At 39.8% G+C, this 288,358-nt stretch overlaps 2 protein-coding genes across 8 annotated transcripts; one reads left to right on the top strand and one right to left on the bottom strand.

Annotated features, from left to right (window-relative positions):
* Positions 1 to 129,112: 129,112 nt before the first annotated feature.
* Positions 129,113 to 263,690, bottom strand: PCED1B (PC-esterase domain containing 1B). Of its 7 annotated transcripts, XM_081309435.1 has the most exons (4): positions 263,555 to 263,690; positions 239,837 to 239,905; positions 155,440 to 155,616; positions 129,113 to 130,649 (listed from the first exon to the last, which is right to left on the bottom strand). In XM_081309435.1, exon 4 carries the CDS (start codon positions 130,590 to 130,592, stop codon positions 129,327 to 129,329), a length of 1,266 nt encoding a protein of 421 aa, XP_081165561.1. In that variant the 5' UTR covers positions 130,593 to 130,649; positions 155,440 to 155,616; positions 239,837 to 239,905; positions 263,555 to 263,690; the 3' UTR covers positions 129,113 to 129,326. The 7 variants fall into 7 exon arrangements, 4 of the variants coding, with proteins under 4 accessions (XP_081165561.1, XP_081165562.1, XP_081165563.1 ...); XM_081309436.1 differs by lacking the exons at positions 239,837 to 239,905; positions 263,555 to 263,690 and adding an exon at positions 224,110 to 224,863; XM_081309437.1 differs by lacking the exons at positions 239,837 to 239,905; positions 263,555 to 263,690 and adding an exon at positions 174,703 to 174,765.
* AMIGO2 (adhesion molecule with Ig like domain 2) lies at positions 263,680 to 267,586 on the top strand. The gene is made up of 2 exons (XM_081309434.1): positions 263,680 to 263,810; positions 264,173 to 267,586. The coding sequence occupies exon 2, from the start codon at positions 264,236 to 264,238 to the stop codon at positions 265,799 to 265,801; it is 1,566 nt and encodes a 521-aa protein (XP_081165560.1). The 5' UTR covers positions 263,680 to 263,810; positions 264,173 to 264,235; the 3' UTR covers positions 265,802 to 267,586.
* The last annotated feature ends 20,772 nt before the right edge of the window (positions 267,587 to 288,358 follow it).

The following is a 288,358-nucleotide window of genomic DNA, read 5'->3' as shown; positions in this document are numbered from 1 at the left end:
GCTTTTAATATTTTCTCTTTGTTCTGTATATTGGATATCTTCATAACAATGTGTCTTGGCATTGGTCTACTGTGATTTTGTGTGCTCGGTGTCCTGTATGCATCTATAATTTGTATATCTGTTTCCTTTTTTATTTCTGGAAAGTTTTCTGTAATTATTTCATTCAGCAGGTTACTCATTCCCTTGGTATGAATCTCTGTACCTTCCTCTATCCCGATGACTCGTAAGTTTGGTTTTTTTATGTTATCCCAAATCTCTTGGATGTTTTTCTCGTGATTTTTTACCAGCCTATCTGAGTTGGCTAGACTCTTTTCAAGATGATATATTTTGTCTTCATTATCTGACATTCTGGCTTCTACTTGCTCCACTCTGTTAGTGATACTCTTGATTGAGTTTTTAATTTGGTTTATCGTTTCCTTCATTTCTAGAATTATTTTTTGATTTATTTTTATAATCTCTATATCCTGATAAAGATGCTTAATTTCTTCTTTTATCTGTTTATGTAATTCATTTTCAATGTGATCTTTTGCTGTTTGGATTTGCTGTCTTGTATCCTCTTTAAGGTTCCTTTCCATCTGTCTAAGGTATTCCTTGAGTTCTTTATATGGCCATTTTTCTGATGACTCTAGGTCCTCCTGAATATTTAGGCTGTCCTTCATTGTTTGTACTCCTTTTCTTCCTTGCTTTTTTATGCTCATGTTACTTCTTGTTCTGTTTGACTGCTGAGTTACTGTCTACTCTTATAAATTTATTTGCTGCTTGGGAGGAAAGATATTAGAAGGGAAGGGAAGAAGTCACTAAAGAGAATGAGTGTAGGCACGTAGAATTCAAGGAAGAGGGAATAAGAAAATTGAAAAGAAATGAAAAGACAAAAGAAAAAAGTGAAAATAAAGAAAGAAAGAAAAAACGAAGAAACAAAAATTTAAAACCAAAAAAAAAAGAATTATAATGATAATAAAAAATGGAAATTAAAGTTTAAAAAATAATAGTAATAATAATAAAATAAAAAGAATTTAAAAAATTGAAACCATTAATAAAAAAGTTAAAGAACAACAACATCAACAACAAAAAAATGAAAATAAAATAATAAAAAATAATAATAATAAATGCAGTCATAGAGCTCGATTAACTTCTCTTCCAGTAGGTGGAGCTGTGCCCACTGGGCCAAGCTTCTCTTCTTGATAGGTGGGATCCAATCACTGTGTAGCAGCTCTTCCTCCCAGACTGTGCGGGTCTCCAATCCTGAGTGCCTAGGGCCTTCTCTTGTGTTTCCTCAAGCCAGGCCCCGCTCACCTGTGACACTCACCACAATACTGGCTACACGCCAGGTCTACTGCTCCTGGGAGCCCTGTTTTCATGGATGCCTGGGCACACTCTCCCTGTTTGCCTCCCTCATACCCTAAGTTTGTAGAGCTTGGGGCTGAGAACCCCCAGCGAATTTGTTTGCCCTCCGGTAGCAACTCCCCTGGTAGCTGGTGCAAGGGACCTCAGTTGTCAGCACTGGTGGGAGCGGTAGCCGGGAGTTCTGCACCGCTAGTCCCGCGTCACACCTGATTCCCTCGGTCTGGCTACCATGCTTGGTTGGCTTTTACCTCTGTGAGTTCAGGCGGGCTGACTAGTTATTTCAGCGGGATCGTCAGTGCTGAGTCCCGAGAAGCAGGCGAACCGGAGCTAGAATGTAGCCGATCCGGGCTCTGTGTGTTCTGAGAAGGGCAGACTATTCGCCCCGGATCTACTTCAGCTCTACATTGCCTAGTGGTCCTGAGCAAACAGCATTTTGATAGTTTACTTCTCCCTATGCCCGCGCAGCTGAAGGGGTTATAGACTTGATCTCTCCGTGTCCGCCGCCATGTTGGATCACTTAGGTTTTAAATTGTCACTCATCTTATCAGCTGTTCCATTTTACTCAGTGGGTCCGTGTCTCACTCGCGCGGTGAAGAGTCTGCTCTAAGGTGCTCCGCAGGAAGCAGTGGCGGTGGCAGCGGCCCAGCTGCAGCAGTTGGGACGCCCGGGGAGAGGGTGTGGGCTGGGGGAGGGGAGGCAGCGCCGCGGGGCCCACCCGGGCCGGGTGACTAGGCACATGAGAGAGCGGGCAGGGCGGGAGAAAGAAATTGAGGTCCAGATTTAGGGAGTGAGCGTGGGAGGATAGACGGCGGGGGAGAAGCAAAGCGGAAAGGCGGAGAGGAGAAGGAAAAGGGGCCGAGAGAGCCGGGCAGCTCAGGGGCTGCAGCCTTACTGCTCGCGCTGGAGTTGTGACAGACTCACTCCACCTTGGCTGGAGTCGTGACGGATTCACTCCACCTAGGCCCCTTTCTTGACACGGTGCTGAGTCTTTGTCGACAGATCTCCTTTAATGATCTTTACTTTTTTCTTTTAAGACTCAGCAACACACGCTGCGGGCGCGGCGGCGTGGAGCACGGAGCGGCTCACTCCCTTCCCACCACCTGAAGACACGAATTGGGTGTCAAAATACTTTATATACAAACAGAAATATGAAAAAATTGTGGTATATATGTGTAATAAGAATTGTAATGCATTCCGCTGTCATTTTTTTAAAACCAATAAAAAAATAAAAATTAAAATTAAAAAATGTCCATGCTCTAAGCAGATAATTGGAAGAGGGTAGAAGTGGTATGGAGTGAGCCTGAAGTCTGCTCCTATCAACAGGTACACAAAAAACTCAGTTTGACATTTAGCCAATCGGTAAGCGTGACTGCCCGTCTTCTTTGTGCTAAGTTCATCCTGGACATTGATGGTAGTCAATTTTATTTTTAACGACATGTAATCAATTTTCTTCAGGGTGGTGATCAACTGCATCTCTCCATTGCCTCTTTTACTGAGCCTAGCCAGCAAAATGAAGACTAAGAATTATGGGAATAGACTATCACCCTCTCTCAGAGACATTGAAGACAGATGCAGGAGATGAAATGCTGAAAAACATTAAAAATAAATATCACCTTTCATAATTGATGATTTATAGCTTGCAAAGCCATTTCTTGGGGCACTTTATCATCAAACAACCCTGTAAAGTAGAACATTTTTACCGCAGCCCAAGCTGATGCTGAACCTACCAGGAAAAGACTAACACATGCAAAGAGCTCCAGTGCCTGGTACCCAAGTGCTCAATAGGAGATAGGTGCTGCAGTGAAGGTAGCAGCCAGAGAAAATGAAAAGTGCGGCAAAATCTGCCTTTTGTTGCCATGGCGTTTTCCCCTATGCTTGTCTTCCTCCTTCCATCTCTCTGTGCCTCCTTGTATGTAAATTTTTAGCTTGTGGGTGCCTTAGGTCCCCCAGGTATTATCTCACAGCTTTCAACTTCTGCTCCCTTCTCCCCAGATAAGAAGCATCCATCCCATGTCTCTTCCCTTCAGATCTTTAATACACCATGACAATGGTATTGTTTCAGAATCACTTAAGAGTCTTTAAAATAGATTTCTGTCCTTTTCCATACTGCAAGGCATCAATGTGAATGACAATAATTAAGATGTCTCTCTAGATACTTCTGATTGTACCACACAGGCAGGTTGTTTTCAACTTTGTTGTCCCCAAAAAACTTGACTCCTGAACATCCATGTAGCCCACTTAAGGGAGATTCATACTCCCCTGACTTGTAGAAATAAGTGCCAAGGGTTGAAAGAATAAAAAGGTTACATTTAAGAGTTTTTAACAACTGATCTGTGCAATAAACTTGAATTTTCTTTGAATAGAGTAAGCAGCTTTGGGTCTCTTCCACAGAAAACCATGCCTCCTAGCCTGGCACCACAGCAGATTTCCTAGGCGGAATAAAGAATAGTCAGAGTTACAGGCAGATCCTTGGGGGAAACATTTACAGAATATAAATCTGATTCTCATACAAGGACTGTGTGTTGTCTAGTGTAGGGTGGGTGGTGTGGCAGCGGCGATGGTAATGGTGCAGCGTAAATGTGTGTGTATAAGCACTGTCAGAATCAGAAAGAAAAGAGAGACAGTGGAATGAGTTAGCTCACCATGTATTTACATTCATTGAGCTATAAAATTTATGTCAAAAAAAAAAAAACACACACACACACACAGAAAACCAAAAAACAACTCTATTTTGTTGGATCCTAATCCAACCATTTTCAGCCAAATAGCACTTTGATTTTACAGGAAATAAACTCAGCATCCCATAGAGTTGGGCGATTGTGGGTTGCTACTGTGATAAAAATTAACCATCTGCTGAATATCTAAGCAAGAATTGTTACTGCCCAGATTCTAAGACAGAGCTTCCCGTAGATTCAGATGATTTTAGAAGAATTTTTATGATGAGAATTAACTCTAAATGGCCCATCTGCTGACATTCTCTATTCCGAATTAGAGCTGCCTCGGTCACATTAATCATATATACCTCTGAGAAAAGACCTTGGAAGTTGTCAACACCAAGTGGTGTGTGTTCTCAGTGCTTTGGTAGTTTGTGTTTTTATCCCGAGTTGCAATATGTCAGTACTTATAGATTAAAGGAAGTGAAGTGTCAAAATGATCATTAATGGATGACCTAATTTTACACTAAGATAATCTAAAAAAAAATAAAGTAAGATGTTGGAATAAAATGATTAAATACATTAAAATAAGCATGTAAAATGACAAGGAGGAAAATCATGCAGGCTTGGCCCCACCATGATGACAAGCTCAGCAGAAGGACATGGTCGGCCAGTGACCAGGGGTGGCCTGCCATAGAGGCTCCCTGACAGCTCTCTGGGATTTGGGGAGAATCTCTAAGCAGTTCAGTTCTTTCTTTTGATTACCCCTCCTCAGCCTACTTAAGGACACTCTGCAGACAGACTTCTTTGCTAGACAATCAGTTTACCTAGAAAACAAGTAAACTAGATTCTATCTCCCTGAATATCTTCAGTTTTTTTCTCTCTCCTTCTTTTTCTAAATTCTGTTTTTTTTTCCTTCAACAGTCTATTGATTATTCTTTCTCATGTGAGTAAATGTGCATGCATACTATATTATGCCACATCAATAATCACTTGGAAATTATAATTTAAGGAGGAGATCATGATGGAAAAAGCAATTGGTTAAAAAAATTACTTTTAACACAAGAAGTTCTCTTTTTTAAAAAATGTATCTGACTGTGGTTTTATTGCCACCTAACAAACTACTCCCAAATTTACTGACTTCAAACAACTTTTTTGTTCTGAGTCTGAGGGTTGGTTGGTACTCAGCAGGAGGTGTTGTGCTGGGGGTCATACATACTGTTGTGATAAAGTGGCAGAGGGGCAGGAATATTTGAGATGGTTACATCACATATCTAAAACCTTGATGAGTTCAGCAAGAAGGCTGGAACTTTCTCTCTCTCTCTCTCTCTCTCTCTCTCTCTCTCTCTCTCTCTCTCTCTTACTTTCTCTTTATAACTAACTTGGATTTCTTAACATGATGGAAAGGCCTTCAAATGCAAACACTTGTCAATCCTCTGCATGCATCATGATTGCTACTTTATCATTGGCCAGTGTTGGCAGGGCCTATACAAAAGTAGGGATATGGAAGGCATAATTTTTGGAGGGGGACCACCAAATGGTTCTTTTTGCTCATCCTTCAATGGTATCACTCTATTCTGTAATTGCTAGTTTATTATCAGTCTTTAAGTGCCAGGGGTTAAATTGGATCTAAGTATTCTCAGGGGCCAGCATAGTACCTGGTCAGCCCAGGAATATGCACTGGATTAATGAACAAAGTAATGGATACGTTGAGTAGCATACTCCAATCATTGCTGGGAGATATCTCTAATTCCTACACTGCCTTCTTTCTGAGCCAGGTGAAAGGTGTCAACATATACAGAAAGAAGTGCCTTCACTTCTGCATTTGTCATAGCTTTATAAGTCTCTGCATCATATCTCAACTCACTGCTTTTAGGGGACATTTGAATCTTGCAAGCTGGATGGTAGGGTGGTTTTTTCATTGCAATTTTGTATTCATATGAATTAAGAAAAGAAGAACATGAACCCCAGACTTCATGGACAAGCATGAGTTTGTACAAACATGAGGAAAGCGTAGGGAAGGTGGTGGATCCCAGGATGAGGTAGGCTGGGAGGACCAACCACACTGGAGCAGATGCAATGTGACCACCACAAGAAGGTGAAATTGTTTCTGACAAGATGTGATTATGGGCTGGGGTTGTAGCTCAGTGGTAGAGCTCTTTCCTCCGTCGTGTGAAGCCCTGGGTTCAATTCTCAGCACTACATAAAAAATATTAAGTAAATAAAAAAATAAAGATATTGTGTCCATCTACAACTAAAAAATAAAAAATAAATAAAAAGATGCGATTGTACTCCAAAGAAGCCCAGGGAGCCCACACCAGAAAATTCTCTTTAGGTATATTATTCAACTGTTTTGAAAGGGGGTTTAGCTGAAGGGGGCTTAGCTTTGAGTCTCAGCTTTGAAATGTTCTTATTTGCCTTTGTGATATGGGGTGTCAATTTCCTTCTCATGAGCTGTGAATCAAGATGGTTAGGCCAGGTCTGTAGGTTTCACTCTGTGCTTCTGGTGCCTAGGTCCCAAGGGATAACCAGGTGGGAAGATGGGGCTCCCAGACTCCAACCAGATCACCTCTGCTTTCATCTCCTGTGCATGTATTTATGTGATCTGCATAAGACCTTGCTTGAACAAAGATTCTGCTACTAAAAAAAAAATTATTAAAAACAATCCTTTTATCTCTGGAACTCTTCTCAAAATCCACTGGCTCCCTTGAATATTCAATTATGTAATTTCACTTTATCTTTCTTTCTGGGAAGAAAAAAATATGTAAATAAATTGTGTTAGAAAAGCAATGCTTGGTTTTTGGTGTTGTTTTGCGCTTATTTTGACATCTATTAGCAGTGGTTAGCTGCATGTCCAGAATGTCAATTACTTTCCAGCTTAAGGATGGAAAAACTGGTTTGTAAACATCCTTTGAAAAACCCCAAGATAGTTGCTTTCCAAATTATCACCAATTTCAGAGCCTTTGGAGTCTGAAGATTAACTGTACCATTGGTTTAATAGTCTCACCTAGTCTTCATCTCAACAGCTTGGTTTCCCAGGCTTATTAAATCAAAGACTTTTGATGTCTGAAGGACAGTCTTTTGAAGTTTATCTTCCATGCTGATTGTCAGAATTCCCTGGCGGTTGTATGAACTTGCTTTCATTCATTCACTCAACATTGACCCTACCTCAAGAATGGAATCCTAATTAGAATTAGTTATACTACATGTATGTATAATATGTCAAAATACACTCTATTGTCATATATATCTAAAAAGAACAAATAAAATTTTTTTTCTTAAAAACATTGAGCTGGCACTTGCTACATACCCAGTGCTGTTCTAGGCGCGGAGGGCTAGGACTGTGAACAGGACAGAGTCTCTGCCCTCGTAGAGTTTACAATCCATATGCCTGTGCAGGAGGGGAGACAGTGCACAGTTAGTAAATCAGATACTTTCAGTCAATGGTTGGTGTTGTAAAGAGAAAGAACAGAGAAATAAAGGAAAGGGGGGTGACTGTGTAGTTGCAGAGTCATCCACTGGTGGTATTCTAGCAGAAAAATGAGAACCGATTGACCATTCCAAGACCCAGGGCCTTGAAGGAGTACCCACTGAGGAGAGTCCCCACTGGGCCCGGAAGGAGTCCCAGTCCTGGAAAGGGGGAGCAGCAACTGGGAAGCCTGGAGAGGGGATAGGGCTTTACATTTTTGAGGTGCAGAAAGAAAGCCAGAATGCCTGAGGGAAAGAGCAGAGGGTAGGAGACAAAGTTGGAATGAGACCAGAGCATGCAAGGCCTGGGAAGGAGTCTGGATTTTATTCCAAACAAAATGAGAAAGCGACTGGTTTGAAGCTGGTGTGAAATAATTTGAAGATCATTTTTAGAAGGTCACGTGGTTGACTGAGGACCGGCCCTATGCCATTGCCCTGCTTTATCTTCTTAATAGTACTCTGGAATGAACTTGCCCGCATGGGTATTTACTTGCTTGTGGTCTGTCCCCTCCACCCCACTCCAACAGAATGCAAAATCCTACAGTGACAATTTTGTCTATTTTGTTCAGTGTGGTCCACGCTGGTGTCTAAGATAGTACCTGGCACATTGTGGGCATTAAAAATCCTTTGTGGGATGAATAAGTGAATGTGCTTGTTCATTTACATAACTGAGCCTTGAGAGGGGCATCTGTGGTACATGAGAGGGTGACAAAGTAGGAAATAGTAGGACATTTGGTAACTCTTTTCTAGCCACATCTGAGGCCACAGGGATATTATGATTCCCTGTGCTGTCCTCTGGCAGCCTCACATTAGATACAGGTGCAGCGTAATGACAGTAAACACTAAGTCTGTCCCTGGAGCATGGGAATATATGTATATCTCACCTTGAGGATGGCAAAGGATGGGGAAAGCAGACATTTGAAGTTGGGCAGGCCTGGGTCTAATTCTTCTTCTTGCCTGTGCCAGATGGATGCTTTTGAGTAAGTTATTTTAAAACCACCATCCCAACCTCAAAAGTTGCTTGTGTTTTCTGTGAGGAAGTTACCCTTGTCTGTGTTTCCCTTCCAATGTGAGAAGCAGCAGTCCTGCCCTGGTAACAGAGAAAGGTTTTATGCCTTTAGATTAAGGCAGGCAGCTTTGATGGTGCAGTTGTGTTTGGCACCAGTTAAATTCCCAGCTTCATCCCACCTGCACCTTGAGCCACTGCTGAACATCAACAAGAGTATCCTAGGAAGGGCAACACAGAACCACAGGACTTGTGGGTTCTGATTCCTGAGAGTCCAAAACCAGGGATAGGGATAATAGCAAATATACCACTTGCTTATTATGTACCAGGCACTGTTCTAAGCATTACTCATATCAATTAACTCAATTATGGATAGTGAAAACCTATTTTCTGGGTGAAGGAATTGAATAACAAAGGTTAAATAACTCACCCTATGGCCCATGGCGGGTAAGTGGAATTTGAACCCCTGGACCTTGGCTCCAGAGCTTAAGCTCTTAGCTACCTACCCTGAAAAATGGGAAGAGGAAAAAATCTGCATCCATATTGGTGATCTTGAGGGGTGCCCTAGCATCCCTTGCACCTGGGTTCTTTGGCCTACTATCCCACAACCTTGTCGCTTCAGAGGCCAATCTGTGACACACTGTGTTTACATTCTTTTTCTAGGTTTTTTTTTTTTTTTAATGATGCTGGGAATCAAACCCAGGGCCTCACACATGCCAAGCAAGCACTCTATCACTGAACTACACTCCTAGCACCCTTACAGTCTTCTTCTAGATAAGCAAAAAGCATGAGTTTGGATGACTGGTCTCTCCCTTTCCTCCTCCTCTACATGAGAGCAGGGCCATTTTCCTCCTCAGCACACCTGTGCTGCCATCACGTACCAGCTTCTACCCAAGTGCTGTCTCATTTTGCCTCTAGTATGAGGTATGTTCATGCCATGGACACTGTGTCTGACACATAGTAGGTGCTCAATGCATGGTCAATAAATAGAAAAAAAAGAGATAATTTCAGACAATGATCGAAACCATTATAGAAACTGTGCTCCTGCCTTCTGCAAGTCCGGGAGCTGTGCCAGGTAAAGGAGTTGACGTTCTGCTATTGGCAGAAACAGAAGCACTTTAAAGTGCAACGGCAAATTTAAACATTCAAGCATGAGGAATATTTTTATTACTGCACCTTGCCAAATGAAATTGAAGCAGATTTTGATATAAAAATTGACAGGAAGCAAAAGTGGAATGGGTAAAAATAGAAATTGCCAAGCTTTGAAAGGAAGTACACAAGATGAAAATGGAATTAGATCTACCTTGACTGGAGGAGATTATATAAAAAAAGAATAAGTTGACAGTAAATTAACATGCAGCACATCTACAATCTGTCTTTAGAGGATAATAAAATATATTATTATTATCTCAGTGCAGAATTTTGGGTGAGTTTTTTTTATTTTGATTGGCTCCTGAAACGAGAGGTTTTGTTTTGCAGAGAACTCTGGTGAGGGCTCATGTGCTCATGGAGGAGCCTGTGTTACGCTTCTCTAAATTCTCCTGGATGCAACTATTTGCTTGGATGGAATTTTCTGTGAAGTTGAGGTTGTGGGATTACCTAAGGGGTTGGGCTGTTTGTGCGATGTTTGGGAGATGGGGGATGGAACATACTAGAATTGAAACCCTTAAACATCTGATAGGGTAGGGCTGGGATTGTGGCTCAGAGGTAGAGAGCTTGCCTAGCACGTGTGAGGCACTGGGTTTGGTCCTCAGCCCCACATAAAAATAAAAACAAATAAAATAAAGGTATTGTGTCCATCTACAACTAAGAAAATATTTTTTTAAAGTTTCTTAAAAAAAAGTGTCTGATAGGGCAAAACCAGAATCCAATCAGGAGGCACCAGATCTGCCATCCACACATTCACATATTTGAAAACATTTCAACAACCGATTGGCTTTTTTCATCAAATGTAACAAATGCATGTGCTACAATGCCCTGAAGGCCACTTATTTTTCTGTTGTTTAAACCAAAGATGGTTTTCCCTCCTTTTTCCCCTGAGAAATGAATTCATTGCTATGACCCTTTCTATTCTTTCAGCTACCATTTTTTTTATCCTATGGCTTCTTAGTTCTTATGCTGCAAGAATTTAATTCAACTCATTATTGACTAATTCCATTCCCACTTAGAAGAGAATTTGCACTGAAAAAAATAAATACTGAAAATAAATATAAAAAGTTCATGCAAAGACTTGTCCAGGAAGGTCCACAGAGAAGCATTATTATTCAGAACTAGAAACAATCCAAATGTCCATCGGCAGGGGAATGAATAAATAGAACATGGCATATGTTCAATAAAAGGAAATGAACTCTGGATGCATGCCACACATGGATAAGCATAAAGAAGTCTGTTATGTGGCAGAAGCCAGGGGCAAGAGACCACATATTGTAAGACTCTATGTATGTGAAATGTCCAGAAAAGTAAATCTACAGAGACAGAAAGTAGGTTAGCTGTTGCCTGGGGCAGAAGATAGGAATGAACATGAGGATTTTTTGTTGGGGAGTGAAGGAAATGCTTTAACACTGGAATGTGGTGATAGTACACAGGTCTAAATATGCCATAAAAATCATTGCATGTAAGTAAGTACTTCAATAAAACTCTGAAGGAAAAAGAAAAAAAGAGAAGAAATCTGAAGGGAGTATAGATGACAATAGATGAGCATTTGAAAGGCCAGTTCTTGCCAGGCAGGGTCAAAAGGAGTGTTGGAGCCTGAAATCCAGCATTCACATAGATGCCAGGAAGCTGAGAGCTGGCCAGGAGCTGAGAGCTCCCCAGCCAGCTTCCATGCACTGTGGAGCAAGGTTAGGTTCCAAGGGAGTGGCAAATTCTGATCCAGAAGCTGGAAAGCCCTGGGGACGGATGTCTTGGCCTAACTCACTCTGTGATCAGGTGGACAGACTGGGAGTTCAGGCCATGGATCCTAAGGTGTCTTGCTTTGGACTGAACTCAGGAGGGTTTTGCAGCCTTGGGGATGGCTACTGTCGAGAACAAAGCTCAGCCCTGGCTTCGTGTTCCATTAAGTAGGAGACCAGGCTTACAGCTAAAGAAAAGCCACCAAGGCAGAATCCCTACTGTAAGAATTGGAACATCAGGACACAGCTGGACTCTGTGAGGGCATCAGAACAGGTGTTCAAAATCAGGGTGTCTGGGGGCTGGGGATGTGGCTCAAGCGGTAGCGTGCTCGCCTGGCATGCGTGCGGCCCCGGTTCGATCCTCAGCACCACAAACAAACAAAGATGTGTGTTCGCTGAAAACTAAAAAAAAAAAAAAAAAAAATAAAAAAAAAAAAAAGAATCAGGGTGTCTGAAGATCCTCATCAGCCCTGGGGCCAGTGGTGAAGGGGTATGATCAGGCACCAAAAGATGGCAGGTGCCAATGATCCCAACTAGGATGCAAGTGACTAGAGTCAGTGACCATACTAGGCCTTGGCTGAGGCTGCAAATATTTAACGTCCCTGTGTCAGCTCCCACCTGACTAGGAGTTCTAAATGTCTGCCTCCCCTATCCCTATATGTAAAAAACTTCAAATTATCAACAATACTAAGCCTTATAATGAGTGTGCAAAAGACTAACAAAATTCTGATTTTTTTCCACAATGACATTGGTGCTTTTTAAAAATATACCAGCAAAGTTTTCAACTTTCCCCTTAACCCACATTCTTCACCCCCTTTCCTGCTATACGTCATTATATATTACCATATAATATGCTATACAAGTGTGTTCACTGTTTTATTCCATGTCTGTCTCCCATTATTAAAATCTAATGGCACAAATTTATTGCTGTGTCCCCAGCAACTAGAACAATGCCTGACAAAGGAGAGCTCCATAAATGTTTATTGAATGAATAAATCAGACATGAAATTCTCTCCCTGCTTCTTTTCTTTCAGTTTTGTAGATACTCTGAACACACAAGTTGCAGCTGCTGGGTGGGGAATCCAGCACTGCCTCAGCTCACAGTTCTGGGCACATGGAAGCCAGGAGCAGACCTCGTGCTCCTGGCTTGGGAGGCTGAGGGGTGCTACAGAAGTGAGGGCCAGGCTGGGCCTGAAAGAAAAGTACTGTGATGATGGTGATCTATTTAGGTTAGGCACTAGTCTGGCCTTTGTAAATTACACCCCATGAACAATTGCTTAGCATGCCTGCTGGCTTCTAGGTCGGAGAATTTTCATTTTGTTACTGGCAGCCCAGCCAGCCTTTGAGGCTCACTGGGTGGGTGTCCACCTCTAGCAAACCAGCCTCACTGGAGATGCCCACAAGAACTGCATATAGGGAGATAGGGAATCTCTGGTTAGGATGTCTCTGGGTTCCATTCTTTCCATTTTACTTTTTTTTAAAATTGTTCTTTGTAGATATAGATGACAGTAGAGTGTATTTTGACATATTATACACACATGGAGTTGGTTGTACATGATGTGGAGTTACACTGGTTGTGTATTCATACATGAACATAGAAAAGTTCTGCCCAATTCATTCTGCTGTCTTTCCTATTCCCATTCCCCCTCCCTTCCCTTCAATCCCCTAACCCTCTTCCCTCCACACTATTTGTGTTAGCATCCACATATCAGAGAGCCATTCTTTCCACTTTAAACAACGAAAGAAAGAGGGTGGGGGAATATGTATGGTAAGATGCAGTTACTTTGTTTTTTTCCCCACACTTTTTAATTGGTGCATTATAGTTGTATATAATGGTGGAATTTGTTGTTACTTTTTTTTTAAAGAAAGAAAAAAAGTCTGTTTCAGTGGAAGTCCCAGGACAATTTTGAAAGACTGGGCTGAGTACTGGCTTCTGTTCCCCGCATCATGACTTCTACCCCAGTTTCTTCTCAAATTTTTGTAAATTCCTCACATTTCAAATGTTTTCCTAACTTCCCAACATTTAGCAGTGATTTGATTCCTATTTTTCTTTTAGTCAAATTAAAAGTTGGAGTGATTTTGTACCACAAGAGAAAAGATTCATTTGTGTTGGAAGAGGATGCATCCTGCATCTCTGTACACACCAAAGATTAAATCACATATTTTCAAAATGCAGAATAACTATGATGCTCCTAAGTGTGTGTAAACACTCTCAGCCCAGAAATAACTACTTACTCTTTTCCAAATTTTAATTATGTGAGAGTTTCTTTCTTTCCTTTTTTTATTTATAGTTTTAGGGATTGAACCCAGGTCCTGCACATACTAGCCAGTAGTTCTACCACTGAGCTACATCACCAGTCCTTTAACTTTGAGATAGGGCCTGGAACTTGTAATCTTCCTGCCTCAGCTTCAGGAGTAGCTGGAATTACAGGCATGCACCATGATTGGATGTTTATGCAAATTTTTTAATTGAAAAATAACATGCATTCAAAATTGAGCACAAATCCTAAGTGTGCAGCCTAATCAATTTTCATGAAGTGACCATATTTGTGTCACAGTATCTGGATCAAGAAACAATATGACCAGCTCACTAGAATCCCCCTTAAAACTCCCTCTGGTTGCTTCCCACCCTCACTCCATTACTTCCGGGGTTGTAGCAGCTTGGTCTGTTTTTGAACTTTAAAATAGTTCAATCAGACAAGATGAACTCTTTTGTGTCCAGATTCTTTTGCTCAACAATATGCAGTTTTGAACCACATAATGGATCAGTCACTGATGGACCATGCGTAGATGGATGCACTGTAGAGCCCAGGTGTGCAGTGGACTATACTATCCAGCTGTGTAACTACACCCTGTGATGTTCCACAATGACAAAGGTATCTACAGACATGCTTCTCAGAACTATCCCTGTCATTGTGCAACACATTTGGAAAGATAAGGGTAGGTTCTGAAGGCTGCTAGACCTGGGGTTCAGACAGGAATGCCTCAGGCCCAGCAGCAGGGCCTCCAGGGAGTTAAGAAAGATGCCCGGATCTCTATTATTCCTGTAGTAGATACTCCAACCTGCTCCACTTCCCCAGCACCCTTTTGATTATATTTGGAAGTCCAGTTGGTGGGACTCATTGAAGGAGTACAATGCAGAAAGACAAAGGGTGGAATCAAGGATGAACTTCAGGTCTTAGATTCTGGGCTGCTGCTATTTACTGGGAAGACTGGGGAGAAACCAGCATTTGCGGGGTGTTAATCAGATGGTTTGTTTTGCACATATTAAGTCGGAAATGCTTCTTAAACCAAATCCAAGTGGGACTAGAGCTCTGGGCAGTGGTCAAAGCCTAAGATAGCAATTCAGACACCATCAGAACGTCTCTAGTCTTGTAGGGACGTGAAATGTCATTAAGGAGCATCAACTCAGCTGCTAAGTCCAAGTCCTCCCCATTTTCTCCTACCTCTTCAGTCCTTCTCCTTCCCTTTAGTTGGTATCACAAAAGCTTGAATAATTGGGAAGAGAGAATCTTACTGAGAAAGGGGGGAAGGTGGGAAAGGTACGGTGGTGAGACTGGCTGCTGGGAAATTCTCTTTGGATACAAAAGGAAAAACAAAGACTTAGTATACAAACCAGTTAGTACCAGTGCACCTAGTAATGCTTTTGCTTATTACATTTCCATTGTGTTGATTCATAATGTGTTGTCCTTGGAATTTTCTTGAAAGCAAGAAATTCCTTTTTGAGTTTCTAGAAAATGTATAAACCAGATAGTTTAACAAAATATATTCGTTGTATAAATTTCCTTTTCACCCAAAGAATTTAATCATATATATATATATATATATATATATATATATATATTCCAATACTTAGCAATTTGCTGATTGTAAGGTAAATGCTTACTGAACTACTGGTGTGTGTGTGTGTGTGTGTGTGTGTGTGTGTGTGTGTGAGAGAGAGAGAGTGTGTGAGAGAGAGAGAAAGGGAGAATATTCTCCTATATTGGGAAAACAATGGTGTTTGGAGTGGAAAAAAAGACTCATTTCAGATGAAACCTGCTTTTCATTGCTTAAGTGTTGGCCACATCTCTGGTGAGCACTTGTTTTTCCAACCAAGGATAGGATGCTGGAATGAGGCCCTGGCAATCCCTGGTGACTAAACTAAAGGACACACATGTGCCTCCCCCTCAGATATTTTTGGCAATTAATACACTTATATTCAATCTCCAACAGATGCAGCACTTGGGGGAAAATAACTCTTCCTTCATGCCTCGATTCTGCATCTTCTCATAATTAAACCATAAACAAAATAAAATATGACATGAAATATACATCATTGCCTTAAGAAGAAACAGAAATGCAAATGAAACGGCTCATCCGCAGACCGACAGCCTCCCCAGGAGTCTATAGCTTGGATTTGGACACCCTCCAGCATGTCTGTTCGCTCATTTCCTCACCCTCCTCCCACCTCTTTCAATCTCTTTGCTTTGCCCCAACTTGAGTCCCTCCGTTCTCTCTCATCTCTGCCTGGATGGCTCTTTCTCTTTCCTTTACACTTTTATTTTCACATTTCCTGAGGACAGTGCTGTGAAGTAAGACCACATTATAAAAAGAAATGATTAATTTAGCCAGCACAAGATCAGATTGACAAGTTGAGGGGCCCTAAGCAAGTCGATTCCTGATCATCAAGATGAGGACAGGGTAGCTGCCTTTCCTTCAGGACACACACACACACACACACACACACACACACACACACACACAGTTGTAAACTTTAGACTCTCAGATTGAACTAGGACAAGCTTTACTCATAGATGGGGACTAAGTGCCCCAAACCCTAAACTAAATCTCCTACTTCCTCTGCCTCTGTGACTAAAATTTCTACTTGAGAATAATGTTAGGAATGCCTTACATTTGACTGGTGTTGCTGATTCCACTATTACAACTTTGTATTAAACTATACATTTGCATACTTTGGCTCATGGCTATGAAGTGTCCTTGTGTGCCATGCTCTGAGCTAAAGCCCTTGACAGAGCTGGGGCCTCTTACACGTGGTATAGCTGGGGTCACTGCCTGGATCCTCCTTGTATTCCAACCCAGCCAAAGCCTTTGAAGGCTCCTGTCAATCACGGGGACATGATTGCCAGGTTGGTCCTCCATGAGCCTTGGCTTATTCATCCCCAGCTTTACCAGAGAACAGATCCTGAGAACAGGGATGGGAGCGGCAGTAAAAGGACAAATGAGAGACCAGATGGGAGGAAAATAAAAGCAGGTTCTTCAGGGAAGACCAAGTCCACAGCCTGGGTGGTCACAACAGCTTTGCCAGAAGCTGCCTGTGACACACAATCATCCTTACAAACAAGGTAACACTGTCAGAGCTCCTCACTAGACCTCAGGAAACCCATGTCCTTGAATGATGTCTGGCTTTAGCTCTCAAGTCTAGTCAGAATTAGGCATTGCTGTTACGGCTGACCTCTGGGCCCTCTGAGCCCTGCTGGGGAGCACCTACTGCCAGTGTGTGGGTATGTGAGGAAAAGGAAGTGGGATCCCTGAGGCCACAACACACTGACCAGGCCTACAACAGGGGAGATTGATTCAGTGCTGGCCTGATCCTGAGAGGCCTGAAGTTGCTTTTCTGTCAAAAACCTCCAAAATGTGAGTTCATAATCCGCTTGAATCAAATGTATGAAATATGATATGTCAAGAGCTTTGTAATGTTTTGAACAACTAATAATTTAAAAAAAGAAGAAAAAAAGAATCTAACCTAACTTTCCTAGGTACATGTATGAATATACCACAGTGAATCCCACCATATTTTTATCAAAATGAACTCTACTGCCATGTATAACTAAAAAGAATCAATTACAAAAAACAAAAAACAACAACTCCATATATCCTATGTGTGAAGAACTGGCTTAGGAAAAGGTGGTATAATATTGATTAAAAAAATTACTGTCACAATAATGTGAATGTACTTAATGACACTGTGGAAATGTACATTAAAAGATGATTAAGATGATTAAAAAAAAAAAAGAAACCTCCAGAATCCCCTCTTCACCCTTCTCACTCCCTCAAGGATCCAGGGCCCACGATTTCAGATGCTCTCCCTTGTCCGATCTGCTTGTAGGATTTTCAGACTGAAGAACAGAGAATACCTTTGAGTTTTGCTCTGCCCAAAGGTTTCTTTCCTTTTTCCTTGTTTCCTTCCTTCCCTTTCTCCCTTCCCTCTTTCCTTCCGGTTCTTTGTCTTCTTTCTCCCTTGTCTCTCCCTCTGACCTTCTCACTCTCTTTCCTGTGTTATAAACAATTAATTGGGGGCTGGCGTTGTGGCTCAGTGGTAGAGCACTTGATTAGTATATGTGAGGCACTGGGTTCGATCCTTAGAACCACATTTTTTTTTTTTAAGAGAGTGAGAGAGGAGAGAGAGAGAGAGAGAGAGAGAGAGAGAGAGAGAGAGAGAGAGAGAATTTTTTTTAATATTTATTTTTTAGTTCTCGGCAGACACAACATCTTTGTTGGTATGTGGTGCTGAGGATCGAACCCGGGCCGCACACATGCCAGGCGAGCGCGCTACCGCTTGAGCCACATCCCCAGCCCCACATTTTTTTTTTAAAAAAAAGGTATTGTGTCCATCTACAAAAAGTATGGTAATAATTGGGAGACCACAAGGATGAGCTGGCTCTGGATCTTAGGCTCCTCCTACATAGCACACTGAAGCCCAACTCAGTGTACAGTCAAAGGAAACTTAGGCTTAAGCAATCAGAAACCACCCAACTGTTCTTGAATTAGGGATTTTCCACTTTAATCAAACAAGTAAATTTTCTTTGCCTTGCTTCTAAAACACCTTATCAAAGTTTCTCTTACCCCCTCTGTAGAATGACGAACCACTGTGGCCGGGTGCTGCTCACTTCATAAATCATTGCATGCTCAAATAAACACATCAAAGTTTTCTTATGCCCAAGTTTATCTTTTAAAACGTGTATCTTCTTTGATTATAGGATCTATCTCATGTGTGCGGCGTATGCAAGAATTCTTGCAAAGGAAGTTTCTCTCATACTGATCACCACTTTGGTATGAATTTTTATGATGTGATAAAAATTTGAACTCTCAAAAGGGATTTCCCACATTACTGTATGTCTAAAGACTTCTCTTTTGTGTGTGTGTATTTTTGGTGTCTGCTGGGATTTATGTACTAGGGCATGGCTTTCTGTCCCAGATCATCTGTAGATTTGCCATGTAACCCAAGGCTTCCCCACACTGCTGGCTCATTTGTGATTCTTGCCCTGTGGGTACCAGGGCTGCCTCCCTCTTCATAGAAGCCAGCCTTCTCCACTGCCCACTCTTTTGCTCAGTAAGATATGCTTTGTAACTGACCATTTTTTCCCCATTCATAAGTTTAAATGGTTTCTCTGTGGTAAGAATGTTCTAATGTCCAATTAGGTGAGGGGTCTGCCTAAAGGCTTTCCCAGAGAGATCACATTTAAATAGTTCCTGCCAAGCTGATAATTTTTGATGTTGAACAAAGATAAAACCCTTATAAAAGCTTTCCCATGCTCATGACACAATTAGGTATACATTTTCATATGCTTTTTATGACGGGGTTTTTTTTTTTGCAGCATGAATTTCCACACTCATTACACATATAAGATTACTTCGTTTTCTCAAATTCTGACATTTTCTAATAGATAGGGACACACATTAAAAATTATGATTATACTCAGCCTTAAAAAAGAATGAAATCATGGTATTTGCTGGTAAATGGATGGAAATGGAGAGCTTCATGCTGGGTGAAATAAGTCAGACTCAGAAAGTCGGGGTCAAAAGAATTCTCCCATATGTGGAGGCTAGAACAAAATAGGGGTGGTGGTGGAGAGGGAGTCCATGAAAATAGAAAGGAGATCAGTGGAGTAGAGGAAAGGAGTAGAGGGAAAGGGAAAAGAGATGGGAAAGGGGAGGGACCATGGAATGAAACTGACAGAATTATGCTATTTACATATATGAATATACTACAGTGAATTTTACATATATATAACAAATTTAAAATCAATAGATAAATAGAAGGAAGACCAGTAGAGTAGAAGGGGAACAGAGAATAGGAAGAAGAAAAGAGAAGGAGAAACACTAGAAAGTGAAATAGAGCAAATTATATTCCATGAATATCTGATTATGTCAAAATGAACCCTATTATTATGTAGAATTATAATACACTAATAACAACATTTGATAAAAATTCTTATAGGGTCTTCCTTTCAGAACATTTTTTCCTCCAGTGTTTTGTCTCAATATTTTCTGGTGGGGACTTTTCTTGGTTGACCTCTGCTGTGCAGGAAGCTTCTGCCTGGGAAGGAGCTTTTTCTGCTCTTTACCCTTCTGCTGTCTTTCTAAGCAGCTCTTACCTTCAAGGGACCCTCTGATGGTCTGGCTCACATTCTCTGCTGCATATACACATATTCCGCAGCAGTGGCTCCTTCTTGGTCTCGGGGTTGACATCTGACACAGTGGATCAGAAATCCTAACAACATCAAGGCTTGGGTGGATCAGTATCAGAAACTCTCTCCTTAGCTCTTTGGGAAAGCAGGACTCAGTGTTCTCACTATTTAGAAATCACAGCATTTAGGTGACTGGAAATGCCAGTGAGGCCCAGGTTGTGGGATTTTTCAGTGTCTCATCTCTGAGAGTTCCCTGTGGGCAGGATTCAGACACAATCTTTCCTCTCAGTCCTAAAATTTTAAGGAATCCCAGGACAATTCATTTCCATTGTGCAGAGACCAGTTCCCAGATGACAGCTGGCTGTAGCCTGGCTGAGAGGACAATAGTCAGTACAGGAAATCCTGGACTTTTCCAGAAGCTTAGAGGATCAGGTGTAGCAATGTGCCTGAGTCCTGGTAATAACTGGCCTCCTGACTGCAGGGTGTGGACACTGGGATTGGAGGGAGCATGGGTGCCCTGAGGTTTCTCTCTCCAGGAGGTTTGAATTTTAAGAGGGACCCAAACCTCAGCTATGAGGATCAGGTTCTAACGGGGCATCTCAGCTAGAACCAGCAGGGGGCATTGTATTCCTTCTGGTAGCAGCACTGCTTAAATTACCTATTCCACCTGTGTGCACCTCTCCTTGGAGGAATCACAGGTACAAAACTGAAGAGCCGAGCTACTGGGGAGTCCTGAGTTTGGACCCCTGGCCAATCTCTCCCATTGCTAAGATCTTGGGGACTCTCAAGAGTTCACTGGGGCTAGACAGCTTCTGCCTTTCTCATGGATTGCTGGGGAGGTAACAGGAACTATTTAAGGGAAAAAAGGAAATCTGTGGAGCTGAATTTTACAGGGGTGTATATATGTGCAAATTGGGTATTTTTTGTAATGCTGACCATATTCTATTTGAATCATTTAGCTCTATTATCTGCTGCACATTCTGACTGGTGAGCATTGTGGGAAAATATAGCCCGGCATGGCTGGAGATGGGAAATAGAATGAGCAGGATATTGTACAGCAGCTTAATTGAGATAATTCCATGATGCATTTTGGTGACTTCTAAGGACAACACTAAGATAAAACATAAAAGGCTCTGTGTAATTGCTCATTTCATGGGTTCCAGATAGGTACGTAAGAGCTGGGAAATGGGTTGAGACAAATCTCTGCTGTTCTTCTTTGAGAAGGGGAACAACATCCTTGGCGATCACAGGCTTGTTGCTAAAAGCTGGGCACAGACAGGATGAAAGCCAGATAGGGAGTGCTAGAAACACCCTGTATTCACTTCCTACAGTTACTGTAACAAATTATTAGAAAGTTGGTATGCTAAACAGTACAGATTTATTCTCTTGCAGCTTTGGAAGGGATAAATCCTAAGTCAGTTTCCCTGGACCAATGTCAAGGTGTCAGCAGGACTGGCTCCTTCTGGAAGCTGGGAGGGGAGAGTCCACTCCTGTACCCTGTTCAGGTTCTGGTGCTGCTTTGACTTCTGTCTCCCTCCTCCACCTCCAAAGTGCAGCCCTCCAATCTCTGCTTCCATGATTACATCTCCTCTGCCTCTGACCCCTCTGTGTCCTTCTTTAAAGGACTCTGTGAGGACACTGGGTTGTCTGGATAATCCAGGATAATCTCCTACTCTCAATGTCCTTAATTGAATTGCACCTATAAAGGTCCATTTGCAGGCAACATTCCAGGGAGTAGGACTTGGACTTATTTGGGAGGCTGTTACTCACCCATCACTCAACATACTCTTTACTTGCTGGCAAAAGAGCAGGAGAAAGAACAGACCAATAAGAGCAGAATGGAGTCTTCAAGACAGCAAAGAGGCTCCAGGCCAGGTCACCACATTTTAATTTCCTAATGATCAATTTGCCCAATTTCTATATTTTAATAGTATTCAAAGCTTGTTTTTTGAATGCTTTTAATGTCATTTAAAATTTTTTTTCAATTCACAGTATCTCTTGTGGATTCCTTAAATGGTTTATCAGCCTTAATTTTGAACTTTAGCAATTTTAAATTGAATCAAACAAATTAAATCTTATTAGGTCAAATTAGATTAAAATCATAAAGGCTAAGACCAAGGGAGGCAGTTCTAACCAGGAACTTTCAAATAAGAAACAGGTAGTGGGGCTGTTTTTAAATTAAATTAAAAAAAAAATACTCCCAAAATTGTTGGAAGCCAAACCATCCTGTTATAAATGATGACATTTTAAATTTTTAACAAGAATCAATTTGGGATAAAATGAGCAGAGGCAGCATAAGGGCAGTGAAGATCCTAGAAGACTGAATTATAATGATTTTTTATGTCCATCCTCCAGTTGCACAGTCTCTGACTGTAAATGTAAAATTGTCATAAAAGGATTTTGTTTTAATGATTTTTGAACATCCTAAAAAAGCTTAAAAGACTAGTAAAGTAAGAATGAACAGGAAGCTTTAGGTGCAACCATATCACACAGTAAGTTTGAATTCTTCAACTATTAGATAAGTTAGGCTGATAAAATACTGCAATATAACAGCCAACTTGAAAAACTGACAGAATAGCCACAAATATGATAAAATGTTGGCCAAACCAAAGTGAGCACTGATATTTGAGTTATGGAATAATTTTTGAATTGTTAATACCATTTAAAAACACTGAAAGATTTATTTAACCTGTTGCTGCTGCAAAGAGAAAATGAAACCTTATCAGTGAAAACTATAGAAACAGGTAATGTCCTCCCAAACTGGTTCATTGGAGACAAATTACTACAAATTCATAACTAAGTAGAAGAAGCAACTTTTTAAAGGAAAATGATACATTTGGTGAAGTGATGGATTTGACAAATGGCTTTTTGGCAAGCCGGGCTCTCCATTATTTGAGCTTCAATAACCTGTCCTGCCTCCCTTGGCGACGGGGCTTTCTAGTAGGACACACGGGGACTCAGTGTGTCGGGAAGGGGAGGCAAGGGCTGCCTTAGTTTCTCTGCTCATTTCTGGGCTCTGCTGCTGGTGAACTGGAGGTGCCTGGGCAGTTTTGCAGGGAGAGGTGTGGCCTCTCCTACAGGTGAACCTCTCCCTCTGTGGTACCCTCCCGTACCAGGAGTGCTTCTGGCACAGATCTGACACTTCAGTTGCAGCTGTGACTCTGTGTTTGTCTCCTTCAGTCAGACCTTAACTTTCTTGGGCAACGACAGTCCCTTATCCAACTTTTTCTCCCTACCATTGAACTTAGTGCTTGGCAGTGTTCATTGAATGAATGAATGGATGAGCAATAGACTTAAAAAAAAAAATGCCGTTCCTCCAGGAGTTTATTCCTGGCTTCTTCCATCTGTGTTCAGTGTTCCTGTGCTTGCCTTCACTGTGGCAAAATCACACCTGTTTCTTTGTCCACCTCTCCTCACTAAAGCCAGGGGGGCTCTTCACTGCTATATCCCCACCTCCACCCCCCAACCCCAGCAGCAGTGAGCCCTCAGCACATGGTGACCTAACTACTTAATGACCTAAAGTGAGCCCCCAAAGATCAGAAAGCAATTCTTTGTATATGGTCCCATCACAGTAACTTTCCAAACTCCTTTTTAAGTATAAAGATCTTTTGGGATGGAGACTTATTCCCATTCAAATTATCATTTTAGCTCTTATCTTTTTCTTCAATGGCTTTTTCGGGACCTGCTTCATGTCACCATCCTAAGCAACAGGACCAACTACTTTGTGAACCAAGCAGACAAACTTTATTTATGAACCTTATATTTCATAACGCCTTTTATTTCTGTTTTCTTTCTAAAAAATAACATTATGGGAAAGAACTACTCCTATATTTTTAAATGTCTCCCATATGTATAACATGAATGGAATTTCCCAGGCTATCCTTTCTATTTGTTGCTGAAATACATTAAAAAATTTTTTTAATTGCTCAGTTCATCCATGAATACTCAGAAATAATTCATCATTGCTTCACATGTTTTCTCATTTCTGTTTGCACAGAAATGAATTATTCATTAACCTTTTAAATTTTGTTCGACTCTCCCTTGCCTTTTGCATTTTTCATTTAATATTTGAAAATGCTGTATTGGTTCTTGTAGTAATGAAGAGGGCAGGATTTTGTCATAATGAAATATGGAAAAGCTGCTGATGTAAAACCCAAGTCTCATTTAGATAAATCAAGATGATGACTTCAGATTTCTATAAATATTTTCTGGACATTTTCCCAAAGGCCTTTTCTACGCAGCCTCTTTTCCTGTTCCTGTAGAGAAATGTGCATAGTTCTTGAGAGCACTCCACACACACCTGTTAGTGTCACTTGTTTCCTCTCTTCACTAGAATACAAATATCTTGCATCTGTAACCCAGGGTCTAGCACACTGAGGACGCTTGATCAGTGTCACTCAGTGAAGGAGTGAGTTCAAGGTGCCACTTTCATTTCCCTTTTAACAATAATTTACTATTCCCCCATTGCTCAGTATCTGACCTTCTGCAATTTCAGTTATCTGTAGTCAACTACAATTTGAAAAAAATCAAATTCATGACTTAAATAACTTCTATTACAGTATATTGTTAAAATTGTTTTATTTTATTATTATTCTTGCTAATCTCTTACCGTGCCTAATTTACAAATTAAATTTTATCACAGGCTTATATGTATAAGAAAAAGCATGGTACATATGAAGTTTGGTACTGTCTGAGGTTTCAGATATCCACTAGGGGTCTTGGAACATATTCCCCATGGATAGGGGGGATTTCTGGACCAACAACTCATGCTCATGACTATATTCTTTGGGACAACAGTAAGCCAACCTCTCTTCATGAGTTATTTCATAATCTCACTGGAGGTCTTTCCATAGTACAATCTCATATATTTATTAACAATGTAATATATTTATTGACTATATATTTTTTATTTTTTATATAAATTTATTTTTAGCTGATACATAAAAATTGTACTTATTTATGGGGTACCATGTTGAAGTTTTGATAATCATAAGTATTGTATAATATTGTCTTCCCTTTTATCTGTAAGAAAATTATCAGAGATTTAAGTAAATTAGCTCTTCCAAGGTTAGAAGCAATCACAAACCCATAGCTAATTAGCCTAGAAGTCTGTATTTTAATGTAATTCTCCCTTGCTAAGGCATTTCAGTTCACCCTAACTTGAAACTGATTAAAAAGATCCTCTACTAGTGTTCTTTCCATGTAGGACATGCATGGCTGCACCCTGTGGACATAACACCTGGCAAGTGGCCTGGAAACTGTAGCCAGGCTAAGGGTAGGGAGCACGTGTAGGAAACCAGGGACACACACACACACACACACACACACACACACACACACACACACACAGATGAAAAAAAAGTGGTGTCTTTGGTGCTAGGTGGAAATGAAAGTGAAATTGTGATCTAATCATTATGACATTCCTAGAAATGCATCCCTAAGCTCTCCAGTGAGTATACACTGATGATAAATGAAAATGCCCATTGTTTTTCTAGGTGAATGCTGATCCAACGATTTGAGCAAATCAAGGATTAAAAGAAAAAAAATTGAGAATTTAAGCAACCATTCAAACCAAAGCATCTCAGCCTCAGTGCTATTGATATTCTAGGTTGTGTTATGGTTGAACTGTGCTCCCCTAAAATTCATATGTTGAAGTCCTAACCCTCAGTAACTCAGAATGTAACCTTATTTACAAATAGGATCTTTAGAGGGGAAATAAAATTAAAAAGAAGTCATTAGGCTGGGGTACAGTAGCACACACCTGTAATCCCAGCAGCTAGGGAGGGTGAGATAGGGGGATCTTGAGTTCAAGCCAACCTCATCAACAGTGAGGCTCTAAGCAACTCAGTGAGACCCTGTCTCTAAATAAAATACAAAATAGGGGTGAGGATGGGGCTCAGTGGTTGAGTGCCCCTGAGTTCAATCCCTGGGACCAAAAAAAAAAAAAGTGTCCTTATAAAAAGAGGAGATTTGGACACAGAAACACACAGGAAAGTGACATGAAATTACAGAAGAAAACAGCCACCTACAAGCCAAGGAGAGAGGCAGAACGGTGAGACAATAAAGTCAACCAAACTGTAGAACTTTGTTTTGGCAGCCCTAGAAGACCAAAACGGGCAAGAAAACTCTTTGCAGGTGGGTGGGGTGGGGCCATCCTGTGCATTATAAGATGTTTAGCAGAGTTTCTGTCCTGACCTACTAGATGCAGTAGCATCTCCTTGTATCCACTTAAGACAACCCAAAATGCCTCCAGAAGTCACCAAATATCCCTGGGGCAAGTAAAGCTAGACTTCCTGTGGTCTGGAAGCAGTTGCTGGTTTCATCCGTTACACGCATCTCCACGGACAACTCTGCAGCACTCTCCAGGGCCTGATTCTCCAAGCAGAGCAATACACATAATTTGGAACATTTAATTTCATCTGAACAGGGACCACTTACAAATCATGCATACAATGGGAAAATTTCTAATCAACTGAAGGTCTACAGAACCTAGAGAAGTAGACCATAAAATGTCACACCAAATTATGTCACTTTGGCATAGGATTATTTGGAGTTGAAAGCATTCAAGATTCAATAAATGCAGAAAGAAGGTTTTTTTTTTGTTGTTGTTTGTGGGTTTTTTTTCTTTTCTTTTTTCTTTTTCTTTCTTTCTTTCTTTTTTTTTTTTTTTTTTTTTGAATTTCCCTTACTAAAAGCAGAAACTCCTAAGAAACAAGAGCTGCACTAAATGCTCTCTCCTGCCCAAGTTGTATGGACACAAAGAAGCTGGGAAGTTGGTACCAAAATGGACATGTGTAAATAAAAGTTACTGAAATAGCCTTTATCTGCCAGTGGTTTCCCCCATAGATTTACTTCCTCATAGTCTGCTGCTTGTGGAAACCCAAAGCTCTTTTCCTTTGCTGTGTGACATTCCCACTGTTTATTCTTCTGTGTTAAAAATGTCATGTAAGCTCTCGACCTATCTGCTTCTCTGGGTCTTCACTTATTTTCTGGAGCAGACTCACCCTCCTGTAGAAATTGACATACAATAAAATGTGCATGACTTTCTCCTGTTAAATTGTCTTTTTCTGTTTTCCCCAGTCTACTTTGTAGGGGCCCAGGCAATGGACCTCAGAGGGTAGAGGGGAAAAAAGTTTTTCACTCCTAGGATCCTAAATCCCTTAGTTCTTCTCAAGGAAAACTTAAGGGATTTCATTTTCCTTACATTTGGACAGTGGCTGAGCCTGAAGACAAAGGCATTTGTAGATGTCACCCTTTTGTAAAAGGGCTAGTCTTGCCATTGTGCAAAGCAATTAAAGAAGGAAAATGATGTTTCTGTTCCATAGGAAATCAAGAGAAATGTACTGCTTCAGTAAAATAGCCACAGGAGAAGGATCTAAGGACATACACAGTTGAGAAGTGACTATTGCAATACACCATCCAAAGGGCCTGAATCTATTACTATTTATTTACATGCAGGTAGTTAGTTGTAATGAATGGAGCAGAACAGAAACAATAGCAGCAGGCATATTAGGGATTCGGTGAAATCCTTTTCACATCCGTTAATTCCAAAGGGATTCTAAAAGGTCACATCCACAGAGCTTCCATAATTATATTTTCCTCACAGCAAGAACTCTTCCTAATGGCGATGCCATAAGCTGCAATCAGGTGATGGATTTATCTCCAGCAGGTCAATGTATCATTTTAAACAACCGAAAACTCTCTTCTGTTAATAGTTGAAGCATGCTTTCCAGGTCTAGATTAAAAAATCTGAAAGAGATCCTTCAAAGTGGGTCCACTTATTTATTTCACTCCAGGATCTAGCTGATATCACTAGTCCATAATCAATAATGCATTACTGGTTTTTATTTTTTCGCCTATCTTAAGTGTCTTTGTTTCTTCTTCTCCTCATGTAGGTGTATGCGTGTGCTAGTAGTTTCTCTATGTCTTTGTTTTGTCCTAAGTTAGAATGGAAAATAACTAAAAAGACTGAGCCATTCTGATTCCCTCCATCTCTTTGAGTTGGGGGTTCTAAGACATGGCCTTGGTGTCCTTCAGCTAACACTTACATCCCTGCCCTGGTGGGAAATAGAAGGGTCACAGCAGCGGAAGTCAGAGGGCTCCATCTCTCCTAGGTCCTGAGTTCCCATTCCTCATCCCTGAAACAGATGTGCTGATCCCTGCCTGGCCTCCTCATAGGATTATGAGAATCACATACGACAGTACATGGGAAAGTTGTTTGTCAGCTAGCAAGTGCTTCACCACGAAAGACATCACAGTAAATGTGCGTGTGGTCAAAGGCATATGATGTTTCTTTGTGGGGGAGAATTGCTGGCCCAAATCTTCTGAGAGCAAGTAGAATTCTGGAAGAACCCAGGGCGACTTAAAGAAAGATCTGTCTCTTTGGATCAGCAGGATTGGATTTGGAATTCTGAAGTACAGAATGTCTTATGTCTCTTTAGTTCTCAGAGAATTGTTTACCAAAACTTCATCACCTACAGTAGAGGAATTGCTCAACACAGAGACAATCTAATTTTACGTTACTCATAGGAATGGCTTTACTTCACAGTACGTGAAACAAAATGTTCCAGAGTTCTTAGCTGCTTCATGGGCAGGACACTTGCTTAAGGGGATCTTTAAATGCAATAGGCATTTTCCAAGCTTTACTGAGAATCCAGATCAAAGATAAGGAGGAAAACCGCAACAGTAGGAAGGCCAGGCCACTGTGGGTTTGGGTGAAGAAGGATACTCATGTAGGAGAAGCCTCAGGCCTCAGGCTGTGTCCTCCCCAGGCCTCACTGACCCTGCTCAGAATTTCCAGTGTGGGTCATTTTTCCCTAACCAATCCTTCCTCCCGTGCAGTAGTGTTCAGTGAAAATATTACTGCTGTTACCCCTTCACTGTTTTATCTAGCACTCCCCCAGAAGATGGGCAAGGGTCTCTTCTTTTCCCCATTTTAGGACACAAGAAGGTAGAAAACACACTGTGGTAGTCAACTTTTTTGTTGCTGTGAGCCAAAGACCTGACAAGAACAATTTTGGAGGAGGAAGAGTTTATTTGGGGCTCACAGTTTCAGAGGTCTCAGTCCGTGGATGGCTGAATCCATTGCTCAGGGACCGAGATTAGGCAGAACATCATGCAGAAGGGTGTGGCAGAGGAAAGCAGCTCAGGACATGGCAATCAGGAAGCAGAGAGAGACAAATTCAGCTCACCAGGGACAAAATATATACCTCCAAATGCTCACCCCCAGTGATATACCTCCTCCAGCTATACCCATCTGTTTACAATTACTGCCCAGTTAATCCATTCATGTGAATTAATGCATGGATCAGGTTAAGGCTTTCATAACCCAACCATATGATCTCTAAACTTTCTTGCACTGTCTTATTATGAACTTTTGGGGGACACCTTATCTCTAAACCAAAACAGACACTAAAAGCAGGATCTCGAGGGCTGGGGATGTGGCTCAAGCAGTAGCGCGCTCGCCTGGCATGCGTGCGGCCCGGGTTTGATCCTCAGCACCACATACAAACAAAGATGTTGTGTCTGACGAAAACTAAAAACTAAACATTAAAATTCTCTCTCTCTCTCTCTCTAAAAATAAAAAAAGCAAGATCTCGAAAAAATATTTGTATACCTATATTCAGAGCAGCATTTGCTCTCTGTAAGCAAAAGATAAAAACAACCCAGGTGTTCATTGATAGGCAAACGGATTTTAAAAAAAAAGTAGTACATGCATTAAATATTACTCAGCCTTGAAAAAGAAGGACATTCTGACATATGCTACCACATAGATAAAACTTTTATGCTTAAAGAAACTGTACTAGTCACAAAAAAGACAAGTGCTGTATGATGCCACTTATATGAAGGGTCTAGAATAATCAAATTCATAAAACAGATCAAAATAGGGGCAGGCAGGGGATTTATGAGGAGTTGTTTTAATGGGTACAGAATTTCCCTTTTACAAGACGAAAAAGTCCTAGACTTGGCTGTACAACAGTGTGAAGATACTTAACACTACTGACCTGAGCCCCAGAAAGGTGTGAGATGGTTAGTTTCCTGTTACTTGGATTTTTATTACAAGTAGAAACAAAAATTTTAACCCCCCCCAAAAAAAACACTAGTGCAAAATCAAAGAGTCAGGGTTCAAATCTCTGAATGGCACTTGTGACTTAAAGGCAGCAGGCTCCGTTGCATATGCAGAATTAAAAAGGGGGAAAATAACAACAACACAAAAAGAAGGACTACAGTGACTCCATCTTCCTTTGTTCCACATTTTCAAAATAGTGGCTAAAGAAATGATAAACATTTGAAGTGATGCTACCTGACACTGTATTTGTATATTGAAATGTCACACTGTGGCCCCATAAACATGTATAATTATTATGTGTCAATTAAAAATAAAAATATATTTAAAAGTAGCATAGAGTTCAGCATTTGGATGCCTGCAGCACTGAAGTCCTTTCTAAGTGGCGGAAATAAGGGATATTTCATTTCCTTTTATTTGTGTTCCTCTGTACCTTCCTCAAATTTCTATGATTATGGATTGCCTTTATAATTGGAGGAGAACGTGCTGAGGATCTATTACATCAGCAGATGGTATGCAAACATCTGAGATGCTTGGGTAAATGATATTTGACAAGGTTCCTCAGGGTGGGAAGCCCTACCGTTTCCTGTGGGCCATGGGCCAATTCCAGGAAGACCTGGTCCCATCACATGGCTGCTCTAGTTCAAGGAAGGAAAAGGGACTATAGATGGCAAATGACTTTCCACAAGCTCCAAACCCTTCATCAAGTCAGAACTGGAAATCAAGTGTCAAGCCTCTGCTGCTCCAGTGTCCTTTGCCCTACTTCACTGTTTCTCTGAGAGCCGATGTACTTGTTGTACCAGTAAGGTCAGGGTTCCATGCGGCTCAGCTGGGCTCAGGCCTCCGTTTCTCACCCTCAGCACTGCAGACACTCGGGCAGGATAGTTCTTTGCTGAAGCAGGCTGTCCTGTGTGTTGTCGGATGTCCAGCAGCATCCCTGGACAGTCATCCACAGCCCCCTGTGTGACAGCCTCAGATATATCCAGACATTACCAAATGTCTCTTGGGAGACACAGTCAGCCACAGTTGAGAATCATTGATTTACTCTTGGTGAAAATTCATGTACTCAGAGCAGATTTTTCTTTTGAATCTTTGCCTTACCTGTTTGTAGGACCAGACTTGGAGTCTGAGAAGTTCATGAGAAAAACCAAAGAATCCTGATTTTAAAAAAAAAAAAAAAATCTCTGCTTGTTCCTTGACCCTTACTGTAGCTCAGCCTCACTCATGCTGCAACCCTGTGGAGAGAAATCCTGGGGACAGAGTAAGAGGCTGCAGTGATGGCTGAAGTTTCCTGAGACCACCGTCCAGGCTCATCCAGCCTGGCTTCTGGTGATTCACCAGCATCCCTGCTCCCTGGACGCCTTTCCTGACTCCATCCTGCAATAGGGCAGCCCTTGCCCATTTCTCTCTTGCCAGTTGACAGCCATGTCCTCTCTCTGGGTAACCCTAATGTCAGAGGTGGAGAGGAGCCACCTGGGAGTACTGTCCTGGAACTGGAGGCAGCACTGCACTTGCACAGAAAGCCTGGTTCCCTTGTCTTGAAATTGTTGTGTTGTGGGAGACCAACCTCACACGTGACTGAGTTACACTCCCCAGCTGGGAGCTGAGGTGCTAAGTCACAGAAATGTGCCAGAGCTTTCCCCACCATTCTTGGATCGGTGTCTCGTGCATGGGTGTGTCTTGCTACAGCCCCATGGGTGGAGCTATGCTCACCTGTTCCTTTGTAATATAACCCCTTGCCCTGTTTAGGATAGAATCTTCCATGGAAGTGCCTTGGTGTGTCCCCTTCTCTTACTGTGCCCTTGGGTGTGGCCTACCCAGATGTCAGTCAACCTGCTGACAGTGGACATCATGAAGATAGACTCAGCCCCCTGAAACCTGACCACTTGCCTCATCTGAATAGCTTCTCCTCAATAAAAGGGGTCATCGCGTGCTCTTGCTCTCTCTCTTCCTGTGGACCCTTAAGGTCAGAGGAGCTGTCACAGTGACCCCAAAGATAAAGGTATTTGTGTCTCTTGTGTGGTTATTTTGCGCAGCCCAGTTAGCCCAGTTTAACTAGAGTGACCCCTGAGCCTTTTAGTCACGAACAGAAACCCAGCAGTGTGTCCTTCTTGGTAAGATTGTGAGAAAAAAAAAATGACAGTACATATGTCAAGTGCCTGTCTCCTTGTTGTCATCACGTCACTGTGATTTTGAGTAAGACACTTAACCTTTCAGGGTCCTCATCTGAAAAAGAAAGGGGTTGGTTAGGCTAACTGTGAAGGTTTTCTTCAAAGTTGGCTTTCAAAGCCTGGTTCTTTCAACTGAACAATGGGATAGCTAATAACTTCTTACAAAGTTGCAGTGAAAAGTGGAGGATTGTGGGAAATTCTTTGCATACCGTCTGTCATTCATGTCAGCATGTGGTGGGCGTGGTCAGCTGGTGAGAGGATGTGGGCAGGTGGGGCCTGCTAGCCAGAAGGATCACGCAGCGCTAGGTCAGCTCAGACCTTCTGTGCGTGAGAGCCCAGGGCGAGATGGTCCTATCTCCATTTGCTGTTTTCTGTGAGTCTCCATAAGGGGGCAGTGAGGAAGGAACTGTGGACCCATGTCATTTCTCCACAAAGAAACTAATTTTCTCATTTTTAGAGGGTTCAGGAGGCTAAACTAGTGGTGATAACTGTTATGGGTGATTAAAGGTTGTTCCAAAAAATTTCAACAGGTCAAATTCTCAGCATGAGAATGAAAAAACTTGAGACAAGCAGAGATGAATCCTAGTAGTTCTGATGAATGTTGTTCTGATTCATAATTTTTTTGGCTCTAATGGCCATTAACCAGGTGGCACCCAGCATCCTTTACCTTCTGTGAAAATAGTAGTGCAATTACCATTAGTAGTATTAATACTGCTACTGCTGTTGCTGACGACTACGGTGAGGATGCTAGAATCCATCAGCTACTGTGTTAAGGACTTTCTATATTGTTAACGTTTTGAATACTATAACAGTATTACAAATAGGCATTATCATTCTGTCTTACAAGGTTAGAGGCCAAAGAGGTTCAACATTGGCCCCAAATTTTCCAGTAAAGACCTGTGGAGCTGACCTCAAAGTCTAAAAGTGGGAGATGGACAAGAAAGGGTGACACTGATCTTGCACGGCAGCAGCCAACAGTGATGGGGAAACCTTCTCCTCCAGTTTCCTCTCTGGACTTGTGCTTCCATCATTTAAAACTAGGTTTTTTTATATTGCTGAATCATTCTCCATTGTGGTAACAAATATTTAGTATTGGTCAAACTTTTTGTTAAATCTTTATGATTCAGAGGAAAGCAGAAACCATTTGAAATAGGCGTCAGGAATCTGGACCTCTTAACAGGCTCTATTTCTTGCTAGTTTGGCATCTGCAGTCAAAGAATTTGCTTTTCTCCAAATGGAGAGACAATGTTTCTTCATCTGTAAATAGTAATCAATGATTTCTCTGTGGCCTGGTTATGAAGTTATATTGATAAAATAAGCCTAAAAGTTCCTTGTAAAGAGTAAACTCACATAAAAAGATAAAGTATTCATTGTCATTGGGGGGGGGAGAATCTTTTATTTCAATTTTTTATAACCATATCAATACCAGTTTACATCATCATTATTCACATGCATGATGATAGGAAAGAGATCCATAACCTCTTCCTGTAGAAGTAGAGGTTCATACTTTCGTGAAAATCCTTCCAGACCTCTGATTAAAATGAAGGATGCTTTTGTTTTTTTTACCTATAGTTTTGTAAAACTGATTTTTACTGATGCTGGGCTGATGAAGTGGAGCAGTGAGAGAGTTCAAAGGCAGTAGGTTGCCAAGAACGGTAGGTTGAAGGGAAGCAGTAGACAGATCTACTCTCAAGCCACCAAGCTGGCAGCTAGGTGGGAAGTCAGATAAAGCAGGAAAAATATAGAAAATACTTTGAATACTTTACTAAAGTTAAATGTACTTTCATTTGACAGTATTTTAAAGGGGTGAGGTCTCTTAACATATGTGACACCTAATAGGAGTTCTGTGTGGATATTTAGAGAGTAAAAATTGACTCGGCATCAATGATGTCTAGTTCCAAAGTGGTTAAAGTAGAGCCAGAATGCAAAGACAGTTGGGGAACCATCTGAGTTTAGAATTAGTCTACATTTAACAGAATTCCCAATTATTTTATACTTGTCTTATCCATAACCAGCTGTAAGATTCTGTTTTGTTTGTAAAGTTTCTTTCCTTTCCTGCTCATCGGGTTTTATACAATGGCAATTTGGTTTTATACAATGGTCCTTTCTTTCTTAGTCATATTTCATTGGTTTACATAATTACAAAAACAAGTACAACTGGCAAAACTAGTTTGTGGACAAACAGATCTGCCTTTTGGTAAACATAAACTGTGGGAGCAGAAGTGCCCCTGGAACATTAGACCTGCCCCCTGGCCACTGCCCTCCCTTTGCCCCTCAGCACGTGTTGAATTGAGAGCCAGGCACACTGTCAACCCAGTCTCAAGGACTGCTCATATGCTGCAAAAAAAAAAAAAAAAAAAAAATGGTGTCCATTACGTGCTTGGCTGCAAGTAACAAAAGCCTTGACTGAAGTGTGTGTGTGTGTGTGTGTGTGTGTGTGTGTGTGTTTTAATTTTCTTCTTGTGTATGTGTCTCTTCAGATAAGGAGATGTATCATTTCAAATAACAGGAAGGTTAAAGCTAAAAGAGTCTTGAGAGAGTTGATTCAAAGTTTCGACAGCATCATCAAGTCCCAGATGATCTCCACATCTCTACTTTTCGTCCTCAGCATCAGCTTTGCCCCAGGACTAGGGCTAACTCCTTCCCTCTTCCTCATGTAGGATGCACGAGGAAAAACAGGTGTCACCCATGGAATCCATCCTTCCCTTCTGTCTGCTTGGCCCACGTTGGGCCCCATGCTCACTCCTAGAGCAATCAATCCTCATCACCAAGGGAATGGCATGTGCCAATTGGTTTAGAATATTAGTGTCCTTTCCTGGAACTGGAGATGGGCACTGTTTCCCAGTCCTGTGGCTCTCATGAGCTGTGTGAATGCCTGAACAAAGCCAGGTCCTCTGTGGAGGAAAAAGGGAGGAAAATATAGTAGCTCCTGTAATAATAAGCTTTCCTCACTTCATCATGGCCCCAAGCTGACCCTGTCCCCTCAGAGGCTGGGAATATCCATCTCCAGACAATCTTCTTGGTCAACATGGTATCACCCACCTACTCTGTGCAGCTAAAAGGGACAAAATGAGGGCTGGGGTTGTGGCTCAGCTGTAGATCGCTCGCCTAGCACATGCAAGGCCCTGGGTTCGATCCTTAGCATCACATAAAAATAAAATAAAGATATTGTGTCCATCTACAACTAAAAAAAGAATAAAATATTTTTTTTAAAAAAAGTGACAAAATGAAACTGCAGAAACTAGTCTCACTTTAGTTCACAACCACAAATGAGACCTGTCTCCATTTCCCTTGTTTGTTGTTCTGCAAGAAAGCATTTATCAGGTCTGTCCCCTCGAAGCTCCAGTCCCTGCTTCCTCTTCTCATGCTCTCACTGGTGTCTTTCTCTCAAACTTCACTGAGGAAGTAGAAGCCGTGGGACTAGATTCTCCCTCATCACAGACTCTGCCTTCCCTCTGTCCCCGTGGGTGGCCTGGCTCCTCCTCAGGCCTAACTTGCCTTCCACTTGTGCTGGGACCCCAGCCCCACTCACTTCTCGGACCCTATTTGGCATCCATCTTTATTTCTCCATCTCTATCAGCGTAAAAAGGAACTAGAATCTTGCTTCTTAAAAAACCCACAAAAACCTGTTCTATGACCTTTTCCCTCCTAGAAGAGTCTTGCTCTCCCACAGCAAAACGTCTTTAGAGTGTTATCTGGAATCACCGTCTCCTCTTTCCCAGGCCTCGTCATCCCACCTCACTGTAGTGAGCTGCTTGCCCTACCACACCTCTAAAGTTTCTAATCAAAGTGATTCATGACTTTACTGCATTTCTTTGACTTGACCACTGGGCACTTTCTCCAACTTCTTGCTTTCTCCTCTCACCTTCTATAAGCACACCCCTTCCTATGCAGATTTGCCTCCTAAATCACTTGCTGTTTCTCAATCTCCTATTTTTGGGGACACCCAAACTTGATTTGGGACCTTCTTTTCCCCCCCCTTTCTTCCCCTCCTTTCTCTTCCCTAATATCTCTTCCCCTTTCTTCCCACCTTCAGTCTTCTTTTAACACATACTTATCTGGTTATCTTAACCCTGATTAAGAGCCTGGTTAGCAGATGATTGGCAGATTTAGCATTCCAACCCTAACCTGTCCACAGCTCCAGGCTCACACAGACAACCAGCTGCCTCGGTCCCTACTGGGATATCTAGTAGCATCTCCACCCTCACATGCTCTACATGGGACTTTTGGTTCCTTTCAGCCTCCTGTCCCTCAAACCTAGTCTTTACCAGCTTGGTAAATGGTGCCACAGTCTATACCATTGTCCCAGTCTAACTTGGAATCAGTTTTGTCTTCTTTAGTCCCATGCTCCTGTCCTCATATCAGCCAAGTCCTGGCACCTCTCCTCTAAGACATCCTAAATCCACTCATTTTCCATCTGTAGCACCAAGCTGCAATTATCTTATTATGGTTTGGATCTGGGGTGTCCAAACCATTTGTTAAAGTCTGGGTCCCCAATGCAGCAGCGTCACGAGTGGGACATTAGGGAAGTAATTGGTATAGAGTCATAATTTGATGTGATTTTGGGGAGATGGTAGAATCTGTAGGAAGTGGAGCATGGTTGGAGGAAATAGGTCACTAGGGGACTATACCTTGTTCCTGGCCCCTTGGTGAGCTCCCCACTCCCTTTCCCAGGCACCATGAAGTGCAGCTCTCTTCCACCATGCCTGTCTACCCTGATATTCTGCTCTACCACAGGTCCATAGCAACAAAGGCAGCTAACCATGGACTGAAACCTCTGAAATTCTGAGCCCAAATAAATCTTTTCTCCTTTAGGTTACTCATATTAGGTATTTTGATACAGCAACGAGAAGCTCACTGACTATTGTGATAACCTGATACAGCTTCTATTCTCACCCTCTGCTCAGAGGCCAACTAATCAAAATATGAAGTTAGATCATTTCACTCCCTTGTATAAAACCTTTCAATGGTTTCCTGTTGTGGGCAGAACAAAATTAAGATACTTATCAGAGCCTAAGAGGCTTTAACAGATCTGATGTGACCCCTTCTGACCCAGTCTGGTGAAATCAGGCCCAAGGCATTTTGAGCCTCTTCCTGCCTCTGAAAATACAGGCTGCCTCCCACTCCTTCCCACTCATTCCCACTTGGGGCCTTCCAAGTTGCTCTGCTCCCTGATTTCTGCATGATTTGGTCTTTGTTGTTATTCAAGCTTCAACTCAACTCACTGCCACAGAGGCCCCCCCCCCCCCCCCCGCCCCGGCTGCCCAGTCTAAATTGGTCTCTCGCCCTCCATTAGTCTACCTTTAATCCTGTTTAACATTTGTTCTAGAACTATTGCTATTTTAATTATTTCACCATCCATTTCCAGACAGTAATTACCAGGGAGGCAGGATTCTTGGTCTTGTTTTTATTGTTAAACAAAATTTATAGGAGCCCATTGTTTTGAACTGAATTCCTATACTAGACCCAGCAGACCAGAACAAAGTGCAGTCACTTGTACCGGGTGCCACATACCCAAACTGAACAAAGAAAACCCCAGGAGGCTCACAGCAACCAGGCAGAAGGGGTCTGAGAAGAACAACATCAGGCTGTTTTCCTTACTGTACACTCACTACAGTGTTTCTGTGATCTCAAAAAGTATGGAGATTCTCCCCACCAATAAGCAAGTAATCAATTCTGTGGCAGATCCAGAGGTTGACGATCCACTTGGCCCCCAAGTCTGACCCCAGCTCCCACACTTTGGAAGCCAATCACAAACCCCACGTTGTTCTACTTGTGCTTCTGACTAACTATAAATTGGTGTTTCTATCACTTCCCCGAGTTCCATTAGTTTGCTCAAGTGGCCCACAGAACTTGGGGAAACACTTAGGTTTACCAGTTTATCATAAAGAATATGACAAAGGATCCAGATGAAGAGATGCGCAGGGCAAGATATGGGGGAAAGGACATGGGGTTTCCAAGCCCAAGCCAGGTGTGCCACCCTCCAGGAACCTCCAGGTTTCTGTGTGGAAGCTTCCTGAGCCTGGTCCCTTTGGGGTTTTATGGAGGCTTCATTACAGAAGCATGATTGACTAGATTAAGGTAATTGACTTAACTTTTACCACCTCTTTCCTGCCTGAGTCTTTCTGGGTCTTTCTGGTGACCAGCCCCCATTCCTGTGTTGGCCACCAGTCAACTCATCACACTTCGGAGATTCCAGGAATTTTAGGAGTTGTCTGCCAGGAAATGGGATGAAGACCAAATACACTTTTCACAGTCCCACAGACCCACTCTACCTTGGCTGGCTGGCATGGTCAGGAAATGCCCACGGTTGTAGCCCTAGTGAGAGAGTGACCACAAAACAACCCATCCCCTTTTTGTTCCCTGTTTCTGTTTTCTTCAGCCCTTTTCTGCCTCAGAAATCAAACTTCTCATCAGGACATCAGGACATTCATTCTATTTTGTAAAATGAGATGTTGTCTGATTCTGGAACCACAAACAAAAGCCAATTCGATCTTTAAATTGTAATTTTGGTGGTTTCAGCATCAACAACAATAACAAGAGCAAATAATAACCATACATCAATAAATGAGTAATGTTGTTTGCCCCACTTACAGTTCACTTTCCGAAAGGAATGACCTCCTGGAGTGTGGTCAGTAGAAGTCCCAGGACGAGTAGCCACGGGAGTCACCTGCTCTTCTTTCTGTTACCACTTGACTCCTTTAGCAAATGTGCCTTGTCAGGTTGTGTGCTAAGCACCGGACGATCCCAAGTATAGAAAACACAAGAGTTTGACTTCAAAACTGAGACTAGTGGGTGGCAAACTGAGAACTTAGACCGTGACAGTTGCTGTCTGATAAATGCAACAGAGAAGGGAAAGCACAGGATGATATTGGAGCTCAGGAAGAGCACCTACCTCAGAAAGATGAGATCAAGGAAGGCTTCTGGGTAAAGTGCTGCCTCCATTAAGTCTTGAATATAAGTAAGTGCTAACCGGGGGAAGCAGGTTTGTCTGTGTGAGGACACAGAGTCGTAAGTGGTGGAGTCAGAATGGAAGCCATTGTTTCTTGTGTTATTTCTCAATTTCCTCACTGATAATGGTGCCCTTAAAACATGGAGTCTGAGGACCCAACAAGAGCATTCGTGTCAAAGCGCTTGGCACTTGTTTTAGTCAGCTTTTTTCTTCACTGTAACCAAAACTTAGAAGAGAAAAAGCTTATTTGGGGCTCAGAGTTTCAGAGATCTCTGTCCACAGGCAGCCAACTCCATTGCTCTGGGCCTGTGGTGAGGCGGAACATCATGGTGGAAGAGTGTGGTGGAGGACAGCCGCTCAGCACAGGACAGCCAGGAAGCAGAAGCGAACTCCACTCACCGGGGACAAAACATAAACCCCAAAGGCAGACACCATGTGACCCACCTCCTCCAGCCACACCCTACCTGCCTACGGTTATCACTTAGTTAATCCATATCAGTGGATTAAACCACTTATCAGGTAAAGGCTCTCTTAACTCCATCGTTTCACCTCTAAAACTTACTTTCATTCTCTCACACATGAGCTTTTAAACCGTAACAGCACTGAAGCCAACTTAGTACTCAGAAAATATCAGGCCCTATCACTAGCATTACTAATTTTCCTTTTGGAATGTTGATAGAGAAAGACTGCCTTTAAAACCTGGGACCTTTTCCTTCCAGTGAAAACAGGACTTGACTGTTCCTGATGACCATGGGTCCCCTCTTCCCTCCTTCTTTATGATTGCTGTATTAGTTCATCCACTTAGAACATGCTCTGAATGTCCAACTTCGGTTGTTTTTTATTCGCTATTATTAAAAGGTAAAAATATAGAATTGATAATTACATGGAAAGATTAATGGTTTAAATTCTTCCTTGAGAAAGTAATACATGCGCTTGTTTAAAAAATTCTACGGGCTGGATTTGTGGCTCAGTGGGAGAGCGCTTGCTTAGCATGTGTGAAGCACTGGGTTCAATAATCAGCACCACATAAAAGTAAATGAATAAAATAAAGGTACCAAAAAATACAATGACATTTAAAAAAAATTCTAACACACAAATGAGTATAACATGAGATGTAAAAGCTGCCTCCTTATGCATCCATATATATATTATTATAGTTGAGCATAATCATAACCATTATTTTTTCCCAGAAAATGTGTACAAATACACATATATTATATAAATATGTGTATAAAATAAAATCTTTGGAATCCTCCCTTATAATGATACTGTATTCTCTATATTTTTTAAAACTCAAAACAGTCTCTTCTGAATGGCTATGTAGTATTCTATTTTGTAGAGCCACTGTTGTTTATTTAATCATTTCTTGATGGGCATTTAAGCTTCCTCTAGCTTGTTACTATTACGAATAATAGAATCATGCTATCTCTGTACAGTATATATTTAGCTCCTTGCACAGGTGTTTCTATGGGGGAAATTCCTAGTAGGGGAGTTGCTGAATTAAAGCAAATGTGCTTTTTAAATTTTAATAGCTATTGTCAAATTGTTTTCCAAAGAGGTTATACCAATTTACATTTCATTAACAGTACATGAGAGTTCCTGTTTCCCGTACTCTTGAGTACAAATTTTATTTCTGCAAATATACTAAATGAAAAATAGTATCTTGTTTTAACTTACACTTTTTAAATTATCTAAAAACCTGAAACTTCTTTTCTATATTTATTGGCTTTTTGCTTTTCTTTCCCCCCTGCAAACTATCTACCTTTTACCTATTTTTCCATAGAATTGTTCACTTTTCTGTTGTTGATCTTTAGATCTTTTTGTGTGTCCAAAAACAACCCCAATTTATTCTCTTTCCTGTTATATAAATCACAAACATTTTTTTCTATCTTGTGGTTTATTTCTTGATGTTGTTTATAGTATTGTCTTGCAAAAGTTTTAACTTTTAGGTGAGTAAATTGGTCATTCTTGTCTCATATATCTCCTGACCTTCCCCAGTTCAAAATTATGGAAAAAAAATTACCAATGGTTTTTCTAGGATTGTTTTGGTGTCTAGGATTGTTTCATATTTAAGTTATTGGTCTACCTAGAATTTATTTGGGTATAAGAAGTAAAGCACTTCAACACTTCTCTACTCCCCTGACTTGCTTGTCACAACAGCATTTTTTAATTATTCACATTCTCCAAGTGACTTAAAATACCACTTTATTTATTTTTTAAATTCTCAAATGTATTTGGGTCTATTTCTGGGCTCTCAGTTCTCCACTAATAACTTTATATTTCCTATAACTTTTCTGTAATGTTAAATCTGTATTTCTTGTTATTTCTCTATCTTTAAAATGTATATTTTTTTTGGGGGGGGTGGTACCAGAGATTGAACCCAGGGGAACTTAACTACTAAAAAGAGCCACATCCCCAGCCCTTTTTATTCTTTATTTGAGGCAGGGTCTCATTAAGTTGCTTAGGGCCTTGCTAAATTGCTGAAGCTGGCTTTGAACTTGCCATCCTCCTGCCTCAGCCTTCTGAGCCACAAGATTACAGATGTGCGCCATTGCACTTAGCTAAAATATCTTAATATTGAGTAAAACTAGTTCTGTCTTGTTTCTCTGTTTATAGTTGTGTTGGCTATTCTCACACCTCTATTATTGCATATGAGCTTTATATCATTTTGTCAAAGTGCCCCCCAAATCCTACAAACTGTCTAGTATTTGGATGAGAATGGCAATTGCTTCTGGGGAAAGTAATATTATCTTACTTTCTCCTGTTCTTTTATGTTCCTGTATCAATCAGGATAGGATGGACAATTCTTCAAGAATAATGAAGTCCCCAGATCTCACAGTTTAACTCAACACAATTTTGTGCCAATTCTAATGTGGTGGGGGGCTGCCCTGGGCAGGCTATTTTGATCTTATAGCTCTGCATGATCAACAGAGGCTTCTGGGAACAGTGGAAGAGATAGTGACTGTTTAACAGTTACCTATGAGCTCCCTGGAATTTCCAGCACCCTTGTAGTCAGGTGGGCCATAAGTAAGACTATTCTGACCAAATGATCTGGAGCAGCAGTGATATATCACTTTCAGGATCAAAGCTTAGAAGAGTGTTTAAATCTTCCCTTGTCATTGGGTTGCTGAGGTCATGAGATGGGATGACAGAGTTGAAAATAGATATTTCCTCAATAGCTGAACCCCTTCGTCATAGGTCAGCTGCCCTGGAGACCCACTTGGATCGCATCAGAGCAGCTGTGATTATGAAAACATCTTTATTGTGTTCAGGCCCTGAGTATCCAGTTAAGTCATTATTATAATGTTAAAAAAATTACAAAAAACAAACAAACAAAAACTTTCCTGGGAAGCTGCAGAGAAAAAAATTAAAATATTGACTTAACAGTCAGGTGATGGCAACATGGAAACTGAGCTGGGATAAAAACAGAAAACAAAAGGTTTGATTGAGATGACCTCAAAGGCAGACCCTGTGTTAAGTAGTAGGTAGCAATGAGCAGTGAAATGTAGGCAAGTGTTCTTTAAAATACTTTAGGGTCTTCTGAAACAACTTCCAAAGTAGACAAGAAATCAAAGGGTGGTAGTTAATTTGTAGAAAATAAACAGAAGCAAGGGAGCTAGTTGGAAATCACATCAAGGGAAAAGGATTAATGGGACTAACTCTTGACAGGGTCCCTTGATATTGATGTAAAGCTAGGAATTATGGCAGTAAGTGTCTCCAATAGTCTGGGAAAGAAGATTCCTTTAATAGCATGGGCGCACTAAGGTAACTTCTGACCAGCTATTGACCCCAGTGCCTACATTACCACAGAACTGATTTGTAGATGAAGCCCCGCCCCCCTAAATAGAACAGCCACCATGATAGTTGCAGAGAGGACCAACTAAGATCAAAAACTCCACTTCCATGGGGCTTGGGTTGAGCTCAGTTGTAGAGTGCTTGCCTCACATGCATGAGGGTTCAATCCTCAGCACCACATAAAAATAAATAAATGAAAAAAGTAAAAACATTGTGTCCATCTACAACCAGCAAAACAAACAAAAAACTCCACTTCCTGAAGTGAAGGAGGAGTTGAACACCTAATTGGCAAAGAGTACAGAAAATGGTCACCAGTTCTCCTGGTAGACATCAAACAGTAATAAACATGGAGATAGCATTGTCTCCTTTGTTATTGTCTGCTGGAGACAGCTCTCTCTCTCTCTCTCTCTCTCTCTCTCTCTCTCTCTCTCTCTCTCAAGAGAGTGCTTTCTGCTTAAGCTTCACTTTGCTTTTACTTTATTTCACCTATAATACAGTTCTCTTGCATGGCTTTTGGTGTCTGATTTTAAATTTCTTTTCATCAGAACACAAGAATAGAGGTCAGAGTTTGGGCTCCCTGTTTTCCCGTGACACCTGTACCTATTGAACTGGTGTTTCAGGGGAAGATGTCAGAAATCAAAACCTGAGTGCTGACCTATGGGGTCGCTACTGGCTGTATCTGGCAAAAGGTTGGGGAATGGGGAGAAGAAGAAAGAAAAGAGGAAGAGGAGGACAAAAGAAGAAAGAAGGTGAAAGGCGAGTGATTCACCCGAGACAGAGATTCAACCAAGGGATTTTATTGGGGGACTGCCCAAGGGGGAAGAAAAGGAGAGGCAGAGAGCAGAGAGAGGAGAGGAGGAGGGCAGAGAGAGTGAGCTTGCAAGCTTCGGCTTAAGAAAGGTTGCGTAGGCCACATAGCGGGTGCTGATTGGTAAGGTGACTCAGGACACTGTGTTCCTGGGGATTGGTGGAGAAAACTTTTGAATCTGGAGCCCTTTGGAGAGGAGGGGGAGGGGTAAGGGATTGCTGTGATGTTCTCACGAGACAGAAACTTAACTTCAGCGGGGAGTCTCTCACACACCCAACAGAGGGGAAGACGAAAAAGAAGTTGTTTCCGTGACAAGCAAACAAAGGGACAAAGCACATTGAGAAATACAATCATCCCTCAAGGAGAACTCTAAACATGGTTGGTTGCTCATAGAAATATCTGGAAGCAGACAGAGGGGCCTAATAGTTTCAAGAGTTGTGTAGCACTGAGAAGAAACCAAGAGCCCAATTGAAAAATCCCAAGGCTGGTACCTGCTCTAATTCAGGGCAGGACACAGGCTGGGAAAGCTGTGTAGCTCAGTACTCAGGTGAGACCAAGGAAGGCAACGGAGAGGAAGGACTCTCCAGAGAGCAGAGCCCAAAAGCTCTGAGAAGTGCCCCATGCCTCTGAGGAGAGTCCCAGAACTCAAGCTGTGCTCCAGGCCCAACCTCCATTGGAGTGGCTTGAGCCAGTGTGGGGCAGATGTCTGAAATTTGACTGATCAGATTCTCTGAGAAACTCGAGATGGAGGCTGAGATATTGCCTTGTTTGGAGTCACCAGAACTAAGGACATCATGGGGAGGGTCATCCTCACCCAACAAGTGTGCCAAGAATTCTCTAGAGAAAGCTGGTCTTCTCTGTAGAGAACAGAAAAAATGCATCTTGTGGAGAACAAGAGAGGAACAATCATATTTAAAGGGACAAGATGAAAAGAGAGAAGTGTGCTTCTGCCTGTGCAAGCTTTCTAGTCTCTCAGACTCCCCTTGGTCGAATCTCCTTAAGCACCAGCTGCTTTCCTGTGGGCATCAGGAGACTCCCAAGCGTCATGGCAGTTTATCTCTTTTTATTGTATTCTATCTCCTTTTATTATTTAAGTATGATTGAATGGGTTTCTGTTTCTTTAAATCAAAAGAACCTGGACTGAGAAAGTTCTCATACCTTATCACTGCAAAACCTCTCCAGGAAGGGCTGGCCCCTTCCTTCCTGCTGCACTGGCTGTGGTTACAGCATAGCAGTGAGATTTCTCCTCAGCATGCTCTGGGTTTAAAATGATTACTGGGCAAGAGGAGGAACTGGAGCATTGGTTTATGCTTCCATCCCTACCTAGACTGGCCAGGTTTAAGAATAGCATCTTTAGTAACATTGAGAACAACAATAATATGATAAAGTAAAACATGGATAATTCCAATTATCCTTAATTTCTTAATTAGTCTAAAAAAGAAGAAACTCTCTTCTTTATCTTTCTTATCAATTCATTTCTGCTTTATGGGAAGATTATTTTCTATCATCTCCTTTCTTCTAACACCTGTAACATCTCCCACCCTTTCTTACTGTCAGCTGAAGAACATCCCTCTGATTCCACTGAGACCGGAGATAGCCAGACATAACTGTCTCATCCTTCGCCAAATCTGCAAAACTAATTGCACTATGCCCGTGTCCTCTGCCCTGCATCCTGCTCCTATCAGTGCTGTCCAACAGGGTCTTCTGTGGTGATAGCAATGTCCATCTCTCTACAACAAAGCCATAAGCCACATGTGGCTAGTGGCTGCTGTGCAGGACAGCCAAAATATAGAGCACTCAGTTTTGCTATAAAGGGAAATGGGCATCATAGAGGGATAGGGGCCAAAGCAACAGTGCTTTTTAAAGTCCAATAGCCTTCTAGTTTATCTTCCCTCAATCTTATGCCTGGATGGGAGGGTCAAGTTTCCAGCTGTGAAAGATGGCAGGGCCTGGTTGGTGAACTGGTTTTCCAATAATTTTCAGGTCCATCAGGCCCATCTTCACCCCTTACTCCCAGGTGATCCTATATCACAAATCCTGAGCCTTTTGATGACTCTGTGGTGCCATCCAGATCACTTCTAGTCCTTCCCAAGAGCCTCACTGATCTTCTCCATCAGGTATGTTGCCTTATTGCTCTCTAGCTTCTACATGTGTATGTTAGGGGGAGGGGCATGTGTGCTGTCATTAAAAATACTTTTTTGGTCTCAGATTTAGTGAGGTTTTAGAGGAAACAGAAGTAAAAGCATGTGTGAGATTAGCCATCTGTAACCAGACACTTCCTCATTCCTATTTGAATGAGATTCTAAGCAAATTTTCATCCTCTACCAAATCTACGTTTGCCACAGTAACATGAGGCAATCCCATTGCCTGTTCTGTGGTCTATTCTCAGTTCTTATCTCATTTGACCACTTTGTAAGGATTCACATGGTTGATCAATGGCTTTTGGAACCCCTCACCATCCTCACTATTCTCTACATTTGGCATTCTTTCCCTCTCCTATATTTTGAATGCACTTTAAAAAATTAAGTTATAATTTAAATAGAGTGAAACACATAAATCTTAAGTGCACTGTTCAATTAGTTTGGTAAATGCATATACCATTAACTCACACCCCAAGCAGGATGGAGAACATTGACATTCTTATTTTCTTCTACTGGGGATCCTCCTCTTCCTTTCCCTGACTGTTAAATGTTGGAGTTCCCAAGGGGCTCAGTCCTTGGGCCTCCCGTGATTCTATCTATGTTGTCTCTCAATATTTAATCCCTTGGCTTTCTGTACCATTTAGACTTGTGCTGTCCAGTACAGTAACCACTAGCTCCATGTAGCTATCACATTTGAATTGAGTTTTGCTATGAATGGAAACTACAGACTGGAGTTCAAAGACTGCACGTATTAAAGCATCATTTGGTACATATATTTACAATAGGGATAATTTTAATTTTTATTTGATAATTTCATCTTGTCCTTTAGTGCCATAAAGACAAACTACATATATTTATAACAAATTTTTATGTATCAGTTACACTTTTTTAGAAAAGGATATAAAATAGCTAATTGATATTTTTACATTGACTGCATGATAAAATACGATTTTGGATGCTTTGGGTTAAATAAAAATATTACTAAAATTAACTTTTTCTATTTTTTCCACTTTAAAAAATTATGGCTATTAGAAAATACATGTAACTTGCGTTTCTACTGGATGCCTCTAACATTGACAACTCCCAAATTTATATACTCAGCCTCAAACTCTCCTAAACCCCAGGTTTCACATGCAAATGCCTGCCTGACATACCCACTTTGCTGTATCATAGGCATTTCAAACTTAATAGCTCCCAAATGGAATTTCAGAACTTTCCTTACCCTATCTATTCCTCTCCAATTTCTCCTGTATCAGTAAAAAGTACCACTCTTTTTATTCAATTGCTCAGACCCAGAACTTTGGAATTATTCTTTTTTTTTTTTAATATTTATTTTTTAGTTCTCGGCGACACAACATCTTTGTTGGTATGTGGTGCTGAGGATTGAACCCGGGCCGCACGCATGCCAGGCGAGCGCGCTACCGCTTGAGCCACATCCCCAGCCCTGGAATTATTCTTGACTGCTCCTGTCTCTCACTGTCCACATCCATTCTATCACAAATGCATACAGGACTAGGCAGCTTGTCACCTTTAACCCCATCTGGCACAGGCCATGGATCCCACATGCCAGTCACAGGCTCCTGTATGTCCTGGCTTGCTCACTTCCCTCAACCAGTCACTTCTCTGAACTGCAGCCAAATGGATTCTGTTACAAACATTTGACAGATTAAGTTTCTGCCTTACTCAAGACCCTCAAGACCTTTTGAGCACACCATAAATCGAGAGTCCTTACCATGCTGTGCAAGGTCCTCCCTGATCTGTCCCTGGCCACTGCTCTGAACCCCTTCTCACCTTTTCCCATGCTCACTGCACATCACCTGCACCACACCTTGCAGTCTCTCTCACGTGTTTCCATCTCAGGGGCTCTGCCCTGGTTGCTTCCTCTGCCTAGAATGTGAAATCCATGGTTTTCCACAAGGTTCACTCTTCAGATCATTCAAATGTCACCTTTTCAGAGAGACCTTAGAAACTTTATCTAAAGCATCACTTTAGTTACCTATACCTCTACTGATTTATTTTTAGTTCTTCTTGACTTTCACTACCTGGCCTTGTATTTGCTTATTCTCTGCGTCCTCCACACAAATGTAGGCTTCATGAGAGTAGGACTCAGATATTTTTGTTCATTCCAGTGTCCCCACCACCTAGAACATTGTCTGCCACATGGTTGGTGCTCAAAAGTTACTTTTCACTTTTGGAAAGGACTAAGTAAGTGTATATGGGTGAATGAATTGAAGAATTGGGTGAATTGGAAGCTGAGCCAGTTTTCGCATTAACATTGGTGGGAAAAGTAAGTTCTATGAAGCCAGGAAAATGACTCAGCCGCTGGCAGGAATCCAGCTTCCATGGGTCAGCACCATCCTGGAGAGCTGGGGGTGAGGTTCTGGCCATCTTCCCCTTGGCTCCTTCCCTTAGAAGAGCACAAAGCAACTTGTTTCTTTACTCTTTTAAATTACTTCTATTCTTAGGAGTAACATTGTAATTACCACCACCCCCCCCTTTTTTTTTCTTGTCATAGATCATTGACACCATGCCAGAAAATCACCTGCCCAGTCATTGTCTGTGCTGCTGCCATTCTTACTAGGGTGTGGCAGATGGTGTTCAACTCTCCTGCTCTTCAATTGCCAGAATTAGGTGTCATGGTAATATCCAGTCCATTCCTCCCAATAAACCAAAGATGGGATTCATTGATGACGTCAAAATGAGAACCAGCAGTCCTGAAGTACAATTAAACCCCATTTTAATAGTCTTAATAATTGATAAATTCCCACAGACCTGACTTATCAAATCTTCTTTGTTAAAAATACATAAAGTCTTCTTTGTCTATGCAATTCTATACAGTGGTGAGTTTGGGTTATTCTCTACAGCTGCTACCTTTTAAGAACTGAGAAAAATTACATTGTTATAGGCAGCTTCTATTTCTTTTGTAAATATAATTTTGAATATATGTTTGTGTTGTTTGAAATATTAGAAAATACAGTTAAATAAAAAGAAGAAAATTTAAAAACATCTATGATTTTAGTATACAGATAACATTAGTTTGTATCACTTCCAGAATCTTTCTTCTGAAAACACATTTCAATGCATGTATAACATTGATAAATAGATAAACTGCACATTCTTACGTTGAGAAGATCCTCTTGCAAATATATGGGTTATATGCAAAAGCTAATGCTGCTGGGTGAACACCTTTTATCAGCATGTTTCTTGTCCATTAATATCACAGCCACTATTTGCAAAACTTCTGCTCCCTGAATATTGATATATCCATTCCTGAAGGGGAAAAAAAAAGTGTGTGCCAAACTGCTAGTAAATAGCACCATTCTGCATAAAGTAGTGGCCAAGGCCAAAACCCCAAGGCAACATATATTGCTGGTAAAATATGTGAAATTAATAACACTTATGAAATCTGAAAAGGCCTAGTAAATTTTATAACTAATGACAAGGACATTTAAATTAAAAAAATTAAATGAAAACCAGTGTTTCTCAGTATCTGAAAGAATTATTATTGTAGATATATTACTCAGTTCCTCTATCCACAATTTGAAAACCATTGTGAACTTTTCAAAGTGGTCATTTGAAATAAATAAATCAGTGTATAAAAATCAGAGTAAATTACAAGAGTCCAATGATTACAACTAAAACATTGCCTTTTAATTTATTTTTTAAACAAATTAGCAACCAGAACAAACATTAAACAAATTTATAGTATTAATAAGCCATTTTAACTTAATTTTCCCTTCTCCACTTCCACTTCCTTCTCCTTTTCTTGCTTTTTTTTACTTTGCTAAAGAAGTGCTGAACTAGAACCAAAGCAAAAGATTCAAATATTGTCTAGACTGGATCTAACTGAACTCACAGTCCTTTTATTTTGAGATTCTTCTTCAAAGATCAATGAGACTGAAGAGGAATCTCCCACATATAGACAGATGGAGTATTTCTGGGTCTACCCTGAAAGTGACTGTCAATCAAACTTAATTAGCACAATCTGGCAACAGGCTAGCAGGCTAAGAGTGATCACCTTGCTTTCTCCTTGAAGATAAAGGACCAGTTGGCATTCCCAACCCCATCTCTTCTCCAGAACTTTAATAAAGGGCGGTCAAAATCACCATTTAGCAACTTTGCAGTCACCTAGTCTGTAGTCACTCTTCTGATTTCTCAGAAAATAATAAAACTTCACTCACCCTCATCATTATACAAAATACATGTATGAAGATGTGAATTTATGTCAACATACCTTATATATAATCAGAGATATGATAAATTGTGGTATAAAGGTGTATTAAGAATTGTAATGCAAAAATAAATAAATTAATAAATAAATAAGGTTAAAAAATAAAACCTCACTCATTTATTCACAAGAATTGTAATGCAAAAATAAATTAATTAATAAATAAATAAGGTTAAAAAATAAAACTTCACTCATTTATTCACTTATTCGAAAGACATTTATTGAGAACCTTCTTCATATCAGGTGCTGCAAAGGCTTTAGAGACATAGGATGTGGTATTTAATTTTATGTGTCAACTTGACTGGGCCAGGGCTGCTCAAATATTTGTCTAAACATTATTTCTGGATGTATCTGTACAGGTGTTTCCAGATGAGATTAGAATCAGTAGATTTTGTAAAACAAATTGCCCTTTTCCATGTGGGTGGGTGTCATCCAATCTGTTGAAGGTTGGAGTAGTACAGGTGAAGGATGGAAGGTGAAGGATGGAAGAATCAGTCTCCCTTTTCTGACTGACTGCTGAGTTGGAACATCTCATCTTCTCCTGTTCCCAGACAGACACTTAAGCCATCAGCTAAATGATCCTCCATGTTTCGCAGACTTGGTTCTCAGGCCTTTAGACTGAACAACACTATTGGTGTCCTGGGTCTCCAGCTTGCAGATGGCAGATCGTGGGATGTCTCTGCCTCCATAATTGCATGCGAAAATTTCTCAAATTAGCTTTCTTTCTCTCTCTCTCTCTTTCTCTCTCTCTCTCCCCATATATATATATTTCCATCTCCTATGGGTCTTGTTTCTCTGAGAACCTTGACTAAAACGTGCAGTGAATGACATAGACATGCTTTTTGACCCTGGTTGATTTCATTGTCCAGGAGGAAAACAAACATTAAATATTTAATCCCAACTAGATTAGGTACAGGGAAGAACAAACTGTTTTAATGAAAAACTGAATGAAGAACTATCTCTGTCTCCAGGCTCAAGGTAAAGCTTCCCTGAGGATGTTGCCATTCTGCAGATCCTGAAGGTGAAAGTGTAGACTTGAAGTCATAACATGTGGTCAAGAGCTAAATCCATTTCATCATTCATTCATTCACTCACTCCTCATTCATTCAATCATTCATTCATTCAAGAATTCATTCACCTACCCAATAAGGGAATATGACCTACTTTGTGCCAATAACATTATATGAATGGCTGAATATTTGTGCAGCAGTGACAAAGGTTTTGACATCATGGAACTCTCATTATAGGGGGAAAAGATAATAAACCAAGAAATGTAATGCAATGCCAGGTCATATCAGAGCTCTTAAGCAATATAAAAGATAATAAAGGAACAGTGCGTAATAAATGGCCAGAAGATCTCTCTGAAAAGTTCACGTTTAAGTAGAAATCTAAAAGAGAGAGAAAAGTGCACCAGGTGCCCTTCTGTGTCTCTGTAGAGGGACATAGAAGGGCAAGGGCCCTGGGGTGGAAGCATGTCAGCCCTGTCTGCGGAACATGGAGGATGATCTAGAGAAGAATATACACATATGAATGAAGGAGAGCCAAGACCAAGGATAGAGTTATGGGTGAGCATCAACCTTCAAAGTGTGAGCAAAGAAAGGAGATGAAGAACTATTGGAGAAAGAGTGGCTAATTTGGTATTCCATGAATTTAACACCATTCTTTGATAGTTGTCTTCCCAAATCTCCACCACCCCTGGTTATAACTGTGTTTAAACACTCAGCAGTACCACAAACCCAAGAGCTCCTCTCTCCTTTGGCTACAAGGCCTTCCAGAAGTTTGGTATCTGCCTGCCTTGAAGCCTTTGTGTATTTTGTCGCCCCTTCTACAAAGTTCTGGAGAGAGGTGGGGTAGGGATCACCAATTTGTCCTTCTGAATGCCAGATTCACTTATTCAACTTCTTGTTTGTTGCCTCTGCTGGTGTGGCCTAGGAGCACATAGATTTAACATGCTCTAAATGGAACTCGTCAACCCCCTCACAAACACACTTAAACCTGCTGTTTTTCTTGTGTTCTTCTCTTTTTTGAATGACTGCATGATCCATCCAATTGCCCAAGCCACAAACTTCATGCTTTCTTCATTTTTTCCCTTTACCCTCCATATTCCTTTCATTACCAAATGCTGCTGATTCTACCCTTGTGACTCTGTCCCCATCCTGTGCTTCCCCACAGACTTCATAACTCATTTGTTTATAATTATTTTCCAAATTATTTCCTCTGACGGTTGCCTTACTATCAATTTTGTCTCCTACCAATTCATGCTCTACCCTGCCACCAAGGAAATCTTTTAATAATACAATTGCAATCACGTTTTATTGCCTGAAGCAATGACTCCTCTTTTCTGTAGGTAATATCTAAGCATCTAGATACAGTACACAGGCTTGGGATGTCGCTCAGTGGTAGAGCACTTGCCTAGCATGCACAAGGCCCTGGGTTTGATCCCAAGCATGGCAAAACAAACAAAACAAAAAAAAACCCATAAAATTTATTTCTTGTCATTTCTGCTTTGATTTCCATAGTGTTCTGCCACCACCATTCACATTAGCATGGTGATATGCAACAAGTATTTTGAATATATGAATGTATGTTTTTCTTGGTTTTACAGAGTCCTCCTGTTCCTGGGGAGAAGAGAGGGTCCTTAGAGACAGTGTATCTCATGACCTCACTGCTGGATATGACCTTTGTGCAAGTTTGCCTCTTTGAAAGGTTAGAGCTGTGCCATCTGAAGGGTCTTGTACAGATGTATGAATGAAAAACTGATATGTCCATGTTCATCATTTCCAGGGAAGAGGTAAGCTGCAGCATATAGTCAGGCTTTGCTGGCACTGAGAACTTCCCCTCGTCATTGGGTCTGCATCTTCGATGCCGGGGTTATTCCCATAGAGAGATACCATGGCTGTCTTATATGGTTTGAAGAGCTTTCATGTTGAATAGGGAATCCATTTACTCTGTAGAAATCTAAGTGGATTTTTTGATAGATTTATAAGCAGAAGCTAAAGTTGTGGCAGTGCTTCCCTTGGGCTCAATAAAAGGGACATATTTCTGGTGATTGAATGGGCTGCCTGGAAACGGAATGACCTCCTCAAAACTGAGGGGATTCACCCAGATCATAGAGAGACACTCTATGGCTACACGTTTCCAAGGAATCATATTTCTGACCAGTGTTGAATCAGATCAGAACAGATGTCCCTTCTCTGCTCTGATATTCAATTTGTCTCTGAGTCAAAGGATAATTACACAATCCTCCATTTTGCTTGGTTGTGTAGACCTAGACTTTGGAAAACAGATGGGAAAACAGACTTTGAAACTAAAAGCCCAAGAATTAGTGTGTCTATTTTTATCAGGTGGTTTTTGTATAATCCTCAGATTTAAAAAATACCCTGAAGAAAGTTGTTTGTAGATCAAAATTTCCTCATAGTATTGTCACAGTGAAATATTTTAACAACTAATATATTATCAGCCTACAAACGAGAAACCACTAACAGTTTTCAATGCATTAAATAATTTAGATCCTATCTCAAAGTTTATTGCAGCTTGACAAGAACACTTCTCGATCTTACATTCTGTTGGTTCGATTCTATGAAATGAGCAGCTGGTTGTATCCAGACTTTTAAAGCTCCTGGTTTCAAAATAAGATCCTAGAGCTGCTTTAAATTAGAGATTTAAGCTTTGAAAAGTTACATAGACAGTATTAGTCAGGGTCTATTTAAGAAAAGAGAAACCATTCTAGATATTTTAAGCAGAGAGAATTTAACACAAAGATTGGTTCCATGGGCGTTGGAAAGGCTGGAGGACCAAGACTAAAAAGATTAGTGACAGATTGGTAACTACAAGAAACTGATTCCTCCCTGAACTAGTGTAACCGACTCAGAACCAGGAACAGAAACTCAGGGTCTGGCTCTGCTCACCACACTGCATGCAGTCATCATCCCCACTGCCAGTGCTGTGAACAAGGCTGCCACTACAGCCTCTGTCACACTAAAGCCACTGCCAATACAGTTGCTGTCACTAACAGCCTCTGTCATGCTGCTGCTGCCATTATTACCATGATCACTATGGATGTGGCTGCTTTCACCCCAAACTGACACCCAACGCAGGAAGAAAGGGAGGGATGGAGTCACTTCTTGCCTCTTCTTCTTGCTTTAATCCATTGGGGAACCAAGGAGCAAGGTGACCTGGACAGAGCAGTTCTCGATGGAAAGAGACAAAGCTACAAACAATTTATAGATTTAATTGGTGGCTTTTATTAGCAACTCATAAATTGGGAAACTGCCTCTGTTATATAAATAGAATGAAAGTTCCCACGGGACACTTGTGGAACAGTTGGTTTTATAAGCTGAGAGCAGAGAAACAGAACAACAAGTTACTTTTTGGTAAGGGTTGAAGCCGAGGGGACTTTCTAATTACGCTGACACAGATAGGCTGGAATCTCGTTTCCAAGAAAAACTGCTCTGTTTGGGGATCTGTTTCTTTAAAATTTCATTTTAATTATGTGGTGTTTATCTTGAGTGACTCCATTTTGGTTTGGTTGGGGCCTCGTACAGGAGTTTAGTTGAAAACAAGGGCCTCCCATCATTTTTGTTTAATGGTACGATCCCAACCCTTTGCAAGAGAGCAGAGCATATGAGTAGAAACTAAGAACATATAAACAACTGGCCTAAATGATAGAGATTGGTAAAATTGTTCAAAGTTTTGAAGGTGATTTTTATAAAAAACAAACCAATTAGATTTACACCAAGATTCTAGAATGGTGGCTAAGTGATCTTTTATGAGCATTTACACAGGGAGAAGATAGCCATGAGAAGCTTGCTGGAGGTTATTAACCTACTCTGTTCGATACCTCTGAAAACCAGATCGTCACAAGGGCCACATCTTAGCGACTTAAAAAATAACAATGGTGGGATATCTTGAGTTATGTATGTCTGAGAAACTTGCCCTAAATCAGAGAGAGAAGATAATATTTTAGGTCACCTATTCTTTCAACATCCATGCATTTGTTACACTTCACCGGTGGAGAAGATTATAGTTCTGGAAGTGTTAGGTGCAGGGCAGGCTGAATTAACGTTGTCTGCAGGGTGGGCTGAACACTTGACCCTCACCCTTACCCGTCTGGTTCCTTATCGCTTGTTTGCCTCAAGTCTGAACACTTAACCCCACTCAAGGCTGGACACTCGACTCCCACCTGTCTGGTGCAACAGAAACTCATATCTGACCCCTGCCCCGTCTTCCTGAAGGCAGAAGATGACACTCTTAGCAACTACTTTATGATCCAATCACTGTACGCCAACAAGGCAGCTTGCAGACCCTGACAGCCCAATAGATTTTGGCTATAAAAACTCTCTCCTGCCAGGCCCCCCTCTCTTACCCTTTCTCTCACTTTCTCTCTCTCTCTCTCTCTCTCTGCCCTCTTTCCCTCTCTCTCTCTCCCTCTCCCTTTCTTCTCTCATTTCTCTCTCTCTCCTCTCTCCCCCCACCCTTTTCTCTTCCTTCCCTGTTAATCAGATACTGCCACAATAAAGATCTCTTGGTCTCTCCAACTGTTGTGGTCCCTTTCCTTTCAGGAAGAACAGCAAAGGCAGCTGGAACTCAGAATGATTCCATGCCTTGTCTAAGGTCACAAAGTTGGGAAACTGCAGAACTGGGACTGTGATTCAGATCTCTTAGCTAGCAGTTAGTGTTTTAGTATGCATTGCTGCCCCCAAATGATGGAAAGACTCGCACAGCCATCTTTCATGTTTATAAGGATGATTATTTCTTGATGGGATGGAAGATTGGCAGGGAATCATCTAAATGTTTATTCTGTGAATTTTGCCATGTATTTGGGGAGCACAGAAGGGGTGGGAAAAGGGGATAAGAAGGTTAAGGGGTTAAGAAGTATTTATGATACCAGGACTGTGCCTGGGCATGCTGGGGCTTTCTGGATTGCCGCAGTCTTGGCTGGGCACAGAATCACGAGCCACCACACAGCTTTGTAGATTCAAACAGCAATTCTTTATTCCCGAGCTCACACCGGCCTCCACACACGCTCTGGGGCAATCCCAGTTCTGCTCCCACCCAATTCACCTACTACACGAGGCTTTTTTCCCAAAATGCTCTCTGAATCTCACGAGAGCTCAACGGGAGCTCAGGTAGCAGGAACGCCCTATTTCCAGCAGCAATAATCCTCAACATCGAACTTCCCTAAAACCCAAGGTCTTAAACTGGGAACGCCCTAAACCCAAGGACCGGGATACTATACTTCCTCAAACTGCAGGATACACCCTAATCCTGGATCCACCCTCGTCCTTGAGTAGGGTCATCTTTCTCAAACACACATGCAAGGTCACAGCAAATTTAACATGGGGTACGCTGGCAAGGAAATCGATGCGTCATTCCTACTTGGTAATGGCCCTCAGCATCTCCCCCCTTCTGATTAATTAAACAACAAGCAATGTGGCTTAAGGACCGTGCCTGGTAGGTTGTCCAATTCAACATATGGTTCTTACCTGTCATGGGAAAACTGACCTTTAGGCGTAGGCCTCCTGTCTTAGGTTGAATCCACTGCAATCAGATCAACCCGTCACTGACTACCGGTCCAGCATTCAGCCATGCTTATGGATAGGCCTATGCACCAGTGGGAGGGTGAGGTTCTTGCCTCACCTCTGTTGGCCCCCAAAATTTAGACCATCACTAGTAGAAGGGAGGAAGATACAGAAATGCCACGACACCAAGCCAATTGACGGCTCCTTTGGAAAAATTGCGTCACTGGTGACACCATCAGCAAAGATATGCCAGCATTACCACAATTAACATGGGGTGAGCTGGCAAGGAAATTGCATCACTGGTGACACCATCAGCAAAGATATGCCAGCAGTACCACAATTCGGTGCACCAGACGATATTTCACAATGCATGCAACTGATATATAGTCCAGGCAAGTTCTGCAGGCAGTTCAAATCGGAGGAGTCTAACAATATGTCCATTTCCTCCCAAAGTAAATCGAGTCCTTGATTGAGCATTACTTGTTGAGTTATATTCATTGATGCATCAGTTTATACAGTTTACTGTGATGGCTATCATAGAAGCTGTAGTTTGGTTTTATCTTAGTCTTCACCGGCACTCGGATGGAGATGGAAATTCTGGCAATGATGCTAAAGAGACATTATCCTGAACAGAATTATTAAATATAATGAAAAGGAAAGGTGAAAGTAAACAAATAGATCTGTTAACCACCTTTAAAAACAATCCTTAACAGCTGTTTACCTAATTTAAATTAGTAAGCAAACAGATCTGTTAACCACCTTTAAAAACAATCATTAACAGCTGTTTACCTAATTTAAATTAAACCATTTAAATCACGTGAATAAAAAAAATTCGGATCCATTTTTTCATGAGCGCTCCTCATAAATGAAATATGGACATACACACATACAGACATACAACACAAAACAGAAATGTGCACACAACATACAACACATAAGACAATAGTAAATAAAGGCCTTGTAGCTATACCTAGGTGAAATCTCCATTGCAATGTTTAAGAACTCCACAGTCAAAAAATAAAACACAGTCAAAAAATAAAACTGATCAGAAAAACATTAACCTAGGTTTGTATGAGCTCAAAAAATAAAATAGAACTTTACGATGTGGGAAAAATGCAATAATAAAATAGATATTGAAAAAAGCACCGTGGTTAATCACTGTCGCAGATGTAAGAATAGCCAAGTTGGAGCTCTGGATATCAGCTGTTATGGATTTGAGTCAAATCATCTTCTTTTTCTGTAGAAATTGCTTTAGTTAATCTCTCTGGAATCCAAATCGGCTGCTGTTCTCCCTGTGGAAAAACACAAACGGAACCCTGATTCCAGACAATAACTGGGTCGGGACCTTTCCATTGTCCTGTTAGAATATCTTTCCAAAGTACCTTAGGCTTACGTACATTTTTCGGGTACATATGTCTTTCCGCAGCACTAAGTCCTGATGAATCCAAATTTAAAAAGTTTAGAGTAAAAAGGGTTATTTTAAGTTTATCTTTGGGGGATATATACCCCTTACCAATTCCCTCTTTTTGCTTTAATAGGTACGTTTTAATAGTTTGATGAGCTCTTTCAACTATGCCTTGTCCCTGTGGATTGTATGGGATTCCTGTTATATGAGTAATACCAAATGATGAGCAAAATTGTTTAAAAGAGGCAGATGTATAACCAGGACCGTTATCAGTTTTTAACTGTTTAGGAACACCCACAGTGGCAAAATTTTGTAAGCAATGAGCTATAACATCTTTAGTTTTTTCTCCGGCATGAAGGGAGCCCATCAAAAATCCAGAAGAAGTATCAACTGTAAGATGTACATATTTTAATTTTCCAAATTCTGGCAAGTGTGGGACGTCCATCTGCCAAATATGGTTAGGTATCAGTCCTCTAGGATTGACTCCAAGATTAACTTGTGGTAAAAAGGTCACACAATTTTGACATTCTTTTATTATATGCCTGGCTTGTTCCTTAGTTATTTTAAAACACTTTTGTAAAGTATTAGCATTAACATGAAACCTTTTATGAAAATTTGTAGCTTCTTGTAATGTAGAGAAAATATGTACGTCATGTGTAGTTTTATCTGCTAAATCATTGCCCAAACTAAGGGCTCCAGGCAATCCTGTATGTGCCCTAATACGTCCTATAAAGAATGGATCTTTTCTGTCCCATATTAGACTTTGTATAGTGGAAAACAAAGAAAAAACAGTAGAGGAAGGGGAAATCCTACCAGCATCTTCAAGGGAATTAATAGCATTAACTATATATTGACTATCAGAAAATAAATTAAATACAGAATCTTTGAACATCACAAAAGCTTGTAAAACTGCATTAAGCTCTACCTTTTGAGCTGATTGTTTGGGTACTAAAAATGTAAAAGTTTGATCAGGGGTAACTACTGCTGCTGTACCATTATTAGTCCCATCAGTGAATATATTTGTAGCATTCATGATAGGTGTTTTCCTTGTCATTTTAGGAAAAACTACAGGATGCTTAGACCAAAAAGACAACAAAGGATTTGATGGCAAATGATTATCAAATGAAACATTAGATTTACACATGATTATTGCCCAAGTATTTAACTCATTAGCTAACTCATCAATTTGATCCATAGTATATGGAGTAATAATTTTATTGGGAGAAATTCCAAACACTCCCTTTGCTACTCTTATTCCTTTGAGTATTAATTGTCCTACAGCCTCAGGATACCTAGTAAGAATAGTGTTAGGAGAATAAGATAAATGTATCCACAATAATGGACCTTCTTGCCAAAATACTCCTGTAGAAATATTTTTTGTTGGTAGTACAATAAATAATAAAGGCAAACTTATATCAATTCTATCTAGATGTATATTTTCCATATATGTTTCAATAATTTTTAATGCCTTTCTAGCTTTAGGAGTTAACATTCGGGGTGAATTTGGATCTGATGGACCCTTTAGAATATCAAATAAAGGTCCCAACTCTCCTGTTGGTATGCCTAGATAAGGCCTTATCCAATTTATGTCTCCCAATAACTTTTGAAAATCGTTGAGTGATTTGAGTTGATCTACTCGTATTTGAATTTTCGGTGGACGGACCATGGTTGAGGATAATAGAACTCCTAAATAATTAATTGGAAAATTTAATTGTACTTTATCTATTCCTATTTCTAGATTATAATTTTTTAATAAGTTCGTAAGTGTGGCATAACATTCCAGCAATATGTTTTTATCTTTATGTGCTAATAATACATCATCCATATAGTGAAATATTTTTAGTTCAGGATTTTGATTTCTAAGTGGCTGGATTGCTTTATTAACATAGATTTGACACATAGTTGGGCTGTTAGCCATCCCTTGAGGGAGTACTTTCCACTCATATCTCTCATCAGGACCTTCATGATTTAATGCAGGGATAGTAAATGCAAAACATGGACTATCCTCGGGATGAATTGGAATAGAAAAAAAACAATCTTTAATATCTATGGCTAAAACATGCCACGTTTTTGGTAAAGCAGACAATTGAGGAATCCCTGATTGAGCAGGTCCCATAATAACCATCTCATTATTAATGGCTCTTAAATCTTGCAATAATCTCCATTTACCCGATTTCTTTTTGATGACAAAAATGGGAGTAATATGGGGAGATACGGAAGGTTGTAAATGTCCTTCCGCTAATTGTTGTTTGACCAGATCGTGGGCTACTTGTATCTTTTCTTTAGTCAAGGGCCACTGAGAAACCCACACTGGTCTTTCTGATTTCCAAGTAATTTTGATTGTCTCAGTGGCCCTTTCTGAAAATCCGACCCATGTCTGTCTGTTCCTTGATCTAATTGAATTGGTGCTGCTAAACCTTGTTCTTGTTTTCCTAATCTTTTTTCTTTCTTAACACCTTGTCTAGCCCTAGTAGTGGGCGCATTAGAATTGATGTTATTTGTTAACATCAAACCTAGTTGATCCAGGACATCTCGTCCCCATAGATTAATAGGAAGGTGATCCAAAACATATGGCTGTATAGTTCCTTCACATCCTTCAGGATCCTTCCAATCTAATACCATAGAACTTCTATGGGGATTAGTCGCCACTCCTAGGCCTCGAAGCGTTTGAGTGGCTTGTTGTAATGGCCAATGTTTTGGCCATTCTCGACGAGATATGATGCTAAGGTCAGCACCTGTGTCCAGCAGCCCATTAAATTCATGACCCTGAATATTTAGTTTTAGCATCGGGCGAGAATCTAAATTTAAAGACAACATAGCCCAATCTACACCTGTGGAGCCTAATCCCCTAGAACCTCTTTCTACATTATGACTAGAGAACTTATTATGTAGGCTGGGTATTATTAACAACTGTGCTATTCTATCTCCAGGTGAAATTACTGATATACCTCCTGGAGAACTAGCTATAATTTTTATTTCACCTACATAATCGGGATCAATTACCCCAGGACTTATCATAAGTCCTTTTAATGTAGAAGAACTACGTCCCAATAATAAGCCTACTGTTCCTTGGGGAAGAGGTCCTTTTACTCCTGTAGGAATGATTTGAACTCCCATCTCTGGAGTTAATACTGCTCTGGCAGAGGCGCAGATGTCCAACCCTGCGCTCCCTCGGGTTTGTCTGATGAGGGATTTAATGGACAATGTGTCCTGGGCACCACCCTGATGTGTTGCTGGGTTCCTCCACTGCCCCGTATATTTGTGGTTGTGGGCCCCGGAGCATTGGGCCCCTCAGTCCGTTTTTTGGCAATGAAGCCTGATGACTTTCTCCACGATATCATGGGTAAATACCTGATCCTTGTCCGTTTTTTGATAACGGAGTACCTTCTATGGTGGTTTGAGAACGGCATTCATTAGCCCAATGTCTCCCTCTACAGCATCGTGGGCAAATACCCGGTATTCTATTCCTTTGATTTCTAGTTTTGTTAAAACCTCCTCTTACAGGGCAACTCCTTTTAAAATGTCCTGTTTGTTCGCAATTATAGCATGTTTCTGGCCTGGCATCTAAAGCCTGTTGTACTGCAGCTGCCAAGACTTGCCCTTGTTCATTAATATCTCTACATAATTTAATATATGTATTTAAGTCTTCATGTCTCCATGGTCTAATAACCTCTCTGCAGCAACGATTCGCTTGGTCATAAGCAAGTTGTTTTATTAATGGCATTGCTTGATCTGTATCCCCAAAAATTTTGGCAGCTATTTGAATAAGCCTATCTACAAAGTCAGCGTAAGGTTCATTAGGTCTTTGTATTACCTTAGATAGCTGACCTTGTGAATCTCCATGTCCTTGTAAGGTCTTCCATGCCCTAACTGCGTCTGCAGCAATTTGTGCATATATAGCAGGATCATATTCAATTTGTTGCCGTTGACCCTCATAAGGTCCTTTTCCTAAAAGCATATCTAGATTTCTTTGAGGGTAACCGGCTGCTGCATTTCGCCTAGCTGTCTCCGTGCAAAATTCCTCATTGGCAACTTTCCATAACAAATATTGTCCTCCATTTAGCACAGATTTACACATGCTAGCCCAATCTGCTGGCGTCATGTCCAAGTTAGTAATGGATTCGACCATGCTTACCGTGAAGGGAGCTTGGGGACCGTAGGTTGTTACAGCCTCCTTTAACTGCTTCACTGTTTTAAAATCTAAAGCACGGTGAATTCGCTGCCCTCCTACCTGTTCAAGTACAGGGCATGCTAATCTTTGAGGTCCTGTCTCAGGATCCCACTTATCAACTAAGGGGTTTGAGGGCCACTCAGCTGTTTCCATCGGTGGGGCTGTTGGTTGAATTACGCCCTCTGGTAATAAAACAGAGTTAGTAACAGCCTCTTGTTGTGGCCTTTTTCCTAATAACCCCTTTTCCTTTAAATTTTCTTCCTCTGTCTGACTAGCTCGAGAGACCTTCTCTTTTGCTTGATCTAAAATGTCTTTCTCCATGGTCTGAATCTCTAACACTTTGCTTAACACCTTTTCGGTTTCTTTTTTACTAATTTCTAATCTTCTATAAAGATAACGCAACCCAATAAGATAACACAAAACAAAACCGCAACTGAATGAAATAAAAACTGAATAAAAATTCGCTGTATCAATTTTCTTTTTCTCCGGGCTGACAAACTTCAAACCTTGAGCCATCCATTTTTCCCAGTTTGCCTGAGAAATTTCTAGGGACAGGCAACTTGAAATAAAAACAAAATAAATCACAACAAGAACACATTGTTTTTTGAAATGGTCACCCATTCTCAGGGGCGAGCAAATACACTTACCTCCAAGTTTCAGACGCTCCGCGTACGGGCCACCAAATGCCGCAGTCTTGGCTGGGCACAGAATCATGAGCCACCACACAGCTTTGTAGATTCAAACAGCAATACTTTATTCCCGAGCTCACACCGGCCTCCACACACGCTCTGGGGCAATCCCAGTTCTGCTCCCACCCAATTCACCTACTACACGAGGCTTTTTTCCCAAAATGCTCTCTGAATCTCACGAGAGCTCAACGGGAGCTCAGGTAGCAGGAACGCCCTATTTCCAGCAGCAATAATCCTCAACATCGAACTTCCCTAAAACCCAAGGTCTTAAACTGGGAACGCCCTAAACCCAAGGACCGGGATACTATACTTCCTCAAACTGCAGGATATACCCTAATCCTGGATCCACCCTCGTCCTTGAGTAGGGTCATCTTTCTCAAACACACATGCAAGGTCACAGCAAATTTAACATGGGGTACGCTGGCAAGGAAATCGATGCGTCATTCCTACTTGGTAATGGCCCTCAGCACTGGATTACTTCATTTCCATATTATCTTTCTAGTTTAAGCTAAAACTGTTTTGAAAAACTCTCACTTTTAATAAAGTATAGTATCATAAAGTTTACCTGAATAAACTATTTTAGGTCTTCTGGAAACAAAGTAACAAGTGAAGTAAACCAAAAGAATTTGTTGCCAGAAGTCCTAAAAGAATGACCTGAAATTCTCTAAACAGAAAATAATTAAAGAAGGAATCTTGGACCATTAGGGAAGAAGGAAGAACATGGAAAACCAAACTATGGGTAAAGACTGTAGAATTTCCTTCTTCTTTTGAATTTTATAATTTATGATTGATTAGTAGAAGCAAAATTATAATACTGTCTGAATATTGTAATATTGTTCCAAATATTCATAGAGAAAATATTTAATACTTTTAGAAGCACAAGAGAATGAAGGGAGAGATAATTTCTTTACTTCATTCAAACTGGTAAAATGGCAATTCCAGTAGATGGTAATAATGTAATACCTAAAACACTCCAAAATAAGTTCATTATACAAATAGATACACTCAAAAACACTATAGGTTGGGCTGGGGATGTGGCTCAAGTGGTAGCGTGCCCGCCTGGCATGCATGTGGCCCAGGTTTGATCCTCAGCACCACATACAAACAAGGATGTTGTGTCCGCCGAAAACTAAAAAATAAATATTAAAAAATTCTCTCTCCCTCTTTAAAAAAAACACTATAGGTAAATAAAAACTAAATTTTAATAAAGTGCTAGTTACTCACATAAAGGCAGAGAAATGAAAACAGAGATCAGATCAAACAAAAAAAATGGATAATACTCTGGCAAGATATTTGGACTAATTTTTTTGAGCTTATATTTTAATTACTGTGAATGTTTTATATATATATATAAAACATGTTAGTATAATGGCAAATGTATTTAATATGTAGATAAACATATAAAGATTAAAAAATTAAATTGAGATTTAATTCACACCAAAAAAAATTTAAAAAGACAGACTTATGCCCTAATAAATAAAAAATTACAGTACATGTAAGTGATCTAAATATGTCAGTTAAAAGAGATTTTACTATGGACTATAAAAATGATTCAACTATATGCTGTCTATAAGAAACTCACTTCAAATATAATAACATGCAAGGTGAAAATAAAAGGATGGAAAACATGCAAGCATTAATCTACAAACAGAAAAAAATAAATATATTAACATTAGATAAGATAGGCTTTAGAAAAAACTAAAATTTATAGAGACAGAGAATATTATAGAATGATGAAAGTGTCAGTCTGCCAAGAAGACATAGCAATCCAAGCATATATATACTAAAAAACAGAGCTACAAAACATGTAAAGCAAAAATTGATAGAATTAAAAAGATAAAGAGATAAATCCACAGTTATAGTTGAAGACTTCAATACCCATCTTTCAAAAACTGATAGAACAACCAGACAGAATATGTATGATATGTAACTCAGCAAACACTATCTACCAAGTAATTAATACTGTTGCAGTCACAGTAAGGCAGAATGCTTGCCAGGAGTGACTCCATCATGCGGGAACATTTTGTGGAAAGTAGCACACAGGGAAAAGTTTACATTAGGTTAAAGGAAGTTGTGATTAGGGAAAACCAATATATACTGTACACAGAAAATAGTTATCTGAGCTCTGCAAATAGAGAATTACAATATATGCTATACACAGTAAATGTTGCACACAGAAAATAGTTCAACAAACAGAACATTCCAGGAAGTTAAAAAGTGTCCTGGGAAGTTATGAGTTACAAAATATTAACATATGATAATAGAGTTCCTGCTTGCTGGTACATAGGGCTGCTTGCTGCTGATGATAAAAGAATGAGGAGCAGAAATCAAGAATGCTCTGCTCACTCGTGGTTTACTTCATGAGTTAGTTTTTCTTCCCATCATTTCCACGGCAATCCAGGAAGTAGTTTTTCTTTGTGTCAATATCAGGACAGAACACCACAGTCAACAATTGCAGAATGCATGTTCTTTTGAACAGCCACAAGACATATACTAAGACAGATGATCTCTTGTGCCATAAAAAAAATATATCAACAGTTTTTAAAAATGAAAAACATGAAGTTAATTATCCGTTTACAATAGAATAAAACTAGAAACCAATAACACAATAACAGGAAAATTCCCAAATACATGGCAAGTAAACACACTTATAAATATAATTTATGGGCCAAAGAGGAAGTAGTAACAAGGGAAATTTTTAAAAATACATCACACTTAATAAAAATGGATATGCAACAGGTCAAAATTTGTGGAACACAGGTAAACAGTGCTGACAGTGAAATTTAAAGACTGAATACTTCAGAAATAGGTTAAAGTTCAAATAGATAATTTATGTTTCTACTTCAAAAATTTTTAAAAAAAGAAAGAAAAGAAAGAGAAAAATAGCACACTAAACCTAAAGCAGGTATAAGGAAGGAAATGGAAATACTAAAAATGAGAGTAGAAATCAATAAAGTTAAAAACAGGAAAAACAATAGTCAATGACAGAAAAAAAAAACCTGTTTCTTTGAACAGGTTAATGAAATTCATAAACCTCTATCTAGCAAGATTGACAAAGAGAAAAAAAGGGAAAACAAATAAGTAATATTATGAACAAAAAAGGACATATCACACAGATCCTATGGACATCAGAAGGATAATAAGAGAAAACAACAAACATCTATATGCACATAACCTCCACAATTTGGATGATATGAACCAATTCTTCAAAAAAATACAAACTTACCATATCTCATGCAATATGAAATAGATAACTTGTTCAGCCCTATGATTACTGAGGAAATTGAATTAACAATTTAAATACTCCCAGAAAAGAGAATTTCAGGCATAGACAGTTTCATTGAAGAATTCAACCAAATATTCTAAGAAGAACACACACAAATTCTACACAATTTTTGCAGAAAAAAAACAAATTGGGTAATTTTCCATACCTTTATGAAGCTAATTTCACCCTGATACCAAAACAATAAAAAAATACAAAACAATACATAAATAAATAAAAATAAAAAAGAAAGAAAACTACAGACCAATATCCCTGTTTAATATACATGTGATAGTATTAACAGAATATTAACAGAGTTCAACAATATCTAAAAAGTAGTACACACTATATCCAAGCAGAGTTTAATCTAAAGATGCAAGGCTGATTTAATATTCAGAAGTCAATGAATAAAATTAATCTAAAAGAGCTAACATTGTACTTAAATATCAATCATGCCTCTAACATTGTATTTAATGGTAAAAATTTGAATACATTTTTTTTCTGAGGGGAGCAAAGAACACTCCCACTGCTTTAATTCAATAGTGTTGGAAGTTCTAGACCTTGCAGTAAGTCCACAGCAGGAGGTAAAGGCAGGAGATGAGGGAATGTAAGTTGAAACAGAAGAAATGAAATTATTCCTATATGAAGATGATGTGATTTTTTTTTACATAGAAAATCCCCCCCCCGAATCTACAAAAACCCCTCAGATAATCTCACGATACAAGATAAGCATACAAAAATCAATTATATTTCTGTGTGTTAGTCATGAGGACATGAACAGAGAAATTAGAAATAAATAACATTTATAGTTCACAAAAATTGAAATAATAAGGTATAAATCTAACAAAATGTGTAGAACACTTGCATGCTGAAAACACTAATGAAAGAAATCAAGAAAATCTAAACAAATAGAAAGATGTACCGTGTTCCTAGATCAGGAAACTGAACATAATAAAGATATCAGTTTCCTCCCAATGTATATATAGGTTTAATTTAATTTCTATCAAAATCTCAGCAAGAATTTTGATAGATCTAGACAATATAATTCTAAAATTTATATGAAAAGCCAAAATAATCAGAATAGCTAACATATTTTGAAAAGACAAAGTGGAAAGAATCAGTCTACTTGATTTCAAGAATAATTATATAGCTACATTAATCAAGACTGTGTGGTATCAATGGAGCAGTAGACACATAGATCAGTGGAAAAGAACAGAGAACCCAGAAATAGATCCACACAATTATGCCCAACTGATTTTTGACAAAGCACAGAAAAAATGCAAGGGGGAAAGAGCCATTATAACAAATGAAGCTGAATAGTTGGTTCTCCATTGTCAAGAACATGAACCTCCACCTAAGTCTCACATCTTAATAAAAAATTATTAAAAATGGATGATTATCTTAAATATAAAGCATAAAAATGTAAAAGTTTTTGGAAAAGGGCAAAGAAAATCTTTGGGATCTAGAATTAATCAAAAAGTTCTTAGAGTTGACATTAAAAACAATGAAAGTCAGGCACAGTGGTACCTACCTGTCATTCCACTATTTGGGACACAGAGGTAGGAGGATCATAAATTCAAGGCCAGCAAGAGCAACTTAAGGAACCCTTGTCTTGAAATTAAAAATAGAAAGGGTTGGGAATGTTGTTTAGTTGGAGAGCCTTGCCTGGCATGTATAAGGCTCTGGGGTTCAATCCCTATTGCCACATACACACATGTACATATCCCAAACCAAACAAACAAAACCAACAAAAAACCCATAACTGATAAAATAGGAAAATGATTAAAAGGAAAATGATCACAACACTTGGAGAGACCAAGAGATCTTCATTGCAGTAGTGCAACAGAGGAGAAAAGAAAGAAAGAGAAGTGGGGGGGGGGGCAGCTGGGGAAGGCTTTTATAGCCCTTCTGCTGTGCTGCCTAAATCTAACAGGGTCTCTGGGTTTGCAAGCTGCCTTGTTGGCACACAAAGGGGTTAAGTGCTTGGCCTTGAGCAGCAGGGCCTTGTTCGGCTTTGAGCAGGGGGGCGAAGCGCTCAGCCTTGAGCGGGGGCTTGGGCGTTTGGGCTTGAAGCAAACAGGTGATAAAGAACCAGAGGGTTAGAGAAGCCAGGTCATCCTGCAGCTAACTTTGTTTGGCATGCCCTGCAGACAACTTACTCAGCCTGTCCTGCACGTAACAATGATAAAAATGAACTTGATCACAATTAAAAAGTTCCCATGGAAAAGATTCTTTTAAGAGGATGGAAAGACAAACTATTGGAGAAATACATACAGACCATTATATAAATACACATAACGCTATTAATTATATATATATATTGCTATTAATATTTAGACTCCATAAATAAATCTCAAAACTAAACATTAGAAAAGTAAACTTTCCAATTAGAAAACAGGCAAAGACAGTAAGAGATGCTTCAATGAAGAGGATCTGTACATGGCAATGAGCAGTGAATTGCTGCTCAACCTCATTTGTCATCAGGGAAATGCAAATGAGAACCACAGTGAGATACGACTGTACACCTATCAGAACAGCTGAAATGGAAAAGTCATGATGACAGCAACCGCTGAGCAGATTAAGAGAAACCGATCATTCATACGTGGTGCTGGGAATGGGAAGCAGTAACTCCAATTCAGAATATCTTTTGGCAATTTCTTTAAAAACTAAATATGCAACTACTGTATGACTCAGAAATTACATTCCTAGACATTTATTTCATAGTAATGAAAACATGTTCACATAAAAACGTGCGCATGAATGTCTGTAGCAATTTTATCCCTAATAACCCAACACTAGAAACAAACCTCATTTCCTTCATCCTTACCATGAAATACTCCTCAGCTCTAAAAAGGAAAAAAGTATTAACACATGCAACAACCTGGAGGAGTCTCCAGAGAACTATGCAGAGTCATTCGAACGGATCTCAAAGAATTAAATACAGTGTGATTTAATGACACTGATTTAAATGACATTTTTAACACAACAAAGTTATAAAACAGAGTGTAGATCAGTGGTTGCTAGGGGTTAAGGAGGGAGTGTAGGTGGCAGGGAAGTGGTTATCAATGGGCAACCTGAGAGATCCTTGTGGTGATGTTTTTTATTTTGACACTATCAATGTCTATTTGCAGTATAGTATATATGGTGTAGTTTTTCAAGTTGTTACCATTGAGAGAAGTCAGGTACAGGGTCTGAGGCTCTTTCTGCTTTATTTTCTTACCACTGCATATAAATCACAATTATCTCAAAAATTTAAAAATATTAATTTAAAAATGCTCTGTAGTATACAAATAATTCACCATAAAAGGCGCTACTTATATATCATGGAGGTGCCTGTTTTATTCTAGACCATGCTCCTGAGCTCCACCATTGACCATTGTTGCAGCCTGGGGGTGACTGTCACACTGAAAAGGCATGAACTCTGAGCAACACTATGGATTAAGATCACCAGGACTTGAGGAGGAGCTGGGTTCGGGGACTGGAGAATAGTAGTACCAATGTGTACCCACCTTCCTCCTTTCTTCCTCTAATATCTTGAAAAACTAAATTTATTTTGACAACTTTCTGAAATATTGCATCTAACATATTTGAATATAATGATAAGAATTTCTCTAGGGCTGGGGATGTGGCTCAAGTGGTAGCGCACTCACCTGGCGTGCATGAGGCACTGGGTTCGATTCTCAGCACCACATAAAAAATAAAATAAAGATATTGTGTCCACCTAAAACTAAAAAATAAATATTTTTTTTAAAAGAATTTCTCTAAACCCATTAACCAAATATTAGTTAGGGTGTATGTTATAAAGGCCTAAAGACACTTCAATGTTTCTCACATACGTGCTTCCTTAAAAATCAATATTCATTTCACACAATTTCCCCAGAAATGCCTCATATTTATTTTCCCAATCATGTCCAAGCCAAGGACAGACTTAATTACCATCTTGTACCTCTGAGATTCCAATCACAGCATCGTGGTACACATCCCTTACTTTTTTTTGCCTGTTTCCTCTTCCTATGGAGGAACTAAGATGGACTCTTTAAGAAATCCCTGCTGTCATCAACAATCTTCTGTATTCCATTCTGATTATATCTTTCTTTCACATTTTACTCAAGCTACAATCTTGCTTCGTCTTCTCTTTCCCTGTTTACTTTAACCATGGGATTTGACGGATACCCTCTTTCTGTCCCCACATGGGAGGCAAACTACTATTTCTTATCATTTTTATTTCTTGCCTTGGAAATAAAATAATAGATAGATTTCCACTTCACTGTGCACTTTCTTCTTAAAAAAAAAAAAACAATCTCCACAGAGCTAGATGGTTGGTGTCAAGTGCTTTGTAGAACAGAAATCTCAGTCATTTCTTTTTCATTGATGTGAAGGATGCCTGAGTGATTATATGGAATCTTCATTCCTATCTTTAAATGCTTAGAGAGAGGCTTCTTATAAAAAGGAATGAAATTTAGAAATATTTGGGATTAAGATGAGGTCTCTCTGGTGTCCTGTGGCTGGTATCCCAGATGCTGCTGTATGCTGAGACTGTTGGGTTCGATGACGTTCATAGATGCCTACCCAGTGCCCACTGTGGGCACTTGTGTGGGTGGGGAGGTGCTGGTGCAATTTAAGTGGTCTTGTTCTTTGCTTTCTTAATGAGATAGACTCAGCCATCAAAGTCTTGGATTACCATGTTGCTCGAGCTGTGAGAGCTCTGAGGTATTCATGAGATCTGAATTTGGTTCCCCAGAGCCAACCGTGATTGAGAGTAAAACCCCCACTTAAATCAGTGTGTGTAAAAGAGCTTATTTTTAAATCCAGAGAACTTCTGGAATCCTAGACTAACTGTGAGAGAAACTGGGAACCAGAAATGTTAAATGTCAGGTGCTTTCTCCAAGTCTTCCCCTCTCCCTTTTCTCTGTCTCCCTTTCTCTTTCTAACCACGTGTTCCCTCCTGTCCATTCTCCCACGTGCATGCTCCTCTCCCCTCCCCCACCCCACCTTGTCATTCCCACTTTCTTTCTCTGTAGGCTGATAGTTCAAAATGTCTTCCAGCCCCAATTTTTTACCACCATCTTCCTACATAGCCTTCTCCATCTCTTGGAGTTCAATTTCAAAATTTTTCAGGAAAAAAAATTGGTCCTGATACTCTCCATAAAAGCTAACTATAGATTTCTGGGAAAAGGGACCCTTCTCTGGATCTCGTCAGTGGCCCTCTGAGATCTAGGGTTTCTCCCTCACCTGTGGCAGGTGCTATGGGTAAGATAAGATTACCTGAACATAATGGAGTACTTTTTTCATAATATTTGCTTGTTCAATTATTATATCTTGCAATATTTTCAAATAAAGCTTAAACTTTATTATGGAGAGAATGGATACTTCCTCACAATTCAGCCTGATCCTTCATCCTCCTGTAGCAGAGTCTATAGGAGCTGCTATGTAACTGTGAGTATCATGGTATTGAGCAGAGTTAGGGTGAAGGAAAGAGCAATGGGTTGAAGGTTATAAATCCAATGATTATAAGGCCTAACATGATCCCAACTCACTTTGTGACCTTGGAAAAATGATAACATTTTCTGGGCTGAATCATCCATACCACATGATAATGGTGTGAAGTTTGTTGCTCAGTGAAAGGAAAAAATCCTGTAAGAATATATGGAGTCCAAGACTCTTGAGGTTAACTCCACATGAGTCCAAATGATGCAGGCTGAAACCACGGCTGTAGCTGACTTTAAGGCTTCTTCTGGCTCTGATATTCTGGGATTCAAGTCAGGAGAATTTGGGGTCCTTAGAAAACATTCACTTATTCAAGAAGAAAGCTGACAAGATCCAAGATGTGGCACTAGAAATTTTCAAGAGAAATTTATTAAGACAGGTTCCAGGGTTTCAGAATCTAAGCTGAGAGCGAAGATGGAAGGAAAAGTCAATACTAATAGGAGTGGGAGGTAGTGGGATGACCCAGTGAGAAGCAGGTTTATGTAATATGGATCCTATCATGATCGCCAACAGAAGGAAGGCCGAGGAGGTGACCTCCACTCCCAGGCAAGGTGAAATAATTCTTCTGGCCTTAGCCACATTATCTAATAAAGTAGTAAAACCAAAATAACACTAATGAATATAATTAATAATACATAATAATGTATGTTTTATCAAATAATATCAATACATGAAAGTACCAAGATGGCACATGGTACATAGTAGGCTGTTTTTCCTCTCCCCTTGAATTGTGATACAGTTGAAGTACTACTTAGACATCTTCTAATCAACTTCTCTAAAGATTTTACCAGCTGAGTAGATAATAAGGCAAGGTCCTGGGAAAAGTTCTATGATGTGTGTACAGGACAGAAGCTCACAGAGAAATACCTCAGAATAGCTCATCCCAACACTGTCCTTGTTTTCTAATGCTTTGTATGTGTAACATCAAATAAGAAATTGATTCTCAAAGACATTCTGCCTCCAAGCACTCTTCCTGAGGTTTGTTAGGAGATCTGAACTTGACAATTTATATTTAACTACACAGATCTGAGTGTTAGGTTGAGAATAGGGTCAGAATTCTACCCAAATTCTCATCTAATTGAAATAACAAGAAAGACATGGCAAATAGAAAATTTTCTTGAAAAAAATATTAGGTCATTAATTCTTGGTATTTAAAAATGTTATTAGGGGGCTGGGGATGTGGCTCAAGCGGTAGCGCGCTCGCCTGGCATGCGTGCGGCCCGGGTTCGATCCTCAGCACCACATATAAACAAAGATGTTGTGTCCGCCGAGAACTGGAAAATAAATATTAAAAATTCTCTCTCTCTCTCTCTCTCTCTCTCTCTCTCTCTTTCTAAAATAAAAAAAATAAAAATGTTATTAGTATTTTAGTTCACATATTCTAGCAAACATATCATTTGGATAATAGAAACTCTTCTAGTAAATTCAACTATAGAAGATCGAAGAAAATTATAAAGCTTATAAGAAAGTATTGGCCCAAAGATAGGTCAAACTAAAGACAATAGGATCTTGAGCAGCTCATAGAGTATAAGAAAAACAGACTGCATTTTCCTTGAAATTCCAGAAGTGTTAAAAGAAAAGTTGTACTTCCTTTCTTTAAGTAAGTGAAACCATGTTACTTGAATCTTCAATGAGTAATATTCATAAATTGTGAATGATGAGTTCTCTTTTCATTCTTCAGAGCCAGCTCACAAAGTTGGTATGAAGAACAGAATATAAATAAATCTAAATGTTGAAATTTTAAAATGTGTATATAGGTGAGAGCAGTTGAAGGGGAGAAGGAAGAAGAAGAATGGGAAAATGCAGGAGGGCTAATTTCTTCCTCTTATACAGTCTAGGGTCAAAACCCAGACTACTATAAATGAGTCAATAAGTAGAGATGAAGGACTTATAATTTTAGGGTGGCAGGGAAAGACATTTCTATACCTTTCTTTTCTCAATAATCACCCAAAGCAAACAAAAGAAGAAGAAATACAAACCCCGACTGACAACACTGGAGAGAAGATATGGGTAATAATAAGCCTAAGAAGGAAGATGGATGACACAGGGATCAATGACAAGACTTCCTCCAAAGAGGCCCCACTGGGAAGCAAATGGGGTCTGAAGGGATCATTGAAAGTTTGAAAGAGGTGGGTTATACCCCAAGTCTCCACTTCTATTCCTCCTATCTGCAGTAAGAGAAAACAGAACCAGGAAGGTTCTGGGCTCAGGAACTCCAAGCCCAGAGACAGCAAGTAGAAGGAAGATGGAGATGTAAAACTTTTGATGTAAAACTTTTGATGTACATCTGGCATTTTTCAAAAATTCAAAACCTAAAAATTGGCATATTAAAGATTAATAGCCACAGTGCCCCCCTACCATCTCACCTCACCACTATAGAGCACAGGCAATATCTGGTTTAAATCACTCAGGCAAAAGATTAAAGGATTCTTTCCTAGGAAAACAGAGTCATCCCAGAATAAAAACTCACAGATCCTAACATCTGGGGAACTCCCATGAAGAGCTGGCTCCTGCTTACCATGAAACCCACTGGATAATGAGTCATGTCCAAGTATGTCGTCAACCAAGAACTATCCAGAATTTCAGACGAACATGAAAGAGCAGAAGGAGGAATCCCAGCATCCTAAAAGGAAAAGGAAAAATCCAGGAGAACTGAAAAAAAATGTGGAAATTTCCTAGAAAGTAGATTAAAAGACGGATGAATAGTAGGAGAAGGAAAATATGGGAGGCCCAACATCTGGATAATGGGAGTTTGAGGGAGAGAGAAAAGTGGGGTAAATTTATCAAAGAAATAATACAAAGAAATTTTCTTGAAATACAGGATGTGTTTCAAGATTGAAAGGTGAGACTAATTGCCCAGCTCAGTGAATAAAAAGTGTGTCTATCAAAAAGCCATATCATTGCAAAATTTCAAAACCCCAGATATAAAGAGAAGATTCCAAAAGCTACAAGAGTGAGAAGGAGAAAACCAAATCATGCACAATGGCTGGGCATAAGAAGGGTATTGTATGTAGCCTTTGGAACGCTCATGGAGATTTTTTTTTCTTCTGATTGAGGCTTCCTTTCTCGTGAAGGCTCGCTTTCTGAGTTTTATCCCTGAATTCTTCCCTCACAACCTCTCTTGCTCTGCCTATCGAAGACATTCCTAGAAAGTTCTATCACATCATATTCAAAACAAGCTCTTCTCTCCTTAACTCATTTCCACATCCGACACTGTGACAGAAGAATGTATACAGGACCTGGACTTGCCTCCCAGCCATCTCTTCAAACATCATCTGAACAGGGTGGTGGTCGAGCGTGGATTTCCTCAGTATATACCAGTGGACCTCAGTTACCAGAATCTCTGCAGACACTATTGACAAGTCTTCCTCCTGCTTGGAGCCATCTCTGTCCCCTCTGGTGATAGAAGGAGATGATGACATCAGTCAGGTAGCAACTTCTACAATCACAAAATATTGATTTAACCTAGAAACACCATATGAGAACTCTGCTGATTCCACACAATAGAGCCACCCATACCTTAGTACTATCGAGCTGTGAAGAGAGAGCAAGGATCTGCTTAGGCAGAGAGCAAACACTGGTGAGCAGGCCTTATGACTGAGAAACTCTTAAGCATGTGAGCTTAAGTTTATGTATTTTTACAAAATCAAAATCCCTCTCTTACTTTGTTCTCTTTCTCTACTCTCCAATATTTCCCTTGTATTATGGGGGATAATGATGATGGCCTCTACCCTAGGATCACATTAGGCTTGTATTTCTGGTTCCTTCCACTATCATTTAATTATTCCCTGGGGTTTTAGGCTATATCCTGATAATCTACAGATGGCAGAAACTATTCAATGTTCCCATCTTGTATCATTCAGCTTTTGCTGCATAATAAGCAGCCCTCAAATTTAATGACTTAAAATAGCAACCATTTTTTAGTTTATGACTCTAGATTTCAGCAATTCAAACTGGGTTCATCCGGGCAGTTCTGGCCAGGTGGCTTGGGATTTGGCTGGGGGTAGAGCTTGGTTAAGACAGCCTATCTCTACTTTACATGGCTTTTCATTTTCTAGAAGGCTCTCCTGGGAATAGTGACATGGTAACTACATTGTTCCAAGAGTGTAAGATTAGAAACTGAAAGGCCTCTTGAGGTCTAGCATTAAACCTGTTTGTTGTCCTTTCTACCATATTCTATTTATCAAAACACATTGCAAGATTCAAGGGAACGTGGGCTCTTCATGGAAGAACTGCACAATATTATGGCCATTTTTACAATGCAACATATTTCAGGAAAAAAAAACTGCAAGTAGAGGAGGAAAGAAATAGACAACTTTTACTTTTCATTTATATCATACCATTTTGCTAAAATTTTTAAATTCATGTATATTACTTCTATAATAATGATAATAATTGTTTTGGTCAGCTTTCCATGGCCATGATAATATACTTGAGAAAATCAACTTATAAAGGAAAAAGGTTTTATTTTGGCTCATGGTTTCAGAAATTTCAGTCCATGGTCCTTTGATCCTATTGCTTTGGGCCTGTGGTAAGGCAGAACATCTTGATGGGGAGCTTATGGTAGAGCAAAGTGGCTCACCTCCTGGTATCCAGGAAGCAAAGAGAGAGGGGAATGGCTGGGCTACCAATGAGCCTTTGAAAGGTACACCCTCAGTGACCTTCCTCCCACTAGGCAACAGTGCAACAATTTGGCAACCAAGTCTTTAAGACCTGAGGCTTTGAGAGACATTTAAGATCCAAACCATAACAATAATATTAAAATATGATACCAAACATGTCTATTACTTTAGTTACACATTGAGATAATAACATAATTCATAATCTAATCCACTTTTTATTATATATCTATATTTCATTTATATGTGGTGCTAAGGATCGAACCTAGCGCCTCATTTATGCTAGGCAAGCACTCTACCACTGTGCCACAACCCCAGCCCTTACTTTTTTCTTTTTCTTTCTTTCTTCTTCTTCTCTTCTTCTTTTTTTTTTTTTTGGGGGGGGGGGGCGATACTCAAAACTCAGCCCAAAGTCTTGTGATGCCAGGCAAGCCCTCTGCCACTGAACTACTTCCCCAGTCTTTTTTATTTTATTTGAAGACCGGATCTCACTAAGTAGCCCAGGCTGGCCTTGATCTTGTGATCCTCCTGCCTCGGCCTACCAAGTAGCTGAGTTTACATTAGCACCACCGCACATGGCTAATCCACCTACACTTTGAAGAAGCCATGATTGAACACCTAATTCAGGGTATGTCTTTGGACCTCTTGTAATTTTCAGACCAAAAAATTGTCAGGTTGCACGTGAAAAACTTCCAGCTTGGCATGTGATAAGTCCTTAATGAATGTTGAATGAATCTGGATCTGAATGAGAAGATGGGAGCAGAAAAAGATGTAGGAATAAAGGAAAACAGTCTTAAATTTTTCTTCTATTAGTTTACTGTTTATAACCAAGTTTTATCATGGCAACTTGAACTTCAGTGAGCAAGAAAAAGAGATTAAACTCCCACCCACTTGTAGCGTGGACTGTTGCATGAAATAACAGAGGTGCCCTCTGCTGCCACGATAGCTGGGAATTATGGCCCAGGGCAGAATCAGCCGTGTTCTTAAACTCTAGGGCTGCAAGTCACCAATCTAATCAAGAAACCACGAATATTTAGAAATGCTGGGGTGCTCCTCATCTATGTCAAGTGGGGCCTTGGAGAAGCACCCAAAAGAGCTATTTTTTAAAAAATGTTCTTTCTTCAGCAGCTGCAACACAAATTAGCAATGCACAGAGAGTGGCTTCTTAATTTTGTTCAATAAACTCCATATTCAGTCTAGTGCTCTTACCAGTTCTCCCTGTTTCTCCAAATTAAAAATGGATACCTAGAAATAAGAAAAATATGTTACAGAAATTCTTGCAGATTCTTCATTGGCTGATTTTCAGTCTAGAATAGGTTTTCCTAAATCTTATTTGTTGTAATGTTTGCGAGAGTAGGCTGGCTGTTTATTTAATTGTCATTGGAAGTCCTCCTGGCCCTTCCCAGGAAGGTCAAAGAGTAGCCTGTTATTTTGATGCCTAATGTAACTGGACAAAGGAAATTGCTTTCATCGTCTTTGCTTTGCTTTTCTTAATTGAACTGAATGTCAACTTTCCACTTGATGTTTCCCAACAAACACTCATGTTCCTAATGCAACTAGATTACATCAATCTGCATCTGTCTCCATTGTACCCTGGGATTGCATAAACTTTGAATATATATTTATTTTGTGGATTTCATTTCCATGTTAATTAGAATGAAGGTTTCTGGAATTTCTTTTTTGAGTATAGTAATCTTCTTAACAGTCAGCCTGGTGGAAACAGCTGTGTGCTGTTTACTGTAGAAAAGATGTTCAGGGCTGGAGTTGTAGCTGAGAGGTAGAGTGCTTGCCTAGCACATGGGAGGCACTGGGTTCAATTCTCAGTGCCATAAATAAATAAGTAAATAAAATAGAGATCTATCAACAACTAAAAAATATTTTTTTAAAAAAGACCTGATTTAAAAAAGAAAAGATGATGTTCATTTCTCTGATGATGTTCATTTCTCTGGCAATCATTGGATATGTACTTTCTAGATCAAAATTTGCACCTTCATTCTTGTTAATATAATAATAAGCATATGCTAATTTACTGAGACTCTCAAACTCACTTTTATTAGGTCACTCTGTTTTTAGGAAAGCACAATGCACGATAGAAATTACTGATAAGTCAATTTGAACCAAACTCTGTTCTCTATATAAGTAGATTTTTTTTTAAAGGATGAATCATTTCTCTAGTTATGAAAGTTACCCATGTCAAGGGTGGAAAACCTGGAAAATATACAATCCCATTATTGCTAACATTTTGATGACTTTATTTCCATATACATATAATTGATGTTTGTAAGATACTTTTATGCTAAGCAGACAAATATGGTGTCAGTCCCAAAACACTTTTTCACTACCACTATAGTCAAGAAGTTATTAGAGCTAGATGAGGTGGCACTTGCCTATAATCCCAGCAACTAGGGAGGCTATGGCAGGAGGATCTGGCAGATGGACACCAGTCTCAGTGAGACCCTGTCTCAAAATAAAAAGGGGGGGGGGATGTAGCTCAGTGGTAAAGTGCCCATGGGTTCAATCCCTAGTTTCTGTGTGTGTGTGTGTGTGTGTGTGTGTGTGTGTGTGTGTGTGTATGTGAGAGAGAGAGAGAGAGAGAGAGAGAGAGAGAGAGAGAGAGAGAGAGAATGGGGAGTGGGGGGAGAGACTGTGTATTGTTATTGTTGTTGTTCTTATTTTTGCATAACACAAAAACTAAAGCAAGCAGTCCAGAAGAAATCTGATGGCTCTGTGATATTATCAGGGCCTGGGCTTTCTCTATCCTTTCCCTTGTCTGTCACCCTTTGCATATGTTTTGTGTTCACATGTAAGCTGCTGAGCTTCAGTGAACATCTGCAAGTTCCCAGCAGAAGGGAAAAGGCCCAGGAGACAAAAAGGCCCATGACAAGTGATTCAGTTCTCTTTAAAGAGTTTTTCTAGAAGTCTTACTTGGTGACTTGCATTCCATTGGCCAAAGTTTAAACTTTCCTAGCTACAAAAGACATTAAGAAATATTTTTGTTGATTCAGTTTGGTTTGATTTGTTGGGTATGTTATCATATACAAAATCAGGATTGGTAGATAAAAATGGAAGAATAGATATTGGGTAATCAACTCACAAGCTCCACCACGTCCCTTGGGTATAGCTGTGTATGTCTCTTCAGGGCAACTATTATCGGTTATACCAGATGTCCTAAAAACTTCTCACTCTGAGAATTTTCTCTGTCTCTCTAGGGACAGGCACATCCTCTCATCAGCATAGGTAAGGATCAGACAAAAGAATATTGAACCCCATCTTCTTGGGGACTCTGTCTCCTGCTGACTTTAAGGGAGAGAACCATGTTGGGAAGGCCCATGAGGCAAGGAGGTGAAGGTGGTCATTGGCTGACATTTAACAAGGGGCTGAGGCCCTCAGTCTAACACCCCCGAGTTACTGCATTCTGCCAACAGCCACTTGGGCATGGAAATAGATCCTTCTGTTTCTACCTCTGCTGACACTGATGGCAAACTTGTCAGAACCTGAAATCAAGGTCCCCAGTTGAGTCAGGCCTGACTCCTCATCATGGAAACTGTGAGATGATAAATATCTGTTCCATTAGGCTGCTAAGTTTGTGATAATATTGTTATATAGCAATAGATAATTAATACAAAGTACATGTCGATAATGTCCAGAAAAGAAAAGCAGAAAGTGAAATTTTTGTTTTGTTGATTTATAGTCGTGCCGGTAAAAAATTCCAATAAGAAATTCAGTATTTAACAGCATCCCTGGTCTCTTAAAAATGTTAAAAATAAAAATAAATAAAAGAATGAGATGGGGGAAATGGATTAAATTTTTTAAAACATATTAATGCATTTTTTTCCTTGAACAAGAAGAAAACATATCTACTTATTAGTCTGTAATATAAATGGAAAACATTGTGGGTTTTGGTTTTAAACCTTCTGCAAACTTGTCAAAGATTTCATCAAAACTGATCCTTTTTCCATATTCATGTTCAATTCAGAGTGTAGCTATATTGGTCAACTTATGTTGTCCACATTAACAATTGATCCTTACATGGGACTATGTCATACCACAAGAGTCTGGAATGCCAAATATACCCTAAGAAAACCTAAATGATGGGGCTGGGGTTATGGCTCAGCAGTAGCTCACTTGCCTGGCATATGTGAGGCACTGGGTTGGATTCTTGGCACCATGTATAAATAAATAAAATTTAAAAATAAAGGTCCATCAACAACTTATATATATATATATATATATATATATATATATATATATATATATATATTTAAAAAAATATTTTTTTTTTTAAGAAAGAAAGAAAGAAAGAAAACTTGAATGATTCTGAAGAGTAGGAACTTACTTTCCAAACAAACCTGTGTAAATGACCCCTTTGTTAGGGGCTGACTATATAGCTTAAAATTCTCTGAATTAACTTTCAAGCAAAATACCATCAATGTATTTAAGAAAGTAAGCGATAAAATATGCTAATTTAAAATGCATCTAGATTAAAAAAAATAAAAGTAATTGCAACAATTGTTTAGAGCTTAACCAACAAAAGAAAGTGTTTTTGTTTTTTTCTCTTGGAGAGTACTATTTCACTACAGACATTTAAATTCCTGGTGCATGGTGATAATAGAAAGCAGACTGAGTTTTAGTAAATTTGATATGGTTGGTCTGAGCCTGGGCACATTCCACCCCATCCCTGGTGCACCAAGGTGAAGGAGACAGGGAGAGGTGAGAGGGTACCCAGGGAAGTTGCCTCTAATGAGCAGGGAACTGAAGGAAGAGGGAAAGAGCTGTGCCACCCCCTGGGGAGGATGATTCCAGTAAGGGGCAAAGGTTCTGAGGCCAGAATGTGACTGGTGTGTTGGAGGAACTGCAGGAAACCATGTGACTGGAGTAGAAGGACTGAGTGAGAGGAGGTGCTAATGTTAGAGAGGCAGCAAGTCCGGTGCTGGGGAGGGCTGATTGTCAGAGCCATGTGCACCAGTTTCTATGTTTATCCCTTTCTGCCGGGTGTTGCAGGCTCTGGCCCAGAGAAATTACACTGGATGTCCAATTGGAGAATTTCATTTGAATCAAATATTTCCCACTTGACAGAACTCAGTTTCTCCATGTGGGAAATGGGGATACTATAATTTATCTCCCAGGGATACTGTACATATTGCATTAAATGGGCTCACACCAGTGAAAGTGCTTTGTAACCTATAAAGCATCAGGATGCCTCTCATTGCCATTGATGGGGAGGAGGAACTTCTCCTACCTTCTGTAGCTGGTCTAAGAATTAAATGGCATAAGACAGAGTAATAGGGGGAAAATTTAATATCTTTATGTGTATTGGGAGTCTTCAGAAAGAAAATTGAGATACAACGAAGCCATGGGGACCAAAATCTTATATACTGTTTTACACACAAAAAAACAATAAATTATGGGGATGTGATAAGGCAAAGGGGATTGGCTAGTGGCTCCAAATTGTGGAACATTATCTAGGAAGTGTGTGTGGGGAAACCAATGGGCGATAAGGGTTATTTTAGTAAGTTTGTTTGTACATGTCTACGTTGGCATTGATTCCCATCTCTGGTGACAAGAATGTTCTTCTCTTCCTGGCACAGGGAGGGCACTGTTCTCACGGGAAATTTTATGATCTTTTTAGGGAGAAAGTGGGGAGGCAGAGAACTCTCTCTGTATCTGTGATTGCTCATATGCCTTCAGTTCAAGTCATCAATACGTGTAAACAACATGTTTTGGAGTGGCATGTTCTGCACCCCTTCACTATCAAGAGAAGTTGATGTTTAATTGTTCCAGAATAAAGGAAGTAGAGACTTTCTAGACCAAGGCCTCTGCGTCCTGCAGTTCTCTTCCCATGAGTACACGTTCTTTCTAAGGCAGCCTCTCTCCCAGCAGAGCCCTTGGGGAACCCAGCAGGCAGGCATGCTTCTCATTAGTGTGACAGGAGGCACATCACCACCCACAGTGATAACGGTTAACCAAGCTAAACAGTATAAGATAACCTTCATTTGCAAATCTGATGAGCAAAATTACATGGTTCAACTCTAATAAGGGGGAAATGAAGCTCGAGATCATTATTTCTACATCTAAGATTAGCAGCTGGAAAATATAATACATCTGTAAAATGACAGTGTCAAAGATATACAGCCTAGCATGACACCAGCGCTCACACACACACACACACACACACACACACACACACCCCGAAGAGGAATCGCTTGGAAATTAGGAGTAGAGACAAAGTCCTCTGAGAGGTGACTGCTCAACGCACACCATGCCTAACTCCAGAACATCACGAGTTGAATCCACTGGTAGAGGTCTTTGGGGGGAAATATCTGCTAACCAAAGGAAAACATGAGCTGTCTTTCCATTCTTTTTCCTTTTATAGGTCGGAAGAATGTGTTCTTTGCCTGAAGAAATACTCCTTTTCTATAAATCAAGTAGGGATGATGGGGTTGGAAGGAACCAATGTGCGAGTAAGAAGTCATCGCAGAAGAAGTTGAGTCTCTCCCTCAATCTTCATGGGATGTTTATTTCTGTGTCCTAGCTGGTAATTTACTGGAGGTCTTGGCTTCTAACAAGCCTGGGTTATTAACCTGTTTTCCATTCTCTTGTTTTGAGACCCGAGGCAAGTTATTTAAGATTTCTGTTTCTATTTTCTCATCATTCACTAAGAGATAATAAGAAAGACTGACTGATAGTGTTACCAGCTCAGCTCAGTGGGTTTCCTGTGCTCTCAAGAATCAGGCAGAGACAGCAGTGTAACAGGAGCAAGGCTCTTGACTGGGGGCTACTACCGAAGCAGGAACGGGGGCAGCATGACCCATCAGGCCAGCTCAAGCAAAGAGCAGAGGTGCACAGCATTTTTTTTTTTTTTAATTACAGGGGATTGAACCCAGGGGCACTTAGCCACTGAGACACATTTCCAGCCCTTTTTTGTTTTTTTTTTGTATTTTCATTTAGACAGGGTCTCACTGAGTTGCTTAGGGCCTCAATAAGTCACTGAGGCTGGCTTTGAACTTGTGGTCCTCCTGCCTCAGCCTCCTGAGCCACTGGGATTACAGGTGTGTGTCACTGTGCCCAGCAGGTGTGCAGCTTTGATGACATCTACAGGGCAGGCAGGAACTCAGTTTCTTGATGTCATCACATAGAGGTGGGATTTAGTCGCATTTCTGTGCCTCTTCATCATGCTTCTTCTGTTGCCATCTGAGGTCTCTACTGAGGTGTGTGTGTTGTTGTGTTAATAAGGAAAGGGTGGAGCTAAGTGGGTTACTGCAGTGACTATTCTGTGTATGGTTGGACCCTCACCACCTAAATTGTTCCTATTGCCCTCTGGGAAAGTCTGATATGATTTTCAGAATGGACAGACTATTGTTCTGTCTCAAAGGCCTTGTCTTGTTGATTTTGCTTTGTCTGGCTCTAGCTTCTTGGCATTTCTTCTGACCACAGAATCTCAAAAATGTTGTGACTTCTCTGCCTCCCATCTCCTGCAGGGTTATCTCACTCCTGTAGCTTGAAGGCTGGTTCACTTTTTAACCCCTAATTTTCTAGTATGATTGTTAGCCCCACAAGACTGTCTTATTTCCCCTCAGAGGTTTTATCCCTTAATCCTAAGGGGTCCATTTGACTGTTCTGGTCGTGAGGATTAAATGAGAAAATGTCTGTGAAGCATAGCACAGTGTTCCATCAATGCTAGTCTTGGTATTATCATTGGGGACATTCTTACCAGAGGGAAAACATGTGAGAATTAGAGAAAATAGTAAACCTTAAGAATCATTCTTAGTTTTCTGGGACTTATCTATCTATCATAAATCTGATATGGCACTTAATGTACATAAACTTTTTCTTTAAGGAGTTTATTCAATAAAAAGCACTAAATATACAGGAACAACATGAATGGTTATAGATTTTTTTCACCCAAAGCCATGGAAGCCAAAGAAACTGTCACATTTTTTTTTTTTTAATGCTCAGAGAACCTAGAACTCCGTATGGAGAAAAAGAATCTTCAGGAACAGTGAGATAAAAATATTTTCAGAGGAAAGAAAACCAGGTATTTATGGTTAGCATACCTACTCTGAAATTCAGGAAGAAAATGATGCCTGAAAGAAATTTAGAACATTAGGACTGAAAAAAGGAGTAGCACAAATGGTAAATATCTGGGTAAACGCACTAGACTTCAGTTCTTTTTAAAAGGTTTGATAACTGAAAGCGAAGATTCAGCATTGTGTGATAGATTCTGAATGAACACAGATTGAGGCACAACATAAAAAGGTAAAGGTCAAAGGAACTATAAGGTGGTAAGATTTCCGCATTCCACACTTAGTGGTGAAATATTGATTCTAAGAAGACAGTTGAATGTTAATTATTTATGTGGAATCACTCAAGCAGTCCCTCAAAAGATATGCAAAGCCATGTGTGGGGGAAACACAATAGACAAATGGGAATGAGAAGGGAAAGGGGGCAGCTCAGTGGTGGAGTGGCAGAGCCCCATGTGAGGTCCTGGGTTCAATTCGTACCAACACACACACACACACACACACACACACACACACACACACGTCAGAGTCCAGCTCCAACAGGGGGTCTCAGGCGGCAGAGAAACAACACAGACACAAAAGTGAAGGTGCTGAATCCCCATCTTATGAAGTTCATCATATGTACTTTTCATTTTGGCAAGCTCACAGTATTTTGTGGTTACAAGACAGGAATCATTATTCAAAGAAACAAAATATTACGTAGCTACAATTAGAAATGAAGAATGTATCTTGGCTTACGCATAAGCAAGCATGTTTACTTTCAGTTCACGTTTTGCTTTGAGCTGTTTCTGCTTAGTTAGCTTTTAATAATAGTTTGAAATGTCCCAGACTATTGGCCTATAGTCTTGACTATTCTTTCTTGACTTACTGACTAGAACCGGCGCCACGGTTATGGCAAGTGGTTAACTTGAAAAGAGAGGCTACAAATTTTAATCGAACAAGAGTGAGAGCACCAAACCATTGTGCACAGGAACAAGAACAAGTTGCCCACTACCAAGTACTAATCTGTCTTCTTAATATTAATTCTTCTTCTCTAGATTTTAATTTAATTTCTCAAAAACTTCCTTGATTGTTTTTCATACAGGGATTTTCTCATTAAACATTAACAATTTACATTCCACAGCTGAATCATTGCATTTAGAGCAAACAGATTTATTCTTTAGAAGTAGTTGCATTAATTGGGAAAGTCATGTTTTTTCCTTCATACTTAATGGTCATATGAGAAGTCACAACTATACTTATTAAAGGAATACAAAAACAAATCAGTCCATTCCCAGAAACATACTGCGCTCCTCCAGAGGATGGACGCCTTGCGCCATCCACCTCAGTAGGGCCTGAGTCAGGGGAGGGGCGCAGCACACACACACACACACACACACACATACACACACACACACACACACACACACACACACACGAACAATAGCATGGAATACTATAAAATGTTCAAACCATCCAAGAAATGATAGAAAAGAAGAAATAGAGAATCGAACAAAAAACATAAATAGAAAGTAAATATGAAAATGATAGAGATAAACAAACCCAAATGTATCAGTTGTTGTAAATGCCCTAAAGAAGAGGACAGAATTTTTTTGTTTGTTTTTTTTTCTGTAACAGGTAAATAGTAAATATTTTAGATTTCTGGAGAGCCAAACAGGCTGCCGCAACTACCTGGCTCTACCACTGTGGCACAAAGCCATGAACAGCACCAAAGTGAGTGGGTTGGACTATGTTTCAACCAAACCTCATTTACTAAAACAAGCGTCGGAAACAAAATTATAAAATTATAATCGAAATTATAAAATGTATGTTCTCGCGACTACCATGGAGGGACACTAGAAATAAATAACAGAAAGATAACAGGAAAATCTCCAAATACTTGGAAAATTAAACAAAATCACTTCTTAATGAACCATGTCAAACAGAAAAATCTGTAGGAAAACTAGAAAAGATTTAAAACTAAACAAAAATGAAAATGTAACTTATCAAAAATTGTGGGATGCTTAAAATTTATTTTAATAGTCTATTTCAGGGGGAAAAATTGTGGGCTAAAGACAAAGCAGGCCTTGAGGTGAAATTATGGCATTAAGTGCTTGGATTAGAAAAGAAGAAATTTCCTCCAACTAAAAAAAAAAAAAAATCTGCAAGATGGAGACCTAGGAAAGTTTGTGGTTTAATTCAGTCTGAGTCTGAACACCTGAGAACCCGGAGACAGTGAAGTCAATCCTAGCCCCAGAGTAAGAGAAGATAAAATGTCTCAGCTCAAGTAGTTAGGAAAAAAAGGAATGAATCTCTTCTTCCTCTGCCTTTTATCTATTCAGGCCCTCAACAGGTTAGATGATGCTGATCCAAAGTGCAGAGGACATAGTCTACTGAGTCCATCAATTAAAGGGCCAATGACACGTGGAAACACGCTCATAGATGCACCTAGAAACAGTGTTTAATATGGGTGCCCTCTGATTTTTGTATTCAAATTGATACAAAATTCAGTAGTCACAATGATCAAGTGGGTTTATCCCAATAGTGAAAAAACTGGTTCAGTATTCAAAAATCAATCAATGCAATTCACCATATTAAAACCTAAAGAAGAAAAACTATAATTGACAAAGAGCATTGGAAAAAAATTAAGCATTAATTTGTGATAAAAAAAATTGAGCAAACTAAGAATAGAAAGTAATTTCTAATCAAAGGCAATTTAGCAATATAAAGCATCTACAAAAACCTACACAAATGGTAAGCTTAGTGGGAAAAGGCTGAATTTTTTGACCCCTTAATATCAGAAATAAGGACAGTGATCCCTCCATTTCTTTAGGGGAGGGTTGGTTCCAGGATCCCCTACAGATACAAAAATCCATGGATGCTTAAGGTCCTTATGTAAAATGATGTAATATTTGCATATGATCTACCCACATTCCCCTGTATATTTTAAATCATCTCTAGGTTACGATTTCCAATAATAATACCCAATACAATATGCAATGTGAATATTTGCTAGACTGTATTATTTAGGGAATAATGGCAAGGAAAACGTCAGCATGTATTCAGTTCAAATGCAATTGATTTTCAAATATTCTCAATGCATGATTAGTTGCATCTGTAGGTGTGGAAAGCTGTGTATTCTTTAGGGGCGTATGTTTAGATGGAAAAGCTCTAAAACAAAGCAAGGAATTTATTATTATCCAAACTCACTTCTAAGAAGAGATAGGGAGAAAATTATAATCAAAAAGGAGCAAATAAGACTGTCGGGTGTGTTGGCAATAGTTTATTTCTTGGCCTAATCATGGTGCTTTAATGGGTATACATGCAGAACTTCTTCAAGTCACAACAGTTAGGTTGTATACTGCATTTGTTCCATGTGCTTCCCTGTATTTGCATTATATTTTTCAATATAATGCTGAAGAAAAAATGAATATGTTCTTTTTGTGTTATGGTACTAGAGATCAAACCCAGGGTCTTGCTTATGCTAGGCAGTGTTTGCAGTATAGGGGATGAAACCCAGAGCCTTGCACATCATAGGAAAGTACTCTACCACTGAGCTATGTCCTCAGGCAAAACCTTTTCACTGTTAGCTTTATTAGAAACAAAATTTAACAACTTGTTTCTCATAACTTCCTATATTTTTAATATTAATACCAACTATTAATAAGCAGAAGTAATAAATTGCCCTCAATAGCTTTTTGAAAATTATTTTTTCTTATTAGATACCAATAACAGTAGAGTATATTTTGATATATACATAACATGGAGTATAACTTATTCTAATTATGACTCCATTCTTGAGGTTGTACGTGGTATGGAGTTTCACTGGTGTGTATTCGTATGTGAACATAGGAAAGTTACGTTCAATTCATTCTCCCATCTTTCCTATTTCCATCCCTCCTCACTTCCTGTCATTCCCTTTTGTCTAATTTAATGAACGTCTATTCTTCCCTCCACCCTTTGTTGTATGTTAGCATCTGGATGTCAGAAAAAAACATCTGGCCTTTGGCTTTTTGGAATTGGCTTATTTCACTTAGCGTGAGAGTCTCCAGCTCCATCCATTTATCCACAAATGCCATAATTGCATTCTTCTTTATGGCTGAGTAATATTCCATTGTGTGTATATATTTTTGTATATATGTATACAAAAATATATATACACATACATATCACATTTTCTTTATCCATTGATCTGTTGAAGGGCACCTGGGTTGGTCCTATAGATTAGCTATTGTGAATTGAGCTGCTATAAACATTGATGTGGTTGTGTAAAGGAGTTTTTGTTTTAGTCAAACTAAGATCATGGTTTAGCTACTTGGCATGAAAGTGTACTCTTGGATAACTCCTGAGTCTTGGTTTTCTCATCTGTGTGGTGAGGCACAAGCTAGCAAATGGTCCTTCTTGTTAATCAGCTTTCTGTCACTATGACAAAATATCTGAGGTAATTATAAAGTTTCGGAGGCTCAGACCAACTGACCACATTGCTTTTGGGCATGTGACAAGGTAGCACATTGTGACAGAAGCACATGGTGGAGCAAAACTGCTTGCATCATGAGCCAGGGAGCACAGGAGAAAGAGGAATGGGCCATGGTCCCACAGTTTCCTTCAAGGACATCCCCCCAATAACCTCAGGACCTCCTGTGAAACATCACCTCCAGAATATCACCCCACCTCCTAATAGTGCCAACTGGGAACCGTGCCTTTAACACATGGGCCTTTGGGGACACTCAACATCCAAACCCTGGAGTGAGCTCTGGGTGGGGCCCATTCCACATTTACAGTCATAGGAACATTGGTCAGCGATCTCCTTAGTCTGTTTTCAGCTTCAATCAAAACTCTGCCTGATTGAAAAACAATATAAGAAATTGGCCTTAATTACCTGAAAGCTTTTTATGTAAGTTCCTTAGAAGGTTATTTATAGCAGAGCCATTTAATATCATTAAGGTAATTTCATGTGCATTTAAAAAAAAAAACTTTTTAAAAACTCTAGTGAAGGTTTAAAATGACTTTCCTAATTTTTTAGGTTTCACTTGCTTAAAATATTGTTTAAAATTAAAATTTGGATCAAGGAACTAACAGGAACTTTGAAAAACAAGCATGAATAGCAAATTAAGACAACAAATGGGCCAAGGACCTGAACAGACACTTCTCAGAAGAGGATGTACAATCAATCAACAAATACACGAAAAAATGCTCACCATCTCTAGCAGTCAGAGAAATGCAAATTAAAACTACTTTAAGATACCATCTCACTCCAGTAAGAGTGGCAGCCATTATGAAGTCAAACAACAACAAGTGCTGGCGAGGATGCAGGGAAAAAGGCACACTCATACATTGTTGGTGGGACTGCAAATTGGTGCAGCCAATTTGGAAAGCAGTATAGAGATTCCTTGGAAAGCTGGGAATGGAACCACCATTTGACCCAGCTATTCCCCTTCTTAGACTATACCCAAAAGACCTAAAAAGAGCATACTACAGGGACACAGCCACATCAATGTTTATAGCAGCACAATTCACAATAGCTAGACTGTGGAACCAACCTAGATGCCCTTCAATGGATGAATGGATTAAAAAATGTGGCATTTATACACAATGGAATATTACTTATCGATAAAAATAATAAGATCATGGCATTTTCAGGGAAATGGATGTCATTAGAGCAGATTATGCTAAGTGAAGTTAACCAATCCCTAAAAAACAGAGGCCGAATGTCTTCTCTGATATAAGGGGGGTGACTCAAAATGGGATAAGGAGGAAGAGCATGAGAAGATTACCACTAAATAGGGAAGAGAGGTGGAAGGGAAAGGGAGGGAGAAGGGGAATTGCACGGAAGAAGGAAGGAGACCCTCATCGTCATACAGAACACATGTATGATGTTGTGAGAAGAAAAAAAAAAGAAGTGTGTCACATTAGATTGGGTAGAGAGAAGTGATGGGAGGGGAGGGGAGGGGAAGGGGGGATAGAAAGAACAGCAGAATAAAATAGACACTAGTATTGCTGTGGGTATATACGTGACTGTATGACCAATGTGATTCTGCAACCTGTACACTCAGAAAAATGAGAAATTATACTCCATTTGTACTGTCGTGTGTAACTAATTAAAACAAATTTAAAAATTTTTAAAAAAAGACTGGTAAAAAAATCCTAAAATCAATCCTAATTTTTATCAGTACTATGTGGAAAATATAAAACTATGTAGGCAGCCTTCAGCAAAAGTGCTTGTAACAAAACTCTCTTTTTACAGAGTTAGAAAAAAAATGACTCAAAACTTGAAATGTTATTAAGAACATTTATTCACTCCAAAATTTAAACAGTTTTTACCTTAAGGGTGAGTTGAGAATTGTCTAAAATATATAGTACAGTAGCCTATCTCTGTGTTTTTTTAACACATGCTGAAGTTTAAATTGGTATGTAGTAAAATCTAGAATCCCCTTCTTTGTGAGCCCTTTTTATCTTTTTTTTATGCTTAGAAAATATTTCTCCATACATAACTCATCATATAAGTAATCTAATTTATTTACTTAATAAATACAGAGAATCTACTATGTGCAGACATTGTTTCAGGTATATGTCAGAAAATAGGACAGGTAAAATTTCCTGCCCTTATTTTTCGAGGACAAAGACAAAAAGTGTGGTAAGTATATGATGTATGTTAGAAGGTAATAAGGCCACAGGAAAAAAACTAGTGCCAGGACAGGGTCTAGCTGGTGGGGATTGTTGCAATCATGAAGAAAATGGTCAGAGTAGACCTCATTTAAGGAAACCACATTAAAAGAAGACGATTTAAAAGCGATAATGGAGTAAAGCACATAAATATTTGGAAGGAAAATATTCTAAGCAAAGAGAACCATGAGTACAAAGTCTCTGAGGCCTGAGAGTGCTTGGAATGTTCAAGGAAGAGCTTGGAGAGCTCTCTGGCATGATCAGAGAGCAAAGTAGACATGGGGGAAGTGGCCAGAGATGTGGTTACAGAAGTAAAGGTGGCCTTGTCTGATGTGGTAAGGACTCTGGCATTTACTCTGAGCAAGATGAGGGCCACTGGATTGTTGGTGATCTCACCTGGGTTTGGACAGGATCACTCTGAAAGCTATTCTGACGAAAAAGAAAAAAAAAAAAAAAGATCATAGGGAAACCAGGGTAGAATGACCTGTTAAAAGGTATTACAATCATCTAGGTGAGGTATGAGGGTGGGGACCACTGTGGAACATGGAGGTGGAAGAAAGTGATCAGATTTGGGACATATGCCAAAGTCGAGACCACAGGATTTTCTGATGGAAAGATGGAGCTGTCATTGAAGGGTTATGAAAAATAATATTCCTACAAGACAGTCCCCGGGAGAAACACGGAAAGACAGTGTGGCTCAGGGGAAGAGAGGGAAATTAGCCAAACATTAAACCTCTCCCAGTAAATCTTTTTCCAGTAACAATGGACCAGAGGGAAAAAGCAACCTTTCATCTCTTCCTGGGTTCATCCCCAGCATCTCCTCCAAAAGCAAACTTCATCCCTTCCCAAGCACAATGGGTCCTGATGGGAGGAGGCAGATACTGAAACGCTGAGCCCTGGGCTTTCACCCTTTCCCATGGCTGAAGAGTCCTGGAAGGAGAAAAGCAAGGTAACAATGGGTCCCAGAGGAAGGGACATTGTCAGATCAGGCGGGGCAGGCAGTGACCAAAGGAGGCAGATTTAAAAGGGCCGCTGAACAGGCTTTATTGAGATATCACTCCCTGGTGGAACTCGATCAGACCCACAGAGGGGACAGGGGAAGGGTCTGAGGAGAAACCGCATGGAAGCTCGACCGGACTGGACTTTTATGGGGCTTACAGCAGGAAGGGGGACTTGGGACAGGAAAAGGTGTTTCTAGGGTCCCTTGCCCCCTTGGAGTTGGTCAGGGGAGTTGGCTGAACTCCAGGATTGGCCAGGGGGTCCTGCTGATTGACAGGTGTTAGTCAGGAGATCTGGCTGATTGACAGGCATTTCTGCCAGCATCTGATTGATGTTGTTTTCCGGAGTGGGCTGCTTTGTTCTAAATCGCCACTAAGTCACCACCAAGTCGCCACCAACCTAACAGACATAAGCAAGTGAACCCTGAGCTCTGAGCTTTTTCCCAGTGATAATGAGTTTTGGATTTTTTACAACTTATTTCCTGACTGCCCAAATCGACACATCCTGCCTCAGTCTCCAATGATTAATTCACCTTCATGGTAACCTATAAAACCCAGACTCCTTGAGGAACCTGCAGGGTCATTTCTGTACCCAGAAAATGAGTCCTTCTGTGCCTGATTGATTGATTGACTCTACTGTAGAATAGAGGAGAGCTTGCTGATCTGTTTGGGGTCTGCTTCCGTCCCAGTTATTTGTATTTTCATTATGAGGCTGAAACCACATGGGTTATTTTTGCTTACAGTCATTAATTGAGATGAAGAAGAATACAGGCAGAGGAGAGATGGATAAGATTACTTCAGCTTGTGGTAACTGAATGATAATGTTGAATAGTGCATTGGGTTGAAAAGTGTCTTTAGAGATGTAGTCAGGTAAATTAAGATGAAGTTATAATGAATTAGATGGGCTCTAAATCTTTATTAGAACCGTGGGAGTACACAGAGAGGCATAGGGGAGAGTGTCCAGTAAGGATGGAGGCAGAGACAGGAATGATATCTCTTCAAATCAAGTAACACCAAGGATTGATAGCCAGAACTCAGGGACAAGTGTGGAAGGACTTCTCCCTTAGACCCTCCAGAAGGAACCAACCCAGATGACCCCTTGACTTTGACTCTTAGATTTCTGAACTGTGATGGAACAAACTTCTGTTTTAAGCCACCCCATCAGGAGTAGTTTGTTATGGCAGCCCCGGGAACCAACATAAGTAGTTTAGAGTAAAGTTCTGGACTAGAGATATCCATTTGTAAGTTGGAAACTTATAGGTAGTATTTAAAGCCATGGACTTAAAATTCAATGAATTTAATAAATTTGGAGGAAGGAAAATAGGGAAGAGGAAAGAACCAAGAACCAAGCTCTAGACCCTTGACTTTAAGAGTTTGGGAAGATGAGGAGAGTCACCCGTGAGGTAAGCGGAAAAGCTCAATGAGGTGTCCTGGAAGTCAGATGAAGAAAGTCTTTCAGATTGAGAGTAATCAAGCAAGAGGAAAAATCAGAAGTCAGCACTGAATTGGTTGATATGATGGTCATTTGGAGAAGTTGACAAAGAGAGTTTTGTTGGAGTGCTGGAGAAAAAGCCTGATTGGTGGGGGGACTTAGGGGTGGATGTGAGGAAAGGAATTTTAAACAGGGTCTGTAACAAAACAACATAATTTTGCTTTAAAAAGGAGCAGTTAAAATAGGATTTCCGGATAATTAATAGAATCAAGAGAAGGTGACTCTGAAATGGAAAAAAAAAATCACAGAATGTTTACAAGGGAGTATGAGGAGATAGGTGAAAATCTGCCCTTCAGGAGACTCAGGGACTAGGTGATGTCCTGTATGGAGAGGGATGAGATTGAGGCTGTGCTGTCCAGCAAGGGAGCCGGAGCTGCATGTGGGTGGAGAGCCCAGAGTGAGATGTACTACAAGTGAAAAGTACACTTCAGATTTCTGAGATTCAGGGTAAGGAAAAGAATGTAAAATGTCTTAATAGTTTGTTGATTATGTAGAGAAAGCTAATGATCAGCTCTACCCATTTGAGATCTTGAACAGGATCTTCCACTGGGACAAGAAACCAAATCAACAGAAGATCAATTAAAAATTTTATTAATTTTACATGTCACTAGGGACCCTCACAAGAGAGTAAAGAAAGATCCAAAGAAATGGCCAATGCTAGATGCTTTTACTTTCTAGACAAAGAACAATAGATTTGTGAATAAATAATCAGAAAAAAATGATTTCTGGGAAATCAGTAGGAGATATGGGGGGAGGGGGCAATGGGGAACAGCTATTGGAAGATAAAGGTTCCTCTGTTACTGAACCAAGCCTGTTTAGCCTAATGCTCCAGTGTGCCAATCACTGAAACAAGTTTTGCAAAAGAAAAAGTTTATTTGTGAGGAAGCAAAGCATGGGGGTGGGAGACCCAAGTCTCAAATCTGACTCTCCAAGAATAGAGTTGAGGAGTTTTTATGGGATAAAGAAGCAGGGTGATTTGAGGCAAGGGGAAAGATTATTAGAGGTGAAGTAATCAGTCATCTGTACAAGTATAGTGTCTTCACAGCTCTACACAGGTTCTATGTTCACAAAATTAGCCAACCACTTGTCCCGGAATCATATACTGAGTAAGGGTTCCTTCCCATTGATGTGTGATGCCTTCAATTTCATGAAACAAATTCTCTCATTCTGTGCTGCCTTCTCCATTGGTGTGCCCAGGCTCACACCTGTCCCTCATTGACTTCATTCTTATAGCCACATAGGACACCCTGTATGTTAGGGCCATCCCTACCTTTGCCTCTCTTTCGAGATACTCTCATGTTTCCTCTATTGTTATGATTCTAGGTGAAATTTTAAGATATTTAAGTTCCCAAAATTGTAGGTCAGGGATTTTTCCTGCGGGAGGAGAATGTCATCTCTGTCTTTACTCTCTCTTTGGCTCTTCAGGATCTGGGCATATTCTTCTATTTATTGAATCATTTCTGTCTCTGTGTAACTTAATAAGGTTCCTCTTCTTCTTTCCTGGGGTTTTGATTTGAGGCTTGCATTGGTACTCCTAATATAATCCATTTTTTCCCATTCTAGTTTCTAGTTGGGAAAGCTCTGGATTTTTTTTTTTTTTAATAGGAACCTGGGACTTGCTCTCCATCGCTTGTCAAAAATCTACTGTGTCCCAGGCCATGTGCAAGGGCTAACCTTTACAGCAACCCTGAGGAAACTGAAATTTGTTTGTTATTTTCATAATTTTTCAGTTAAGTTACCTAATATTTTCTCTGATTGCATTTCCAGTGTACGCACAAAATGATAACCATGTCTCTGCCTTTTCAATAATTACAGCTTTATTTCCTTCTTTTGCCTTTTTTTTAAAGGCAAACTGAACTTCAGTTAAGCCTGATTTAATGACTCAGGCATATCCAGAGGGAGATTAGCTATCTGCCCTTTGCTGCAATGCCAACAAATTACATTAAGCCCTTTTGCCCCTAATTGAACCTGTTAATACTTTCTGTTATTTTCCTAGGTATCACTTGTGTTTACTAGCTCCCAGCTACTTTACCTCATCTATTCTGCAGTTTCTAATCTAATAAATAATACACTGTTCCAGAGGCATAATTCTGGGCTGCTTTCCATGAGCAAAAATATGTAGTTGGAGAGGTCCATTGGAAAGTGGTGTTTAAGGCAGCTGTTTTGAGTTCAAAAACATTCTCCTGCTCACACCACATAGTTGGGGCTGCCAAAAGCCTGCCTTATGGACAAGGGGATGCTCCTGTACTAAGTTCAATTAAAAAGTCACCAGTATTGGGAGTTGGGAGACATGGATTCCTATTTCTACTATGAATTTGCAATAATTGTTATTTCTGCCTTCAAATAAATGGAATACTATGAGAATATTAATATCCACTTTTATAAATATCATGTCACAGTTTTGCAAAGTTTTTCCCATGCATTATTTCATTTGTTCCTTCTGATAACCTTTGAACTGATAGGGCCAGGGAGTATCATTACTATTTTACACATAGAGAGAACTGAAGCCCAGGGGACTAGTTTGTGCAGATTCAGGTTTGAAGTTGAACCTGAGCTAGAAGCGTGGTCTTGTATTTTCTACTGCTCTTTCCTCTACACTGTCCTCTCTTTATACTTTAAAAGTCATCAAAGTCTACTTGGGAGGCTGAGGCAAGAGGATCAAGTGTTTAAGGCCAATCTGGAGTCTAGGCAACACAGTAAAAAAAAAAAAAAAAAAAAAAAAAAAAAAAAAAAAAAAAAACTCCATCAAAGCAAATTCCCCCTAGATATTTTTACCTAGCTGGCAAATACACTGTCATGGCAAAACCACCAACCAGACCTGGTTAGGAAATACAATTACAAAAATGTTATAGTAAGAAATGCCTGTGGTAGGGGTCATTCCCTCCTTTCTCTCAGCCTTTCTCCAGGAAGCCTAATTAACCCTGGATTCCTACCTTTTGGATTGTAAATAACTGACCTAGGAGTCTGACTACTCCCTTTTGAAATGTAGCAGATGTCTGTGAAAAGAGCCCTTTCTTCTTATCTGTTTCTCTGAGCATGCTCTATGTTACCAACCTTGCACAAGGCCTTCAGCCACCTAGATTAGGAATTGTAAAAAAAGAGGAAAAAAGGCCCAATGATAGGATGGAAATATTGTGAGAAACCGTGGATCCGGGCTCCAAATTTGGAGTATTTGTTTTCCTCTGGGCCCGCCAGCGTAAAATAAAGTTTGGAGTTTTCTCCGAGTGCTGTTGCTGCTTCTTGACCAGTCTGTTTTCCAAAACAACACCACTGATAGATTTTTGTCAGACTTGTAGGAGAACGTGCAGAACATTCTCTCCCATCCTCCACCTTCAGCACCCAAAAGGTCTCCCTCGTTTCTGGCGCAGATCCTCCTAAGGTCCAAGTAGTTTTTATTCCCAGGCCCTTGGGTCTGATTCTTTTGAAGAATGTGTGTGATTAGTTTAAGGCCAATTACAAAGTTAGAGGTCAGGTTCACTTGACGCCAGCTGCAAGAACAGAGGGTTCCCTAAACCACCTCTGGCTTGGTATTATCTAGGAAGAGTTACAGAACATCCCGAAAGCTGTTATGGTCACAGTTAGGGTTTATTGTGGGGGAAAGGATGCAGATTAAGAGCAGTCAAAGAGTTGGGCGGGAGGCACACGCCTGTAATCCCAGTGACTGGGAAAAGGCTGAGACAGGAGAATTGCAAGTTCAAAGCCAGCCTCAGCAAAAGCGAGGTACTAAGCAACTCAGTGAGACCCTGTCTCTAAATAAAATACAAAATAGGGCTGGAGATATGGCTCAGTGGTCAAGTGCCCCTGAGTTCAATCCCCAGTACCCCGCTTCCTCCCTAAAAAATAAATCAGTCAAAGGTAGAGACACATGGGGCAGAGTCCAGGTAGTTTTCAAATGCAGAGCTTCAGTTGTCTTTTCTTGGTAGAGTCAGGACACCTTGTGACATTTATGTCTGGCATTGACATTGGACAATATGCACAGAGTGTTGCTAATCAAGGAAATTCAACTTAAGACTCAGTGGTTAGTTTACATTGGTGTTCCATTACATAGGCAGGATCTCAGTCTCGAGGCCACGGACACTGGAGACTCAAAATCCCTGCCCAAAGTCACAGGGTTGGTGTTTCTGGGGAGGACAGCCCCATTCCAAAGGCTCTATGGAAGTGGTCAGTCCCAACCCTGAATTTTGTTGACTATCCACTGTGAACAATGAGCCCCCCAGGCAAAGAAAGACACTAAAGATGATTCACCAGAAGCCGAGGATAAAGGCCAGACCTCTTTTGCAGAAGGTTAATTCTTCACTACACAGTGTTCGTGTGTAGTTAGGAGGAGAGCTCAGGAGCTGTACTCAGGGGCTTGGGCTTCTGGAAGAGAGCGTCCTCCTTGGCGGTGCCTGAAAAGCCCTGCTCTTCAGTTCTCCCAGGGAAAATGGAACTTACTCACAGTGGGGAAACAGCTCTTGGCCAATCAGTAACCCAAACAGTATCCTCCAGGAGGCCTTGAGTCTTTAATCAGCAACAGGAATCACGCTGTGGAAATTGCCCTTAATGTGTCATCCAAATTTCATGCAGGCCCAAATGTTTCATTTAAATGTAAAACAAAGATAACAGAGTGTATTTGAGTGAAATATGCCTCTCTTCCAATCATGCTGCTCTTACCATAGTATTGAAAATTCACACCCTGCTGAGAAGTCACCCTACATCACCCCCTCCAGCCAGCAAAATTCCTGTCAGAGAAAGTCAGCCAGTTGTGAAGGCTTCTTTAGTCCGCCTCAGAAACGAAGCAGGAACCCACTCATGGCAGGCACTGGCCCAGCGCTGAGCAGAATGCAGAGGCAAATCAGCAATGTGTCCCATTCCCAGGACTGTGGTAGTCTAGAAAGTCAGGGGAAAGACACAGGTAAAGGAAATGAGCAGTCTCTCCCTCAGAGCTGGGTGCAGCCCAATGCCTTGTCCTTTCCATACCGAGAAGCCTTTTTTTGTGACTTAGTCCTAGAACACTCATTTGCCTTGGAAATCAGGCCTCCAAATCAGTTAGATATCTCTCAAATACTGAGAAACAACCCTTTGGTTAACCAGTGTTAGCTGTTTCAGACAGGATACCTGCCTAGCCAGGCTTGCCCACATCCAGGACTGCTGTATGAAACAGGATGCAGGATGGAACCAGACAAAACTGGTTTCAGCCATAGAGGATGCCAGAAGGACCTGCTATGTGCTTGCTGACTACACACTGTCTATTGTAATACACTGTTCTGGTAAATCTTGGCCCCAGCTGTCTTCCACCTGGACTGTAATCCAATGACATAAGGACAGAAGGAAGGAGGTTCCCGATCCTGGGATGGACCCTCTCCACTCCCTGGAAAAAGCCATAAAGAATCCTCCAGTCATTAACTGAAGTTCTCCCCGCTTCTCTTTTACCCTTAAAAGAAACCCTATCCTTGGGACTGGTGTTGTGGCTCGGTGGTAAAAAGCGCTTGCCTGGCATGTGTGGGGCACTGGGTTCAATTCTCAGCACTGCATATAAATAAGTGAATAAAATAAAGTTCCATCAACAACTAAAAAAAAAAAAAAGAAAAAAGAAACCCCATCCTTTGTTCAGACTGAAAGCCCATTTGTAAGTCTTTCCCCCTGGCTTTTCTTTATTCTCTGACCAAGAGTAAGCCTTCATTTACTGTTCAATCACCTCTTGGTTTTGTGATTGGTTACATGATTTCAAGAGGGAGAAAGAACCAAGTTTGGGGTCAGAAATTGGTAATGCTCATGGACATTCCACCCCAATAGTCCAATGTGGACCCTTCTGCTCTCTGGAATGCATTTCCACCAGATGTCAGGTTTCCTCAGCCGTGGCTTCCTACTGGACCTCTCGAGATATCAGCAGTGCCTTTGTAAATGGCTAAGCGCAGAAATACAACAGGACTGGGATTTGAAGTGTGTTCTGGAGATTTCTCTGTAAGCTTTGGGGTGTTGTGAGAGAGGGTGGAGTTCATGCTCTCAGAAAAAAACAAGATGATGCACTGAACAGTTAGCAAAGATGCTCTTGTCTCTGCCAACTGAATGGATGATAAAATTTGGTTCAAGAGTACAGAGTGAATGACTTTATTCAATTCCTCATTGAAATTTTTATATTAGATTTTTTTTAAAAATGAGTATATATTTTAATTTTTCTTGCTATATAACATGTGATTAAGGCAGGAGTGAAGATAGGGCAATGGGGAGCTAGTAGTCAATTAACTCTGCCTCAATTTTTTGATCTTTAACAAAAAAAAAAGGCAATAGGGTTGGGGTTGTAGTTTTGCAGTAGAGAGCTTGCCTAGCTGGGCTTGATCCTCAGTACAACATAAAAGTAAATAAATAAAGGCGTTGTGTCCATCTATAACTAAAAATATTTTTAAAAAAGAAAAAAATAATCACAATTTTAAAAATAATTTAAAAAAAAACAGGCAATAGGTCAAGCCACTTCCTCCTTCCTCACATTAGCTGTACTTTCTGCCAGAGATCAATTTTCTAATAGCATAATTTCCATTTGGGTCAGTATTTGTTTCTTAATGGCTGACAACACATTTCTTTTCCAGGGCCTCAGTCTAGCTCTCAAGACTGAACTTACCTATCCTCTCATCATAATAAACTGAACTGGTCCTACCACTAATCTCATTTCTCTCTACACCTCCACAGAATGAATTCTTATCTATGTCAGTGTCCTCCCATGGAAGACCACCAGGAATACCCCCTACATGTTGAGTTTATTACTCACAGTGAAAGAACACACATCTTAGGGAACCATGGGCTGTCTCAGTGGGAAGGTATTAGAAAAGACTTATAGGACTTGAGCTTCTGTTTGCTGATTTGGCAGAGAGTTCAAGGAAGTAGGGTTTTGCCCTGGAGTGGATGCTGTCAGGAAGCTGGGATAATTCCATGACCACTATCTTAATAAATGCAATTTACAGGGAGGCCAGACTAGAAGGAGGCTAAAGCTGCACTTGTTAAAGAAGAAGCTGTCATTCCTATTAGCTGGGAGAGAGGCTGTGTGGTATTTTGTGGTTCCTGCAGGCTCATGCTTTGTTCTCTGTACATACAGGATTGCCAAGTGGTCTTGTTTGCTCCATCATGACAACAGAGTGGCCTTATCTGTTGTCAATGGCCTGTGAAATTGTTTTCCTTTAGCAGAGAACACCAAAGCTTAGCCACTGGTTCTAGCTCAGCTCAGACAACATCAAGGCCAACTAATAGTACCAGCTCTGGATGTCAGGACTGCTTTTTTCCCTTCTCAGCACAGAAAGTCCTTTACTGTCTTCTGAGCATGAGGCTTTTGGCTAGTCCTCAGAGTGGAGCTGGCTGAAGCAAGTGAGGCATACAGGGCTCAAACTCACCCTTGGGTGCCAGCCCTGTCTCTACATAACACCTAGAATTTTGTACTTTAAGCTCCTTGGTTACCTCACCTCTAACCTACTCTGCAAAAATCTTTGTGTGCAGTCTCTGTCCTTCCTTCTTCCTCTTCTCCCCTGAAATCCTACCCAGCTGCCTTCCCCAAGACCAGGGAGAACTTTCCCTTCTCTAACCCAAAACACTCTCATGGCTACCACCTTGTGGTATATATAGTCCTTAAGGATTTGCTAATTGCTTCATGGGAATTTGTTTGGTTTCTCCAATTGCACTATAGATCTCAGCCTGGCTGGTTCTTTCTCATCATTCATGTCTGGGTTTAAATGTGTCCCTCAGAGAGAACTTCCCAGCCCAGCCTAACTAAAATATGCCTATGCCTAGTCATTCTCTCTTTTACCTTGTTTTATTTTCTTGATTCACTCATCACCATCTGAACAAGTTTTCTTTATTAGTTTGTATGTTATTTTCTGTCTTCACGAGTACCTCAGTGTTAGCTCTGTGACACAGGTAAGCATCTGTCTGTCTAATTCGGTCCTGTGTCTTCAGGGCTTTGCTGTATTTATGTTTACAATAGCCAGTATGCACTTGCTGCAATTGAATGAGATGTGCTAAGATATATAGCCAGTCCACTCCGTGTGAGTGTTGGTGGCAGTTAGGGATGTTGGAAGCGAACAGCAGAATCCTGGCCTTCACATACAGTGTATAATCCAAGTTTCAGCATGTTCCATGTGTATTTTTTTAGTTAGGTTGGGCTTCATCAGTCTGTTCTCAGGAATTAGAATTAAGAAGCACAGAGAGAATGAGACACTTTGTAGTGAGTGTTGTTGAACATATGCAAAAAAAAAAAAAAAAAAGAAGGCTTGAAGTAAAGGGGGACCATGAGGAACCCTGAACAAGTTGAAATAGAAAGGAAATAGCAGCCAAGGGAGGAGGGATGATAAAAGAGCATATGTAAGCAAAGCCAAAGCAAAACAAAAAACAACCTAAAGGGTAGGAAAGCCAACTGAAGGTGCAAGAGAACCTGAGATGCGCAGGGAAGCAAACTCACAGAGAGTAAATGAATGGGTTATATTAATGGTGGTGGCCTTCCCCAAGACCCAGAAACTCCAGCCCCTGTGGTCCCAGAATTAGATGACTTGGCATCTAATCCACCTTCTCATTCCAATCTCCTTGAGCCTGACTCAGATATTGCTCCTACCTTTCTGGTTATTCTGCTTTTGTTGAGTTCCCTGAGACTTGGCTCATCTCTACAGGGATAGATAGACTGGAGTCTCCCTCCCCATACACACATAGTACTGGGGATTGAACCCTAGGCCTTGCACATGCTGGGCAAGCACTCCATCACTCAGCTACCTCTCCAGCCTGACCCGAGTCTTGTACTTAAAAATCAGGAAAGCCTAAGTCAGACAGTTAGCTTGTCATTCAGGTGTCCCTCACTCCAAAAGGTAGAATGGAAACAGTCTTCCATGTGGACTGTCTAGAGTTTCAGTCCAGGATTTGCTAAAGGTGAGCTCTGAGACTTTGGGCAAGGTGAGACCTGAGACTGGCCCTTTCTATCTTTAATGCCTGGGGCTCAGGATTGCTGTGAGAGCCAAAAATGGTTTATGTAAGCAACTGGAATGGAGCCTGACACAGACTTAACACTCAGTCTGGTGTGGTTCCTCTTCCCTTCCTTCCCTCTGGATACTTCCTGTCTTGCATAATAAAGTCTGCCCACTTGACCACAGCTCTAGCAGCAGCAGCTACAATTCAGGCTATCTACTTCCTATCTCACAAGGTTCTGTCTTCATTTAATTGTTTTGTGCTCACACATTTAAAGTGAAAGTTAATCTGATGAAAGCTATAAGCACAGATTTGGGGCCTGAGTTTGAGCCCATCTCGCTTGATGTCCACCAAAAATTAATTGGAAGAAAATGGTAAAAAGCCCTACAATGCAATCTATTGTGGAAGGTAGAGTGGGGGTAAGGAGTTCATTTTATACCTTTTCTTTCATCTGGTCTGCCATCAACAAAGAGTTATTGAGCCAAGATCATGTGTTAAGCTATTAAAAAGACAGTACATAATTTTACACATGATGAAAATGAGATGTACACGTGATTAAATCACAATAAGTTTATTTCACGTTTCACCTTTTTAGGATTTGCAAATGTGCACCGGATATTTGAACAATGTAATAAACATTGTAAAGACAATGTTTAATTCTCTGCCTGGGTCTTAACTAGGATTAACAAGTGTCCCCTGATTACTGTTGTAGCATCTTCTTCCTAGAAAGGGATTATAAAATACTGGTGGATGGATGAATCAACAGCTCTTCCAGATGCTTCAGGAATTAGCAAACATCTGTAAATCTTGCTGTATAGCCAAGTAGAAAAATATATGGTGGTATTGTAATTATGGCAATGTCAAGTTAACTTAAAATTGTACTTTTTTCCCCCTTGCCACATTCCCACCCCTCTTTATTTTTTTATTGTGGAGATAGAGTCTAAGTTGCCCAAGTTGGCCTTGAACTTGCCATCCCCCTGCCTCAGCTTCCTGAGTAGCTGGGATTAGAGACATACATCATAGTACCCAACTAAAATTATAAGCTTAAGAGTCATCCCTTCTTTTTAAACAAGCAGGCCTATAGACTATATTTTTTAAAACACTTATACTTTAGTTTTAGGTAGACACAATATCTTTATTTTATTTTTTTAATGTGGTGCTGAGGTTCAAACCCAGTGCCTCATGCATGCTAGGTGAGCACTCTACCACTGAGCCACAACCCCAGCCTGAGAGTATGACTTTTTCAAAAAGAATAGTATAAATCTTTCTGGAGATGCTCACTATAAATTCTTTACTTTCTAATCATCTCAGGCAAGTGGCTTTCTTTGTCCTTCTGACTCCCTCAAAATAAGTTTATTTCACGTTTCACCTTTTTAGGATTTGCAAATGTGCACCGGATATTTGAACAATGTAACAAAATATAAATAAAAAATAAGGGCTGGGGATGTGGCTCAAGTGGTAGCGCGCTAGCCTGGCATGTGTGCGGCCCGGGTTCGATCCTCAGCACCACATACAAACGAAGATGTTGTGTCACAAACAAAGATGTTGTGTCCGCCGAAAACTGAAAAATAGATATTAAAATTCTCTCCCTCTCTCTCTTTAAAAAAAAAAAGAATGTGGTCCTCATTAATTATAAAAAAAAATAAATAAAAAATAAAGCGGGGTGGGAATGTGGCAAGGGGGAAAAAAGTACAATTTTAAGTTAACTTGACATTGCCATAATCACAATACCACAAATAAGAAGACATAGGTCAGAAAATTCAGTATCCTCTATAACTGTAATTTAATTGGGCAATGCACAGACATTGGCATTCCACAAGCTCTGTTGGTTATTTTCTAGACATATAAACAAGTTTAAAGAAAGTATTTCTCCAGCTTAAAGATCTATCTTAGAATAATAAAAACAATAGTATCAATACCTCTCCAAGAACAATGAGATAAGGGAATAAATGTTATGAAAAACCAGTTAGAAAATTCATAAGTAATTCACTCTTCCTACCACATACAATTATTCCCCCAAAATATATATGCTCAGGAGTCAGTATAAACCCCCATTTGAGTAAAAAATAAATACCTTTTGCAAGAAGATCTCTATGAATCTCAGTTAAGCAATGGAAAGTTAGACAGGTTAAAGATCTGGAAATTAAAATTAGATTTATATACATTGGAAGCACTTTTCACCTGTCACATAATATACAAAACATGTTCTGTGCCATTGTCTAGAAAGTTGGGTAGAGACTGTTTAAATCAGCAAAATTAAAAAAAAAAAAGTTTAATTTAAAAAATCAAATGACAGGGCTGGGGATGAGGCTTAGTGTAGAGTACTTGCTTAGTATTTGTGACATCCTGGGATTGATTCCTTAACCCCACAAAAAGAGAGAAATGGGGGTGGAGGGAGATGACAGACTTGCTTTTCCTGTGGAAACCATTCATCTGAGAAGTTCTGCAGCAAGGAGCCATCCAAGATAGCTCACCTGGGTGACATCAAATTGTTGGTACTCCAGATGCTCATTGAGAAAAAGATGAAGTGAGAGTAGGAGAACAGGACAGGGCATGTAATTACCAGCTCCCAACTTGACATTTAGTTATTAGGTAAGCACTGTAAGACACGATAATGGACGAAAAGGGACAGAGTGAAGAGGCAGAATCGAAACTGTCAAAATTGTTCAAGAAAGAGAAGGACTAGAATACTGCCTTTAGGATCCACACCATGAATCAGGTGTCAGTGTAATTTGCATGTAATGAAATCCAGTTACCTATGATTTAAATTACTTGAGGTGAGGATCAAGCCACACCATTTTCTACAATTTCACTTCATTTTAAGACACATTTTTCTTCCGTCATTGTCACCATGATCAAACATGGAAGAAACCGTGTGTGCTTCATAAGAGGTAGGGTTAAGGGCTGGGGTTATAGCTCAGCGGCAGAGTGCTTGCCTTGCACATGTGAGGCACTGGGTTCTATCCTCAGCACCACATGAAAATAAATAAAGATATTAAAAAAAAAAAAAAAAAAGAGGACCTGCCAGCACTGCGATGCTCTTCCCCTGGCACTTCTGCTCTTTTTGATGATCCATCCTGTCCTGCCATAGGTTTGGAATGCTTCTGGGATTCCATCCTGCCTGAAGGGTTTCCAGAGGGCAGAGGGCAGAGCCCAGGCCTCACCTTCTTCCTCCCACTTTTCTCGGAGCCTGTCATATTCTTTCAACAGATAAGAATACGATTGTAAGAAATGCAGTCAAACAACTCAGCCATGCAGGTTGTCCTCTCATTCTTAGGGATGTCTTCCTTCCGAAATCCTCACTCTTCCTTTCTGCATCTCAGGCCATGACGATGCCATCTTTTCATCAAGAAGCTGTACAATGAACCTTACAGATTTTTCCTCTCCCCAGACAAGTCATCTTGAGTTTCCCCAGAAGTCCCTTTGTTTTCTTAGAATTCTCTTCTTGTGTTTCTTTGGGTAGCCTTAAGCATAGTGGTGTGCCTGTGCCTGCCTGTTCCATGGATGATCTGTGGGACCCACCTCTCTTGCCCTTGAAGCTCCTTTGGGCTCAGCAAGAGTCTACACAGACACCGTCATTGGGCAGGGACAGGTATACTGGCTGGCATGATGGAGAACTCTGAAAAGCGAGCCTCTGTTTTTATCACACAAGATTAATCTGCCGGATTATAATATTACCATTTTTTAAACAGCTCATCAAGGAGAAAAGCAGAATGATGTAAATAATGTTGTGTGGCCCTTTAGAATTGCAAAGCACATACACAACACTCCTGATTATTATCTCCAGAAAACCAGAGCTCAGAAAGCCGTCCTCTCTCTCTACGTGGGAATATAAAATAGCCACTTTCCATCCTCAGAGAGGCCATTGTCACCCCTTCTGCTCGTTTCTCTCAGCCTGGGTTGTCACTAATTAACTAATTATTCAATGGTTTGTTAATTTATTCATTCAGTACCTGCTCCCAAACTCCACTGCTCATTCCAAGAGGATTTCAGGTAGAATGCTATCATTTGTGTGGAAAAACAAAGTGGCAGTCTTGTTACCCAGCATCTTCTTTGCTAGTCCTTTGTTCCCAAGCTGGGCCCCTGCTCCTTATATATCTGGGCCAAGAGGCAAGGCTGGCTCTGCAGAAACAGCCCCTGCCTTTCTCTTCTGGGTGACTTTGAAGTGTATGGCCAGAGCAGGTCCTGGAGGCCCCCACCCTCCAGCTTCCCTCTTTAGATCTGTGGCTTTTAGTTATTTCCTTTGAGCTTAAAACCCATGTACGCAAACATCTGATAACAAAAGTTCAAGCTGCTTCTCAGTGGCCTCTTCTAGAAACATGAGTTTAAAGTGAATCTAAAACATGGCAAGACGTGACACAGGTTGAGCCCTTGGGACTCTGTTTACAGAAACTGAAACCAATCAATGGAAACTTGCCCACAGTTTCCCTCGGAGCGCACCCTGTTCTGATGGTGTACATGGGTGGTCTTCCATTGGCCCCATCCAATCATCGTGAGTTCCAAATTCCTCCTGCCTGAGATGGAACTGTTCCACGCAAGTGTTTCCGTTCCCCCTGTCTGCTTCAGCAAAATGCCCTTCTTTTTCTCGGAGCTGACTGGAAGAATCTGAAGAGAGAAAATGTCTGGGTTGGTGAACGTGATTGTCTCCCACTTCTGAATGGACTCGCTCTTTGCCGTGTGTCGGGGACGATGGGGAGATTCTTTACCATCCTGTCACGCTCAGCTGTTGTTTACTTTCTGTGAATCGAATGTTGACAATTATAGTTCGAGGGTTTTTTTTAACAGCATATGCTGAACATGATAAAATATTTAGAGCAACTTGCTTTGGACTTACAATTATGCTACATCCTTTCAGCCCATTTATGACTAAATTAGAACATTTAGTAATGTTTGGTGACAACTCCCACACTTTGTAAGCACCGAGGGGAAAAAATACAATTTATTTAATTGGTTTTCATTTGGAAGGGAAATAATCCTGTTTCAAACATCATAGTATAAGAAAAGACACCGTATATTCCCCACATAAATACGCAGATGCTCATACATTTGGGAAATTAACATATATATACTCTACAAGGGAACTTACAAAGGCTATTTCTCTTTTACGTCTCAGCCATTCCTTTCACCCAGGTTTTTTTTTTTTTTCAGAGTCACTACCAGTCACCTCCTCTTCCCCTCACATGTTCCTTACAGAAGCCTTGATATACAGATATGAAGATAGGAAACTACGGTTGGCTTCCAGGCCACAGACGTCATAGGTACTTAAGGAGTGCCTGCACTGGGCTCTGGATTCTGAGATGAGCTTAATGTGTTCCTTTCTGTAAAGAGCTTGTGACCTAAAGGCAGAGACAAAGAAAGAAAAGCAGAGTTCTCACTCTACAGAGAAGGGAGGCTAGTTAGGGGACACCTGACTAGCCAGGACAGGACAAGGAGGAGAAGCAGGGCAGCCTGGGCAGGTGATTCAGGAAAGTGGGAGGGAGGCACTTCACTCAGTGATACTTGGGTTCAAAGGCCTGCAGGCAGGAGAACGTGCCCCTAGGTCAGTGTCCAGTTGGCTGTAGGAAACAGGGAAGAGTGGTGAGCAGAAGAAGGATTCTGACTGAAAACTAAGTACAGATGGTGATGGGCTTTGCATGTGACCTGTACCCTGAAAGTCGTAGGGAGCCCAGGAAGAACTCTGCAGACTGCACAAGAGGGAGCCGACCCAGCACCAAGGCAGAGCATTGCAGAGCGGGAGGGCCGACTGGAGTGCACACTCAGGTAGAATCAAATATGTCTTAAGTGAAGATAACTTTATTTTAAGAAAGCATGGGCAGAAAAACGGGAGGAAAAAAAAAAAGGCTTCTCCCTTTGAATGCCACCTTGCTATGGCTGAGCTCCAGTACTACCTTGGTGGGGGACAGGGTCTATTCTAACCATAGGTTCAGCACTCACTGTAAACAGCTCTGGGGCCAATGCACTTCACATTGCAGGGGATCAGAAATCTGCCACTTGAGCATCAGGGTTATTTTTGAGCTGAAGACAATTGATAATCATCAGATGCAGGAAGAGTTCTCTACTCTTCCCTAAGCTGTCTAAAGCAGGGTATAAACTTCCCTCTGTGAAGGTATTTCCCTTCTGCCAGGAAGGGAAGAGCAACTCTTCACCGAAAACTGAGTGTCAATACTATGATGAGTTTGCATAAACAAACCTACTAAAATAACCCTTATCTTCCTTTAGTTCTCCCTATATTTTCCAGTTTATCTTATTTTCCCATGATTTATCTTCCCATGTAGCCCAAACCTGCTTTCCTTTGTTTAAAATGGTATATAAGCCTCTGAGTTTAACCACATCCTTGAGTTTCACTCCTTTTCTGTGAATGCTTCTTTGTATTAGCATTCAGAAAAATGACCTTTTTCTCCTATTCATCTGTCTTTTGTTAATTTGTAGACATCCAGGAAGTAAACTAGTTTTTCCTCCTCAAAAACATATCGTCTTATTAAGTCCTCATCCCTTTTAGTGAGGAAGTTACTACTATTATCCCATATTTTAGATACAGAAATCAAAGACATTAAGGAGCTATTCCAAGGTCAAGCAGCTAACAGTGGCAGATCTGGGACTTGGACCATACTGCCTGAACACCTCACAACTCTGCAATAATTTCAACATGTTGGAAAAATAGTGTGACAGAGCCAGCAGACATGGATTGGGAAGCCAAGAAATCCATATTCTAATCTTGGCACTGTTGCTGTCAGTGACAATATTAACCATGCAAATATTTGTCCTGTTCTTTATAGTTTGGTTAATTAGGTCGTTGAAGGAGATTTGATATGACCTTGGAGTAATCATAACCAATGTTTTTTTTTTCCTAATTAGCACAGAGCTTTTAAATTCCCACCATGTCCCAAGCCCTATTTTAATTTGAAGATTGTAATCTTTTATTTTTTTAGATCTACTTTGAAGAAGCAATGATTAGCACCCTCTTTAGTGAATCCATAAACAAATCATCAGATACTTAAATTCTGTTGGTTCTAAGAAATGAAACAGAAAAAAGTTCTTTCAGTTCCCTTACATGCAAAACAAACACCTATGCAGACCGGATGGGGGATATAGGAAACACATTTGACTTAGATACCAACCAATTTAACTAAGTGGTCAATGGCTGTAATTTGAAAGTGGAAAGGGAGGCAGAAAAGCTCCTAGAGATTATGTTATTTTGAGCAGGTGCATACTCTTTTGTTAGTGGGGTAAATTGACAGTCTCAGGCTTGAGGAAGCTGGAAGTACCAAGGTGGCCACATAAATACTGTTTACCCAATTCCAACGCTTCAAATGGTTACCCAGGAAACTCCAAGAAGAGTTCCTGTTGATAGAGAGGGTGAACAGGAACTGGAATCTCCTAGACTGTTGCACACATCTTTTGTTGAAGGGATTCAGAGATTGGGTGGGAGGAGAGATAATGGAAGAGAGCAGATAGGATAGAGACTGAGCTGAGATGTGAGGGAGGATGGAGCAAGACACAGAAGCTACTGCAAAGTTTGAAGGAATGACAAAGAAACACTTTAAAACATTGAGCGTGTAGTATGTGACATAAATTCCTCTTTATCTACAAAAGCATAACAACACTTTTCCCTGTCGAAGGTTGCTGCCAACTGGTGCATTTGCTCTCAGATCCACTGCCCGTCTCTCCTCCTGTGTCTCATTGTTGCAAGCTGATTCCCAGGAAATTGAGAGGTCCCAGTGGGGCCTGGAGATGAAGAGGGAAGGAGAAGCCCTCCTGCCCTTTTCCTCTGCCTTGGAAGACATATTTGGCAGCAGCTGCAATTCCTCTATGGCTCTAGCTCTTGCCCAAATAGGCCCCTGTGGTGACAGTGTCTGTTTATCAAGGGGCCACCAGCTCAAAATAACACCAGCTCAAAATGCACCTGCTCAAAATAATACCAGCTCCTTCTTCCATCCCTCCAGCCTCAAGGAGGGGCCATAGTTTCCCAGTTGCTAATCTTGGGGCTGCCTCGTCTACTCTGGTTACTCTTTCAGCTCCTTTAATATCTTTGTAACCAATTCCTTCTGATTACTATCATCTGTTTAATAACCTTGGGTGGATTTTGTTTTCCTGGTGGAAACCTGATGGATAGGGGCTCCTTTCCTCTCCTCTCTACCCCTTCCCTCCCCCTCCCCTCTCCTCCTTGTCTCCCCTCTCTTCTATAATGAGGGATTTCCAAAAACATAGGTCTCATCTCTCTTTCCCTCTTTGCTCATATTCAATTCCTAGGACTCTGGAGTGAATTATCTGATAGTAATTGTGGAAGAATCTCAGGGCTTGTTGGTTCAGCTCTGCTGCTTCCTTCCTGAATGAGCCTTCCAGGAGAGAGCACCAAGTCTCTCTGTGGTTATAGCCTTGCCTGGGCAGGCCTGAGCCAGTCCAGAAAGTGCATGATTTGGGGCAGGTCTTTCTATAGTTAGCTGACTTGACCACCAGATCTAAAATCTAGATGTCCATCCTCGCTTCTGGCAGTCACGAAGGTGTCCTTATTTTTTTTTTTTCTACTTTTGTTTTATTTCAACTTTCTCAGAACTCAGGAGGAAAAGGGAAGTGCTATGTGCTGAGTGAGGCTCCCTCTTTCAGATCCTTACCATTATCCCCCAATTCCTGGGGAACTGGATTCCTGGTGTTTTTAGGTGCAGAGAAAAGCCTAAAGGCAGGGAGAGGCACCTGCACTCTGCTGATGAACGCTTTCTTTAGCAGTTTTGGGGACTCTCCGGTTGAATGCCTGTGTCCATGGATCAGCCCTGCTACTACAGGGGTGTCACTGAAGTAGGCTATTATTTCTAATGCCTAACTGCTGCAGTAGCCAAAATCAACTGTCACATGCTGTTGCTGTTGAAAGTAGAGAGACTTGCTGTACTTGGTGTTAGGCTGATTTCCAGTATAAGTTTCTGTATGATTCTAGAACCACTGCCTCCCACATGCAGACTTCTTCCTCAGCCGTCCCTGTCATTCTCCTACAATCTGGCCACCTTGGAGCTACCTGGCATGCTGTGAACATGTGGATGATGTTTGGTCCCTCTCATGGATGTGGTTCAAATCTTTTTTCCTACCAGCTCCTCATTTCCTGAGTAAAATAGGGATTCAATGCATCTACCAGGAGAGGGTTATCTCCAAGCCACACTCTCCAGAAGCTCCTGTGTCTCACCTGTGACCTTACGTCAACAGGTGTTTGAAAAATAGAGCCCGCGTTTAAGAATCCTGCCTCCTAGAGCCCTCCTGCGCTGTTTCTCCAGTCTCCGAGCTCCTCGATCAATCCCCATGAATCCAGCAGACAACACTGGAGCTCTTGGAAGGAAGTTAGACAAGAGCACCCGACAGAAGAGCATATTTCATCCCAGATCCATTTGGATCCCATAATGGAGCCAGGGTTCTGGGACAACAGATAGCTAAACTGAGCAATAGATAAGGACTCTGCTGCAGAGGACATCCTTGGCCCCCAGCAAGAAGGAATTGGAGATAAAATGAGGTTGTTTGTAACAATTCTGCACAGTGGTGCTTCAGGCTGACTTGAAGTTACTGTGTTTATGTCAAAATTCCAGTGAAAGGGAACAGTTTAGCATGTGTTCTCCCTTTCTTTTGTATCCTCATGCTCACCTCTAGTGCCTGCTCTCAGCAGAGAGGCAGTCAACTATAATGAATTAATGATACTTTAAAGACTCTCCAAGTAGAGTGTCGCACGCCAGCAGCTCAGAAAGGCTGAGGCAGGAGGATTGCAAGTTCAAAGCCAGCCTCAGCAACTTAGTGAGTCCCTAACCAACTGTCTCAGAATAAAAATATTAAAAAATAAAAAAGTCCTAGCGATGTGGCTCAGTGATTAAGCATTCCTAGGTTCAATCTTCAGTACCAATAAATAAATATTAAGAATGCTGTTTTAGGGGCTGTAGTTGTGGCTCAGTTGTAGAGTGCTTACCTCACAGCACTGCATATAATAAATGAATAAAATAAAGGTCTGTCAACAACAAAATTTAAAAAAAAAATGCTGTTTTAGTCCTTTCCTCTTGTTTCTCCAACCCTAATTTTAATTCCTTCTCCTTTGACCTCTTTGTCCTCGTTTTACCCTCTTTCTCCCTCCAGACTCTTATCTGTAGGCAAGATACTCTTTGTTCTGTGACATGATTAGGGAAATCACATTCTCTTTTAGCTAATGGACTCCAGAAAGAATGGAGTGGCCTTCCTGCTGCTACCATTCTGCCTGTCCTTAGGCAAATTGTTTAACCTCTCTAGGACTCAATTTTCTCACTCCTGGGGAACATTAGTAAGAGCAGTCCTATGAATTTGAGTAGATGATAGAGAGACAGTTGAAAACACCATCCCAAAAGTTAAAAGCCCTGCCTTTTACATGCAGACCATTGTTCCCTGGTGACCAAGTATTTCAGCCAGTGCCAGAGAACCAACAGGTTTATTCTTCTGAGGTCACTGGGCCCTCAGAGGTCCTAGGTGTATGTTTTGGTCCCTTCAATGTGAGAGGCAGAAAGTATGTGCAAGAGAGGCAGAGAGATGAGAAAAGGCGAGGCCCTGAGACCCTGAGGCTGGCTCAGAGGGGAACACCTGGTGGACACTGTCTGGAAGCTGGCAGATAAACTCCTGTGTGGCCCTGTGACTTCGAGAGCAGGGTCATAGTGGTGTGGCCTTGTCCTGATGGTAGACTGAGGAGAAGGAACAACTGAGAAAGCAAAATTAAACATACATGTGAGAGGGGAAATCGATGGTGTGATAGTGATAATGATAACTATCATTTATCAAGTGCTTACCCAATGCCAGTTATCTACTCTTATCTCTTCCCAAAGCACCATGAGTGAGGTGGTGTTTTTGTTTTGTTTTGTTTTGTTTTGGGTTTGCAGGTCAGGGCAGAGGCTCAGAGGGTTCTTAACCTGCTCAAAATCATAAACCTAACAGATAGTGGTAGAACCATGATTTGGCCCAAATTAATGTTAGCTGGTTTTGTTTTTCTTATGACTGGATTGACTTTTCTAAGTGTCTGGGGAAGATGGGAGGCATTAGTCTTTGAAGGGAGGAGAGAAAAGGATAAAAAAGAGTGAGGATACCAAAATGTATTCAAATGGTCTCCAAAAAACAACAGGCAAAGAGCTTTGTCTTTTCACTATCTTATTTTCAGAGCCAGTGCACACTAGATGAACTTTCCCTCCCTTCACTCCTTTCTTCCTTCGTTTATTATTCTCTCTCTCTCTCTTTCTCCTTTCTTTGAACCTAGGGGTACTTTACCACTGAGCCACATCCTCAGCTCTTTTTATTTTTACTATTTTGAAATAGAGTCTCACTGGCCTCGAATTCATGATCCTCCTACCTCAGCCTCTAGAATTGCTGGGATTACAGGTAAGTGCCTGGCCTAGGTGTTCAATACATGTTTTTTGAATAAATGGGTGAACAAATGAATGAATGAATGAATGTGTAACCGAAAGCTCAGTCCTCGTCCTTGATGCCAATCCAATAACAAGACAAGGAAAAAGGAAAAAGAAGGTTTATTCTAGCAAAGCAGAAACCCAGGGGACTCCTGTCCCAAAGGCTGTAATTCTGCCGATCCACAGGAACAGGGGGCTTTTATAGAGGTGATTCAGAGAAAATGAGATTAGGGAGGAGAGATAGGAAGGAAATCAGGGAAAAGATGATCAGGGAGAAGGTTAGGGAAAAGAAGATCAGAGAGGAGAAGTTTAGGGAAAAGATCAGGAAAGAGAAGTCTAGGGAAAAGAAGATGGGGGGGGGAGAAGAAAAACATGTAAGTTTCAAAACCATGAGGAATAGAGTCAGAGCATCAAGTGAACCCCTGTTACAAATTCATGCAGGAAAAAATAAATACAATGTTACAGAGACTTTCCAGAGGTACAGAAGAGAAAATGAGGAACTTCCGAGTGACTTTAGCCTCTCTCCTCTGATTCTTGAAAGAAGATGTGAGGAGTTGAGGAAAGTAAAGTTTCAGAACTATGACCTGGGAAATAGGATTGAGAAGTCAATAAAAGGTGAAAGCAAGAAGGTGATACCGCCGGTTACTGGTTACCTGCTTCCCCACATGTTGAAGTGTAACATTAGAGAAGCAGCAGAGGCCAGCATATAAAGCAGGGTTTATTTTTATTTATTTATTTATTTATTTATTTTTTAGAGAGAGGGAGAGAGAGAGAATTTTAATATTTATTTTTTAGTTCTCGGCGGACACAACATCTTTGTATGTGGTGCTGAGGATCGAACCCGGGCCTCACGCATGCCAGGCGAGCGTGCTACCGCTTGAGCCACATCCCCAGCCCAAAGCAGGGTTTATTTAAAAAGGAGTAACATAGACTTCTCCCACTAGGGAGAAGGGGGCTATAGCTGGTCTCCTGGTATCCCAAAAAGTGAGCATGTTCTGTCTTTTTTTATATGACCTAGGCTTCTTTTGTTCTGCTCTCTTCCCCTTATCTCTCTCTTTCCTGTGTACATATACATACATACACAAATGTGAGTGGGCCCAGGAGATGCTCTGGTATGATGGCCAAAAGGTGAGAAGCAGATGGTCTGGAGGGGCCAAGGTGGAGTGATCTGGGCAGAAAGGGGGCAATCATTAACAACCTTTATAACTCCCTGTAGGGAGGGACAATCCCTGGGACAGGTTACCTTAGCAACAGGTTGGAGCAGGGGCAGGTTATCTAGATAAGCATGGAGGAAGGGCTCTGAAGGAATTAACATTTCAATCCTCCATACTCTGGATCCAACCCTTGCCTATCTGTCCATCTTAGTCAGGCTTCAAAGGTCTGAGCAGGAATGACAACTCTTCAGAAGTTTATGTGAATCTGTCAATGATTATTAAATAGCACTCACTTGGTCAGGGGGCTAGAGAGAAGGATTTGGGGCTTCACTCTAATCTCACATAATTGGTCATTGCTGTCATTAATTTTTAAAAATCACTAATTAAAAACCTGCCATATGAAAAGTATTTTATAATATGATGATGTTGAAAATCATGATCTCAAACTTTTAAAGAAAATAACAAGTAGTACTAAATAGATCCAGGAATCAAATCAGGTCTGCTTTAAATACACAACTTTAAATATTAAATAGTTATTATTGCTATAAATACTTTCCACTTTATCCATAAATATTTCAGTGTGGAATGGACTCTTTCAATAAACATAACTATAATATAATTAACACACCAAGAGGAAATTAACAATTATTAAAATAATATCCAATATAGTCAATATTCAAATTTTCTCAGTTTTATAGATATCTGACTAAATCATGTCCAATATGATGCAGGCATACATTGCAGCCAGTTTATATGAATTTTTAAGCCTATAGGTTCTCTCTAGTTTTCTCTTTCTTTGCGTGTAAAGGAACTAAAATCTGTCGAGTTCCCCAATCTGGATTTTTCTGATGGCATTCCCTAGGTGTCATGTAACATGTGCCCTGGACTGCTTGTTTCATCTGAAAAGGTATTTTATTCTAGAAGCTTGAATAAATTGGATTTTTCTAGCAAGAACACTTCATAAGAGCCACTGAGTACTGCTATCAGGAAGAACAAAAAGTCTGGACATCTCTTTTTGAGAAGTTTGCATCTGTTGATTGTCTAGATGATCTCTTTGAGGGTCATAATTAATGATATTCTATCATTCATTGATCTGTCGGCTGGCTTTCTCCTAACAATAGATTCTCTCCCTCTCCTCTGCTGGTCACCCTGAAACATAGTTTGCAGAGGTAAAGGCAGGATAAATGCTTGATTCTTCCTCTCTGTTTGCCATTTAACAATTGTGGGGTGGTTCTCTAGCATCATCCAGAGGTTTCAGTGATGGGTTTTTTGGCTATGGTAGTTGTTTGACTCATTTGATTATTTTAATCTCATTTGATTGTTTAACCTCTGTTTTCTGAATTTGAACCTGAAGCCAGCCTGCTTGGAATCAGAATTCCAGTTCTCTTGGAAATTGGGGATACTTAACTTTATCCCACAGTTGTTTTGAGGATTAAATGAAACTCTGTATGTGTGAACGTTAGAGAAATGCTTGGCAAGTAGTAAGGCAATGTAAGCATTTGACATCATTACTATTGTCATTACAATTGTTTTTAAGTAGAATGGTTTCTCAACAATGACATTGTGTAAAAGCTTCCCGCGTAATTCCAATGTTACACCAGGCCGCCAGGCGCAAGAATCACAGGATTTTGAGGTTTAAAGGGATAACATTTACAAACAAGAGGAATGAAATGGCTCATTTATGTTTGTAGAAGACATCCAAAATGGCAGCACTTGTTATCCCAACTACTCCTGAGGCAGAGGCAGGATAATCACAAGTTCAAGGCCAGCCTTAGCAACTCAGTGAGAGATTGTCTCAAAATATAAAAACGGGACACAGAGCTCAATGATAGGGAGTTTGCCTAGCATACACAAGACCCTGGTTTCACTTCCCAGCACCAGAAAAAAAAAAAAATAGGACAGCCCAGGGATTAACTTTCTCTTCCTGTTCTTTCACTCAATATTAGTGAATTAATATCTCTAAGCCTCAGTTTCTCCATCAGAAACAAGATAAAAAACAGTGCATGGTTCACAGAGTGAATGTAAAGATTGTTAATTCTGCCCAGTGCCTGGTGCAAAGTAAGTGCTCAAGAAGTGCTAGCTGTTATGTGTTGAAAAACTACTGCACAGGCCAGAGACCATGTGCCCAGCAGACACTCCTCTCCCCGCCTAGATTTTCCTGAGTGTACAACCCCAAAGGTAAGCACCAGGAATCTGAGAAAGCTGATTCCACACAAACATCTTTAACAGAATGGTATCTATGCTCAGGTTGCTAAACAGCTGTGTAAACATACATTCCAGAAGCTCATAGTAGAACATTTTAATTTAAATGATATTTTGAAAGGGAGAATCTTCAAATTGGATAAGCAAATAAATAAACACCATCTGACAAGCTCAGTGCCCAAGTCCAGATGGACTGTCTCTCCTTAGTTGTCCTCCCAGCCTTTTCAAGAAGCTTTTTCTCTTTCTGTTCCACAGCTTGAAGTCTTCTGTTTTTCTTATCTATAGGCTATAAATTTTGGGACATTTCATCTGAGATGCTGTGTGCTTTAAAAAGAACATATTTTGTTTCCCCAGCATCCTGATTTGTCATCCAGAAAGACAACAGACTAGAGAGTCTTTAAGAGACAGATGCTAAGGGATGAATTATTGATCAAACCATAAATAAATTGGAAGATGAAATATAATTACCAAATCAGTTTATTAAAAAAAAATTTAAACTTTTTGACCTCTAACTCTAGAGATCTATCACCAGTAGAGAAAAATGCCATACAGGAATACACAGGAGGACCAACTAGAACAATCAGAGAACTTCCTTTTCAGGCAGAGTTGCCAATTTTTTTCAATGCTGAGATCTGCTTTTATGATTTCCTCTTCCAAATGGCTCTCTGTTTTGAAAAGCTGACACCAAACTGCATTTATCAATATTTAATTTACTTCCCCATTTTTTATTAATCAAAGTCATCTATAACTGCCAACCAGAACATCCAATCAGTAAGAATCAACCTGAGTTACTATACTGAATTGTTATAATTCCAGATTAAAAAAAAAAATTTTTTGAGTTCAAGTGAATATTCGAATTGAAACCATCTTTTTAAAAATATTTATTATTATTATTATTATTTTCGTTGTAGTTGGACACAACACCTCCATTCCATTCATTTATTTTTATGTGGTGCTGAGGATTGAACCCAGGGCCCTGCACATGCTAGGCGAGCGCTCTATCGCTGAGCCACAATCACAGCCCCGAAACCATCTTTAATCTGAAAACATGAGAATACTGTATTCTCTTCCCTGGCATGAAGAATGAGGATGACATTCAGGGTCTTTCAATTTGAGGTTCTAGCCAATGGTTGGCAAAATAAAGCCCCCCCCCCCCAGTATCTATGTGGCAATGCCTAGAACTTATAAATACATGGTTTCATAGCAAGGGGGAGAAAAAATTGCAGGTAGAATTAGGATTGCTGATACTGAAGGGGAGATTGCCCAGATCACCTGGTTGGCCCGAAGTAATCACAAGTGTCCTTAAGTTTGCAAATGGGAGACAGAAGATGTGATTGATGTGATGTGATGTACCATCAGAAAGACCCCACTGGCCATTGCTGGCTTTGAAGTTGAAAGGAGGCTATAAGCCAAGGAATGTGAGCAGTTTTTAACTGGAAAAGACAAGGAAATAGATTCTCCTTCAAAGTGTCCAGAAAGAAACACTGTCCTGCTTACACCTAGTTGTAGCTTAGTGAGACCCAGTTCAGACTTCTGACGTCCCGAACTAAAAGATATTTGTGTTGTCTTAAATCTGTCCCTTGCCTCTGTTTTGTGGCAAATTGTTATAGCAGCAAAGAAAACTACATATAACTTATTTCCCCAAATTCCTTGACCTCTACTTTCCTTCATGGGCTATGTGCTCTGGTCAAAGTCACCTCTTCCATGATCCCTGAGTTCTATAGTTGGAATGAACTTTGTCCCCTCCCAAAACTCATGTTGAAGTTTAATCCCTATTGTGGGGTACTAAGAGGGTGTGAACTTCACTCGACTATGGTGGCAATTTTAGGAGGTGGTTAAAATTAGATAAAGTCATTAGGGTGGAGCTCTTAAGATGGAATCTGATGGCTTTATAAGAAGAGAGAGAGGCAACAGGAGATGCTCACATATACAAACACATAAACACATGGTCCCCAACTCACCATATAACACCCCATGCAATCTCAGGACTCTGCTAGCAAGAAGGCCATCCCCAGATAGGGCACCTTGACCTTGGACCAGAATCATGGGCTCAAATAACCCTGTTTTCTTTATCAGTTACCCAGTCTGTGGCATCCTGTTATTAACAACAGAAAATTGGACAGTGACTGGGCATGCTTTGCTACCTACTTCTGGATCCTTGCTTATGTTCTCAAGGCTACCTCATGTTAGCAGAGGAAAATCTTGTCCAGTTTTCAGAAGGCAGCTCACAGGCCTCCTTTGCCCCTGTCTGCACTATTCCTGCATCTGGGATGCATGTTCTCTCTGCTCCCCTGAACTCCTGTAGTGCTGTAGCTGTTTCTCTTTCCTGCCTTTCTGAGTTTTCTTTTGGACTGGAGTTATTTGTGCCATATTGTCTCTACCATATTCAAAGCTCCTGATGACAAGGTTAATGTTTGATTCATCTCTAAATCTACAGTGTTGAATCCGATACGTTTTTGTACTTTAAACATATAATCGTAGTCTTTTATATATGTGTGTGTGTGTGTGTGTGTGTGTATATATATATATATATGCGCATATGTATTTATATGTTCAAGTATATATGTGTATATATTATATAAGTATATGCATATATACAAATGACATTCTAGAACAACTATATGCCTTCGTAGGAAGGAATAAGAGAAATAAAACAGAGGTTTATAATCAGCTGCCATACAATGTTAAGCATCCCAGGCACATTGTTATTTGGGAATAGCTAGAGCATTTGTCCAAAACTGAGGTGGAACAATGGATGAGTGTGGGGAGTTCATACCTGATTGAGGAGGTCTCTATTAAACATGGAGAGCTGTGCCAGAAACTCCTCTATAGACATTCACAGGATCTGAACAAGGAGAATTCTGGTATGTGAAAAAGAGAAAGGTGTTCTTAGGTAAATAGCTAAAAGTTTTCATTTTATTTGGGATCTAGCCACCCAGAATGAATACAAAATCATTTTTTTTCCATGCAGCTGTTGAACAATTGTCTTTCTTTCTAGAGAGAAACTAAGAATGAAACTAAATGAGTCATAATATCCAAATGACCACTGTCATACTGACATAGGCCATTCTTTTTTTTTTTTTTTAGTTGTTGGACCTTTATTTTATTTATTTATATGCGGTGCTGAGAATTGAACCCAGTGCCTCACCCATATGAGGCAAGCACTCCTCCACTGAGCCACAACTCTAGCCCCATGACATAGGCCATTCTTAACAACAACAAAAAAAGTGTAATGTTTTGTCTTCAAGATAAGCAAGTAACTCTGTAGCACCAAAATTTCCAATTATATGAAAATAGAAAAATGTTTTTTTAAATATGTTGCCTGTTAAAGCAATTATTTTAGCTATTGTCATTCTAAAATAATCATTGAACTCAAGAATATACATCCCTCCAAGGACTGTTCTAATCCTGGTATGTTTTTAGTTCTTTTCTTTGCAGAAGCTAAATCATGGATGCATTTTTAATTGTTTGTATTTATTGACTAATTACTGTGTCCCATACATGCTAAGTGTTTTACACATGCCATTTAAAACTAATAATCCCATGAAGTGGGTATTATTATTTTCATTTCAAAATTTAGGTATTTGAACCATCAAGAATTTAAGGTTCTTACACTAACGTCTATGACCAATAAAGGGCATAGATTCAATAAACCCAAGGCCTGTGCATTTCCTACCATGTCTTATCTTTTTTGAGTCTATTTTTATTAATATATATATATATGTTTTTTTTTTTTTTTTTTTGAGATGGGGCCACTTTATGTTACCCAGGCTGACACCAAACCTGTGGGCTCAGGTAAGCTTTGTGCCTCAGCTTCCCAGGTAATTGAGAGTACAGGTGTGCACCATTGCACCAGCTCAGATATTAGAATTTCAATGATACGCCAGAGCAGTAATTTCAAATTTTATTCTATAATAATCCATCATAATAATTAAATTTTAGTTTTAGTCAGAGTACATGCACACATTGCACACACATATATGAACATCCCATGGAATACCATTACTACTTGATTTAAATTTGATATTTCTTATTCTGTTCCAATACAGTATTTAAAGAATTCTGATCAGGAAGCACTGAAATATTTTCACAATTCCATAATGGATCATTATTTTGAGAAATACTACACTAGTGCATAATGAGTGTATCTTGCATGATTACCTTTTTGAAGAAAGCTCTACCACTTAAGTTATAGTATTTAATTTCTCCTTCCTCAGATTCTTAATCTACAAAATAAAAGAGTTGAAGTAGATTAATTGATTCTTAATCCTGACTACACAGTATAAATATTTGAAGAATTTTACATACATTTATGTTCAGATTTTTTGCCTCTGGAATTTCCAATTTAATTGTTTTGGAATGGGCCCTGTGTATTGTTGTTTTAACTGTCCAGGTCACTATAATGTGACACCAGACTTAGAAATTACTGAACTCAGTGATTGCTAAATTTTCTCTCAGGCAAAAATTCTAGGCTATTCTAACGTGATAAAAAAGATGTTTTGTAATGTTGTAAAAACTATTATTTTAAAATTTATCTTTGTAAAGAGAAAAGGGCATTAACACTGAGCAATGCACTTTACAACAATGACCTTCACATTCTAGTTACATAAGGATTTGGAGATTGTCTAATATCCTGATTCCTGGGACCATGCCTGGTGATTCTAACTATATCCAGGGTGGGGCTGCACACTCTGCATTTTTTAAAAAATCATTTTTAGCTATAGATGGCTACAATACCTTTATTTTATTTTTACGGGGTGCTGAGGATTAAACCCAGTGCCTCACACATGCTAGGCAAGTGCTCTACCACTGAGCCACATCCCCAGCCCCACACTCTGCATTTTTAGCAAATACCTGAGGTGACTGTGGTGACAGTAGTCTAAGAGATACTGTACCATATCATCTCAATAAATGTTTATTCATTCCATCGTCCTTAGTGCCTTGCACTGGGTCTGTGGTCAGTGGTCCAAGGTGTTAAATGTCTGACTTACCAGCCTGGCCATTGTGGCTACCCTCTGCCAACACTCTGAGCTTCATGCCATTTCCCTCCAGTCTTCCACCCTTTCCCTAATGAATACTTGCATTCTCTCTTCTACTGCAACCATAATTATATCTTTATAAATTAAAATCATATTCCAACTGAGTTACAAACCCTGGGAGGTGATTTCAAGGTGGTAGCTAAAACAATAGGATAAATATGGAATACAGCTTTCATTTTACTTAACTAATATTTTTATAGTACTAACTATGCACTGATCGCAATTCTAAGGGCTTTGTAAACACTGGCTCAGTTGATGTCCATAATCATCCTATGAGGTAGATTCTCTCATCCTTCATATTTTACTTGAATCCCACTGTATTTTTGTAGCATTGACTTTACTCATTCTCTTGAAGAGTATTATTATTATTTATAAAATAAGTGATACTATGTAAAATGAACCTAGAAATTCAGTTAATATTTTAATATAGGGCTTGAAATAAATTTAATTTTGAGTTAGACTCTTATAGGCAGATATATGTAAGTTCAGTCTCTTTCTCATTAGAAGTATTTCACTGGGAAGATTTGAGAATATGGTATTAAGGATTTACCTAGTAATAATTCACCCTAGTAGTAATCTCCTTGAATACTCTTACATAATACGGCTTTCTTATCTAAATCTTTAGCCACGAAATGTAATGCTTGCTTAATACAAAATAAAGATTTTTATTGATAAATATACATTTGTATATAATATATATTATATGTACATCATTTGCCAACTCACATGGATACATAAATACCCTCATTTCAATATGTAAACATTTATTGTTTGATTAGGAAAGGCATAATCTCACAATGAAGATGAGTTCACAAGCAAAGGAAGTTTTTTCCACTTTTAATGTCCATTGTCAACTAGACTTTGGATTCGTTTTATAAAGTTTTACCTAACCATCAACCATTGTCGCCTTCTCATCTTAGAAACAAGACCACTTATGTATCTATAGGTTCGTCTCCACTCAGTCTGTATCTTTGCTATTAGTCTAGCTCTGAGCTTATTTCTCAGTGTTGAGAGATGGGGTCCTTGGGTTGTTTCAAAGACCTGTTTTTATCTAGAACCACATTTCAGATACCAGTGTCACGTCTCTTTTCATGTACCTGGGTCCTTGTTGGTAAAGCCCCAGCCAATTGTGTATGTGTGCTGGGTGTGTGTGTGTGTGGGGGGGGGGGTCCAGTTATACTCATTGTCATGCTTCATGACAGCCAGGCTTTTCCATAAGAGGGTGAGGGGGTATGTCTTAGGATGACCAGATAGCTCTGGGTGATGGGGGGGGAAAAATCTTACAAACAAAACAAAACAAAACAAAAAATACCTAGCTACAACATACAAGATGCTGGGCATGGTGGTATACATCTGTAGCCCCAGGGATTTGGGAGGCTGAGGCAGAAGGATTGCAAGTTTGAAGTCAGCCTTGGCAATTTAGCAAAACTGTATCTCAAAATAAAAAACAAAAAGTGTTAGGGATGTAACTAACAGCTTAGTAGTAGAGTGCCCCTCAATTTAATCCCCAGTACAAGGATGGGAAGTGGGAGAGGGAGTGCAAGTAATGATAACATGAGGAAAATCACAGTTTTCCCATCCCTAATGGTATCATGTTTTTTCAAGCTAGAATTATTAATGGGTTCCAAAATCAATAAGTGAAAGATTGAGAAGGAGTTGGGAAATTTACATGGCACCATTGTATCATCCCATAGGATACTTGCTGGTTGCACATGTGGAACCCTAACTTTAAAATGTAGGATCCCAGCTGTCTCCCCATGTTAAATATTAGCATCTAACACTGGGAAACCAGTGTATGTCCCTCCTATCGTGATACACTGATACTATCATGATACTACCTCAACTATGAAGTATCCTACCAAAAATGTTTCATTTGAATATAATTGAGCTCTTGGATCTAACATTCACTTTATAGGAAACACGGGGGATAAAGTAAAAGTTAAATGATACCATGAAGAAATTATTAGACAAATTCAAAAAATGAAACTTTCAATAGGACAAGTCTTTTTAGCAAGTGGATGTCTTAAAAAGAAAATATCGTGCGCTGGGTTCTCTTCTAGTTTAAAAGAGATTTCAACAAATAATGCAATGTGTGATTCCTCAATGGATGTCAGTTGGAATAGCTGTAGAAAACATTTTGGGGACTGGGTATCAAATGATATCAGCAAATTACATCATACGAATCTTCTAGTTATCCAGGAAAATATCCTTACTTCCCACAAAGTATTTATGGATGGAATATTATGAAATAGTTTACTTTAAGTAAATACTTCAAAAGCTGGTCATGGTGGTGCATGCCTGTAGCTTGGAAGGCCGAGGCAGGAGGATCACAAGTTCAAAGCCAGCCTCAGCAACTTAGTGCATCCCTAAGCAACTTAGTGAGACCCTTTCCCCAGATAAAAAATAAAAGGGACTGGGGATATGGCTCAGTGGTTAAGCACCCCTGGGTTCAATGCCAGGTGCAAACAACAACAACAAAAACACTTTCAAAAAGAAATAATATGGTAAAATGTTAACAATGGTTAAATCTAGATTATGACTACATGAGTGGGAATGCCTGCCATAACCTAAATTTAGGTTTTTCTATAGTTTTTATATGTTTATTTGAGGGGAAAAACCAAACAAACAAACCAATCCAAACCAAAAAAAACTCTTAGATTAGTGGTTTTCAAAGTATGATCCTTATCTTCTGAAAAAGTACTTCCTAGAGATGCAAATTTTAGGGTCCCACTCTGAACATACTGGATTGAAGCTTGGGGGTGGTGTCTGTGTAGCAATGGAGTTTGAGCAAGCCCACCAGGAGATTCTGATGCTAAATACCGCTGATAATCACTGCCTCAGGGCCTGGAGAGGCTGGGGTTAGAGAGGATAATTAGGGGAAAGTCAACCTGGTAGTGTGATATAGTTGCCAAGATGAAATATAAGATTAAAACGTACAGCAAAACTCAACCAATGCTATTTAGACACAGACATGAGAAGCGATGACACTAAAGCAGCCATGTGTCCGCTGGTTTGGAGGTGTCATGACTGCAGCCCAAAGGAAGGCAGCTGTCTGGAGGAGGCGTTGTCAGAGGACACAGGCTGGTTGTTGCTTCTGCATCGCATGTCTGACCTGCCATGGCAGTTCTTGCTGGTGCCCTTGTTCTTCTAAGACCTTTTCCTTGGGATCAGAATCTGGCACCTAACAATGTTGTCCTTAGATGTTGGAAGGGGGTGATATTATCGAATGACTATCTGCATGGCTTCAGCATCCTGTTTATTCTTTTATTCACTTATTTATTTTTGTGGTGTTGGGGATTGAACCCAGGGTTTTGTCCATGTGAGGCAAGCACTCTACCAACTGAGCTATATCCCCAGTCCCCTAATTCTGGACTTCCCAATTTAATCAAGTGATTTTATGCAGAACCACTCAGAGCTTCATTGTGAATTTCCATATTGGGCTATTATGGAATGACTCATTTTGCAAACATCCTTGCACTTAGAGTACATATATAGAGAGAATTATGGTTCAAAGGGACATGTTTCAGGAGATGGTTCTTTAAGAGGTAAAGTCTTGGGCTGGGGTTGTGACTCAGGTAGAGCACTCGCCTAGCATGCGTGAGGCACTGGGTTCGATCCTCAGCATCACATAAAAATAAAGGTATTCTGTCCACCTACAACTAAAAAATAAATATTAAAAAAAGTGGTAAAGTCTTATTAAGCATGCAGTGATAGAAATCCTTCATGAAGCTGTGAGGATAAGAATATTGTTTCTAGAATTTATAGAAATAAATATATAATAGCTTAAAACAATAGTAAGTCCTTTTTCTCCCCACCCCTTGGTTGAGACAAGGTTGTCCAGGGTTGTCTTGAACCCCTGTGCTCAAGCCATCCACCTGCCTCAGCCTCCCTAAGTAGCTAGGACTACAAGCAAGCACCTGTGCCTGGCTCTGACATAAGTTTTAATTATCTGTTTTCAAAACAACTTACCTTTGCAGAATTCAAGAACATACAGTTGTCAAAGAGACCTACCCCTTTGCACAGCTCCAGCATTTAATGTGAATATTACCGCAGAGGGCTCCATGGCTGACTAGTGAAGGAGAGGCTGATGGTGCTCCTGTAGCAGGAGGGAAGGATCCACTTATTTTCAAATGCTAGGCCTTGCTTTCTTCATACTTATGGAAAAACACAGTTATAGCTTTAAAGTTTTGGTCTTTGGTATAATAGTTTTATAGAATCTTGTGAGAAACGTACACTGCTTGCTTAATGTCAACTTAATCATTAATTTTACTTCTGTTTTTCTTTTTCCGGAAAACTTGAGACGAGTCAAGTATGAAAAGCTCTGAGTGCTGCCATTTCTTGAGGCTGCAGTTTGGGCCAAATGAGCCCTGCATTCTAAGTCCGAACAATAGAGAAATAAATTCTCTCATCAATGCTGAATAATTTTAGCTCTTTTTATCAGACAATAGCTTGATTGCATTGCTAGGTTTCTGGATTTTAAGGAACAAGATGACAATTGCAAAAAATGGGCAAAGAAAGCTTTAGTCTGAAAGAAAGGCCAACATACGTATGAAATTAAATGTAAACATCCACTGAATGTGCTGTCAGGCTCTGACACCAGTGGCTAGGGGGTTGGGCCCAGGAAAGTGGGGAAGGGTAGCCACTCAGGGTGACTTAGGTAAAGCTTTAAGAATAATGAAGAGAGTTCCAGAAGATAACATTGCAGGGCAGAAAGAAGTCTGATCAGGTAGTACGGCATAGGTAAAGTAAGAATTTTATTTTGGAGTAATGGGTTTCAGACTTCTGACCTCCTAAACTGTGAGAGACAGATACTTTTTTCCTTTTCCTTTTTTTTTTTTTTAATGCTATGGAGAATTGGACCCAGGAGTACTCTACCACTGAGTTATTGCCCCTCTTTTTAAATTTTATTTTGAGCAGGGTCTTACTGAGTTCCCCAGGCTGGCCTTAAAACTTATGATCCTCCTTCCTCAGACTCCTGAGTAGCTGGGATTGCAAGGGTGCACCATCACTCCTGGCTAAATGTGTGTTATCACCTTCTTGGCATTTTTTACAGCAGCCATATGAAGTTAATATACCTGTGAAGGAAGACTGTCCCTGCACTCCAAATCCACCTGAATTCCTACCCACCTGAGAAAAGAAGAACTGTTGTTGAGTAATTGGCGCGATTTAATCCATAAAACAGTAGATCATCATGTATGGTTCTCAGCACTGAATATCTAAAAACTCATTTTCCTTGACTTATCAGGCATGTTCTGATTATGGAGGATTAGCACGTGCTATAACCTAACTCATGAGAAAGCTAGTAACCAGAACACCAATTTCTGGAAATACAAGTACTAAGTGCTTCAATTTACTCAGATCAGCAGCTAAATGCTGCTTGAGAAGTGTGAACCCAGAGGAAGGCAACTGGCCCATCTTGAGGGCTGATGTTACTGAATCGATGGGCCGATGTTACTGAATCTAACAGTCTAGTGCACTAGAACATTTACATGGCCAAGCATGTCTCTCTTTCTAGACCTTGCTGGAACATTCTTTCCAGGGTCCTGAAGAGCCACCATCCTCATGCTGTTTTAGCAGTATTCCTTCAGAGGGGCTACAGAGACTAAATGCCAACTTACATGATCTCTTAGACAATCATCAACATATTTATAAGTCACCTCTTTACATCCTAATTCACTGAAAAATAACTGGTAAGTGCTCAGCTCTGCTACGATTTTATACACAAAGGTAGAGATCAAGGCTCTGTTCTCCAGGAATCACGTTCCTTTAGAGGGTTAAGAGCCACTGTGTTTTTCTTCCATCACTACCTGATATCATCTCTTGTGACTTCATGATCTTCATTTTTGCAGACTAACATTTCCTCACTCTTATCAAATTTAGGGGTAGTGGTATTGGAGACTGACAAATCACTCGAATCAATTCAGTAAAACATCCTATTTTTGACTATTTTATTTAAATATTAACATTTCACTGGTCCTATGGACAAGGGGTCTAGCATTTAAACAATCTTAGTGATGTTAACATTCTACAAAACAGAGTGACAGCCACAGTAGGCACCCGTCAGAGTTGAAGGAGAAGGGATCTGTGGACTGGGTTGTCCCAACTTGTAGTTTTATTCCATGATGGTAATTACATGGTCATTAAGAACAGCTTATTGTCAGGCACAGTGGCCCATGCTTGTAACCTCAGAGGCAAGAGGACCACTCAGTTGCCAGCCTCAGCAATTTAGCGAGGCTCTAAGTAACTCACCGAGACCCTATCTCTAAATAAGATATAAAAAGGGGCTGGTGATATGGCTCAGTGGTTAAGGCCCCCGAGTTCAATCCCTGGTACAAAAAAAAAGCAAAAGAAAACAAGAAAAACCCAGGTTATTTTTATCTAATTTTCTTAAGTCTGAAAATCAGGACTCTTCAAGGGAATAACACTGTCACAATCATACCTTCCCCTCTAGCTTGCATAATTCATCATATTATGTAACAGACTTCCAGCTATGGTCCCAGAGATGGTTTTGCCACCACTTGCATAGTGAGACTACGTTTGATGGACTTCTGCTTGTTTTACATTAGCTTTCAAATCTCAGGACCAAGGAGACCACTGTAAACTAGTAAAGACTAGTGGAATAATGGTTGTCTGAACGACTTGGAATAAGTCACTTACCTTTCTTGTATTCAGTTTTCTCGCTAAGTGTTGGTTATGTTTTATGACTTTTGTTTTCCTAACTCTAAATGATTCTCTGAGAATCTCTGGAAAATATGATCACAAAAAAAGTTAAATTTCTTATGGAACCGCTCAGAAGAATTTACTTTGAACAAACCAGTTTTGAATAGTTCACTAAGAAGATGTCACAACTATTCTTTTTAGTTTGTGTGTGGCACTGGGGATTGAACCCAGGGTCTTGTGCATGCGAAGCAAGAACTCTACTGATTGAGCTATATCCCCAGTCCACAACTATTCTTTTTCAGTAAACAGTGTCCTGTTTTCACAGAGCTAATTTTTAAACTGTAAGGAAAGTCATCCATTAATTACACACACACACACACACACACACACACACACACACACACACAAATCCACAACTATTTTGTGAAACAATTTCTGTGTACCAATTTTATTTTTTACAAAAAATAAATGGCAATATAAGGGATGGGGAGATAGGAATAATGCTTGGTCCCTCCTGCCCTACCCCATGCAGAAGACAAGGTAAGAAACAAATATGGGTCAGACGGGTCTCCGTCCTGTAATCTGTAATAGCTATGAACACAAAGGTGCCCAAACATGGACTATTAAGGCTTAGGGTCAGTGTATTGTGGCCTGTGCCAACATAACGGAAGGGTCAAAACAATCCACGCCATTCACCTTCAGGAGAATGAAGGCCCTCAGGTGGACCTACTGGCGCCTTGACTCTGGGTGGGCGGAGGCCCCTCTTTTTGATCGTCTGTGCTGCCCTCTCCAGGGCATATAGGGGCCTTGAACTAGGTAACGGGAAAAACCCCTGTACACCACTGGGGCCCGCTGCTGATAACAGGGTGAGAAGCTGGCCATAGGTGGAGGGGAACAAAAGTTAAAGTCAGCTTCGAAGGCAAATCCTGGCTGGGTAGATGAGGGCACATCTGACTGGAAATAGAATTGATCCGACTGGAAAACATGGTCGGAGGAAAAGTAGCAATCTTGGGGATAGTGCCAGGACGGGGGTGACACGTGATGTGGGGGAACGGGAGGGGGCAGCAGGGGGCGCAAGCGGGGCCGTGGGGTCTCGAGCAGGGGGCGACGCCTGGGAGAAGGCAGGGGCGGGGACAGAGATAAGTCCAGTTGATCTCGGTTGGCCTGGGGCTGCCTCTCAGGAGCGTCCTGGATCAGCTCGCCTATGGGTGCGGGTGGGCGGCAGGGTAGCTCCACACCCCAGGCCTCAGCCACGTGGGTCAGCAGCAGGTAGGAGAGCTGGCGGTGTGCGTGCTCATTCCAGTGCACCCCATCTGACTGCAGGCAATTCCAAGCATGACGAAAGTGGAAATGCAAGTCTAGCACATCGAAGCCATGTTTACTTGCCTTGATGGAGCTGTAGAAGTTGGCATGCACCACGATCCTTCGCAGAGGGATGGCCCAGGGCAGGGGCTTGCGTGGGAGAAAGCGTGCAGTAATTTTCTTACCTACAGGCATGGCCGTGTTCCACACCAGGAGGCAAGACTCAGGCAGAACTTCGCCCAATCGCCCAAACAAGTTCTCCAGGTTCTGCAGATAGCTGTTCCAGGAATGCGGACCATACCTGGAGACGTCCCAGAGGCAGGAGTTCATGATGATCAGGTCCGGGGCATGCTCACCAGACTGGAGTTCCTCCAAGATGGCCTCCAGGTACTTGGAGTAAACGCGTGTGAGGAAGTAAAAGCGCACTAGATGGTGATCTGAGCTAAACTGACGGACCTCGCGGTAGTTGGTGCCATTGTGCAAGGGGCCCAGCTGACCTCCTTTCACCAGCTTGTCCTGTTCGAAGGTCAGTTCGCCCTTGGCCTTGAGTTGGCTGGGAGTGAGCAAGCAGTCCTTCTGCAGCAGGAGCACCAGGTCTTTGTACACGGCCCTCTGCACGGAGTCCCCCAGGATGACCACAAATTTGTTATGGAGCAGCTGCTGTACTTCGGAGGCCAGCAGACGGCCCATGATGCCTGGGGAGCGCAGCTTAGTTCCTTCCTTTGCACAGGGTGACGCTGCAGATTACTAGGACAGAAGGAGAGAGCGCTGGGAGGGACTCACCCCTCGCCAGGGCAGGTAAAGCAAAGAAAACAAGGAAAAGCCCTGGGAGTCGTGGCCTCTGCCCAGAGGAAGTGCTCCTGGGGCGCCTGCCTGGCTAGCGCCACCAAATCTGGGCCTCCAAAAGGGGAGAAAACAATGACGGAGATCTGGGAGCTTTGGTGGTCTGGCTGCCCTTTAGCCTGGGACTTGACCTCTTAAACTAGGCAAATTGTTCTAGGAGTTTCAGGCTCCACCCAGAAGGGAGAGGCCAACTCCAAACAGCCCTGCCCTGATAACAGCGGGATGACCCAATGAGAACATGGAAGCAGCCAGACACTCCTAATCCTAGATATTGGGAGAAGGAAGCAGGAGGATCACAAGCTCCAGGCCAGTCTAAGCAATTTAGCGAGACCTTGTCTCAAAATAAAATTTTTTAAAAAGAGCTGGGTATATAGCTCAGAGGTAGAGCCCTTGCCTAGCATGTGCTAGGCCCTAGGTTCAATCCCTAGTACAAGGGGGAAAAAAAAAAAATCTAAATGTAGACAAGATGCCTAACAACTAGAGAAGAGTTAGGCAAACTTTGCAGCTATGAAATAATATGAGGACTGAGGTTAAGAACATGGAGAATGTTTGTAATGCAATGTTATTGAAAAAAGTTATATTATTCATTGTGTGCCCATATCACTACAATTCTGTGAAATAGATATAGATAACTGATGAACCCCACCTAATTCCATTTTAAGATTGGGAGCCATCTTGTTATGAGGTCATGAAAAATTCATTTCTGTTTTACTGTAAAATACTAAGATTTCTATTTCTCCTGACCATACTTTGATATTTTAAACTTGCTTGGAATTCCTGCCTGTGCTTTGAACTTACCCTGCCTGACTCTCCCTGACCAGATAACAACCCTCCCTGAAATCTCAGCTGCTCCTCCTTAATTCTGATGTTGGAATCTGAATTTACTCCCCACCTTGAGATGTTAAGCCATGTAGATCATTAACCTGCTGTCTGCCCTCTTATTACCAGAACCCTGTCAGCTGTAAGTTCCCAATATACCCACCTTTGTAACTTTGTGTTATAAAAACCTCCCTGCTCTTAGACCAGGCAGTGTCCTCTGGCCATGCTTTTAGGCAAGGAAGTGGCTGAGCATCTCCCTCATGTACACAAAATAAGCTTGCTTTAATTTGGCTTAAAATGGGAGTCAGTGGTCTTTTCTTTGCATCGTGGGTTCAACAATAACATTGAAAGGAAATATGTAAGAACCTAGTTTGTAAGAGTAGTAGAATTATGGGTGAGTTGCCTTCCACCTTTTTTCTAAATATATCTTATAGTTTTATATTGCTTTTTGTAACTTAAAAAGAAATGCAACAAGTAACAGAAAAGAGTTATGTGTACAAGGTCAGAAAATATTAAAAGGTTTATTTAGTAAGGAAGTGGTTGCTTATCAGGAGGACTGAAAAATACTAATCAAGATAAAATTTAGTCATGGTGTGGCTATATTCTTTGCTTTCCATTTGAAAAGGATCAGAATATGCCACCCCAAAATACACCCTTTGGTAAGGGATATTTTCCACTGAAAACAGATGCAGAAAATTCTATAACCATGTCCCCTTTTTAATTTCTTGTTATTTTTATTTGTTAAATTAATAAACTGATCCCCCCCCCCCCAACCTCCCTTTATCTGTCTGAAGTCTGGGCAAAAATTTCCCTTTGAGGAAGGTGACACTCCCTCCCCCTCAACCAGGAAGAGCTTCTTTCAATCACTTCAGACAGGTTGTGGAAATTGGCAACTATTTGATCTTACATAAATAAAGTAGTCCTTATCTTCCATTAACTCTGCCTGTGCATTTTTCAGCTTTCTGTTAAAAAAAAATAAAATAAAATATATATATATATATATATATATATATATATATATATATCCTCAAATCTAAGTGTTGAGTTTCACTTCTTTTCTGTGCATTCTTTGCATATAAATATTAACTAAAATTCTGAGTTTACTCCTGTTCATCTGTCTCATTTGCATGCCCACAGGGACTGAACTAAAAAGTAGAGAAAAAGGTTTTCCTTTCCAACACATTGGATGAAAATGTTAAAAGCTGTGAAACTCATCTTCAAAACTTTGGATTGTTTATTTCAAGCTGCCACTTATGGCTGTCTTCAGGAATGACTGACTATGGGAGAAACACTGCTGACAAATCCTGATTGGGGAGGAACATGGCATCCACTTAAATACTTAGCCAGAAGCTATTAAAATCCACTAAGGCTTGACAGTTGTAAAATTTTTTGCATTAGTAAACATTTTAATAGGTGTAGATGGACAGTTATCATTCAATTACAAATTCAATTTTTTTTGGGGGGGGGGGCGTGGTTTGGGGATTGAACCCTGGGTCACTTTATCACTGAGCTATATCAGTCTTTTTTTTTTTTTTTTAATTGAGACAGCATCTCACTAAATTGCTGAGGCTGGCTTCAAACCTGTGGTCATCTGCTTTAGTCTCCCTAGTTGATGAGATTACAGGCCTCTATCACAGTGCCTGGCCAAATTCAATTTTTAAAAGTCATACTACTTGTGGTTTTAATGGTTAAAAGTAAAAAATTAAAAGATGAAAATAGGTAGAATATTAAATTTCTATAAAATAGTTGAGAATATTGGTTCATCATCCTCATCTTCATAGAATAATTTTACTATCAGAAAAATACAATAAAAAATTAAAAAAAAAGAAAGAAAAGAAAAACTTTGAGCCATGTACCATGTATGGCCTATGCCTATAATCCCAGTGACTTGGGAGGCTGAGGCAGGAGAATCCCAAATTTGGGGCCAATCTCAGCAACTCAGAGACCCTGTCTCAAAATATCAAAATAAAAAGGGCTGGGGATGTAATTCCCAGTGTTAAAACAAAAAACACAGAAATACTTAAAATAGAACTTAGCTTATATGGTACTACTTCCTAGCTGTTTGACTTTAGGCTAATTATTTTGTCTCTCTGTGCCTTATTTTTATTCATCTGTGAATTAGGACTCTAAGTACCCACTTTAGAGATTGGATGTGAGATTAAATGAAAAATGTTTTGAATAATGCCTGACAAATAGCAAGTGCTGATAATAGTTATTATTCCTAAGCAAGTTGCAGAACACCAGGTTAATCATTTATAAAATAGGGATACAATATTTCTGCTGTATGACCAAGAATTTCTCATTGTTCTTCACCAGTGGGACATGTAGATGTGACTGTGAGACAAGGGGTGGGGGTGGGGGTGATGGAAGGATCATTTTCACAAGAAGCTGAAACTGAAAGGAAACTCATGAACTTCTTGGTAAAGAACACCAGCAACTCCAACAGGATTAACAAAATCAGACACTGGACTCCCACTGTGGGAAAGGATCATTTAATCTAAGAGTCCAAGTGTCAAAACCAAAGTGTAACAAACTAAAACCATGGATAAGTAAGGGAGCTGGAAAAGAATTGAGAGAGGTTAAATCATCTGTGTCTCTCTCTCTCTCTCTCTCTCTTTTTAAAGCAAATAACTTCTATTTTCAGGCTTTTTATTTATAAAAAGTGAAACAAGGGATTGGGGATGTGGCTCAAGCGGTAGCGCGTTCGCCTGGGTTCGATCCTCAGCATCACATAAAAAAAAAAAAGATGTTGTGTCCACTGAAAACTAAAAAAAATTTTAAAAAGGGGGAAGAAAAGAAAGAAACATTAAAAAAAAAAAAAAAGTGAAACAAAAAGGGATTTGAAAGCCAAACCAGTGGTCTTTTAAGCTTAGGCTTATTTCTTTGCTTCAAATTTGCTAAACTCATTAGTTTTGGAAGCTTAATATAAGCTAATTATTAAAAATCCTGGAGAACCAGATATTGTGCTAGGAGGTTCAAGGAGTGGGTATAAAAAGACAATCTCATCCCCCCAAGGAGAGAGGTAAGGAAATGGATATTCAAAGATAGATATCAAAGAAAGAGCTGGATGGTGATGTATGCAAATAAAGTCTCCTAGATTGTTGGAAGAGTTGAGCCATGCAATCTGTTATTTCAGTCTTAAATTAAAGCAGGATTAAAAGATTTTTTTTTCCAGCCAGGCATAGTGCCATACACCTACCTATAATCCCAGCAACTGGGAAGGCTGACAGGAGGATTTAATAAGTCCTACTTATAAGTGAAATATGAAAAAATGCTTGCCAGGCATGGTGGTACATGCCTGTAATCCCAGCAATTTGGGAGGCTGAGGCAAGAGGAGCACAAATTTGAGGCCAGCCTCAGCAACTTAATAATAAGACCCTGTCTCAAAATAAAAAAAAATTTAAAAAAGTTTCAAGGTGATTCCCCACCTCATGGTTATAAAAGTTCCATGTTTGTCTTTTTTCAAAGCAAAATTTGGACTTAGACTAAAGCAGTGGCAAGAAATATGCAGTATTAATGGCTACCTCTATGATAAATTACTTCTAAGCAATTTGCCTATATTTTTCCACCTGGGGATAATTAATTTTTTAGTAACTTCATAAGCCATGAATTATTAACCATTAACTATTGCTTTATAACCATCACAAACCAAATAGCATTTATTTTTCATTAATCAATATTTATAATAATTAGGTTAATTTTTGAGGATGAGCGACACTGAAAACAGGCTAGTTGCTCCAGACACCCTGCAGATAAGTCTTAAGTCAGAGATGGTCATTAAGAATTAGGATGCTGTTTTGATTACTTGTAGGAAGTACTTAGCTATTTTTAAAAGTTTCTGGCATATGACTATCTTAATGCAACATGGTATTGAAATTATAAAGAGTTCATTTCTTCTGACTACCTATTTTGAAATCAAACCAATACTTGGAACTTTCCAAGATCCCCTTAAATTTTAATGGAATATATGGCACAGATAAAAGTCTAATTATTTTTCATGAATTTACCTGTTTGAATTATGGGTTTCTTGGCATTTGCCTCATTTTCTATTTAAACTTGTCAAAAATTAAATTGAATGTCATATAAAGTTTTAAAAGAAAAACAAAGAGCTAACAATTAAAATTTCTCTTTGGAAAAGCTTAATGACCTATGTTTTGAGTGTTTTCTGGACTCATCTTTTAATGTGAAACAAGTTCATTAATATCCATTTCTCCATATATCCCTCAAGTGGGGAAGATAATGCAGGCCTACTATTTTAAAAAGAGGTTTTAAGAGCAAATAAAAATACCTATATAGAAGTACTGTAAGATACTAAGGTAAGTAATGCAATAGAGAAATAATTGCCAAACAGCTGCCAGAAAGACCAATTCTAGTCCACCATCTCCAAAGACCTCACCTCTTAAATAGATCTCAGCATTGCAGCCTATTATTTCAGAAAAAAATTTAGAGAACACCCTTGTCTACTGAGGGCTGTGACAGAAGTCAGCCTGCAAATTTGATTCTCACCCCCGCCAAACCATCATAGTAGTTCCTCTATCCTGCATTATAAACCCCAGTATATGGCTCCACATCCCTAACTTGATTATTCAGGTAGTTCTTAGACACAAATAAGGTCTGACAGGTGAAATAAATAAAAAAACTGTAATCCCAGTGACTCCACTCAGATTACTGAGCAGGAGAACCACACTTGGAAGCTATCCACAGCAACTTAGAGAGACCCTGTCTCAAAGTTAAAAAATTAAAAGGGCTGGGGATGTATCTCAGTAGTAAACACTCCTGGTTCAATTTCTAGTGGCAAAGCCCCAAACCAAAAAACTACAATAATGATCTCCAAACTGGGTACCACGTGACCACAAATTCATTTTTGTGGAGGCAGGAATCACTGTGCACGTATCTAATTTGTAGTTGTATCATCCCTACAGTTCTTAAACTTGTGATTCTTTTGCAACAAATATCTTTGGAAGAATTTCAAACACTTCAAATCTGAAAATTAACAAATTCAAAAACTCTGAAAGCAGAATGTTTTCCCCCATAGTATTCATGGGGAACTAAAAATATTTCCGAATAGAAAGAAACGCAGGGAACATCCTTAACTGCATTCTGCTGTCATGTACACTTAATTAGAATAATAAATCAATTAAAGAATGAAGTACAAGTTCATGGTGCCATATAAAGATATTTTTTAATAAAAACAAAAGATAAGCTGGATGTGGAGACTAATAATGCAGGAGATGGCAAGTTGGAGGCCAGCATCAGCAACTTATTAAGACCCTGTCTCAGAAGGAAAATTGAAAAAAAAGATAGAAAAAAGCTGGGGATGTGGCTCAGTGGTAAATCCGGTACCAAGGATTGAACCTCTGAGTTCAATCCTTGGTACCGGAAAGAAAAAAAAAGATAAACTACAGAGCACTTATTCAAATGGCCTTACTAAGGAAAAGTTTTTTTTTTTTTTAAACAAAGGGATCCCCTAAAGTAAATAATCAAAGCAATTCATAAAAACAAAAATTTGATACCAATCATATGTTGTCTATGGTAAACGTTCATATTATGTTGTGGGCCATTATTTAAGCTACATTTTCGGAGTTGGGAATAGAGCTCAGTGGTGGAGGGCTTAGCTAGCATGAATGATGCTCTGAGTTCCATCCCCAGCACCACACAATAAAGAAAACAACATTTGCTAACTTGCTACCTATTACCCCTCTAACAGGAATGAAAGACATCAGAAGGCAGTGACCTGGTTCTCCCCTTCACCGTCCTGACCTTCCCATTCTGTAAAACAGGTATGTGATCACCTGTCTGAGTAATAGCGAAGATGAAAAGAGAGCCCATATTAGGGCCAGCTCAGCTCCCACCAAACATTAAGCCCCTTTAATAACCTCTGGCACAGCAAGTCATCCCCAGTTGGCTCCTAGAGAAAACATAGGACCTCGATCAGAATCTCTGCTGAAAACTTCAGCCCCACAAGCCCCTTCCCACCCATGCACAAAGGCAGAAATGTACCTACATAGGAGCAAGTTAATCCTTCCACGCTGGCTCGGGTCCTCCTCCAGCTTCCTCAGGGACTCCACCTCTGGATGTCCCCGTGAGGGGCTAATTATGCATTCTGCGTTTTCTTAACTCTCCTTAGGTTGGCTCCTTGCTTTCATCATTAAATACATCCTAATTTCTTGCTTCAAAAAAAGAAAGGAAACTTCTTGACTCCACCCCCAGGACAGTCCTATCTTTTTCCTGGGCTTCAAGGCTACATTTTAAAGTGTTGTTTGCGCTGGCCAGTCCCTGTCCTTACCTCCCACTCACTCCTCTTCTGGTTTTGATTTGGTTTCCAGCTCCACAAAACCAAAGCTGTTTGTCTGCAGATCGTCACTGGTTTCTTCGTTGCCCCTTTCAGGGGCCACTTTTAGGTTCCCAGCCCCTGAGGCTGGGGTGCTGTTGACTGACACCTCTGAAAAACTGGGCTGAAACTATGAGTCTGTGACAATCCTGTATCTCTTCCCGGGATCCTTGGCAGGTTTCTCTATCTCTGGGAATTCCCCAAACTTGATCTTTCTTAAAGTCCACTAATTGGTTTCTTTCTACTTCAATTTTCTTCTTTGTTCATCCACTCTCAGACATACAGGCATTGAGGAGATAGCACTTCTCCGCCAGGCTGCTACAGTTGTTTGGGCCTGTTTTCCCTAGCATAATAATAAATAGCACCCACTCCCTGCTCTGGAGTCCTAGTTTGAATAATGACAATTGGCCAATCACCTTATCAATAGCAATACCATTTGTATGCAGATGACTCAGGAATGAGTCGGGGAGGCCCAGTGGTTAAGAGGGAGGGCCCTGGAGTTGGACCCCTAGGGTTCATATCCTGTCTCACTGACAAGTCGAGTAGCCTCCCTGCTTTGAGGAAGCCTTGTTCCATTAACAAGCAAAGTCTTACTATGGATTTCTTAACAAGCCAGGGGACAGGAACATTGGCAAGGTCATTAGCACCAAGCTGCCACATTTTAAATACTCAATGAATTCAGCTATTCTCTAGCCCAGGCGTGTCTCCCAGACATATTCAAGTGTAGATTAAAGTTCACTGGGGAGTGAGAAGTAACAAATTCTGTAGATACTCATTTATCCTCCCATCCAACTGTGGCTGAATTCCTGAGATGATTCTCTCCTGACCTTTGAACCATCTTCCTAAAGGTAAATATTGTTCATTGATGGGAATAGGGGCAGCATATTCTCACCATGGGTTTTTGGAGAGCTGCTGTATAATATTGCTCTAAAACACTGGAGATATGTAACTGGGTGAAATAAACTGCCTCTGAAATGCTTGGGGCAAGTCATTTTTATTTTTCATGACTGTTTTCACTATTCCTGAGACATCAAAATCCTTGGATGAGTTCCTTGATATATGTCAGTTCAACTATTTCTTTCTTTTTTAGGTGGGGGGAGTACAGGGATTGAACTCAGTAGCACTCAACCACTGAAATTCATCCCCAGCCCTATTTTGTATTTTCTTTAGAGATAGGGTCTCACTGAGTTGCTTAGGGCCTCCCTTTCTGCTGAGGCTGCCTTTGATCTTGCAATCCTCCTGTCTCAGCCTTCAGAGCCACTGGGATTACAGGCATGCATCACTGCACCTGACTCAACTATTTCTTGATAAACATATACACAAACGTATCTTTTTTTTTTTTTAAGGTTAGTAATCACATTTCATTTGAGGAGACATGGAGAATGGATACAGGAAGAAGTGGCTGAAGGCCAGGCTGGACCAAAAAGTCTAACAACAAATTACAAAGCAGAAGTGTGGCCTTATGCACATGATGGATGACTTTCACTTTGGTGATGTACTTCCATGGTTATGTTCAATTTCTAGCATTGGTTCTACCTCCAATTCTTTGAATCCCATTCAAGAGAGCATAACAAACTGTAAGAGAGACTACTTTTGTTATAAGGCAAATCTTGAATCTGTTCTGATTGATTACAAATGTCATTTGCAGGGGTTGGAGATGAGGCTCAGTGGTAGAGTGCTTGTCTAGGATGCTCAAGGCACAGGGTTCTTGATAGATTACTGGCAGCAAATGATACCTTGCAGTTAGTTGTGCTCCACCAATGGGTTTTAATTTTGTGGTGCACACCTCCAACCTGTGTCAGGAGCTGGGGCAAGCAGCAACTTTAGAAAAGGTTCATCCTCTGCCACTTTCTTTAATCCTTGAACTCCTCTTTTCCTGTCATGCAGCTCCAGACTCCAGAATACAGGTTCTGGCTAGTGGGGCAGGCTGGAACAGTGCTCTAGCAGAGAAATGGGTTGACTAATGTCCTGCAGTTCCCAGAATGGCCTTGGTCATCAGTGGGGAGAGAATGGAGGATTCCATTCTTATAATTGTATTCAACTATGATACAAACACATACGTATCTTGAAAACATACTTTACAAAGGAGGATATATTTTCAATATATTTTGAAAAGCTGAGCACAGTGACAAATTTCTTCTGTTGTAAGTCCACGGTTAGTCATTTTTATTTTCACTAATCTTTCTTAATCCTTAAATTTTTTGTTTTAGTTTGATTAGAATATTATTTCTAAAATGATATAGTTTTTTGGGGGGTGGGGGAGGGCAGGGATTGAACCCAGGGGTGCTTAAAGACTGAGCCACATCTCCAGCCCCCGCCTCCTTTAAAAAAAATAATAATAAATTCTATTTTGAGACAGAGTCTTACTAAATTGTTCAGGGCCTCACTAAATTGCTGAGGCTGGCTTTGAACTTTCGATCTTCTTGCCTCAGCCTTCCAAGCCGCTGTGATTACAGGTGTACACCATTGAACCCAGCAAGACTGACTTTTTAAAAAGGCAAATTTGTCAGGGAACCTTTTCTATTCCCCTGGACAGAAAAATCTCTCCTTCCTCTGCCAAAGGGCTTTATTTAACACTTGATTTTAGTTTGTCCTACACTTAGCTGCCTGTGTGCCTCTCAATTCCAGCCTGCCCTAGTCTGTGATGGCAGACTAGCTCTCACCCAGCCTAGTCCTCTGACTACCCAAGGCTTTAGTGTCCTAACAGTACTCATGGAATATTGGCTCAGTGCCAGCTGGTTCAGTTCTCACAACCCAGTGGGGTAGGAACTTCTGCTACACCTCTGTTTCACAGGTGAGTAAAGAGAGGCAGAGAGAGGTTCCGTAAATTGCCCAAGATTGCCCTACAATCTTGGCAGAACTAGTCTGTTATTGACAGTAAATTTTTTTGTTTGGTTGGTTTTTGTTTTTTTGGTGGCACTGCAGAGCCCAGGGGTACTCAACTATTAAGCCACAACTCCAGCTCTTTTAATTTTTAATTTTGCAACAGGATCTCGCTAAGCTGCTGAGGCTGGCTTGAATTTGGGATCCTCTTGCCTCAGCCTCCCTCAAAGTTTAAGGTTTTATTTTCTTTCTTTAGGAGAAAATATGGCACCAGGCCCTGAGCTTGTTAAACCTCAACTATAAATACTTTTGAAATTAGGAGGGAAAAGTAATTATCTAGAAAAAAAAATCTGTATGTACCTTTTATCTTTGTTATTCAAAATAACACTTTGTGCACAGCTTAAAATTTTTCTATGAGGAAACAAAGCGGTATGAAGTTAACTTAGTTAAATTTTCATCAGATTATTGGCTTCTAGAACTCTTCAGGGTCAATGGAAAACCCAGTTCTGCACGGAAGCTCTATTTTTCTTTCAAGAAATTCTATACTCATGTTACAACTTGAGATTCTCACCCATGACTGGATAAAAAGTTCCCATGGTTGAAGAAAATATTGGGTAGCTAATAATGACTGCTTGCTTTCAACCAGTCATCAAGCTGGATTCTGAAAATTGTGTCTCCAGGACTGGCCACAAAAGCCCATTCAATCTGTGCCGGGAACACAGGGCTGAGTCAGCAAGCCTGGGTTTCCGCCTGTCCAGTGATGGAAGAACTAGCCCCCGTGTTCTTTCAGGGAAATTACACAAAGGTACTTTAAAAATGAGCATAATTTATTATTGTTGTAGCCCTCAACACGGCAGTATTTGGGTTCTATGTGCAATAGTGTTTCTGTGGGAAAACATTCTGAATTAAAAATGAGGTTCAGGGGTTGGGGGCATAGCTCAGTGGTGGAGCTCTTGCCTAACAAGCACAAGGAATGGAATCCCTGTCACCACCAAGTTAAAAAAAAAAAAAAGGTCTCTAAGAGCAGGTCTCTGCCTGCTTTGTCTCTACCTACACGGTCTCATAGAGGGACCTGGAGACCTGTGTTCCCACTGCTCATCTATCTGTTAGTGGGACTGGCGACTAGCCTGGTTTCAAGCTTCATGCCTCAGAACAGGAGGAGGGACAAGGTTCAGGGGGTGAGGAAAGCTATGGCTCTTCTCTCTTTAGCTCCAAGTTTGGAATGTTTCTTTCTGTCGTCATGCCCAGCAGAACCATCTGCTCCTCCCATGTCCCCCAGTCCCCGAAACCAAGCAACAGTTCTGCTTTGCCCACTTTGGAGTAAATTGTGGAAATCAAATAGAATGCTCTGTGAGCTCCACACATGTCCAGTGTCACTGCTGTTCTGAGCTACCTCAGCATATGAGGGGGTGGGCTTAGCGTCAAAGAGAGCTTTCCAGTTACATTAAGTACTTAACTATTTGGCAACAGTAGTGGTTTAGAAACATGGTTTAGTCTACCTCCAACAGGATTTAAGTCCTTTATCTGCTTGTTTATTTATTCCTCTTAAGACTGCTAAGAAATTGTTACATTATCTTTTTCCATTTTACACATCAAAAATCAAGGTTAAAAGATGGAGTTATCTGCCTATGGTCATGGTCATCCATTTTACAAAAGACAAGGCTGTGAATCAAACCTGAGGCCAAGACTTTGTGGTCAACCACAATATACAAGATTGCACAGAAAAATAGGCACTTCACATCCTTTCTCCAGTTCACAACTAAACTGGCTGTTTCCTGGCGCACCCCATTTTTAGAAATGTAGTAGTCTATCAATCATTAATACTTCATTATTAAGTAACAACTGACTCTGTTAGGAGAGGCTGGCTGAGACAGTGATACCTTCCTAAGTGCCCAAGAACTGGGATCCTCCTTTCTTGGGCACTTACTGTAAGAAGTTAGAAATGCAAAATGAATGTTAAAAGAAAATGGGAAAAACCTCAAAGTACTTACTCATTGAAGCAATTGGTGGTTTTAAAATGTTATCACTCAGTTGATTCTAGATCTCTTCCCTAGATGGAGAGCTTTCCAGGCTGTAGATCAGAGTGGCCTAGAGTCTGGCATACAGGGTAAATAAGTTCACCTCTGGGTGGTGCTACATTTGCAAACCAGCGTCTGGGGAGTGATGCCATTTCCGGTGGCATGTGGGGCAAATGACACGGGTCAGCATTTAGTTTCTTGCTTTCGAAAGTGGATGAATTATGACTTCAAGGCTTTAGTATATATGAAAACATGAAGTGGTAAATAAATACTGAAAAAAATTCCCCCAAACCCCAGAATCTTCCTGAAAATTGGCTCTGAACTTGTTTTCACTTCACCTTTCTCAGTAATTGGAATGTAACTCATCTCAACTCTCTTTTATTCTAACAAGTCAGTTCCTCAGCTCTAATTATTCTTGCTTGCATTGTGCCTCCAAGGCCAAAAGGGTTGTTAGAAGCCAGAGGGAGGAAGTGAGAAAGGACTGCTAGGGAGATGGTATTTGTGTTCTAACTTGTGCTTAGGAACAGAGATCCTGTACCTTAGTGTGGCGCCTATGGTTTACAAAACACTTTCAAATTCTTTTACTTGATTCTGCCCTCTTGTTGGAAGAATAGCCCCGGGAATAGCTAGGGGAAAACAAAGAAAATTAAAGGACCGAGCTAAGTCCCCAGCTAAACATAGCAAGCTTTTCCCTTGCTTCCATTGAAAACCAGCAGGTAACTCAAGCAGGACCAAGTGCTTACAAGGAAATGGTTCTTTGATTGTGCAGATAAGCACAGGGCTTTTGTTTTTTGTTTGGAATGGTAGTATTTAGGGGGAGGAACATTATCACCTCTTGTACAAAAACCAAGATGAAAGAAAAGGAGGAAATTAATCAGAAAAAAAAAGAAAGAAAAAAGGAAACGAAGCTTTAAGAAAACTCTTCTCAAAATAGTGAGACTTCTATAGTGTTTTAAACATTCTTAGGATAGAGAATTTTTCCATTACATTAATTCTTCCCCCCCCCCACCCCCGGAATTGAACCCAGGCCTTGCACATACTAAGCAGTTGCTCTCTCATTGAGCTTTACCTGCAAACCTCCATAATATTAAATGGTATAAAATAATTAAAAAACAAGACTAACAGATTCCAAAACAGTCCTGAATTACATGCCTTCCATGCTCTGTTTTTGATTTTGTTTTTTAAATACTATGCTACTTAGATAAGATGACCTATAAAATGGTGCAGTTTTCATTACTCATTGTTTTCATCTTCCTATCTAGTGCCATGGGTCAAATTATTTTAACATTCTTTCCCATGAATTTGAATGCAATCATTACTGTGTCTCCATGAAGGGCTGCAATCTAGAACCCCGGATATTTTAAAATTCACATTTCATAACTCTGCCATTATTTTATCCTAGCAATTCTGTGAGTGGCAAATCTTTCAAGTGTTTTAGATTTCAGCTAGCCTGTGCACTGTGAGAATAAAATAACAAGCTACGGGTGCATGAGTAAAATTCCTCTTATCATCACAGAGAACAGAAGAGCTGGACTAATGCAAAGGATAATCAGGCTTATGCTGATTAAATTTAAAATGAAGTTGTTTAAGGTCATCCAAAAGATTTTCTTGCTTCTAAGAGTTAATCATGGGGCTGGGGATGTGGCTCAAGTGGTAGCGCGCTCGCCTGGCATGCGCGCGGCCGGGGTTCGATCCTCAGCACCACATACCAACAAAGATGTTGTGTCCGCCGAAAACTAAAAAATAAATATTTAAAATTCTCTCTCTCTCTCTCTCTCTCTCTCTCTCTCCTCTCTTAAAAAAAAAAAGAGTTAATCATGATAACTGGCTACTTTGGCACATATCAAATCCCAGCGACTGCAAGGCTGAGGCAGGAGGATCACAAGTTCAAGGACAGAATGGGCGAATTTAGTGAGAACCTGTCTCAAAATAAAAAAATGAAAAGGGCTGGGAATGTAGCTCAGTGGTGAAGCAGCCCTGTTGTTCAATCCCCAGGACAAAATAAAATAAAACAAATAAAAGAACATTGTAATACGATTTGGATTTGAAATGTACCTCAACAGCTCATGTGTTGAAGGCTTGATCCCCAAGGAAGCAGTTGAGAGGTGGGAGTCTTTGGAGCCTTCATTCATGAAAGCCCTGATTTCATTAATGGATTAATTCATTGATGGAGTCATACTTTATTTTGCTGTTGGGAATTGGTGGAAGTTTGGGAGGTGGAGCCTAGTTGGAGAAAGTAGGTCCTTGGAGAAGTGCCCTGGAAGCGTCTATCTTGTTCTTTGTCTTTCTTCTTTTCTCTCTCCCTTTTTGCTACCCAGCTGCCATGAGGTGAGCAGTTTTGCTCTACTATATGCTCCCTACTATGGTGTTCTTCCCCACCACATGCCCAGAAGCAATGAAGCCAAATGACCATGGCCTAAAACTTCTGAAACCATGAACCAAAAGTAAATCTTTCCTCCTTTAAGTTGATTTTCTTAGGTTATTTTGTACAGCAACAGAAAAAGGACTAACACAATGTTAACAGCTACGATAACTGTTCCAGCTTCTATTGGGATTCTGGCTCCATTTCATTCTCCAAAAGTTTGGGGAGTTGTCAGTTTTTCTTCACCACATTTGACTGTTTCCTCAAAGATGACAACTTATAAATGTTTTGTCCCTCAAATGTGCGTCTCATACAGACCTTCTTTCATAAAGTCAGCTCTCGTTGTTATCTTCACTCTGCAGATGATGAAACAGGCACGGAGAGAACAGAACTTGAGTGACGTGTGATCTTGACAGAGCAGGCAGGCTGGAGCCAACTCTTATAACTGCACAGTGTGTGATCTTTGCTGCCTCCTCAGTGGGAGGCCAGGCAGGGTGCACTGTCATCATTGTCATTCTTAAATTATGTTGCTCATTTTTAGAAGGTAATGCATGCACATGGCACAAAACTTCAAAGGGCATAAGAAGCATGAGTGAGAAGTAGTCATGCACACTTTGGGTTTCCAAATCCTTGTTTCTCTTCTAGAAGCAATACTGCCTGCCACTTTCTTCTTGTCTGTTGTGCCTAAAAGCTTCTATATAGATGTTCTATATCTCTCTTCCTTTCTTCTTGAAGATCTAATATTGCTTTTTATTAAAGGCAGTTGTTTGGGTATAGGCTTCACTTAGAATGGATGTTAAACTGTAGAAATGCTTTGGTAAACAGATTGTTTCAAACATGCAGATATTTGAAATGATATAGGAAACCCATTCCTCACAGCAGCCTGCCTCAGGAGGCAGACAAATCTGTTCTGGGAGGCAGCATCATGACCAACCTGGGCCTATGGTGAGCCGTGGTGACAGCATGTCTGCTCATGGAATGGGTTGAAGCCAAAGGTGTGATGCTGTGAAGCAAGTGAGCTGTGAGAGTCTCTGGCTTTGCAGCCAACAGACTTGGGTTTAAAAACCCTTTTAGTCATATGGCTGCATGACCTTGGCAGTCACTTAATTCCCCTGTGACTATTTTCTCATTTACAAAATGGTGATAATAATAACACAACCTAGATAGATGCAAAGATTGAGAAAACAAACCCAGAATATGGTGTCCACAGGACTGTATATAAAAGGAGCTCTGTATCATTAACCATGGCCCATTTAGTCATTCTCTCTTTATTTCAGTCAAAAAATAAAATATAATAAATAAAAATAATTCTGATAGGCACTATTCTAGGTAGTAAGGATAAAGTAGTGAATAAGACTTTTGTGTACTGGGAATTGTACTTAGGGGTATTTTACCACTGAGTTACATCCTCAGCCATTTTTCTTTTTTGAGACAGGGTCCAAGTTGCTAAGGTGGTGAAGGTGTTCCTGCCCCTCCTGTCTGACAGGGTCACAGCGTGGGAGATATTGCAGCAGGGCCGACACATCTGGAAACCCAAACCGTGGGGTGCTATGGCTTCTCTGATCCTGGGAATATTAATGTGGTTAACAGGAAGCATCTCAATCCAAACTAAAAACATATGTTGTTAGAATGTTCGGGAAAGTTCCCAGAAGGAGACTAAGAATATGACAAAAAAATGTCCTGAGATTTGTTTTAAGACTAACATTATCTGGAATATAAGTAAATACAAATACGTAGTCCCAGACCAGGATTTCTGGAAAAAGCGCAGATTACAAGAACTCTTTGCTCCACAGTTGACATTTTCTACTAGGTCTCCTGATCCAAAAGTGCAACCTGTGCGTAAGCCTAATCACAGGAAAAGGATTGTTGTGCCAACAGTGTAAGGCCCGCCTTTTATAGCTTATTTAATTCAAGGAAGACTATGGTACCCTCCTAGGGTCGGGGAAGCTAATCAGAATACATTCCCCTTACCCACAGACCCTCCCTTGCCATTTATGGGAATACCTGACGAAAATGGAAGACATATAGTTAATGTAAATGGAAAATGGACTGACATGCAGAATCTGCCCTTTAGTTAGAGGTTACAAAGGTTCAAAAATTGGTGTACCTTGACCAAGGAACAAAGAAACTCTTTAGCAGTTTAAAAGGTTAATCATAGCTTAGTAAAAGATCAAAAGGAAAAGCAAAAATAGAAGCATGATCCATGTTCCATGTAAAAGTAGAATGCATGCTAAAAGGTTGTGTAAATCAGGAAAATCAGGCCATAAGGCCACCTGTTAACCATCTGAAAAAGTGTATTTCAGAATACACGAGCCTCGAGCTGTGGCGCATGCCTGTAATCCCAGCAGCCCTGGGGGCTGAGACAGGAGGATTGTGAGTTCAAAGCCAGCCTCAGCAACTGCAAGGCTGTAAACAACTCAGGGATACCCTGTCTCTAATAAAAAATACAAAATTGCGCTGGGGATGTGGCTCAGTGGTTGAGTGCCCCTGAGTTCAATCCCTGAAATCCGCCCCCCCCCCAAAATAAGAATGGAAAAAGAATAAAAGGCTCCCCAGGGAGCAGGAGCAGCAGATCTTTCGGAAGACTGTTTGAAGTTGCAACCACAGTGTTTTGTCTTGCTTCTTCTCTCTCTCTCTCTCTCTCTCTCTCTCTCTCTCTCTCTCTATATATATATATATATATATATATATATATATATAATATATATATATATATTTTTTTTTTTTTTTTGGTAAATGTATCTTTTATTTTATTTATTTATATGCAGTGCTGAGGATCAAACCCAGGGCCTCATACATGCCAGGCAAGTGCTCTCCCACTAAGCCACAACTCCAACCCATTAATTTTTTTTTTTTTTTGGTGGTGCTGGGGATTAAACCCAGGGCTTTGTGCATGCAAGGCAAACACTCTGTCTTGCTTCTTTTACCAAACCACTCTTCCTCCAGGACTCCCTGGATCTTGTAGGGGCAGGACCATGGCACAAAGGCTGGCCTCAAATTTGCAATCCTCCTGCTTCAGCTTCCAGAGTTCTTGGGATTATAGGCATGTGCCACCACGCACAGCAGAAAAAACATTAAAAAAAAAAAAAAAAAAGGCCTTGACCTTACATAATTGAGTTGGGGAAGGCAGACAATTAAATAATACATAAAATAATAAATAGGTGAAAGACCAGAGGATAATAAGTGCTGGGTGAGAAGATTGCAGGGACTATGAGTCGGCATTTTATTTTTATTTAAATAAAAAATTTTGGTAGTACTTGGGATTGAATCCCAGGGCACTCTACCACTGAGCTAGACCCCCAGCCATTTTTTTTAAGTTTTATTTTGAGACAGAGTCTCACTAAGTTGCTGAGGCCAGCCTCAAACTTGTGATCTCCCTGCCTCAGACTCCGGAGTTGCTATCAGTACAGTCAACCGCTACTGCTTGGGGCATAAGTTGGCATTTTAAATAAAAGTGGTTTGAAAAAGCCTTCTGGAGAAGACAACAAATGTGTAAAATCCTGAGGAAGGTGTTAGAGCAAAGTACGGTGAACTCTGGGGAAGACACATTCTGTGGGAAGAAGCAGTCAGGAGGCAAGTCTTACTAGGTTGGAAGGAAAAAGAATCAAGGAAGAAAGGGGGACAGATCACAGGCCATCTAAAAGACATGGGCTTTTATTTGGGGGAGCCACTGTGAAGGGTTTGAACAGAAAAATGACACTCCTCACCAATTTTAACATGGTCATGCTTGTTGCTCCATTAAGAAAATTGTAGGGGGCAAAGATTGTGGCTGAGAGGAGCAAGAAGGAGGTTCCTGAATATTGAGGGAGTTGTGGCTTAGATCAGAGTGGCATTGGCCAATGGATAAAAAGTGGTCTGATTCTGGATGTAGTATTAAAATAGAGGTGATAGAATTTGCCAGTGGGGAGAGGTGCAGTGTAAGAAGAGGTGACGAGGAGGGGTCCTTGGTTTTTTGGCCTGAGCAATAGCAAGTGTGATGTTGCCATTTCCTGAGGAGGAAAAAAATAGAGAGAAATAGGTATGGAGAGTGAAAGTCAAGTGTTTCATTTGGAGCTTGTTAGGGAGGTTGAATGGGCATTTGAATCTACAAGTCTGGAGTTTAGAGAGGTCCTAGCAGGAATTTCAACTTGATTTGGTGAAACTAGAGAAGAATGGAGTCTCAATAATTGAACCCCAGGACAGTCCAGATATAGGAAGGCTGGGAGATGAGGGTGAAGCTGTGACTGATTCTGAGAAGACATGGTAGTGAATCAGGAAAACCATAAGACTGTGGGGCTTTGGAAGTGAAGAAGAGAAAGTGTTTCCAGGAAAGATTCAGAAGAGACAGTTGATAAGTCAAGCGGAATGTTAAAACCACTGGTAATAACAGCATGTTGAATAATGGTGGCCTTGATGGAGGGTGGGGACAAAGGCTAATTGGAATGCTTCAAGAGAGAGTAGGAAATAGAATTGGAGACAGTACCTGGCTCAAGGAGTTTTGCTACAAATAGAGAAGTAGAAAGTGGATTGTCTGCTGGAGAGCAAAGTGGAGTTATGAAAGTTTTATCTGCTTTTAAGATGGGAATGATGATAGCTGGCTTGTGTGCTTACAGGAATGATCCAGTAAACAGGCAAAAGCAGATGATGTGGTGGATGGGGAATAGGGCAGGACTGATGGAGCAATGTTGATTAAAAAAGGGTGTGGTCTATGGGCTGGGGATTAGCTCAGTGGAAGAGCACTTGGCTTGCACGTGAGAGGCCCTGGATTTGATCCTCAGCACCACATAAATATAAATAAAGGTATTGTGTTCATCTACAACTAAAAATTAAAAAACAAACAACAACAAAAAAAAAGTGTGATTTAGTACCTGGAAGGATTGATTCATCAGGTCATCAGCTGACAGTGATGGTGGTGAAGGTGATATTAGAAGACGGAGAAACAGGAGACATGAAATACGTATCTGGGGAAGCATGAGAGGCTGTAACTCTGAGCAACGTGAAGAGGTCACATCAGGATTGTAGCTGCGTCCCTTGGTTTTCTCCCCTCTGACCCAGCTACATGGGTATAGGCACAGAGTAGGCAAAAAATTATAGTCAAGCTTAAGAGTTTTGCCTTTTGGTCTGTATTAATGTACATTCATATGATGTTCCAAAATTATAATTTACTTAAAATGATGATTTATTTGAAACCAAAACCATAAAAATGAAAAATTTTAATTAGGCAGTGAAAAATATTCTGGGTATAAGGGCAAAAATAATATTCCCTTAATATCAACAACCTTTTAATAATTTCAGTCACAGATTAATTGAACTTTATGAAAGCCACGATCATTTTATCCACATTTTCTATTTTAAGGAACATGATTATTTTTCTTATCTTCTTGGAATGGAATGCTATACACAGGCCACAAATCAGCTCATTAAATATTTACTTATAGGTGCATTTATTACAGCCAGTTGGTGTGTGTTTGTATTTAGATCCATGCCTAGTTGCCTTAAAAACGTGACAAAATTTGGCAAATCACAAAACAATTTTTTTTTCTTGTATGACTTTAACAGCCTGCATGCTTTTGATAATTTCTCTTCAAAGCATTTGCATTTAGCACTTTCAAGGACGTAAGAATAAATAATTTGTTTCTATTGCAAGGCTAAGGTTGTAGGGATTTGGGAGGTTATGGATTGAGAAGCCAAATCAGAGGTTTCATCCCAAACCAAATCAGAGGTTTCACTATGCAGGATGGATGAGATGCGAAGTGAATTTATTTTTATTTATTATTTTTATTATTACCATTATTTTTTGTGGAGCTGGGGATTTAACCTAGGGCTTCATGCATGGTAGGCAAGTATTATACCACTGAGCCAGAACCCCAGCCCTGGGAAGTAAATTTATAAAAAAGATCCTCTTCTGTCAGGATTTCTTTAACCTTTCTACAAGTTTTCTTAGGTGTATTATGTTTTATGCAAATCCTGCATTCTGTAGCTTAGTAGTTCAGAGCATGACTTTGCAGGCTAAAAAGTCGAGTTCAGAGTCCCAAAGTCCTTAACCCGAGAGCTGTATGACTATGGGAATGATACTCAACCCCTCTGTGTCCTTTCTGATTTCAAAGATGAACATGCAAAGTGCTAAGTAGAATGCTGGGCACTTAGTAAATGCTCAGTTCATTCTAGGCATTAGTAGATGGAGGAGTCTAGTTCAACAAAACTAAGTCATTTTGGTCATAGCCACCTTTTTGACTATCAGGTGACCCTGGCACACATCCCAAGCTCTACAGACAAACAAAGTTGTTAGGATAGTCAGCCGAGCGTGGTGTCCAGACCACTGACATCCAAGACTGTTTCTTTCTTTTTTTTTTTTTTTTTTTTGAACTGGAGATTAAACCTAGGAGTGCTTAACTACTGAGCCACACCCCCAGCCTTTTTTTTGTATTTTAGAGACAGGGTCTCACTGAGTTGCTTAGGGCCTCTAAGATTATAGGTATACACCACTGCACCCGGCTCCAGACTGTTTCTTAACTGACTGTTTTGAGAGAAGGCAGGTTTATCAGTTGACTATAGCCCACCCTTATCTCGCTTAGTGCAAAAACCCCTTCCTCCTGCCTTGGGGTGTGGGGATTCACATGTGTTATTGCTGCCCAAGACACTCTCTGTCCTTAAGGCTCTGATAAATTCCCTTTGTGCACTGTAGATCCATCTGCCTCTGTTTTTGGTCTCACATCTCCTGCTGCCTTTGGCAGCTAGTATGCGTGCCCTGGGACTGGGATATTCTGAAATAGTATACGACATCCATGCTTTTGTAGTATAAAACAATACTTTAAAGGACAAAGTACAAAATAAAACATAAATACCGACAGGCACCCTATTTGATAGGCCCAGCTCCGTGGACTTGTGTGACCTTCTCCTTGCAGGAACAGTCTCTGCAGGAGAGAAGACTACAGAAACCATCCTGAGGCCAAGTTAGGCTCAGGGAGACTGAGCAACTGTTGGAACCACACAGTCAGGCTGAACTTGGACCAGGGACCCGGCTTCCTGGATCCTGGTCCCATAGTTCCACAGCCACAGTTCATGATTTTTTTTTTATTTTTAAAGATTATAAACCTTTGGCTCAGAGGCTCAGAAGGTTGAGGCAGGAGGGTCCCAAATTCAAAGCCAGCCTCAGCAATTTAGAAAGGCCCTAAGCAACTTAGTAAGACCCTGTTTCAGAATAAAATTTTTAAAAAAGGGCTTGGGATGTGGCTCAGTGGTTAAGTGTCCCTGGGTTCAATCCCTGGTACAAAAAAAAAAAAAAAAAAAGATCATAAACCTTTTTTTACCAAGCCTAAATAATTTAATGAGAAAGGAGAACTGGGCCTTACATTATGTCGCATTATTCCTCATCTCTAAATAATATTATATTGCATTAGAAGACTAAATCACTAGCTTATAGTCTCCTGATTCCAGTTCTCTCTCCTTCCTTTTTCTCTCTCTTTTAATGACTTAACCACTTGTTTAAAATGTGCAGGACAGTTTTTGGTCTATTCATACTTGTCAAACAGATCTCCAGACCTTTTTTCATCTTGCAAATCTGAAACTCTGTACCATTGAACAGCCCCACGCCCCGCTCCCCACTCCCTAGCCCCTGGTAACTTCCTATTCCATTGTCCACTTCCCTTACATTCACCTGATTACTACATCTTTCAGAGCACAGCTTTGTCAAATCCCAGGCTGGGAGCTCTCAGATCCTCTGTTTTATTTCTAGTCAGATGACAGCTATTTTTTAGTTACAACAAATTTTCCTTTCCTCAATCCATGCAGCCATAAACCATGCACACAAAGAAGTTTTACCCTTAGATCTGAAAAATACCAGAAGGACTTGATCAGCAGAAGCTGGCAGAGAATCTTCTTTATGGTTTATACTCATAATCTGCACTTCAAAAATTTCTCTTAAAAATGCCTTTAATCTTTATTTTTAACTTGCCATACTTTACAGCTCTATCAACAACATTGTCAATTTAAGAAATCTGGATGTTCAAAAAACTTGGTGCTTTTAAGTGGCATTATCAATTAACTATAACAGTGGTGCTGTTATCTTTGTTAAAACTAAATGCAACCATTCATTTACGTAAGTGGTAGCATTACAGATGCAGTAAATTTCCTAATTTTTAAAATTATCTAAAACTTGGTCATAACACATTTATTTATTAAGCTTTTTTTTTTTTTTTAATCCAGGGATTTAACTTGGGGTGTTTAACCACTGAGCCACATTCCCAGCCCTTTTTAAAATTTTCTATTTGAGACATCCAGATTTCTTAGGACCTAGCTAAATTGCTGAGGCTAGCTTTGAACTTGTGATCCTCCGTCCTCAGCCTCTTTAGCTGTTGGGATTACAGAAAGATATATATTTATAAAGCAAATGTTCTCAAATTTAAAAATGTTATTAGCAGGAACTGGGGTTATGGCTTGAGGAACTGGGTTTGATCCTCAGCACCACATAAAAATAAAATAAAGATACTGTATCCACCTAAAATTAAAAAAAAAATTTTTTTAAAAATGTTATTAACAGCTAAATTCTTGAATGTGAAGTTGTTTCATCTAGTAAGGTAGAAATAGCTTAATATTTTTGGTATCTGCTGTTCTTCCTTTCTTTCTTCATTAGATAAAATATATTCACCTGATGCCTCTCTCAGCAAGGCACGATACTTGATATCCAATGTTCTAAAATATACAAGAATTACCAAGAGCAAAGAAACCTCTCTCTCTCTCTCTTTTCCTGCTGGTACTGGAGATTGAATCCAGGGGTGTTTCACCACTGAGCTACATCCCAGCCTTTTCATTTTGAGACAGGGTCTCTCACTAAGTTGCTGAAGCTGGCCTCAAACTTGTGATCATCTTGCCTCAGTCTCCCAAGTTTCTGGGGTTACAGGTGAATACCACTGAGCCTAGCAAGAATGTCTCTTTGCTGCTGATTGAATAAACTCTGTGTCTATGCAAAGAAACCATTTAAAATAAATGCTAAGTGAATTATTTTATTTCTCAAGTCTGTACCTTCTCTCAATAAGTGAGATCAATATCCCCTTGATTGGACCAGACAGAAATCTCAAGATCCTCTGTGGCTCCTTCCTCCCCTTTGTCCACCATAAAAGAGTAGACCATACCTCTGAAACCACTCTGATCCACAGTCCACTTCTCTCCCCTCCACAGCCTCTATCAAGAGTCCAGTTCAAATCTGGACTCCTGCTGTGGCTTCCTAATTCTTCAGCCAGTAGTTTTCTTCCTCCGGTCCGTTCTCTAATCTGTGGTCTTTGCTCTTTCTAAGATGCAGACCTTACAATTTCACTTCCTTCCATAGGCCCAATTTCACCTCCTCAACCACACTGAAATGTTTCTGAAGAGACCAGCCTTTCTGCCTTAGGCACATTAGCCAGATCCAGAACCATTCCTAGGAGAAGCCTGAAGATCCTGTTGACAAGGCGTCCCCAGCCCCTTAGATAATAACAGTCATGACCAACACTACTCAGTAGACTATTCCAAGTGCTTTAGGGGTAGTAACTCTTTTTACAAAAACAACAATAATAAATATTGCTTCCATTTATTGAGAGCCTCCTTTATATCCAAGCATAATATATCCATTAGTTACCTCAGAGCACCCTCAGGGTAGGCATTACTGTTTCCATGGGAAAATGAAGAGAGAAAGAACTCGGTTTGCTCGAGGTCAGTCAGTCGAATGGTAAGGAACGAGGTGTGAATCAACCTGGAGTCTGCCTGCCCTGCTCTCCACTCACCACCAGCAATGGGATGCCTCACTGCACCCCCGGAAGGCACAGATGCCACACCTGCAGTAGTGATGTATGTGCAAATTAATTGTAGCCACCTCAAGCAGGCTGCTTTGACTTATTACTTGGAGGGGAACAGGGGCTGACACTAGGTCAACAGTGTGTGGCTGCTTTAGTCTAGAGACAGCAGGTTCAGGAGTCCTACAACTTGTAGACTCAAAGGGTCAGGAACATGGAAAAATTTCTTATACTTCCTGTCTTTAAAGCTTTATGGTGACTGCTTACACTCCTCAGAGGGGAAAGAAAACCCAGCAAATGGTGGGGGTTCAGAGAACCGTGGGGTTCAGAGAACCGTGTCTGAAGGAGAAATTCTCATTCAGAGAGCTTGATTAACCACAGACTGATATTTTAGGAGGAAGTAGGCTAAAAAAAAAATTGCAACCCTGGCCTGTCATATGCTTAGTTTGTGAGAGAAAACCAGAGAAAGAGCTTCCGATTTCTTTAAATGGAAAAACACAAATGGAAAAAAGCCCCCAGATGTTTTGTCTGTGTAAGTCCTCAGTGTATGTCATGGGGTGGATGCAATTTCTTTAGGCGCTGAATGAATCCTTACCTGTTTGTGCAAAGAAGGTTTCCTTGTCCTCTCCATTCATCCTTGGGTCCAGAGGAGATGGGAAGAGGAAGGAAGGGAGGTCTGTGGGCATGGCACACTGGCACCTTTGCTAAGAGGAGAAAAAGTTTGTTGGGAGCTCTGCTTGGTCACGTGCTGGTCGGCTGAGTCATCCTGGACCTATCAAGAGAGACAGCACTTCCGTCAGTAGGCTGGGTGGCTGGAGGGCATGTCCCAGTGGCCTCAGGCTGCTCTGGGGGGGATGGGGGGCAGCCGGGCCTTCCTTTCATAAGAAGCTAATTAGATGCAATTTTTGCTTTGGTTTTTCTTGGTGTTACCAGATAAGCCCAGCTGCTAGCTCCCTACTTCTCAAGCAATCTAATAGGCTACTCAAACCAACCAGTGATATTATCCCACGGTTAGGTAGTAACTAGCAAAGGGTGGTAGAAAGCAAAGGGTAGTAGTTCATTCATAAAATAAATAAATAAGCAGAAACAAAGGAGCTAAGGGGAAAACATGTCAAGAGAAAAGAATTAATGGGATAAACTTGACAGGGTCCATTGATGTTGATGTGGAGCTAGGAATTACGGCCAGAGTTGTCTCTATTTATCTGGGAAGGAAGATTCCTTTAATAGCTATTGACCAGCTATTGACCCCAGCGCCCACTTTAACATGGGATTGACTTGTAGATGAAGCACCCCTTACTACATGTGGAAAATGACAAACCCCAAAAGTAGTGAGACCTGGAAAAAGGGGAGTAAGAAGGAAAGCCATACATTGAGAGCACTGATCCTTTCCCAGTACATTCTTTCCTGGTGAATAAAACAAACCCTGAGGAAGAAGTGTCCGTCAAACCTGGAAAGGCAGTCTTTGGGAAGAGGTCAAAGCATTAATCCTTCTGTTACTGCTGTTTACCTGTGATGAGTCCTTGCTTCCCCGAATGCTGAAGTATAACACCAGAGAAGCACACCAAGGCAAGTGTAGAGTGGAAAATAGAAGCTTATTAAAGGACAGCAGAAAAGACTTCTCCCCAGAGGAAGAAGGGGACCCAAAAGGCGGAATCCATGGAAGGGGGAGTCTTCCCTTTTTTATAGCTAAAGTCTTCTTTCAGCTTCCCCACACTCCTGTCCTTTGTTTTCTGTTATCTTGCAGTGATGGAATGCAGGTGGGAAGGCCAAAAGGTGGGCTGGAGGAGGAATCTGGGCAGAAAGGGCTGGGGCGGCTTCTGGATTAGCAGCTCCCAGTTTGCTGGGAGCTGCTTCATTAACATTTCCTTAGGATGGGCTCCAGGGCCTTGGGGACATTAACATTTCAACTTCCCCAAGTGCTGCTCTGCTTTCCTGGACTACATTCTCAATAATGGCCTCCATTTTATTTATCTTACTTATATTAGACTCGATTTACCTAACTACACTACCTACCTATCTTTAAATCTGGCTTCACTTCTGTAAAAACTTATTTCCAGATACCAACCACTGACCCCAGGCTCTCCATCAGGCCAGTAAGATAAATCCCAGAAACTGACCACTGACCCTAGACTCCCTCCCATTTTGCCCTGTAAAAAAGACCCCAAATTCCTAAGCACTAAAACTGACCCCTTCACTGATTGATAGAACAAACTCCAAATTCCTGGGCACCCAAAGAAAACTGATATGCTCACTAGACCACCTTTCAGAATAACCTATAGAAGCCCAGGCCCTTTCTTTTTTTGGGGGGGCTCATTTTCTACCAGGAAAGTGGGTCCCACCATGGCGTCATTTCGTCCCTGCATCCCCTGCCCCTGAGTGAAACTTCATTCCTGAATACAACTCTGAGCTGATTTGTGAAGTTTGCATTTGTCCTGATCTTTCTGCACTAATACCCCTAAATAGCATAGCCACCAAGACAGTTCCAGAGAGGACCAAGTAAAGTCAAAAAATCCACTTCCTGAAGTGAAGGAGGAGTTGAACACCTGATTGGCAAAGAGTATAGAAGGTGATTCCAGTTGTCCCAGTAAACATCAAACAGTAATAAACTTGGAGACAGCATTGTCTCCTTTGTCATTGTCTGCTCAGAGACAGCCTCTCCCCAATCCTTCCCTCCCCCTCCCCCTCCCCCTCCCCCTCCCCCCTCCTCCTCCTCTCTCTCCTCCCTCTCTCTCTCTCTCTCTCTCTCTCTCTCTCTCTCTCTCTCTCTCTCTCTCATGCTCTCTGCTTAACCCTCTATAATAAAATTATCTTGCATGGCTCTTGGTGTCTGACTTTAAAATTTCTTTTATCGGAACATAAGAACCAAGCTTTAGAGTTTCATTCCCTGTTTTCCTGTGACACCAGCAATTTACTTCCTATATTTGGGGAAAAAGTACCTAAGCTAATTTAGCTCTTCATCTATCACTTTCAAGCCAAAGCCCCTTTGTTTTCAGGTGCTTTGACTATAGGTCCAGTAGAGACCACCGTGGTAACTCTATGTACACTCTCCTAATAATAATTTGGAATTATCTAATAATTTGCTAGCAACCCCTTCAAAGTCCCTTCCAACCTGTGCAGTGAGGCATTTGCTTCTGATGCCAGCAAAGTTGGTTCCAGCTTTGGTTGAATGACAGACTGTCAAAGTTCCTGGTCATTCAAGGCCAAACCACTTAGGAGGACAGGTGCTGGTTAAGCCATCTAGTCACCATTTATGTGTTTTGGGGGTGTTGGTGTTTTAGGGAACAGTGGAACTAGAGAAGCACCCTAACTACACTCAGATCTGTTTCTTGGTTTTCTTTTCCAAGGTTGGTCCTTAATACCTGGGACTTTTTAATTGATGAATTCATATAAAAGAGGCTGAAGAAAGTGGAAGAAACTCCTGCTTGTCCCCAGAAGATTGAAGGAATTGCCAAGGAGGGAGATGCAGAGCAAAACCTCCAGGTCTTGTAATGCCAGATTCGTGGGACCCCAATAGACCTCCAGGAGCCGAATCCGATGCAGTCACACAAGAGTCTTTATTGCAAGCTTGAGCCTGGACTCACAACCATTTCCAATGCAGTGGTCCCAGGGAATGAGTCCTGGTCCTTTGTTCAGTGAGATTTTATAGGTTTTGGGGGGATACTCTATGTGTCACAACATCTCACAGCAAATCATTTCACACCGCAGGAAAGTCAAACAACAACTCTTAACATTGATTAGCACATTCACTGGCGGGAACAAGTTGGGTAGGGGTAATTGGTTAGTACAAGAGGGGGATTCCTTTGAACTGATTGGTTTAAGCCACAAGGGGAGTACCTGCTGAACTACATAGTTTCCCAACATGTTATCAACCACCATAAACTACATGGGGGTCATCTAGCATCCCAAGTATTTTTCCTGTCTCATGCCGATTGGTGGTTGCTAGGGGGTTGCTATAGGTCCTCACCTAGCCTAACTGAGTCAGGGACACCTGGCACCGCAAATCTCTACTGTTATTTGCAGACAAACAACTCAGCAGAGTGGGTATATGCCTAGGAGTGCTCTGTGGGTTTTTCCAAGGACAAGGGTCACTCCCCTTTCCTTGGACAGGCTTTGCTCTGAGGTAGAGGCTGGTTTCTCAAAAATTGAGTCACATCAGTTTCTCATTCTCCCCTTTGTCTGGAAACTTGGGGACCAATCATGGTTCCCTCAGTTGGAGGTTTATCTGGGCAGGCCCTACATCTTGGTAGAGTAAACAGTCACCCTCAGGGCACAGTCTTCAACTTCCCAGACTCACTCAAAATTGACCTCCTAGATCCGACCTGACTCAATTTACTTATTTACACTGACTGTCTATCTATTTCTGGCTTCAGCCCCAAGCCAGCTGTAGACCATATTATGCTCATATCCACTGAGTGCTGCCCATGGTCCTTCTTGCTTTTTCTTCCCACCTTCCCTTTCTCCCCCTTCCCCTTCCTTCATTCCTTTCCTCCTTTTCATAAAATCAAAACAAAAACTATTGGATAAATTAATTTATGTTTACAGTATCTACATATAACTTCAATTACAAGGAAAATCAAGTGGTTAGGAGATTAACTAAATTAGACTGTTCCGACTCTTTTATGGGAAGAATCACTGTGTGAATAGCATTTTTTTTTTTTTTTGCTAAATTAGAAAGAAATGATATGGTTATGATCCATCTGTAGAAATCAGGTTATTTGCATTTGCAGAAAATCAGGGAGGCAAATTTGGAGGAGCAATTAAGAGCCACCTAGAACCTCTTCTATATGCCCGACTGCCTTCTCTGGACAGTAGGCGGTGGCACATTTGGAAAACTAGGACTAGGAAAAAATCCAGAGCATAAATACCCTAAGAACACCAGACCAGGAGTTTCAAAGGCAAATAATGATTGTGGGACCAGATAGGAGATGTCAGTGAGTAAATGTCCAGTAACTCTTCTTGGTAACTATATTCATTTTGCTTATTAAACATGGAAGATTAGTCCTCACTTCTTCCAAGAATTGTATTTTTTTCTTGAAATTCTTAAAGCTCTCATTATATCTCTTCTTTGGCCACTTTTTATATATACATGGGAAAAGAAAAATGGTTCTCTACTATAAGGAAGAAACAGAAATGAGAGCATGGTGGTGGTGGTAAGTAAAAATAAATACTCAGCCTCAGTGCTGGAGACAATAGGGGAAGGTGAGGATTGTGGAAAACTGGAGAATGCATGTGCCAATTAAGTGGACAGTAGCCATTCTCTTTTAGCAGATTACTTCTTGAGGAAGTATTGATACTGGTGTGTGTGTGGGGGGGGGACCTAATTATACCCTTTAGTGTCACTTATTCTTAGTTGACTTAGAAATCACTAATTTTGGAGGCCAAACACCTGGACAATGCATTATTAGTCTCTCACTGACCTTGCTGTAGACAATGCCTCTGGCATGTGGCTTATGATAATAATGTTTGCCTAAATACTAACTTAGGAACTTTAGGACTTGAAGACTGCTTTTGCTGAAAACACTGACTCTTCATTTGGACCTGCTGATGTCTGATAGGAATGGGATAAAAAGGAATCTCTGCCTTCACATTCTGTCTCCTTTGATGCCTATGATGGGTCGGAGTCTACTCAGCTCTTCATGTGGACATGTTGGACATTTGAGAAATGTCTTGTTCCAAACTATAATATAGACATAATTGGTCCTAGACTTGTTTAGTCTCTCTTTCCTCCCTCTAGGGCTAAAGACACCTACCAACAGCCATTATTGGAAGTATAAGACCATGAAAGGAGTGAAAAGAGGTGGCCTTTGAGTTTCTGGAATGTCTCCACCTGTTCTCAGAAAAGACAAGAGGATTCCTCCCATACATCAGCCTTTCCCTCTCCCTCATCATTCCTGCATCTGTGGGATGAGCTTCTGAACCTAGGTTTTGTAACAATACGTCTTCAATACTGTCAGATATTCTAATATTTCAGAAGAAAAAGTTGGATATATAGATTTTATAAACTATATCCTGATTTTTAAATATTGGCGCAACACAAACACACACACACACACACACACACAAACACCACACGGGTAAAATCAAACAGTTTTGTGGCTTTGCACTTATTGGGTTACACTTCTAGCTAGACAGTAAAGGTGTCCAATTTAAGCAAATATTCGGGAATCAGGCACTGCATAGCATCAGATCAAAGTGGGGCAGTGGGTAGAAGACAGGCAGGTAGTAAGGTGCAGAGGCTATGAAAGGGGGAGCAATGGAGAATTCTGAACCCATCTTTGCCTCAGGAACAGGCTTTTTCTTCTGGCTGGAGCAAAACAAGCAATGGTTTCCCGGGCAACGTCCAGTCTGGCACAGTCTGGAAGCTCACGTGTTTCGGCAATGCTGCATCAATTCTTGATGGGCAGGTTTTGGCACGATTCCCCAGAGACTGCCAAACCAGGAATGGGAGCGGATATGGTCTCAACTCCCTATTGCAGCACATTTCAACCCTTCTATTAAGTACAAAGAGTTCTTAATGAGTTCTCCTCATCTGTAACAACTTGGAATCAGGTTCTCAAAACCTAAATGCCTCATAAGTATCTTTTAGGTGTTGTTTATATTTTATCTGTGGTGCTTATGGTGGATGAATATAGATAATTGGATACTTGTAACACCAATATATTGATACAATAATTGATCTGAGTGGCTGCTTTCAGGTAGATGCTCAGGTTTATATAGATTACTCCTGAAAGATGAATTTAAAGATATCTGCTTCCTGGCTGGGGTTGTGGCTCAGTGGTAGCGCTCGCCTAGCATGTGTGAGGCCCTGGGTTCGATCCTCAGCACCACATAAAAATAAAGAAACAAAATAAAGAAAATATATATGATATTTGCTTCCTGCTACTAAGGAGTCTCAAGAGGGAGGATCACTTGAGCCTAAGAGTTCATGGGCAGGTTGGACAACCTAGCACATTCTTATTTCAAAATACAACACAAAACAACAACAAAAAGAACCCAAACAAACAAACACCCCCCCCCAACAAATTTGCTTCCTTTGCTAAAAAATAATGATAATAAAATAGTGTTAGGGCAGTGCCAATAACTACCCTGTCTAAAAACCTTCTTTGGGTCCAGGTTGAAAGACCAGTCACCTTGATCATAATCACTGTCTTGCCTGCCAGGTGACCCTGGCATACAACACAAACCCTACAGGGCAAACAAAGTCATTAATGTGGTCAACTGTGCATGTGGTACCTGTCACCAAGGCCACACAGTTTCTTTTCATTGTGCAGTCCTGGATATCTGCCTGCCTCTTTCTTGTCTCTTAGACCCTTCCACATCTGGTGACAAGTTCTCAAACATTAGGACCAGGGTTTTCTATAACACTTTTCATACAACTTCAAACAAATCAGTGTTTTCTAGAACCCTGGGGAAATAGAATTTAAATCAACAATTGGACCTTTCAATCCATATCACACATGTCCTGTTTTGTTCAACTGTCTCAATTTTTCTACTTACTTTTCAATGAGCTCAGCTGAGATGGATCAGGTTATTGGTCTGATACAGCAGTGGAATGCTGTGGGCACATTATATCTTGACAGCAGCCAGGCATTTGCAAAGCCTTAGCATTATAGATAAGATGAAGACATTTGCATAGACTAGATAAGAGCGCATGTCAGTGTGATCAGAGTCATCCATATTCAGCATATCATTCAACGTTTACTCAGCAAATATTTATTGGGTATTTATAGACTAGCACTGCTCTAGGTTCTGAGAAGAGGAACAAAAAATGTTTCTTATTTATTTATTTATTTTTAGAAGGTATCAGCAAGAAAATAGAAGCTTTAAATCAGGGACACACACACACACACACACACACACACACACACATAATTTTTAAGAAGGTAACTGTAGTCTTGAATGGAGAATAGATTGTTTATTCACCCAAAGCGCATATTGCAATATTAAAATAATTTCGGAATCTCATAGGTGAAACATGGCATATCACTATAGATGATGATACACCTAAACATTAATTTTCTATTTTTAGAACAAAAAAAATTTTAAGTTTACAGAAAAATTGAGTAGAAAGTACAGAGTTCTAATATACCTGCATTAGTCGGCTTTTTGTTGTGTGACAAAATGTGGGAGGCCAACCTTATGGGTGACTGAGTTACACTCCCCAGCTGGGTGCTGAGGTGCTCAGTCACAGAAATGGGTGTGTCTTGCTACAGCCCCATGGGTGGAGCTATGCTCACCTGTTCCTTTGTAATATAACCCCTTGCCCTGTTTAGGATAGAATCTTCCATGGAAGTGCCTGATGTGTGTCCCCTCCTCTTACTGTGCCCTTGGGTGTGGCCTACCCAGATGTTAGTCAACCTGCTGACAGTGGACATCATGAAGATAGACTCAGCCCCCTGAAACCTGACCCCTTGCCTCATCTGAATAGCTTCTCCTCAATAAAAAGGGTCAGCGCGTGCTCTTGCTCTCTCTCTTTCTGCGGACCCTTAAGGTCAGAGGAGCCGTCACAGCGACCCCAAAGAGAAAGGTATTTGTGTCTCTTGTGTGGTTATTTAGTGCAGCCCAGTTAGCCCAGTTTAACTAGAGTTAAACAACAAAATACCTGGGAAAACCAACTTAAAGGAGGAAAGACTTATTGTGGCTCATGGTTTCAGTCCATAATCACTTGGCCTAAACACTGTGGGCTTGACGTGAGGCAGAACATCATGTTAGGGAGGGTGTGAGGGAGCAAAGCTGCTCATCTCATGGCAGTCAGAGAGAAAGAGGGAGGGGGAGAAGGGGACAAGACGTACCCTTCTAGGGCACATCCTCAGTGACCAACTTCTCTAATAGACCTCACCTCCTGAATTCCCACCACCTCCCAACAATCCATTTGACTATGAAACCATCAATGAATTAATACATTGACAATATCAGAACCTATCATGATCCCACCACTTCCCCAAAACCCTACCTTTGAACACTGCTGCATTTGGGACCAGACCTTCAACACAGAAGCTGTTGGGGGACATTCCAGATCCAATCCATTAAAAATACCCTTTCTTCTACTTCCCCCTCACATTCCTCTGTTATTAACATTCTGTATTAAATTGCTACAATGGATAAACCAATATTGATATGATATTAGTTAAAGTCCATAGTGTCTAGCAGCGTTCCCTCTTTGAGCTGTAAAGTTCTACAAGATTTTAACAACAAACGTCTCCACCATTACAGTTTCAGACAGACTGGTATCAGTCCCTGTGTTCTACCTGCTCATCCCATCCTTCCTTCCTTCGCTACCATTGTTCTTTTCACTCTCTCTAGTTTGCCTTTTCTGGAATGTCATGAAGTTGGAGTCATACAGTATATAGACAGACCCCAACTGAAGATAGTTTCACTTCGCAGTTTCTCAACATTATTGCGGTGCAGAATTGGTATACATGCAGTAGAAAGCATACTTCAAATTTTAAATTTTTTTCCGGGGCTAGATATGTGGTACACCATTCCTTGTGATGATAAGCAGCAGCAATAAGTTGCAATTTCTGGTCTGCCATGTGATCGGGAGAGTAAATAACCCATATCTAGGGTGTGGTGTTTGCTCAGCTATGATGTTCAGTAGGAGAAGGTAATATTAAGTGCATTCTTTTTTAAAAATTTTTTTAATATTTATTTTTTTTTTAGTTTTTTGGCGGACACAACATCTTTGTTTCTATGTGGTGCTGAGGATCGAACCCCGGGCCGCACGCATGCCAGGCGAGCATGCTACCGCTTGAGCCACATCCCCAGCCCTTAAGTGCATTCTTGACTTACATTATTTTCAACTTCTGATGAGTTCATTGGGATATAACCCCACAGACAGTCCAAAGAGCATGACCTTTTTAAACTGACTTTCTTCACCTAGCAATAAGTATGAAAGGCTACACCATGCTTTTGCCTGATAGTTCATTTCATGTTATAATTAAATCATATTCCATTGTATGGCGGTACCATGATTTTTTTTATTCATTCACCAGTGAAGGACATCTTGGTTGCTGCCAAGATTTAAAAATTGTGAAAGAACTGCTAAAAACTTTCAAATGTAGGACTTTGTGTAGCTAAAAATTTTCACTTCATCTGGGTAAATATCAAGGAATATGATAGCTGGATTTTATAGTAAGGCTATGTTTAGCTTTGTAAGAAACTACCCATCTGTCTTCTGAAGTGGTTGCACCATTTTGCATTCCTACCAGCAATGAATGAGAATTCCTGTTATTCCACATCCTCACCAGCATTTGGTGTTGTCAGTGATTTCAGTGATTTAGATTTTAATAGGGGTGTAATAGTATATCATTGCTTTAGTTTGTAATTCTCAAATGACATATGATGTTGAGCATCTTTTCATATGCTTATTTTCCATCTTATATTGTCTATTTTCTTATTGTCTATCTTCGTCTTCTTTTTTTTTTTTTTTTGGTACCAGGGATTGAACTCAGGGACACTTAACCACTGAACCACATCCCCAGCCCTGTCTGTCTTCTTTAGTGAGGTGTCTATTTAGTTCTTTTTTTTTTCTCTTTTAATTTTTTTATTAGTTGCTCAAAACATTACAATGATCTTGACATATCATACATTTGATTCAAATGGGGTATGAATTCTTATTTTTCCATGTGTACAGATTGCAGGATCACATTGGTTATATAGCCACATTTATTTGGGTCTTTTGAATTTTAAAAAATTGGGTTGTTTGCTTTCTTATGGTTCAGTGTGAGGACATCTTTATATATTTTGGATAAAGTTATTAATATGTATTTTGCAAATCCCAGTCTGTGGCTTGCTTTTTATTCTTTTAACAGTATCTTTTGCAGGGTGGAGGCCTGTAATCTCAGAGGCTTGGGAGGCTGAGGCAGGAGGACCACAGGTTCAAGGCCAGCCTCAGCAATTTAGGGAGGCCCTAAGCAACTTAGCAAAACCCTGTCCCCCCCCCCCCAAAAAAAAAAAAAAAAAAAAAGAAGGGCTGAGGATGTGGCTTGGTGGTTAAACATTCCTGGTTCCAGCCCCAGTATCACAAACCAATACCCCCCAAAAATTTCTTTTGCAGAGTAGAAGCTTTCAATATTAACAAAGTCCCATTTGTGATTTTGTCTCATGGATTATGCTTTTAGTATTGAAGTAAAGCTTATCACCAAATAGCTCATCACCTAGACTTTCTTTTATGTTTTAGAAGTTTTGTTCATTTTGTATTTTACACTTAGGTCCATGATACATTTTGAGTTAATTTTTGTGAAATGTGTAAAGTCTGTGTTAATTTTTCTTTCTCTTTTTCTCTTTCCTTTCCTTCCTTCTTTTCTTTTTTAATGTGGATGTCCATTTGCTAAAAAATAAACAAACTATCCTTTTTCCACTGAATGGCACCTGCTGCTTTGTGGAAGATCAGTTGACTATATTTTTATAGGTCTATTTCTGGACTTTATTACCCTCCTTTGATCTATTTGTCTATTCTTTCATTAATATGCTATCTTGATCATTACAGGTTTATGACCAAGTCTTGAGGTTGCACAGTGTCTATCTTCCACCTCTGTTCTTCTTTAATATTATGTTGGTTGCTCTGTGATTTTTGCCTTTCCTTCTAAACTTTAGAATAAATTTGCTGATATTCACAAATAACTGGCTAGAATTTGGATTTCTATTGCACTGAATCTCTTCAAGGAAATGGTCCATTTCATGCAAGTTATCATATCTGTGAGCATAGAGTTACTCCTAATATTGCTTTGTTATTCCTTTAACATCAATGGAATCAGTAATAATGACCCCTTTTTCATTTCTGATATCAGTAATTTCTGTTTTCTCTCATTTTGTATATTATTATATTTTAGCTATACTATTTTTATTATAAATGAGTGCAGATATATTTTTGTATACCTGTTTTATTTCTTTTCTAAGCTGCCAATTTATGTACTCTATTTTTCCATTCTATCTAAGGCTTACTGTATATTAAATGCAGCTAAACTTTTGACCTGTCATACATGCTGCACATGTTTTTATTCCAACTTCTTATTTTCCTATAATTTGATTTTTATATTTTCTTCTTACATAAGCTAAAAAGTCTTTCAGTATTTTTAAATTATTTTGTCCTTTGCTGTTGTGCTAAATAATACCTAAAGTTTATAGAGCATTTACTCTGTATCAGGTAAAATATAGAGTGATTTACCTCAATTAAACCTAGAGGTATTTTTATCTCCATTTTATGAATCAGAAAACTGAGGCACAAATAGGTTGAATATCCTGTTTACGGTGGACACATCTGTGCCAGGCACAGTGGCTTGGAAGGCTGAAGCAGGAGAATTGCAAGTTCAAAGCCAGCCTCAGCAAAAGCGGGGCACTAAGTAACTCAGTGAGACCCTGTCCCTAAATAAAATACAAAATAGGGCTGGAGATGTGGCTCAGTGGTAGGCTGCCCCAGAGTTCAATCCCCAGAGACCCCTCTCCCCACAAAAAAACGTGGGCATATCTAGTCAGTGGAAGGATTTGAAGGCAGACTTAGCCCCTAAATCCTACTGCCTCTTAGCAAAACACTCCATTTGAATACGATATTACTTACCCAGCTTACTAGCATGCTGTGCTTGGGGGAGTTTCTGTCTCTAAATGAATTCAGAAAGACAATCGGAAGAGGAAGGAAAGTAGGTGAAGGGAAAATAAATAAGCTTACATTTTTTTGTGTGTGTTTTACATATTTTAAAAAGTTATACTCATTACATGACTTCCAAAATGTCAAGATTTTCAAATTCTATAACATAATAGCTATATTTCATGATTTTTTAAAAGTTAAAAGAACTTCTTCAATTTGGAATAGGGTTGATGTTAACTGGTTTGACTGATGTAAAAGAAAATGAGGCTGATGGAATATTGGAAGATGTGGAAATAATTGCACAAGAGATAAAGAAAACTAAGCAGTTTTCTTTTATCAAAAAGGCAATTATAGATTGAATGTCCCTTAGAACCAGAGTGTTTTAGAGCTTGAATTTTTTCAGATCTCAGAATATTTGCATATGGGTAGGTGGGGGGAAAGACAGGGAGAGAGAGAGAGACAGAGGGAGGGAGGGGAAGGAGTGGGGAGAGAGAAAGAGATATCTGGGGGGGATGAGAGACCCAAATGTAAACATAACATTCATATGTGTTTCATATGCACCTTACATACATAGCCCAAAGGTGATTTTATATAATATCTTAAACAGTTTTGTGTAAGAAACGAGGTTTCATGATGTGGAATTTCCTACTTGTGGCATCAAGTTGGCACTAAATTTGGATTTTGCATTTCCAGATTAGGGATGCTCAATCTGTATTAACTTCAAGAAAAAAAAAAAAAAGCAAGTGGTTCAAAAAGTCTATTCAGAGTGTACTATAACACTCTGTTGTGATTTCTGCCTGTATGGGCATAATGAAGTAAACAATGAATATTTAACTATACCAAAAAAAAAAAAAAAAAGAAAGAAAGAAAAAAATTAAAAAAAAACTGGATGAAAGGTCAGAAAGTGGAAAATAGAAAAAGTAAGAACAGACAGCTCTGCTAGACTCAGGCATGATTTTCTGAGACCTTCCTGACTTGCCTCCATATCTGATCTCAAACTACCCTGGGGCTTCCGTGAGTAATCTTGTGTCTGGTGCTCACTGTAGCATGACACTTACAGGGACCACATCCTCCTTAACATAATACCCACCCATCCTCTGCCCTACTAGCGTGTTGTGTTTGGGGGTAGTTTTTGTCTCTGGATTTAGAAAGATAATCAGAAGAGGAAAGAGGATGGTGAAGGGAAAAGAAATAAGCTTAAACCGCCAGTAGATGGAATTGAATTATAAACATAATACAGAGGGGATATACTCATTCTCTCCTTATCCTCATCTCATCCCTTGAGACATAGCTCTAACTTTTAGAATTCTTTCTAAAGACTAACTGTAAGAGACTAAAACACACTCCCACCCCCACAAGAACACATTTCCCCATTTAACAAGTTAAATATAGAATATTAATAAATAATTCACAACATTCAAAACGAAGACAATAACTTTAAGGGGAATAGTGACATGGGGTCAATGGCCTTTTTCATACAATTTCATTTACTATCTGACTTAGACAGGTGGCAACTTTTTTATCCTCATCGAAAATCCAGGCCCTCTGTCTCTGCTTCTCTGATATAAGGTCTATTCTTTAAATAGCACATGGAGCTCCTACAGTGAGACTTTCTTCTTCACAGGTCATCTGGGAATATTAACGAGAGTACTTTATTCCAGGGCTCCCAGAGGGGCAGGAAATCTTAATATTCTGAGAAGCCTCATTGTTGAGAGTCTAAGCGTCTGCCAGAAATGATCGATGTCATTTGCTCTGAACAAATTTATCTTATGTTTGCAATGAAGTAGATATCCAAGGGACATTAATAGTTCTTAACTAGTTCCAATATCTGTAAAGAGGCACCCCCCGCACCCTGCTCCACGACAAGGTAGGTTGTGGCAGATGCACCTGTTCCAGGAGATGGAGGGAAGTAATCTGAAGGATCCTGGCAGCCAGGGACAAATAGCCAGTTCTGCAGGGAGGTCTTAACATGACACCAAATTCCTTCCAGGTGGCAGAGCACATAAAACAACATGTGACATTTACTCAAGATCAAGATAGTAAGGAAGAAAACCAGGAATACACCTTATCGAGGGCCAGAACAAGGTAGAGCCCCAGCACGGGTGACGACTGAGCAATGAGAAGGGTTAAAAACAAAAAACACAGGAAACAAAGTACAGCTGCCAGAATTGAAGAGAGAATGGCAGATACTCTGCAAAAACAAAACCAGGTGAGGTACAATCTGAAAATATGAACTGCAAATGAAACTGAAATCTTGGAGACTGTCTGGTTGCCTCATATAATTGATAGGACTGGAGCAATGTGCTGATCCTCATGCTGAAATTTATGTCACAGGGTGAAGATATAATTCTAACTTTTTAAAAGACCATGATTTAAGCTACTCTGGGTTGGGAGGCTGGAAGTATGTCTTTGTCTCTAAGGAAGATCATAAGAAATGCTTGTGCTTAAGAGTCACCCATAGTTTTTAACCTTTTGTTTTAGGGGTCAACCAAAAGTCCAAATTCCCTAGCTCTTGTGATCCATATAGGTGAAGGCAGTAATCTGAATTAGGAGAGTGACTTGGAGGTGGGGGTAATAGATCATGAGTAAGAAAACATAGTGGTTCCCTGGTTTCTGGGCTGGTTTGGATAACTGAGTGGACAGTGCTGGCAGGAAAGGGGACTGTCTGATGCCTGGATGCAAAATTTGGTTCACTCTTTGAACTTGAGTCAATTACTTAACCTCTCTGAGTCATTATCTGCCAAAAAGGATAATTTTGCTTCTCAAAGTTATTGTGGGGACTAAATGAGACACAAACTTGAGAGTTTATACCTTGGTGCTTATATTGAGTCTCTAGTAATTGCCGAGTCCTGGAGGAAGTGCTGAGAATAATAAACGCAACACAGCCTCTGAATTCAAAGTATTCTCTGTTAGCTGGAAGAGATATGCAAAAACAATTAACACAATACAATGCAAGAAGCACTAAAATATCAGCGTGCATAAGGTGTTAGAGGAGTCCAAAATAATGCACTCTGCTTACAAATGTGGAGCCACAGAAAGGCCTCTGGTGGATGAGGGAAAGAGGAATGGCCATGGGAGCTAGGCTTAAACAAATACAGTTTCTCCAAAATGACTTTCACTTGTGAACTTGGACACATTCATTTCTCTGGGTCTCAGTTTTCTCATCTGGGGATAATAGCACCCAGCTCAAGGAGGGATATTGAGGGTTAAGTGAAATAATGCATGAAAAAATGTTCAGAACTGTGCCTGGTACACAGCAGATCTCTGTGCACATTAGCTGTTCTATTACCATTGTTCTCTTTGGAGAACTCAGGGAGTCATTCAGTTCTGCTAGATTCAAGGACATATCAAGGTCACAGCTAATAGTAGAGCCTAGACTAGGATTCAGGCTGTCAATTTTATGCTCCAAAATGGAAGTAGAGCTTTATGTTCCTCCAACCCCACTTTTCTACTAAATATGAAATGGAATCCTTTTGTGTAAAGTGGGTACTCCATTGAGTTTTTCCAAAAGAAAGTTTTGAATAAAGTCATTCAGCATTTGAAGGAGCTCATATCTAAAAGGGTTACTTACTTCCAGGGAGATAGCCAGTCTGTATATATAGATTCACTTTTGCTAACTGAACAACTCAATTTTTTCCTAGGCTATATATATTTCTCTTATTTCATACCTCTAGGCACCCAGTTCTCTGGAGGGTATTTAATTGACTTTCGTATCAAAGGAAAATAAAAGTAAACAGAATAAGTTCTGAAAGGAAACTGGCCACAGGACTGACCACTTGGACACACCAAAGACAAGCAAAGCAAGTTTATTGTCAGAAGTCTGACAGGCTGCCTCGCACAGGGAACAACAGCAATTTCCTTCTTAGAGTTTTCTTTTGTAAGCAAGGTCATGGTTAAGGGGAAAGGGACTCTGTTTGAGGTAGGGTTAGTCTTTGAGGTTGGCACAGCAGACGTACCTGATTTCACGAAAAGCAAGTTTCTATTTCTTAGAGGCAGAAGCGGACAGGTTTCCATTTCTCAAGAACAGAAACTGGCAATTATTTCTTTTTCCTTTCCTTTTTTTTTTTTTTGAGAGAGGAGAGAGAGAGAGAGAGAGAGAGAGAGAGAGAGAGAGAATTTTTTAATATTTATTTAGTTCTCGGCGGACACAACATCTTTGTTTGTATGTGGTGCTGAGGTTTGAACCCGGGCCCCACGCATGCCAGGCGAGCGCGCTACCGCTTGAGCCACATCCCCAGCCCCTGGCAATTATTTCTTAATAAGAAGAACGGTAGTTATAAAATGGGGGTGGGGGAAAGGAAGATGGCTGTAGTTGTTCCAACAAGTTTTACTTATAATCAACATTCAATTATTGTCTTATGGTTTAGAAGCTGTTTGCTGGCAGTTTGGAAAGTGATGAAAATGATTACACAGCATAGCCACCATTTGTGACATAGTTAAACAGATCTGTATGGAATGAGAAAACAATAATTTCAGAACAATGTAGAGATATTCCACAGCGACATGGGTGGCTGGATATATTCACACAAAGTGATGAGTTAAATTGGTGTTCTCTTGGACAGGAGAAAATGAGAATGAAAGAAGAGAAAGCAATTTTTTTTTTTTTTTTTTTTTGTAAAGACTGCACTAGGAGATCCGTATAGACTCTAGAGAAAGCAATTCCTGAGACTGCTCTAGAAAATGGTAATGGAGGTGGACTGGCAAAGAGAGAGGCAGGCAGTGGTTCTCCTTAGCATCACTAGATCTTAAAAATTCAAACGCCTGTGCTTAGGTTCCATCTCCCCAGAGATTCTGCTACCCTTGGGGGTGGGAAGCCCAGGTTTCCAGCTTTATGGATGCTCCCCCCCACCCCCCCGATTCTAATGTGCAACCCAGGATGCAAACCTCAGTTCTTGACCAGATGGGAAATCTTTATAAGTCCTGTATAGAAAGAAGCAGGCCTGTGGTGTTTCTTCTTCCTGACTATAATGAAAACATGGCTTTCTTGAGTTCGCCTAGGGTAAGAGCAAAGAGAATACACTGGATTGTGAATATTGTGTTTGCCTGGGGAAGGTCAAGTTGAGGATTTGGGAGAGATCATCTGAGATCCAGTAGAAGGATTGCAGAATGCTAATACAGGGTAATACAGCACCAAGAAGAAACCAAGAAATTTTAAGTAAAAATAGGGCGTCTCTGAGGAGCTTAATTAAATTATGGAGTTGTGTAGCTGGCAGAAAACCAAAGAGCAAAAGAAGTTTAAAACCTGCTCAGAGCTTTGGGGCTAGTGAGGGCGGGCTTGGTGGACCTTGTTTAACTTCAGCAACAGCTGTACATGGCATGGTCACACTAGCCGTCTGTTTGTTGTGAAGATGAAATGGGACTGTCTGCAGGCAGCCACAGTTGACGGTACTCTTGTTATTTGAGAAGGATGAACATTCCCTATGAATGAATTATAGTATCCCAGACTTGGGATTTGGGTGGCTGCATCCTAAGAGGGTTTCTCTAGAAAACTGGTACAGGCCTGGAGAGCCTTGGATCTCCAGTCCACAGGAAATCACTTAGTCTGTGGGGAACTGGAAGGAAGGCCTCACAGAGGGGTCCAGAGAAAAGGTCTGGAGGCCAAAGGAAGACTTTAGAGCAGGGAGGAAGTAGGTAGAAGAGATGAAACTGGGGTGAGGTCTGTACCCATTTTGGAGGCTGAGGCCCGGAAACTGGAGCCACACTGACATGGGCTTCCACTCGTTCCCTTTCATGAATCAATCAGCATCATGGAAAAGGATGGTAGAATAGACAACCTGAAAGATAATTGAATTTTACTACTCATTTTTTTTCTTACATTCATCTTTTTTTTTTTTTTCTTTTTGGTTGCTAATTCCAACTCAGAATTACACGAGCTGATGCATGTGAAAATATTTTCTAAATTGCAAAATACCATGTGAATAAAGTTTAGCATTGTTTTTCTCTATTGAGCTTATATCTAGAGATTTCCTCAAATGATATTGAGCTAATTTGTGCACTCTTGAGTAGGCTTCTGAGCACAGTGCATCATGGTGTGTGGGTTCCCGAGGAGGAGGAGGGCGACAAAAGGCAAGGGCAATGCTGGCCAGGGCTGGAGGCAGCTCTTGCAGATCTCAGACCTGGGATTGTAGAAAGTTATGCCAAGGGCTTGCCTTCACATCCGCACATCCATGAGGGCTTGTGCCTGGAAGTTTCAAGGATGCACCTTTTGTAATAGGGTAAGATGAAGTGAAAATGCTCAGCTGGAGAGAAACGAACATGGGATTCAAGCATTTGGCTCCCAGTCCACATTCATTAATTGTTTGTTGAAATGGAGACAAAGGTAAATATAGCACCATAAAGGGAAATTGCTTTGCAAATAAGACCATGGCATATTGGACTCGATGTTTCTGGCTGCAGAAAGCTATTATACAAAGTGTCCAAGGCCACTAGTTTATAAAATGAACTTTAAAGAATACTTTCATCATGAGGATCATGGTTGCTGTAATGATTTATTTAAGCAAGATTATATGTTTTTTCTCTAAAAAGGGCTGTCCCTTCTGGTAGGGACACGTTCATGGCACATCAGAATAGTGCTGCTCAGTCTGCCCTCTGCTCCCTGAGCTGTGCACACTGGTGTGGGGGTGCACCTGCCTAGAGGAAGGGATGTCTTTTTCCAGGTCACACAAAGGCACCCCATGGGGTAGTGGCAGCCCAGTCTCTGAAGGTCTGAAAACCCAATGCTTCTCTTCTACTTAGATCACTTATCAGGGTGACTTCTAGACCCTGGGTAGGAAACCAATAAGAAGAGCAAAGAAGTGGGACAGGGAAAGAGGGAGAGAGCAAGAGCAAGAGCAAGAGAGGGAGAGAGAGGGAGGATGTGTGGGGGGTTAGAGAATAAAACTCATAAAAATATAAGGTAGAAGAACTGGAAAATAACAACAAAGTGAGACAAATCACGAGGAATGGTAGGTCTTGAGTAACAGGAGGTGGCCCCCACATATTTCTGGTATTATGAGTAAACTTGAGGGAAAGTTCACAGTGACCTAATCTGCAGCCAAAATTAAATGAGGGCAAAACACAATACAGAGGCATATTGCAATAAGAAGTGAGTCTGGCACCTAAGTCCGACAATTGGATAACCAAGGCTGGAAAGAGTCCACGTTACCAGTAACAGGTTTGCTTTTAGGGAGAACAGTCAGAGGAGTGTGCTTCAACCATCCTCTTCACTTCCATCTAGGCTCCCTTCTTCCTGGGCCCCCTCCAGCACCACAGTGAGGCTGGACGGCTACAGCTTACCTTTCACATTTCCCTTTGGAGGAGGAGAGCTGCTTTAGTGTTTGCGTCTGCTGTTCCTAACTCTGAAGGTTCAGGAACACATCCAGAGAAAGAAGCCCTTAACTCTGAGGAGCAATTTGGTCCTGAAACAACACAGGAAATGGCTCAAATTCTTTTCAGTTTCCTAGGATAGCAACATTAGCACAATATAGAGAGGAATAACAATACCCAGGCATAAAATTTTACAGAGATATAACAGATTAGCTCCAGGGATATTTGCTTTATGGCTCCCAGTGTACCCCCTGTTTCTCCACAGACCAGGAAGGCCCATGGCCAACACCCTTCCTGAATTCTTATCCCTACAGAGCATTTGGGTGGGACACAATGGATTCCTATGAATTCCAGCTAGGAAATTTATGACACTTTATTTTCCCATTCAGATTAGCCTTTAATAATTTCTTTACTGTCTCAATGTTTAATAGACCCTGATTGTGTTAGATGCTAGTCACACAAAAATACCTAGGGCATGGTAACTGTCTCTAGAGTCCTTACCAAGAGGAGATAGGCCTGTGCTATGGTTTAGATAAGTGTCCTTCAAAGGCCCATGTGTTAGAGTTGGCTGCCAACCGGTTAGCCCTATTGGGAGGTTGTAGAATCTCTTTTTTTTTTTTTTTAATATTTATTTCTTTTAGTTATTGGCGGACACAACATCTTTGATTGTATGTGGTGCTGAGGATCGAACCCGGGCCGCATGCATGCCAGGCGAGCGCGCGACCAATTGAGCCACATCCCCAGCCCAATTGTAGAATCTTTAAAAGGCAAGACCTAATAAAAATTAGGTCATCAAGGCATGCACTTGAAGGGGATATTGGGACAGTTGGTCCCTTTCTCTCTTTGCTTATAGAAAACCATGAGGTAGATAGACTTCCTCTATAATGTGCTCCCACTATGATATACTGTGCTGCTACAGAACCAAGTGACCATGGACTGAAATCTCTAAAACAGTGAGCCAAAATAGACCTTTCATTTTCATAAATTGATTATCTCAGGTATTTTGTCATAGCAATGGAAAGCTAATAATATATAATTTAATAAATGACATAAAATGTTATGGTATCCTATGTATACATATGTTTGGGGAATAGAGAGGACACCATGGAAGAAGAGGTGCTTCCTGACAGAACAAACTGGAAATAAACCAGCCTTGAGGCAGTCAAAAGATACAGGTAGATCAGTTGGCCTATTAAAATTCTGTTAGAGCAGGTGGGAAAAAAACAGGCTCAGGTGTAACAGCTGGGTTTGGCTGGCATGTAGGAGGAAGATTCCAGTGGGAACATGACAATCCGGTAACCCATAAAGTCACAGTGCTATTGGGCAGAGCATAATACTTGGCCTCCATATGACAAGGCTGTAGTTCTTAGATATTCCTTTAATGAAGACAATTTAACATTTAAGAATTCCAGAACTAGGGATTGGGGTTTATCCATGGTACAGTGCTTGCCTAGTAGTGTGCATAGTACATGAAGTGCTGATTCAATTCCCAGCACTGAGAAGGAAGGAGGGAAAGGAGGAAAGGAGGAAGGGGGGAAGGGAGGAAAGAGGGAGGGAGGGAGGGAAGAGAGATTGATGGATTCCAGAATTGGATATGGATTGTTCTTCCCACTTAAAGTGCTCCTGAGAGCTGGATTTGTTAGGATGCTTATCTCTCATCTTAGCTGGGATAATATACATTTAAAAGCACTGATGTTGGGTTTAACTATTTAAATAGTTGAAGATTAAAAACATGTCTTACTGCATCCATTGCTGCTTACCATTAAAACAGCATCCCTGTTTGCCCTCTTCTCTCACACATTCTGTTTTTTTTAAAACTGGGTGGATAACTCCCTTGGAGCAGAAATGGGGGATTTTCTTTCTTTTTCCCCACAGTTTTTAGTTGTCGCATTATAGTCGTGCATACTTGCACTGTAACAATACACTTGGCCAATATCGCCCCCCAGCACTTTCCCCCTGGAATGGGGGGATTCATCAGCACCAGGTTACTTCTCTTGCCTTTTCTCCTTTCTGAAATTTCCAACTCCTGACTTCAGTTCATTTTCACTCAAATTAATATCTGTCTCTTGGTTTTAGGTGATCCATGGTGTCTCCCCATGAGTGCTACCTCAGATTCCCTCAGCATGTCTAACTTCTTAGCTGGGATCCCTCTACTTGGATCCTTTACCTAAACTCCTGAGTGCTTCTGGAGAATGTAAGGATCTCTTCTGAGATGAATCTCAAACACTGTTAGACAGCATTTCTAAATGTGGCCCACACAGCAGCACAGAAGTCCAGCTTCCAATGTGACTGTCACTTCCAGCTGCTAGAGGCTCAGGTGGTGGGACAGATTCTTGATGGCAAGGAGAGTACCCTACCCCAGGCCTAGGGGACAGGTCTAATAACTCATGGGAAACTTCTTCTCTTTTGCCATTGATATTCTGTTTGGGGGTCTGCCCAGTTCTTGCTAATGGAATATTTAAAAAAAAAAAACAAAAAGTCAGTTGGAGATGTTCTAAGTGAAGACAAGATGATGATGATGATGACGATGATGATGATGATGACGACGATGATGACAACCATGACAATGATGACGATTTTGTAGTACTGGGGATTGAACCAAAGGCCTTGTAACTCAATAGTAGTGAGCTTGCGCACCCCTCCAGCCCTGTTCATTTTATTTTGAGAAATACACTTTTTTTTTTGGTAGTACATGGTGTTGAACCCAGGGCCTCATATATGCTAGGCAAGCATTCTACCACTGAGCTGTATCCTTAGCCATTTTTAAATTTTTTTTTAAGAGGATGACTTTTTTTTTTTCTTAATGTTTTCATTTATTTATTTATTTAGTTTGGCGGACACACAACATCTTTGTTGGTATGTGGTGCTGAGGATCGAACCCGGGCCGCACGCATGCCAGGCGAGCACGCTACTGCTTGAGCCACATCCCCAGCCCTCCATTTTTAAATTTTGAAACAGGGTCTTACTAAATTGTCCAGGCTGACCTTGAACTTGAAATTCTCTGAGTAGCTGGAATTATAGGCATGTACCACTGTGTCCAGTTCATTTCTGTTTTATGTACTCCTTATACACAATAACATGAAGATAATTTTATGCAATATTTTAATGTGCCTGCATTTTTAAAAATATTTTTTTAGTTGTCAATGGACCTTAATTTATTTTATTTATATGCAGTGCTGAGAATTGAACCCAGTGCCTCACACATGCTATCACTCTACCACTGAGCCACAACCTCAGCCCCAATGTGCCTGCATTCTGACGGCCACCCATCAAGTGAAGTCGGATGTGGAATTTTCCACTAGTGACATCATGCCCATAGCGGTCAAAAAGTTTCAGAATTTGGAGCATTTTGGATTTTGGGTTTTCAGATTAGAGACGCTCAATTGTTCCACAAACTGGGTGGCTTTCAACAAGAGAAATTTATTGTACCACAGGTCTGAAAGCCTGAATTCTAAATTAATGTGTTTTTAGGGTTGTGCTCCCTCTGAAATTTGTAGAGAGATCATCCTTCTTTGCCTCTTCCTACTTCCTATGGCTGCCAATGAAGGGATTTGGAGTAGACCACTCCAAAATATGCCACTCTTGCATATAAATTATTCTGAGCTTAAGGCAAATGAGAAAAATCAGATGCAGGATGAATTCTTAGTCCCACTACCTACCTGAAAACAGAACATGAACCCCCTTGCTAAGGTTTCACCTTTGCTTCTGTACCAGGAACAGTGATAAGTAACCTTATCACTGGACACAAGATGGCATCTAGCAGGACCTCTTCAAACAAATCCTATTAATTAGTTTTCCCCATACATTTACAGTCCCACAATTTGCTGACCCTAGTACTCAAGATAATTTAGTAAGTCCTTCGTCTTGTCACTTCTCGACAAAATTATTCTTTGCTAAGTGCTAAATAAGTTCAAGTTCTAATGACCTCTATGAGTTACTTATCACCAAACACTCCTGCGTGTAAGTGTTCCTTTTCCTCACCTAAGCTTTCTCACCTGCAGGGCTCCACTGCAGAACCAAACATGGGAGAGAAAAAAAGACTTCTTCCCTTCTCCAAACCAGGAGTCCCTGGCATTCCTTGGCCTGAAGCTTCATCACTCCAGCCTCTGTCTTCACGTGGCTGTCCTCCCTCTGCTGTGTCTGTGCCTTCACACAGCATTCTCCTCTCTGTGCCTGTCTCTTGTCTACTCAAAAGAACATTAGTTATTGGATTGGGGCCTACCCTAATGAACTACACCCTCATCTTCACTAATGACATCTGCATAGACCCTATTTCCAGATAAGGCCACATTTGCAGATACCCAGAGTTAGTACCTTGACATATTTTGGGTTGGGGAGACACAATTCAATCCATCCCAAGGCCTTTTGTCCCTTCCCTTTCATCTCTCTGGAAGCGCGAAAGCTATCTTGTGACTCTGAGGCTTCCAGTGTGAGGAAGAAGGTCTACAAGGTAAAGATGGTGGAAAGGAGGGGCTGGGGATGTGGCTGAAGCGGTAGCGCGCTCGCTTGACATGCATGCAGCCCTGGGTTCGATCCTCAGCATCACGTACAAATGAAGATGTTGTGTCTGCAGAAAATTTAAAAAATATATATTAAAAAATTCTCTCTCTTTAAAAAAAATAGTTGACTTGGAGTTATTTATTTATTTTAATTTTTTTTTTAAAGAGAGAGTGAGAGAGGAGAGAGAGAATTTTTTTTTAATATTTATTTTTTAGTTCTCCGCAGATACAACATCTCTGTTTGTACGTGGTGCTGAGGATCGAACCCGGGCCCCAGGCATGCCAGGCGAGCATGCTACCGCTTGAGCCACATCCCCAGCTCTGGAGTTAATTGTTTAAAAAAAAAAAAAAAGATGGTGGAAAGAAAAGCTGGGGAAAGGCAGGAATCCGAGCATCACTGAAGGCGAACTACTGCAGCAGCCACTAATCTCGAGGACTCTGGAATGTGGTAAAATGATCCCAAGTCATCCAATCCACTGCCAGGTATTTTTGTCACTTGAGGTCAAAAACATCCTGATGGACACACCAAATTTCCCCTAGTTCATAATAAAGTCAGAAAAATAGACAATACAATTTTCACAAATCTAAATTCATTCAATTTCTTTTTTTTGATATTTGAATACCCCAAACATGGGAATGATGTAATATCCTTTATGAAATGATGGTTGGTGATTATAGATTGTCATTTGCTTTATAGTGTCCTGGCTTGGTAAAGAAAGGAAAGAAGCAGGGGAAAAAAAGATCTTAGAAATCTGTCTATCTGAAAATTAAAAAAAAAAAAAAATTTAGCTTATGATTTCCAAAATTCTGTGTTGAGAAGAATGCTGGCTGAACTTGCCCTGAAGGCCTACAGCCCACAGTGTGCTTGAGCCGCTGGCAGCAGCTCACAAAAGCAGATGGTTGAATTTCCAGGAAGCTGCTTGGCATCACCTTGGTAGCCTGAAATCCAACGTGGTGGGAGTATTTGCATCATGGAAATCTGCAAATGCTATAAATCACCTCTCAAGCTGGTTGTTCACTGCCTGGAACCTGCCTCTGCATGTATGGGTGGGGGGGCAAGCATGCCAGGTACAACTTGCATCACACAAGACACACATGACATTGATATGGACTTCATTGACCAATTCATAGATTCACAATGAAAAGTGTTCTCAGTGCTGGTTTAGTCATTGGATGGTCCATTTCCTTCATGAATGCATCAGCTCTGTCTCAGCAGGAAACATATCATCTGTTCTAGTGACCAACATCCCACTGCCTAGCATAACTGAGGGGGTGCAGGGGGCCTCGCTATCCTAGGAGTCATTATCAGAGATTCCACAGCTATAGAACACTTTGGAAAGAAAATGCTGTTGGAACACAAAAATATTCAGCAGTGTAGACAGATGGGTCCCTGTCGTCACGCATACATGTTCTAAGATGGCCAGGCAAGAAATCATCATTAACAAAGGCACTTTAATTTCAAGTAGTAAAAAATCACCAGTTGTGTTTTAAATAATTCACAGTAGGATGTTCAGTAAAACGCTCATTCAATGGGTGGTTTGTAGGTGTTTAAAAATATGAAATGGTTCTGTAGCTAATAGATTTGGAAAATGTTGTTTAGCCCAAGCCAACTGGTTTCTTTATTGTGCAAGTTCTCAGAGCCTTTAATTTGATAATGAGGTGCTTGTGAATCTATTTCTACTTTTGAGGTGCATCACCTATAATAAGTGCTCCACAGAGCTATTTTAGGAAATATCAACACACTGTCACCCTAGATTTCTTAAAATGCTTCAACTAATTTTCTTGAGAGTCTTTTCTATTAGGTATTAAAGCAAAAATATATTAAGGAATTCCATTCCTGGGAAGTGAGAGATGGACAGTTCAGAATTTTTCTGTGTGTATTCTGTCCATTTCTTTACCTATATAGAATCACTATGACATACTCTCACTTGACTCTTAGAATTTTGGAGTACCCCAAATGTAGTTACTCTACTTCCCTGTATTGGCGAAAGTTTACTCCCTAATTGGGTAGTTAACACTCCCAAGGTATCATATACTATTTATTCAAGACATTAACTTCCTGTATGTTAACCTTGTTTTTCAAATGACAGAGTAAAAATCATCCTTTCATTTATTACCAGAAAGAAAGAGAGCACCCTACCTCAATTGCTGACAGCCATTCTAATTTAACTTTCAGCTTTTAGGCAGAAGGAACCCCCATTCATCCCAATGAGACATTCCATTTGTGTTGACAGTCTCTGGAGTGAAACACATCATAGTCTTGTTTGTTTGCATGTCCTTATTTTCTAACAACCTCACAAGGCAGCTGGATGTGTCTGCTCTGAAGGAAGTGTGATGTGGTGACCAAGAGCTGGGTTCTGGAGCCAGCATGGGTATAAGTTCCAGCTCTGCCCTTACTACCACGTAGACTCGTGCAAGTTACTTAACCTCAGTTTTTCTTAACTGTGCAATGAGAATAATAACAGAAGTGTCTGCCTCCTGGGCCAGGGAAAGCCTTAAAAAAATAAAAATAAAGCACACAATGTAGTATTTCTTTAACTTTAGCTCTCTTGCTTACAGAGATTCATTGCCTTGCACGTTTGAATTCTTCTAAGGCTTCTTTTTTTCTTATCCAACTAATTGAGATAAATAAATTCATTTCCTCCAGCATCTCCTCACCAGGAGGATCACCCAAGCTTTCAGTCACTTCTGCTGCTCTCTTCTGAGCTATCTTCATGTTTCACTGCCTCTCTTCAGTTTAAGGATTTCTAATGGGGCTCAGTCCTCTGAAACATGCCTGCCTAGAGAAACAGAACTATTTGTGACTTCAAAATTACATCAATCTGTTCTTTGAAAAGGGTTGTGAAGCCTTCAGCCTTTCTGTTATCAGTGGGAGTGGACTATTATTAGCATCCAGCTCTGCTCTGATCTTGTTGGATTCAGTTCTGATTTTGAAGGGGGGAAATTACAGGATGTTTCTTGTGACAGAAGGGTGTAATGGTTGGTAATGATGTGTTGTCCCCTGTTTAGCACTGACAGAGAGTTGAGTTATTTTAATGTTTTTTTTTTCCCCCCCAGTAGAGGAGACTAAATGAGACAGAAAAAATTTCCAAGTTTAAAAGAATTTAGAGATCCGGCATTCTTTCTAATACATATGGTTTTTCTATTTCATTGTACTCAATCAAGAAAATTCAGTTGAAAATACCTTAACTAACCAGAACCCAGCTCCCTGAAACGATGGCTTAAATAGTTGATTTTATACATACATATATATATATATGGTTGCAACCACAATTTAGACCATAACAATTTCTACCTTTCCTTTCTCTCTTTTGTAGATATACATTAACAAGAGAATAAACTACATATTGTGTGTACATATTTATATATGTACAGAGAGAGATGTAGTTTATTCTCTTGTTAATGTATATCTACAAAAGAGAGAAAGGAAAGGTAAAAATTGTTATGGTCTAAATTGTGGTTGCAACCTCATGGTATGTAGGGGCACTTCATGAAGCAAATCAAAGCAAATTTTGGCAATATTTCCATTTCTAAGTTATATCATCTAGGTACACATTTACATAACCAATTCTTTTCAAAATTAAAAAATGATGGCAACGAATTTTTAATATCATCAGCACAAAGTCAGTCAATCTTCCACTCAGTTCCTGACACTGGTACAGTTGAGGTGCTTTCATCATTTCATGTTTTTTGTTCTTTAATTTTTAACAGTGGCAAGAGCCATAGGAAATATCTAACTGTTGCCAGTCTATTGTTTGGAGTCTGAGCCTGATGCTGTTTGGCCTCGCCAACCCGTAGAAGTTCCTGTGGCAATACTCCATCTTCTCAGGTGGTAACTTAGCAACCCCTCCCTCAGGGTCCCTATTTGTGTTGGGGACTCCCAAATGTGGGTACTTCCCAATGGCCTTATACAGGTCTGTCAAATGCAGTCCCTGATCTCTAGTTGCAACCTCCAGCCCCACCCCAGTCTGAGCTGAAGTTGGGTGCACATGTCAGAATCCTCATCTCTTTCCTCTCTTGGCATATTATCTCCAACTAAACACTTTCCTCATCTCAGTCACAAAGCAGAAGCCTCCACATACACCCCCAGGGGCATATGGTTTAGTGTGAGGGTGACGGGAGCACGTGAGGCAGTGGGGTGAGTGTGCACATGAGCAAAGCCTAACATCCTCGGTTCCCCGACAATCCATAGGTGTTTCTCAACTTACAATAAACCTGTAGTAAATCTAAAATACTGTAAGTTGAAAATGCATCTAATACACCTAAACTAGCAGATATTGAGCAACACAGCAGAGTGGGTGGTCAGTTCTTGACCCTGGTGATCTGTGCGGCTGCCTGGGAGCTGTGGCTCACAGCCACTGCACAACATGGCAGGAGAGGGCTGGACTGCACCTCACTAGCCCACTAGAAGATTCAAATCCAAAGTTCATAGTCCAGTTTCCACTGACGGTGTATTACTTTCAAATGTCATAAAGCCAAACTATCATAAGTCAAATCATCCTAGGTTGGGGACCACCTGTAATTTCCCTCAGTGCATCCTCTGGGTGGGCATTGCCCACCTGCCTTTCCAGTGCCTGGAATTAGTTATCCTTTGAGGCAATTCCTCCTTGCCCTAGATGAGTATTTGTGTCTGTGGGGCACCCTGTCACTGGGGAGCATCCCCTTTCTGCTCCTCCACCATGAGGGTGAAAAATTTAGCCTTAAGCTGCTCATTTTTTCTCTAAGGCATCTCAGAGTTCGCTGGTGTGAATGCAGGTTGGATTGCTCAGTTTAATCAAAGGGAGAGACTTTTTATTTGCTTTCTCTCACTCTACTTCTTTCATTACTCAGCTACAATTGTATTTTCTTGCCATCCTCATTGGGAAGAGCTTTGATTTCTTGTTCAGAGAGAAAAAAAATTAAACAATCTGTTTTCCTTCCTACTACTTCTCAATACTGGTCTGAATAGATGTGTAGGGTTTTCCCCCTGCTGATCAGTTCTTCAACACCAGCTGGGTGTCCTATACTTTAACTCAATCCTGACACTGGAGAGTATGAGATTCCCACGGGTTAAGGGCTCAGTCCCATAAGACACCTGCCCTTCATATGCCAGTCGCAAGTAGTTGGTCCTCAGATGACCCACATCTGGCTATAAATCGGGGGTCCCCCATCCCTATTTAGGTTTTAACATTTTCTAGAGTAGCTCACAGGATTCAGGAAAATAGCTCATAACAGTTGCCAACTTATTATAAAGGGTCTTTTGTAAGAAATGAACAGCCATGTGGAAGAGATGCATAGGGCAAGGTATGGGGGAAGAGGCATGATGTTTCCATGTCATTTCTGGGCAGGCCACCTTCCCAATACCTTCCTGTGTTCAGCAACCCAGAAGCTCTCTGAACCCCGGAGCTCAGGGATTTTATGGAGCCTTCATCATGTTAACATGATTATTACCTCAATCTTTAGTCTCTCCTCCCCAGGGGATGGGGTTGGTGTTGAAGTTTCTAAGCTCCTAATCATGGCTTGATCTTCCTGGTGACCAGCCCCTATCCAGGAACCCAGCAAGAGCTACCTCATTAGAGCAAAAAACACTCCTGTCACCCAGCAATTTCCAAGGGGGTTAGGCCAGGAACCAGAGATGAAGACTGCCAGGTTTCTGTTCTCGCGACTACAAGGCTCAGGGGTCACTCCAGTTGAACTGGGCTAAACTGGGCTGCTCAAAATAACCACACAGGAGACACAAATACCTTTTTCATTGGGATCGCTGTGACGGCTTCTCTGACCTTAAGGGTCTGCAGGAACACTGACCCCTTTTATTGAGGAGAAGCTATTCAAATGAGGCAAGGGGTCAGGTTTCAGGGGGCTGAGTCTATCTTCATGATGTCCACTGTCAGCAGGTTGTCTGACATCTGGGTAAGCCACACCCAAAGGCACAGTAAGAGAAGGGGGCACACACAAGGCACTTCCATGGAAGATTCTATCCTAAACAGGGCAAGGGATTATATTACAAAGGAACAGGTGAGCATAGCTCCACCCATGGGGCTGTAGCAAGACACACCATGCACAAGACAGGGACCCTTGAACCCAAGAAGGGTGGGGAAAGCTCTGCCACATTTCTGTGACTGAGCGCCTCAGCACACAGCCAGGGAGTGTGACTCAGTCACGTTCAAGGTTGGTATCCCACAGAAGACCAAAATATATATTTCTTATTAGAAGTCATGATATCATGCTTCTTTTCCTTATTGTTTTCCTGATTTTAGCAGGTCTGAAATCCAGCTACATTTTAAGAAGGAAAACACTGAGTAATAATTTTTAAAGAAATGTTGGCTAAGACAAGCCATCATTAAGAGGAGCAAATACACAGGTTTCTTAATCTCACACTATATATTATACATTAGGAAAAACGTTATGTATGTTAGAAATTGCTACAACCCAACTTAAAAAAATCATTATAATAGTCTAATAATGAGCAAATAAATTAATAATGATGTTTGGCTCCTTTGGAAAAAAGTCTTGAACTAATTTAATTATGGAGATATTGTGCAAGTTAATATCAATTTAGCATCTCAAATAAATATGAGAGGCCAAGAGTGGATAAATACTTTTGCACTGAAGTTGTTTTTGTTGCTCATAGATTACAGGCATTTGTCTACTGTCTAGTATATTATTATATTTAAAAAAATAAATTAAATATTTATTATTATCAGATAGATACATATGTTAACTATAAATATTTTACTTAACTAGCAATTCAGTTTTTCCACAACTTGTGATTTGGTTTTTCCATGCTAAACACCAGAATGTGCAGAATAACAGAAATTTGAGAAATTTTTAAAGAATACACACACACACACACACACACACACACACACACAATACCAGGGATTGAACCCAGAGGGGCTTAACCTGTAAGCCACATCCACAGCCCTTTTTCATATTTTATTTAGAGATGGGGTCTTGCTCAGTTGCTTAGGGCCTTGCTAAATTGCTGAGGCTGGCTTTGAACTTGTGATCCTCCTGCTTCAGCCTCCCCACCCACTGGGATTACAGGTGTGCACTACCACACCTGGCTTAAAGAATAATATCATATTTAAAATAATTATGTGTCTATGAAGATATATAAGCATATGTGGTATATAGCTATTTAGTTGCAAATGCTATAAGGAACAACAAGCATATGTTTGAGGGGAATCTACAACTCTTCTGGTGGTTGGTTTCTTCCACCTGCCATAATTGTGGTCCAGGGACTGGCAGCACTGGTGACACCTTTGAGCTTGTTAGAGATGCCCATAGTTAGGCTAGGGGTGCAGTCTGAAGCTAGAGAGCTTGCCAATCATGCTAGAGGACCTGGGTTCAATCCCAAGTACTGCATGAGAAGGAAGGAAGAAAAGGCATGCAAGATGGCTGAGTTTGAATCTACAGTTTGAAAAGCTCCCAGTGATCCACATACAGCTTAAAGTCGGAGGAAGCCATGATTTAAGCCTTAAATGGCTTAAGGCTCTCAGACAGATGGAGGGAGAGAAAACAACCTTCACAGTAGGAGCTCTGAGCAAGACAGAATTGCTACTTGAGACAGGCAACCATCTGAACAGGGGTTTTGGGGGGAAGTGCAATTAAGGGTATTACTTTAAATACTTAAAAAAAAAAAAAAAGTCCCTTAGCAGGGATTCATTGCTGTCTTACAGATTGAATTAATTCCTCTCTGGTCTCTGGCTTCTTGTCTTATCATGATCTCTCCCTGTCTTATGTGCTTCCACCACAATGCCATCTGCCATGTCATAAGATAGCCAGAAGGTGCTCACCAGAGGATGAACAGATGGGGCTGTCCAAACTTGGACTTCAAGCCTCCAAAACTGTGAGCTAATTGAACATTTTTCTCTATGAAGTATCAACTTCAGGTATTTTGTTATAACAACAGAAAATGGACTAATATATTAGTCCAGAAACCTGTATGGCATGAAGAAGGGAAGGTAACTACCATAGAATGAGGAGTTTAGTAGGGCCTCCAATTAACAGGAAAACTGGGGAATGCAGATTACCTTGAACAAAACAGCAAAATAAAGTAACTAATTTAAATTAAAAAGTGAAAAGAAAGCAAGTCCAAAAGTAAACATTAAGCAATAAAAAAGCTGTTATACTTTATATGAATGAGCTAAATTTTTCTGTTGAAAAATGGAAATTGACAGTTGAGTTAGATAACAAATATAACAGAACTCATAACTTTTACTTATGTAAAAGATATACCAGTCATTATCTTGTATGTGTTAAAAAAGTAGTAGCTACATATATAAACTGTTAGAAATTCAAGGAGAGTTTCATTAAAAGTACAATTAAAATTAATGTTTTAAGCCAGACACAGTGGCACATGAATTAATTCTAGCTACCTGGGAGGCTGAGGCAGGATGAGCACAAGTTCCAGGCAACTTAATAAGACTTGTCTCAAAATAAAATTAAAAAGGGCTGGGGATATAGCTTAGTGTCAGAGTGCACCTGTGTTCAGTCCCCAGTATCAAAATAATAATAATTATTATTATTATTCTATTATTATTTTAGTCAGCTTTTCTGCCACTGTGACTTAAAGACCCAACCAAAACAACCGTAGAGGAGGAAAGGTTTATTGAGGGCTCACAGTTTCAGAGGTCTCAGTCCATAGAAGACCGGCTCCATTCCTCAGGGCTCAAGTGAGGTTGAACATCATGGTGGAAGAGTGTGGCAGAAGGAAGCAGCTCACATGGTGATCAGAAAGCAGAGAGTTCGACACTTACCAGATACAAATACATACCCCAAAGCCAAGCCGCCAATGAACCATTTTCTCCAGCCACACCCCAGCTGCCTCCAGTTACCACTCAGTTAATCCCACCAGGGATTAATTCACGGATTAGGTTAAGGCTATAACCCAATCATTTTTCCTCCAAATCTTCTTGCATTGTCCCACTCGTGAGCTATTGGAGGACACCTCACATCCAAACCATAACAATAATAACGATAAAATTTTATTCAGAACCATTCCAATCTAGTGAGTGAAGGGGGAAGAATTAGTTATAATAATAAACAGAAACTAAACAGTAAAGTTATCCAAACATACTACCGTGAAATATGGTGCCGTTGCATATGAAGGAATCTGAGAAATGGCAGGTGCAGGAAGGGTCCTCTGACCTTCCCTCCTCCCCTGAAACAGGACAGAGGACACTCCTATGAGAGACACCCTCCCTACACCGAGAGGGAAGGAACATCCCCATCTCCAAAGCCTGCAAGATAGGACTTGATGAGGGGCCTGCAAACAGGCCTGGCTAAGTGTCCTTCAGTTAATGACTCTGACCTCAAACCTCCCTCATGCTATCTTACTTTTCTATGACTTTACACTTTTCATCAAATCTAGTAGAAAAACACTCAGGTCTAACTGCTTCCTGGGGCCTTCATTTCCTTTTGCTGTAATCAATCAATTCCCTGAACCCCGAGTTCAGGGAGTTTCAGAGTTTTATACCCAGCATGAAAGGGGAGGGGCTCAGAAGTTCACAGTCTGCAGAAGTTCACATAAAAGCAGCTTTTTCATTCACTGTTCTGGGCATGTTAACTCTTCAAGGACAACACCTGAGAAGGGGGGAGCTTCTGCTCCCCTTTCTTTCCTCCCCCTGTCAGCTGTTACCATGGAGCCCAGTTGTAACTTATCTTAAAAATGTAGACATCTCTGTGAAGCCCAGCTCAAGGCCAGAGACCTTGTTTGCACATTTCTTCAAAGTACTATACTGGATATGTTTGTGAAAAACTAGTAAGGGGGTGTCCAGCACCTGGAGTGCTGGTATCTTCTTGGCCAGTGGCCAAGTAAACAGTGTGACACGAAAATAGGAAGTTTATCTACATTGGACTCTTTTGCTGACAGTCCTAAAATCAGCCATGGTGAAGAGGGCTTTTCTGTGGAGAAAGGGGGTGCCACTTCAATATAGCACTTGTATTAAAATTTTTTGATTGAGATGAGCAGAACATTAATTTCAGGTGTTTTTATTTTTTTCTTTTTAATTAGAATGGGTTGTAAATCACTTACTGTCACAACTATGGCCAGTTGCCATTCAACTATATTAAATTATAGACCATGGCCGTTGATATGTTTCTGAGGCAAGCTAAGTTTCTACACATCCATTCTTTAATTGGTTTAGTTCAAGTTTTTGGCGGGATAGGTTAAAACAAACTAACAAAGCTGAACACTAGTTAAAGGTCTAAAGACAGACTTTATTCAGTAACTATTGCAGTAGGAAAAAAGAAAGGTCGGGCTGGGGCTGGAGCTCAGTGGCAAAGCACTTGCCTCGCACTTATGAGGCACTGGGTTTGATCCTCAGCACCACATAAAAATAAATAAAATAAAGAAATGGAAAAAAAGGATTTAAATCCTTTAAAAGAGAGAGAGAGAGAGAGAGAGAGAGAGAGAGAGAGAGAGAGAGAGAGAGATATCAGTATAGAACTGAGCTCAACTCCAGTCCATATGGAGGTGACTGAGCATTTTAAAGGGAGAATGAAGGGAGGGAGGGGAAATGATAGGAGGCTCAAGCAGAATCAGGCAAGTGGAAAATTACAAAAGTCAGGTATGGTGGTTGGTCGATGTAATTAGACCATCTGGGTTTGTTAACAGACACTTATTAAAGTTAGGCTCCTACCCTCCCACAGAGACAGGAGACAGGAGCCCTATCTGCAGGTGTTGGCCAGAACAAAGAGTAAATTCTTTTGACAGCCTTGAGATTTTCCAGGCCTAATTTAGAGGGATGGGTTGACCCTGAGACATGGCCTTGAGCTGTCAAAAGCCATGCTAATGTTTAAATCTCAATGTATGTATGTGTAGAGGGTGGGGAGTGAGGAAGAAATCAGTTGTGATGAGAGGAAGGAGAATTCTCACATGTAACCCAAAGAAATCATGCTACAGTAATGATGTTAATATGTACAGCTGTTGCCAAATGACTCTACTTTGTTATTAAATTTAAATTTTCATTTGCTAATATAAAGTCAGATTTTTATTGCTCATGACTTTTTAATTTAAGAGGACTAATTGGCATATCATGCCTCAGTAGCCCCTGAAGACATTCCTAAATAACATAATAATATGCACAATAATGTATATGTTATGCTCCAAATGATTGCCTTAAGCAAGCCTTCTGGAACAACTTTTTTGAAACAGAGAAGCAAAATTTTGTGAGCATATAACTCAGTCAACTTTGTCCAACTTTAGATTGTGATAATAAATTCAAGAAGTTAGTCATAAAAAAACCTATATAAATAAGCCCTTGAACAAGTAAATACAGGATGGAATGAAAGTATTCTCACTGGAGCTGTTAAAAGAATACGTGTCAAATTAGTTCTCAAAATATTTGCCTGATGCACACAAACTCTTTGGAAATGTATGCGTGAAAATGCAAAAACCTTCATAAAGCTGACAAAAATGAAAAGCAATTTTAGTGAAAGTGCCCATCATTCATTCATTATTGTCACCAAATGGTTTTATCTTTGCAGTCATAGGCAGTACTATGTGCAACAATCTGCTCTAGGAAATGGGATAAATGTTTTGCTACATCAGTGCAGGTTGAAGGTCCAGTGGGCAGGGGTAATCATCTTAGAACACACCACATTTGGGCACAGAAGATGCCAGTAGGTCAAGATGACAATTGGATGAAATAGTCCTACATGAAGATTAACAAACTCATAGCCAAATATTTGGCCTGGCACATAATAGGCATTCACATAAGCAGAGTCTTTAAATGTATATTTTTGCCACACGTCAATAAAACATGTAAGATGTTGAGTGTTATCTTTATTTCAACCAGTTGGGTCATCCCCATATAAGCCTCTTTCTTAAAGAGATGGCAAAAGGGAAGACACTCAGCTTGTTCAATCACAAATAAGCCATGTCATTAACATCATCCTTTCTCATTGTTACATACATTTAATTTAATTTAATTGGAGATTGACAGAACTAAATCTCCCCTCTAAAAAGTATAGCTGAGACCCAAGAAATAAGCCGGAATGTCCTTTGAACTGTTAACTGAAGCTCCTAGAGTCAGTGCCAGCAGGTTTAAAGCCTTTGTCTCAGAAGAATCCTCAGGTCCCAAATCAAAGCTTATTTAATCTCATTTAGCACAGGACTTAATTTTGTTTATTTGGTTTCTATGTCAACCAGCAAGAAGGATTTCATACAATGCTAATTTCCTTGGGTAGAATTTTAAAGCAAGCAGGCATCCCACATTGGAGTTTGAGGCCTTTCCTTTTATCCTCAGTCTTATCTCAGCACTTCCTCTCTCCCTAGTTTTTTTTATACCTCTCTCTCCTTTTTCAGGGCAGGTAGTTCACTATGTCTTATTAATAAAATATTCCTCTTTACTTCTATTTTTTTTGAACTTTAATATTTATTTATTTTTTTTTTTTTTCAGTTTTCGGTGGACACAACATCTTCGTTTGTATGTGGTGCTGAGGATCGAACCTGGGCCGCATGCATGCCAGGCCAGCGCGCTATTGCTTGAGTCACATCCCCAGCCCTCCTCTTTACTTCTAAATCCTTCTGAAAACCTTGGTCTAGGCATAGAACAAATGCACATTAAGCATGATGAATCAAAATCGGAGAATTAGAAGTTCTTTTGGAAACAGCAAGAAGTCACATATAGAGGCTGATAGTGTAGGAAGACACAAAATCAAAGGACCAACATAGGAGAAAACCCAGTCACCGAGAGCAGTTCAGTGTAGGGATAAAGAGCTCCACAGGCATCTTAAGTTCATGAGAACAGCAGGGAGATACAGAGGGCTGCAGTACCTAGTGCTCCGAATGACCACGCTGAATCATCAGACGGGTTTCAATGATGAGCTTTGTGATTGGTTTACAGAGGGGGACGGGGATGAGATAACTATTCACCTTTAAATTGTCAACTATGTTTCCTTTTGATAAAACCGGTGATGCTAGGGCACAGTAAATGGGGCATGCTTGTAGACTGTTGGAAGTTGTGTGAACAATTTAGGAACAAGTCTTAAGAACAAGGTCAGATACTTACAAAGCTTTTGTGGTACAAAGATGATCATTGCAATATTCTTATTTTTTATTTTTTGATATTTATTTATTTATTGGGGGTACTGGGGATTGAACCAAGGAATGATTTACCCCTGAACTACATCCCCAGTGTTAGTTGCAAAGCAGGTTGACGGAATGTTAGCTGCAGAGTGGGCTGAACACTCGACCCTCACCCGTCTGGTTCCTTATCGCTTGTTTGCCTCAAGTCTAAACACTCAACTCCACTCAAGGCTGAACACTCAACCCCCATCCGTCTGGTGCAACGGAAACCCACATCTGACCCCTGCTCCGTCTGCCTGAAGGTAGAAGATGACACCCTTAGCAACTACTGTATGATCCAATCACTGTACACCAACAGGCAGCTTGCAGGGCCAAAGACCCCCTTAGATTTTGGCTATAAAAACTCTCTCCTGCTGGGCCCCCATCTCTTACTCTCTTTTTCTTCTCTCTCTCATACTCTCTCACCCCCTCTCCCCTCTTTCTCTCTTTCTTCTCTCTCTTACCACCCCCCCCCCTTACTTTGCTCTCTCTCTCTCTCTCTCTCTCTCTCTCTCTCTCTTTTTCTTCTCTTTCTCACTGCTGCAACACTGGTCGCCCCCAGTGGTCACTTTCCTTTCACCCAGTCCTTTTTATTTTTATTTTGAGACAGGGTATTGCTAAGTTGCTTACACCCTCCCTAATTTGCTGAGGCTGGTCTTGAACTATTCCTGCCTCAAGTCTTCTAAGTCACTGGAGTTACAAGCCTGTGCCACCACACCCAGCTAATCATTGCAGTATTAATATATACTATGAAAATAACCAACAATAGAGGAATATTATTCAACATATATTTTTTTAATTTAAATTAGAGAATTCTGGGAAGGCAAGAGCCTTTCTCCCCATCTTGATAACAATGATACTGATAGACTTTACCTGATTAAGTAGAACCCTTCAGTCCATTGAAAGCTTGCAACTTCCAGGGGAAGTTGGATGAACAAATGTACATTAAGCACAATGAGTGGATGGCAAATTGGAGTTAATATCTATAAATTTCAGTTCTTAACACAGTAGCTATTCCCCATACCCAAAGCTCCATGGTGGGTAGGTGAGTATTTTTGGAGCAGATTACACACAGTCTGCGGGTGCCAAGATAAGCAAAGCATCCTCTGTCCTCCATATACTGGGAATCCATGCTCTGAGAACTGATAGATGTTTCTGATCACAGAGGTGCAGACAAAAAGGAAGACAACCACTGTTGTTGTACCTCTCCTAATTATTGCAAGTCCCTCTCATTCCAGTTGTAGTGACTTCCAGAGATTTGAATTTAATGCCTACCCCCCGCCGCCTTTTTAGAAGTCAGATATCAGAGACCAGTACATTCAAAAGCAACCACATATATGGGAAATTAAGCAACTATGCATGTCCAAGGAAAGACATAGTCTCAAGAAAAGACTTGAGGAGATCTTAAGCTTATGCCTCATGCTTAACGTTGATACAGAGACTGCCTACAACAATAAAAAAATAAATAAATAAAACAATAACAAAAATATCAAACCCTGCAGAGGGCAGTAGGAAATCTGATTTCCAGTTACTACATTATTCAATTCAAATGCCTTGTTATCAACAAAAAATCATAGGGTACACAAGCAAACATGAAAATATGAGCTATTCAGAGGAATAATAACATCAAATAACAACAAATAACATCAATAACAACAAATCAACATCAATAACAACAAATCAACATAAACTATCTCCGGAAAAGTCCTTATGACAAGTCTAATAGATAAAAACTTTAAAACCACTGCCTTTTAGATTAGTTAGAATTAAAAGCTATGGAGAAAGTCAAGAGAAATAATGTATAAACAAAATGGAAATATCAATGAAAAAATAGGCAACCTAAAGAGAAACCAAAATGAAATTCTAGAACTCAAAAATATAACTGAAATGAAAATTCACTAGAGAGATTTGAAAGCATATTTGATCAAATGGAAGAAAGAATCAGTAAACTTGAAGATTGGATAATGAAAATTATCAAGACTGAGGAACAGAAAGTACAACATACTTATGGTAGCAGTCTAAGAAAAAAAGGAGAGAAAATATTTGAAGAAAAAATGAGTGAAAACTTCCCAAATCTGAAGAAAGACATGGATATAGACATTTGAAAAACTGAGCTAACTCCAAAGAAGATGAACTCAAAGAAACTCACATTAATGCTCATTAAATCAAACTTTGGAAAAACAAAGAATCTTGAAAGCATTAAGAAAAAAGTGACTTGTCATACAAGAAATCCTCAATAAGATTTTTCAGTAGACATAACTTTCCAATGTTCCGACATGAATACACGGCCAGTGTAACTCCACATCATGTACAACCACAAGAATGGGAAGTTATACCCCACGTATGTATAATATGTCAAAATACACTCTACTGTCATGTGTAACTAAAAAAGAATAAACAAACAAATGAAGATTATCAGTAGATTTCTTATCTGAAACCTGAAAAGATTGAGTCAATATATTCAAAAGGCTAAGAGGAAGAAAGAAAAGAAAACAAACAAACAAAAACCCCCAATCAAACAAAAATCCTGTATCTGGTAAAACTGTCTTCAAAAGTAAGGAAGAAGCTAAGACATTTCCAGATAAACAAAAGTTGAGGGAATTCGTCAGTAGTAAAGCATGTGCTTAGCTGAGTTCAATTTCCATCAGAACATAAATCAAAAAGAAAGAAAAAGAAAATGCTCAAGGATGTTCTTCAGCACAGTGAAACGAAAGGGCCCTAGGTAGTAACTTGAAGACATATAAAGAAAGATCTCAATAAAGGTAAATACATGGGCAAATACAAAAGCTAGTATTATTATAACGAGGGTTTATATCACTTGTTTCTACATTATATAATAAATTAATACATGAAAAAGCTTTGGCCTAAGAGATAACACTATATAACTTTGGCTTGTCATTCTTCATTTTGTTTTCCAAATCATTTAAGGGACTAATGTGTTAAAATTCTAATTCATATATTTGGACACAAATATTTCAAGATGTCATTTTGTGACATCTTTGTATCAGCCAAATAACATAGAAGACTGCCAAAATTCAACAACAAAAACCAAGCAGTCTAATCCAAATCAGCCAAAGATTTGAATAAGCATTTCTCCAAAGAAGATATACAAACAGTAGACACATGAAAGAAATGCTCAACATCACTAATCACTAGGAAAATACAAATCAAACCATCAAGGAGATAGTACCTATCAGGATAGCAGCTATAAAAATTAAAACAAGGCTAGCAGGTACAGCTTAGTGGTAGAGCATGTGCTTAGCATTCATAAAGTTCTAGATTCAATCTCCAGAACCACAAACAAAACAAAACAGAAAGTAACAACTGTTTTAAGACTGGAGAATTTGGAACACTTGTACATTGTTGATGAAAAGGATAAAAGGATACAGCTGCTATGGAAAACAGTATACTGTGGGCAAAAATTAAAGATAGAATAACCATATGATTCAGCAGTTATATTTCTGGGTATATAACCAAGAGAATTTAAAGCAGAGCATCAAAGGAATATTTATACACCTATGTTCGTGTAGCAGCATTATTCACAATAACTAAAACATGAAAGTAACTCAAGTATCCATTGACAGATGAATGGATAAGCTACCTTACCTTGGGCCCAGAGTAATGGAATTGAACTACCACAGACTAAACCTCTGAACCTTGAGCCAAAATAACCTTTTCCTCCCCTAAGTTGTTCTTGTCAGGTATTTTGGTCACAGTGATAAAAAGCTGACTAATACATGTTGTTAGGGAGATGGATGATTGTACAGAGATGGTGATGGTCACACATTACAGATATATTTAATATCACTGAGCTGTACACTTAGAAAGCTGTACATGGTAGCTGTCCATCTTTCCATGGTTAAGATGGGAAATTTTGTGATATATGCTTTTATCACAAAACAATTTGAAAATTAGTTAAATTAGAGCTGGGCCTGTTAAAGCCAGCCAGTAATCCCAGAGACTCAGGAGGCCAAGAAGGGAGAATTATGAATTTGAAGCCAGCCTCAGGAACTTAAGGAAATCCAGAATCAAAATAAAAAATAAAATGAACTGGGAATATAGAACCCTCAGGGCTAGAGTGCCTCTGGGGTTCAATCCCCAGTATTAGAAAAAAAATATAAACAAAAGAATGTTAAATTAGAATGTTTCATATGATATAAATGTATAAATGCACAATAAATGGGTATTTGTGAAAGGATATAGTCTGACATTAGTAGTGGATGGTAGGATCACAGGTGGTTTTTATTTTGATCTTTATAATTCTGTTTCCCCAATTTTCATCAATGGATATGAATTAATTTTATGAGAAATAATAAAGGATTTTGCGTGTGTTTAAGGATATGCTTTACCTACATGGAAGTTCATTTATGTGAGAAGCCCATTCCTTGATCATACTGTGTTAGACAATATCCTCTGTGTGCCTGATGTTTGTTGGGCCCTGAGTATTCAAAGATAAAAGACATGATTCCTATTCTCAGGGAGCTTAGACTCTACGAGAAGACAAGTTTTACTATAATGTTTATTGAGCATTCACTGATGTAAGCATTTTACTTAGGTTTTGTCATTTAATCCCCACAATAATTCTGGGGACTAGATCTCATGATTATTCTCCTTTGGCATGGTGGGAAGCAGAAGCTTAGAGAAGTCAAATGATTTGCTCAAGTTGACACATGGAAGAAATGAAACAGAACTTCAAACCCAGGCAGACCTGTTCCAGATAGTCTTTACCAAGACTTTCAAATGACTGGAACGTAGGTGGCGTGTGCTGAGATAGAGATAAAAAGAGTGTTAGTGGAGCATAATCTATACTTCATGGAGGAAAGGATCGGGAAGACATCTTGGAGGAGGTGGCATCTTCACAGAACTGAACATGTACAGCGGTTAGAGTAAGGCAAGGAGCTCAAGGGTGTTGGGGCAGAAGCAACCATGTGTTGCTCAGAGGTCTAAGACACCACAGCACACTCAATTAATGAGCCTGGTGTAGTATGATGGAGCCAGGGGACCGGGAGGCACGATGACCTTGGGGACCAGGTGCAAAGCTGGAACCTCATCACAAAGAGATACATTTGCTTCATCCAGTGGAATTGTGCAAAATGAAAATCTATCCATTCTGCACTGTGGAGTAAGAGAAAGGGTTAAGCAGGCTTTAAAATCCCCATCCCTGTTTGACTGATTACTGCCATGGTAACCCTGCAGAAGCCAACACTTGTCAAGGCCTCTTCTTTGGATACAATAATAAATAGTGATAAAAACATTACCTCAGGGCTTTGTATTTTTGCCATCACTTAAAATTCTGTTCCTGACTATGGTGAAGACTTAAAAGAAAAATACAAAAGTAGATTTTAAATAATGTACTAGAAATACTTCATGCATATGCTGTAAGAATTCAAAGCTCCAACATTTCAGGCACTTGAAAGGCTAAAAACCTTATCAAGGCAGAGTTCAGAAAGGGCTTTCTCCCTCTTAAGAAGACTCCACAGAAGGTAAACAATGACAAGGCACCTTGCAGCTTCACAAAGCATTAGCCCCATTTGTCTATAATGGTCTCTGGGCAGGGGAGAGCCACCTCTCACCCCCCTTTCATTTTTGATTTCAGTTGAAAGAGAGGAGCTGGGTCTCACAATTGTTGCTGTGTGATGGGTGGAAACTCGTTTCTAAAACAATGCACAAATATTTAGATTTAGTACCATTCTCAAAGCCACTCTCAACTCTGGCAGCTTCTTCAAAGAAAGCAGTTCCTAGAGTACTTGGAAGCATCTCAGCTTTGAAGAGAGACCTGGCTCCATTCAAATCACGGTTCTTGCACATGACAGCATCGCCTATCCTACCCTCCTAACCTCCAGCTCAGCTTCTTGCTTGTAAAATGGGGATTTATACCTTTTCCTTGCAGCCTAGTTGAAAGGACTGCAGATAATGAATGCAAATGTGACAGGGACATAGCATGTGTTCAACATCGTGGTCACAAACTCAAAGTATAACAGGGATCATGAAATGCTGTGAAATGGTCCAGGCAAAAAGTCTGCAATCCCTGATTTACATATCAGATTCCTTCTGTTCTAAGAGCTGTCATGTTTTAATATCCCTGAAACTGGAATGTGTCTCACAGCAGGTGATGTTTTATAATTTCATAGTGATTTTTTTTCTTTCTTAGTTAATCCTAGAATAACAGAGCACCTTACAATGGAGGAAATCTTACATTGGATGAAATAGGGTAGTTCCTTCCAGCATATGGAACACTTTATTTTGGTTACAGGCCAACATAAAAAAGGAGCCAAATCCTATTCCTGTTCAATAAATCTGACAGAAAAGATAAGATTCATGGCAAGTACTCATCTCATCTTTCTGAACTGTTGCAACCTGGCAACACATCTGTTCCTAAGAGAAGGCACGTCAGAATCATCCAGCGACTCAGGCTCCCGTGTGATCCATGCCACCTGGCCCCACCTTCCCATATCTCCTCAACCTTCTTCTCCCCACTAAATGGGTTCCTGCTAAAGCAAAACCAAACCAAAAATAATTAAGTTCAGATTTTCAAAGCTATTTCTAAAATAGAATCAGGCAAGAATGTAATGAATGTAATTTTTCAGGCTTGTAGAAAATGTACTGATCATAACAGCAAGTCTTATTGTTGGGGGAGACAGTAGGGAGCTGTTCAGAGAGACAGGTACTTGTGACCCTGGAGCTGCTGGTGTCACCTATTTAGTATCAGGAAGAATACACACACACACACACACACACACACACACACACTTATACTTTTATCCTTTAGGTAGCAGATTCTGATTTTAAAATGGGCTAAGAGGTACTTGCCTAAAGAATCTATTTACAAGGACACTAAAATATCATCAAATATCACAAATCAGGAATATAATTCCAGTTAATTCTGGTTTTTGAAAGCAACTCTGCATGGTGACTAAAACATAAGTTAGGTCCTGTACCCAATGAAGAAGACATTTGCTGTTAGGAGAAATAGTTTAAAACAAAACAAAATAAAATCCCAACTCTTTTATGTGCTAAACCTGTTTCAAATGAATATTTTTGTGGTTCTCATGAGTATCACTTCCAGTACAGACCACTGATCCTATAAATTCTGTACCTGAAATTAATAATAGGTCAGTAAGGTAAAAGTAGCCAAGGACTGCCCAGGACCTGAGACTGTATCTTCATGACGGTGTGGAACAAAGGGCCAGTCAGCACTTGGCTTACAAGATGTAAAGAAATGTGAAGACCCTGGAGAATTGTCTCCCAATGGTGACATAATGTTACATGCATGTGACATGGTGAAAAACAACAGAGCTGTTCCCACTCCACTAAACAACCACATATTGAAACATGCAGAAGGAATATCAGCATGAGGAGGCACAGATTCCTAGACTATGTGGAAAGTTCATGGGCCAGCTCTTGCCGACAGCAGCGCAGGTTTAGTTGTCTCTTGGGAGGGAACTTGGATGAAAACGTCAATTACCGGAGAAGGAAATGGGACAAAGGAAACCACAGATCTTTATCCTCTTTGTTCAGAGACATACATATTATGCATTTCATGATTCAGAGGAAAGAATAAAATTGTTTAAAAGTAGTTGGAAAAAAAAAAATCTTTCTCTAAAAACCATCCATGGGTTCAAAGTTTAGTTATGGAGAACTAGGTTTTTTTTTTTTTTTTTTTTTTTTTTTTTTTTTTTTTTTAATCCCTTTGTGTGGACAGAGGCTTTCTCCTTTCTTTTCTCTATGTTATCAGTTCACAGTTCCTTGTCCTCATATTTGAAGGACTTCAATTGGGAGATAAACAGAGTTACCAGATTTAATATGAATGGAACTTGAATCATTTCAAATGTACATATCAAATCAATTGGAATTTTTTGGTGTAATTTTAAAGTGTGCAATTTAGCTAACTTGAATTTTTGAATGTCTAAATTTCTAAATTCTAAGCCTTTTCTCTTTTTCTAGAATGATTACAATAGATAATAGTCTTCTATGTAATTATCATTTTCCTAAAAACATTTTCTAACGAAAAGCTTACTGTTATTTTAGAAAATAACAGATATATTAATATTAACTAATCTGTAGATATAATTTACATCTGTTAAAATTTCCTCTTTCTTGTTTAAAGTTTGAGATCCTACATTACTATTTTTTTTCATGATCGCTTAGTCTCCTGCATCTTGAACAATTAATTCCTCAGTGTTTATTTTCTATAACCTTCAATGTTTTAGAGTCTTCTAATTTGGGTTTGTTTGATATTTTCTCATGATTTCTCAGGGATTATGAATCTTTGTCAAAAAAAATGCAAAAATTGTATTGTTTCCCTCTCAGTGTATGGTATCAGGAGGTATGTGATGGTACTGTGTCTCATTTTTGGTGATGCTGGCTCTGATCATGTGATTGGGGTGGTGTCTACTAGGTTTCAGAACTGAGTTTTCACATTGCAAGTAGGTGTCTTGTGGAGAGAAACAACCACTGTAGAAATATCCTGTTTCTCAGCAGAGTGTTGTCCACTAATCGTAGCATCTATTGGTATTGCTATACTAAAATAGTTATCATAGCATTTACCCAAGAGGGATTTTCTATTTCTATCATTCCTTCTGCATTGATAAATTAGAATTATATTGTAAAGAAGAATTGAATAATTTATTCATTCATTTATTTATATCAGTACAAACTCATGGATATTTATTTTATTTATCATCTCATTCAATTGCTCCCCTATTTGGCCCTGGGGAGCTCCCTCACATTAGCCCCTGAGTTCTCTGGGCATGCCTCCATCATATTTTTTAGCATTTCCTTACTTTCTGGCATAACAGTATGGTTCAGACTTACCTTGTTTAAAACTTATCACCATCACTGGAATCAGCCTCTTTAAGGAACCAGGTCTGCTTTTATTGGTGAATAATGTTTAGAAACAAGCATCTGGGTGGTAGGTATGCTCATCATTATTGGGGTGCCATTGCTTCTAGGTCCTTTCAGGAAACAACTAGGAAATACATGTATGTATACACACATGCCAATACATCTCTATTGATCTATGGATCTGTTTGTCTGAAGCCATGATTTACACTGGAATCTCTGATCCAACTCCAAATCACAAGTCCACTATAATCTTCTCCTTTCCATTTATAACTTCTTTGTCTTCTAATATTATACCTGGCTCTCCATATCCACAACCTTTTAAATTAGGTATACAATCCTGTAATGTGGAAAGTTTCAGAGGCGCTAACTCGTACCTCTGAGAAAACTTACTAATTAGAAAAAAAATATTTCTCTTTGTTTTTAGCCTTAAGAATGTGTGATGGTGATTTTATGTGCCACTTGACTGGGCCAGAGGGTACCCAGATTTTTGATTAAATATTACTTCTGGCATGCCTGAGAGAGTGTTTATGGGTGAGATTAACATTTGAATGAATAGACTGAGATTATTTGAATTTGCCTGAGAACTGAGAACATTTGAATTAATTGTCCTCCCCAATGTGTGTGGGCCTCATCAAACTGATTGAAGTGCTGAATAGAATAAAAAACTAAAAAAACAAAAACAAAAACAAAGAATCCTTTCTCTGTGCATGACTGTCCCCATGTGGGATTATTGATTTTCTCTTGCTTTAGATTTGGGTTCAGAATAGAACATATATGGCCAGCTCCCCTGGTTCTCCGGCCTTTGGACTTGGACTGGAACTAAATCTTCAACTTTCCTGCTTCTCTTGCTTTCAAATTCAGACTAGCATTATACCATTGGTTTATCTGGGACTCCAGCAAATCTTGGGATTTCTTGATCTCCATAACCACATGATCTAATTCCTTATAACGAATCTCTTCATTTTCCCAGAGAACACAGACTAATACATATTAAATAAAGAAAATATTATTTCCCAAAAATTACTTAGTCTTTTCCCTTTGTATCCCCTTCATTGTGATTATGTTTCTAATTTGTAATGGTTCATTGTTTACCATTGATATCTTAAGACTTAAGTCTGATTGTATGTGTACAAAACCTTCCAAGACTTTCTATCTTACTCAGGATCAAATTAGAAGTCCTTTCAGGGTCTGAGCCCCACGTGATCTGGCCTCCTATGTCTCTCTGACCTCCTCTCCTTACACCCAATCCCTTGCTTACCCCAGTCGAGGTTCTCTGACCTCTTTGGTATTCCTTTAACATATCACACGTTCCTCGGCTTGAATGTTCTCCCCAAGATATCAACGTAACCAAGTTTCTCACTTCCTTCAGAATTCTGTTCAAGAGGCACCTTATACATTTGTTTCTTTGTCTTAGTTATAAGAAAGTAAGTTCCATAAGAACTTTGTTTTGTTCTCTGCCATCCTCTCTTATCTAGAACATCACCTGGAACTATTGCTAGTAAGATGAAATAAATAAATACACACACATACATATATAAAATATATAGAAACATACATCTATATATAAAGAGAGTGGGTTTTCCCCAGTTTATTGAGGTATGATTGGCAAATAAAAATTGTATATATTTAAGGGCCGCAACCCAATGATTTGATATCAGACACGTTGTAAAATGATTACCACACTCAAGCTCATTACCATCAAACGTTTGTTGAATTAACCTGATTCATATTTCTGTAGGAAATATCTTAAATGTTTTAGATGTTGGTGGTAAGTGTTAACTGATAATAAATTGTCGACATAAGGACCAACAATCTGTATTTCTCCCTTGGATTCATATTACAGCAACTGTAAGTACAGTATGTGATTCAGTCTATTCATTAGAATGTTTGCCTTCAACATACTCCTCCATATCTTTTCTAACAGCTGCCTGCCCTTATATAAAGCAAACACTTTTTCCCCTCTGTGATACTCTACAATGAATAAGTATTATTTTTATAATCAGAGAAGAAGCAAAAACTATTAAAACAACACACTCATATGTTAAAGCCTAAGTCTTCGCCTACCCTTGAATTATTGTGATACTGTTTCTCATTCTTCATTCTCCTGAGGGATCTTTCATGTTGACAGGCTCCAAAATCAAAGTTGATTCTGGAACCTGTCAACTGGAAAGTATTTGTTTCAAAAAAAATTATCTTTTTTTTTTTTTTTAAAAGAGAGAGTGAGAGACAGAGAATTTTTTAATCTTTATTTTTTAGTTTTCGGCGGGCACAACATCTTTGTTTGTATGTGGTGCTGAGGATCGAACCCGGGCCGCACGCACGCCAGGCGAGTGCGCTAACACTTGAGCCACATCCCCAGCCCACTTCAGATAGAGCCCTAATATCCAGAGTATACAAAGAACTCAAAAAATTAAACAATAAGAAAACAAATAACCCAATCAACAAATGGGCCAAAGACCTGAACAGACACTTCTCAGAGGAGGACATACAATCAATCAACAAGTACATGAAAAAATGCTCACCATCTCTAGCAGTCAGAGAAATGCAAATCAAAACCACCCTAAGATACCATCTCACTCCAGTAAGATTGGCAGCCATTATGAAGTCAAACAACAACAAGTGCTGGCGAGGATGTGGGGAAAAGGGTACACTTGTACATTGCTGGTGGGACTGCAAATTGGTGCGGCCAATTTGGAAAGCAGTTTGGAGATTCCTGGGAAAGTTGGGAATGGAACCACCATTTGACCCAGCTATTGCCCTTCTCGGACTATTCCCTGAAGACCTTAAAAGAGCATGCTACAGGGATACTGCCACATCGATGTTCATAGCAGCACAATTCACAATAGCTAGACTGTGGAACCAACCCCGATGCCCCTCAATAGATGAATGGATAAAAAAAATGTGGCATTTATACACAATGGAGTACTACGCAGCACTAAGAAATGACAAAATCATGGAATTTGCAGGGAAATGGATGGCATTAGAGCAGATTATGCTAAGTGAAGCTAGCCAATCCCTAAAAAACAAATGCCAAATGTCTTCTTTGATATAATGAGAGCAACTAAGAACAGAGCAGGGAGGAAGAGCAGGAGGAAAAGATTAACATTAAACAGAGACATGAGGTGGGAGGGAAAGGGAGAGAAAAGGGAAATTGCATGGAAATGGAAGGAGACCCTCATTGTTATACAAAATTACATATAAGAGGTTGTGAGGGGAATGGGAAAAAATAAGGAGAGAAATGAATTACAGTAGATGGGGTAGAGAGAGAAGATGGGAGGGGAGGGGAGGGGGGATAGTAGGGGATAGGAAAGGTAGCAGAATACAACAATTACTAATAGGGCATTATGTAAAAATGTGGATGTGTAACCGATGTGATTCTGTAATCTTTGTAATGTTTTGAATAACCAATAAAAAAATAAAAGAAAAGAAAAAAGAAAAAAAAATATCCCAGAGCATATTTGCACCTACAGACAAGCTATTTACTATTGTGTAAGCCAACCTACAAAAAGACAGTTATCCCAAATCACTTAACAGGAACAGGCAGAAGAAGGAAACAACAGGTGGTTGAAAATGGGAGGTCATGGGGCTGGGGATGTGGCTCAAGCGGTAGCGTGCTCGCCTGGCATGCGTGCGGCCCGGGTTCGATCCTCAGCACCACATACCAACAAAGATGTTGTGTCCGCCGAGAACTAAAAAATAAATATTAAAAAAATTCCCTCTCTCTCTCTCTCCTCTCTCACTCTCTCTCAAAAAAAAAAAAAAATGGGAGGTCATTATTGGGCTGGTTTTCAGGGAACTTGACAAAGGGACAGAGAGGTGAGAAGAAAAAGGGATTGAGCTCTAGTGGGTCAGGATGTCAATGTCTTTTCCTGCATTTTAACACAATGAAGGAGGTAAAAACTCTGGAGGGCAAGCTTTTAAGGCAAGTGAACTTGTATTAAAAGCCAAATTATGAAAGAAACTGAGTGTCTAAACTAAGAAATAGTAGCTAGAAAGTTGTTTTTCCAGTGGAAAGCATAGATTTGTTCCTGTAAAATGAGAAGACTGGGACTAGCCAAAGGGGTTGTTAGGATAATGGAATCTTCCACTGGGTTTTCTGGGGAAGAATCTCAGCAGCACCATTTCCCATGGAATGTTATCAAGCTGGAGGTCTGTGGACCCTGAGACTGAGAGTTGGGAAAGAGAAAAGGGAAGACAGAAAGAGTTAATTTTGGAGAGTCCCATGGGATACAGGAAAGACTTATGGGTGACAAATGTTGAAAAAACAGGTGTGGTCTCTCTGGAATCAGATTTAAGTGATATTTAAGAGGCTCTAATTAGTATCTTCAAACTCTGGAGGCAAATTAAAGAATCAATGATGCATAAATTTGTGAAACAAAGGGAATATTTCTTTTCTAGAGTAGAGGGCTTTGTGGAGAACATCCGGACAAAATGTGGGAAAATAAAGCTTATAGGAACATTAAATGCAGCTCTTAGGCTTTTGTTGTTTGTACTTAACCCCAGGACACTGGTACAGAAACAAACACTGAGCCTCCCATGAGGACAGGTTTCAGAAATGGTGGAGAATCCTTCTGGTGTGGTGCTCCTCTCTGCCTCTGTCTGCAACCCAAGACACCTTTGGTTGCCTACCCAACCAGCTTCGTCTGTTCTCAAGACCTGAATTTGTTCTTATATCCACATTTTTCCAAGAAATCATGAACTTTAGGTAATGTCAGTCTCATTCCCATTTCTAAGCACTGAAGTTTGATTATATTAACCTAAAAGTGAGCATTTCATTTTCTTTGCTAATGATTGGCTTTGGGGGAGCAGTTTTGGCCAGGAGGACAGGAGGGAAACTAGTAGAGGAGGCTTCTAGGAAAGGCCTCTTAGCTTTTTTAAAAAGACAGAAGAATCGGGTGTGGTGGCCTGCTCTTATAATCTTAGGTATTTGGAAGGCTGAGGCTGAATGATCATGAATTCAAAGCCAGCCTAGGCAACAGAGTAAGATCCCATCTCAAAAATAAATAAATAAGACAGGAAAAAAAAAATCTCATTTCCACCCCCTGTATATAATAGAGTATGAAGACATGATTCTTGGAACTGCGGCCGCCATTTTTTTTTGGCTACAAGAAAAGTTAATTAATATACTCCGTGCTGTGGTCTGAATAGTTGTTTTTCCTCCAAATTCATATGTTGAAATATTTACTCCCAAGGCGATGATTGTAGGTGGGGCCTGTGGGGATATGATCAGGTCATGAGTTCAGAGCCTTCATGAATGAGATCAGTGTACTTAAAAGAGGCCCCAGAATCCCCTGCCCCTTCTATCATGTGAAGCCAGAGCGAGATCTCACTGCCTAGGAAGCAAAATGTGGGCCCTCATCAGATACTGAATCTGCCAAGGCCTCAATCTTGGACCTCCCAGCTTCCAGAATTGTAAGAAACAAATTTCTATTGTTTATAAACTAAGCACTTGATGGTATTTTGTTGTAGCAACCAAAGAGATTAATACTCTCAAAATGCTGGAGCAAATGAATGAACTTGTGTTCCTGATGATGTTGTCAAGGTGCTGAATTGAACAACCCTGGGGCTCTACTATCTTGGAACTTCTTGTGATGTGACATACTAAATCCATTATCTGTTCCAGCCATTCTGAGTTGAGTTTTCCATGACCTGAATCCCATACATTTCATTGTCTTTCTCTTACAATGAAGTTTTCAATATGCCAGCAATAAAACTCTTACTTCAGTGGAGATTATTGAGTGACAATATGGTTTCTTTCCCCTTTACTCTGTGGGAGAACTCCTAGAGTGGGCAGACTGTGACACTCTTAGAATATCAATCCTTCTAAAGTAGAAATGTGCAGAGTCTGTCTGAGGATTGATATATAGACCAAGTTTAGAAATTAGTTTGTAGGGTCACATTTGGGCTGGGTCTGCCTCTACATCTCTTACGGTGTTCTGGTGTCTTCAGGATTCCCAGGCACTGTAGCTGCCATGTGTAGGAAAGGGTTAGTTCAACAGACTCTGATGCTCAAACCTTGCATATTTTGAAGAAAGAACTGGCCCTTGACTGGGCCCACAGAACATCCTTTCTGATGAGAGCATCGGTGTCTAACTGAAACCTTATATAACTAGGCCATGGTAGATAATTTGGGCTATAATGTGATTATGGTGAAAGCTGGTTTGTCCACCTGCAGCCTGGAGTGTGCTATATCAGTTTGGCCTATGGAGGCATGGAGACCGAGCACCAAGGACAGTCACTCAGGTATTCCAGCTTACCTGCCTGACCTTCAATACCAACTCTGGACAACAAAGCTCAGACTCTAGACACTGAAGTTCCCTGGTTGGCAATAATACTTTGAATGGGTTTTCATGCATAGCTGCTGAGAAAATTAAGCACTGTCTGTACAGCTGCCCCATGAGAAGACAACTAGAAGCCCGTGCCTGGATTCTCCTGGACTCTGCTTAATGCACTTTGCCTTTACTGATTTTAATATGACTCCTTCCACTGTAATAAATCATAACCACGTGTATAACAGCCTTTCTGATTTCTGTGAGTCATTCCAGTGAATCATTAAATGTGATGAGGGTCTCCAAGACCACCAGTTGAGTTGTATGAATTCCTTACATATTTTGGATATTAACCTCCATGCTATGGTTTGGATACGAGATGTCTCTAGAAAAGCTCATGTATAAGGCAATGTTCAGAAATGAATTTACTAGATTATGAGAGCTCTGACCTCAGCTGTGGATTAATCCATTTCATGGATTGATAATTTGAATGGATTACTGGGTGGTAACAATAGGTAGGCAGGGCCTGGCTAGACGAAGTAGGTTACTGGGGGTCTTCCCTTGGGAATACATTTTGCCCATGGCTTCTCTCTCTCTCTCTCTCCTTCTCTCTCTCTCTCTCTCTCTCTCTCTCTCTCTCTCTCTCTCTCTCTCTCTCTCCCCTCTTTCCAGCCACTATGAACTGAGCAGTTTTTCTCCACCATGTCCTGCCTAGCTCAGTTCCAGAGCAATGGAGTCAGCTGACCCTGGGCTGAGATCTCTTAAACTGTGAGCCCCAAACCAACTTTTCTTTCTCCAACTTGTTCTTGTCTGGTAATTTTGTCACTGACAAAAGCTGACTAACACTCCCTGTTATTATATGCATAGCTTGCAAATATTTTCTCTCATTCCATGGGTTGCATTTCATTTTGTCGATTGTTTCCTTTGCTGTACAGAAGTTCAACGGAGTCCCAGTTGTTTGCTGTTGCTTTTGTTGCCTGTGCTTTAAGTATTATATTCTTTACAAAAATCAAACCTGAGAGCGATGTCAAAGTACTTTCTTTCTATGTTTTCTTTAAGGATTTTTATAGTATCAGGCAGTACATGTAAGACTTTAATCCATTTAGAGTTAATTTCTGTATATGGTATAAGATAAAAGTCCAATAACTTTTTTTACATGTGGATATCCAGTTTCCCCAGCACCGTTTGTTGGAGAGACACTTCTTTTCCCATTTGTTTTCTTGGTGTCCTTGTCAAAGAGTAGTTGACCATAAATGGGATCAAAGTGTAGACTTAAATTTTTAAGTGCTCTCTTCTGTGCCATTGAGTTGTTTCCACCCGCCCAGTACATGCTGTTTTGATTACTATATGTTTGTAGTAGATTTGAAATCAGGAAGTGTGACACCTCCAGCTTTGTTCTTCTTCCTCAAGATTTTTTTTTTTTTAATATTTGGGGTCTACTGTGGTTCCATACAAATATGAGGATTTTTTTTTCTATTTCTTAACAAAGAAAGTACTGGGGGTTCTGATAGTGATTGCACTGAACCTATAGATTACTTTGGGTTTGTATGAATATTTTAACAATATTCATTCCTCCAACCATGTACACAGACTATCTTTCCATTTATTTTTTTATTTTATTTTTTAAATGTTTTTTTTAGTTGTTGGACCTTTGTTTTATTTATTTATATGTGGTGCTGAGCATCGAACCCAGTGCCTTACCCATACGAGGCAAGCACTCTTCCACTAAGCTACAACTCCAGCCCCTCTTTCCATTTATTTATGTCTTCAATTTCTTTAATCAATTTGTAGTTTTCAGGGTATGCATCTTCCACCTCCTTGAATAGATTTATTCCTAAGTACTTTTTTGGATACTGTTGTAAATGGGATTGTTTCTTTATTTCCTTTTTCTATATATAAGATTGTGTCTTCTACAATTTGAATTCTTCCTTTCTGACTTGGAATTCCTCCGCTCTCTCCCCCGATTCCTACCTGTCTGCCTACCTGCCTTCTTTCTTCTGCCTCATTGCACTGGCTAGAACATCTAGCACTGTGTTGAATAGATGTGTCAAGAGTCATTATTTTGTTTCCGACCTTAGAAAAAAATCTTTCAGTCTTCCACCATTGTGTGTGATGTTAAGTTGTGAGCTTATCATATATGGTAGCTGTGGGCTTATCATATATGGCCTAATTATGTTGGGGGTACATTCTTTCCTAATTTGTTTAAAATTTTTAACATGAAAATATGTTGAACGTTTTCAGTTGATTTTTGTGCATCTGTTGAGATGATCACATGATTTTAATCCTTCATTCTGTTAATGTGACACATCACATTTTTTGATTTGCATGTTGAACCACAGTTGCAAGAAATCCCACTCATTCATGATGTGTGATCCTTTTAATGTGCAGTTGAATTTGGTTCAATAGGATTTTGTTAAAGATTTTTAAATCCATGTTCACTAGGGATGTTGACCTGTAATTTAATTATCCTGCCTTGCAGTATCCTTCTATTGCTTTGGTGTGAGAGTAATGCTGGTCTGGCCAAATGAGTTTGAAAGTGTTCCTTCCTCGTCAATATTTTAAGAATTTGAAAAAGATTGGTGTTAGCTCTTCTTTTAAATGCTCAGTATGTTTTCTGGTCCTGGGGTGTTCTATGTTGGGATGTTTTTGATTACTGAGTCAATCTCTTTACACATTAATCTCATTCCTACTGCTCATATTTTCAACATCTTCATGATTCATTCTTTGTAAGTTATATTTTCCCAGGAATTTAGACCTTTCTTCTAGGTTATCTAATTTGTTGGTCCATAATTGCTTATCATAGTCTCTTGTGCTCCTTTGCATTTCTGCTGTCAGTTGTAATGTTTCCTCTTTCATTTGTAATTTTACTTATTTTGATCTATTTTCATGCGTTAGTCTACCTAAATGTTAGTCAATCTTGTTTATTTGATCAAGAAGCAATTCTAGGGCTGGGGATGTGGCTCAAGCGGTAGCGCGCTCGCCTGGCATGCGTGCGGCCCGGGTTCGATCCTCAGCACTACATACAAACAAAGATGTTGTGTCCGCCGAGAACTAAAAAATAAATATTAAAAATTCTCTCTCTCTCTCTCTCTCCTCTCTCACTCTCTCTTTAAAAAAAAAAAAAAAAAAGAAGCAATTCTAAGTTTCATTGATCTTTGCTATTATCTCTCTAGTCTCTGTTTTATTTATTTCTCCTCTTATCTTTATTATTTCCTTCCTTCTGATAATTCTGAGCTTAGTTTGTTCTTTTGTAATTCCTTAAGATGTAAAGTTAGGTTATTTATTGAGATATTTCTTTTTTTCTTTATATTGACATTTATTGCTATAAACTTCCCTCTCAGAACTTGTTTTACTGCACTTGTTGGTATATTGAGTTTCTACTTTTATTAGTCTCAAGATACATTTTAATTTCCCTTTTAATTTATTGTTTGACCCATTAGGTGTTTTATGGCCTAACATGTGATCTACACTGAAGAATGTTCCATATAAGCTTGAGAAGAAGAATGTGTAGTATGGCACTATTGGATGGAATGTTCTGTGTTTGTCTGTTAGGTCTGTTTGGTCTATGATGTTATTCAAGTCTGCAGTTTCCTTATTGATTTTCTATCAATATTCTGTTGAAAGTGGGGTATTGAAGTTCCCAACTATTACTGTATTGCTATTCCCCACTCCCCAGTTCTGTTAATATTTTGGTTTTACATATTTAGGTACTCCATTGTGGGTACATATGTATTTATAATTATTGTAACCTCTTGATGAACTAATCCCTTTATCATAATACAATAATCTTTGTCTCTTGTGACAAATTTTAATCGAAAGTCTACGTTGGCTAATACAATATAGCCACCTCCACCTGCTCTCTTTTGGTTAGCATTTGTCTGAAATCTCTTTTTCTTTCCCTTCACTCTCAGCCTATTTGTGTCCTTAAGGCTAAAGCGAGTGTCTAGTAGGTACCATATTATTTGATCTAATTTTTTGCTCATTCAGTCACTCTTTTTGATTGGATAATTCAACCCATTGACATTAATTAATTAATAATAAAAGGACTTATGATTGCCATTTTGTTAATTGTTTTCTAACTTTTGTAGTTCTTTTATTTCTTCCTCTTTTTCTGTCTTCTATGGTGATGTGCTATTTTCTTTCTTTTTTTTTTTTTAAGTGCTATACTTGGATTTCCTTCTCTTTAACTTTTGTATATATACGAGAAAAAAAAAGAACAAAATTACCATCTTAATAAAGAAAGAAAAACCATAAAAAAGAACCAAACAGAAATTCAACAGAGTCTTTTTCTTTCTGGCTATCATGAAGTTTTCATAAAACATCTTATAGCTATAGTATTCTGTTTTAAGCAGCTAACAACTTCAATCAGATATAAGAACTCTACACCTCTATTTCCTTCCATATGCATTTTATGGTATCAATATCATATTTTATAATATGCATTTATTAGCAAATTATTGTATAAGTATTTTTAATATTTTTGTCTTTTGACTCTTATCCTAGAGTTAAAAATGATTTACCCATTACCATTATAGTATTAGAGTATTCTAAATTTGATTGCATGTTTGTTTACCTTGACCTGTAACTTTTATACTTTCATGTTTTCATATTGTTATTTAGCATACTTTTGTTTCAATGGGAAGAATTCCCTCTAGAACTTCTTGTGAGGAAGGACTAGTGGTTATGAGTTCCTTTGGCCTAGGTTGAGGACTATCTTTATTGCTCCTTCATTTCTGAGGGATAATTCTTCTGCATATTGTACTCTTGGTAACAGAATTTTCTTTTAGCACTTTGAATATATCATCCCATTTCCCCCTGGCCTATAAAGTTTCTGCTGAGAAATCTGCCAATTATCTTATGGAGGTTCCCTTGTATGTGATGATTCTTTTTTGTCTTACTGCTTTCAAGATTTTTCCTTTTTCTTTGGCTTTTGACAGTTGGATTATAATATGTTTGGGGGTTATTCTTTGAATTAGTTTTTCTTGAGGTTTCTGGGAATTCAAGAATCAGGATATCCATCTCTCAAGGTTTTAGAAGTTCTCAGTCATATGTCTTTAATAAAGTTTCTGCTTCTCTCTCTCTCTCTCTCCCTTTCTTCTGAGACTCCCATAATTCATTGGTGTTATCCCATAGGTATCTTATATTTTCCTCACTCTTCTGCATCCTTTTGTTTTCTTTTTGTCACTCTAATTGGGTAATTTCAAACAACTGATCTTAAAGTTTGCTGATTCTTTTGCATGATCGAGTCTGCTATTGAAGTTCTCTGTTAAATTTTTCAGGTCTGTCACTATATTCTTCAGCATGAGAATTTCTGTTTGGTTCTTTTTATGGTTTTTCTTTCTTTATTAAGATGATCATTTTTGTTCATGCATTATTTTTCTGATTTCATTTATTTGTCTGTGTTCTCTTGCATCTCATTGAACTTAAAGAAAATATCATTTAGAATTCTGATAGGTAATTCATCGGTCTCCAGGGTTTTTTTGTTGTTGTTGTTGAGGTCAATTACCAGAGCTTCATTAGTTTCATTTGGAGGCAACATGTTAGCCTGATTCATCATAATCTGTTTAGCCTTGCATTGGTGTCTTTATATTTGAAGAGCATAAACTTCTTACAGTTTTTACAGACTAATTTTGGCAGGTAAGGACTATTCCCACTGGGTCTGCAAGCTGATGGGATAGCCTGCAGGATTATATGCCAATGGGGTTGGAATTGGATTGCTTCTGGGTTTTCAGTAGAGACTTACTCTGGTGAATCTGTTAATAGGGAGTAGACTGTGCATAGATACCCAGGTTCTGGTAAAGAATGGACTACCTTTAAGGCCTTGGTCAGTAGGGCTTATCCTGGGACAAGTGTCTCCTTTAGGGTCTGCAGTTTTGTCTGCAGATGGCAGACCTGTTAATAGGCAAATGAATATGATTCCCTCTGGGTTTTCTAAGGGCTCACACTAGACCATTGATTTGGCTCCTAAGTTGAAGGATTAGCCATGGATCTTAGCAGAGAGAAACTACAATTGAATTATAGGACTGCTTAGAGGGTCTACAACTTGGAGCAAGTTCCAAAGATCAGCCTCCCAGGTCATAAATGAGTATGCCTCCTGATGAATTTCTGGGAGGTCAGAGCTGCTCTTGGATCATAGATGGAAGAGAATGAAGTTGGTTCTAGGACCACTTCAAGATCTGCAATGAGAATCAAGTTGGTGAATTTGTCACCAACGCACAGATGAAGGTGTTTCCTGGAAGGTTCCTTGGTAGGCAAGACTATATCCAGACTATAGCTGATAGGAAATGGAGTCAAGTCATTTCTGTGGAGCCAAGAGCAATAGGCCTGCCTCTGTCACTACAATAGAGCTTATTGCCTGGAAAATCTCTGTGCAGGCAGGACTGCTCTCAGGCTGAACCTCAGAGTGGCTGGAGCCAGGTCACAGGCCACTTCAGGGCCTGTAGCTGGTGAGTCCAAAATCTTAGGCATTTTGGGTAGGTATGGCTCTACCTGGCTCTCTTGGTGAATGGTTCTGGTGGTAGGATCAAAGCCAAATGGGCTATAGCCAAGTCCACATGGGAATGGAGCCATTTAAAGATCTCTTGCCAGAACCATGGTCTGTGAGTTTGCTGCCTAGGTATGAGCCTGTCCACTCAATATTTTGAGCTTCATTTTGTTTTGCTCAGTCCTCTTCAGTCTTGTGTTCTCTGTCTGGGCTTTTCAACTTTCTGAGTCCCAAAGCCTCCACAAAGGCACTTTTGTTCATTGATGACTTCCAAATTCTTAATGCTGTCAGAGAATATGAATGGGGAGAGGGCTCTTATGCCACCATGTTGCTTTCTTTGTCTATCTTAAATAGAAACTTCATGAGGAGGAAATTAAGCAACATTTCCAAGGCTCTATAGCTGGTAAAGAGCATAGGGCTCAGGCCATAGTCTTCTGATTGAGCTCAAGTAACCAAGTGACACAATACAATCCATTCTTTTAAGTATTTCCAGTGAATTCCATCTCTCAAGTATGAATGCATCAAGAATGCCTTAGTAACTGTTATGGTTTGGATCTGGAATCTTCTCTGAAAAACTCATGTTTTCAAAGTATGATCCCCAATGCAGCAAGGTTCAGAGGTGGGTTTTTCCAGCAGTGATTAGTGCTATAACCTCATCAGTGGATTAATCCATTTGATGGGTAAATAATTTGAATGGATTCTTGAGTGGTAACTAGGGAGAAGGTTTGGCTGGCAGAAGTAGGTCACTAGGGGCATGCCATTGGGGACAAAATTTTGTCCCTGGATTCTCTCTTTCTCACTCTTTCTCTCTCCCTATCTCTCCTCCACCTCCTCCTTTTCTTCTTCTTTTTTCTTTTCCCCTCTCTTCCTCCTCCTCTCCTTCTTCCTATTCTTCTTTTTCTTTCTTCTTCCTCTCCCTCCTTCTTCTCCTCCTCTTTCTTCTTTTTCTTCTTCTTCTTCTTCTTCTTCTTCTTCTTCTTCTTCTTCTTCTTCTTCTTCTCTCTCTCTCTCTCTCTCTCTCTCTCTCTCTCTCTCTCTCTCTCCCCTTTCTGGTGGCCATCAATATGCCCTTCCACCATGATGTTCTGCTTTGAAGCCATCTGACCATGGATTGGACCTCTGAAACTGTGAGTACAAAATAAATCTTTCTTCCTGTAATTGTTCTTTTCAGGTATTTTGGACACAAAGATGAAAAGCTGACGCACAAACTATCCCTAGAACAAGAGCTCTTCAGGAAATACACCAGTCAACTTAAGGAGGTTTTGTTTTATTCTTGCTCAGGATATTTAGTAAGCAAATACATCTTTGTGCATTTAGGGGCAAACTAGCAAATAACACTAAAAAGAGGAGGGAGGTTTGCTTTTCTTGCTTCCTTTCCCTATTTATACATTGTATTTTGGATATCCTTCTTTTCTTCTTTTTTTGTATACAACCAACACAATTGTGATTAGGGAGATTTTTTTTAAATTTTTTTTTTGCCAAATATGTGAAGTATTTTCCACTCCTGAGGTAACTGAAATATTGGTTGTGAAAAACAAGTCATTGGTTTTTCATTTTTGGTTCTGTTTTCTATGTGGGTCAAGATGGAGATGGTATATCATTCACCAATTGAATTAGGCTTAGATACAGATATTAATTCATAAAACAGTTGAAATTATCACAACATATTTTGCTGTCCTTCATCCACACTTCTTGGAAGCCCAAGGCACCAGGGGCATTCGAGACTTAGATAATATAGACCAAGAATCCTTGGACTTCCAAACCTACATTTTAACCAGATTTATAAATGAGCAAATTTAAAACTCCAGAGTTACTTAAAATGTATTATGGATTTGTTCTGGAATCTATGCTTTGTTGCATTACATATTAATGATATTGAAAGGTATTAGATTTCTAAGATCATGATGATTAGTAGATTTGAAACAATGTTCTTTTTTTTCAGAAAGTATCTATGCATTATTAAAAACCTAAATTATTCAGTAGGCAAAATTCCTTAATAGTGTAAACTAACATATGCATGGTGGTATTTTAATTCTAGGAACTTGTTCAGAAATAAATAATAAAAAATAGAATGTTTTCTTTCTTTTCAAACATGCTGGCAGGATGAGTCTTATACCACCATACACATGCCACTCCATTATACTCCCTTCTCACACCCAGTATTCATGTTCATACTACATACCATCTACACACTATGCTATACACATATACACCAAACCTTATATATATATTCCTCTCTCTGCCAAGCACACTCTATACATACATGCCATACCATACCACACACACCATCACATACATATATATACTGTTATGTCAAATGCATACATGTAACACACAAACTATAGCATATCACACATATATACAAACTATTTATGTACACATGTGAAAGAAATACAAGACTTAACCATGTATGTAATATACATACCATACCACACACACACATACTTTCTCTTATACCAAGCACACACAAACACAATCTGGCCACCTGCTATATTCCTGATCTTGATTCCAATCCTCTCTCCCTTTCTCATTGTATCTTTTTAAATTTAGTTGTATCTTTTTCCTTGTCAGATCTTGAACACATCAAACATACTCCTCCTTAGGGCTCTTGCATTTGTAGTCCTCTCTGTCAGAACTTCTCTTTCCCTGGATATGTAAACAGAAAGCTCCATTTCCTTTAAGAAATCCCTTTTCTTATTTCCCCCCTCCGCCAATCTAGAATAGCCCTAAGATAGCTCAGTCTCTGTGACAGCCTGCTCCTGCCTCTCACTCTTCTGACCTACACTCTGAAAATCAAGCATAAGATGTAAATCGTTCTTAGAAATCACCTAATCTAGTCTAAATCCTCATATTGCTGTGAGTTTGGAGTCTCAAAAGAAGTATCTTGCCCAAGGTTATAGAAATCACTACTTTATCCACTGTGACACACAAACCATATTTAATAGTTACCTATAATATGTTAGATATTATTCTAGATACCAGGTATCAGAGGGGAACAATAAGGGCAAGAGCTTCAAATCCATGAAATTTACATTCTATTCAGGTAGAATCTGACAAAAAATAAATATATAGTGCAATTTGAAACAATGATTGATGATATAAAACAAAACAAACAAAAAGCCCAGGGAGGAAAAAAGAGGCAGAAATAAGAAGCCAGGTCTACCACGCGGCCTGCGCAGTGGTTTCATTAATGAGGTTCTAGGCATAAAGTTAGTTAGAAGAGATCGAAATAAAACACACAAACCAGTTACCTTATTTATATTGCTAGGTCCGAGACGGCTCACCTCCCTGGTTCCCGCCTCCAGCCGCCCAGCAGGGCAGCGAGGATTACTCTGGGCTAGCAGGAGAGAGAGAGCGAACACGCCTGGGAGTAGCCTTTTATTTGGGGAACAAGAGATTCAGGGGAGAATTCCATCCAATGAAGGTTGAGGGGGGGCTGCACTCCAAGGTCAGGGTCAGTGATTGGGTCTCCGGGGTCAGTGGTCACGCACATCCCCACACGGATGGGCTCTCTCATCAGGAAAGGGTCGGGATAGCTCCGACACAGCCAGAGCGCCTCAGGCCCTTAACGGGAGTCACCCAATCACGTGTCAGAATGGCTCCCCACAGCCAGGAATGATTGCAAAAACACTATCCCAAAAGAACGTGGAGAAACAGGTTGTTGGAAATCTCCCGATATTAAAATATTGTTTATTCAAGATGGTAGCCAAGTGTCAGGCTGGCATGTGAATGCAGAAGATTTAGCAAGGGAGTCATTCGGACTTGAAAAGAAGGCAGTTTCTGAGTCCAGGCTCAAGGCAAAAATGGTGTAAAAGACCCATATGTGTTGTGATGACTCTGTGGCAGGAATAACTGTAGTGAAGATAATGGTAAATATGAACCAAAATTCACTCAAAGCATTGTGCACAATGAACCATCAGAAAGCTTGGGTACTCTTGTTTATGTCAGTTACTGATGGTGACTAATGAAAACTTAAAATCCAGAAACATACAGTTTCTTCAGAGAAAGTAATGAGCAACCTAAAAATGGGAGCCAGGTTACTGAAAGAAAGTCAAAAGTGGTTACAAACTAGACAAGACGAAAATCAGACTTCCTACCTAAGAATGTCCCAATCTCTACTTATTCTGGAAAGATAAAAGTCCACTGGTGCCATCATTAGATGAGGCCAAGGAATAAAAGCTGAGAAAGGCAGACGAGATCTGAGAAAAAAAGAAACTGGGTGGGGGGGGGGAGTTAGGATTGTAGCTCACCTACCATGTATGAGGCACTGGGTTCCATCCTCAGCACCAACATAAAAGTAATTAAATTAAATAAAAGTATTTTGTCCATCTACAACTAATAAAAAATATTACATGATAAGCACCATTTCCTGGGAAAGCAACCTTTCAGGATCTCAAAACCCTCTCTGTCTTCTCATGCTGGAGTCAACAAATGGAGATGTCTGGGTTGTCTGGGTATGTAGGTGTGAAAGATAAAAGAGCAGACATGTTCTGGAGTCATGCCATATGTTTAACAGCATATCCTTTCTGCCAGGTCTGGTACAATTAACCCAACTCATGGGTTTAAAAAAATAATTCTTTTAGGAATGATAACCTGGGCTCCTATTTTATGTAAAGCTCCAGATTAAGGGTGGCTTTTCAGATCATCTGATCCATTCACAGGCAATTTCAACAATTAAATAATAAATAATAACAGCACCCTCTTTAGTGAAAAGTATGAGTGGTTATGTCTGAAGTTCCAGTCATTTTGAAGCGGCTCAGGCCTCTCAGATTTGAGGTAAACTTTGGAATGAGGATTTGGGGACTATATAACTGTTGTGAATTTTAAGCATTAAAACAATTCCTCTTTTGAAAGACACACAAAAAAAAAAAAACCTTTCCCCAAATGTTTAGAAATTAGGAGAGAAACACATTTAGCAGAAACACTTACATAAGAATCTCTCTAGTCAAATTCTTTTAGATCTTACTTTATATACCTTAAATATTTTATTTCCCATAGTACATGTCATTTTTGGCAAAGGATTGTTTTGGATTTGTTGATTCCAATTCTGTTCATTCTTATATTTTAAGATACACATTGAACATGACCTAATAAGAAGCTAAAATGTGCAAGTTTAATCAAAATGTGACATTGTTCAAATACAAAGGAAATAAAATGAAATTAAGGATATGTTTACACCTCTTTCATAGTAAATTCTCATATTAGCTTTTGTCAAAAGTACTTCACAACATTTCACAAGTTGGAAAACAGAGAACCCAAAAGACATTGCTGAAAATAATCCACAGAAGTCTTGTTCCTAACAATTAAAGTAATTGAGAGTTCTATATGATTAGAAAAAAGGCTTTACCATGAATTCTTTTCATGAGTAAAACAACCTATTTGATAGCTTAGAAAAGTTATTATTTCCGTTTTGTAAATGAAAAGACTGAGCCATAGGGCCCGTGAGGGAGTCATCTGAGTTTATTTGGCAAGAAAATGAAAAAGGCACACCTGGAGTCCACTAACCTTTACATATCAGCCTTTCTAGCACACACTGCCCTGGCTGCATTGGGACTTATCTTGTAGGATACATTGACAGATCCCAACTTAAAGATTTTCTCAGTGTTATTTCACAATGGTGCTTAGATGCTCAAAATGGTCCTTAGAATTTGTGAGCAGCATCTTTTAAAATTTGGAAGATTCAGCATTTTGAAAGATATTAAACAGCTACTTGAAAGAGTGAGCTTTTTGAATTCTGGCATGCAAGTTTTATGCAGATTTCAAAAGCATGAATGTTTGGCTTTTTTTCCCAACGATGAGCATTCAAGTATCCCTTGGGTACATCATGCTGCCTTCTTACAATTCACTTGTCCTTTAATGTAGGTGAAAGTTTGGCTCTTGCCACTTCCTATATCTTGTTTTTTAATAGAATCAGACTGAAATTCCTCATAGAAGAAGGCTTAAAAATTCCATCTGTTAAGACAAAGGGAAGAAAATAACTTATTTCAACCACTAAAAACTTTTGACAGATGGACACTTGATATTCTTGCTTTACAAAGAGCTCATTGAAATGAGCTGAAAAGCAAGCAAATCATAGAAAAATGAACAAGATATATGATCAGCAGTGCAAATATTGTTAGAAGACAAAAATTCAAATAGCTCATAGAGATATGAAAGATGCTTACAAAAAAGAAATGAATGACAAAATGATATATATACACACATGTATATTTATTAAATACAAAATATGATATATATGCATATATACCAACTTGGCAAAAAAAAAAAAAGGCAAAATAAGACAACAACAAAAAAGTTGTGTGGGACTCAGTATTGATGAAAGAAAAAAGGCTCTTGTACCCTACTGGTAGAAATGTATATCGGAATGTAAATTCATTGTCTATAAAAAAATCATAATTGTGAATATCCTTTGAAGAACTAAGTCCATTGTATGGAATTTATTTTGTAGATATAGTCATGGAAATCCACCTAGATCTATAGTTATGGATACCAAACATTAATTATGGCATTATTTCCCATTTTTTAATTTGTGGCAATAAACTGCAAACAACCAATTCCTATCAGCAGGGAATTGGTAACATAAATAAAAGGAAATCCATAAATGGGGAATTGGGCATCAATATTTGCATTATTTAGTAGTAATGCTGCTGGAGACTGTTACTTTAAGGGACTATGACTCTCCAACCACAGAAAGTCATGGTTTGGCTTTTACTCCAGTAATCACAAAGCATTTGGACAGAACATGTATAGCGTTCCCTCTGGTGTCCCTTCTGACAACAGTGTCTGAAGTAGCTGAGCAGGGCTAAGAGGAGGGTCATCTGGAACTTGACTTAGATGTTCAGTCAACCACTAACATAACTTCACCATGGATGGAGCCTGCCCCTTGGCCCTAAAGACTTGCCAGAGGCAATGCTGGATGTGATGGATTGCTTTCCTAACAACATAGAGACTGCATTGAAGCCTCGAATTTATACATCCAAGAGCAAGTCATTTAATTCTTCCATAGCATTGAGACATTGATTTATTTCAGAGGATTAAGTCATATTCAAATGATAACAGGGTCTTTAATTTGGTTAAACAGGATCAAAGCTCCAGAGTGCTTAAGTACACATAAACATAAAAATTAATTAACATAATGTTTTTATTGTGTTTTCCTCCCCCATAACTATGTTTATAGCACATCCATTTAAATAAATCAAAGTTCCATCTCAACTGACTTGTTTAGATGTCCATATGCAAACTAGAGAGATGACGAAAAGGGAAGGGGCATTTTTCTAATTATTAATGTAAGTACTGGAAGCCAGTTATTGTTTTATTTATTTAAAAAAAGTGGGAATATTGTAGTGTTTCCGCCATTGTTAGTTGACTTTGATGTTGATGACTTGCCTTGTAGAGTTTTTGTAACTGCCTGAACATCTGCTTCCACTCCAACTGCCTCACCTTTTATGCAAATAGGAATCCAAACTTGACATCATGTCAGCCCAATCAGGCTGTTGGATCAAACTCTAAAAGACAGACAACCTCCCACATCATGTCGCTCCCTTCAACTTCCTTCCCTCTCCCTTTAGTGCTCAGTGATGTCAACAGTGAGAATTCTCTGGAGTAATCTCAGCCAGGACTGATGAGGGACCACCATGTACACATCTGGGTGTTTTTACAGCTAAGCTGCAAATTTTTACACTTTCAATCTAACAAGTCTTCTGGGAAGTAAGACTACTTGAACAATTATCTGCTTAAATCATGGATACATGTAGACTCTGAAAAGTGCCCAATGTCCTGGCACTAACAAGGAACACCTTGGGGGGCATTCTCAGGATGGACTAGGGGTAGATTTCCTTAGACCTAGGAGTGGAATGCCCAACATGTTTCAAGAGTTTTATTTGCTGTGCCAGCCGGTGATGGTGGCTTGACATTATCATTGGATGGTAGATAGTGGGATGGCCCAACTGCTAGAATAAGGATATGTTTCCTCAATTACAAAAATAACAGGTTTGTAAATACCATCATGATGTCCTCAGTGTTTATTTTTGTTTGTTTGTTTGTTTTGGTACTGGCTATTGAATCCAGGGGTGCTTTATCACTGAGCTATATTTCCAGTCCTTTTTTATTTTGAGACAGGGCCTCACTGAATTGCTGGGGCTGGCCTCAAACTTGCCATCCTCCTGCCTCAGCCTCCCGAGTCACTGGGATTACAGGTGTGCACCACCATGTCTGGTATGTCTTCTGTTTCCAAAAACTGTTCTTGGCAGATGACGGAGCATATTGAATATGGTTCCTATGATAAAAACAATTATGTATTGACCTAACCTGTAAGACACAAGCAATTTCTGTGATGCAACTTAGTCTATCAGTTCATTATAAATAGCTAATTAATATGACTTGTACCCTGAAGTGGCAGTGTTCTATGTCTGTGAACAGAGTCAAACATAAACCCCAATGACATGTTGTTTTAACTCTTATGAATTTCTAATCTGATCCACTGTTTTTGTTTTTTGGGATTTGTTAGTTTTGTAGGGCCTCACACATGCTAGGCAAGTGCTCTACCACTGAGCTACAATCCAGCCCATGATCTGATCATTCTTATCAAAATATTGATCCTACTGAACAAGCATATATAAACAATCACAGCCAAGTAATTTTCCTTGAGGACATCTAAAACATTAAAGCAATTGTAATGAAGACTATAATGTTGTGAAATACTCTTATTTGACTTTCCTGTTTACCTTTCCCCAATCTTCTTACAGAAAACTGGTTAAAATATATTTCATATTTCATTGTGTATCTTGTTATTTTTTACTATTTGATTTCTCTTTTAAAAAGCATATGACTCTACTTTTTTTTTTTTTAAATTATCCAAACAAAAGTTTTTCTGCTCCTCTGGCTCAGGGGTACTCAAACTATTTTTGAATAGTAGAATGTCATCACCAAGTGAAATTTTATTTGAAAATCCAGTTAATAAAAGTGAATAACATGAAACTACTCTGGTTGAAAATGGGCACAACTAGCTTTGAGTCCTACATACTACTGAGTCTCTCTTCTGGGCAGAGTTCAAGACTTTTTGCCAAGCGGTTTGAAAACCATAGCGTTATCTGGTGATAAGAAAATTGGTCTCCATTTGATAGGAAGCAAGTCCAGTCAGTGTACAACTATAACTATACTGTTGAAGATCACTGTAATGGACAGGCCATGTCCATGCCTGACAGGTACACTGCCCCCTGCTGGGATTCATCAGCATCCCTTCCAGACACAGGCGTCCCTTCTCCATCCTCTGTACCTTGTGGTTCGGCCACCTTAGCTCAGGTGATTGGACTAGGGGTGGGCACCTGATCTAATGAAGCTTTCTATGAGCTGTCAAGTGGTGATTCAGAAACATGGTATGAAAATTCTTCCCCAGGGGGCACTCCATTCTGGAAGGTTGACTTTCTCTGCAGGGAATTTGAACTGGAGGTGTATAGAGAAGAAAGTAGCAGGAAGACAGAAAGAAAGAAAGCAGAAGCCTTGAGATAAAAAGAACTAGAATTTGTCATGGCAGAAGCTGTAAAAGAGAAGGAGAGAGAAGCTGAGTCAAAACAACAGCAAAGCACGAAGAGAGAGCAGCAGTCGGCTGTTTGGGGTTCCCTGGCCAGCTCACCAGCTCACCTGCAGGGAAACTCCGAGACGGTTTCCTGCACAGCCTCTTTCCCAGGTGTCCTTATAAAAATCTGTCTCCTACGTGGTTACCTAAGCATTCTCAGTTGATTTCAATTCGGAAAAACCTCACTGACTCCATTGCATAGTTTTCCTAATTTATCAAACATATAATTCAATCCAGCAGATATCATGTGAAACTAGATTTGAATATCAGATTGGTATGTTTCTCAAGACCAGGAATACCAAATGCATGACATTGGAATTCCTGACATTGATAATTGAACATATTCTCTTATGTCATTAATTTATTTATCTACTTATTTTTTATGGTTCCTGGGCTTGAGCCCAAGGATACTGTACCATTGAACTATATCTCCATACTTTGTTTATTATTTTATTTTGAGCAGAGTCTCACTAAGTTGCCCAGGCTGGCCTTGAAGTTGTGACCCTCCTGCCTCAACCGCCGGGGTCATTGGGATTGCAGATGTGCACTACACACCCTGCATATTCTTTTTTTTACTTCAGAAACATTCTCAAACACTTCTCTAAGCAGTTTGCCAATTCATATGGTTGACACAAGGGTTGAAATATATTTACCGTTCTACTCCAGTGAGTATTTGGGATCATCTTTCTGTTCATCAGAGTATTGGGGCAAATTTGTGGAATTCAACGTTCCACAGTGTCTTAGGCGTTGGCTGAAGTGCCTCCAGCGTTGTCTCTGAGAGAAGGAGAATCATACCCCAAATGAGGCTAAGCAATTGGAGTCCAGGTAAAGATGGCCCATCTCTATCCTTTGTGCCTTCAACACTTTTAAACAGATAAAACACTTTTGTGGGTTACACATATTTAAATGCCTGGTAACATTTTATTCAAGGAAAGTTCTCTATAACTAAATAAAAAAGTAAGTTGAAATTATGAGCATTATCATTAGAGTTTGGGCCCTGGTGTATCATAGATTGATCTGATTGAAACTGCCAACTGGCATATCAGTCAAAACTTAAACTTTTCATTTCAAGATTTAAATTTATAGAACAACTTCTTTAAGTACTGTTTTTATGCTGCTGCTATTAATGAAGGATGCTCTCATGCATCAACAATAATACATCTTCCAGATGACAGTCACAGCATCCTTCTCTCATGAAGTATTAATTAAACATTAAAAGGTATCATGATGCAAAATGGTATGTGAACTCTTTCAATAACTGAACTGTGTTAACAGAAAATCAGTAAGTATACAATGGATGAAGAACACCCTCAGCTAGTTTTTTTTAAAAAAAATATATATATTTTTTGTTGTAGATGGGCACAACACCTTTATTTATTTTTATGTGGTGCTGAGAATTGAACTTGTGGGCAAGCTCTCTACCACGGAGCCACAACCCCAGTCCCACTCTCAGCTAATTTGACCTAATTGTCACTTACAGAACATCCAACAACAATATGTATACTTATTCTTTCAGGCACACATGGCACATTTTCCAAGACAGACAATGTTCTAAGCCATAAAATGTATCTAAATAACTTTTAAAGGTTTTAAGTCTATAAAGTATGTTCTTTTATCACAATGGAAATAAATGATATGTCAATAATAGAAAAAAATCTAGAAAATTTCCAAATATTTGGAAGCTAAACTACACATTCTGATATAGCCCTTGGGTAATGGAAGAAATTAAAGGGAAATTACTAAGTATTCTAAACTGATTGTAAATGCAAACAAAACATCAAAATTTTCAGGATACCACTGAGGCAACTATTAAAATAATCCTTTTCTGTTAAAGGAATAGGATTAGAATTTAAAATCTTCCAACAAAGAAAACTCCAGGCTCAAAAATTCCGTGGAAAATCTGAACAAATAGCAAAGGAAGAAAAATACCAATTTTATAAAATTCTTCAAGAGAGTTACAGAGGAATGAATACTTTTCATCTCAGTCAGGCAGATGAGCATTATCCTAATATGAAAACCAAAGACACTGTAAGAAAAGAAAATCTTGTGTATCAATTTCCTTCATAAAACCCAATGCAAAGGTGCTTAACAAGGGTTTAGCAAATTAAATCCAAAATTATAGAATAATACTTTGTAACAAGTTGGGTTTATCCCATGAGTGCAAGGTTATTTAACACTAGGAAACTAATCAATGTAATTACCCATGTTAACAAATTAAAATGAAAAATGTGTGGGCTGGGGATGTGGCTCAAGCGGTAGCGCGCTCGCCTGGCATGCGTGCGGCCCGGGTTCGATCCTCAGCACCACATACCAACAAAGATGTTGTGTCCGCCGAGAACTAAAAAATAAATATTAAAAATTCTCTCTCTCTCTCTCTCTCTCTCTCTCTCTCTCTCTAAAAAAAAAAAAAAAAAGAAATGTGTGATCATCTCAATAAATGCAGAGAAAGTAAAATCCAAAATGCTTCCTTATAAAAATTTACAGTAAAATAGGAATATAAGGGAAAGTCATCAAGAAAAGGGTTTTTACAAAAAAAAATCCAACAATTTACATTTACCATCATACCCAATGATGAAAGACACGCTGAATATTTTCTGTTAGACTGAAAACAAGGCAAGAATGTCCACTCTCACTACTTTTGTTCAACACTGAACGAAAGAGTTCAGTCAATGAAATAAGAAAAGAAAAGAAAAAAAGGTCCTTTTAAAAATATTGTTTAAAAATATTGTAAAGGAAGAAATAAAACAACTTATTTGCAGATTGGCTATGATTGTTTATATAGAAAATTCTATGAAATTTACTTTAAAATAATAAGAACTAATAAATGAGTTTAGCAAAGTTTAGAATACAACACCAAAGTGCAAAAGTCACTTTTATGACTACATAAGAGCAAAGAACAATCAGAAATTGAATAAAAAATGCAATTCCATTTATAGTAGCATTAAATAATGAAACTCTTAAGGATAACACTGTCTAAAGCTGTGCAAGACTTTATACTAAAAACTGTAAAACACTGCTGAGAAAAGTTAAGAGTTAAATATGTGAAAAAATATACCATATATATGGGTAAGAAGATGCGATATGATTAAGATATTACTTATCTTCAAATTGATGTGTAGATTGAATACAATCTCAGCATTCCAGCAAGCTTCTGTTTTTAATTTTTTTTCCAACTTCTAAACTTCATATGGAAATTCAAAGGGCCTACAGTAACCAAAAAAGGAAAAGAACAAAAGTGGAGGGCTAGTTCTACCTGATATTATGATATATTAAAAAGCGGTAGTTATCAAAACAGCACAGTATTTCTATCAAGATAGACAAATGGATCAATGGAAGAGAAGAGTTAAGTCCAAATAGTCCAGACCCACAGATATATGGTCAATTGATTTTTGACAGAAGTACAAAGGCAATTCATTAGAGAAAGGATAGTTCTTTCCATAAATGGTAATGGAACAATTTGTTATCTTTGTGTAAAGAAAAAGAACAAAAGAACAAAAAGGAACAATTCCATAACTTGGCGAGTGTAACAAAATTGATCATTGATCAAATGTAAAACTGAATTAAAAATTTAAAATCATTTTTTTAATTCAAGCTCCAAAGATTATACCCCTCTTCAAATTCTTGCATTCCAGATTTGAAGAACATTACTAAAGCCTATAGAAAAGCTGCTTAGTGTCTTGGGGAAAATGCTTGTTTTCTAAAGAAGGGTAGGTGCAGAGAATAGAAGTTGAAAAGAGAGAGGCTCCATCAACCTGGTCTTTCATACTATATACCTTGGTGTATATGTGTGTGTGTGTGTATATATAGAGAGAGAGGGGTGGGGGGAGAGGTTGCAAAATGTTTAATGATTCTCTATTATTGAGGACACAAGGAAATTATTTACAAAATGCAGTGTAAGCAATTATGATATTAGTCACACAAAGATAACATGAAATACCAATTTCTGGATTAAAGAATGTGTGTGGATCCACTTGTTTCTGCCCATCTACAGGGAAACATCACATTGGCTGCAATTACAAATGAAGAAAACTTTCTGAGGTATAAATACTTAGACAGTGGTAAATCCACCGTAGTGTTTAATTAAAAGAAGGGACCAGAATAAATCATTGATTGCATATATTCCACTGATAGAATTCTTATTAGGCCAAGTGATGAATGCCTAATTTAAAATTATAACAATAATAAGTATTTAGCGTGATTATGATATACTAAATGCCTTTATAACTTCACAAGAATTGAACTATAATTATACCCATTTTAAAGATAAAGAAAGGGAAGTTTTGAGTATCTTTTGACAGAGTCAGGACAGAAGCCAGAGTCTATGATGTTCTTACCATTTCTTTACTGCCCCAGTCAGCCAGAGCTTTCTAAGGCATGTTAAATAACTTATGTCAACATCTAAAAAACTCTGACTGGACAATGAATCAGTTTATAATTTTATTAAAAATGCATTAGAACATGTTAAATTTGTGTTCTTGTTCCTATACATTGAAGAAAAATTGCAAGGGAAAAATTTTTAATTCTCCAATCTTTTTAATTAATCCAAAAACTCAATTTACATCAGGATGCATTTTGCTTTTAATTTTTACATGAACTCAAGTAGTTTGGTTTCTAAAGAGTCAGTATTTTTAGGGCAGGTTCTACCCTAGTGGTATCAACTAATGATTCATAACTTCGTAGTCATGAAAGGCACCTTGCAAATCCATGGGATAAGCACCTGCATCTTGCCAAATTCTCACCTATAAACCACCCCCAACATATCATCATGATAATTTCCTTCCCAGTGTTTAAAAAATAAGATTTTTCTTCCTTATTGTTATTATTATTATATTTTTATCATTGGTGCTGGTGATTGAACCAAGGACCACTGAGCCTCACTCCCAACCCATCTATATTTTTTAAACAATTTTATTGAGACAGAATTCACATAGTGTACAATTTATCTTTTTGAAATGTACAATTTGATGGTGTTTAGTATATTCACAGATAGGTGAAACTTACAATTTTAGAACATTTTCATAACCTCAAAAAGAAACCCAAGGCTCTTTAGCTATGCTCCCAAATCCACCCCTGGAAACCACGAATCTACCTTTTGTCTTTATAGACTTGTCTGTTACAGGCATTTCATACAAAGAGAATCTTAAAATACATGGCCTTTGTGATTAGCTTCTTCCACTTAGCATTATGTTTTTAAGCTTCATCCATGTTGTAGCATCTGTCAGTAATTCATTTTTTTTATGACTGCAAAATATTCCACTGTATGAATCAATCTGTCCATCATTTGATGGACATTTGCATTGCATTATTAATAATTAATAATACTGTTAATAAACATTCACATACAATTTTGGAGGTATATAATTAGGAGTAGAATTGCTGGGTCATGAGGCTACTCCTTATTTAGCTGAAGAACTGTCAAACTGATTTCCAAAGTGGCTGCACCATTTTAAATTCCCACTAACTTTACATGTCCTTGCCAACATTTATTATTTGCATTTTTAATTTTAGCTATCTTAGGTGTCATGAAGTAGTATCTTACTATGGTTTTGGTTTGCATTTCTCTGATGATTAATAATGTTAAGCACATTCTCATGTGCTTATTGCTATTGTATAACTTGCTTGGAGAAATGTCTATCAGATCTTTTTTCGTATTTTTTTTTTATTGGGCTATATATCTTTTTATTATTGAGTGGTAAGAGTTCACATGTACTCTAGACATAAGTCTCTGTGCTAGTCAGCTTTCCATTGCTATAATAGAATACCTGAGGAGGAAAAAAAAACTTAAAATGAGGAAAGATTAACTTTGACTCATGGCTTCAGAGGTATCAGTTGGTGGGTTTTAGCTTTATTGGGGGGGGGCGGGGGCTGTGGTGAGGAGAACATCATGGTGACAGAGAAAACTGTTCAAGATGGCCAGGAAGCAAAGAAGGAGAGGGAGAGGCCAAAGTCCCAATATACCCTTCAAGGTCATGACCCCCAATGACCTAACTTCCTCCTACCAGGTCCTATCTCCTAAAGATTTCACTACCTTCCAATAGCACCATTAGCTAGTGACCAAATGTTCAACACATAAGCCACTGAAGAACATTTACTATCCAAACCATAATAGTTTCCTACCAGATATATGATTTGCAGGTATTTCCTCCTATTCTATGGTATGTCTTTTCACTTTCTTGATAGCATCCTTTGAAGCACAAAAAGTTTTAGTTTGATGAAGTCTCATTTATCTAATTTTTTTTGGCTTGTATTACACCAATAGTAAACTATTATAAAGTTGTGTGTTATTTACTATTTAGGATAAAATGTAGATGATAAATATAAGACTCATTTCCTAATCTGATGTTACATTTTGAATATCAAAATCTCAAAGTAAAATAAATTATACAAGTTTTGAACTGGAAGAAATATTAAATATAGGCTAATCTATTTTTATTATACAGATTAAAATCAAACCTTCACTCTTTTCATGATAAAGATGTCACCTTTTGCCAAACTGTGACCTAAAAACCATTTGTTCCATTAGACTTATTTGCAGAGCAGAAACAATTCAAGTGTTTTGACAGCCTGCATGGCTCTCTAAAGGAAACTGGTAATTATCAGTGTGGATAGAGCTTATCAACCTCTCTTTTGTAATAAAGACTCATCATACTGTGGGTGTGTCTGCAACTATTCAGATTATAAAATTTTGTATTTGTTTTCTGGAAACGTGGCTTCATGTAGACCCAACAGAATATCTTAATAGTGAAGGTCATTTTAAAGTAGAAACATTTATGACAATACTATCTTATTTTGAGACAAAACATTAATATATATATATATATATATATATATATACTAATAGGAATCATGGTGCAAGCCAGGCACAGTGGAACACGCCTGTAGTCCCAGCAGCTCAGGAGACGGAGGCAAGGAGAATCACAAGTTCAAGGCCAACCTCAGCAAAAGTGAGGCACTAAGCAACTCAGTGAGACCCTGCCTCTAAATAAATACAAAATAGGTATTTTGGGGCTCAGTGGTCAAGTGCCCCTGAGTTCAAGTCCTGGTACCCCAAAAAGAAGAAAAAAAAAGAAAGAAAAAGAAAAGAAATCATGGAAAATCTATTTGGAAATATTTTCTGGTTCTGTATTCCTTGTATATCTAAAGTTTTCATCATTCTTATTAAATGGGTTTGTGTTCTGTGTTGCAGTAAGATGATCATGGTGGAAAGCTGGGTGCAGGCATCAGCTAACTCTTCAAGGCTCACTTGAGGCCTGTACCTTGGTGGTAGTCTCCATATGGAGGCCTCCATCCCTGTTCCAGCTGGAGGGCTTGGTGCCAGCAACCTTAAGCCTTCTGAGATGGGAACATGTGCTTTCTAAAGAAGGCTCTGTAGGTCCAGTGATAGCAGGAGAAAATCTCAAACTTAGATTTTTTGTTTTTCCTTTCCCAATGGGAACAACAGGAGGGAGAAAGACTTAAGCAATAATACAAAGGGCTTCACTAGTGATTCTCAAAACCATATTCTTTTAAAAGAATCACATTTTGGGCTACCCTTTGGGCATATCTATCTTTCTATCTATCTATATCTAAATCTATATCTATACACATGTCCTTCAAATTTTTAGTACAAATTTCTAGGCAATTCAAATCTGGTAAAAACTGGTTGTCAGAAGCATTTTTGGGGTGGTGGGGTCAGGGTAGAACATGGGAATGGAATATGAAGTTGAAAGTGTCATCAGTATAGAATAGTGCAGTGTAAGCACAAAGCCGTGCAGTCAGAGCTATCCAACATGTGTTCAAGAAAGGTAGGGGAGGCAACCAGCACCTTGTTAGGAGTTCTTCTTCCTGCTCAGGAGGGTGTAAGCCACCTAAGAAATTAAAGTCTAGAATAATTAGTAAAGAACAAAAGCCAAAGTCAGAAAGATAGTTTCAAAAAGATGGAGCCCTGCTAGGTCTAGTTCACACAGGAGCTGGAGTTAGACAATGGCTCCTGTGGTTTATTTAAGGGGGTACATCAAAGGCAGGGATAAGGTGTCAGGGGTGGAGTCTGGCTTCATGATGTCTTGCAGTCAGCAGGTCGATTGGCATCTTGGCAGGTCACACCCATCTCAGAGGTCCTGTGTGGCTCCATCAGGTCACCCCATCTCCAGTGCTGTGTGAGACCTTTGGCAGAGCTGAGGGGGAAGTTCACCTGCATCAGGTAGTCTATCCCTGTGGGGGTGCCACGGAAAGTTCCCAGTGCCAGACCTATCCCCTCACTGGCTGCGATGCCAATATAGTAGTCCACATATAGCCCATAGAGGGCTCTGGACATTTTCATTCCTTCTCTGTGGTTTCTAAATCCAGAGATTTACCCATCTTCTGAATTCCCACTGGCTTCTATTTTGTATTCTGTCTTGACTTGTACTATAGTAATTGAATGATTCCTCTCCCCTACTCCTTCAGGACAAGGATCCTCTCTGGTGACTCTGGGCACCAGAATGAATGAAGAAGATATCTCCAAATAATTGGGAGGGGGTTGTGTACACTTTTAAAGACATCTATGTCTTGCAGTCAGCAGGTCAATTGGCATCTTGGTAGGTCACACCCATCTCAGAGGTCCTGTGTGGCTACAGCAGGTCACCCCATCTTGTTAGGGGGTTCTTCTTCCTGCTCAGGAGGGTGTAAGCCACCTAAGAAATTAAAGTCTAGAATAATTAGTCAAGAACAAAAGCCAAAGTCAGGTCTATTGGCCCATTTTATATAACAGACTACCTCCCAAGAGTGGAGGATATCAGCTAATGGAATTGCATGTGCTTTTGCACCCAGCAGGGTGGCAGTACATAAAAGGGGGCAGGTCAATGACTGTCACTTCCATGACCAGGATGCTGTTACTGCTCCCTGCAGCTTGACGCTCTTTTCCAGAGAAATAAACTTTAGTCTACTTGCTAAAGGGAGGAGGGGCTTGAATTATGCCAGTGCACCCTAGAGCCCAAAGGAGAAATGGGAAGTCTTTTAAAGTGATAAGAAGAAGGCAGGTATTATGGGTATGACAAACATTTGCAAGTGATGTGACTTTGTTAAAAGATTACAACATCGGAAATCATAAAGGTAAAATAATGCACCTTGGAAGTTGTGTCCTTATGAAAAACAAACTCTCAAATTTCTCTTTATTAAGGTCCAACACATCAACCGTGATCCAAATCACAAGCAAACTTCCAGCTAAAATCACTGTTTTGTGAAATAAAAACAATCAGGGAAAATCAGTGGAAATGGTTGCTTCATTTCCCACACTAACACCATAGGATATGGAGATATATATTTTCCTCCAAAATAAAAATGTAATGAAGCATGGAGAAATTTGCCTTAAGGCTCTTATTGAAATGGCACTTAGTTAAAATAAAAATTTCTCTAGTACAGATTTTAGACTTTAAACAATTGAGACTCTGGATTTGAAAGGCATTAGGAAATAAAGCTACTTTTCAGTGGACTGGGAGGCATCCCCTGAAGCAAGCTTGGCAGATGCATCCCTTGAATAATAGAGAGTGTGTATCAAATAATTCCAGGTTTTATGCTGTGCTTGGTGCCGCATTGGCCATAAACAAGTGTTTAATAAAATAAGAGCAACATGTAACACGTAGAGCCTGATTCTTGCATTCTGACTGCTAAACCCACCTACCAGATGGAAATGCACGCTAATCTAATGCAGAGGGTGTGTGAACCAGGCTGGAGGCAGCTCCAAGTCAGGCCGGTTGCCCCCCCCCCCCCCCCCCCCCCCCCCCCCCGGCCCCTTGGTGGGAGAGCTGCAGGACTTCCATGAACAGTTCTAAGAGCAGGTCTGGAGCTTTTTGAGAGCTCACAGTGCTCATAGAAGGGTCCAGACAATCCACGAATGATGCTCATTTCCTACAACTCTGAGTGCAAAGTGACATCTAATCAGTTCCCTTTACCACCAGAAACCACTTTCTAATAAGCTTTATAACAAACAGGGATACCTCAGCTAGAACAAGTACAACTGGTTGCTTATGAAACACTTCAAAGTACTAGTTCTTAAAAAAAACCATCTACCTTGAAGACTGAAGTAAGCCAATCACAAAAGGACAAGTATTGGATGATCCCACTATATGAGGTAGCCAGAGGAGTCAACAGAGACAGAGTGGAATGGTAGTTGCCAGGTCCTAAAGAGAAGGGGAATGGGGAGTTATTGTTTAGTGTGTGTGTGGCGTTACAGTTGTGCAAGATGGAAAGAGTTCTGTGGATGGTTGGTGATGACGGTAGCACAACAGCGTGAGTGGATTTAAGGTCCCCGTGTTAAACACTTAAAAATGGTTCATATGGTAAATTCTGTGTTATTTGTATTGGGTCACAATCTTAAAGTATAGAAATAAATAATGTAAAAATCTGACAAGCATTTACTTCTTCTGAGGGTCAGTGAAAATCATGGAGATGTTCCTCCTGTCACGAAGCCTTTTGAAGGCTGTCTTCCATAACCCTCTTGCCTGGTGGTTTGGGTTCCCCTGGAAAGCAAGTGAACTACTCAGCAGAGTGAGGTCGGCCTCATCTTTGTGTCCTTGTAGCTTTGCACAGGCCCTTGAAATATGAGGTTCACAGCATCCCTGGGTTCCTTTTATCAAGACAACTCAAATGTTAAATGGACTCTTCACTTTACCAAAAATCAATTAAAAAAACACACACACACAGTTTAAAAACCACACTTCTAAAGCAGTTGAATTCTGTGGGAGGGGAAACGTATTTCTTTTTGAAATCTGAAGTTACATAAATCAAACTTCAAAGAACACCAGTACCTTCTTTAATGCCACCTATGGTTTTTGAACCGAAAAGCTCAAACGTTTGGTGCTGTGACCTCGTGGCTCTCTGCATTTGTGGCCTGAGAAATCAAACTTCACGTTGGACCAACCTCTGTATGTGTCTGTTATTGACTCAGCAGAGAAGAGACTGATCAATAACCACCTAAAGGAAAATGCCAGTTTGATCCAAAAATGAAACTCATGTTTTCATGATCAAAGCAGATTTTTAGGGAGCCTCAGACCCTTTCAGTGATGATGTTGCTGAAGGGTGACAGACACTTATCATTTGAAGTTCAAGGTAAGGCTGCTTCTCTTGCACTTGAGGTCTTTATCATGTATTTAAGAACAATAACATTCAGTATCTTTGTGGGTTTTTGACTCTTCAATAATAGAAGTCCTATGTTAAGCAGAAGTATCATACTCTGTTAAACTTGAGCCAGGTCCTATGCTGGACCTGTTGTTCTTGTCAAGCACAAACTGCCATCAAACACTTCCTGGGTGAAATATGTTTACAGTTCATAACTAGTTGACTGCATAGCTACTGAGTAAAAAATTGTCCACTGAAGCGGGTTTTCCTGTAATTCCATTGTTCTTTCATCTTTATTGGCGATGTCTACAAAGCTCACTTGATATCTCTACACACAATGTTTTTTTATTTTTAACTTCAGAATGGTTGCTGGCTATCCTCTGGATTAGCATTTACATGTTTTATTGTCCATTCACTTACCTTTCTCTGCTCATCTACTTTTCAGCTTAAACAACAACAACAAAAAAGCCCATTATAATGTTTCATTTAGAGATATGAATATCAGAGGAGAAGAAGGAAAATTCTTGAATGATTTGGACTATCAGCAAGCATTTTCTTGGTCAACCTTTTAGGCCAGTTCTAAACTCCATTGCACTGTGTGGGAAAACGAAACTCCGTTTTAACAGGTTAAAAATTACTGAAGAGTATGATAAATTGTCCGAACTTAACATACTTTAGAATCTTAGAGATGTTCTTTAGAGAGAATATCAGAGATCATCATGTTCAGTGACACCCATTCTTGGCTGCACATGAAAACCAGCTGAGGCATTAAAAAAAAATACTGCAATCTGATTTAACTGGTCTACAGTGTCATCTTTAAAATTTTTTAAAGAAAAAAAATTAAAATGTTTTTTGTTTTTTTATCTATTATTTTTGTTTTTATTTTACTCTAATAAGAACATTTATCATAAAACCTATCTTTTATTTCAAGTTGATGGCAACATAGGTTCAATCACATTCAAAAGCTACATTATCTATTCCCCTAACATTTTATATTACAATTGTCACATATCTATTTATATTGTGTATACTGTAACAATATATGACATAAATTATAATTGGATAATATAAACTATAATTGTATGTTATAGTCTTAATTAAAAACTTCTTAGTTTAACTTTTATACTAGAATTAAAATAATTTTTCTACCACAATTACAATAATGTAGTATTTTGTACTTGTCTTTATATTTATTTTTATTTTTTTTCATTCATCTCTTTTTTTTATTGATTATTTAAAACATTACATAGCTCATGATATATCATCTTTCATACATTTGACTCAAATTGGGTTTTGAACTCCCATTTTCACCCCAAATACAGATTGCAGAATCACATCTGTTACATATTCACATTTTTACATAATGCCATATTAGTGACTGTTGTATTCTGCTACCTTTCCTATCCCCTACTATCCCCCCTCCCCTCTCCTCCCCTCCCAATCTTCCCTCTCTACCTCCTCTGCTGTTGTTCAATTCTCTCCCTTTTTTTTCCCTTCCCCTTGCCCCTCATAACCTCTTATAATTTTATGTATCATTGAAGGTCTCCTACCATTTCCATATGCTTTCCCTTCTCTCTCCCTTTCTCTCCCCCCATTCGCCTTTGTTTACTGTAGTCTTTTTAAAAAATGTTTTTTCAACTAATTCTAATGTGTAGCCAGGGTCAAGAAACTCTGACATGGATCAACGCCTTCTCCCCACTTACGGAGAAAGAAAAGCTAAATGATTTGCTACAAGAGGCATGAAGATTGCTAGGAGAGAAGTAGGGATTTTAAACCTTTAAATCCAGTTTGCGAAACATCTTGAAACTTCCTTCTTTTGTACTCAGTCTCCAAAGCATTCCTTAGACAGTGCAAAAACAGAAGTAAACTATCAACTGGGTGATTTTCACTGGACCTAGAATGATTTTGAGTTGAGTTGGAAGACAAAGTGAAAAGTTTATTTTAGTTTTCATTTCCAGATCTGAACATGATGAATCCGCAAGATAAAAGAGTTTTCTACCTCTTGTCAGGAATCTGCCAAAGGAAGATTAACAAGGTCTGTGTGTGCATGGACGTGTTATACACTTCTAAAATTAAATGGACTAATCAGAGGCATGAAGTACAGAAGTAAACAAAATAAAGCAATTGGAGTGGCCACAGTGAACCCTGGGCTTGGACTGATCCCAAAGATGATTCCACTCTGTTTAAGTGTCAAGTAATGGAGATGTAAGAGAAGATGCCACTGGCCAATAAATATGCAAAAAGACACTCAGTCTCACCAGGGGTCGGGAAAATGGGAATGAATCTATGACAATTTGATTTATCTGAGCAGCAAGAAGTAAAAAGTTGATTATCCAGGTTGGACAAAGATGTGAGGAATGTTCAGTGGGAATGTGTCAGCTTCCAGACAGAATCTGGACACATCAGGAATGTGCAGGGTACAAAAGATTGCAGGAGAGGAAGTCACAGGAAAGACCTGCTCTTCTTCACCATCCCTGTTACTTTCCTTTGAGGTTGTTGAATCTGCATGTTTAGGTCTGTACATGGGCAGTTTGGGAACTGGCCCCTGAGAAGCTCAGCAGCATTGGGCTGCTCTTGCTGCCTTTTGTCCCCTGTCCTATCCTCAGTCCCCACCTCAGCAGCAGTGTTCTCGAACTAAGAAAAGCCAGGCTCATCCATCCATCCACTCCATCTTGAATTCCTCATGGCCAGCGCGGTCAGTGAGTCCTTTACTCCATCACAACCTTCCACCGCTGGGCTGCCGGACGTGTCTCTCTACCATTTACTGGGTGCTTGCTGGGGTCGGAATAGCTTTTCATTTTCTCAAATAGTCATTTTGCCCTCAATCGACCCCAGAAAGTAATTATTGTCTCTAACTCTATTTTACAGATGAGGAAACGGAGATTCAGAAAGATTAAGTGGTTTTCCTGAAGACACTCAGCTGGTAATTGGCAGTAACCATCCTGATTTTTCTGCATTGGGAGTCTCATCTCTGTGAGAGAAGTTTTGGGAGTGAGACACTTTCCCACCAATTTTCTCTTCCGGGGCACATTGGATCTGAACAGATCCTGCAGAACAGGCTCCCGTGTGAGAGGCGAACCCATGACTCCAGAGGCTGAGCCTGAATCCTGAGGCTCCTTTCATTCCTGAGGTATCGCGGCCTTCCCTGCCAGGCTCACTGCCAGCAGTCTGCACGCTGGTCCTTGTGCCACTTCAGCTGCAGATTCAGTTGAGGAAGGGGTTTCTGCTGCTAGTTCCACTACCTTCTGTGATCTGGTCTCTCTGCCCAGGCTGGTGTCAAACACTCTGCCCTGGCCCTCCCTAGTGCTCTAACTTTAACCCAGGGTACCTTTTGCTTCTTCTGGGAAGATAGGCAAAACATGAACAGTTCACCTTAATTTACCTTCTTGTATTCAAGACCATTTTCTTGGCTTCCCAAGCGGGTCTAATGGATAGAAGCAGCACATACTCTGCCTTGAGAGGAAGAAACTCTATTCTTCCCTTCTCCATGGCCCAGGGAGGGAACTAACAGAGAGCAGCCCTAAGGTCAGTCCCAGGAATTGCCCCTCCCTACAGGGAGCTATAAGGTTGTTAATTAATGTGTCCTGAGCTGCTCCATCCTGCCCTTCCCCCTTCAGCCCACCTGTTTCCCACCTTTTTGGCCATCCCATCTAGCATTCCTGGGCCTAGTCACATACACAGGAAGGAGAAAGATAGAGGAAGAGGGCAGGAGAACAAAGGAAGCCTAGGACACATAAACAGGGCAGAACACCTCACTTCTTGGGATACCAGGATACCAGCTATGGGCCCCTTCTCCCTCCTGGGAGAAGTCTGTGTTACCCCTGCTTTATATGCTTGCCTTGGTGTGTTTCTCTAATGTTCAAACTTCAACATTGAGTCTAAGACACTTACCACCTATTACTGTATTTCTATTTGACCCAATTTCAAAATGAAATGTCATCAAGCCAGAGATATCCAGATAGGTCTCTTAAATGCCCTGTTAATGGAACAACATCCTAATGACAATCCCCCTGCTTCAGTATGTTATGGGTTATGTTAAAAATCACAGACTTTCAGATGCACATGCTCTTGCTTTATGAACACTTTGTCTGAGCCTCTGTCAAATGAGTTCTGTAGCTTTCCTGATCAAGGTTTCCTGTGCCGGAGTTTGGGCACATCACTAACATGGTGGAAAAACAGTCTACAGTGACCTAGGGTGGGTGTTTGGTGTACTTCTCCAGCGAAAGTTCTTAGCATACAGGTCTGGGGGTGGGGGGGGAAGGTGCCTTAGAGAGAAGGCTACAGCCTGGAGACGAGGGAGCAGGCCCCTAAGAATGTTTGGGTCCTCTTCCTACTCCTCCCCCTAACCTGCCCTCCATTTTTTGTATGAAAGGCAGAGGCAGAAAAAAGGTTTGGAGGAAAAAGAAACCTGCTCTGATTGGATAGGCTTTTTTGTTTGTTTTAAACTTTTGCTCGGATAGGTGAGGAACTAAAGCAGAGAAACAGGAATTGAGGTCAATGTGTGCCCTGTTGGGGAGAGGCCCCCTCCGAGATGGAGGAGGGGTTCTGACCTAGGGGAGGGGTACCCAGAGACCCTGTGGACTCTAGCAGGTGGCTCTACATCTATCCATGCGGGATCAGAGATGGTGTTTGCTGATGCTTCTCAGGAATTCACCTTAACCTGAACACCTAAGAGGTAAGAGGATGGATCCGAAGCCAAAGGCTGCCTAGAGGTGTGTACTTTCCTTCCCACTATGCAACTCACACCCTGGATAGAGTTATCTTCATCACAAGGATTACCTCACACTTAATGATTTAATGCTACAAACAAGAAAAAATAATGCAGTAAGGAGCAATGACATAAATGCGTCTAACAAAACATTTTTGACTTTGAAAGGAGAAAATGCAAACCACTGCTAAGAGCCATAGCCAAGTAAAAATGATGCATGGCATTTTTGGTTGAAAATGCTTATGTTAAGATCTGCATTCAAATGGATATTAGACCCCTGCTGTCCACCTCGGCCTGCTATGGGACTCCTGGAGAGTTCCCATTGGTTGGGGAAGTGCCGTAGGAGGGAATTCCGGAGGAGGGATTTCCTGTTGGTGTGTGTGTCCTGGAGAATGCCGCTTGTGTGGGTCGGCATATTTCCCGGGAGCATACAGGCATTGGCGGGAGTTTCAAAAATAAAGTTTGTTCCTGTTTGAGTGGTTTTGTGCCCAGCCAGACTGCGGCAAACCACCAAAGTCTTCTATTCAGCCATGAAATGATCTCTCTGGACTTTTGTGGCCAACCAGAAAGAGCACTAGATTGAGAATCCAAACACTTACCTTCTGGCAATAGATCCAATATTCATGGGACTCAGGGTGTTTCTTCACTGTTTTGTTTTGGTCATTCCTCTATAAAATGATAAAAGAATATTTAAGTTCTCCAGGTTTAATTTTCTGATATAATTTTTTTTCAATTACAAATTCATACAACTTGTTAACTACATCATTATAATATTTTTCTCCCCTTTGGGACAATCTAGAAAGGATTTCTCTGCACTGATGGGGACTGAAGTAGCTGTGAGACTGTGTTTGTCACATTGAGCATCAATTCCCGTGCATGTTCTTTTGAAAGGCTTCAGTGCTTTCAGTCACTCTTCAATCATTCACACTCTGTTCATTCTCCCCCAGTGACTTTTATTCTTCCATGAGCAGTTTCAAAGCTACTTCTTACTAGAACCTTTTTTAAAATGGCAAAATATTTCCCCACAAAAAAAAATCCAGCTAGGAATGACTATTTGGGGTAAAGCAATGACAGAATAAATTTTAAGACTCAGGAATGAGCAATAGTTTCCACCTCCTTTTCAATAATCATAGAGCTGCTCTAATTCATTTTATTTTCCTTCTCATTCTCAGCTTCCCTTTATCTCAGGCCCTTGACCCCGAACTAATCTTTCTCTCATTAAGCCTCTCCCTACCAATTCTGCCTGCACAGTACTACACTTTCCCTCTAGAATCCTTCGTCCATCCTCTATCATCTGTATTAATGGCAGGATAAAGTCCAAGAGCTTCATCCAACCTTCCCACCCTCATCAACAGCCTTGGCCAATGTCACTCCCATAGGCAGCCTGTTTCAGTCTCACAGGTTTCCTATTCTAAGAACACCCCAGACCCTTCCCATTCTGCTCTTGAACTTACTGACTTGAAATATCTCCTGTTTAACAGCCAACCAAGTCTTAGTCTTCCTTCCAAACTCAGCTAAGACCCACTTTCCTCTATAGAGCTTTCTCTGAACTCCATCTTGAAGGTAGGCATCCCTACTATGTGCAGTTCCCTGACTGACTTGGCAAAAGAAATGACCAAGGTAGACTCAGAGGCATTTCTTGATGGGGCCAGGACTTCCTCAATCTACTTTTGGCTGGCATGTGAGAGGTCCTGGGGGACCTCCTGAAATGGAGAAGCAGTGGGAGGGCTGAGGCAATGGGACCTGGCTTCTATGTCAGGAATTTGGATTGCACCAGTGGAAGCTGCTGTGGGTGGCTTCCCCTTCCTTCTGGATCCTATCTACTGTCTTTCGTCTGCCTATAGGCTTCCAACCTCAAAAATACAAAATACCCTGTTAGAGTAACTAGCAGAAGTTTGGTAGAAATTTTCCAGTGCTTTGATTGAAGTTAATAGTCATTGTTTTTTTTTTTTTTTTTTTTTTTTTTTTGTAGTGCTGGGGATTAGAACCCAGGGCCTTATACATGCAAGGCTAACACTCTACCAACTGAGCTATATCCCGAGCCCTAATCTGGTAGGAGTTAAATTCCTTATCACCCTAGAGACGTGGCTACCTCTGTTCTTTCTCCAGAAACTAACAAAATTTACCCTTGATCCTTGTCCCAGTGAACATCCAAACACTCTGCAAGTGGGTATTGGACTAAGGCCTAAAACCCTCAAGCACTCAGAAGATGATGTGCCCACGTGATGATGAGAACAGCACATGTAGCTAACATTCACTGATCTCCTACTATGTGGCAGCCACCATCGTAAGCATGTTCATTCACTCTTTTAATTCCCATTATCACTCCCATTATATAACGGAGAAAATCTGTAGTATCAAAGGTGAGCTTCTTCCCCTCAAGTCCCACAGCTAGCGAGGGTCACAGCCCTGCCCCATAACTGCTGTTTTCATTTTGCTTCAATTTAGGGGAAAAGCCTTAATGGAGGCAGATAGAAACTTGCATGTTTGGGGGAGATAGGGTCTTCAACACTTTCCTGACTTTTTCTCTGAGAGCATCCTCTGGGACCTGAGGGCCTCTCACTACCTGAACTATGAAAATGGCACATGTTTAATTATTCATTTCCCATCGCCCTTAATGAGGGGATTAACTGCTGAGTGAAACAAAGGGAAATAGTCTGACCTTCAGGCTGACAGGAAGTGATAATTAACTAAAACCTCAAGTCAGTTTAAATGGACAAATGAAAGGGTTTTACCGGTCTTGATGCAAATGAGTCATGGGGTCACTAATTGAAGTCACATAATGGAGCCATGACCAGGAGAAAATAAACATGGGCTAAAAATATGTTTTCTTAATGATGGGCACAGCACCCTGTGGGGGTGGGAGTCCATTTGATCTCAGATTCAGAAGAGCATCCTGAAGGTGGAGGCTACTATGAGGTGTGTTCATCACAGCTTCTAGACCAGCTGGTTGGTTTTTCATTACTCGGTTGATTGGTTTGACCAAAAGTTACTGTGGGATGATTCATGGAACCGTTTTGCTGCTTGGCATGTAAACACAGCCTTCTGATCTAGACCTTTCGCTATGAAAATGGTCATAAATAGCTGCGAATTACTACTGTTGTGCAACTCCTGAGTTCATCGCGCTTCTGGCAGAGCAGATGGGAGCCGTGTTCCAGGCTTTGCTGCAGCGCCCATCTTTCCCGTAGCATTTAACAAGCTAGGTGCTACCCAGATGACAAGACGGCACCCTGGTCCCACTCTCTCCCGGGACAACACACTTTTCAAGAAGGCCATCAAACCTTGCAAGTCTCTACACACAGATACTGTATAACCTATAAATATATATCTGCTCAAAATATGGCAAAATGAGTCACTATTAATAACTCAGAGAGTCATGGGGATTCGGGCAGCCCAATTCTGCTGCCAAAAGTTCAGAATGTTTGCTCAGGGCTTTGATTTTTTTTTTAAACTCTGTTCTTGGTTTGCTTCAGTACATTTCCTATTTAGATACTTCACCAAGTATGTCAGACTTTATCTGTGACCTTACTAGGACATACCAGAGCATACAGAAGGGGAAAGCCTGTAAAGCTATTGGGGTTTTAAAAATCATGCTTGCCCAACAAACATTTTCCATTTCTCTTTCCCATAGCAACCATCATCCAGGCCATATATGCAGAATTGCTGGAAGAGAAAGTGAGGAAATTCTCTAACTTATTTATATGGATAATAATATTCTATTATTAACTATTTCTAGAATATTGTGACTTCCAGACAGAATATTTCTACATGTCATAGCTAAGCCTTGTGGCAACCCTGCAAAGTACATGTTACGCTCCTGTCACAAACCAAGGCTCAGCAGTTAGTTAGGTAATGGGCTTGACGCACAAAAGACTTTCAGGACTGGAAAGCAAACCCAAAATTCTTTAGCTTGAGCCACATGAAACTGACAGTAATCCATTATTTCTGACCCCAAAATGGCATCATCCTGGTTCAGCCTAATGCTGTAAAGCACCAACCCTGCAAGGACACCCAGACTCTCCTCCTGATGTCATGAAGCCTCTTTACAAACTGGCAACACCTTGATTGGAAGATTGCGTGACATAATCTGGGGTGGGGGTGGTGAGGGAATGGCTGTGTAATCTATTATCCTTATACCCATTATTGTTATTATTATAGAAAAAGACATGATGTGAAACTGAACTAAAAAATGGCAAATCATGCCAGAAATCCTTTAGTATAGTATACATACATTTTTGATACATCCTATCAAATGCTCACATGTAAGCATGCTCACCAGATTTTCCCAAGCACTGAAATGATTTTGAGTACTGAAAAGCTAATGACGCTGAAATGTTATTTTGATGCACCATGTATTTTTTCTTTAATATTTTTAAAATTATAGATGGACATGATAGCTTTATTTTATTTTTATGTGGTGCTCCTCGACATCAAACCCAATGCCTCACAGGTGCTAGGCAAGTGCTCCAACACTGAGCCACAACCCCATCCCCACACCATGTGTTTTAACAAGCAGGTAGCCTATGAATCTGCAACCAGGGATGTATTCAAAGGATAACTTGAATTTACTTTCTTGATCACTGGGCTTTAGAGAGAAGCTACTATCTATGACAAATTATATCTCCAAGTTCTTCTCTCAGAAATAATACATAGTAAATTCAAATTTTGCCTTTAATTCATAGTTTTCTCCATCGATTTAGTTAAAATAGGAAAGATTCAAAGGGCTAATGATGATTATGCATTGAAAATATAATGGATCCTGAACAGTGGATTGTTAAATGCATAATACTTGGGAAGATTTTGTTAAAAGTTTTGAGTCTGATGATGAACAATGAGAAATGGGTCAGTAAATGAGTCTTAGAATGAGATATCAGGCACTCATTTTATTGAGGGGGATGATGGAGCACAAAAAAACCTAATGAGTGGCAGCCATTCACCTCATGGTGAGCCAAACACTGTCAGTGACCAGTGTTCAGCTCCTGTGACTTTTGGACAAGCGTTCCTTCCCATACTCTGACCCCCACCCAAAATCACAGTTTGGCTCCAAGTAATATTTTGTTCCTTACTGTTATTACTTCTTTTTCTTGAAAGTATCTGGTATAAATAATAAAAGATGAGCCTTAAAAATAACATATCACAATGAACTCAATATCTTAGATGACTCTAACTTGGGATAGAGTAAGCTAGAGTCTTCATATTCAAACAAAACAAGCCTTACTTAAACAAGTGAAGACATAGGTGTATCATCAGAATCCATAGCCATTGATCTTTCTCCAGGTGAGAAAAGACCTTTCCATCCTACCTTTCCAGATAACACTTGCCTCCCATATAAAAGGTACTAGATCTGATATATTGAAAATTGTGCCTGATTCAAATTTCTAAACCAACATTTTAAATAGGAATATGAACCAACACAGGTTCAGGATAGCTTTACTGCACTACTTGTGAACTAAACCAAATAAATGAAAGGAAGAAGTGCTTGAAATAGAAGGATTCCTAATACCTTTTCTAGTACAATGATAAATGCACCGAAGAAAAATGAAAACAAGGAATTGATTGACAGAAGGATGAATGATTCAGCTTGGTTCTACCTTCACAGTGACTCACTCTGCAAAATTGGAATGTTTAGCAAATAAATCCTACTATTGTACTAGAAAAGACAAGAACATAAGATGGTAGAGAACCGAGCATGCCAAAACATCATTTTCTTTTATTTCTGTGTATGACTTTTCAGTGTTCTGAATATTACTCTTGTCTTTGATGATACAGAAAAGGGAAAGAAGATGTTAATGATAGTCTGTCAGAAAAAGCATTCCTTTATGAATGAAAATCATTTTTCTAAAACAGTATTTATGAATAGTCCCAAGTTCCTTTTCTTTCCTCATTAGCCTTAGATTGAGTCTGTGAGAATGGCCTCTTCCCAGTGAATAGCTGGACATTGTACCACATGGGCCTTTGGCATTCTGGGCTCCCACACCCAGTCCTGCCCTGGTGGCCCTGGGCTGTGTGCCTGCTGGGTCTCCATAGCAAAGGCAGCTTTGTGATTGGCATGGGATGAATCCTGCACCCTGGTTTGGGAGTGCACAGATGGAATAGGAAGGTGTGCTGGCGCAGAAAAATAGTGACTCCCTTAACCACCACTTTATAGATGTGACTGGGCCAACTCTAATCCGGTTCCCTCCCCACTGGGCTAAGTAAAAGCTAATAATGATTTCTTATCTCCCTCATGGGCTTCAAACAATTCTAGCAGAGCTCATGTAAGTTCAAAGGTGGATGGAGTCCAGAAGGAATGGTAAAAAGGGAAAGAAGGGTTTCTGCACATTAGGCCTAAAGTTCTCGGAATATTCAGATCAGATTATACGTAGGATATGCATCCATCCAAAAGAACATCATAACTCTTAGACACCGAATGGAGGTGCTCAGCATATAATATGGGGATGTCACCTTTGTTTTCAAGTCATTTATGTTTTGATAGAAGAGGTGGTGTAGTAGATGGTGTGTGGGATGTGGGAGGAATGTATAAGTGTGATAGTAAGTAGCCCTTTCAGGCAGTGTGTGTTGTCGGCTACTGTGACAACAGGAGGTGTTCGGTGCTCCTCCTACAATACATCCCAGCTGATGCCAAAGCATGGCATCATGAATTCTTGTTATTCCTTAGTGTCTCGTGTAGCCTTCTTGTCATTATGCTCTTCCAAGATGCTACACGAAGATTCAGCAAACTAAGTATTTGATAGTGAGTGTTTTTCAGAGCCTTTCTTTCCTTACAGCAGAGAGAAGGGTTGAACCAAAGTACCGAGTGCCCAAGGAGGGGGATAAGTCCCTTCAACAGAGGTTGTTGGTTGCTAGGAATCAAGTCTCACTCCAATGAACTGAAATTAAATGATGAATTCTCTGTAAAGATAAAGATGCAATTTTATAGACATCCATGAGCAGGAAACAAAGTCCAACTAGATTCAGAGGACCAGTGCTAGGAAATAGAAAGCTAGATTTTCAGGCTGGTTGGTCTTGGTTCTCTCTGTTATTCTTTCTTTTGTTTTTGATTCTTTCTCTTTGATTCTAATCTTTTTTTTTTTCCCTTCAGTGCTGGGGATCAAATCCAGGGACTCATACTTTTTAAAAGCATGTCTCATTTCTTCTCCCCATAGATTTTTGGCTTCCTCTGATGATAACTTTGCTCTCCAGTGGGTTTGGCTGTATGGGACTTGGGTTTTCACTGATGCCAACCTTGTCCCTAACTGAACGCAGGCTCTCAGCTGTGGTCTACAACCACTGATTGTAACTTGTAATCTGTAACTTGAATCAAAATCATGAGACAGAATCTGATGTTGCTATCCAGGAGTCTACCCCTGGCCTAATCAGACTGGGGCAAAGGGGATGCAAGGTGGGTTCAGGGTCACTTAGGCCTGCCCTTCCAGCAGAGACTGTGAACTGCAGGGATCACAGAGATGTGACCAGAGGAGGTAGCACAAATGTCCCAAAGCATGTGAACTACTTTCCTAAACCAATAACTTCCTCTGCACAGTGGAGCACGGGGCAAGCCTTACTTGGAGAGGGCAAGACTGTTTGCTATGGCATAGCGCCAAGTTAAATAGTTTTTGGAGTATCTGCTTCTCCATCCTTTTTCTCCTTCTACTACAAATTTCACAAAAACCACAAACCATTAAAACAAACCACTGTTTTAATGGTGGCACAGCCACCACTCTGAATCTGTGAACAGTGTGCATCAGGGGACAGATCTGGGGACTGAGGTACTTTTCATTCATTCATTGGACTAACTTTAGCAAGCACCTACACTGTGCTTTGTGCCAGAAGATTCTTACATCCTCCAAAAGACCATTTTACTAATTGTTCTTTGGCACTTGTGTTAGCTGGCTTTCCACTGAACTACAATTTAAATTTCACCACTTAGAAGTTCCTAAAATACTCCTGGAATCTATTGTACCTAAAAATTTCTAAAAGAATATTAATAAGTTCAGATACATAAACAATAATAATTTCTGGCTCTGGAAACTACGTTCAGTTCAGTGCCTGGAAACAAAAACTAAGCAGAGGGCTAAAATAAACATAATATTATCATCCTAGCTTTCCTCTCCCCACTGATGGCTCTAATGTGAGGTTCCAGGAAACTCACTGTGTTTGCTCTGGACAGATGTTTACATGTGTTTTGATTTCTTCCAAATCTAGTGATATAGAACCATAAAGAAAAAGAAAGAGAAGAGCTGATCATTTAAGAAGTTATAATTAAGCTGTGAATTTTGAGGGAGGTACTTTCTAGAGACACAATCATCTTTATAGACATTTATTTTTAGGTATTTAGACTTTATTTTTGGTATTTTTAGCTGATGCAGATAGGGAATTGAACTGGTCATCAGAGGACTTGAATTCCCTTTGCCTATAAAAAGTGTATATGTAAGTTCCTTGCTTCCCATGATCTTCTGCTTCTCTCTCATTTTTTCCTAATTCATCAAATTATTAATATTTCACCAAGAGGCTGAATATTAGTGCTCTTTGAAAACTAAAAATTCCATTCAGCAAGTGTTTGAATTTGACCAAATAAATTCAAGACTTTATTGAAAAATCAATATTCTTGCTTGGCCTTGCTACTGAAGTTATTTTGTGCAAACTTACATCATCAAGTTTTTATAATTATTTAACTAAATTCCATCTCAAATATATATGTATGTAAATTTATGTGTCTATTTTTTTGTTTGCTTGTTTGTTTTCTGTGATGCTAGACATTGAACACAAGGGCCTTGAACATACTAGGCTAGTGCTTTACCACTTTACCCAGCCCTCAAATATATTTTAAACCAACACAATTAACTTGCATAGTGGCTGTGCTCTAAGCTTATTTTCTAAAGTAGACAACAGAAACTAATTCAAGCATTTGTTGAAAAGCAAATACATCTCCAAAGCAGATAATTATTAAAAAATATGAAATACTATAATATCCTTTAAATGAAAAGTCTGATTTTTAAATATTGGTTTCTCTTAAAGCAAGGGATAGATTTTGCAACAAATCCAAACCAGACAATGCAAGGTATTATGCTAGGACCTGTAAAGAGTGAGAAAATATAAGAAAACTGCCTCTACCCTTAATGAGCTTAAAAGGACAAGATACAGGGAACCTAAATACATAGAGATGAATTAATTTGTGTGTATAGCTATGCATTATTACATCACTATCAACATGGCCCTATATTGACAGAGTTGATAAGTAGTTAATCCTTCTGTTCTAAAGTAAAGGCAACATCAATTTTAAAGATGAACAGATCTTTAAAATGAGTTAATCCAATTAGCTAAATAATGTTTTTATTACTGAGTTATGTTCATCCAATGCCCAATATATGATATAGTCTCTAAATGGCAGTGACAGTAAAATGTTTCTAAAATTTACAAGTGATCAGAGATAATGCTGCCCAGAAATGGATTTTCCAAGACCAGAGGGTCAAAGTGCAGGTGCATTGCTCAGAAATGTCTGGGCACTGACTCTCTAGGCTCCTGTCTCCAATATGAGGGTGTGGCTCAGAAACAAGGAGAAACCAGTACTGTAAACATCCTCCTAAACTGAGGCATTAAATACAGAGAGTATTTATGTAATTACTTCCTGACAAGTGATGTAGGTGTTAAGTGTAGGCCCTGGAATACTGCTGGAGACTAAGCTTCTCTAGTGTCTGACCCAGGGATGAGCCAAAAATTAGAGTTGCCAGAAAAGGAATATAAAATACCCATTAATAGGATAAAGAAGCCGGGTGGAGTGGCTCACACCTGTAATCCCAGTAGCTCTGGAGGCTGAGGCAGGAGGGTCAAGAGTTCAAAACCAGCCTCAGCAACTTAGCTAGGCCCTAAGTAACTCAGTGAGACCCTGTCTCTAAACAAAAGATTAAAAAAAGGGCTGGGGATGTTGCTCAGTGGTTAAGCACTCCTGGGTTCACTCCCTGACCCTCACCCCCCTGCAAATAGGATAAAGAACATAGTTAAATGGTTAACAAAAAGGAGAACATCACTAGAAAGTGAACAACTTTCAGTTCAGTGGAAAGCCAGCTAACACAAGTGCCAAAGAACAATTAGTAAAATGGTCTTTTGGAGGATGTAAGAATCTTCTGGCACAAAGCACAGTGTAGGTGCTTGCTAAAATTAGTCCAATGAATGAATGAATGAAAAGTATCTCAGTCCCTAGATCTATCCCCTGATGCACACTGTTCACAGATTCAGAGTGGTGGCTGTGCCACCATTAAAACAGTGGTTTGTTTTAATGGTTTGTGGTTTTTGTGAAATTTGTAGTAGAAGGAGAAAAAGGATGGAGAAGCAGATACTCCAAAAACTATTTAACTTGGCGCTATGCCATAGCGAACAGTCTTGCCCTCTCCAAGTAAGGCTTGCCCCGTGCTCCTCTGAGCAAAGGAAGCTATTGGTTTAGGAAAGTAGTTCACATGCTTTGGGACAGTTGTGCTAATTCCTCTGGTCACATCTGAAAATATCTAAAACTAGGAACCCAAATGGACTAGTTATACAACAGATTGGACACAGAATAGCTACAGGATAGTGAGCTGCATTGGTGAGTTGGAAACCAGATTAATGGAAAGGACTTTGAAGCAAAAAGGAAGAGCACAAAGAATAAAAACAATAGCTAGACCTTGAGGCTTGAAGAATTTCACATACACATGTAATCGGAGGTCCCAGAATGACAGCGAATGGAGAAAAACAACATGCCATGGGATAATGAAGAGGAATTTTTCAAAGACAAAGTCTTCACTACATAGATTCAAGAGTAGGATAAAATTGCAAATAATCATGTCACAAACTGAAGACCAAAGATAAAAAGGAAAATCCTAAAAGCAGCCAGAATGACAAGGAAAGAAAAGAAAAAAGAAGACACTATCTTCAAAGAAGCAATATTAAGATTTACAGTTGACTTATCAACAGAGATTATGGATTCCAGAAGATAATGTTTTAAACCTCAATTGCCTAAAGAAAATGATTGTTGGCCTAGATCTGTAGCTTGCAAAATCATCCTTCAGAAATAAGGTGGAATAAAAATGGTTTCAGACTAACTAGAAGATATTCTTCAGGCAGAAAACAATAATCTCAGATAGAAATATGGAAAGGCAGGAAGGAAAAAAAATTGGAAGAGCAAATGAATAGATATTTATAAATTACAATTGACTACACAAAATGGTAATTGTAATGTCATTTATAGTATAAAATAAATATATACAATTTATCTGCATGGCAAAAAGAATACAAAAATTATGAGGGGCACATAGTTTATTATTTCTGTTATTATTGGTATGAAGATTGTCATTATTATTATTATTAGTAGCAGTAGTAGTATTAGTAGTAGTCGTCATCGTCATAGTAGTAGTACTGGGGATTGAACCCAAGGGCATTACCATTGAGCCACATCCCAACCCTTTTTATTGTTTTTTCTTTTGAAAGAAACTTGCAGAGGACCTGGCTAAATTGAAAAGGCTGGCCTCAAACTTGAAATCCTCCTGCCTCAGCCTCCTGAGTTACTGGGATTACTAGTATGTGTCACTGCACCTGCTAGGGGTCAATAGTTTGAAAGGTCCAAGGGTCTACAAGTATCAGAAGAATGACAAAATAATGATTTGTTGCAGTTTAAATATTTATGCTCCCAAATATAACCCCACAGGGATGACAATGAGGTGAACAGCTTTTGGGAGGCAACTAAGACTATGGGGCTAGAGCCCTATGAATGGGATTTGTGACCTTATGCAAGAGACTTAGGGAGCTTGTTTGCTACATCTGCCATGAGAAGATACCGCTAGAAGGCACCATCCATGGGGAGCAGACCCGCACCAGAAACTGAATCTGTGGGCACCCTGATTGTGACTCCCCAGCCTCTAGTACTGTGAGAAAGACACTTTTTGTTTGAGCTATGTATTTATGGTTTTTTGTTATAGCAGCCCAAATAGACTAAGCCATTCTGTAATAAATCAAGGATATATGTTGTAATCTCTAGGATAACTACTTGGGATAATAAAATAAAATGTATATAAAATTGTACCCACTAGTGACCAACTCATACTCATTTCAAAAGAAACACTTTTTGTTAAAATTGATATATTATGAAGTCTCAACAATTTCAAAATATTGAAATCTTTCAGAATATCTTCTCTTACTACTGTGAAATAAATCAGTAACAAAGATCAATAATAAAAGTAGAAAAAAGCCCAACTTTATTTAAAATTTAAACAGTACATGAGATGGATAACCCAAAAATTATAAAATAATTTAAACTGAATGACAAAAATATACATTTCAAAGTTTATAGGACCAAACTTAAACAGTGCTCAAAAGGAAATGTGTAGCCTTAAATGTGTATTATAAAATAAAAAAGGTGAAAATGTACTATTTAAGTGTTAATCATAAGAAACTGGAAAAAGAATAGCAACCAAACCTAAGAAAGACATGATAAAGACAAAAGCAGACATCAAGGAAATAAAAAATCAACACATACTAGAGAAAGTCAAAAAAGCCAGAGTAAGTTTTTTGAGAAGATTAACAGAATGATAAAATTTTAACAAGATCGATTTTAACTAAAAAACTAAAAACAAGTACAGAAGGCACAAATTAGCAACAATAGCAATGATATCCTGGAGGACATCACTATAGATCAAACAAATATCAAAGAGATAACTAAGGAATGTTAAAAACAACTTTATGTTGATAAAAAAAATGGGTAATTCTTTGAAAAATGCGATTTACCAAAGTTAACAGAAGCAGAGATAAAAAACATGAATATTTCAGTAGGCATTAAAAAATTCAGCCCATAATTAAAAAATAAAAACTTTCCCAGAAGAAAAGCCCTGGCTTTTAAGCTAAGATAGCTTACCAATGAATTCTCCCAAATATTTAAGGAAGAATTAATGCCTGTCTTTTGTAATTTTGCAGGATGATAGAAATAAAAGAAGAGCTTCTCAGATTTTTAAAAAATTATAATAGCATAATTTTTATTTTAAAATTCTGAGATACTTTGTGAGAATGAAAATTACAAATCTACTTTCCATAAAAATTCCTGAAAAATTCTTAACAAAATACTAGGAAATCAAATCCATTGATACTGTAAACTGAGATGGCAGGTTAATCCAGATATGCAAGGATGGTTTAAAATTCAAATATCGTAAACATAATTCAACATAATAACAGAAATACGAATAAAATCTTACTGTTATCTCAAATGCAGAAAAGCATCCAATAAATCGAATATTCATTTGTGATGAAAACATTTAACCAATAGAACTTTCTTAATTTGATCAGAAAAATCTATAAAATATGTATAAGCAAGCATTATTCTTTCTATTTATTTATTCATTTATTTTTTAGTTTTCGGTGGACACAACATTGTTGTTTGTATGTGGTGCTGAGGATCGAACCCGGGCCGCACGCATGCCAGGAGAGTGCGCCACCGCTTGAGCCACATCCCCAGCCTGCAAGCATTATTCTTAACAGTAGAATATTAAACCTTCTCCCTAAACTTAGGACAAAGTCCAGATTGGCCATTGTTGCCACTTTTACACAACACTGTAACTGGAGGATCTATAAGAGAAAGAAATGAAAGTCATGGAAATTGGAAAGCAAAAAGTAAAATCATTGTTTCCAACCAATAAGATCATGCCCATACAAAATTTCTACAAATTACTCATATCTGTATATACTGACAATAAACAAAGAGAAAATAAAATCTATTTAGAGTCATATCCAAACACTCAAAACACCTGGAAATAAATCTAACTAAAGATGTACAAGACTGAAAATTATAGCATCAAGAAAAATTAAAGAGTCGAATAAACGGAAGTATACACATGGCTATGATTAGAAGACTCAATATTATATAAATGTTAATTCTTTCAAATTAATATACACTTCCAGCAACCATAATCAAAGTCTGCCTTTTAGGTTTCTTTGTTTTCAGAAATTGACTAATTCTTTTAAACTGTATATGGAAATGTGAAGTACTAGGAAGAGCCAAGGCACTCTTGAAGGACAAATGCAGAGGACTTGCCCTATGAGATGTCAGGAACCCTGATTATAAAGCTATGATACCCAGAACTGAGTGGTATTAGTGGAACAGAAGAAAGAGTAAAGAAGCAGACCTGCATATATAGGATCACACATTTATGCCCAAAGTGACCTTACAACATGGTAGAGAAAAGGGTGGTTTTCTCAATAAATGGTGGTGGCCAATTGGATATGTAAATGGAAAAAGGTATATTGACTTTACTTCACACTACACAGGAAAGTCAATTCCTAATGGATTGCAGAAATAAATGGAAAGTAAAACAATAAAGATTTTTGAGGAAAACACCTTTGTGAACTTGGAATAGCAATTCTCTCTTAAATAGAAAATAAAACAAACAAACAAACAAACAAAAAACATAAAAAGAAAGGAAAACAAAAATGGGATAAACTTGATAAGACTCGGAACTTCTGTTCACCCAAAGTGTCTGAATTGGCAATCTGCAGATGGGAGAAAATATTAATCTCCATATTAATTTATGTGTATTACACACATGTATATGACTTTAAAAAATCTCACAAACCAGAATATATAAAGAAGTCTTAGAGTCAATAAGAAAAAGATGTACAGCTCAACAGCAAAACAGGCAAAAGACTCAGAAAAGAGGATGTCTAAAAGAACACATGGGAAATTGCCCAAGTTCATTAATCATTAGGAAATACAAATTACAACCACAAGGGAATAATACTACCACTAAAATGACTGAGATGAAAAAATGGAAAATAGTAAGTGTTGACAAGGATGTGAAGAAAGTGATATCTCATATACCTCTTGTGAGAGAATAAATCAGCACAGCACTTTGGAAAATTGGCATTTAATGCTGGAGCTGAACATGTACGTGACCTGTGACTCAGCAAGTGCATTCTCAGGTGTATAGATCTACAACGACACACAAAACATCAGCTGAACTTTTCCAACAGAAGCCAGACCCAAGAGTATTCATTCCATTTGTCCAAAGTATAAAAACTGGCAGAACTAATCCATGTGGTTAGAAGTCAGGAGAATGTTGCCACTGGAAGGTTAGCAGCTGGAAGGGAAAACTCAAGAGGGCTTTTAAAGGGCTAGTAAATGTCCTGATTCTTCACTTGGGTGACAGTTACAAGGGCACGGTGCCCTTGTTCTGATAATCCTCTTCCATGCCTGCTACATACGTTGTCTCATAACTCTCTTTGCTAGAACTTTCTTCTCATCGGAATAGCTGGACAGAATTCAATTTCTGCTTATGTTGCTCAGTTTATTTTCAATATACGTATTTATAATTGTATTTTGTTGAGGTTCTGCAAAATGCGGGCTTCTAATGACTTTTTTTCAGGGAACTGGCTTTTCTCTCCAAGGAGCTTTCTGATAATGTTTTTCTGACACAAGTTCTACTCTTTGTCCTTTTGGCTTCTTTCTGCATGATCATTATTCTACTTTGTATGTGGTGCTGCTCTACCTTTCTGTGCTCTGTAATTATACTAATGAAAAAAGAAAAGAAAAGAAAAGAAAAGAAAAGAAAGAGATTATCTTACTAGAAAACTTTTCTCATTGGGGCAAAATCAGGGTGCCACTGATTACCTGCTTTGTACCTTCTGCCCAGGGATGACAACGCCCCATGCAGCCAATCTGCAGACAGATCCCTCTTATGTCAACGGGTTTGTCATGCTATAATAGCCTGAAACCATTAAACAAACTATTCTCCTTTATTATTCCACATTTACAAAGCATATTTGCATCTATAAATTTGGCTTTTAGAGAAAAATGATTAGGCCAGTATCAAGTCCATATCCACTTGATTATTACTTTAAATTGATAAGTAGGTGTTATTTTGTTTTATATTTCAAATAATTTTCCATGTACAAAATGAACAGATACCCCAAATACCAAGTTTCTGGATCTGCCCAAAGGAGCTATGTTGAAGCTACCAAGGAGGTCCTGCCTGGAGAGCCCAAGGCCCAATTTTTCCAAGGCTCACCCTAAAAACCGGTAAGCAAACATTTGAATACTCCTTGGGTCAATGGATAGTCTGCTTCTAAAAATAGAGCCAAGGAACCAAGGTATCAGTGTCTACCCAACAAGCGGGATTTAAAAAAGAAGAATAAATACGTAGACTCATTTTAATAAATACAATTGAGTGAATGGAAAATTCTACTTCAAAATAAATGTGGACAACTGCCACAAGAAGCACGTTTTCCATCATCCTCCTGTTTCCACAAAAAAGGAAATGTCAGTGAGCAGACTCATCCTCCAGCAACTTGTTCAGATTGGCACCTGACCTCTTCTACACAACAGCTGCCAAGGAAACCTACACTGGTTTCCTATCATGTATTTTTATCACAATGTAACAAGCATGTAGCAGCATGTCAAAATTGCTCTCTGGAGAGAGTGATTATTATTATTATTATTTGTTTTATTTTGCTTTTTCCTATAGTTCAAAACCCCTTTGGGTACTCTCCAGTGTGTATTGAGATTGCCTATCTTCATTCCTAACTAAAAGTCTCCACTGAGGACACTCCCCACAACGTGTCACCTTCAAGTCCCCAGGCACTCGGAGAAGCCCAGGCATGCAGACTGGTGGACTTACTCCAGCCTGCAGTTGCTGAGACAGAGGACCACAGAGAGCAAGGCAGAGCTGAGCCAAATGAGGACCTGCTGTACTTTGTTAGCATAAACATATTGTGGTGAGGCACCTCTCCAGCTTTGTTTATTTTGTACATAAACCCAGCCATTAGGTTCAACAAACATTTATTAAACATCTGTGCTTCTATCAGGCTATGTCCAAGGCACAAGGGCAACAAGACATCCTCTTTTACAACTTTCTCCTTCTCAAAGCACTTTTTATCTCTCATCTCAGTCAATCTTGTGGAATCAAGCAGTGCATGCGTTAGTACTGCACTTCCATTTTATGAATGGAGAAGGTGATAATCTGAAAGGTTGAGTCACTTAATATCCCATAGTTAATAAACAAAAAATTCTGGGACCAAACTCCAGGGATTTCAATGCTCTATTTTGCCATATCACCATTTTTTCCCCTAGACATTGCCATTTTGCATTTAATTAGAGGTTTCAGACCCTTGGTGCATGCCAGAAGAGAGATACTACTTTCCTTTCTTATAAATCTTTATTGCTATTGCCATGGAGAAGATGAATCACAGGGTTCATGTTATCATTGCTTAATTCATAGAAAGAATTTTCATCTCTGACCATTTAACTGTTTTCCCTAATTTATGTTTTGATTTGCATGTAATTTACCTTGCTGAATCAGATATTTAGTCAACAAAATGAGTAAGATCTAAAATTCTTCAGGTATTTGGAATTTTTGAATACCCCAAGTACATATTGTCTGTTGCAAGTATTTTGGCTCTTGGTTAACTCCAATTTGGAACTGAATTCTGTGACTGTCTTATATCTGATATTTATTTCTAATAATACTACAAATTCCTAGAGAAGAGCAACCATGTTATGGCCCTGGGAGTGTAGCCAAGGCTAACAATATTTGCTGAATGGAATTTAAATTATGGCTAACCCTGCTACTCCCTAAATGGGACGCATTAGAACTAATGGTTAAGTATGAAACTAGAGCAAGGCAGGCTTTGGTGAGAGAGCTAGTTCTACCACTAATGTTGGGCAAGTTACATACACCAGTTCAGACCCATGGCCCTCATTAGATAATGGAGACATTATTAAACGAGAAGCTTGGTACATAGTGTGAAGGAGACCACTTGCAATTAAAAAGACTGGTTTCTGTGATCTTTCCAGAAGTCCATTTCCTGTATTAACATGATGTTTCTTTTCACTGTCACAAACTGAAAGGTCAGAGTTCCAGAGCAAATTGCCCATGGAGTAGCCAGCAAAAATGGCTTTATGTTTGCTAAAAATAGTTAAGTATTTGAGATAGTGCTGACTATCTAGTGGGGAGAGCTTGTCTTTTCTCTCTCAATTTTATTTTATCTTGATGGTGGTTGGTGAATAATCATTGCTTCAGATTGAAAATCAGATTCACCGTTATAAACCAATGATAAATTAATTACTTCAACAGAAAATCCAATTTTTTAAAAGACATAAAACAGGAGTCTGAATGCTTCATGTAGTTTTCTAAACCAGGTTTGTTAAATATTATCTGTATTTATGAGAGAGATAAAATTAACTCCAGTTTTGAGGGATATAAAAGCATTTAGGAATTCAATTAGATGATCTCTTCAGGCTAATAATGAGCAAAATGAAAATTAGAGCACTTACTGTTTATGACCAAAATCTTAAGAGGTAACCATAATGGTTTGTTTCATGGTTTCAACACATTGAGTTTTTAAAAACAAATTCTCATTTGAGTATTTCATTCCTAAGGCTGAGAATTTTGGAGTATTAAAGAAAAGGATTTGCTTGTTTCTATCATTACACAATTATGATAGAGAAAAAAAAAACATCCTTTTCAAACCTCTCAGGTTCCACACTTCAGTAGATTTATTCTTTGAGCAGAAACTGTAATTTACCAGTGAGATTATGGATGACATTCTCTGATTCTACCTATTTTTCATATACCTCTCAGTTTTTCTACACTAAGCACACAATACTTTTAAAATTAGGAAAAAAGGTGTTTAGTAATTTTTGTTTGTCATTGAAAAAATAAATGGAGCAATGGAACAGGAAGCACTTTACCTCACCAAAGGCTGGCTTAAGGGTATGCCTTTGGAAAGAACCCATAGCTGTTTGGATTCAACCAAGGACGTTGAATCCGAAAACTGGGATGTGGACTACTGGTCATTAAGAAATATGCATGTGACTATTATACACTTTATTTTAGCCAGGAGTGTGTGGTTGTCATAGCACTTACATAACTCTCAGACTAAAGAGGAGCAACTGACATGTGGTAGGCACTTAGGAATTATTTGCCAAATAAGCACCTGTGCTAAGGTAGGAGAACAATTATTGTTCCTCAGGACAGAGGCCATCTCATTTCCTGCCTGAGAAGCCAGGGAGGCTTGTGCCTTCTGAAACTACAGAACTTAATCACCAAGTAGGAATCATAATTAAGCAGAAACCCACGAAAAGCTGATGCCCATGACTTTAACCAACTAGAAGTTGTCACTATACTTTTCTTATCACAAAAATATTGTAGAATAACACACAGATGAGGAAAGAAGAAATATTTTATGATCTATCTATGCATACCATAGAACTGATATACAAATATATTTTTATTTTATGAAAATTAGAATTGGTTCATTTTATAATGTTTTGCTATTTCACCAGATATTCCCCTTCCACATTATTTTGAAGAGCACTATAGTGTACCAGTTGGGTGGGGGAGGGAGGAACTAGCTATTGGCTGGTATCCAAATTACAGATTGCAGAATACTTGCTAAAATCCCTGTGAAAAATTAAGAATGTGCTAATTTTTTTCCTGCTGGAAATGATAGTGCAATGAAAATGTGATCCCCCATTATAACTGAATACTTAATAGATTAAAGTAATCTCCCAGCATTGGAGAACTTGCCTGAAGTTGTTTTTCTTAATGAAGTAATGGATTGACATCATTCACATGAGAGAGTGGAGCCTGTGTGTCCAGGGTAGTAAAAACTGACTCAGACAAGAAATCAAACCTAGATCTGCTCTAATTGGTTAGTCTGTTCCTGGGCTTGGGCAACAGGGGACACATCATTATCAAAAAATCATATCAATTTTTTGAATTAGAAGGAACTTTAGAAATTGTCAATTGTCACCCTCAATGAACGCTTGGGATTGTGGGAAGCTAACAGATTTTTACTCAAGTCTAAATCTTAGGTCTCCTCACCTTGTGATTCTAGTAGATTTCCGTACTCATCCTGGGTCTAATACTTTTATAATTGAAGACTCTGAATAAATGGGACTTTGGGTGCCCTGAGCCACATTCTAATTCAAGTGCAACCAAACCAAATATGCAGGACTTTCACCAGGATGATCTCAAACAGTTCTGCAACCCTTAGCTAAAAAACCCTATCCAAATGCTAAAAACATGTTAAGTGAAAGAAGTCAGACATCAATGACCACATATTACATGATCCCATTTATATGAAATGTTCAGAAAGGGCAAATACAGACAGACAGAAAGTAGATTACTGCTTACCAGGAGCTGCAAGGAAGTGGAATGGTAATGATTACTTAATGGGTCTGGGGTTTCTTTTCAGGATGATGAAAAACAATCTGGAATTTAAGGGTGGTTGCTGGGATCGGTGGTGCACGCATGTAATTCCAGCGGCTCAGGAGGCTGAGGCAGCAAGACTGCTGGTTCAATGGCAGTTTCAGCTGTGGCTCAGGGATTAAATGCCCTGAGTTCAATACCAAGTACAAAATAAATAAATAAATAGCACACACACACTGATGATGGTTGCACGACATTGTGAATAGACTAAAAAAATCACTAAATTTTACATTTTAAAATGGTTAAGATAGTGCATTTTATGTCATGTGATTTTATTTATCTCAAGTGAGTTTAAAACAAATGTATCTAGCCTATGCTAATGAAGGTAAGAGACAGACCAATCAGATGGGTGGGTGGGAACTGATTAAAGAGTTGCTCCATCCTGAGCTCTACCTGGGGCAGGAACCTGCCTCCTCTCTGGTCATTTCCAGCCAAGTAAAGGAGTTTCCCGAGAAACAAGCTACAAGTTGACAAATGCCTCATGGAACTCAGGGGCTGGAGTCCGAGTCTCCTCTGAAGATATTTTTGGAGACAAATATTTTGGAGACCATAGTTTTGGAGACATAGTATGAGTGAGAGATCTCATTCCATAGCAATTCTTGGGCAATTTAGAAAAACCTGCTGGAGCAGGCCTAGAGAAGGTCAGGCTGCTGGGGCACTTCCAGAACTGGTGGGCAAAACTATGTATTTCCTGACTTAAGCCAAAGTGTCCCTGGGTTTAAAAGAAGGGTGGGGGAGGGAGGGACTAGCTATTGGCTGGTATCCAAATTACAGATTGCAGGATACTTGCTAAAATCAATCACGACAAAAAAAGTGGAAGTCCTTCATAGCATAAAAAGTTCTATTAAGGTGTTCATTATTGGTTAAGATGACTGAGAATCGTCAAACGAGTGCTGTAACAATTTCTTGTCTCATAGTTCTAATTCCTTAAGTCTTGGAATACAACCTAAGAAATTCTGGAAGTCACAGGCCTGAAAGAACCCCTGAGATTTCATTCAAATCACTGCCTCTGTTCCAAACACAGAAAGATGTTCACATGACCATACCTGCCCTAGCACATCAGATCCCAAATCATGCCCAGTGTCAATTTACTTTCTATTATCCATTAGAGTCATTATCAAATGGTCAGAATACCAGTAGCTTATACCATGTGGAAGAGGGCTGAGGAATAGCTCTCTGTCCTATTTTAAACTCCTGGAAAGGCAACTTGACCATCTGTCTTAGTACCCATTCAGGTTTGGAACCACTCTGGCAATAATGTTCTTATTCTGTTTAATCTAAATCCTTCAAATGAAACCTTAAGGTTATTTCAACTCCATTTTTTAATAATTTGAAACAGTTGTTTACCATTTGGTTGTCGTGAACATGAAAATGAACTAATATATGTTGAACTCACAACTGAGAGCCTGGCATGTAATCATGGCCCAATATATATTTATTACCATCACTATATTCATTATGACTCTGTCATTCACAAGTGACACAACACACCTCAAAATCATTTAGGCAAAAAGAAGAGAGGGAGGCAAAAAGAAGAGAATGTAATCAAATAAGAAGTATAAGTGTGTAGTGGTTTTCGGGCACTACTGGATCCAGGATCCAAATAAGGGGACTCTCACCAGAGGCCAAACAGATAGGGCTGCCTGATTTTGGACTTTCAGCCTCAAAGAATGTGAACTAAATAAAACTCTGTTCTTTATATAGTACAGAGCCTCAGATATTTTGTTATAGTGATAGAAAACAGACTAGTATAAAGGCAATCTGTTAGAAAAAAGATGAAGAAGGTTAAAAAGATACCAGAAAGATAAAAATAAAATAAGGACATATTTATATCATTATTGAGGTCAAGTCAGTTTTCTTTTCTCCAACTTTAATAAACCCACCTCTTTCATATCTCCTTTCCCATTAACAGGTGGGGAACCCAATTATCAGTTCTTCCAATGATTAAACAGCCTTGTCTGTGGATTTTGAGTGCATTTAGTTTACTTATGCTGTGCAATCACTGCATGTTTCCATGGTATGCCTTCAGCTATAATAACATAACCTTCTGTTTCCATTTTTAAAGTCATTTATTCTTCTTACAGCATTTTTGTATTAAACACAGGTCTTTCTCCTATCTTCATGGTTTTCTCTGAATGGGCTGTTACTCAGGAAAGTACTGCAAAAACCTGGTCATTTGTTAGTCATTTAAAAAGTACTCGAGCACTGTGAGTAATTTTAATTCCATTTTTTGGTTACTATGTTAATCCTATAAAAACAAAGAACTAGAGACCAAATTTTTTTGAAAACTCCAGGGGATGTGACCTATTAGAAGAAAACCTCAACCTCTGCCTCTCCTCTGGAAGTGAAGAATGGTTTCATGAAGTTTTTCAGGCTGCATTCTTGTGATAAAATTCAACTTTCCATGAAACTGAAATTAATCTGAATCAAATTGCCCTCACTTGAAAACACTTTGAATTTACCAGTGCTATTCTGGGTTTATTCCACAGTTAAGAAAACAATGCACATGACTCCATTTAAATTAGGCACTGGCCTCTAAGATTTGTGCTAGCACACCAATTCATTGATGGACAACTTTTCGCTAAACTGAAGGTTGTTTGAATGTGGGGTGGAGGAAATTGGTTGTCACTGTCATTGTTTTTATTTTTACATAATATTACATATTATGTGCCCTACTCCAATTGCTTTTTGTTTTTTCAATTTAGTCTGCTTTTCAGTTGGTTTCCCTATTACTTCTGCTGTGGTTAGCATCTTCTGTTAGGGTAGTAATTTATTTCTTTTAATCCGGATATAATGGCCAAATGGGTCGTTTGGCTCAGTCAAATCCCATCGTTAAATCTTGGAATTAAGCAAAAATGGGTTTTTAATCGAAAAGCTCATCAGCTTCATGCCCTCTACCTCACTTTTGCATGGCCTTGTCCAGCTTGTACCTTCCCATGCCTGCTGGACCAAAGCACGCTGGAGCCCTGGCTCTCTGAAAGGGGACTAAATCCCCCAGCACAGACACCCCTTCTGGGATCAGTCCTGGTCCTGGTCCGGACAGAGTGGCCAGCAGTTTGTCAAAAACAAACAAACAAATAAGTAAATAAACAAAACAAGCAAGAATCGGTCTGGTTCTGGAATTTTTTTCTTTAAGGTTAATGCTCTTATCTTTGCATTCAAGCTGGAAGGTCCGCTCTGAACCATATTTCCTGCCCTTCGCCTTCCGATTTGGGCACCATCCCTGATGCCGCCTCCTGAGTTAGGAAAGGGATAGAACTTTTCCAGGGAGCAGAGGGGTGTCCTCGCTGTGCCTTCTCCATTCTTTCCCCCAAGCAAAGATTCTGGTCGCCCAGGAGGAGGAAACATGCTCGAGTCCCCATCCCCCCGCCTCCTCCCCCAAATGAGGGCGGAGACGAAGGCAGCTTTTCTGTTTGGTAAATCTTTAATGCCAACTGAATTTAGCGCTGATAAAGCTCCCTTGGCCCTCGCCCCAAGGCAAAGCGCGAAGAGGTCCGGGAATTGCGTGGACTAGTGAGGGAGGGATGCTACCTACATGGCCACGGCGAAGTGGGTCCCCAAGATCGCGACCCCTCCCTCCTGGACTGGGCATCTCCTCTTGAGCCTCTCCCGACCCCAACACCACTCTGTTTGGGGCTGGACAAACGGACAGGAGAGTGCAGGGTCGCGAGCTGGGGCCTCCGGTGTGGATCCCCGTCGCAAAGCCGCTCCGCGGGTCGAGGGGAGCCGGAGGAGGGAGGCGGGAGGCGGCGGCGGGGTGGGAGTGAGGGGGACGCCGGCCGCCTCTCCGATTGGCTGCGCCGTCGCCCCCTCCAGCTCCGCGGCCCCTACCGAGCGCCGGGCAGTTCCCTCCTGCGGCTTCCGAGTGGGGTCCTGCAAGAGCGAAGGACGCGCAGGGGCGGGACCGACCTCCGCGCCCGCACCCGACTCCGGGCGCGCGGGGATAAAACCCCGGCGGCGGGCGCGGGAACCTCAGGCCCTGGGGCCTCCCGAGCGCGGAGAGGTGGGGCCGGCCCGACCCGCCGCCCGCGCCCCCGCCCCCGCCTCCTGGACGCGGCTGCGGGAGCGGGGCGCCCAGCGCGCGGGCACAGGGTGGCCAGAGCGCCGAGGCGGTGCCTTCAGCGGTGCAATGAGAAAAGCCCGGGAGAACCAAGTGGAGCCCGCCGAGAAGATTGCTGCGCCCGGGGTTGCTGCTGCCGCCGTGGCTGCTTGAAACTCCCGAAGTTGACAGACAGCGAGAGGCTGCCTCCCGCCGGGAGCAAAAGGGAAAGGATCTCGGAAGGTGCCAGAGACGGACAAACAGACGCGCAGACCTTTAGAAAACACCGCCGCCGGCGTCCTATCTCCGCTACCCGTGAGGCTTCCCAGCTCTGTGAGTTGTTTTTCTGGACGGGGGTTTGCTAAGTATTTCCGTTTAATTGTTCGTAGGATGCGTTTGTGTATTTTTTGTGTTTGTTAGAGGGAGTTAAGAATAGAACAGGATGCACCCCTTTAAAACCACTGAGTTTCTGATGGTGAGACAGTTATATTGAGACAATGTGCTTGTAATGTCGATAAGCAGGAATAACCTAGGGAAAATGCATTTAGTAGTAAAAAGGCAGCATAGAGCTCCCTAGTATGAAATGAACCCCATTTCAAAAGTTATTGGAAAGTATAGCATGACTCTTGAGGGTTAACCAGCGATAATTAACTTATACTTCCCCCCCCCCTTCTTAAATATTAATTATTTACCAGGTTGACTGGTGGGAGGCTGAACTGGAGAAAAAGACTCCTGGAAAAGACGCAGAGGCGACCATAATGTCTTTACGGTTACGCACACTGCCCACCCTGCCTGGAGTTGTCAGACCTGGTTGCAGAGAGCTGCTGTGTTTGTTGGTGATCACAGTGACCGTGAGCCCTGGTGCCTCTGGGGTGTGCCCCACCGCTTGCATTTGTGCCACTGACATTGTCAGCTGCACCAACAAAAATCTGTCCAAGGTGCCCGGAAACCTTTTCAGACTGATTAAGAGACTGGATCTCAGCTATAACAGAATTGGGCTTCTGGATTCTGAGTGGCTTCCAGTATCGTTTGTCAAGCTGAACACCCTGATTATTCGTCATAACAACATCACCAGCATTTCCACAGGCAGTTTTTCCACGACTCCAAATTTGAAGTGTCTTGACTTATCATCCAATAAGCTGAAGACAGTGAAAAGCGCAGTGTTCCAGGAGTTGAAGGTTCTGGAAGTGCTCCTGCTGTACAACAATCACATTTCCTATCTTGATCCTTCAGCGTTTGGAGGGCTCTCCCAATTGCAAAAACTCTACCTAAGTGGAAACTTTCTCACACAGTTTCCTATGGATTTGTATGTTGGAAGGTTCAAGCTGCCAGAACTGATGTTTTTAGATGTTTCTTATAACCGGATCCCTTCTATTCCAATGCATCGTATAAATTTAGTGTCAGGAAAACAGCTAAGAGGCATCTACCTTCATGGAAATCCATTTGTCTGTGACTGTTCCCTATACTCATTGTTGATTTTTTGGTATCGTAGGCACTTTAGTTCAGTGATGGATTTTAAAAATGATTACACCTGTCGCCTGTGGTCTGACTCCAAGCACTCCCATCAGCTGCTTCTGCTCCAGGATAGCTTTATGAATTGCTCTGACAGTGTCATCAATGGTTCCTTCCGTGCACTTGGCTTTATTCATGAGGCTCAGGTCGGGGAAAGGCTGATTGTCCACTGTGACAGCAAGACTAGTAGTGGAAATACAGATTTCATCTGGGTTGGTCCAGATAACAGACTGTTGGAGCCAGATAAAGAAGTGGAAAACTTTCATGTGTTTCACAATGGAAGTCTGGTTATAGAAAATCCTCGTTTTGAGGATGCTGGAGTGTACTCCTGTATTGCAATGAATAGGCAACGCCTGTTAAATGAAACTGTGGATGTCACAATAAACGTGAGCAATTTCACTGTAAACAGATCCCATGCTCATGAGGCATTTAACACAGCTTTTACCACTCTTGCCGCCTGTGTGGCCAGTATCATATTGGTACTCTTGTACCTCTATCTGACACCGTGTCCCTGCAAGTGTAAAACCAAGAGACAGAAAAATATGCTAAACCAAAGCAATGCCCATTCATCTATTCTCAGTCCTGGCCCTGCTAGTGATGCCTCCGCTGATGAACGGAAGGCAGGTGCAGGTAGAAGAGTGGTGTTTCTGGAGCCTCTGAAGGATGCTGCTGCAGGGCAGAATGGGAAAGTCAGGCGCTTTCCCAGTGAGGCAGTGATGGCGGAGGGCATCTTAAAGTCCACGAGGGTGAAATCCGACTCAGATTCAGTCAATTCAGTGTTCTCAGACACACCCTTTGTGGCTTCTTCTTAATTGTGTGCCTGTAATTGTATGATGTCATAATTTAATCTCTCCATATTTAACTGTGTGTGGTAGTCTCCAAAATAAATAGTAGGGCAGAAATTGTGGGAGGACTTTTTTTTTTTTTTTGTAGTTTGTTTGAGATCAAACCAAATAAACAGTCTATTAAATGCTTGATAGGAAATGAGGTAAAGCACTTTGGTTCCCCCAAGGTGCCAGGGAAAGATGGGGCTGTTTTCCAAAATTTTAAGTTCTAGATAACTGTATCTTAATCTTTAGCATCACTGATAATGCCAAAGCCAGCCCAAAGGTGATATTATCCCTTTATGCAGGACTCTTAAAAAGAAAACATGAACTACATATATTAGTGCTCTTTTAAAAAGTAGACTTTGCTAACTTATTAGGATCAAAGTTAACTTATTTTTTAAGGAAAAGCATTAGTGTCCTGCTTTATTTTTCAAAAGATATAAAGGAAGCATCAAGCAGCAATGATTTATAAAGCATAAAATTACATTTGGGAAGTAGCCAAAATCATTTCAGACCAGAATGAACTAACTGCACTGATAGAATTTACTGGATAATGCCATATTTTCTACAGTGTTAAGTAAGTAGTGCAAGGAAGGTACATTTGTTTGACTGTCTTCTTTCCATTCTGTACATTCTCTCCATTCTGTATCCTTGTACAAAGGATCTCATTGAAAATTTAAAGTCTCATTTGTTGACAAGAATATGTGTTAATACCAAAATGTCAGAGTAACTTCTTAAAACTTTGTTTTAGCAGACTAATATTTGTTCATAGGCTTGTGTATATGTAAATCTTAAATTATATAATCTATTAAATAGACCCTGCTGTAGTGTGCTTTGGACATTTAAATTAATGTAAATATATGTATTCTGTGACTTGATGTTTTGTTTTATTTGGCTATTTAAAAGCATAAATCTAAGATGTTTTATGTGATATGATATGTGCTATTTTGTGTCAAACACCACCAATAGCAAGTTTCTCTCCAAAATTCTTGTAGTTATAATAGAGAATTTATCTTTTAGAGGGAGAAAATGCTTTAATGTGTTCTAGACCAATTTATGCTTTCTGTATCACATTTTACTCTGATATCATTATGCACTTCAATCAGGAAGATACTCGAATTTCAATTTTGCTACAGATGAGAGCCTGGGAGATCTCCTCATTATTTCCATCTCTGCTTTGAGGTAATCAAGTACCTTCTCTGGACCAAGGTTTTCTCAGCTGTAAAATGAAGGTGTTGGACCAAATGATGTTTAAGTTTTCTTCGCACATTGAAATCTATGATTTCCTGGTAGTCTTAGCTCCAACCTATGCTCACACTGGCTTTCTGAAACTGAGATCTCTGAAAATGGATGGATTAAACTAGACTAGCATAGCATTGTAAACTGGGAGGGACAATTCTGGATCATCAAGTCCAGTTCCTTCCCTTTTCTCAGGCATGACTGAGGCCCAGAGAGGGTCATACGTTGTCTAAGCTAGAACTATGAACTAGTGTCAGGGGTGGAAGAGCTTCAGCACTTCCATAGCAATGGTAAAAGGGTCAAATGAATGGGAGCTGGGGATATAGCTCAGTTTGTAGAGTGTCTGCCTCACATGTACAAGGCCCGGGGTTCAATCCCTAGCACCACAAAAAAAAAAAAAAAAAAAAAGAAAAAAAAGAAAATGGGAGACATATATCATATGTGGGCAGAGCTAACCCTTGAACCTAGGAAATAAGTGTTGCATTTGGCAGGGAAATATCGGCAGTATTAGAGCTCAATGGCTGATCCTAATACTAACACCAGTTTAAAGTTAAGGATGAGCTGAGATAGAAATCAAAACACTTAAAATCAAAATGAGAAAACAAAAGATCCTGAATACTGAAAACAAAGCTATGTCTTGAGTAAAAATAGGAAGATATAGTGATAAAAAAAAACCTTGGAACTGAATGTTATGTTGTGGAATTATTAGTTTTTAGATGTATCAGTTATTTTTTAGCAGGAGCCTGATCTCATGTATTTTAAATATAGGAACAAAATTAACATATGCTTTATCAATTTGTCTCACTCAAACCTTTCATGTAACTTTTCTTCCAAGTACTAATCTGGATTTATGTAACTGGGTTGTTCTTTAAGCCGCTCAGTATTGTTCATGTTGTAGGTTCCCCAATAGGGGAAATGAAGCAACAATCAGAGAAGTGAAGTTTTCCCAGGCTTAGTATATTTTTTTTCACTACAATGAAGATGCTGGGTCCACTATTTTCTGTATGTTTATAACTATAATTAATTGCGAGCTAAATTTTTAAAATTCACCTTTAAGATTTATAGTCTGAAAGAATGGCCTAAAAGATTTTCTTATTTATACTTAAATTCTGTATTAGTCCTCATTGCTGGATTAAATACATTTTAGCATATTTATTTTTAACTTTAATTGTTTGAATTATTTGCACAGAATGGTTTTTATTTTTCTAAATAAACATTTTTCTAAAATGTTAATCAGAAAGGGACATAGGTGAAACTTTTGGGAGTGGAAACATAAGAGAAACAGGCAGACACTGTCCAAATTTCAGAACGACATTCGATTATCAATCACCCTTCTATGCACTGGTTAAACAGAATATACCCTGAGCATCCTTCATCATCACAGGTTTTCCTTTACCATAACTGCTGCCTGGTTATTGCCACCTTTCAGTGTCATCTAGTTTATGGGGTGATTAGCAGTAAGTCCCAAAACAGCATTCTCAATAGAATCTCAGGGGAAAATGTAATAAACAAGAGTTTCCAGCAGCTACCCCTTCACACACTCCTACCAGAGACTCTGCTTCAGGGAGTTTGAGATACTATGTGCCTATTGTATTGTTTTTTAAATTCTTTTGCCATGTAATTCTGATTTTCCCTATTTTGATGAAACATATCCTGAAATGGAACCATAGCAAATCTTGTGTTTGAGGCTGTGGCAAAGCACATTATTCTTACTTGCTAATGGATTTATTAATGAAAAGAATATTCTAGTTCTCTAAAAAATTATATATTTTTTTAAAACCCAAATAAATAGCCCAAGAGTTTGGTTCACTGATACCAAATGCACCTTACAGTATATTGTTGTCTATAATTTCTGATTTATATTTTTCTAAATTATGAAATCTAAAATTACTTTGAGATGATTAAATCCCTGATTCTTTCATATTTTTAAAGCTATTTTTAGTTTGAAAGCAGCTACAACAGATCACATTCTTAACAATGAGCTTTGAAGCTTTCAAATTTTGTTAGATCATAGTTAAGTGAGGATATATCCCAAGGATATTTGAGAACAGATTTCATCTACAGAGAACCAAACATCTTTGTTTTCCAGTGGGTAGTAGAAAAATATTTTTTAAAGGAAGAACTAAAATTCTTTTCATGATTCTCTCATTCCTCCCTGCTCAAGAGCCAACCCCCAAACTCTCATTTCTTACTTAGTATAACATGGAAGTTAGTGTGGAAAGATGATGATTTATTTGCCTTTGTAATCATTATTGGATGATACTATATAAAAAGAACTAAAAACCCTTGTAACAACTTGTTGAATAATTTAGAGGACTGCTTAAGGGGCATTGTTGTGTGTGGACAGATTCCAGGGAAGGGAGCTGTTTTAATACTAAGGACCAGAATAAACAGAACATGGATAAACAGACACGAAGTAAGTTGTAAAATGTACACGTGATCTTCATACTGGCTTTAACTTGTTAAGCAGAGGTAGCATTTATTTGTTTTTATTCTTCATCGCAAAAACTTTCAAAGATGGGTAATATTAACCTGTTGCAGCTGGGGAAAGAAACTCAAAAAAGAAAAATAATTCAAGTGACTTAGTTGATAAGCTGTTTTTATTGTGATAATCATTTAAAAATATCCACAATACTCAGATAGGTGTTTTATCAACAGAATGGCTTTTTTAAGCCTGAGTCATAAGTGAACTTTCTGCAAATGTGAGAATATGAATGAATTAATGCTCACAGCAAGTCTGAGGAGAAGAGAAATGGAAATGGAATCCTAAATCATAATAAAGGGTGAAATGATTTTTTTCTTCCTTATAAAACATGATGGATCACAAGTGGCAAAGTTGGAACCCCCCTAGAGAGGTATGAGTTTGGTAGACTGGCCTCCTCTAGTCCACTGTTTAGTCTGCTGCAATTCACACGTGAAAGGTGTTAATATGCCAGGTAAATATCTGTCTTATCATTATAAAATGAATAAATTATTATTTTCAATCTTTTAAAAAATGACCCAAGTCTATAGAGGAAAAAAATTTCTGTTTGAGGGAGATCGAAGAATTTGTTTTTCATTTCCAGAACAGCAGTAGAGATAATTCAATCCTCATGGGAGATTTTTTTTTTTCCAACTAATTTTAAAATTAGATATCTCAAGTGAATTTTAAAATAATTATTTCACAAGGCAGCCTCACTAGCTTCCTGGATTAAAGTTCTCTATAAGGTAATATGTTACCAGAGAGTAGAAAAAATACATATATATGGAATTTTGTAGGTGTCCATAGGATCTTACTCTCATAGAATCATAAGATGAAATTTATCACTTTGGTGATAAATGACCAGTAGTAACCAAGAGCAGATTATGGAGCATTGCTAGATTCTAGGGAGACCATAAATGATGTGCAATAACTACACTGTCCTCTTAAAGGGCATTATAGTACAGGGAGGGTAATTAAAAAAAAACTTACAGCAATTCAATAGTAATTCAGAGTTGATTTGCCTGCTAGTGACTCTAACAGTTAACAGAGGTGGAAACAAGATAATACTCTTATTTATACCCAACTTCCAGGCTAATGTGGCACAGACTTAATCATAGATAATTATCCCATGAATATTACTTTTGCTAGGATCCTTAACTTCAGAAAGCCAATGGGAGATAGCTCAAGCAAGTCATAGTGCTCTGAAATGAGTGTAGGAATTCTTTTAAAAGTTCCACTGATGTGATCCAATCTAGAGGAGAAAGGGGACTTAAAATTTCATACTGGTTTTCTATCTACACTCACAGTCCAACCTTACCTCCATCACAGTTGGGATGAGCCTTCTAAATGTGTCCTAGCCATGCCATGAAGAAGGAGAATAAGAACAATAATTACATTTCTTATATGTAAGCTCCGTACTAAAGACTTTATATATTTTGTCTCATTCATATGAGAAGATTATTATTTATGTCTATTTTACAGATGGAGAAACTGAGGCTTAGATATGCTAACCAATTTACCCAAAGAACATGTAGTAAGGGAGTCAGAATTTGAACCTGGTTTCGCGTGGATCTAGAGCTCAGTCCTCTTATAATGTGTATTCTGTGGTATATTAAACTGTAATTCTTTTCATCTCCATAAGAGGACTTTACTCATCACCTTGGTTCTCTTGTACCCTTTTACTTGGTTTGAGGTGAACTTTCGGTCATAGTCTGGTTCTGTTTTCAAGATTCCAATCTGTGCCCTTCCGTTGCAGCTATCCTCCAACCCTGGCAGCTCAACCAGTACTGGCTTTTATTTTTCTGCTACTCTTTTCATCCCTCATTTCCCTGACCCAGGTCCTCAACTTCTAGAGAACCTATCTCCTCTTTATTAGCATCTAATACATAGTAGGTGCTTTCATGCCTTGGCAGTTCAATTTCTTTCATTCATTCATTCATTCATTCACTCACTCAATAGACAGTATAGAACACCTAATCGGTGCCAATCACTATGTTCAAAGATCAACATGATCAAGCTGCTCCCCGGTTTCTGAGAGGCAGAAATACAGTTTTATCATGAGGAAAGTGCCCTGATGTAGAAATACCCAAAGACAGTTCAGTGAAAGATTCCTGAAGGAGGAACACACATTTAGAGTTCCTGTTTGGTTTTCACAGCTAGACGTGCAGACACATTGGAAAGTGCGACTGTGAATGTGCTCCAGGCCCATGGGGATCCAAGTAAGGTGGCTGTCAGGAAACCAGGGTGCAGGCCTCCACACACTGTCTTATAATGAGGCTCCTTAGCAGTTTGATCACTAGTCCCATTGGATGGGGTCCAGGGCGAAGCTTCCTCATTTCTCTCTCTCTGCATTGAAATTGTAGCGGCAATGTATTCCTACTATATAGCTCTTCAAGGAGGAAAACGTACTAAATTGGCTTATGTAAATGCTTATAGTATTTTTTGCTAGGCTAAAAAGAGTTGGAAATATTAGCTTCTCTTGTGTAACAATATGGGCTTAACACGATAATGATGAAATAATCCTACTTAATTCAGTTATCACTCTATAGACCAAGAAATGTCTCAGAGCGAATGTTTACCCAAGCCTCACTGTAATTAAATTTACATTGCCAGCCCACATATTGACTTGACTAAGCCGATTTTAAAAGAGTGAATGATTGGGGTGGGAAGAGACAGAAAGATGTGATTTTCAAGGAGAAAAAAATATCAGACTGACCTGCAGAATTAAATTAAAAAAAAAAATCAGGCTCATGTTGACCATTCCTCTGCACTTTTGCCCCAACTCTGCCTGGTTAGATACGTCTCCAAAGCATGTGTGCTTGAGTGAATTTTTCTCAATCTAGTTTTGTAAAGCTGCTGCACACTTTTTAAAAAATTATTTTTTTCAACTGTATTCCTTTTTCCAAAGAAAATATCTTGCCTGAGGTGGAAACACAATGAAATATCAGTGATGTGAAAGCCTAAGTCGTTTATTTTTTAATCTCAGTTTTTTAATATTCATATTTAATTACAACCTTAGGGAAACCTTCATCTCTCAATTGGACTGACTTCAAATCAGTGGAGAAACTAGCAAATATCTCCCCTTGGCAACCATTTATAGTAACTTTGACTTTTCCCCAAAACCCAGAGGAAATATAGTCCTTGATCCTGGGCCAAGTTTGTCAGGAACTATTTGTGTTAATAAATCTTACTCACAAAAGGACTCAATTGGAAAAGCATATCATTGATTATTATATACAATTTGTAACAAGGACCTTAATTAGCTAAGTTTTGTAGTGATATGAATGACAAATGTGTTATTACCTTTATTTCTTGTTTAATTGATCGACATTAAGCATCTTAAGAATTTGGCAGTGTTTTTGAAAATGAAATCACAGGGAGCCCCATTCAGGGTCTGAGATTTTTCAGACCAGTCTTCGACTCAGGCATCGCTCTACGGGGATTTTCTATAATCGTGAGCTGGCTAGCTGACTCCCTGCCATTTATCTCTCAGCATATTCAGTTGAAAGTACTGCACACTGAGAGGTGAGAGTGTCACCTACCATGATTAAGCATCCTGTACTTCTCTTGAATTTAGAGGTGGTGACAAGGAAGTCTCTTCCCACGAGGTCTAAAGATTTAGAGGAGATGGAGGCAGAGTCATTTCTGGGAAGATTTTCCTGACTATATCTTCATCTCTTCTGCTCACTCCTGAAAAATGCTTGGAATACATGTTTATTATTTATTATGAAACCACCTTAAAGACACTTAGCTATAGATACTCACTCTCCAGCCCCACCCCATAGTCTCTTAAAAGCATCAGTGAACCCTTCAAGTGCCCGGTACTGAGCACTCTGCTATCTATGGCACTGGTGTTTTATATTTGATCTAGAAATGCCTTCTTGGTTCTTCCTATGACCTTTCTCATCTTGGTCAAATGGCAGTTCCACCCCTCCGGTTACTCAGGTCCCAAACCTTGGTATCATTTTTGACTTCCCATTTGCTTTTATATCCTATATGCAACCTACAGGGAAATTCCCTTGGCTTTGCCTTCAAACTCTGCCCAGAGTCTCACTCCTTCTCACCACTTCCAGCCCACCCTGCCTCAAGCCACCAGCCTCCCTCACTGGGTGACTGTAGTAGCCCCACTGGTCCCCCTATGCCCACCTTTTCCCTCCTTGGGCAGTCCTTAAAATTGTAGCCATCACAGCCCTTCTGAAGTGTAAGCCAGCTCACAACCTATGACTTCAGTGTTTCCAATCCCTTGGCTTCACACTGGAAGCATATATGGAAATTTCAAAAACATTCCTTGGTGTGGATCCACCCTGGAGATTCTGATTCATTTAGTTTAAAAGCTCACAGGGGTGTCTCAGCCTTTACCCACCCAACTCGTTCTCCAGCCTTGGTTCCCAGGGCTCTGACCCACACTCACTCTACTCTTGTCATTGGCCCATAGGCCCATTCAGGGGCTTTGTGCTTCTCTATCTTCTTCCTGATCCCCACCTACAAGGCTTTGCTCAGATGTCCTGGGAGGGAGGTGTCCGACCAGGTTATTGGAAGCTGAAAACCCTGCTCACCCCAAGCCCAGCCCAGCCCCCTTTCCTGTTTTATTTGTCCCCTTGGCATTCATCACCATCTGACAGGCACATACTGTACATTTGATTTACTGTGTGATTTCCACAGGACAGGGATTTTTATCCATTTGTTTGCTACTGTTTTCCCAGTGCTGAAAACAGGACCTGGCCCAGCAAATAAGTATTCATCAATGAGTGAATGAAGGAGCACCCAGTTAAACCTGTATGGCTGCCCACTGTCATGAACTCTGAGCAGAAGCAAGGCCACCTAGGCAGTCCTGAGTACAGTACTTCTATGTGGCATGCTTTCTGCTTGGCCCCACAGTTTGTGATAGCCTTCTTTACCCTCCAAAAGAGCACACCAGGAGTTTTGCCATATCCAGGGATGAATAAGCTGTCTAAATACCTCTAAGTACCCGTTTAGCATATACTTCCCACTTGTTTAAGGCATCCCATTTGGTGTTTATGAAAAGATGTCATGCAGAGTACAGGAGAAGCAGGAAGCCCCTGCCTGTCTCCTCACAGCATTTGCTAACAGAATAATGCTAATTAGCATGTGTCAAGGGCCTGAAAGGAATGAGACTGAGTTTAAAAGGTATCAGGCAGTAGGCCTGACACAAATTTAATAAGGTGCCTCCCACCTTTGGAGCAGGTTTTGAGGAATCTAGTTCTGTCAGGAGGAATTCTGACTGCTTTAGTGAATTAACAGCTGAACTGCAGTGTTTACACAGTCACAGCCGGTGTGCCATCAGAGGTGACCTCTTTGGAGGGTGTGCAGTCTGACGGGCCAATTAACTCTTCTCCTGTCAATGTGTGGAAACTTCCATGGCAACGTATTTTCTGAATAAGTTCCTGAATAAGGAGAAGCTGGCATTATCATAGAGAAAAACCTAGAAAAAGAAAAAATCTGAGTGGGGTGGCAGGATGGGGTCAGGCCTCACAATATCCACCCACAGCAGGGTCGGGGTGCATGGGGAGAGTAGGCATGTGACAGTGGATGGCAAGTGCTGTGTGAACTGTGAAAGGCAAGAGGAGGATAGCCATCGAAGACGGTAGCGAGGCCAGTCTTGGGGCAAGAGGAGGCTCAGCCCTGCTGAGTGTCCATCTCACTCTATCTACTCTGTTTTCCAGAGTAGCTGCTGCTTGGGTTCCAGTCTCTACCCGTCTTTGCTTTCCATTGAGCGTCTCTATAGTACTAACCCCAAGATAACAGCAGACAGCACTCCACTTTCTGGAAGCAGATCCTCCTGGTATATTATATTCCATATTGTTAAAAAAAAAAAAAAAGCAAGCCATCTTTTTTTTTTTTTTTTCAAGTTTGTGCCATTGTCGTCTCATCAACCTAATTTCTGGCTATCAACAATAAAACCAGTGAGGTAGAGGTGACAATGGAAAAGGAGTAGCTATCATTTATTGAGCACTGCCTTGGAGCAGCCATTGTTCTAAGTGTGCTCTGTGAGATAACCCTCATGACACTCATGACAACCCCCGAGCTAGGATTACTGTGAGCTTCATCTGACCTAGGAACAAACCAAAGCACAGAGAGATTTAGAAATTTGCCAGAGCCACGTGGCTGGTAAACAGTAAGGCCAGGGTTCATATACGTTGCTTCATTTAATCTAGACACCGACACACTGAAGTAAGCACTGTTGCCCGTTTTACATATAAAAAAATTGAAAGAGATCAAGTTCTCAATCAAGGCCATGTGGCTCGTAAGTAGGACAGTAAGATTAGACCTCATGTTTATCTGGCTTCAAAGCACTTGGTTGTGCTCCTTGGGTAAGGCCCACTCTTTTTGATTTATTATTCATTATTAAAATTCTAAATTCAGAATGACCATAACTATTGCTGGAAGAAGGCTTCTAGAGATTGCTGGATGTTACGTAAAGATCCTATAATTTTTAGCTTTATTAAAAAAGATAGTTGTTGCATCAGGATTTGAGCAGCAACACATTAGAGCTGCCAGGAGCGACCACTATTGGCCCCGTGACTGCACACAGTGGGCCTGGCACAGACCCAGGTTCTTTGCTTACATAATTTACAAAGAGGTTTGCCGTCCCTGTGGGATGAGTACTAATAGACCCATTTTCAGGTAGGAAAATTGCCTGAGATTATATAACTTAGCTAGTAGTAGCCAAAATGGGAATCTGATTCCACATCCCTGATTTCAAAGCCTGTGCTCTTTGCAGGGCCACCAATCCTCTACCAAGCTCAATGCAAAAGCCACCTGCTAATAGGTACCTAGATAACTTAATTGCACATTCTAAAATTTTGTAATGAAGAATTAAGAATGATTGTCACTCCACTGAGGAGTGAGTGTGAGTTCAAAGCCAGATTCCTTCCTGGGCTTAACCAAATCAATCTGCTACAGACAGCAGGTTGGTTCTTTGGAATCCCCACCAACCATCTCAGAAAAGAATGTTACCGCTATCCACTAGGAAGACCCTTAAGACTGAAGATACTCATCATAAATCTGACATTTATGTTGTAAAAACAATTCCAAGAGCATAGCCTACACATACCAGTTTGATGGCACCTGGATACCTTGGCCAAAATGACAGACGCTGAAGGCATTTGGCCCATCTCCTCTTCCTTAGGCTCAAAGATGTAGTAAGATTACTTTATTCACTGTTTAAAATGTTCACATCCATTCATTTTCTGGCAATTTCCAGAAAGTACTTACTGACAGCAGGATAAAAGTAACAGAATATATCCAATAAAAATATTTTTGAAAATAGAAGCTGCAATATTATTTTGACAGAAATCACAAAATTGATATTCATATATATTATTCATGTTTATAGTTTTACGATTGTTTTCATTCAAATGGAAAAATATCCCACTGAATCTGGCACCAACTATCAAGGCAATTCTTTTTAATTTTCTCTTTTTCTTCTCATATTTCTTCTTTCCTTCCCTCCCATCTTTTCTTCCTTCTTTCTTTTTTCTTTTTCTCTCCTTCTCTCTTATCTCTCTCTTACTATATCTTTTTTCCTTCTTTTTTATTAAATCTCTACCTATTTTTGTAATAATTTTAGTGGTATAAAAGTCTAGAAAATTTAAATGTTAGTCTAGAAAAGCTTTGGTACTTCTCTCATAGACTCAAATAGTCTTTACCATCTCACAGTTTGGAATTTGCTATTTGGAGTCTGAAAACACACTACATTTTATCATACAGCTCAATTTCTAACATTAAATTTAAATCATTGCTATCACCAGTCTTTCTTAAATGGTACATAACCAGTGGATTATTACCTTTTTATTTTACTTCTAAGGCTGTTATCATTTCAATGAATGTCAATCTGTTGGAGGGAGGGAGATAATCTCAGTCAAAACACCAAACCTCTATTTCATCTTCTCTTAAATGTTACGTTAGGTGTCATAAAATATTCTGTAATATAATAATGTCACAACTCACATTCAGAATCATGATAGCTAATATTCAATGTTTCTGAGGAATAATTATGCAACATTTACCTAGGTTTGCAAAATATGTATCTAATTAAAATTTTCTTAATAGCAAATGTGCTAGTCAGTTTTCTATCATTATAACAAAATGCCTGAGATAATCAGCTTGTAAAAGAAAAGGTTTATTTTGACTCACAGTTTTTGAAGTTCTAGCCCATGGTAGGTTAGTCTTGTTGTTTTGAACCCGTGGTGAGGAAGTACATCAAGGGAGGAGAAAAATTGTTTATCTCATGAGCCAGGAAACAAAGAAATGAAGAGGGGTCTCAGGTCTCCTGATCTCCTTGGAGGGCATGCTTTCAATGACCTGAAGAGCTCCTGCTAGGCCCCACCTCTTAAAGGTTTTGCCACCTCTCAATAGTGCCACTGTGGGCCTTTGGGAAGTATTTAAAATCCAAAAGCGCAACACACATATATGTTGATATAATGCATGAGTATGAAGTTTGGAGGTCATTGTAGGTCTGGGAATTTAATCCAAGTGTTCCTGTTCTCAATGTATTTTTTTTAACTTTAAAAAATAATAGCAGAAACTACATTAATTTAATCTTTTACTGTTTTCAAGTAGACTAAAAGGTTAAAAATCAATGGTTTAGGGCTGAGGGATAGGTATAGGTGAACAGCAGAGTACATATATAGCATGAGTTCAGCCCTAGGTTTGATCCTCAGTGGAAGGAAGGAAGGAAGGAAGAAAGGAAGGAAGGAAGGAAGGAAGGAAGGAAGGAAGGAAAAAAAAAGAAAGAAAGAGAGAGAGAGAAAGAAGCCAAACCCCTAAACCACACATAATTATTAGCCAAAGATGATTCATAACACTAAGCAGAAACTTTCCATAATGCAGAACAATTTATTTTGTGGTGAACAGAATAAAAACTCTTTCTCTGAAGCACTGGAATCTGACAACCAAACTTCTACCAACAGACGCATAGTCTTAAACAAACCATCATTTTTTTTTGGAGGCAAAATATTTGGGTTGCATTTTTTCTACTTAAATTACAGCAATGTTGTTGTTGTTATTGCCTGTTCTCATTGGCTGAATTATTTCCATGAAAGTGTGATCAGTTTTGAATAGTATTGGGGTTCAGAATGTGCTATCCCAAAATGTGGCACCTTGGCATTGGAGGAAACAGCAAAGCAGGTCACTCTCATCTTTCATCCCCCAAGAGAAACTCTCATCTCAGAGGCAGCCTCTTTTATTCCTGGAAGAAAGGAACATTTTTATCTCCAAAGACAGAGGATCAGAGAAGAATCTAAACAAACAGACCTCGCTACGTTCCTCCAGTCTATTATCAATAGAGCACACCACTTGTCCAACCATACTTCTCTACAACTGCCCCCCTCTGCTTCAAGCCTAAATGTAAAAATACACAAGCTGACCTCTTCTTTGGGTTTCATAGTTTCAGCTATGAACCTAGTAATGGCAGAGGAAAAGATATTTTTCATCCTCTTTAATATGTATATGTGTAAAATTTAGAGGACCAACCAAAATGGAATCATTCATACTAAAGTTCCCCATCACCAAGTGGAAACTAAGTTATTTTTCTGAGAAATCAGGAGAGAGAGAGAGAGAGAGAGAGAGAGAGAGAGAGAGAGAGAGAGAGAGAGACATTAGCCAATCCTCAGATAGGCCTGTTTTAGCCAGCGTAATAAGAAAATTCCCTCTGCTTTAATCTTTATGAGGAAAGTAACTTTGAAACAACAGATCCACTTTTTGTTGCTTGCTATTGCTCCCTTCAGCCTTTTTCTGTCTATAAATACTTACTGCCTACATTGCAGAGTGGAGCTCTCTGAATCTCTTCTGAGGGCTGTCAGTTTGTGAATCATTCTTGCTCAAACTCTGTTAAATTTACTTTGTCTAACATTTTTCCTTTATCATATAGCATTAATATACACTTAAATATTAAGTATTTAAAGGTATGCTTGCTTTGATCTAACACTACAGTAACTAATGGCTTTCTTTTAAACTTTTTTTTTTAGATTAGTCTGTTTTAATCTAGAACAAAAAGGTTTTTTTCTCAGTTATATTCACATCAGGACATTAAAATTAAACCTCTTAAAAGTATGTGTATCTGACCCCTCAACCCTTTTCCCTCCCAATGTCCTTCCTGGATTCTTCTGTCATTGCTATGACATTGAGTTTGCAGTCAGTCTTTTGAGACACTGCGTATGACCTGCCACTTAATAAACATTTCTTTCATTTACTATTTAACTTCCTAAAGTACATTAGTCTTAAGTAAAAAAATTAGACAAAGAACTGAATTTTCTGTTTCATAAAATGCAGTTTGTGGCACAATCATTTATGATTGCATTCAAAAATCCTCCTTAGATTGACTCTAGACAGCCTTTACTAGAGTGTTCATTCCCCCCATTTTTTTAAATCTAAAAAACCATTTCAGTTTGGCCTATTTAGAATCCTTAAAGAATGTTCTTTTTAGTATTTTACATTGATTGATAGTCTGTATTAGTCAGTGTTCCATCACTATAACAAAATACCCGAGAAAATCAACTTAAAGAGAAGGAAGGTTTATTTTGGCTCATGGTTTCAGAGGTTTCAGTCCATGGTTGCTTGGCCCTCTTACTCATGGTCTAGAGTAAGGCGGAACATTGTAGCAGAAAGGTGTAGTGGAACAAAGCTGCTTACCTCATGGCCACTGGGAAGCAAAAATAGAATGAGAAAGTGACCAAGGGTGAGAAATACCCTTTCAGAATATGTTCCCAGTGATCTACTTCCTCCAACGAGGCCCACTTCCTAAAGCTTTCACCACCTCCCAGTAGCCTTACTAGCTGGGGACCAAACCTTCAACACATGAGCCTTTTGGGGACATTCTAAATCCAAACCACGAACAATAGAGTATTAGTCCTAAACGGCCTAGCATAAGTCCCACTTCTAGGAAGCCATCTTTGACCTCCTTCATAGATTCAAAGTTACAGTAAGACCTTCTAAAATCTACCTGTTCTGATTTAAATTGTCTTTAAAAGCCCCCTTTCAGCAGGGAAAACATATTAATTCAATTTGCATTTGAAAACACTACCTCTGGCAATAATATTGAGATTGGTTTTGACCGGAGAGAGTTGGACTGAAAGCAGAGTGTTATGCTTTGGATCTGAAATGTCCTCAAAATCTCACATGTTGAAGGTGTGATCCCCATTGCAGCAATGTTCAGAGGGAGGTTTTTAGGAAAGTCTTGAATCATGAGGACTCTAATCTCGTTTGTATATTGATCCGGTTTTTTTTTATTTTAATTTTTTTTTTAGTTGTAGATGGACACAATACCTTGGTTTTATTTGTTTATTTCTATATGGTGCCAGGGATCGAACCCAGTGCCTCACATATGCTAGGCAAGTGCTCTGCCACTGAGCCAGAACCCTGGCCCAGATTGATCCATTTTATGGGTTAATAATCTAAAGTTATTTTTTGTTTTGTTTTTTGGTAAAGGGAATTGAACTCAGGGCCACTTGACCACTGAGCCACATTCCCAGCCCTATTTTGTGTTTTATTTAGAGACAGGGTCTCACTGAGTTGCTTAGCGCCTTCCTTTTGCTGAGGCTGGCCTTGAACTCGTGATCCTCCCGCCTCAGCTTCTCGAGCCACTGGGATTACAGGCATGTACCACCTTGCCCAGCTAGGTTAATAATTTGAATGGATATTGGAACGAGGTGTTAAACTGTAGGCAAGTGAGGCATGGTTGGATGAAGTAAGTAAGTGGGGGCATGCCCTTAGGGACAATATCTTGTCCCTGGCCTCTTCTACTCTCTCTGCTTTATGGCTGTTAATAGCTAAGCAACTTACCTCCATCAAAACCTTGAACCATGATTTTCTGTCTTGCCTCAGACCCAAAGCAATGGAGCTGGCTAACCATAGACTGAAATTGAAAGCCCAAATCAATTTTTTTCCTCCAAATTGTTTAAATCAGGTATTTGGTCACAAAAGTGAAAAGCTAACTCACATAGAGGGAAACCAATTAGGGGGTCTTTACAGTGGCCCAGGAGCAAAAGGAGGGAAGATTCTATATATAATAAAGAGTCATAATTTTTAGAACTTAGAAACTGATTGCAATTAATAAATTATTTCAAATTTGCATAAAGGCAATCATAATTAATTACTCCATGCTCCTTTCTTTCCCCTCCCACTACTCTGCCCTATCTAGAGTTCATCTATTCCTCCCATGCTCCCTCTCCCTATTCCACTATGAATCAGCCTCATTATATCAAAGAAAACATTTGGCATTTGGTTTTTTGGACTTGGCTAACTTCACTTAGCATTATCTTCTCTAACTCCATCCATTTACCTGCAAATGTCATGATTTTATTCTCTTTTATTGCTGAGTAATATTTCATTAAAATATTAATATTCATTAATATTTCATCAAAAAATGCCACATTTTTTAATCTATTCATCTATTGAAGGGCATCTAAGTTGGTTCCACAATTTAGCTATTGTGAATTGTGCTGCTATAAACATTGATGTGGCTAGGTCCCTATAGTATGCTGTTTCTAAGTCCTTTGGGTATAGTCTGAGGAGAGGGATAGCTGGGTCAAATGATGGTTCCATTCCCAGTTGTCCAAGAAATCTCCATACTTCTTTCCATTTTGGCTGCACCAATTTGCAGTCCCGCCAGCAGTGTATGAGTGTACCTTTTTCCCCACATCCTCTCCAACACTTATTGTTGTTTGCATTCATAATAGCTGCCATTATGACTGGAATGAAATGAAATCTTAGAGTGGTTTTGATTTGCAGTTCTCTGATTGCTAGTGAAGATGAACATTTTTTCAAGTGTTGATTGATTGTACATCATGTTCTGAGAAATGTCTCTTTAGGTCCTTGGCCACCCCCACTATTATCCAAAATACATGTATGAAGACACAAATTGGTGTGAATATACAACCAGAGATATGAAAAATTGAGCTCTATATGTAATAAGAATTGTAGTGCATTCTGCTGTTATATATATATATTTTTAAAAAGAACAACAATAACAAAAATAGACAGGATCAAGTCAACAAAAAGTTAGATATTTAAAAAGATAAACAGGATTGACAAACATTAGCTAAAATAACCAGAAGAAAAGGAGAGAAAACCAAAATAAATATAATAAGAGAAAAGAAAAGAAAATGTCACAGGAGATAGATAGATACTCTGAAATCCAGAGTATCACTACAAACTACAAAAAAAAATAAATAAAGGCAATCATAAAAATATGGAGAAGGTACTACAAGGGAACAAAGATAGGCATGGTGCTATACATCCAGAAAAGCTTCCTAAGGCAAAGGCTCCCAAAGCAAAGTTGAAGGTTGACTTTGTAAGGCAAAGTGGAGTGGGAGAAGGGAGTTCCGGTCCAGTTGGAGGGAGTAGCGAGGTTAAAGATGAGAGACTGGAGACAACTCAGTGTATCCAGTGAATTGCAAGTAGTTTGCTTTTGCCAGAACCATAGTTGAGGCAGAGGTGGGGACTGCAGAGGGGAAGCTGGAAAGGTGGTGGAGGTCAGATGACCCACGGTCCCATGTAACACCTCACATCATTTCAGCCTTATTCTGAAAGCTATGGAGTCATTTTGTAAAGGATTTCAGCAGCTGAAGTGATAAATAAATGGGTTAGTAATCTAGAAAGAGCTTTCTGTCTGTAGTAAAGAAGAAGCTGCAGACTAGTCAGTGAATTATAAGGGTAACCTGGGAAGAAATGATGACGGTTTGAATTGAAATGTGGTAATGGAGACAGAGCAGGGGATGTGTTAGAGGGATGCTAAGATAATAGGATTGACAAGATTGGTGCTTGATGAGGTGAAGGAACATAGAAGGGATCACCGCTGACCCTTCCAACTTATTGTTTGGGCACTGAAGGATGATGTCATTTTCCAAGATAGGAAATAGAAGAAAGTGAGTTTCATTTTCAATGTGCTAAGTCTGAGCAGCCTGCAGGGCATTAAAGAAGAAATGTTCAGCACAGAGATACATGGAGACGCCTGGAGCTCAGAAGGAAAACCTGAGCTGGAGATTTAGAGCTTGGTCATCAGCATTTAGTTAGGAGTTAAAGCCCCGAGAGTGGATAAAATAAATCAGGAAATATGTGGGGGGGGGGCGGGGAAGAGGATGCAACAGCAGAGACAGCAATATTTTTGTAGTTGGAAAAGCAGGCGCCAGAAAAGGAGGGGCTAAATAGGAGAGAGCAAAAGCATGGGGAGAATTGAATTAGTGAAGCTGAATGTAGACAAGGAGACAGTGTCCAGCAGGGCCAAGCACTTCAGAGAGATTAAGGAAGAGAAAGCTTGGAAATGTTCTCTAGATTGAGGAACAGGTGACCTTGGCACAGTAGTTGAGTGGAGGAGTAAGCCAGATGGCAGTGGGTTGAGGAATGCATGAGAAATGAGGAAGTGCAGGCATCTCTTTTAAGGAGTTAGAATGGGAGTGATGGAAAACAAGACATAGATCCTGAGCTTTGCAGAGAGGCACGGAATAGAGGGAGGGCTGCTGAATTTCTGAAGCTCTGGGTATATCTACTGCTAGTGGGGAGAAGTCAAGTGAAGACAAAAGTGAGGATCTAGCTAAGACCAGGCAGAAAGAATGAAGCAAGCTCCGGGCAGTGGCACCTGCCTGAATTCCAGCGGCTCTGGAGGCAGAGGCAGGAGGATTGAGAGTTCAAAGCCAGCCTTAGCAATTGAGCCAGGCCCTAAGCAACTTAGTGAGACCCTGTCTCTAAATAAAACGTTAAAAAGGGGCTGGGGATGTGGCACGCAAAGGCATGTCATAGCAGGAAGGGAGACCATGAGTGCATGGGAAGAAGGGAGGAGAGCTCTTCAGAGAAGAAAGAAGGGGAGAGGAAGGGTGCTCATCTGTGAAACAGGGAGGGGGTCATTTGATGAGAATGAGGGGGAACAAAAATGTTGGGAAGATCCTAAAAGAAAGTGGGGAAGATTTGGGAAATAAGAGAAAGAGAGTAGGGAAGGAAGTGAAGGCAGAAAAGGAAAACAGAAAAGTGGATTAGAGAACTTGATGAGGCTGGAGCACCAGTGTAGCTGGGATATTCTACAGAATGACCAGCTCTAGGATTGTGGCTAAAGGGCGATAAAGGAAATGCAGTGACAAGGGTAGGAAGAACTGTGAGGCTAAGGCTTTTGAAGGGTCATCTGTATGGACATAGATGTTACCTGGGGTAATGGCAAGACCTGAGATGACAAGGATGTGAGTCAGGAAAAGCAAGGTTTGATGCTGTAACGAGAACCCCACATTTCCAAGGGCTTGCCACAACAGAAATTTGTTTTTCATGCATATCACAGTCCACCTCAGGTTAGCAGCTATCCTCTAAGCAAAGACTCAGAGACTGAGGATCCATTGGTGCATGGATCTGCCATCTTGGAGTTACTTGTTTCTAACTAAAATGACTCTGATACTACACTTAGAAAAGATAGCACAAAAAGAAAAAAAAAAACTCACTGAGGAACATGGAGGTAAAACTTTAAATAAAATAAAATTTCAACAGTAATAAAACAATATATCATGACCCAGAGAGTTTATTTTAGGAGAGAAAAAGAAAGGTTATGCCTATGTGGGCCTGGCTGAACTGGATGGAATGGAAACATTTACTTTGCTCAATGTTCTGCAGCTCATCCAAACATTCATATATCATAAAGTCAGAAATATTGGTCTTTCACTTCAACAACCAACAATGAGATAAATCTGTGAAGACATTCTGTAAATTGAAATGCATGCTGTAGGAGTGAGGAATTTTTGAGCATACAGGGCCCCGTGCTGGGGGTGGTACTGTTTAGTTTAAAAAGTTTAAGACATGACATGATTGTCCTCTCTCCATCTTACCATCTGGTTGGGAAAGACAAGGCACAAAAAGATGCACAGGACATCATGTGGTGAAGGCCAACAGAGGTAGAGACAAGGAATATGTATATTTAGAGGTGGGAAGGAAAGAAGACAATATCCAGGCATTGTCCAGCCCAGAGAAACCAAAATTATTTCATTCTCTACCAGGAAACAGAAAGATGGACTTTCTCAGCCCCCAGGAGATCCAAGTGACTAGGTCCTGGCCCCTCGAATATGTGCAAAAATTATGTTCACCACCTTTAGTCCATCAATATCAGACTGCATCCATTCTCTCTCATTTGTGTAAAGAATAAGCAAATGTCAATATTTTTAAAAATGCAATTTGTTCTTCAGTCTTCTGTGTTCTTATTTTATTTATTCTTTTAAAGAACATTTATTGAGTGTTCAATGCAGGCAGGCATTGTGCCTTCATAGAGCTGACATTAGTGGATTGATGACCTCTAAGAATTTCTCCATGTTATTTTTTTGTTACTTTGAAAGCCTGATGTTTTATTTACTAATTCAACCGATTTTATTTTCTAATCATTTTTAAACATCTCTCTTTAGCCTTATTATGTTCTTGTTCCTATTTTTTTAAGTTCTTTTAAATTGTTTTTTTTAATTTCACACATTGACTTTTCATCTTGTTTAATAATAAAAGTATTTAAGTGTACATTGAAACCACTTCTTGTGCATATTCAAGGTTGTTAAATCAGCTTTATATGCTTGTGTGGACATTCCTCAGCATTACCAATCCCGTGTATGCCTTAGAGGATGCAATAAAGTTAGAAAAACATCTGTAAGAATTCCAAAACTCAGGAGAAAGAACACTGGTTTTAAACATGTCATAACCATCGACAAAGAAATGAACTGCACTGTTTCTAGAAAAATCTGTTTGATTCATATACTCTATGAGCGTATTTTCAAAATACATTTTTACTCTAAGTGATTTCCATTTTATGAGCTGATTTTAGAGCTAATAATCCATATGGGAGTCAAAATTATTTATTGGTTTGTAGCTGTTATTGTCTCTCATGTATTTTCAGGAATAACATTCTCATTATGATTAGTCTAAATATCATGTACTATGGTTTTGATTTCTTTGAATTAAAAGAGTTGATATTAAATATCACTTTACCCAATTCCTTGTTTCAGAAAGATCCTAGGTTATAGGAAGTGTTATACATCCTCTGGTTTCTAAAGATATATAATTAATTACACACACACATGCATACATACACACAACTCTACAAATTGTCACATTTACTTTACTGGTCTGCTCTAGGCATCCTAGAATGTGAATTAGTCACTGAGTTATGCATCTTATCCTCACACTACTAACAAAAAAGTCCCACAGAAAAGAATCATAATTAGAAGGCTACAGAGTCCCCAGTCCATCTGTGTTTAGAGACACCCACTACTATCCCTCTGCAATCAAAGCTATTTAGTCAGAAAAGTTTAGAACAAGAACGAGCTCTTAACCAAGCAAAAGCTGAGACTACCAGATCTGGGTATTTGAATGAAAAGCCTTGGTTTGGACATTCAGTTATGGGTTATGGGGAAATCATACATTCCCTCAGATCCTTCCTCATTTAGGTATACCTGTTCACTGACAAGGACCCTAGAAGCACCAGTGTTCTAGATGATGGACAGCCTGGGAAGTGGAGTCCCTCAGACCTGACATGAGTCCTAGTGTTACAGAGCTGGGACCTACAGAGAAACTGAGGCAGTGCATAGACCCCCACTTCCCACCCCGATTCTTGTTTTCAAGTCAGAAAGGTTTCAGACCTGTCGCTCAGTAACAGGCATGAATTTTACTGAAGGGATAGGAAAAGGAAAATGGGACGCTCTTAAGGGAGAGAGGGGGTACCCCTCTTGCTGTCCAGCTTTACTGGGAATCCCAGAGAAGTTTCCAGAGAGTCTCAACAAGGTCCGCCACTTGACTTTTGACTGACAGCAGGGTGACAACAGACTTTCAAGTACCTATTGACATGAACAATTCTAGGTTCCCTTGGCCCATGCTCAGCCATGCTAATTGGATTCTTATTCATTTTGACAGGTTTTCTGGTTAGGAGGAATTATCCGTATCTTTCGAAATCTGGTCTGTAAAAATGGTCACAAAAGTTTCTCCCTTCAAAGTAACTTGGATTCCTTTTATCATTTCCTTGCAGATAACAGGTAGCTTGCTGAGGCATGTGACATACCCTGTCTACTTAGGCCACGCAGAGCTGTAGGTAAATTATTTTTGGCAAAGAAAACATGTGAGGGTCAGCACAGTGGGCCCATTTTATAGAATTATTCTCTTAACCTTGTGTTCCCACCTTTCTCATCTGTCTGTCCTCTAAATAGTAACACCACACAGTACTGTGTGCTTTTGTGCAAGGGCTTAGTCCCCTGTCTTGGAAATTTAGGTCATGGTACTCTCTTCTTGGAGAATTACATGGAAAAAAACAAACCAAAACAAAACATAATGCACTTAATCCTGTGCATCCATGGCTAATAATCATAGCCATCATTATCTTACGGCTTTATGAATTGCAAGGAGGTTTTTTTCCCCCTCTAGTCTCTCATTTGTTGCTTGCATTAATCCTGTGCATTAGCAATAAGCTCAGAGAGTTTGGTTGCCTAGCCATAGATCACACAGCAAGGAAATCTTGGTTGCTATGGAATTTCTATCACTTAGTGCTCTGCCTGGCACATACTGGAAGCTTAGAAAATTCTTGGTGAATTACCAAACAATGGAACAGGAACTTCAAGTCACATGCTCTTCTTATGCCTCGCAGTGTGGTTGTGAGTCTCAAATGAGAAATATACGAATGATCTTTTAAATTGCCATGCCTGCTGTACTATTATTGCATTTATCATGCTGTCCTGGGGTATGGGAGGTGGCCCCATAATTCTGTGTGACCTTAAGTCTTAATGATCAACAGAATCACAAAGGCAACAGCTTCATTCTATTGCTCTGAAACATTTCTCTGTGGATGTTTTAGATTTCTGAAACATTTCTCTGTGGATGTTTTA

Source organism: Spermophilus citellus (genome assembly GCF_964194105.1).
Source record: "Spermophilus citellus genome assembly, chromosome: 10".
Classification (NCBI taxonomy): Eukaryota; Metazoa; Chordata; class Mammalia; order Rodentia; family Sciuridae; genus Spermophilus; species Spermophilus citellus.
This window is presented reverse-complemented; position numbering and strand designations above follow the sequence as displayed.

Excerpts from the sequence above, each read along its gene's own strand:
- PCED1B (XM_081309435.1), bottom strand. The coding sequence starts at position 130,592 with ATGGGCCGTCTGCTGGCCTCCGAAGTACAGCAGCTGCTCCATAACAAA.
- AMIGO2 (XM_081309434.1), top strand. The coding sequence starts at position 264,236 with ATGTCTTTACGGTTACGCACACTGCCCACCCTGCCTGGAGTTGTCAGA.